This window comes from Podarcis raffonei, chromosome 4 (assembly GCF_027172205.1).
Source record: "Podarcis raffonei isolate rPodRaf1 chromosome 4, rPodRaf1.pri, whole genome shotgun sequence".
Taxonomy (NCBI): Eukaryota; Metazoa; Chordata; class Lepidosauria; order Squamata; family Lacertidae; genus Podarcis; species Podarcis raffonei.
Genome location: NC_070605.1, coordinates 84,447,222 through 84,658,546, shown reverse-complemented (window position 1 = coordinate 84,658,546; position 211,325 = coordinate 84,447,222). Strand labels below are relative to the sequence as shown.

Below are 211,325 nucleotides of genomic sequence, written 5' to 3'. Positions count from 1 at the left end.
AGGATCATGGGGATGGCTAAAAAGACATCTCTTTTAAGAGATGAAATCATGGCTCTGGTTCAGCAAGGCTAATCTTAGCTCTTATTGCTTGAGTACTTTCAAATCATATCCTCCAGTAGTTCACGGGTGAAAACAAGGATAATCTTGTGTACTTACAGCAGTGCCATTTTCACATCAAGGGCCAACTGCATATGTCTCCACTTCTCTCATTCTTAGGTGGAGAGCAGCTGCCTGCTATTTGTTTGCTAAGGTCTGTACTTGTTTCTCATTCAGAAGATGTTCATTAACTGATTGTAACTTTTTATTTTATTTTTAATGTTAAAAGTATGATCCAATTTAATGACATGACAGGCCTGGTTATAGCTGGTTTCAGCACCACAGCTAACCATATTATTTCTCAAAGATGACAATGATTCAATTTATGACAGAAACAGAGGCTTTGTTTATCAACCCTGCATAATAAGATACAGGACCACTCTCTCTGTAACTGTTAATATTATTATTATAACTTAACTTAACTATATTATATTATATTATAGTATATTATATTATATTATATTATATTATATTATATTATATTTTATATTCCACCCTTCCTCCAGAAGGAGTTCAGGACAACAAACACAAAATAGGTAAAACAATTAAAACATCTGAAACCAATTTCAATGCAGATGCAAACTTGGGAAGGTCTCTACCTAAAAGCTTTGTTGGCAGACGAAGGTCTTTTCACTAGACACTAAAAAGTCCTTTTATCATAGCACTTCAAGATAAAAGCAAATTTGGAGGGGGGGCACATGTGTGTGACAATGGAGGCGGTGGCTTGAGACTCCATAAGCCTTTTTTAAAAAAAATCACCCTCCACAATTCTATAGGGCTCAATTCTGCACCCAAACAGAACACTTTAGAAGGCAACGGTTTAGAGACAACTTTTAAGTTAAAAATTTTGCTCTCTGTGCAATATTAAAACTTACTTTGCCCCAAAGTTTGTGGGCCATGGGGAAAGTGGGAAATGTGTAATGGTACCTACCGGTAACTCCAGCAAAGGAGAAGCCTCAACATGTCCAGCCCTATCCCTAGACTGTATGGATTGAAAGCTTCCATGCAGAGCCTATTCAAAAATTGCAAGATGAGTTTTCTACCTTAGAACTGAAAATATAAAAATTAACAGATACCAACAATAAGGAGAAAAACAGCGGGAGAGGCCCTTGAGTTGATTCCGCACTCTCACAAGAGATATAGCTATTGCGTTTACTAATTCCTCCCAGAAGAAGAGAAGAGTTTGGATTTGATATCCTGCTTTATCACTACCCTAAGGAGTCTCAAAGTGGCTAACAATCTCCTTTCCCTTTCTCCCCCACAACAAACACTTTGTGAGGTGAGTGAGGCTGAGAGACTTCAGAGAAGTGTGACTGGCCCAAGGTCGCCCAGCAGCTGTGTGTGGAGGAGCAGGGAATCGAACCCAGTTCAGCAGATTACGTGTCTACTGCTCTTAACAACTACACCACACTGGCTCAGAGAGATGCTCTGATGAAAGCAATCAGGGGAAAAGGTCCAGTGGAAATAGGATAATGTGCTCTTTTTCTGAATGACCTTAGTGCTGAGATTTTGAACAAAGCCACACATTCAAGCCAGCTTCCAGGGCTTCCCCTTCATGTTAATCACAAACATGGATGGCATAATACATAACGCCACTGACAAGACAGAACTGTTTCATAATATTATCTTTACTGAATCTCTCTCTCCTTTAGAATAATAATTGATCGAGGAAGATGCAGAAGATCTGCCTTTACGTATGTACCTGGGATGAATGGCAAGCGGCAACCATCACAAAATCTCTAACACAGGATAAATAGACCAAAACCGCTGAAACTAAAAACGTCTGCATCATCAAGATTCATACATCCATACTTTTACAGGAAATGCTGAAAAACATTTGCTGCACCACAGTTCAAGATTGTGTTTGCATGATACGTTTCATTCTTTACTTATTGCAATATTGCCTGATTTACTGGCGCAGTAAGATTTAGCGTACCTTATTTAATACCTTTAACTTTTCAAAGTATTACTGTTTATAGCTTGCAGGGTTGGGGTGCAGAAATGGTACTCTTGGAGCCTATGTTACAGTCATGGCTGCAAAACACATGCCTAGGCATTTGTTCTCCTCACAATTTGCAGGTCCATTGATGGTAGAATCACCTTGTGGTATTTCTACAGAGCTGCTAATTTCTGGTTACTCCCGCAGTGGACTTGGAAAGGGTAGGGGGGTTAGTGGAGGGAGGTTAGTGGGTTATGGTTCTCATTTTTGTCCTGTTTCTTGCTGCTGTGCTATGGGAGACTTCTAGACGCTTTGCACCGCTCGGTTCAGAGATGCTATCCAAAAAAAATTCCCCTTGAATTGATTGATCCACAGGAGATATTAAATTACTTACATTAAATGTGATGGGTCTGAGGGTTATTATAATAATGGAGGGTCTCCCACTAGTTAGAGTTGGAGGTCCTTTTTCTTCAAAAAAACCCCAAGATGTTAAACAAGATCCACAAGGCAGGTTTATTTTTGTTTCAGGCCAATGTGATGATAAACAGTTAACTCTGGCATCTATTTATGGTCCCAAATCAAACCAATATTCCTGTGCTGGTCCCGGGCGCTAATCGAGAGGCGAGGTCCAAGTCCAGTCCGAGGTCAATGGTGCGGTATGGAGGCTGTCCATTAAAGCTGTAGCTGGGTCCAAGGCGGGGAGTTGGGTGGGGTCAGGAACTCTGGCAGAAGAGCAGGACAGGGTGCAGGCAGGAACAGGCTAGCAACAACGTTGCTCCCGCAACCTGGGACTGGGGTTGACTGGCTTTTATCTGCCCCGAGGCATAGGACGGTCCCGGTCCACAGGTGACTCGCCTCTCCTGGCCTGGAGGCGGGCACTCCTCCTGCAGGAACTTAGTTCCCTCCGCCTCTCTGCCCTGAGCCTCTGCAGCTCAGGAGAGGCTGGAGGGTTACCGGACCCAGAGGCAACCTCAGCTTCCCGTGATGGGACTGAGAGTGGAGCACCTGCAGGCAATGGTCCTCCATCACCTCAGGGGCCAGAGCAGACTCAGCTGGTGCCTGCACCTGAGGATCCAGCACAGGAAAGGACCCTCCAAGCTCAGGCCCCAGCCCCGGCTCAGCTGGTTCTGGAGGCGGGGACTCCTGTGCAGGCTGGGATTCCTCAGGTTCAGCCTCTGAGTCTGAATCCCAGGCCATCACAATTTCTTTATGGCAAAGACCTTGAAAAAAACTTAATTCTTTCACTAAAGGGGAAATTATTGCAGCAGGAGATTTTAATATGGGCTATGGTAATATGCTAGATAGTAGTTCAGCTTCTGAATCTAATAGTAGGTGAAAAGAAAATTCAGTAGCACTACCCAGGTAAGGAATGCAAATAATGTACTAAGTCCAATTTCTGGGAATGATGACAAGGAGGTGACCCGTGGATGCCAGAAGTGGCAAAGTCAGTCTGTGTATAACCAAAGAATGTAATGAAACCATCCCAGCAGAAGAAACTTGGATACACCGCATAACAGAGATGAAGGAGAATGAGAACCAGAGAGCAGTTGTTGAGGACAAGATAAGCAAAAGCTTTTCTTAGCTACAGACAGAGTCACAGTGGTAGCACATGGACCTCAGCCATGCCAAATCTGTACTATCCATTGGTCTCCTGAAAAATGGCAACCGCAAACAAGACATAAACAATAGTAACAAATACATGTGCCCTTGATTCAGTCTTAGAAATATTCTGCATAGTGTACAGCAACAATCAAAAGTACAAGATTGTTGACAGCACAAATGGGTTTAATTTGGACAACATAGCATTAGCCATAGTGAGGAAGGGTGTGTCTGTACATATATGTAAAAGAGCAGGTGCTTTGTATTTGGCGAATATATTCCAAAATCAACTATTGCCAGGTGGTATTGTTAAAATCAGTTGTGAAATATTGGCTTGGTGCCACTATTGCTGTAAGGTTTTCCAAGTGCGAAAGAAAACAGCAAATGTTCAGAAGCTGACTGTCCAAAACCAGCAAACGGCAGAGTACAACGGAACAGTACTCACTGTGCACCTACCAAGACTTGAAATGAAAGACTAGTGATGTTACTCGTGAAGTCACAAAGGAGAAACAGGTGCTGCAATCATAAGAAAAAGTGTATGGGAAGCACTCCATGATATTGCAAAGGAAAATGAACCAGAAGTACACCTGTGAGAGGAACCCATCTGTGTGTAGGCAAGAATCGGCTTCAGTGTATTGTGCAATTTGGGAAGATACCAGTCCAGGTTAATACTGGTGACATGACTGATATACTTAGAGGTGATGTTGGTTTCTTGGGGAGCCAATCAATCAGCATGAATGCCAGGGGAGACATCAACACCACAAGATGGCAGAATAGGTTTTCTTTTCATATATAGATATAGATATAAAGATATAGATATATATCAAAATTGATGAAACAAATCTATTAAGTCCAATCTATGAAACAAAGAAGTTACGTAATTATTTGACTTAACACACTCTCTCTCTCTCTATATATATAGTATATACACCGTATATGTGTGTGTGTGTTTCACAAGTTAACTTCAAATCAAACATTTACATAACTTGTTTTATAGATTTGACTTCCCACCCCCACCCCCACAGTGTTTTTATTCAAATTCTTATATATCAAGCTCCTATTACAAAAATCCCTCTAATACAGTGGCACCTTGGGTTACAGATGCTTCAGGTTAAAGACTCCGCTAACCCAGAAATAGTACCTCGGGTTAAGAACTTTGCTTCAGGATGAAAACAGAAATAGTGCAGCGGCAGCATGAGTCCCCATTAGCTAAAGTGGTACCTCAGGTTAAGAACGGACCTCCGGAATGAATTAAGTTCTTAATCCAAGGTGCCACTGTACAATTATTTTATCATTTTTCTTTCACTGCTCGTATCTCGAATTCTGCCAGCAATTTCCTTTGATTATAATACTTTTTCAAATAATCCACAAAAGGCCTCCACTCTTCTATTTAAAAAGTTCATCATTTTGGTTTCTTAATTTTGCCGTCAGCTTTGTCATTTCCACATAGTCCATTACTTTTAAAAGCCATTCCTCCTTCATTGGAACCTCCTTTTCTTTCCGTTTCTGTGCCAATAGTATTCTAGCTGCTGTTGTCTCACACGTTTAAAATAGGTAACTCTAAATCTTAAAAAAAATGCTTATCGAAATAGTGAATTTTGTCAAGGCATGTTAAAGCGCTCAAAATTAGAATGAAATTGGGGGGCGAGGGAGGGGGCAGACTTCTTTTGTGAAGAGATTTACTGCAACTGTGAAGACTTCTAGATCTCTTGCCATGAGGGAAAGCAATCTGCTTAGGCCACTTTTAATGCAGTCTCAACATAAAGAAAAGGGCTGCTCTGTAAATGGGAAGGGTTTCGAAGAGATGTGGGGAAAGAGGAGCAATGAAGACGACTTTCATTGAGCTTTCTCAACTCAGATGGCTTCACAGAAACAGTCTGTGATGGCAGTTTCAGGCCTCCACACTTGCCATTTCTGTCAAGGACAGCTCCTTCTGAGGCGATTTGTTTGCGCAAGAGTCGAGAAAAGGCTGCAAAGCAGCAGGTGTTGATTTTACGATGGAGCTGGTGCAAAGCTTGGGTCAGGCATAACGGAAGACTGCTGTCTATTTTTGATAATTCTCAAAATATTCTTTTTAAAGAGTTAATACTTTTCTTTGTCGTATGGCAGCTAGATTAATAAAAGCAAGACATAGCTAATAAAAGCAAGACATAGCTAATAAAAGCAAGACATAGCTAAGTCTGAGGGCATTCTTCACCCTCAGAATATTATGGACTATAGTTGTCATAGATATAGAACCTACTTGTCATTGATTTAAAATCCGGTTGTCCCACACTTGTTTCTTTTGTTACTATAATTGTCTTGTTTGTTTTACATCTATATGTACATTACACTTTGATGTTAAAAACTTAAAAGAAAACAATGGGTTCCATGGGGAATCAAATAGCACACTGTTGGAGCTGTAACGGCACATGGGAGAAATACAAAGATATAAGGAAGAATAAGTCATTATGCAATAAAAACAAACAAATCATTTGCCACCTGCTGATTTACAGTGTATAGAAACATACAAGTTTGGCAGTAAGCTTCCTGTATCCTTATGAACCTGGAATACAGAGATATTTTGGCAACTGAGCCAAGAAGTATTTTCAACAGATGTTCCCAGTTAAAGCATGCTATCTTCACGGAGACTCAATCAAAAAGTGTGTTATGATTTCCCCAATGTATTCTGTTTTCATTCACAAGCAGCTTTAGTTGCTGAAAATACTTTTTAAAATAACTGACCTGTGTATATGGATATATGCATTCATATGTTTACATGGATTCTTGTATTCCTTATCAATTTTTAGAAGACTTTATTTCACTTGTAGTAAAACTTCATAAACATTAGCATCTATGTTTGCATTTGCCAGTTGAATCCAACATCTTTTTTATATTCATGTGAGGACCAAACTCAAGAAAATAACCCTGTAACCCTGCGTTGCCTGCTTCCAGAAACTGCTGGTACAATGGTTTGAGGTAGAAGAACTGGGTCCATAAATCTAATCATCTTTAGCCATCTTTAAAAGGTTTCTGTTCCATGCCATGCCATGAACTGAGCAATCTAAGGCTGCTTTGTGTACAGCCTACCTTGTACTGAGATATGCACAAGCAGTAGGAACAAATTCCCTTCTAATAACATATTTCCCAGTGGAGGCTATGAAAAAGATAACGATGGCAAAGATAGCAACCAAGTTGAGATACATGGTACATTATTACCACCACCGAGTTACTGCTTTTACAAACCAGTTTCCTGAGGCAATATTGTACTGTATGATATAAGGCTTATTTCTGGTATATTGCTTCTCCTCTCCCCACGACAGAACATTCTGTTGTTATATATCTTATGGCAGCCACAAACAGGATTACACTTACTTATTTTTACACAACCAGCAGTACTTCCAGAAGTATTTGTTCAATGTATTAAAGCATGGCTTCTTAGAAAAGTAAGAAAGCAAGCCACAACAGACATTCGGAATGTTACTTGCAAAACAGTCCTAATTAACCAGTCAATGTTACAATATCTCCAAAGCTTGTGATTGATTTTTCAAGGGTTTTTAAATGCTAGTGGCAAGAAAATGAATTCCTTCAGGAATCATAAGGACACAGTTATTTTAGTATAGAAATTGATATTTTGCCTTATCACCTCCATATTGGAAGCGTCCAAAGCGTCTTTGTGATGGAATGAATGGGCTTTGGCCTGCACTGAGGGAGGAAAATGAGGTTAAGCAAACCAACTAAACCTACCCTTCCGTCACCAGTGCCACCAGGGAGATATTTTCCACACTCTAAAATCTGGTTGCTCCTACAGTTTCATGGCCTCTCGTAATAACAATAAAATATCAAGTTCTGCTCCTTCACAGCCTCTCATAATCATTTGCTTTTCTTTACCCTTCTTTATGGTTTTGTCTCCAAGTTCAGTGAGGGCAACTAAAAAACTAAAATAGACTAGACTAGAAGATTCTTTCAGGTAACTCTTGGACTTCTTATGAGCTGCGATATACCAAAAGAAAAGCAAAAAGCTGTGGGAAATAATTGTGGGTTTTTTGTTTATAAAAGCCTTATACCTTTTTGCTGAAGGTACTGTATTTGGGAAGATATACAAAAAGTTCATGCTAAGGGCAAAGAGGTACCCCCAGCACGTAAAGAGTAAGGAGATTCTGCAAGGAAACCATTCACTCACGAACAGGCCAGAAGTGTGAAAATATTTTCCTTCAAGCTGAACATAAATCAATAATCAGGTATGGTATGCAGGTTGGAATAAGAATGAACTAGCCCAGACAAAATATAGGACATGACTGTATCTTAATGTTTGGCATATCAATATTGTGCATGTAGATGGGTAGCTACAAAAGACAAATTTGACAGAATCGGGGGACCTTTTATGTTTTCTGTAAATATAGACTTTGCCGCCATTGCCACAGATTGCTTTACGGAGAGGATATATGCACATTTTGGCTCCTTCTTGACCTTTTGTAAAGGGCACACAAGTGATATAAGAATATGCATGACATGTTAGTATCTGTTGTAGCTCTCTTTATTGTATATGGATTCTCCCCCCCCCCCGTACTCTAATGTTTCTTGTTTTGGTATAGCGTTCTACCCGTGTTTAAACTATTTCAATCAAACTATTTCAAAAATAAGAATGAACTAGCCCATTCACAATGCTGGGATGCACATTGAACAAAAATGACTAGACAAAAAATAAAATTAAACCCCACCAGCCTAAAGTGGGGGGAATGCATGATTGCTGTTGCGCAACTTCCTCCTTAGTTCATTTTAGCCTTAAAAACCATCTCTCAGTTCACATAATGACTAGTAGCAGAGTTGCTTTCTAACTAACTAAGCAAGCAAGCAAGCTTCCCTGAGGATTACAATAAGTGCAGCAGAATTTCTATACAAAATACTAAGAAGCATGGAAAACGTAGTCCATTTAATCAAGGTCTTTTCTTTTTTTGGTCACATTATGTTCTTTGTCATGGAGCCTTTACTTCCTAAAGCCCTCTGAGCACCTGGCAGCATCACCAAGATCAGTGAGATCAATTTCTGGCAAAATATCTTACTGGTTATCATTAGGGCTGAATGTACCCCCTTCTACACACAAAACAAGATTAGGCTTACCTTTTTTAGAGGTGGCATAAAGTAGACCTGTTTCCAGCAGCAGCAATCTACCTTCAGCCCTGAGTTGCCAATGCAAATAGTAAATTTCCTGAATCAAAAGATAGCTATTTGTACCGAAGTGCTGCCAATTTTTCAACCAGCCCATGTAACGCTACATCTAACGGGAGCTTAATCGGCAGGCATTTTGCAGGCACTGATATTTATGTCCACCCCATGAAAAATCCACCTGCTGATTTCTTCAAATCACACTATTGGCTAGTATATTCTGGTCAGTTGGCAACATTCAGAGAAACAGCTCCCTGTTGGAACTTCCAACTATACATGTTGCTTTAGGCCTTAATCAGCAATGGTTGTGATGCGCTATTATTACAAGAAGAGCCAGCTTTAGTTTCAGGCATGTCAAGGCAAACAGGAAGCAGTATGGATGGTGCTAAGGGAATTGCAGGCTGGGGCTGATGGGAGATGTAGTCCAAAACAGAAGGACACCAGACTGGGGATGGCTGAGCAAGGCCCATAGGCTCAAGTCAATGTCCTTCTAATGCTGCTTACATTCAATCCAGGCTGAAAACGTGCTTTTGGCCTGGGTCCACTCCTTGTGTAGCGTGTGTGAAGCAAAAGCCTTCTTTTTCATGCTGTGACTCAATCCACAGCTGGGAGGTTTTCCAAGTACATTTTGAAGCCAGTCTTCTGTTGCAAGCCTCTACTGTGCCTTTCAGGCCTGTGTACTGCGTAGAAGTTTAACAAACGAACATTTTCCAAACACGGGGATGAAATCAAACTTTCGCCATGTAATAATTGAGTGGAACGGAGATAGTTGGCAAGATCAACTTGCCACGCTATTTAAAATTCTCCCAAACAAAGCAAATGTTAAAAGGTACAAAGCCGTGCATTCTATTATGTTCTCCCTAATCAAGATGCATTCTGGGAAGTGGCCAATCTTATTTATGATAAGAATATATATGCTGCTTAGATTTAATAAGCAGCAACCAGTAATAAGGAAACAATAGGAAAACGATATACACCACAGCTTCTAGGGTCTCACATGCTTCAGCATTTATGGCAGCAGAGCCTGGACTTGTTCAGGAACGCAGGCTGCCCTTCTCCTCTGTCCTGTCATCATATGGGAAGGAAATAACCCAGCCGAGCCACATGATATCCTTTCTCAAATGGCTGCCTCTTCCTCCTTTTAACAGTTGGCTGTGCTGTCTGGGGCTGATGGGAGTTATCATCCAGGAGGATGCCATGCTAGCAAAGTCAGTTTTAATGACTTCCTTTGAGACTTAGGAGCCTGCAGGAGGAGTTTGGTAACGTGCAGCCTTTCATCATCTCCACCTTTGTCTAAGTGAAGCCCATTCAGGCTGATGATTAGTTGGGCTACTCATAAATAGGGATGTGGGGTGGAGAGGTGGAGAGCTGAATTTTGTTGTGGAGTTTTCCAACCAAAGTTTACAAAAAATGAATATTTTAGAGGGAAATGTGAATGGAAAACAAACAGGTTCATAAAAATAACAAACTTGCATTGTATCAGGAGAAAAATTGCCTGCATACAAAAGTGTGTCCATAAGAAGAAATTCACATGAAAACACTGACCCATTTTCACGAGGACTCCTTTTAAAAAATATAAATCCGCAAATTGCTTCAGAGAACTGAATTTAAGATTTAAAAACTGTAAAACTGAGAGGACCGAAACTGACAGCTCCTTCCATACCTACTCATGAGCAAGCAGCTATTTTGCACACTGTAAAAATATTAACCAGAGACAGAAAAACAGCAGTCAGCTCAAAAGCTTAAAACAGTGTAGAAATAAAATCATACCCTGGGTTAGGAGAGAGATCAACCTGTCAGATCAAAACTAAATTAGGTGTTTGAGCTGCTCCTGACAACTGGCTTTCTTATACTCCTCTAGCCAAAATATCCTAGAATTCCTTTGCAAATTCTGAAAGAACAATTGCAAGGTCATAAATGTCACCTCAGTTTTCCTGTAGGAGGGGAACTTGAAACAAAAAAAAATGGGGATCCTCAAAGACAACCAATCAGAGAGGAGAGAGAAAACGTTCAGTTTGTGGTGATGACAGGTAAGAAGAAAGGACGGTTGGGGGAAATGGATAAATATTGAAAATGCCTTAACCCATGCCCCAGAGAAGGATTGTGTTACATAAACATGGTTGAAATGTCCAGGTAAGAATGACTACAAAACCCTGTATGCAGATCACATATATGAAGCCCTAATCTTATTAGAACGAAGCTTTAAAAATGTTTTGCTATCTTGAAGATAAAAGTTTTCTGCCTGTGTTTCTGCTTGCAGGAGTCCATTGTAAGGTAATGCTGGCCCTCTAGTGTTCAAAGGATGGAAATTTCCCATAGCAAAATTTAATTTTCACAAATCCAGAGCCACTCATACATGTACATCCTTCAGTGAATGACTCACAGCTGAACATGCAAACCTATATTGATCTGGGTGGTGTTATAGAGGGCCTTTTTGGTAGCGGCACCCTTCCTGTGGAATGCCCTCCTGTCAGATGCCAAAGAGATAAACAATTACTGTATATGATCTTCCGTAGACATCTGAAGGCAGCCCTGTACTGGGAAGCTTTTAATGTCTTATGTATGTGTGTTCTTTATATTCTGTTGGAAGCTGCCCAGAGTGGCCAAGGCAACCCAATCAGATGGGTGGGGAAGAAATAATAAATTATTATTATTATATAAATGCACTGGCTGTAGTATTTGGCCTGTTCAGTGACACGCACATTCAAGCAATCACTTGACAATGCAGTTATGAATGCATGTGTGCTAACTCAACCACATATCAGCAGCAACTTGATCCTCAGCAGATCTACTCAGTAGAGATGCTACTGAACTCCCTGTTGTTGTTTTTTGGCTCAGAATGCAAAGAACGAAGACTTATAATGCTTGCTTAAGACACAAGGCAAGCATTGCTAGCCCCTGAGTGCCTGAGATTTAAGGAAGCTCAGCTGAATTCTAGAAAAAGTTCCCCTTTGCTTTGCTAGACTTGAATAATGCAAGAGACAGCTTTACACATGGATATCCGAGGCATGGAATTACACCAGGAAAGGGGTTACCCAAATGGCTTATTATTAACTCTAAATCCTGGTGATACAAACAACATCTGGCTGAATGTAAATGACAGGTCAGCATGATTTTCTGACATAGGAGCTTGAAGGATGTTTGGAGAAGAATTAAAAGGCGCCAGAAAAAGACTCAGGAGCCAGCCAGGTGGGGGCCTCCAGCGCTTTGAATAGATGCTCAGCAGATGGCAGGTGCAGCTTTGTCCGCAGAGGTGCAATCTCCTGTTTTCCCATCTCCAAACCTGCTGTAGCTTACAATATTCCAGCTCTGCACTGTAGCAGATGGGGCCGGATGGTTGCTGTATAGAGATGGAGATGGGCTGCAGTTTCAGCTGATGGACACTTGGGAGAAAGTCAGCTATAGGCCAAGGAGCAAAGCACAAACCCAAAGAGTTGCCTAAGATGAGTTTGCTGGATTTAGGAATGATGCTGCACTGTGTTACTGTCAGGATCATAATCTGGTACTCCTCCTTTGCGACCATGCCAGCTGGTAGGTGCTGCGGCAGAACAATTAGGAGCACCCTGGGAACTATGGTGCAGTTTGATATTCTTGATTTATGTTCTTATGGGGCAGGGAGCTCCTCTTTAGATGGCATTGTGCCTAACTTCAAAATGTAGCAAATCTACCCATCTGCGTTTGGAGCCCCCTCTACACATTGGGGTTCAGAACATATTTATTTAATTCATTCATTTATCTAAATGTTTATATATATCATAAATAACATTAAAGCGGTTTACAATATCTATACGTAATAAAAACCATGTAAAAATTGAAAATCGGAGATAATCAACTAACCATTACAGAAAAATGATTTTTTTAAAAAATTACCTGCAATACTCTTGGTGGCATAGAAAAGTTTTCAGCAGGTGCTTAAAGGTTTAAACAGGAGGTGTCTGATGATGAATCTCTGTTGGCCTAACATTCCGTAGGACTGGGTGACTCTGTTGACTGAAAAAGAAAATCCCAAACAACTGGCAAACTGCACTAGCAAAATAAAATTGTGAAATACTGCCTTGAACCTGTGAATAATATGTAGCAAAAGAATCAAGAATGAAAATGTGAGGGAAGGTGTCACTGGAAGCAACTGTCTTTTCTTGACACTGTATGGCAAAGGGCTAATGTTTGCCAGAGGTTGAAAAAGAACATTTGCCATAGAAACAACTCAGAAAGGTTCTGCAATTCAGCACGTTACTGAAAGTTCAAGAAAACATATTTTATAAACCCAGCAACCCTCCTGCTGTCAGCTTAGGTTTTTATTTTTATTTTTTTGTACAGACCTTAAGTTCAAATAGACAAAAAAGAAAAAGACAAAATGTTGTCCTCAAAAATGACCGGAGTGACATTTTCTGTAGATCTTTGCTGCAGTCTAGTTTAAACAACAGAATGCACAGACTTAAGAAACAACATCACAGGGACTTCGACTTCTTCTTAATCTAAACAGTGAAATACACACACAGATGAGTACATCATAATGAGCTAAAGACCATAGCATTTAAAATAACATGTGGCCAAAGGGTAGACTGAGAATGGAAATCCTTCTATTGATTCAAATACATTTTGCATTAAAAGCAAAAGCAGGAATAAAACCCAAAACAACTCTTATCATTCATTGTTGCTGGGTTTTTTCTTCGTTTTTGTCCATAAAGCTACTAAAGAACATGGACAATTTCCAAGTTGTTAAAGTTCCTGTTTTATTCATGAAATCTTATGTTTCTGGTGCGTCTTAGAAGATCCAGGCCAGGCCATGGTAGTGCAACATAATTTCCATAGGAAATAATGGTAGTGGCAAAGGTCTCATTCCCAAGGTAGCTTTGGTTGGGAAGCAGATATAAAATCCTAAAAGCACTGTTGTTTATATGAAGGTGTCAGAACCCTGCCATTCCCCCCTGCCTCTCACAATACATTTAATTGTATTGTAGAAGTAATAAGATGGCTATTATTCATCACTGTTTGGTCGTGCTACCTGTATGACGTGCAGCTATACTGGAGAAAGAAGTTCAGTGATTACTTTTAAGTGAAATCCAATGCTTGTGTGCTTGGAAGTATGACTCACTATATTGGGTGGGGCTTCTAGGTAAGTTAGCATACAATCGCAGCCTCAGTAATGCCAGAAAATGGCATTTTCTTCTTCTTTTATGACATTACAAAAATTTGCTAAACAAATTAAGAACATGACTGAAGTTTGAAATGTTAAAACAACTCTTATATGCTGCACACTTGTGCTCAGTATTTCTTGAGTAACATAGAAAGTGGTAAACAAAACATACAAGGGAGTATTCCACTTGCTGGTAGTATTAGCAAACTGATTTGATGTTCGTTCCAAAACATCTCACAAACTTTTATCTTGGAGTACCTATTATACTTATCTCAGTGCAAACGCAAGTCAATCCATTTTGTATTTATAAACTAGGCTATTTTAATTTTATATATGCAGTTGTATGGTGGTTATATATGCAATTGTATGGAGGCTGGGTGAGTTGTCTTTCAGAAGTAGCCAAAAGAGGTTCTTCATAAACTTGTTTGCAAATTAATTTTGCAAATACAGAACCAGAGCCACAAAAACGATTGATTTGTCTTTTTCTTCCTTTCCCCCGAACAGGTCATTTTCCCCTGTTGGTGGCTGGAACCTCATTACTGGGATTGCTCATTTTCTATTTAGCTCTTATAGGAGATCAGTGGCCAGTTTCCCTCTGATTTATTTTAAAGGTTTTTGCTACCTTTAATTCTCCCCTGGAGCTACGGTATCTTATGTATCTTTGTGTGGTATCTTGATGCATACTGAAATGTTATCTGCAGAAATTGTTTTTTTAATTTAAAGGGATGGTTTTATTGTTTTTAGAGTTGTGCTTTATTCAGTTTTTAGGTTGTACACCACTTCAGTCGCTTCATGCTATGAAGCAATTTATAAATTTGTTTATTAAGTATTATTATTATTATTATTATTATTATTATTATTATTATTATTATTTGCTCCAGCATGTTCTGTTTGCTGCCACTCCACACACAGGGTATCTTTAATTCAACAGACTTCACATTTATCCAAGTAAACTGAATTTTAAAAACTGCCAAGTGTCTTTGCTTCTCTAACATGTCGTCTGCATCCAACCCCTTATCAAACACAGTTTGTATCATAGTTATAAAAATTAAAAATGACACTTCCACTGTACATAAGAACAAGGAACTTGATAAATGGCATAATTTATATATCAGCATTGCATGATTAAGATAATTAATCATGTCTGTTGACCAACAGTGGCCCACAAGCTGTATTCCGGTGGTCCATGGCATGTCCACATTAACTTTTTATATTGATGCTTAATGGCATTTAAATTTCTTCTTTTATTTCTTATATTTTATTGTATTACAATAATAAAACAATATAAGAAACAAAAGAAGCAACAAGTGGTGCATGGGGGGGAGTTTAGGAACCACTGATCTAAACAATAAGGTTATTTAGTTTATTTAATAAAACTTATTTACTTTATAAGCAAGAGTAATCAAGCACAAAACCAGACTTTTGTGAGTAGGCTGCTTTTCTGGATGTGCTTCGAGTGATGTATGGGTGCTGCATCCTACATCAAAACACGGAGGACTGCACATAGGAGAATCCCAGCTTCTTCCTTAAACAGCCAGAGTCCTTAGTTCAGACAGCTACAAACACTTGTTTAGAAGGACCTACAGAGAGAAGACAATGAACCAAATCCAGACTTTGACTGTCCTTGTCCCAACCTTAAGAAGTGATGGATGTTGATAGAGATTACAGTGCTCGGAACCTATTCAGCAGGTGTAAGGGCAGAACAGCTGTGCATTCATGTTCAGTTCTTCACGGTAACAATTGAAAATGATTATAAAACCCAATTAGTCATTTTCTGATATGCTAAAAGAAACTATCCTACATCTTGCATATTTTAAAAAAGCTAGCTATCTGCAAGTCAAAATCTGTATATTGTAAAAATGCTTTCATTTAGAATGAATTCCCTGCTGATCTCTACAGGCTGTTCATCAATATTTATACTGGTTAGGCAGAAGACTAGAAAAAAAGATAAAAAACAATGACATCGTACCCTATGTGATGATCATTTCCAGGCTAGGTTAAGTGTTGACTAGGGCAGGTGCAACACTTACACAAGTCCTCTGAATGCATACAGTGAAACTTCTCAAATATGAAACACTGGCTGCAATCAGGTCTATTTCCTTAATTGTGTAGGATTGTACATGCCCTGTGAGGACTTGATTTCCCCCCAATAGCATCTTCCTTACAAACGATTTTGTTTATAGACAAAAGCAACACTCACAGTTAACAAAGAAAAATAAATCAACCAATTGGCATCCATAAACAAAAGCACATAATAAATTATGTTTGCCTGTCTGTCTAAAACAAAAGCTCTAAAGTACTGAAACAATAAGACTCACAACATTTCCATACAAATATTTTCTTTGGGGTATTTTTTTGAGTTTCACAGCAAATTGCTCCCATACCACCCAAAAGAAAGTCCTCACGTCATCGCCTATATTTTTGAATTGTAAAGAACTGTGGCAGAATTGCATGCCCATTTTTTCGACAACAGCTATTGGTTTATAATCCCTCCCAATTTGGACCAAGCAACATCAATCCAGTTTTAAAGACCCACCAAATCTAAAAACCAGCTTGGGATGTGACGTAGAGGGGCTGTTGAAAGACAGAAAGCCCTGCTGAGATCCGGGAGTTAAACTAATGGTTCTTGTGTCTGAGGGAAAAATGAAACAAAACTGTCTTTGCTTTTTATGAACACTACCTTTTTTTGCTGTTTTCTCTTACATTAATAATCACATAAGGATTAAAAAAGAAGTAAGTCGTAGATCTTGTCAAGTTGAAGGCTTCTCTTGATATAAATGATCAGTCGATAGGAACTGCAATTTAAAAACCAAGAAAACGATTTAATTCCCAAGGAATGTTGCATAAGTGTGATTTGAAATGGCATCTTTTCCCAGTCAGATATCAAGCAGGTCTTCACCACTCTCGTCACTCTCCACAGTGAGTTGTCTTGTCCACCATTTCTTGACTTCTGATCCACAAGAAGCCACGTCTGACATGGGATTCATCTTGCACACAACAGACTTCATGGTTGTACGGCCACCAAACCGTAAGTTGACTGAAGACACTGAATGGCTTATTGGCTTTGGAGCTAGGGAATTAAACAGAAGACAACTTACTAGTGCAAATATGTATCTCATTCTGTTGTCTGGAGTAGTGGGGATGGTTCCAGGCAAACCAAGAGCTTTTCACATTAAAAATGCATTCAAGATGTTCGAACACTACATTGTGTTGTAAATGCATTTACCTTGCATCCTACCTTGTTAATATACAGTAGTACAGAAGAGGAAAGATAGCAATTTTTAAACCTTCAATTTATTTCAACTAGTTTAGGTTTCATGTACAAAAGCATTACAAATGTGAAAAAAGCAACAACTAATACCAAGTGCAGGAAAATGTCCTAAGACTGAACTGATCTACTTAAAACAGCCCAGAATTGCAGCTTTGGCACACTTAAGACTCTTTATGTGTTCAGCACAGCAATGAAGCTCATGCTTAGCTTAAGTTACTGTTGGTCTTAGAGGCAGTAGCTATGTATATGGTTAAGCCTATGCAGGTCCATATTGCTCTGATGTTTGAAGGACCAAAAATTGCACACACTTATTACTTTCCCTATGGACTTCCATTGTTAGGGACACCATTGGAAGAGGTACTCCATAACTACTTTCCTTAAAATATATTTTGTTGAACGATTTACTCTAGCATATTTTGACCTAGGAGCTTCAGTTGGCTCCAATAAGTTGTGGATTTTTTTAAACAAATAAAAAACCCTCTGTATGTGTAAATAAATTAAAAAATTGTCCAGTAGCACCTTAGAGACAAACGAAGTTTGTTCTGGGCATAAGCTTTCGTGTGCATGCACATTTCTTCAGATACACTGAAACAGTGTGCATGCACACTTCTTCAGGTACACCTAAACAGTGTATCTGAAGAAGTGTGCATGCACATGAAAGCTTATACCCAGAACAAACTTAGTTGGTCTCTAAGGTGCTACTGGACAATTTTTTAATTTATTTCAACTACATTAGACCAACATGGCTACTTACCTGAATCTAGAACCTCTGTATGTGTGTGTTTCCTCAATGGCATCAGGATCCTATGCAGCATAGAATTATACTAACAATAATTTCCCCCCGGAATAATAATGGCGGTTGGCTTTGGATCACATTTGTTGTCTTACTGATCACTGAATTTGGAGTTATAAAATAATTACATCCTTTTCTCTACTCCCAGCCCCACCCCGGTCTTAAAGACCATGATGATTTTCCTTTCTTCTCCTATAGCAGCATGTGATTTGGCTAGCTTGTCTGAGAAATCTGGAATGAGTGTTCCCTTCTGTTTCTAGTGTAGCTGTAGTCAGTCTGAAATCTACTGCTGCAGAATCCTCCAGTGAGGATTCATGCCCTCTTATGGCACTTTTCTGAGTTCTATCAGTAAATAGAGCTCCAGGTTCCATTTAGAATTCTTTTTGGTGTCATTCATGACAATCTTCACCTACCTGATGGCAAACGCCATTGTCCAAACTTCCGCTGAGGTTTACCACCATCAGTAGAGTCTTGCCGATATCCACCTCTGTCAGAGAGCGTTGGACTAAGGAGCTGTTGTTGACTACTCGTCTGAATAGAACAAAAGAGAACAGTGTTTAAGTGCATAGTATCTGAAGCTTCAAAGAACACAAGCAAGGCCTTTTTGTTTCTGATCTTTATTTTGTTGTTTCTGATTCACTAGAAAGAATTATGCTCATGGTAGCTGGGAATATTTTAGGATACTTTATTCCGGAGCACAATGAGTATCCACCTCACTCACTATGACACTGTTTACGGTAGGCTAATGAAGTAAAGGATGGCTGGATCGGATCCCAGTCATTTCATATTGTGAAGACTGTAGAACTGGGGAAATGCAAAACTGAAACCACAGGCGAGGAGGAGGTGGAGAAGAAGAAGAAGAAGAAGAAGAAGAAGAAGAAGAAGAAGAAGAAGAAGAAGAAGAAGAAGAAGAAGAACTACTATAGGCCTAGTTTCCTTAGCTCAGGATATCAAGACAATGTTCTTCACAAAGTGACTCTTCTTTAAGTTTGTGTGTGTATCCAGCCACCCTAAAAGCTCTAGAATATTCCAAAAATGCTCTGCACAGGCAAAGATTTTCCCATATTTGTGCCTGCACAGAGAACATGAAGAATGATTTATCTTAACCCACTGGCTTAGGCCAAAACGTTGAGGACCTGAGCATAACTGTACCTCAGGCTGTGTACTGTTATCCTGGTTATTAGCATTCATGTCTTCACTTGGTTGTGTTGTCTCAATGCTTGGTGGATTTAGGAAACGGCTAAGCTCCTGTTGTTGACTCTCTCGGAGACTATGGATAATGCTGCATGACTGCTGCTGTTTCTATAAAAAGATAATAAGTATAATTATCACTGGATCTTTTCAAACAAGTATTCTTAAAAAATTGAGATTCGCTCTTGTCTGCTCTACATTCCCTTTATATTATTCACAGTTACAGTGGACTTTTCCTTTGTAGTCATTTTCATAAAGCTGCTTACACCGTTTAATTTTATTTCAACCTTCTTTATGAGACTATGGAAAGAGACATTTAAAATAAAATGATCAGGGAGAAGAACTAAGCTTTTATAGAACTCATCTGGAGGCTATTGAAGTTAACTGGTTTCAGTGATTTTTAAATTAGACACTAGATAAAATTAACAAAGTGATAATGGAAACTCCCTTAGATAACTACAAAGTGTGACTTCCATGTTGTACCATTTTTATATATCAATGACAATGTGTGCAAAAAAGAGAGAAGCAGAATGGATATATCCAACACTAAACATTATTGCGCAAACTGGAAAGATAAAGCTTTCTATGCTTGTTTGTGAGTTATAGGAAGAATTGGAACAAAATCCAAAATCAGAGAATTTTTTTAGGATGGCACATTTCCCCCCTTTTCCTTTACCAACTTGAAAGTGGAGTGTTTTCAGCGTCAATGAATATAAATCTGGAAAACAACTCTAATCCCTGCCCCCCGATGGAGGTATGTCTTTTTCCAGATTGGGAGAAAACATATTTTTAATGGTCCTCTATCAAATTTCAAATAAGAGAAAGCATTCTTTTTACAAGTATTTATTTGGGATCAGTGTTTTCAGCTATCGTCATTGTCAACAACAACAAAATACACTTGAGAAGGAATTAAAAAACTTCATTTTCCGGACTTTCCGGACAAGGCATGTCAAGACACTGTCACTGTAGTCAGAAACAATCACCAGCTTTCCTTGCCTGAGTTGCAACTTGGTAAAGGGGCAGGGGAGGTAGGGGATTCTAGGACAGACGGAGGGCTGCTACCAAGTCATTATAAAACAAGTCAAAACTTGGAGCAGTGTTTGGCTTGGTTCATAATAGTGTGCAGATTTTTAAACTGAGGGAGCCTGTATTTTGAAACCCCCATTTCCAAAATATGCTGCCATCACTAATTGCTATGGTGATGTTGCAGTGGTCCCTGACATGGGCCTGGGTACATGGAAGTCATTAGGGTCAGTCACTCAGCTGTCCAAACTTCCCTTAATATTTCCCCAAGCAACCTGCTGCCTCCATTCACTGTTTTATAGAGAGCAAGAGGATTCTTCATTTATTTGATTGACTGTGTAATTTACAAGATGCATGTGGGGGGGGGGGCAAAATCTGATAAACTACCATTACTCCGGACCAGAAAACATTTGTACTGTAATTTACTAATCTAACCTAGTATTCCTGACCCTCCAAGCTTTGCACCAATGTACCAATGCCCCTCTCTGACCATACAGTCCTCATTTTTCACCTCACTCCTTTTAACTCGAACTTTCTCAACCAACTCCTGCCACCCATCATTCATATCTCCACGCAACATTCCACCACACTCTCCTGCTGTCACTCATGATCCTTCTGTTATAGCTATCTGCCTTTCCTTCCTCTTTCTCCTCTATTGTTCACATCTTAATTCTTGGCTCCTTGTGTCTTTTTTGATTATGTAAAGCACCAGTGATGCTGGTATAAAAATAAATAAATAAATAGCTAGCATCCCCGTATTTTAAGCACTGCATGACTGAGAAGGCTAAGAAGCTTGAATAATGTTTTCCAAATAATTGACAGCTCTCTAGTATGAAAATATAATGTAGCATGTTCTACACAACGAGGAAGAGTATGCTACATGCTTTCTGTTTTTCCCTGGTCAAACTTACTGCTCTAATGCGCTTCAAGCACTTCTTCAACCACATGCGGATAGTCTGTTTGGCTACTTCTTCCTCTATGGTGTATTCCAGTTGTTCCCTAGCAAGCAGTTCTTCCAGCTGAAGACTTTTTCTGATGTCAACAGATCTGTAGGAGAGCATGCTGGGGAAAAATTATAATAAACAATAATAATAATGAGTTTTTTTTTAAAAAAAGTTATTTATAAAAGGGAGATAATAGCAGATGTATCATATACTTCCTCTGAAAATAAGGTGTTTATTTTGCTCTTAAAGGGTCATCCGATGACCTGGGGATACATGGATTTATGATACAGTGAAAAGTGGTGAAGACATTATACAGCCAACCCCATTACAGAGAAGTGCATGTGCAATGAAAACAGGTTTCTGCACACAAGTATGTTCAACTGTGCAAGCTGCCCAAATCCTGCACCGGAGATATGCATCAGCATTCTCTGCTCTGACAGTACTGATTGGCTTTTTTGCGACTTCCTAAACTGGTGTCAGGGTAGCACTGTGGGTAAAAGCCTCAGCGCCTAGGGCTTGCCGATCGAAAGGTCGGCGGTTCGAATCCCCGTGGCGGGGTGCACTCCCGTTGCTCGGTCCCAGCGCCTGCCAACCTAGCAGTTCGAAAGCACCCCCGGGTGCAAGTAGATAAATAGGGACTGCTTACTGGCGGGAAGGTAAACGGTGTTTCTGTGTGCTGCGCTGGCTCGCCAGATGCAGCTTTGTCACGCTGGCCACGTGACCCGGAAGTGTCTGCGGACAGCGCTGGCTCCCGGCCTATAGAGTGAGATGAGCGCACAACCCTAGAGTCTGTCAAGACTGGCCCGTACGGGCAGGGGTACCTTTACCTTTTTAAACTGGTGTCAGCTCTTATCATGATGCAGAAGTTCCCTGGATTGAGGTATTTTTAACAGGGAAAGTTCTTTCTTCCATGGAAGTGACCATTGTTATATGCTAAATTTGCCTTCCTTGATAATAAAACACTCTTGATCCAATCAAGTTCAGACAGCCAAAAAAGACAGCTGAAAGCTGCAGTTATTATATGATGAATATAGTAGTTTGAATTGGACTTCTAGATACACATTAGAAAAATCAGCATTGAGTAAAATCTGATATGCTCCTCAGTTAATATTTTCTATAAACCCTATAAACATGATTGTATTCAGGGCTTTTTTTCAGCTGGAACTCAGTTTTGGCATCTCTCAGGTGGGCACCATTGCCATTATAAGAGAACACGGGAGGCAAGTTCCAGCACCTCTTTTTCTAAAAATATCTGCAATTAAACTACAATTGATTTTGTGTGCCATCTAACATACCTCAGTACATCGTGGAATGTTACATCTCCCCCATTATGCAGCCTCTCCATTTCATAGCACATGTGCTTGAACAAGAGTTTGTCCTTGTCCAGATCCACCTCCAACCTTCCACGCAGCAACCTCAGCAAAAACTTGACTCGGAAGGTAGGAATCACTCCCTGAAAAGAAGGCAGAACTTCTCCATTATTGGTACTGGTCAAAACCTTCATGAGCTGTCACCAAAATAGCTAATGCTGCCTGCATGGAGTGCTGTTTGTGCAACAGTACTTCCCTTTCCTCTCCCCATGTGTCCTTCAGATCTGTTTCCAGGGGGTTCTCCAACCCTCTGGAGCAGATTTTTGAGGGTGCACAGGGAGATGTACTGTGTAAGTGGGTGTCTGCTGTGCTATCGGGACACTAGTGTTGGATATGACCCACGAAGGAGTTCAGCCAAGCTGTTCATTTTTGTAGATAGTGATCTATAGGTCAAGGGTGTAAGCCAGGGGTAGATAACCTTTGACCTCCAAGAAACTGCTCAATTCCAAGGCCCATTTGCCTCAACCAGCATGCCCTGTGGTCAGGAATAATGCGAATGTAGGCCATCAATATTTTGAAGGCCACAGGTACCCTGACTCTGAAGTAAATCTGTTAAGTTGTGGGTGAACATATCAGACGACACAGCGATTCTTCAGACAGCTCTTGTTTATTCACAGGCCAGAACAGAACAGAACTGAAGGGTTCAGCCAACCTGCTTATAGAGAGCTCAACTACAAAGCAACAGTAACAACTTTCTGTAACTATCCAATCACTGAACATCACTTTCAATTCCTTATTTACATATGCGGACATGAGTGAAAACTATTTACAGTATTCCCCTGCTGGCCCAGGGTGAGAACTTCAGTACATAACAAAATCCATTCACAGTTCTGAAGCTCCACTGTGCTTGAGCACAAAGACTGAAAGGAACTGATGTTGGAAAGGACTCCTCTACTACCCCGTATAAAGAGAAATGGGAGCAGCTATTGCATTCCCTTTTGGAAAACTGCATTTACTTCTCCTTCCTAGCAATTAATTAACAGAGCAGCAACTAAATAAGACTCGTGGAATTACAGTGAATTATGTTATTACCTCTCTTTTGTCATCAACCATGTTCCATATAATTTGGAAATGTCTAAGATCATTGTAACTTAAGAGCTGGTCTTCCTCCGTGGAATAAAACAGCGAGAAATTTTCCACAATTATAGCTACGGAAAACAGAAACATCTTTAAAATGACATGGGCATTAAACAAGGATATAGTCTCTTAAGGAATTCATTTGTATTCAAGATGTTGGCAAAAATGTACAAAATGCTATATTTATATTAATAGGCTTGCCTTTATTTAGACAAGTCAATTTGTGAAATTTAGTTAGAATCTAATATGCTTCAACCTTAAATATGGAAGTGTTCTACTGGATTCCGTGAACACTGAACAAACTCAATAAAGGCAAACTGAAAAGCCTTCTGCAGTGTTATTTTCACATGCACATACAAGGTAGGAATAATCTGTCTTCCAATAGACATCTTTCTACGAGTCAGCGTTCTTACTAAAACATATTTGCTCCTATATTGCTAAACCAATAACTTTATATGAAAAGAAATGGCAGCTAGGTTTTTCAAATGTTAAACAAGACATGTTTTATTGAAAGATTTCAAAAATTGGGTATGCTGATCTTCTAAGTACCGTATTGGCCTGAATATAAGCCTCACTTCCCCCCAAATCCCGACCGTGAAAAGTTAAAGTGCAGCTTATATTCGCGACTTTAGGGTATGCAGCCAGGAACGTGGGGCAAACAGCTCCAGGAACGCGGCAAAGCAATGCCTGCCCCGTGCGTAGTCCCCTGTCCTCTCCCCCAAGGCCAGGAAGGGAGAGAGCAAGGAAGGGGAAAGGCCACTGGCAATGCAGTGCCTCCCCCCCCCCCCCCCCAGTATGCAGCCAGGAGCAGTGAGGAATGGAGTGGCTTATATTCGGGTATTTTTTTCTTTTTTTCTCCCCCCCTCTTTCAATTTTAAAGGTGCGGCTTATATTCAGGTGCGGTTTATATTCGGGCAAATATGGTACTAATACTTAGAAAAGCATACTCCATATGCTGAGGTGAGGTCTTCCAGTGATGGCGCCTTCTTTATGGAATTTCATTTCCTAGAGAGGTCCACCAGGACAGTTGTTTAAAACAGATTCACATTCAGAAGGCTTCTGAAATCCCTGTCAGGTCTTTGTGGGTTGTTTCATTGGTTTTGTTTTGCAGTCAAAAACTGATGCTACTTTTTAATTTTTCAGTTAGCTGATCATTGCAGTCATGTTGCTAATTCAATTATTTTATTTATAGTTTTGTCCCCTCAGGGGGACCGAAGGGTAAATTATATATATATAGTACATATAATAAGTACGTTTGAAACATATACAGTAATGGCTATTTGTGACTTACCCACAAGCAAATTTAGCATTATGTATGCAATGATGACATAAAATGAACAGAAATACATAAGAGCACCAGCATAGTTTCCACAATCTGTCTTCCAGTATGTTCTGTTATCTGGAGTACAAAAAGGAGGTTGAACCTTCAAAGGAAAATAATTAATTAATTCAAAGGGATATACGATTGCTTCTTCTTTTCTTTTCTTTTTCTTTTGCAACTAACCGACATATGCACAAGCATACACTTAAACGTATGTATCACAATTAGGGAACAACGGTGGCATTAACACGACAGCAAGAGCAGCAATAGTAACAACGTTCTGAGGCGTATGTCAGGACAAGAGTGAGGGCCAAACTGGATGCAAGAGCGGCACATCCGTGCGTTTTTGTTTTTAAAAAGCTCTGCCCCTGTAATGTGGAAAGAGTGATGAAGGTCTCCATTTTTAACAGTGAAAGGGATGCCCTGATGCAGGGTACGTAACCCTCCCTCCCCACCCCCGTCCATTGCATGTCTCCCTATCAAACCATAACCTATTTTTTTCACAGCCAACGGTGAAGAACCTATTTCATTTGTCTGACCTAAACTTCCTGCCATATCTCAATCTTTTCTGTCTATATATTCACAGCTTTACTAAATAAATGGCCTCTACCCATATAAACCGTCCCGGACGCTGCATTCATCATCTGAGGCCCGTCTTCGTGTGCCTCCTCCATGTGAGGTTCGGAGGGTGACAACACGAGAACAGGGCCTTTTCTGTGGTGGCTTCCCAATTGTGGAATATTCTCCCTAGGGAAGTTCGCCTGGCGCCTTCATTATCTATTTTTGGGCGGTGGGCTAATACATTCCTCTTCAACCTGACCTTTGGCTGATTGATATTCTACAGCCTTTTAAATGTGTCCGTGGTAAAGGGAAGGGGTTTATTGTTTTGCTGTTTTGTTTTACTTGTTTTTATCCTCTATTTTACTCAGAGATCTTATGAAGGGCGGTATATGAATTTATATATATGATTTGCAGCTGTAAGAGCTGGTGGTTTGAAATGAAAGCAGCACCAGTCCTGTGAATTAGCATTTACACACATCTGAGATGCAGGGGCAGATAAGACTGCAGAAAGAATTATATTAAATAATGTTCTGGCATTTATTGCAGCAGATCCAGTACTGGATTTAAAGGCTAACAAATGTTTATCAGTTAGCAATATAGTCAACATATTCAGAAAGTCCCCCACTTGCTAGCAATTAATACAAAGATGGTGATATTTAGAATGGCAAAATATATGCGTACTTGTTGACATTATCCACGGATTTAAATGGTTATGCATTTATTCCTATAACATGTCAAATAAATACATGAATGTTTGTGTGAATGACAGCTTAAAAAAAAAAAAGCACAGCACTGTTAAGTCACAAAGCTAGGCTGTTAGATACGCGGTGGTTTCAGTATTTATGTCTTGTTTTAGAATTGTGTTCAATTTACCATGCAGTCATGCATTATCTTGTTCCAGTCTTCCCCAGTGACTATTCTGAAGAGTACAGTAATGGCCTTACCAGCTGATGAAAAGTTGGCATGCCTGTTTTTAAACAAACAATAAATTTTGTTCAGTGTGTGACAAGTGAAATTCAACATTAAAAAACATTAGATGTTGCGATCTTTTCCTTCTCTCCCTTACTTAGCTAGTCCTAAGCATTTTCCATGGTGACTATTAATTATAGTGAGAGGCTATATTGTGCCTGCTATATAGTAATCTGCCTGATCTTCTCATTTCCAAAAGCCCAGCCTGCAAATTACTCCTACTACAGGAAATAACATGGGTACTTATACACAGAATGGGAGTAGCCTAGTACAGCTGTTCATGCATTTTGTGTGCCCAAAACTAGACTGCACAAGCATGGATTCTGAGACCTGACCCAGAATCAAATTTCTTGAGAATCTCAACGATTCAACGAACATTCATGCTCAAACACAGCAATGCCACAATATCATTTACTTTCTGGCGGAGTAAAAAATGTCATACCTGTTGATGTTCTCTCCATATTTTACAGTGCCAAATAAAACTACTCCTGCGAAAGCATAGCAAAGTAACAGCAGGAACATCCCTACTATGATGAAAAAGCTCTTGTACATGCTGACAACCACTGTCAGAAGCAGCATCTTCAGGGTCACCTAAGAGATATGAGGAAAGCAATGGAAAAGAACGTTCAATAATAGAAATGGAGCATAACAGTGACACAGCTGAGTAGGATTAGAAACCTGTAGCCAGTGAATTGGCTGGTTAGTTCCAGTCATATGTGACATCCAGACCCTGCCATTTGCTGCTTACTGGCCCTCGTCCCAATGCTCCAGCAACAATACAATTATATTTCTGCTTATATGCAGTGTTCAAAGCACAGCAGCACCGTTAGGGTCTAGAATTGACACACAGCAACCCATTGCTCTCTGACCCATGCTGCTGAGCCCTCCTAAGGTACCTTCCCGCTTACCCTTCCTTTCCTCAATCTTGACATCATTTGCTCCTTTCTGCAAGACTCCTCTTCCTCCTTGGCCCACTGACTTCTCTGCATTCTTCCTTCATGCTCTTTACTCTTGGCTCCCTGCCCCTAGGGGACGCGGGTGGCGCTGTGGGTTAAACCACAGAGCCTAGGACTTGCCGATCAGAAGGTCGGCGGTTCGAATCCCCGCGACGGGGTGAGCTCCCGTTGCTCGGTCCCAGTTCCTGCCAACCTAGCAGTTCGAAAGCACGTCAAAGTGCAAGTAGATAAATAGGTACCGCTCCGGCGGGAAGGTAAACGGCGTTTCTGTGCACTGCTCTGGTTCGCCAGAAGCGGCTTAGTCATCCTGGCCACATGACCCGGAAGCTGTACGCCGGCTCCCTCGGCCAATAAAGTGAGATGAGCGCCGCAACCCCAGAGTCGTCTGCGACTGGACCTAATGGTCAGGGGTCCCTTTAGCCTTTACTCTGCCCCTAGCTTCTGGGACCTCTTTCTAGCCATCAGCCCTCCCAACAAAGCTATTCCTGTCTCTAGGGCATAGACTACCCAAACTGAACTGCAAATTTCTGAACTGCGCTATTTGCCAGGACTGGGATTGGGCAGAGTGACGGCACTCAGGGCGGGGGCAGGAGCAAGGGCAGTGGGCATGGGTGGTGTGTACATCTGTCATCTCATCGTTTCCCCACCCGTTTCCCCATACTGCTTTTGTTCATTGCAACAATATATAACATACTGAAAAGAATAAAGCAGCCAAACAAGCAAGCCACTTTTACTCACATGTTTCCCACAGATCGAGAAGAACCTGAAGACAATTACACATGCCCCCATCATGTATGTGTAGGCATTCTGGAATTCAAACACAGAAGTTGTTTCTGCTTGGTACTACTTCTTAAATGGCAGCTTAAAATACTAAGGACTATTGGCAAAACCTATTGGTGTTTCGCAACTTTCTGACTAGTTGCAGGACCTTAGCCAGACCTAGCCGAGTAAATGCAGAGTTCACAAAAGCAATTGGCAACTTGGCTGCAGACAGGATGGATGAAGCAGGAACCAGGAACTTGTAGTTAGGTGTTTATTATATACAGTGAACTATTTACAGGAAGAGAACAGAACACGGATCTTTGACTAGCTCTCTCATACACGACTCACAACTCCTGCACTCAAACTTGTACTAACACACATTCCAGTTAGTAGGCCATTAATCATTATTCCCATGATAGAGCTTGACCAATCATGGAGCTGTCTCCATGCCTCTGTATCACCAGGCAGACTTACTCCTTCACATTGCCTTGGCTGCCGGCCAAACCCTAATTGGCTCTGTGTGTGTAGCTGCACGTATGCAGATTCCCAACAAGGACTATTACTGTTTACATCTGATTGCATCTGATCTTTGGGTTGGGAAAAAGGGGGCGTTGATCAGTTTGTATTCCCCCCCCCTCTTTTGAATAAATAGTAAATAATAATAATAATAATAATAATAATAATACCAAAGCAGCTCATGAATTACATTTCAGGTATACAAATCATAATAGTCCTATGTGATCAGTTGTGACCAAAAAAATATGCAGTTTGCTGCAACTTACAGTTAGGGCAAAGTGGAGTATCACCCAAATGACTCCTAAAGATGTCACCAAGAGATCATAGCGATTTCTTCTGCTCTGCCAAAATCCAGCAGGTGACATAGCAATAATTTTCATGGTAACCTGTAAGAGAGGAATGTATATGTTATCACTTTTCTGTGAGGCATCATTCATTATGCCACCACACCCCAAAAATTCTGCCCTACAGGTAACTCAAAACTTATGCATGTGTAACGTGTGCATTTAGCTTTATATGTTTGGCAAAAATGTATTATTCCCCCCCCCCCGCCAAAGGAGGCAGAAAGGGGGGAATCCCACCCTATATGTGAATTTGGTTTATGTGCTATCCACAGAATGTAACCCCCCGCGTAAGTTGAGAGTCACCTATATCCAAACTGGGGGGTTATTGGCAAATCAGTATGAATCTGAACAGATTGAAAAGTAAAGCTGTTGCATGATGTCCAAAAGCAAAACTGACAAAAGATGCAATGTTGTAGAGTGGAGAAATTGTGAAATATATCACCTTACCTCAAGAACAAAAATGAAGGTGAAGACGACGGACATTGCTGCTAAAGGACCGGTAACAGGGTCTTGATCATCCCACTTATATAAAAGAAGAAACAGGGCTTTATAAAATATTTCTGAATTATTAAAAGAACACTAGTGCCTGCTGGGTCAGGCCAAAGGCCCATCTAGTCCAGCATTCCATTCTCACAACCGCAAACTGAATACCTATGGAAAATCTGCAAGCAGGAACTGAGCACAACAGCACTCTCCCTTGCTGCAGTTTCCCACAAGAACAGTCGCCAGGGTTAGTAGACTTATCCTCCATGAATCTGTCAAATTCTCTTTTAAAGCCATCCAAGTTGGTCATCGCTGCCTCAGGTGGGAGCAAATCCCACAGTCCAACTATGCACTGTGTGAAGAACCAATTAATTTTGTTTGACTCGGACATTCCAATGTTCAGCTTCACTGGATATTCCCCAAGTTCTAGTGTTATGTGAGAAGGAGAAAAACTTTACCCACTTTCTCATCCCATGAATAATTTTATATACTTCTATCACGTTATGGTGCTGGAGGAGACTCTTGAGAGTCCCATGGACTGCAAGAAGATCACACCTATCCATTCTGAAGGAAATCAGCTCACTGGAAGGACAGATCGTGAAGCTGAGGCTCCAATACTTTGGCCACCTCATGAGAAGAGAAGACTCCCTGGAAAAGACCCTGATGTTGGGAAAGATGGAGGGCACAAGGAGAAGGGGACGACAGAGGACGAGATGGTTGGGCAGTGTTCTCGAAGCTACCAGCATGAGTTTGACCAAACTGCGGGAGGCAGTGGAAGACAGGAGTGCCTGGTGTGCTCTGGTCCAGGGGGTCACGAAGAGTCGGACACCACTAAATGACTAAACAACAACATCACATTGCCTCTAGCCTTTTCTCTAACTTAGCAGCCCTAAATATTGTATGCTTTCCTCATAAGGGAGTTGCTTTATCCTCTTGATCATTTTGCTTTGGCGTTTTCTGAACCTTTCCCAACTCTACAATATATAATCTACTGCTTTGCAAGATGTCGTAAGGAACAGAGCAAATACCTTAACAGATAACAACACAGACTGGGCCAAGACAAGCACAGCAATGGTCCTCTTGAAAAATGGATGTTGAGTTATATCATACATCTTGGCTCGAAATCCATCATTATCTGGGAAAAACAATTAAAAGTACACAGTTTAATAAAGTATATAATTCTTTTGTGTCACTCTCTATTTTCCTGAACTTTGTCTAGTTTGCATATGCACAATAATAAATCTCTTAGACCTTTAAATTTTGAACACTTTTTGAATTCAAATTCTGAACATCTGAAGCTGAAGTTAATGCCCTTTCGCAAAATTTATAGGCACAGAACATTTTCACTTTACTTCACACAAACTCATAAAGGCCTCATGATTACAATTATAATGTGAAACCTACATTCCTGCGGAATTACGAATCCAAGTGAAATGGCTTTGATACCTGGGCGAGGTGGGAGATGAAGTGGCTGTGCTATCTTCAGTCTGCTCTTGAGATCCTCCCATCGCCTCTGATCAACTGTCAGCAAAGCTGTCCCCTAAATGAACAAGAATAACAAAATATCTTCACGTATTTGTTTATCAAAAAGCTGTTGTGTGTGTGTAACTGTATACCAATTTTACTATCCTATCTTTGGCCACCAAGAAATGGTTTGAACAAAAGCTTCTCATATTGCTTCAAAAAGATACACCTGCCCTGGTACATATTTAAAAGTTAATGGGGCCATAGTCCTGGCCCGACTCCTGAGCTTGGGTGGATCTCTGGCCCCACTTCTCAACATCCAGGCATTGAATATGGATGTTGAATAAAGGGAAGGCTACATGAGAGCTGGATACCCCATCGTACATTAGGACTTCTTAGGGAAGGGAATTCCAAAGCTTGGATGCAATAGCTGAGAACATTTCCTCTGAAAATCCACTTGCCTATCCACAGAAGCAGGTGCTCAGTTAATAACTGGGGGAAGGTTCATACAGGAGAAGATGGTCCAGAAGATAACAAAGCCTCAACCAGGCAGAGAGCCTTCTCAGTAGTGGTGCCCGCCCTGTGGAACACCCTCCCATAAGATGTCCCATAAGACATCTGAAGGCAGCCCTGTTTAGGGAAGTTTTTAATGTTTTATCGTATTTTTAATATTTTGTTGGGAGCTGCCCAAAGTGGCTGGGGAAACCTAGCCAGATGGGCGGGGTATAAATAAATGATGATAATATCTATGACTTTATAGGATAACACCAGCATTCTCAATTGGGCACGGAAGTGAACAGGGAGCTAAAGCAATAGATATATACACATTTTGTTCCAGCTGAAACTTGAGGATTCTACAGAGGTGTACCCAAGAAAAGTCCATTATAGTAGTCTCACCCTAGTGCATTAGAATGCACTATCGTAGTCTAACCCTGGGTATATCATAGTCTAACTTCCAGGGCATATCAGTCTATTTCCATTGCATGTCAATTTCACAAGTGTTCCAATTCCATTTTGCCTTGCTTCGTATGAAAATTCCTTTTTACATGTGTTTTTAAACAAATATGTATTTAAATGTGTAATTCATTTCAATGCATTTCTAAACATCTTTTATCCCGAAATATATACTGCATTTCTTTTGAGACAAGAACTGTACTGTAACTTTCTGAGAAGTGTGAAAAACGATATTTATTCCACTGTGTACCCAGGAGGTACAAATTAGGTCAGTTCTCTTTAAAACATGGACTGAACGAAATTCTCCTCCACCTTTAGCAAGTGATACGATGACTGTGGCCAGTTAAATCACCCCAGTAATGGGTGCAGTTGGCAGATGAGCCCAAGTTGGTATCGTTTTATACCTGCAATGTTATCTGATAACTGCACGGCAGCACATGGGAGGTGCAAAGACAATATAAAAAAAATTATTTCATGAGAAATAGAAAGCCTGCATTATTACCTTATTTTCATTGAAATTAGCAATGACGACTCCAACGAAAAGAGTTAGCCCAATCATACAGCCAAGGAATACAAACACATGGATGTAGATGCCATGGATCTGCATAAAAAAATATGTTACTCATCTGTATAAATTAAAGGAGGAATTAAAAGGTCTGACAAGTGCTGAGGTATATATACTCACGGGACCCACACGATGAATGATAACATCTCTGACTTCAACCCATCCCTTTAAGGAAAGGACTTCAAATAATGCCAGCATTGCATTCCCAACGTTGTCAAAGTTAAAGTTCCGAGGGTTGGCCCTGTTAAAATATCACAGGGAAGGGTAGCAAAAATACATGCAGCCAAGGTCCTTAATTGTACTGAAAGAACTGACAAATATCTTAGTAACACTAGTGAGTAGTTTAGAGCCAAACACACACACAGTCATGGAGGCAATCATATACATTCCTGGGATATATATTTACATTTCTGATTCACTTATTTCTCTAGCTAACAATCAAAGAGGACAGTCAGGGATAAGAGTGACATTTGACCCCTGAACATCTGAAAAAATAGACTAACAGTGCAATATATGTACATCTGCTCCAAAGGAGACATGGTCAGCATGTATAGGATCCCAGAAGATTTAAGGATGTGGATCTCCAGTGTCATATTTTAACCTCACAGCACACCACTACTAAGTGCATCAATAGGTGGTCCATGACCCTGGAATAAAACTGGAGGACACCAATGTATCAGTGCAATAATATTATTTATTAATTGTTGAATGCAATTTAAGTCTATTGATTACAATGCATCCACTTTGAGTATGACTTAGTTGAATATCAGCCTCTGCACTCAAGTCTTCTGTCTGTGCACTTTTCCTTATGGTAAATACATTTTCTTACACTGGCAAAATTGGTTCCTCACATTATTAGTGCTGTTGCTTAAAGTCTTTAAATTGCTTACACTTAGAGACTTGGATTCTGAAAGTATATGATTCCGCAAATACCACAGCATCACCAGCTGCTCCCATCACAGGGCACCGTTTCAATAGAATAGCATAGCACTTTCCCCTAGCCACATACAGCTTCCCATGTTAAAATATTTGCAAAAATGAAACCCGCTTTAGAAACCCTGATTTCTAATATTAATGCAACAGAATGAAAGAAAATCTCCACATACTAGTACTGGAGGCTTCCTTGCAAGCCCCCTCACCAGGATAAATTTAACAATAGCATTTTGGAAAAGAATAGCAAAATGGCTACCTATGCTTACATTTGAAAAATAAGGAGCAATTTTAAAGTCAACACAATGGATGCCCACACTATATGTGGAAATGGCCATTACTTTCCAAGCCCCTTCAGACACAGACTCTACTATTAAGAAGAATCCCCCCTCTTATATCTTACGCCTTCAAGTCATTGTGTGGGAATGGGGTCAACAGCGGGACAGAAATTCAAGCAGAAGGATCCAAGTATGATATAATCATCTATAAATTACTCTCTCCTTTCAAAATCAAAGGATCGGGTAACATAACTTCCCTTGGCACATCTAACTCTTCTGACATTTAGGGATTTTGTCATAATATGGTTCTAAATCTATGTGGCTGCAGCTTAGAAGCCTATTCCCTCAATGACAAGGCAGAACTAATATGTCCGGCATCTCTATTGCCGTTTTTATAGCCCTTGGAAATTGCATTGTCTGCTTCAAATCTTTTTATATGTGCCTAGGCTACATATACTCAGTTCCATCATTTTCTAAGCGTAGATAAACTGCTTAAAAACTTTGCTGCTCTTAAACAACCGATACCATTATTTCCATTGTTTTTGCCATAATATTACTAAAATTATGTCCACATGCTCTCCTGCTTGTGTGATTTACCACTAAAATCGAAGTGTAGGAAGGAGTACTTGACTTGCACAAGTTAACTATCATGTAGCTGAGTCTTACAGTGTCCATTGCGTATCTTAGATTACTAACTGAATCTTCAGAATAAATGCACAGGCCATAATATACCACTTACCAGACTCGAGGCACCCAAAATCCAGGTTTCTTTTCGCCGGGTCTTAATTTTAGATTTAGATTTTTGGAAACACTTACATTTATTCGGAATATGCCATGGCAGTCTTCCTATAATAAACATAAAATAATGCTCATAAAAAGCTGCAAACAAACCAAAAAATATCCCGTATGACAAACACCAGGAAATTATGTCACAAAGTGAGCATAAGTATTGCTTTTGATTTAACTCAAGGAGTCAAATCCCTCATTAACCAACATCCCACTCTAGGCCTTTAAAGATGATACATTCATAAAAAGGATATTGCTTATGATGAGAGAGAAAGAGAGAGAAACCTGTACATTTAGCAGAGTTGTACTTCCTTGACCGAACATGCATGCACTTTGTTGGCAACATCTGTTCAACAATAGCAATTACTTTCTTGGTGAGGTAGAGGGAAGGAATCCATACTCCTGCTTTCCATCTCCACTCACTAACAGCTAAGCATGGGGTTATCTCATGTTTGATTCAGTATGCATTTTAAGCTGACTCTATCAAATTGAAACAATTATGAGAACCTTCAAAATGGCACTATTATCTGAATTTTTTAATGCAGTTCTCCAACCAGTGTTTTAAAAATGCACATATTTGGGGGAAATGTGCATTAAAATGAATATATCTGTGAAGAATGCATTATATCAGGAAATATACTTGCAAAAAGGCGTATATTTTTCAAAATCACATACAAAAATGTTTTATTGGAAGAAACTTGCACCTGAAAAAGTGTGTGTGTGTGTGTCACACACACACTGCTGCAGAAATGTGTACAACTGAATACAAGATTGGAAAAATGAGAAACTGAGAGAACCATTCCTACTAACAGCCTTCTTGGCAAAGCTGAGTGTGTCCTCTGCTCACCAGCCACAAATGTACACATTGCATCCACTACTGCTGTGTGTGAGGATTTCTAAATTGGGACCACAGAGCTGTTTCACAGTGACAATGCAGGTCTGCCATCTCTCACACATAATGTCTTATGTTGATCTCATGTGACGTATAGTCATGTTATCGGTAAAACTTCTGAGTGAACCATAAATTTCTGACACAATATAAAGCAGCTTCATATATACTTTTCTTTTTTTGTGCATTTTCTGTCGTCATTAAATGTCTCATAAACTTTCCCTACCCTACCCTAGAATGGAACCGCAGAAGCTAGTGGAATTTTGCCCATGTGCAAAGGAAGGAGATGCTCTGTACATGCTGAAGCAAGCAAAACCTGTTCTTACCCTTGCAATAATATGTGGATCATTGCACTTAGCCAGCTTCCCAGCAAAAAGCTGAACTCCAAAGCTTGCAAAAACAAGCATCAATGTCAGCAAAAGAATGGAAACCTGTAGGAATAAATGAAAAACAGTCCAACTATATTGAAAACGGTCTTATATTCAATGTTTATATCCTCTGTGGGTATCTTCTCTTAAGCCACCAGTCTGGACAACAGACTGGCACCAGTTGAACCCTGGACTGCGTCCTTAAGTCACATAAGGATAGTTTAGAGCAGGGGTAGGCAACCTAAGGCCTGGAGGCCGGATGCGGCCCAATCACCTTCTCAATCCGGGCTGCAGACGGTCCGGGAATCAGCGTGTTTTTACATGAGTAAAATGTGTCCCTTTATTTAAAATGCATCTCTGGGTTATTTGTGGGGCAAAGGAATTTGTTCATTCCCCCCCCAAAAAAAAAATATAGTCCGGCCCACCACATGGTCTGAGGGACGGTGGACCGGCCCACAGCTGGAAAAGGTTGCTGACCCCTGGTTTAGAGAGATATTGCAGTATGGCATGGGGTTCATGCAAGATTAATGTGCTGCCATCTTTCCCCATGCAGCTGTCATTACTATTTCTTCCATAATAATACACAGGATGCAAACCCTTCATAAAATTGCAGGAAGAGAGGTTCTTGCCTTCAATACTGATGTGTCCTGAGGAAGGTGGCAGCAAGGTACTTCCTCCTATTCCTCATTCTTTTCCTTCACATATGTATTTTCACATCCTTTAACCCCAGTGACATGCCTCTTATTGCATTTAAATGCATTCCTCACTCCATTCAGGTAAATTTCATGACCTACATTTCATGCATGCAGGTAAACCTCTTTGCAATCAGAAACACAATCTTAAGATGAATCCTGCTTCACACATTGATCAGCTACATGTCTTTGGGAAACTCACAAGCAGGACATTCTTTTAAGTACACTTAGGTCGTCACAGCATGATAGAATACAAAGGTTTTTTTGAAAGTGTTATGTACACTGCTTAGAAATGCCAGAGATAAAGTGGTATATAAATAGCTTAAATAAAATAAATAGGCAATTTTGATGCATTCTCCCCACCCATAACCAAAACTTTGGATGGGCCCAATTACAGTCTTTTTTATTCCCCCTATTCTACAGAAGAGCATATAACTAAATAGGTTTGGAGAGAGTTACCCAGTCTAAGAACAGATGGGATTTTAACCTGTTCTTATTAGCAAGTAGTGAAATGCATTGACCATAAATCTATTGAACAGATACTGGCGAATGTAATACATTTGACTTTTAAATCTTTTATCAGAAGATTAACAAAATAAACAGTGCTCACTAGAAAGATTTCCTTGAAGCCGCTGAAAAGTTCTCGGACAACCTTTCTCATCTGGGGCACCAGCTTAAATATCCGAAGTGGCCGGAGACACCGTAGCACCATTAAGAGCTGAGCTCCAGACTTCGCAGGGACGTTTTGCGGCATCCAGCAGAGAAATATCAAGCTTACCTTTTGAAAGATGGAAGACGACATAGCCCAGGTGTTTAAAAAAAACATTTCACGTACTCATTTGCTAGCTTGGGCAGCTGAGGTTGAATGTTAGTCTTAAAACCTTTTAAATAAAGTAAAATATCTCACACAGAACACCAGAATAAAATGTGATCCTAAGTATGCCATGAGTATGCCAAGTCTTTAGTTTTACTGTGCTGGGGGCTGCCAAACCTGTGTTTGCACCAGCATAACACAGCTGCAATCCGGTAGGCAAAGCTGGAATCCTAAGATTAACACTACAAACAATAGTCGGCATAGTAATAATGACAGCAAGTCCCACAAATGGAATGTCTTCTCCATAAGATCTAACCTAGCATCAATTTTAATGTGATTTCAGCACCAAGGAAATATCTCAGTATTTGCTAGGACATGTCAGCATTTAAGTAAGTTGCTTGATTATGGTCTGTCTGTTCTACATTTCATGATTCTGTTTTATTTGTTTCTTTTTTCAGGTTCTTTTTTTTGTTATAGTTTATTTCCGTTATTTTATTGTAAGCCACCCATGGAAATTTTACTGAAGGGCAACATAGAAAACTTCTGTTTTTTTAAAAAATCCCTGAATAATCACAATGATGCTTGCCAATGACACCCTCACATTAGGTACCAATTAACAAAGGGATGGTGGTGCTGTGGTCTAAACCACTGAGCATCTTGGGCTTGCCGATCAGAAGGTCAGCGGTTTGAATCCCCACGACGGGGTAAGCTCCCATTGCTCTGTCCCAGCTCCTGCTAACCTAGCAGTTCAAAAGCACGCGTGTGCAAGTAGATAAATAGGTACCGCTGTGGCGGAAAGGCAAACGGCGTTCCCATGCACTCTGGCACTTGTCATGATGTTCCATCCCGCCAGAAGTAGTTTAGTCATGCTGGTCACATGACCTAGAAAGCTGACTGTGGACAAACCCCAGCTCCCTCAGCCTGAAAAGCAAGATGAGCGCTGTACCCAATAGTCACCTTTGACTGGACTTAACCATCCAGGGGTCCTTTACCTTACCTTTACCTACCAACTAATACGTGGCCATGATAGAAATGCCATGATGTTACATCAGTATGTGTCCAACATAACAGTGTGCCCTGATGGCAAAAGACGATTGAGCGGTAATCCTATCGCACTGAAGTAAAGGTGCAAGAAAGTCTAAATGCCTATTTGTGTACATTTCCTGACTGGTTAGCCATCTTGACTGCCAGCTTGGGCCTCAACCATACCCCAAAGAATGGTCAAAGCCTGCAAACAGAGAAGGGAAGGGGCATTATTCCTCTCTTCTGCTGTAATTAGTATCTGGATTTGTTGACCTAGCTTTTGTGAAAAACCTTTCTTGTGAGTAATAACATTTCATCAACACTTTCCATATTAAAATGATATTTTGAGGGGTTGGAAGACATGTAAAGGTAAAGGTAAAGGGACCCCTGACTGTTAGGTCCAGTCACGGATGACTCTGGGGTTGTGGGGCTCATCTCGTAAGGAGCTTCAAAAAGACTTTAATCTCGTTTTCTTGCAAGTGTGACCCACTGATGTCAACAGAATTTAGTTCCAAGTTGTTCAAGAATTGGATATGTGTGTAGTTTTTTTTAAATTATTATTTCATTTGGGATACATTGCTGTTACTTTCTGCGCTCCCAAATAATGGTGCAATGCGGAACAATACATGCCGAACTGAACTTTTCTAAATGTTAGAATTATTTAGAAATGGAGATTGAATGCAGTTTTTCTTCTTCTTCAAACAAAGTAGAAGAGGCGGAGAAGGATTTCTGAGAAAAGACCTCATTTTCTGACTGCAAGGCTTGAATACAAATTGATTGTGACAAATTATATTCATTATATCTGTGACACAGTCTAATATCTACAAGATTTAATCAAGCTCACAATGTTTTCACTTAGAAGTCTTGTTCAGATATAGTGCTATGATTTTTTCTTAAAAAAAGTTTTTGATAATATGAACATTAAGTATTTATCTAATGCCATCTATACATAGTTCGATATTAAATATTTCTTTTATAAAAGAAATTACCATACTTTCCCGTCTATAAGACACTTCCATGTATAAGATGGAGGGGGAGATGAAATTTCGGGGGACTGAAATTTCAGAAAATGGGGGGAGATGGCAAAAAGTTGTTGAGCTTTTTTGGGGGAGGATTGCCCAGAGCTGTTGAGTTTTTTTTCAGGCGGAAATCGCTCACCCCCACGCGTTGCAGTAGCCGCCTCCCATCTGTCCCCTCGCCCGCAGAAGCTGCCAATTGCCCGCCCAATTAACACAGCGTCAACCAATCCACACCACCCACTGACGCAGCAACCAATAATATGCACAATAGCTGCTGACAGCCGTGGCAGCAACCAATCAAATGTCCACCCTGGGCACTACCCATATATGAGACGACCCCCACTTTTTAGCATGAATTTTAAGGAAAATAACCTAGTCTTATACATGGAAAAGTACGGTACTAAGTGACAAGGACTGTGTTGCCATGAGAATAGATACTTATTCTAAAAGCTATTATCAAATGAACATCTTCCCCCATATCATGTACTCATGTGCTGGGATGTGCTTTGCAGGCTCTTCTTCATAATGCGCCTGCCAGCTGAGAAATATGAATGGCAACAAGGGAGATGAATTTATCTGAGGCGGCGTCCTATTAATGGAACTCAGTCCTCTGGGAGGCTTGTCCTTTCAGGCCAAGTGCATAAAGCTGAATGCACACAAGTTAAATGTGCATAAGTTGTGAGTCTATTATACTAACAGTGCAACTGAATCGTACATTTGCATATGCATTTCTTTTTTTTAAAAAAAGATATTTATTAAGATTTTCAAAGTTAATACAGTAAAGATATAAAAAAAATCAAAAAGGAAAAGGAAAAAAAAAAGAAAAAATACCCAAAAACCGAAAAAGAAAATACATAAAAATTAAAAACACATAAAGTCACAATAATTATCTTTCGTTGACATATTTCCCCAACCTCCTCATACCTCCCCTTTTTGTATTCCAATTCAAATTATTAGTTCATCAAATCCTTATCCATAATTCTTAACCTAATTCCACATCTTTTTTCCCTACCCCTCAGAACATTACAGCTGAAAACCTCTTAAATTCTATCCGACATCATTCTAACATTCATTAATTTTACAATATTTCTGTAGATAGTCCTTGAATTTCTTCCAATCTTCTTCCGCCGACTCTTCTCCCTGGTCACGGATTCTGCCAGTCATTTCTGCCAGTCCCATATAGTCGATCATCTTCAACTGCCATTCTTCCAGAGTGGGTAAATCCTGTGTCTTCCAGTACTTTGCAATAAGTATTCTTGCTGCTATTGTAGCATACATAAAGAAAGTTCTATCCTTCTTTGGCACCTGTTGGCCGACTATGCCTGGAAGAAAGGCCTCTGGTTTCTTCAGGAAGGTATATTTAAATACCTTTTTCAGTTCATTATAAATCATTTCCCAGAAAGCCTTAATCCTTGGGCACGTCCACCAAAGGTGAAAGAATGTACCTTCATTTTCCTTACATTTCCAGCATTTATTGTCGGGTAAGTGATAAATTTTTGCCAGCTTGACTGGGGTCATGTACCACCTGTATATCATTTTCATAATATTCTCTCTTAAGGCATTACATGCCGTAAATTTCATACCTGTGGTCTACAACTGTTCCCAGTCAGCAAACATAATGTTGTGTCCTACATCTTGTGCCCATTTAATCATAGTAAATTTGACCGTCTCATCCTGAGTATTCCATTTCAACAGTAAGTTATACATCTTTGACAAAATCTTAGTTTTAGGTTCTAACAGTTCTGTTTCCAATTTTGATTTTTCCACCTGGAAGCCGATTTTCTTATCCAAATTATATGCCTCCATTATCTGATAATAATGAAGCCAATCTCGCACTTTGTTCTTTAGTTTCTCAAAACTCTGCAATTTCAGTCTATGTCCTTCTTGTTCCAAAATTTCCCAATATTTCGGCCATTTGGCCTCCATATTGAGCTTTTTCTGTGCTTTCGCTTCCATTGGTGACAACCACCTTGGGGTTTTATTTTCCAATAAATCCTTATATCTAATCCAAACATTAAACAATGCTCTCCTGACCATATGGTTTTTGAATGCTTTATGTGCTTTAACCTTGTCATACCACAAATATGCATGCCACCCAAAGACGTTGTTAAAACCTTCTAGATCCAAAGTGTCTGTATTCTCAAGAAGCAGCCAGTCTTTCAGCCAGCAAAAAGCTGCTGATTCATAATAAAGTTTAAAGTCTGGCAGGGCAAATCCACCCCTTTCCTTTGCATCCGTTAATATCTTAAATTTTATTCTAGGCTTCTTGCCCTGCCAGACAAATCTAGAAATATCTTTCTGCCACTTCTTGAAACAGTATATCTTGTCCACAATTTGCAATGTTTGAAATAAAAACAACATTCTAGGCAATACATTCATCTTTATAGCTGCGATTCGGCCCAACAAGGAAAGCTTCAAATTTGACCAAATTTCTAAATCTTTTTTCACTTCCGTCCAACATTTTTCATAGTTATCTTTAAACAAGTTACCATTTTTAGCTGTCATATTAATCCCCAGATATTTCACCTTCTTAACCACAGTCAAACCTGTTTCATTTTGGAACCTCTCTCTTTCAATCAGTGTTAAATTTTTCTCTAACACCTTAGTTTTTGCCTTATTCAGTTTAAATCCTGCCACCTGACCAAACTCTTGAATTAGTTCCAAAACCCTTTTGGTACTAGATTCTGGCTCCTGTAACGTTAAAACTAAGTCATCTGCAAAAGCTCTCAATTTGTACTGTTTGACTCCGACCTGTATACCTTTAACCAACCGGTCCCTTCTAATCATGTTCAGCAGGACCTCCAGGACCGATATAAAAAGCAATGGGGAAATTGGGCACCCCTGTCGTGTCCCTTTTTCAATCTTAAAATTCTTCCGTAACCACGTTGTTTACAATTAATTTGGCCTTTTGTTCAAAATATATTGCACCTATACCATTCTCAAAACCTTGACCCACCCCCATACCCTGTAGGTTCTTTTTCATAAAACTCCAAGAGATGTTGTCAAAAGCTTTCTCCGCATCCACAAATATCAGAACTGCTTTAGTGTTTATATTCACTTCTAACTTTTCCAAAATGTCGATTATGTTCCTCAAATTGTCCGATAGATGTCTTCCCGGAAGAAAGCCCGCTTGATCCTTATGGATCTCCTCCATCAACACTTTTTTCAGTCTCTTAGCCAAAATGTCAGCAAAAATTTTGTAATCCACATTTAATAAGGATATGGGACGGTAGTTCTTAAGTTGAGTCTTTTCAGTCTCTGTTTTCGGTATGAGTGTAATATAAGCCTCTTTCCACGACTGGTGCCCTTTTCCCTTCCAAAATTTCATTGCAGACTTCCTTCAGAGGTTGTAATAACCACTCTTTCAAAGATCTATAATATCTGGAGGTCAGCCCATCCGGTCCTGGAGACTTGCCTAGTTGCATATTTTGGATGGCACCTTCTATCTCCTGGTCAGATATTTTACAGTTCAACATTAGTTTACTTTCTTGTGAAATTTTTTGTAATCCATTTGTTTTCAAAAAACAATCAATGTCCATTTCATTCTGTGGCCCTTGTGCATATAGTTGTTTGAAGTACTTCTGGAAGCAATTCCTAATCTCATTTGGGTTATGTATGTCCTTTCCTTCTACTTCCAAATTTGTGATGGTATTTAGTTTTTGTCTTTTTTTCAATTGCCAAGCCAATAGTTTCCCGCATTTATTCGCTGATTCAAATGTCTTCTGTTTCATTTGTTTAATTTTCCATTCTATTTCCTGATTCATCAATTCCATATATTGTACTTGATAGAGTTTTATTTCTCTCAAAATCTCTTGAGACTTTGGCTTTACTCTCAGTTTTTTCACCCCTTCTTTTATTTTCTATTTGCATATGCATTTCTTAAACATTTCCAGGTAAACAGGTATTTATGTACCTATGTACAACTGAAAGTACTTTGGAGTTTAGATGTAAACTGCAGACAAACAAGATATACAAATTGTTTTTAATTTCTAGTGTGTTTCATTCTTATTAGATGAAATTATTTCCCCAAAGTTTGCTTGTTTTTTAGTTAATCATGACTAGCACAGAATATTAGGCACGTTGGTGAAAAATGCCCGAAGAGCAAATACTTACAAGATATATAAATATATCCATGACACCCCCAAAGTCTCTTATGACTGCCGTTGGAGTAAAAAACAAGCCATCAGCCATAATCTTCAAATTAAGTTCAATGCTCATGAATATTACAAAGACATATTCAGCGATCTGAGAAGCAAAGGGAAAACCAAATATTAATTACCCCTGAACTTGAAAACAATGGGTTCTTTTGTACAACAAATTACTTCCATATAATTACCTGAAGTGTTGGTGCATGCATCACTCTTCGAAAGGGAGATTCGAACATCATTGAAATGCAAGAGCATATAGTGACAATGATCATTACCCAGTCCAGATATGTAACCAATCCCAGCAAATCACTGCAGAAAAAAATGAAGCATTCAGAAGGAGTTTCCAATATTAATGGCAAATATCTATTCAACATATGGCATGGATGAGAAAGGTAAATGAAGACCATCTACTACAATTTTTATGTTTTACAAATCCATAACGAAATCATTACAGTGACATATTAACAAACAGATATTTTCTAGAAAAAAATTAAGTTTAGAAATCATGCACACAGGTATAGCAAGTGTAACTGGACAAGTAGTAACATTTGTTTTTGTTTTTGCTATGCTTACTAAAGTTGATGATATTTGGTATTTTTCACTGCTCCAGTAACAGGGTCTGTTTTAGAGCTGTAACAGAGGAAAGATGTCTTCAGAATTTGCAGTTCAAGCTCTAAGAAGCCATGTAATTATGACACACATACGTCACAGAACAGATTCCTGGATTTGTGTTTGAATTTAAAGCTTACTAAAGGTCATTTTGAATCAAGTTACTACTTAAGTTATTTCATCTATGGCATGCCAGGACTAAGAAAAAGTTCTTAGAAGTTCTTAATTCAATTACAGAAAGCTAACAGAAATCAGTATTAGTTTAGATCTTGGTTTAGTTTTGAGACAAGATGACAAAGGGATTGATGGATGCTTAAAAAATTAAGAATGAAGGGATTCCCCCCTCCCCCGTAACATGGTCATCACGCAATGAAGCTGATTGATAGTAGGTCCTTGTCTGATAAAAAGGATTACCTCTTTAAAAATGGCTGCATTCACACATATTAGCCACAGCTTATTGTGCACGTGCCAGTCAAACCTGTTTTGTTTCTCCTTGTTAGAGCTGAAGAGAAATAAACTATGATCCCTGGCTTAGCATTTCACCCAAGCTAGGAATAGACGCTTCAAGTCAAAGAAAGTACACAATAAGTCAAACATGGTTTGTTTCCTTCATGTGCTAACAAGGCAGCACAAAGCACCCCAGGCAGACAGATAACTATGGTTACATGCAAACTGAACCAATATGGAACACATATGGAACTGTTTTATCGCAGCCATGGCAATAGCCACTTTCTTAGCTGCATTTAAAAAACCATTACACTCATTCATGGAGCATAGGCCTATTCATGGCTATTGGCTGTAATATCTAAATGGAACCTATATGCTCAGAAGCAACCTGCCTCTGAATATCAGATGTCAGATTGCTGCAAATGAAGTAATTGCTGGGAACTTTAAGAAGTCTAGGCCCAGGTCTAGTGTTATCTTCTGTACACCTGCCCCAATAGTGCCATGGTGAGCTTCCATGCCCACACCATAGGTTTGCACTAACCATGTGCTGTTGGTACCACAGTAAGGGCCTCTATTGCCATGAAATGGCAGTGGAAGAATTTGCAATGGGATGCCGCTGTGCTGTGTGGTGACTGCTTGCAGGTGCTATAGCATGGTTTTAAAGGTGTCACCACAAGGAAGTGGCTGGAATGAGGATAACCAAATAAAAAGTTACTCAGCCGAACCCTATTACTTGATGTATGAGCTTGTGAGGTAAAACACAGAGCCAAAGCGAAAACACAAAGCTGCCACAAAACACTCAGATACATACGCGTTGAAGCGAGCTCGCACAACTACTCTGCAGAAATTTCTGAATCTGTGTTCACGGCCAACGATGAACAGAGGCTTGTCAAAATAGGGGTGATTCTCTCGTAACTCTTCTTCCTGGACTTTCCTTTCAAGAATGGGGGAAAAGGGGACTTGTAAGATATTCATTCACAGACAAAGAAGCCAGCAGGAAGGCATATAAAGCATATATTTTGTTAGCTTATAGCAACAAGACCATTGTGGTGCAGTAGAGAGAGGGTTGACTGTGAGCCTTAGGAACCTTCTGCTCATCTGTGGCAACCACAGGATGGCTTTGAGCAAGTCCCTATCTCTCAGCCCTAACTGGCTGCGATCAGGAAAGTATATACTCTCTACAAGTGTGTATCAAAACCGCAGATGGCAAGAATCTTCTTTAAAAAGGACATTCGTCCTTTTTTCACACATTAGAGGAATACATCTAATGCCAGCTGTGACTGTTGGGTGCATCATCTAAAAGCATTCTTCTGAAATACTGTTTTTGGCCCTAAGCAAATTTGTTAATCAACTGGCAGAATAATCCAAATATCCGATCTGTCATGCAAAAGTCTGAATGGGGTGGATATGTCCTTCCACCCATCCCTGTTCAGCTCTGCCAAATGCCAGCATGGTGGGGGTGGAGGAAGCTCCACCAATAAGCAGCAACCTAATGCACCTGCTTAAAAGGTAGGTGGGCAGATGTTATGGCTGAAATGGGGTGTTTCATGGGTGGGGCTGGGCCAGCACAAGAGCCAGTGGATCCTTTGCCAAATCTGCTGCCGCTATGAGCTGGAAACGAGCCCAAAATTGGATTCTTCACCTCTGGGTGAAGCTGGTGTCTGGGAGCTGGTGTAATGAAGGGGCATTTCACTTCTAATTCTGTCTTCTGGCCTGGTTGGTGCAAGTGCCCCTGGCTGTGCCCCTCTATCAGGCCTCACCACTACCAGCCAGGGGTTAGGATTATGACCTCAACCACTCAGATTATTAATTTATGAAGAAACTGGGGTACGGTCCTAGTAAATATATTCAATTTAAGAAAGTGGTAGAAATTTAAATTTCCTAAGTACCTTTTCATTTCTGCCTGTTCCTTCTTTTCTTGGATCATTTTTATCTCACTGTCTTCTCTCTGTGCATTTCTGTACCTCACTGTGTTAGAATGCTAGAAGAAGAAGCATTTAAAAAAACAAAACAGTTCTGTATTTTACCACACAAGAACAAAGCACGGCAATGCGGGTAACTGCATGTAGCTTTTATTTTATTTTCAAAAACTACAGTACTATGAGAAGAGTTTCTTATTCAGTTTTTGAGAAAATTCACAGCTTGATTAGTAATTATGTAGATACTCCACTATTATACATATTAAGCAGAGCTTGTCCAGCCAAAATTAAGCATCTTTACATCCCATTGATTTCAATGGAAGTGGTAGGCATAAACCTCTACCATACATATCAATGGGACTTGCAAGTGCTAGGCTTCATCAGTTCACAAATTACCGTATTTTTTGTTCTATAAGACTCACTTTTTCCCTCCTAAAAAGTAAGGGGAAATGTGTGTGCATCTTATGGAGCGAATGCAGGCTGCGCAGCTATCCCAGAAGCCAGAACAGCAAGAGGGATTGCTGCTTTCACTGCACAGTGATCCCTCTTCCTGTTCTGGCTTCTGAGATTCAGAATTTTTTTTCTTGTTTTCCTCCTCCAAAAACTAGGTGCGTCTTGTGGTCTGGTGCGTCTTATGGAGCGAAAAATACGGTAATGCACTAAAAAGGAACACTAATATTACAGTGTTACAAAATCGTTATTGTAGAATTTGTGATTTGTTATGACAATTGTTTTTCTCCAAGATATTTTAAATTCCACTCCATTCTTAATTTTATTTTGACTTACATCTTGCGTTAGAGTTTCAAGCGATTTTCCTCTGCTGATTCGCTGACTGTTGGAGCCATGTCTTAGTGACCTGAGAAAATAACACTCTTTAGGGTGACAGATAACTGAGATCAAGTGCCGATCCTTACGTGATTACTATTATAGTGCATCAAGACAGTGTCCCTTGCAATCAATTTTTCTTTGGTTGCATCAAAAGCTTGTAAATTTTCAGCCTAGTCTAATCTACTATCAGCTACTTTTTTCTTTTGATTTTTAAAATGGATGTTCTGAATGTCACGGAAGCTAACTACATTTGAAATAAAAAGCATTTTCTCCCCTTTGTACGTCACACTGATTTATCATTGTTATTGTCAAAGAAATATGGAGATTAGTTATTTATGGAGCTTGGTTTTCATTTTCATCTGTCTGATATAATCCACCATATTGTAAAATGCTACAACGGTCTTTACCTGCGTTCTTGACGTATATGATGCTGGACACTAAGAATTGATCTTTCTTTCGCAGGCTGCCCCTCAAAGGATCCACTCAACATGCGCTGGCGTGTACAGGCCCTAGGGAAATGAGCAGCACTGTGGTAGGTAAAAATAAAATTGTACGGCAACTAAAGAACTCAGTAGTTTTTTTTTTAAAGGACATAATTCACAGCCCTGCAGGAGGAGATTGGCAAAAAAACACAAAACCCTCAAAACATTCCTCTTCCACTCCTTTCTTTTTCTCAGCCACACATGCACAAGCCATTACTCAGAACAACAAGTCGTATAATATGGTTGTCATCTGCCCCTATCCTCCTCACACGTAGAAGTTTGGCCTAAAAGCTCTTCCTGCTTCGGTCAGGGCTACAGGACCAGAGGGACAGAGACATGGCTATTAGACAGGAGAACACCAGCCTCCCAGTTTGATGAATGGCTTCATGGAGAGGGAAGAAAGAAGTCGCCAGGTAATCTGGTCTCAGTCCCCTCCTATGTGTGTATGTGTTTCATGTCCGGAATTTGTTTTTCTTCATTTTCAATAGGGATAAATCACCGTATTTTTCGCTCTATAAGACGCACTCCCCCCAAAAAAAAATTAAGGGGAAATGTGTGTGCGTCTTATGGAGCGAATGCAGGCTCCATGGCTTCAGCGATAGCAATGCGAAACCGCTGAAGCGCAGTGGGAGCGCTCCCGCCACGCTCCGGAGGCTTCGCGTTGCTTTCGCTGAAGCCTGGTGAGCGAGAGGGGTCGGTGCACACCGATCCCTCTTGCTCTCCTGGCTTTGCTGGAGAGGCGCTGTGCAGCTTTCCCTCTCTGCACGGCGGCCCTTCAGCGAAGCAGGAGGAAAAATGGAAGGGGCTCCGTTTCTCCTGCCGCTTCACTGAAGGGGCGCTGCGCAGAGAGGGAGAGAATTTTTTTTTCTTGTTCTCCCCTTCTAAAACAAGGTGCATCCTATGGTCGGGTGCGTCCTATACGGTAAATATTTCAGAGATACCTCATGTTGGAACTCTTTGTCTAATCAACTCCTAAACGGTGTGCTTTCATCAGAGTGTTTAATACAGAACAATTACATGACCTCTTGTTCTCTCCTTGCCTTCCCATCCATCTCTCCTTGTTTCAACTTGCTCACTCCCTGATTCCCCTTCAAACTCTGGTGCTATTGCTTGTTCTACTTCTGAACTCCATACGTATTGTTACAAGTGTTGGCTTTTGTTAAAATACTTAATTTTCAAAGACTTCTTTTCTATTAAGGAAACACTTTTAACTGAAGTTTCCCCCCCTCCCTAAATATTTTTGTAAGCAGAAAAGTGGTTTAGTAAGATTGTATTGTTAGAATCACTAGAAGACTAGTAATACAGTGTAGTTTAAGGCAGCAATCCTACCCCTCTGAACTCAGTGGCTCCTATTTCTGAGTAGGTGTATCTTTGATAAGTTTTTAGCTATCTGTGTTTTATCCATGTTTGTTTTCATTTATGTGAGCTGCCGCGAGTTCCAGTTGTGGGGGAAAGGCGGTATTTGAATAAAATAATAATCCTTTTGGCATCCATCTGTTTCGGGAGACAATGGAGAAATGGACCTTTGGGGATGAAGTCAAATTGTTGGAAGGTTACAGAGCCTGCTGTGGTTGTAGAGACAGATATGGGAGAGACATGTTTAGTAACAGCTGGAGCAGATGAAGGTGTCCGGTTGTGCTGCTGCAGATGTACCATGGTATTTCTTCTCTCTGCGCTCTTCCCAGCGGTCATTCCTCTTCTTGTCACTTGTACAGATGCACAACCTAACTGCCAATCTCCCTGCACTGGATTCCCACACCGTGGGCTTGATGTTGCCAGCCTTTATGTCACTTTTGCAGACATCTTTGTAACACAGAGTTGGTCTGCCAATGAGCCTGATGCCTGAAGCCAGCTCCCCTTGGGGATCCTGCCATCTTCCATTCTGTGGACATCACCAAGCCAGCGTAGGTGTCACTGAGATAGGAGTGTGAACGTGCTGGGAATGTGAGAGCTTGGGAGAGCACAACTTTGTTTGAGACTCTGTTTTGTTTTGTCATGTGATGCTCCAAATCTTCCTGACATGTGGAAGGCGTTGCCCATGACTCACTTCCATAAAGCAGAGTGTTCAATACACAAGCCTGGTAGACCTTCATCTTGGCACTGAACGTTAGCATCACATTCTCCCATACCCTTTCAGAGAGGTGAGCTATTGCTGTAGCTGCCTTGCCAATACACTGGTCCAGCTCAGCATCGAAGGAGAAGTTGCTGGTTATGGTGGAACCCAGGTAGACAAAAGCATCTACCACCTCAAGAGGGTGGTCACCAATGCTGATGTGTTGAGTGCTGATGATGTCCTGACCCAGGATGTTGGTCTTTGTCAGGCTGGTGGTAAGGCCAAACTCCACGCAGGCTTGGGCAAAATGGCTGATGAGTCTCTGTAGAGTTTCCTCGGAGTGCACTGTCAAGGCTGCATCAACTGCAAACAACATCTCTCAGATAAGGACCTGCCACACTTTTGTCTTGGTGTGGAGATGTGCCTGTTTGAGCAGACCCCCATCGCTCCTTGAATAAAAGTACACACTGTCTTCAGCTGAAGGCATATGAGAGCAACAGGGAGAAGAATATGCCAAATATAGTTGGGGCAAGAACACAGCCCTGTTTCACACTGCTCTTTATAGAGAAGGTGTCCAAGGATGAGCTATCATACTAGATGGTGCCACACATGTTGTCAAGGAAGGACACAATCATCTTGTGAAGCTTAAGTGGGCATAGAAGCATTGTAGTACATTGTTTTTCATTGTAATGCACTTAACAATGCATTGGATTTCTGAATAACATTCTCTTATCTTTGACACAGTGAAACTATCTGGCTATCTGTTAAATATTTCCAAAGATACATTATCCCTTGGCTGTTAACATCCCGGCGAGCAGAAAAGGTCATTCAATTTCGAAGAATATTTATAGGACCAGCTGAGCAGCTGTTTCAAATACCAACAGACTGCCAAAACTGAATATATAATTCCAGCAAGGCAATAATGTTGTTTCCCAAACGTCATTGCAGACAGAACATAGGTGCTTCTATTTTTTTTTAAAAAAATCAGGTAATAACTGAAAACAGAACTTGTGTGTAAGATGTGCAGTTCATGTTGAGCACAGTAAAAATGTTAAGAGGAGCGTTGTCTAGAACATATTGTGGCTTCTATGTATAGTGACAAATAAATGAACAGGCACTTTATCTTTTACCTCTCTAATAGCTAGAAACTGTTAAAGAATTATGATGTTGGTTTTCTTCTGAGCACTATATTTTTCAGCAGACTTTGAAATTTGTAAGGGAAGGTATTGAAAATCTGGATCATTATCCCAATTTTTGTTCCTGGGCAAGCATGCCCTTTCCCAGGGAGAGTGGAGAGGGACATTCCCTAGATGGAGAGATGTCTAAGGTCTTGGGTTGTTGTGCTGTGATCTAGTGATTTGGGCATGCCTTCCTCAAGGTCTCTGTGGGTTAGATTTGGAGGACGGGAAAGGCAGAGCAGGCTCGTGAAAGGTGGGGAGGTCGCATCATACTCCTAATGATTACTGGATGTCCAGAGATTAAATTCATCCAATTGACTGATTCCAAATCAGATGTCTGGGTGGGGGTTTTAATTGCATCAAAGCTTTTAGGAAATACCAAACTTTTACTTGTTACATGCAGAGAGACAGAAAAAGAGAGAGAAAAGAATTGGACTGGGAAAACTATTCAAGATGGTTCAAGTAATCAAATTAAGGGAAGCATCAAATCATCATTACCTAAGAATTTTGTTGATTGCAGTCTCCTTTTCCAGAAGGTTTCTTGCTCTAATGCTGAAAACAGATTTGCGGAGCTGTGAAATGAAAGGAAAAGCAGCTTTACCAATTGTGTATCTTGTCATGGGCCAGAATACTGATCTATTGAGCAGTTCATTTTGTGATGTCAAATGTCCTGCTATGGTGAACAAGGTACCTTTACTTATTTGGAATTTGCACCTCCTATGGAGTCCTACCTTATAATTTTGGACCAACAGTTTTAGGGATACAGTTATGTGAAAAATAAAGGTATATTGTGAATATCTATCACTCCTCACAGATTACCCAGATCATTTTAGCTGGCTTAACTGTTTTACATTTCAACACTTGCCTTGCAAAAAAGACTCTATCAGCTTCGTATGCATTATCTGAAAACACAGCAGGCTTTTTAATTGAGACTTTGAATGGCAAAATGCACCCGGATACATACATGCAAATATTTCTTAAGAGTTGCATAAGAAAGTTTCATTCTAACTTAGATCAGAAGTTGCAAGGTCTGTTTCTATTTGGTGATATTAGAGCTTTCCTATTTTAAAAAAGTACAATGCACTAAATCCAATTCTACGGCCACAGAATCTAACTACTATTACTAAAAAAAAAAAAATGATAATGAAAGAAGATCTGCAAAAAATTACCAGGATCATAAAACTGCTTAAAGCAACACAGATGGTTTTTAGTAAAAAGGAAAGGCAAAAACACATCTGCCATGTGGATGGCAAGCCAACTCATTTGACAACAACCCAGATGTTGCAGATGACAAAGACGTTTTCAGAAAATCTCTGTCTGAAAACATCACAATTGAAAGCTAGAATATAAGGATGAAGAATACAAGCTTACTTTAAACCAATGTGAAAAATGCAAACGCATCTGGAGAACATAGTAGTCCATTCAAATATCACTTGACATATTATGGTTTCTGTCCAGATTTGTGGTGTGCAAAGTTCCACTCATGTAATTCTCCACCAGAAGAAGAGGGGTGGCAATGTTTGCAGAGCCTTCCTCTCTAAAGCTGCTCCAAAGAATTGGGAGAACAGCGTAGGATTGGTGTGGGGGACTAGAAAGGGAAGGGTGAGATGGTGCTGTGCCCCCCCATTTCCCAGTGGGAGCCCTTTTATTTGTATAGTGGCATGTCTGGATCTAGGCACATGCTTATGTGCCATTTCCATCTACCCTTGCAGAGAGACATTTAAAATATAAATGTCAACACTATCAATACCACTCTGTTGTTTAGTCATTCATGTCAATATGAGACTGTAGTTTGGTCTGCGCAAAGCTGTGGCTGATCACCAGTACACACAACCCAAGGATACAGCTGCTTATGTTGCATCCGGGTTGATATTTTCCTTACCTCAAGCTGGTAATTTAGACGGAATACCCCCAACGGGATTGTGCAGAAAACCCAAACTGGGGCAGTATCACTCTGCCCCGACGAGGACTTCTCCCAAGTAGCACAGGAATTCACAGTGGTGGCTGGCGTAATGTTAAACTCATGCTTAGAACATGGTTAGCAGTTTGTGTGTTCGTACAGAGTAGCACAAGGGATGCGGGTGGCACTGTGGGTTAAACCACAGAGCCTAGGACTTGCCGATCAGAAGGTTGGCGGTTCGAATCCCCGCGGCAGGGTGAGCTCCCGTTGCTCGGTCCCTGCTTCTGCCAACCTAGCAGTTTGAACGCACATCAAAGTGCAAGTAGATAAATAGGTACCGCTCCTGAGGGAAGGTAAACGGTGTTTCCGTGCGCTGCTCTGGTTCCCCAGAAGCGCCTTAGTCATGCTGGCCACATGACCCGGAAGCTGTACGCCAGCTTCCTTGGCCAATAAAGCGAGATGAGCGCCACAACCCCAGAGTCGGTCACGACTGGACCTAATGATCAAGGGTCCCTTTACCTTTACAGAGTAGCACATCACTGTATGACATAAAACAGCTCTCACTGGTGACATAAAACAGCTCTCACTGGTGTCAGATGCCTTTGGAGTTGTTCAAGAAGTTATTGGAGGATTTCTGATGATTTATGTCATCACTGGATGACATAAAACAGCTCTCACTGGTGTCAGATGCCTTTGGAGTTGTTCAAGAAGTTATTGGAGGATTTCTGAAAACCTTAGCAGGGGCTTCTGCTTTTGTGTGGCATGGATCATCTCACCTAATTATATTCATTCATGTTAGACTGGTTCCATTCGTGAGTGTGACAATGCCAAACTATGCATTGTATTTGGCCAACAGCAGCAATGCGCAAGAATGGCAGCCACAAATGGTGCACTGTGTTGTTTTTTTAAATGGCAACTACTTTTCTCAGGCTGCCCCCAAGAATGGAAAAATGTAATGTCCAGCATGTTTTCGATAAAACCAATGGAAGCTGCTGCAACCATAGATAGCAGCTGAAGTAATGGTTAAGAAAACAAAATGGAAATAAATGGAAATAATGAAATTGATAGGAGAGGAATGAATGAATTACTGACTGAATGCAATTTTAGTGAATGAATAACAAAACAAAAGTAAGGATCATGAATGAAATCAAATGGAGTAATCAGCTGATTTCCCCCTGGCATGTACCATACTAATTCAGACATTATGTTGCACAGTAAGTCTTATATACCTATGTATTCATTACACTTATGCTTCTATTATCCATATAATATTACTATTTTTAATGTAATCAGTCACAAACTGAATGACTGAGTGAATGTTAGCTCCGCTTAACTGCTTAAAGCTATTGATGGCTATCTTAAATAAACAGGAGGTGAGCTACCTTCCAGCGGTCTTCCAGAAAGGACAACAGCATCCTGAAAAGGCTGGAGATCCCTGTAATCATGATGTCAGCTTGCCTGTCATGCAACTTTGGACAGAGTAAAGAGAGAAAGAGGCTCGGCGGACTGAACTAGAGGGAAGAAAACTATGAGAACTTTGGATAAAGAGAAACTTTTGGGCAAAAACGTCTGCAGCACCTCTGTGCATTCATTTTGGAGAAAATGAAAACTTGTGAGATGTTGGAATAAAGAAAGGGGGCACGATTCTCCAAAAGGCCCTAGGCCCACCATAGTTAGAAACCTGCTTTTGTTCAACTCCTAAACAGCTCTCCTTTATTATTTTCTAGGTTCTCTGATTCACGTTGGAGGAAATATAGATAGCATGCACAAAGGAAGCTACAGCTGTCAGCATAATTTTTGTGGTTGATTTCAGTGTTGTGTGTTTAATTAACATCTCCCACAGCTCATGCTTGTTTGTTCTACTGTGCACACAGTCAAATATTCAGGTTTTTTTTAAAGTTATTATTTCAAATCTGTGTTAGAGGGGAGAGATTTTGGAGAATGTTGGTGCATTTAAACGGGAGGTTGCTATGGTAATGGTAACTATAGAAAGCCAGAATCAGTAGCAAAATGCAACCTAATGTTCTACCCACATGGGCAAATTTCTCACTGAGTATACAAAACCATCTTACACTGAGTCAGCCCACACACTGCCCAACTTTGTCTGGCAACAAAGGCATTGAGCAAAAATCTCTCCCACATCTATCTGACTAGAGACTCAACCTATGCATAGGGAATCTGTGCTCCTTGGCATGGTACTGCAATCACCTAGACAGCATTTGGCCAGGTGTGCTATTCCCCCCCCCTGTTCTTCAGGTCCTGTATGACATCAATGTATGGAACATAACTATTTGCTTGCAAAATGTGTTGATAGGAGACTGCTGCATGGGTTGGTTTGTGTGGACACAACACCAGATACCCATCTCTTCCCTACACTGGGATGTCCTCATGGAGTTGTTAATATTCAGAATCGTTACAGAGCTTTCAAAGGAAACCCCAAATTAGCATCAATCAAAAGTCTAGGGTCATAATTACAAAATCTGTCTGTGACGTTGGACAATCGAGGTTCTATGTGCTTGTACAACTTTAGTTTATGATAGATATGGATGACGCATATATTGCTGTTTACCTTCTGGTCGATGTATTTGTTGTCTTCAATTGCCAACCTTTTAGAATGGTCACATGAGGAGGAGGAAGCTGATGGAAGCCTTCTCAGTAAACAAGTTGTGTCTTGCTGCTGTCGATCAATAAATTGCTTCATAAAGCTTTCCCTTAAGAGTAAAAAAAGGAGAGAGAAGGCTTTGAGGCAAAGCTTCTGATTCACTTTATTTATAATTTGATAGTATCTGAAAAAAATCCTGAATAGTCCATATGCTAGTACAAAAGATAAAATGAAAACTCTACAAGGCATATTATACATAATGGATTTTGATTTGATCACTGAAGTAACATTAAATTTGTATGTAGCTACACGACTGTCTAAAAAAACCTTATGTTCTTCTTTAACCGTGCTTTCCTTTAAATATTTATCATTTGTTTTGCACTTTACCTCTCTGTCTGATTCTGCTATGTGCTAAATTCCAAGTTTTAAAACCTCTGATATAATCCATAGAAAACATCCTTTCTCAAGAAAAAAAAAGACATTTCAGCAGGAATTCAAAGAACACGTTTATAAAAAAGGGTTTTGTTAGACCATACTTTGCATCAGCCAGATTCTGGTTTTCCATTTGCTTGTTCTAATGGGACAGAATCATAGCTAACGCCCTCCATTTATTTATTTATTTCATAAAATTTATATGCCGCTTGATTGTGAAAAACAAATCCCAAAGCGGTTTACAAAATATATTTCAATTACGTCTTTCCTAACATTCTAATCATATAAAGCAGAATGTTTAAGCCTGTCACAAAGCCATAGCTTTCTTGTCAATTGGAAGACTCTTCACTCCTTCAGAAACAAAACAGATACCCTTTCTAGGTTGGTTCACGGTACAGATAATGCACTGGTAGTGGGCAAGCAAGCAAAAAGGGGAAAAGGAAGAAAATGAGTACAGGCAAAATATATGTGTATGTGCTTAGGAGAGAGAACTAAAGAAACAAGACACATCAGTATGGTTAAAGGGACCAAAATGTGATGTCTGTGATTCAAGTATTAAGTGTTTTGCAGCCATTTTGTACTCATTTTTGGTGATTGGCCCCAAACCACCTTAATTTGGCCTTGTGGAATGGGATCGATTTCACTTTTTTTTTAAAATAAAAAAACCCACACATTGGAGAAGAGAATCTAAAGAAAACTTCGAACCTATCTTAAAACACTTTTCACATTGCCAAGCACTTAAAGAGAGCTGAAAAGCGAAACTACCTTATTTTGGGGACTGTAAAATCCGAAGGGAGCTTGGAGATTTTTACCATTTGAGGTCTGTTAGGGAATTTTTCAAAGATCCGCAGACGCAGTGGGAGCTTTTCCTTGGTATCTGCATTTGCCTCACTTTGCTTCAGCTAAATAAAAACACACACACATAAGCAAGATTAAATAAACCAGGAACAAAGTCTTGCTTCCCTCCCGCCCAAAGAGCAGCAAATGCAATCAACTGAAGAAACACAAGGTGGCAGTAAAGAACTACAGTTGCGCCTTCTGTTTTGACATTAATTTCTTAGCGTTTCAGAACTAGAAGCACAGTTAAAACTGCAAAAAGTCCTTTTCTTGAAAGATTTAAAATGCAAAGAGTGTTGCAGTAAATATTTGTATTTCCTTTGTGTAGTTTTTCACAGTTCTCTCACACTCTACAAGGAAAACATACTTCCCTCCCTCTTATTAGACCTGTCAGTTGTAGATAAGTGAAATGTTGTATATATCAGTGGTTCCCAATTCTTTTGGCACGGTGACCCACAAGTCCAAACTGACTTCATACAGTGACCCACCATTACACTGTCAGGTGGATTTTGGACATTAGGTCTTTACCAGCTGTCAGTTTCTTGCATTTTAACTGCAAGTTTGCCTATTATATAACCATTACTTGAGATGCCCAAGCAAAATTTTTCTTAAAGCTTTATTAATGTGGAATTTGTTTAAATATTTATAGTACTTACAAGGTTATTCATAGTTTTATATATGGGAATGTAAGAACAGCTACCATCTGATGGCAGGATATTACTTCCCAAGTTATAAAAACATAGTTATGCAAGCAGTGTATAATGAACTATGAATATTTTTAAATTGCTTTATTCACAATAAAGTCCGTTCTGGCAAGTATCAGTGGAATGGCCAAGCTTGCATATTGCCAACAAAGTAGATCAATGCAGGGCTTGATGGTTGTCTGACATAATCTCAGATCATTATTAATACACAGGGGTAAATATATTATTTCTTATTTCACCCAAGTAAACTTCAACTCACCTTTGGCTTAACTATTCACTAATCCTGGTGGCAGATTTGGCGATGGTTTGCCACAAGGTGTCTTTGGCCACATCAGGAGTGAGCTATAATAGTCTTTCAATTTCTTATACAAGCACCCTGTGGAAAACTGTCCATGGCCCAATTCTGGCCCACAGGTTGAAAAACACTGGTATGTATCACATACTTAGCCAATGAGAAAAGATAATTGTCTGACTGCACAATATAGATGCTCAGCAAACCGTATTTTATTCTTCGTGTGCCTCCTCCGCAAGAGGTCTGAAGGGTGGCAACATAAGAACAGGTGGTGCTATGTATTGAAGTTCTCACCCTGGCCACCAGGAGTATTGTGTATGTAGTTTTCACTCAGGTCCACGTCAGTTATTTTAGGGGGGTAACCCTGGGTTGTTGTTGCTACAATGTTGACAGCCGGCTGCCTATAAAAGCAGGCAGGCTGAGCTGTTTGCTGTTCAGTTCTGTTCCAGCTTACAAATAAAGAGCTGCTTTGGAAGAATCGCTGTGTTGTCTGATATGTTCACCCACAACTTAACAGGTATTTTCAGTGGTAGTTACCTGCTTGTGGAATGCTATCCCCAGGGAAGCTTGCCTGGGCGCCTTTGTTACGTATCTTTAGGCACCAGGAAAAAACATCCCTCTTCTCCAAGTCCTTTAGCTAATTAAACAATCAGTTCAATTTTAATTTTAAATTAAAAAAAAACCAGACTTTTAAACTGGAGGGTATTTTGTTTGTTTGTTTTTATGGTATGTCTTGTTGTGTTTTTATATTGTAAAGTGCCCTGTGATCTTTGGGTGTAGGGCAGTTTAATAAGAATAAGAATAATAGCAGGACTAAATTAGGTTTGTCTCCAAAGACAGTCCTCATGTAGAGAGAAGTCACTAAATTCTTAGCAGACCAAGCAATCTAACATTGGAATTCCTTGCTGATCCTTAGGGAAATGCCACTCCCTGCTAATAAAATTGAAGGCAATATAGGTGGCTCAGAATTTCAACTTCTGCCACTCAAGGACAAAGTAATTGCTATACCAGCTAATCCTGGAGTATATTTGGGGAAGAAAATGGGGTTGGAAGAAGGTAAAAGACAAAACAGCACATGCAGAAGAAGACTAGAAAAGAAGAGTGGGTCCTTTGCTATTAGATTAGGTAAAGGTAAAGGGACCCCTGACCATTAGGTCCAGTCGTGGATGACTCTGGGATTGCGGAGCTCATCTCGCTTTATTGGCTGAGGGAGCCGGCGTACAGCTTCTGGGTCAAGTGGCCAGCATGACTAAGCCACTTCTGGCAAAAGCAGCACATGGAAATGCCATTTACCTTCCCACCGGAGCGGTACCTATTTATCTACTTGCACTTTGATGTGCTTTCGAACTGCTAGGTTGGCAGGAGCAGGGACCGAGCAACGGGAGCTCACCCCGTCACGGGGATTCGAACCGCCGACCTTCTGATCGGCAAGCCCTAGGCTCTGTGGTTTAACCCACAGCGGTTACTACACCACTAAGCAGGTTCCCCAGACAATCCTACTGAAATGCCTCTAAACAGGTCCCTAGACAATCGTGCTCAGAAGCCTAAAGAAAGGGTAACCCACCCAGGGGGTCCATGGCACCATTCACATAACAAAAATGACCACAGAAATACCTTATTTCTTTTCTTTTCAAAAGTAGGGGCTCTATGGCTTGACTTTTGAAAAACCAGGAGTCCGCAGTACTTAGTAAGGGGGAACCACTGCTCTGTGGGCATTGATGGGAAAACTCCTTCCTTAAACAGGCACTGATGGCTGGTGGCAACTAGCTAGAGACACACCCCATGTGTTTGGACATCGGTTGGAAAGAAATGGTTGGTTTGGCAGAATGTAGCTAATAAAGGGGAAGGAAGTCTTAGCACACCCTCAGGCCAAATGCAGAAGCTATCTTCTTCGGGGACGACAACTTGTTATTTAAAAACAGAGCCCTTTATGGTAATGATTGCTCACTTCCCCACACTCACCATGCATGTTTGTAAATAAAAACAGGTATCCCAGTGTTATAAGAATTTTAAGGTCTTATATATAGAAAATAGATGTTCATAAATGTACCAAGCAAACACATACAAATATGTAAACCACATGTCTGAAACCCACAGAAAAATCCTGAAACCATTTTCTCTCTACCAAAATGACCTCAAATATTTCTCTGCAAGGTCGAAGGAAATGGGAAATCTCAAATCCTGTTTTAAGGGCACATTTAAGATATGAACAGGGTGTGAACCTGTGACCTGGATTCAGTAATTGAGTAGTTATCATAACAAAAGAGTGGCCAGGATACCGAGGTAATCCAATCAGGTAACCTGGCAGACAGGAAGAAATAACACACTCAGACTTCTCTGACGTATTAAGGGGGTGGTCTTGGGCCACACCCCTTCTGTGATGTATGTATGATGTTTCTGGGGGTGGTATTGGACTTCAGGGCAGGCAATTTAAATATCTATATAAGGGGTTGCGTGCATGGCTCAGGGTCCCCCTCCCTTCCTGTGTCTGAGGGGGGGGGAGCACCTTGTTGCAACAGCTTTAATAAAGATCAGGCTTACTACCTGCTTTGCTTCTCAATATTCTCTGGTTGGTCTCTGTTATTTTCTCCTACCGATAGAGAACCTACAAAAGGACTCTATATGGGCTCTTGGGCACCCCATAAGGGAAAAGGAGTAGTGTTTTCCTCATAACACCAGAAATGCCCCAAGGTTCCAGCAACCCCACCTCAGAAGGAAACCTAACCTAGCTAAAGGCTGCCCCCTAAAACTTTCCATCACTTGAGAAAGTGGGGCAGCCACTGAACTATATACTGTAATTAGATTTCAGCACAATCACCAGGACATCTGATGGAGAACATCTAATCACAGATAAGGGCTTGAGGGTGTCTGAAGGGCAGGCACTTGCTCCCGCTCTCAGCCTCCCATGTGGAAGGATAATGACCTCCGAATAGCTATCGCTGCTGCAAACAAAGGGCCCCATGCACCGAAAACACTTTTGAGTTTGAGTATAAACAAAGGGTGCAGATTAATGATAGTGTAGTGCGCTGAGGGAAAGGAGTCCTTTAAGGGCATTGCAAGGGCCACAATTATGTTCAACCTTATCTTTGCTAATGAATTCCGAGGGCGGAAGCAGCATCGTAATGAGAACGGCTTGGATAATAGATCAAGGGATGCTGCAAACACCTGCGAGAATCAAAACCAGAGCGGTGGTTTGAAGATCATAAAGCAGCAGCGGCAAAAAGGTTCTTTTAACCAAAAAAACTGCACAGTAGTATTTGGATGGGGGGGGGGAGGGAAGACATCTGGCATGCACTGAAGAAAGGAACATGACTTGAAAGGAGCTGGGAAAACCCATACAGTAAACAGCTGAGGTGGAAGTGTGGGGCAGGGAGACAGGCTTGGCAAAAAAGTTTTACGAAAAGGCAAATACAAGGTAAGTTTGCACTGTTTAACATTCATATTGTAGTAGCAGCCCAACAGCTCTGCGGCTCTTAGCAATGCAGGAGGACATAGAAACCATTTGCAATGGTGGCAGCTGGACCCAGGGAACCAAAATGGTTAGGAGCTCCATGTGCGCAAGGGAGCTTTGGACATTTTTCTGTCTTGAAGAGGAGTCCAGCACATTACACGGCAAGGCCGAAAAAAATGTGAAAAGCAGGTATTTGTAGTATGGCTGTTGAGGGCTGCTGCTCAAAGAGTCAAAAATCTTAGTGTGTATATAGCTGAAGGAACTGTTTGGACTGGGCCATTGACTTCTGAATGCCACTTTAAGGCACAGAAATATGGGATTAAGTGTACTGGGGAGTTAGGACTGTAAATCACGGACATACAAAGAAAGAGCCTGAGGGAAAAACAGAATATAGAATTGTGCATCATTAGAGTAGTGCAGAACTATGTAGACTGGATATATAGTTGAAGAGGGGCTTTTGAATGCTAATATAAAGATGGCTTCTGAAAGAAGATGAGAGTGAGAGATAGCTGCATGCTAAAATTTAGTTGTTGTTGTTGTTTAGTCGTTTAGTCGTGTCCGACTCTTCGTGACCCCATGGACCAGAGCACGTCAGGCACTCCTGTCTTCCACTGCCTCCCGCAGTTTGGTCAAACTCATGCTGGTAGCTTCGAAAACGCTATCCAACCATCTCGTCCTCTGTCGTCCCCAACATCAGGGTCTTTTCCAGGGAGTTTTCTCTTCTCATGAGGTGGCGAAAGTACTGGAGCCTCAGTTTCAGGATCTGTCCTTCCAGTGAGCACTCAGGGCTGATTTCCTTAAGAATAGATAGGTTTGATCTTCTTGCAGTCCATGGGACTCTCAAGAGTCTCCTCCAGCACCATAATTCAAATGCATCAATTCTTCGGCGACCAGCCTTCTTTATGGTCCACCTCTCACTTCCATACATCACTACTGGGAAAACCATAGCTTTTACTATACGGACCTTTGTTGGCAAGGTGATGTCTCTGCTTTTTAAGATGCTGTCTAGGTTTGTCATTACTTTTCTCCTAAGGAGCAGGCGTCTTTTAATTTCATGGCTGCTGTCATCATCTGCAATGATCATGGAGCCCAAGAAAGTAAAATCTCTCACTGCCTCCATTTCTTCCCCATCTATTTGCCAGGAGGTGATGGGACCAGTGGCCATGATCTTCGTTTTTTTTGATGTTGAGCTTCAGACCATATTTTGCGCTCTCTTTCACCCTCAATAAAAGGTTCTTTAATTCCTCCTCACTTTCTGCCATCAAGGTTGTGTCATCTGCACAACCTTGTATCAAAATTTAGTAAGTCATGGCTAAACCTAGAATGAATGGCTCATTTTGGGGGGCTTTCTTCCCACTACTTGATGTTGATGATGAATCACACAGTCACTGTGGCAGCCTAAGAGATGGGGCAATCTTGTCCTTCAAAAAATGTGATACCACAAAGTGTCTGAACGAGAGCCACTGTTCAGAAGACATCCCAAGCGACAGCATAATAGAAAGGTGTTGACAGATTTTCATATGAGCAAAAAAGAGAGAGAGAGAAATTAACATTTATTTTGGAGCCTTGTAGCTAAAGAGAGGAGCACAGGCAAGGGGTTACATAAAGACATCTTGTGGAAAAGAACATAGTGATTAATAACATGTTAAAAAAATATTCTAAACTCAAAGCCATTCTGCAGTACATCTCAACTTCCGCCGTGCTGAGATAATGCTACCTACTGGGCAAAGCAAGGCATTTAACTTCACTTAGTGACTCCGAACACGTTTTGGGGTAATATTTCCTCTGCATGACACACACCTTCTTCAACCTTCGCATCGTTCCATTTATAGAAAATGCTCAAACTGTTCTACCCTCCCAGCCCACAATGGCACCTGAAGTCAAAACTGACCCCAATTCTATATCTATCAATCTATCATCTATCTATCTATCTATCTATCTATCTATCTATCTATCATCTATCTATCTATCTATCTATCTATCTATCTATCACTTCCCACCACCAATAATTTTTCCCTTTGCACTCTGTGTATACTCTAAATGAGTTGACGTTTACTGTTTCAATGCCCTTATGTATGTGTGTAATTTGAGGGAGTTCAGTTTAAAAACAACCCTGTATCTCAGGATGCGCGTAACAAGGGAAAAATAGCAACAGGTGCCTCAGGAACTTTGGCTAGTGGGAGAGGCATATGAGCACCCTGGATCAGGGTGGTCAGCAACATTTGACACCCTCCCCCTTTAGCCCTTGCGGCCCCCTTGGTCTGAGAGATAATGACACCACACTTTAAGAAGGATGTTGACAATTTGGGATGTGTGCAGAGGAGGGAGACCAAGATGACCAAGGGTCTGGAAACGAAGCCTTATGAGGAGTGCTTGAAGGAGCTGCGTTTGTTTAGCCTGGAAAAGAGGAGACTGAGAGGAGTTATGATAGCCATCTTCAGATATCTTAAGGGCTGTCACATGGAGGAGGGAGCAGGCTTGTTTTCTCCTGCTCTGGAGGGTAGAACTTCAAGTTGTAAGAAAGGAGATTCCGACTAAACTTTCAGAAAAAGTTTCTGACAGACAGAGGTGTTTGGCAGTGGAACAGACTCCCACGAGAGGTGGTGGACACTCCTTACTTAGAGGTTTCTAAGCAGAGGTTGGCTGGCCATCTGAGATTCATGGTTTGCAAGGGTCCCTTCCAACTCTAAGTTTCTAAGATTTTATGATTCTAAGTAACCCTCGCCTTCTTTTCAGAATGTCCAAGTGGCTGCGAGAGGAAAGTGGTGATGGATTTTTTTCTTCACCTAACTGGTCTTAGGATCCAAATCTCTATGGAGGTTGAACAAGGAGAAATATATGACTTAATAACAAAATAACTACTTTATATTGACATAGCAATTTAAGTCTAACTATTCAGAACAAGGACTCGAAGTGGCAAGTGCATGAGTAAGGCAGGTATTAATCCTGGAGGGGGTCATTAAGAACCCCAGTGCTTGAGGCAATACTTCCTAATATGATTTCATATTTTTTCTACATTAAATTTGAGTCACTGGCAAAGAAATATCTTTGTTAAATGATGCTTTTACTGGAATTAAGGCTCTTTCTGTGCTGAGGGAGAGAGGGGGCAGAGGAGGGCTGGATAGCTGCAAGCTGAATTGAGCCAGGGACCTGATTGTGATATAGAAATTTAATTAATTAATTATTGAATGAATGAATGAATAAATAAATAAATAAATAATGTCTGAGTTATGTTTGTTGCTATTTGAACAGAGCTATGGGGGACGCGGGTGGCGCTGTGGTCTAAAACACTGAGCCTCTTGGGCTTGCTGATCAGAAGGTCAGCAGTTCGAATCCCTGTGACGGGATGAGAGCCAGTGTGGTGTAGTGGTTAAGAGTGGTAGACTCGTAATCTGGTGAACCGGGTTTGCATCCCTGCTCCTCCACGTGCAGCTGCTGGGTGACCTTGGGCTAGTCACACTTCTTTGAAGTCTCTCAGCCCCACTCACCTCACAGAGTGTTTGTTGTGGGGGAGGAAGGGAAAGGAGAATGTTAGCTGCTTTGAGACTCCTTCGGGTAGTGATAAAGCAGGATATCAAATCCAAACTCTTCTTCTTCTCCCATTGCTCTGTCCCAGCTCCTGCCAACCTAGCAGTTCAAAACCACGCCAAAAGTGCAAGTAGATAAATAGGTACTGCTCTGGCGGGAAGGTAAACGGCGTTTCCGTGAGCTGTTCTGGTTTCACCAGAAGTGGCTTACTCATGCTGGCCACATGACCCGGAAAAACTGTCTGCGGACAAATGTCGGCTCCCTCGGCCAGTAAAATGAGATGACCCAGAGTCGTTCGCAACTGAACTTCAACTGTCAGGGGTCCTTTACCTTTATCTTTATGCACCTATGCATGAAATACTCACTGCAACCCTGGATACTCACTAGGGATTAAGAGATTGTTTCTGTAAAGTTTTGCAATCCTAAAAATTGCTACACACCTCACTGTCTATTTAACTAGCCTAAGGACCGTTACAATGGAGTGAATTTTGTAATCTTCATACTACATAACCTGTATGAGGGAGGATTTTATGAGATTACTGCATTGTGTGTAGCTATATTTGAATTCACGGTGGCTTTCTTTTGCTAACTAAACTAAGCCTGATACCTATCAGTCTTGCCAGTTGTTAAAACACACACAGACATACTATTTGCAAGGATCAAATATATAATGGAAAGTTGTCCCCCCCCTTGACACTTTCTTTTTTGGGTATTTCCTATTTGAAACTGCTTGAAGTATAGTCTCCAGATAGCCATGCTTGGTAGCAGCTATGTGATTATGTTTAAAAATACACCCACGGAACATACTCAGTGCTACAGAAGAAATATTATATAAAAAGATGGGGTTATCCCAAAGTCATTCACCTCAGGATACATTACAATGAATGAATTGCAACCGAGAATGAGATCCGTATGCGGCACAAACTCTGGACACTTCCCGCAAATGTACCTTGAAACTTCTGTAAAATCTCCAAGGATAAATAAACTTATTATTACCTAGTTTTGGGCATTTTAATGCTATATGCTGGTGAAAGAGAGCAATAGGAGAGGGGGGGAAAAGATGAAAAAGCAAACACACATTCCAAATTGCAGCACTGCAAGACCATTCTACTTTCTCAGTGCATAATCAACTAACACACCCACTTTTGCTGTATCCTGTATAATGTGGCAAATGGGAATTTGAGCATCTCACTGTAGGGGCGACGCACAAGGACCAGATGTGTATAGACCAAACTCCTACCACTTTGGGAGATATGAATACATTATCCCTCCCTCCCCACATTTCACAACTTGTATGAAAAGAAGAAACAGGAGTCATTAGCGTCTGCTTTGTTTACGCTTGTTTGTAACACCAGAAACCACCCCATATGTAGATACTGTGGGAGGAAGCCAATTGTGTTGCAGTAACCAGAAGAAATTTGACGCCCTAATGTTTCAGTTCGGCCTCTCCTCAGCAATTCAACATGATTGGTGGCAACAGATGAAAGTCTCCAGCTGATGTGTTAATAGATTAGCAAGTCAGATATACCAAAATGAGAATTAATTGAACAGATCTCTTGGCAAATTGGGAGGGGGTGGTTATAAAGTGCTGGTGTGCTGCCTGCTGATGGCAGACCCTGAAAAGTGCCTCTACCATGAAACAAAAGGGCATAAATCATTTCATACAAATATGTAGCCTTCACAGAAGCTCATCTCAGTGTGAGCAGAAGGAAGTGAGGATGGTCAGTAGCAGAGGAATCCTGCATGTAAAAAAATACATGTGGTAAGAGGTGGGAAAAAGTAGTCTGAACTTTTTCTTTTTTAAAAAATGCTTTATAAGTCCAAAAGCATAGCCAATAAAAGGCTGATCTGACTTAAAGCAACACAGTCGTTCTAAACTGTGGTGGGCATGGCTTTGAGGTGCATTTCCTGAATTCTGAGGCATTGCATTTGAGGGAAGATAAGATGCGTTGATAACACTTTTGTCTCACATTAGATTCTCTCTTGGTTCATATATTGGCTGACAGTTGCCACTTGTGTTTGGACTGGGCTTTGAGGCTTAAGTCATGTGTTTGGGTTACCTAGAGCAAGCCTGTGGAATTATCAGATACATTACAGTATTCACATTTCTGGAGTTTGTTGTTGTTTCACTATAAGCTAGTAAAAGTTACATATAAAGCACATTACACCACCCCTGTCTGCCCACATAGAATCATAGAATTGTAGAGTTGGAATGCAGGATGTGGTAGTTGTTTCTCAGGCTCCCATAATGCATGAAATAATCCACCTTGCTGTCCTCCTTCAAGCTCCCCTTCAGTTCTTCAAAAACCTGGCAGGATGTGAGCTACAGCTAAGCTATAATTTCTCAGAAGACGTTGCTCTGAGAAAATTTCCGAGACATTTCTTTTTCGTCATCCCTTTGAAAAGAAAGCTGCTTAATAGAATTTTCTCCAAATATTGTCCATAATTTTTCTGAGTTGGCCATCATTTCCATGTTCTGGAATGCATTCAACCAGGGACACTGAGGAGGGTGCAAAAGGATGGCCAGGATGCCAACACAGTTGTTGTTGCTGCTGGCACTTACAGTTGTGTGGCAGGAAGGGGTAACTTAGTGAAAAAGATAGACATTGTGCTACTGCCAGTGCTAATAGTAAGACCAGCCTCAATAAACTATTGGGAGAATTTCACCTCCCCATGGAGAAAATCAATGTGGTGAAATTGCTTCCCCAATTTCTTTGCCCTCAAGTAGGATGGTGAATTTTGAGAAGCTGTTTGCACAAAGGTAGCGGTAAATGGTAAAGGACCCCTGGACGGTCCAGTCGAATTTGACAATGGGGTGTGGTGCTGGTGTTTGTCCGCAGACAGATTTCCGTTTTCTAGCGCAATGGGACACCGTGACGAAAACCAGAGTGCACACAAACGCTGTTTACCTTCCTGCAACAGCGGTACCTGTTTATCTATTTGCACTTGCGTGCATTTGAACTGCTAGGTTGGGAGAAGGTGGGACAAAGCAACAGGAGCTCATCCCATTCTGCAGATTCGAACTGCTGACCTAATGATCTGCAAGCCCAAAAGGTTTGGTGGTTTAGACCACAGTACCACCTGCATCCCAAAGCTCTAATATGGACACTCAACTGGTTTGGGGTGCTACGTTCATTTGGCTTATTTAGCTAGCCATCATGCAATAATACCAACTGGAGGTACTGTAAATTGGGTCCTCCCTTAAAGAGGGCACGTATTGCGGTGAGACCTGGAAAACCGACACCCTGTGTTGTGGGTGGGTACGATTGGTCAGCCACAAGACCCGACTGGTAGGTCCCTCGAAGCTGGGTACAATCTGGCCAATGGGACACAGTTCAAACGGTTCGAGGGATCCATTTATGCCCATGCACGTGACCCAGAGCTTCCTCTTTCGGCGCGTGCATTCGGAACACCCGCCCACCTCTCCCTACTTTTAGGGCTTGTTGTGCTTGACCTTGCTATGCCATCGTGTGTTGTCTGTCATTGGGACAGGGGCACGGCACGGCTTTCCCCCACTTGGTTGATTGGCTGTTGCCATTTGGGTTTCGCCTGCCGCGTAGCAAATCTTCACAACTTGTAAGGTTCAGGTGAAAGGGATGGGAGAACGCTCTCGCCATCCCTATGTGAAGGGTATTCCGTTAAAGGAATCCAGGGACTTGATGGTTTGGTCAACCCCTGAGAGGAGGTTGTGCCCGTGCCTGAGTCCAGGGGGAGATTTGGGTGACGGAGTTAGCCTGTTCCTGGCTTTCCGCTTATCCAGGTGTTCACCCTTAGATGACCTATGCTGGAACCCTGGGTCAGCGCTACCTGCATGGCAGGGGGCTAGTCAAACCAGAGCCTATGCAACCAGTCACTTTCTGTAAACAATAAAGTTGTGGCCTAAATTCTGCCAAAAACCAAAACCAAAATTTTGAGTCAAGTGTGAATTTATTTAGGGGGGAGGTTTCTGGGTCTGAACACGCAATGTCTAGTCTCTGTGGAAGCTAAGTATTATTCATGTGGCACTATCAGCATACACCACACTTTACTGAAAAACATTAAGTAAGCAAAAGGCCCTTCCCTCAAGGAGTTTGCAGTCTCACACATTATTTAAAAGATTTTTTTTAAAAAAAGGGAAATAGAATAGAAGTAAGTCTGGGCTTAAAATCAGACAAAATATCAACATAACATTTAAGAATTAATAAATGGAAAGCGTACAGCTGAAAAACATACAAGTCTAGTGGCTCGCAAAATGTCTCTGTTGCCCGTTCCCTTCTTATCAAATAACATCAGAATCAAGTTAGGAAGGAAAGGGGAAAAGTGAAGAGCTGCTTATGACATTTTGATTGGTGGTGTTTTGCCCTGAAATACACTGCTTATGCTACTAGCCTAGAGGGTATCTCGTTCTGCCAGGACTCACATGTTATTTTTAGAGCAAAATAGAATGTAGCACATTTCAGGAATTTTAAACTACCTTCAAGGCACTGGTTGAACTTTTGCAGACATCTTGTTTGTATTAGTGAAGAGAAACAAACTGTAAAATGACTTCCCTACGAAATACCGGTAGGTATGCATTGCGTATTTTAATTAGAAACAGCTTTTAGCACAACAATTTCCTCTTTGCTAAAGAGTCCAATGATTTTTTTTAAGGATACATGTACTAGCAAATGCTGAAAGCTAGATATGAAATCGGAATTTGCTTTTGGCTTCTTAGCTGTTCTTCCTGGAGTAATGGAGAGAAGGAGGTCAGTGTGTGTGTTGGTGGGGAAGGGGTAATGGAAGATAAATACTCCACCCATATATAATTATGAGGGTGTTTATCACGTAGTTATGTAAGGCAGTTTTCCATTTTAATATACTCAGTAGATTCGCCTAGTCTTTGTGAAAAAAGTTAAGTATCTGGGTGTAAACTTGTCGGAGAAAAACTTGAATTTATATAGATTTATATATAGTAGATTTATATAGTAGATTCATTTTAGTACACAGTACTAGGACTATGCGAGAGAGGGAAGCAAATCAGACAAGTTAGTAACCTCCCCTTTCTCTTTTCAATTCTAATTTCATTTTTCTCTTTTCAGCTGCAACACTACAAGTCAATGCCATAATTAAAATTACCTTTATTGGCACTCAGTTCTGCCCACCACTAACAAAACACCTCTTCCAATTCAGGTTTTTTACTATAAGGAAAGCTGTGTCGCCATTAGGCAGGATGTACTGAAGTTGCAGGGTGGCGGGGCTTGTCTCAGTTCCCCTTTTCTCAATCTCTTATGGCTCCCAGCAAGTGCTTTTGACTGATATTCTTCAGAAAGTTCAGAATAATGTGCAGGTGTCCTCACATCAGTTGAATGGGAAATGCAGGAGCGACCTTATTCCAGCTTAGACTATTAGTCTGCCTAACCTAGTATTGTTTACTCTGGCTAGCAGCAGCTCTCAAGGCACTTCCTATCACCTGATCCTTTTAACTAGAGGTATCAGGCATTGGCCCTAGGGACCTTCTGCATGCAAAGCACACCCTGTATCAGGGTGCTATTGCCCTATCACACTATCCAAGGTTCCCCACCCAGATTATCTCCCATAAAGGCACAGAGAAGGATGAGATCTTTGAGCAAAGGACAGCAGCGTGTTTTCTCACACCATTCTCTCCAAAATCAATCCCAGAAGCACCAGTAGATGCCACTACGATAGTGTTATGTGTCCATAACTGGCTGCAGAATAAGGTGGAGGGGAGGTGTTGTAAAAACACCCTGGGGTGCCCCTGCAGCCCCCGAACTCCAGTATGCTTCCTCCGGTATGGCAGCTCTAGAAAAGCCATCCCCCTTCTTCTCCAGTGCGCTTCAGCGACATATACCAACTGATATATGCACACTAATCTGCTGGCGTAACACAGCAAGAAGAACGAGACATCGTAGAGCCAATCTACGTATTTATTTACACACTACATACAAAAGAATCATTGCGTCCTTTCTCTCCAGCTCCGAGAGCACAGACAGGACAAAAGCAAAAGCAAAACTACAGTGTAACAGTACACACAGCGGAAAAGATAAGACTGTCTTCCGTTCCCACACACTCTCCCAGACAGGCATGTCAATTACACCAATCACATCTGCAGCACCGGAGGCATGAAATACTAACAGAGCAGGCTGAGATCTTTGAGCAAAGGACTGCAGCGTGTTTTCTCACACCGTTCTCTCCGAAATCGATCCCAGAAGCACCAGTAGATGCCACTATAGTAGTGTTATTTGTCCATAACTGGCTGCAGCGTAAGGTGGAGGGGAGGGGGCAGGACAACTGCACAATGACAGTGAGAATGGATGAGGGTCCAGTGAATCCTGGGCTGGTTCAGGCCTTCTTCGCCTAGAGAATGAGCCATTTGGGGGGACTTTCAGTGGCTGCCATCAGCAGGCGGCCCACTAACCATATTCCCACCCACCTGTATGTTCATCAGGCAAAACGTAGAGGTCAGTGATGGAGTGATACCTGCATCACTCTGGCTTGGTTGGAGGCCAACTGGCTTAGCTGGGATAGCTGGGTGGAGGAGCCCCTCTGCCTAATCAAGTGTCCCCCCCGCCCCCCACCAGCCTGGCGTAAGGGTGCTTTGGATTGCTCTGCCCTTATTGAATTTGCCATTTTTACCTTTAAGTGTGATCATGATTTGTTTCCAGTGCAAAAGCATCCTGGTGAATAAATTAAAGCCCAGAAAATTTAAATTTATGGCATATAGGATAGGATTAGCAAGAAAACGCTTAAAGAACAAGAAAATAGGAAGCTGTGATCTCACATAGTGTCTTCATTTACTCTGTATACAATCACATAAAAAATCCAGCAGCAGCAGCAGGAATGTCTAGCAGCATTTATAAAAATAGCATGTTCTTTCACTAGCTTTTAAAAAAATATATATATATAAAAGCAGTGTAAAAGAACATTTTTTATCTAACGCTATTATGGCTTTTTGCACTGCCATCAGAAACCACATACAACAACAATTGAAAGAGCAACAGCAAATCTCTTATACTGATCTCTGCACGTATTTTAACACCTGGAGAGTGTTTTAATGAAATGACAAAGTGCCAAGGTTGAGGCCAGGAAGGGAAGAGAATATCATTATTATAAATGTCGAAATACTTAAGAGTTCATGTTCCATACTGTCAGCCTGACTTTTTTGGACACCTACAGTAGCAAAAGTAGGATATTTGGTACTTCCCAAGTATGTAATGAAAAGAAATTATTCTTTTGAAAAACATGTTGCGATTCTTCCCCCCCTCAATAAATCTGTATGTTTTGCTTTAATTTTGCAGCTTCTATCCAGAAGAGCATTACTCGTGTGCACAAATTGATAGTTTATAGAGAAGTGCTCTTTAAACACTCATTTACATTTTGAGTTGGGCATAATAATTTTGTTTTGGAAGATTTGGCCATATATGGCCTAAACTCAGCATCTCTTGGGCAGCTTTGCTTCCCATAAATTATCATGCTCTTAGAACAATGGATGCAACCTTGTATTTTATGCCTTCTTTAAAGGGAGCTGCGGCTGCCCTATTCTTGAAGCAGGACATATTTGTGGTTTGCCCACATTGTAGAAAAGCATCCTGGAAGACGCACAACAGTAGCATCACAACTTACATTGTGAGAGGGAAGACCATAATGTTTCTAAAGCCATTCACACTGTGTTGAATGCCTCCAGGCTGCCTTCAAGGTTGAGCAAAGAATTGTAAGGCACTCTATGTCCTGAAAAGTGCTTAATTATCATGAATAATTATTAGCAAAAGCTTTCCCGTCCCTTACACCCAGGGGTAGCCAAGAAGTGTGTAACTCTACCACTAAGATAAGAGGTAGGCTTGCCATGCATAAAATTATTTTCCATATCATTGAGTTCCAAAGCAACTCATTTGCTTCATTGACTTCATACACTGAGAATGTAATATTATACATGATTGAGTGTGGGTAATTCCCACTAAATTCAGTTTGGGCTTCTTTCCTAGGTAGTAGGATACAGTGGTACCTCAGGTTAAGTACTTAATTCGTTCCGGAGGTCCGTTCTTAACCTGAAACTGTTCTTAACCTGAAGCACCACTTTAGCTAATGGGGCCTCCCGTTGCTGCCACGCCGCCGGAGCACGATTTCTGTTTTCATCCTGAAGCAAAGTTCTTAACCTGAGGTACTATTTCTGGGTTAGCGGAGTCTGTAACCTGACGCATATGTAACCTGAAGCGTATGTAACCCGAGGTACCACTGTATAGGATTACAGCCTGAAGAAGAAATAGCATAGACCTCCATGAAATGGCAGAGCACACTCTTTGGATGGGTTGTGATATGGATGGAAGTGAGCCTGTCTAATAGTTGCTTTTGTCTATATGTCTCTTCATCCTCTTTAGCTTGATTCTTTCCGCAGGGCCTGCAAGACAGAGCTGTTCCACCAGGCCTTTGGTCAGGGCACAGCCTGACTCCCTCCTTTGGCAATCTTTACAAAACTTTAGTTTATGGTTGCCATCAATTTTGATTTTAATTAATTTTTATAATGTTTTTATAATGTTGCACTGTTTTAGTGTTGTTAGCCGCCCTGAGCCCGGCTTCGGCTGGGGAGGGCGGGATATAAATAAAATTTATTATTATTATTATTATTATTATTATTATTATTATTATTATTATTCTCATGGAGGAGGAAAGAGGAACGGAGCAAAGGGTATCAGAGGAAGAAACACATATATACAAGCAGGGCTCTTTTCTTTTTCAACCGGAACTCCTTTCCGGCACCTCTCAGGTGGGCGCCATTGCCATTATAAGAGAACCAGGGAGGCGTTCAAGGTGAGTTTCGGCACCTCTTTTTCTAGAAAAATGGCACTGGATATAAGGCCTTCCCTATTTTTACCCTTCGTCTTCTTTATTCCTCACTTTCACTCTCAGCTAGTTTCCTTTGTCTGCCTGTCTGCCATCTGAAAGCAGTGGGGCCTGTTTATTAAAGATTTTTGTAGTTCCGCAAACTTCAGGTCACCTCTGAGCATGTTTATATATTCCTTGTTTTCCCTCCGTGGCCCCCATTGGGCTGCCTGGTTGTTGGCATTCACGAAATGAGTTTGCTATTTAGAGGGAGTGAAATACCGAATGGGCATAGTTGGAAGGCACATTATTATTGATGGCTGTGGTGCGCTTTCACCTGCTGTGACATTGCACTGGTGAACAGAGCCTCATGCTCAATCCTACACAATGTTGGAGCACAGAATAATTACAAGCCAAATTTCAACATGGTACAATAATCAGGAAAGCAAAGAAAGCAATCATTAGACTTTAAAAGGTAACAGCAGTTAGTGGGGAAAGGCAGGTTTGTAGCATCTTATCTTTGTTTGAGGGTGAAAACCCCCCCAAATTTTTTAGCCAAATGGGGCAAACTGTTCCCCGACGCACATGAACACAGAGAAAAATGACAGGTACACGAATTGGTGACAGGCAGAGCTTTTCATTCATTTCAAACAATACATTTGCAGCAAATATTCAAGCCCTCTGAGGAAACGTATGGTCATAGGTAGCATAGCACATCAGTTGCAAAATTGTTTTCAGTAATGAACATCTGCAGTCGAGTCATAAATATGCAGTGGGAAGAGAGAGATTGGCAGATGTGTGAAGTTGTGAGAGGGAACTGATCTCTCCCAAGAGAATATTCCTTTGAAAGCATAAACTGAACAGAATGTGAGATGCAGGAATCATAAAGGAACAGAAGAGCTAGCTTATGACTCAGGAGATCTGGGGAACCCTTCCCAGTTTTATTAAGGGTTTCTATAGGACACAGAAATGATTTCATGGTTTTTATCCATGCATTCCAAATGCTTAAGTCTACTCAGAAACCCCACCCCCACCCCAGCACCTACAGGTTAGGCTAGAGTGTCTATGTATGATGAGAGGTTTGGGGAAGGGTTAGTGTTTGTGAATTCTTTAGAGTAAATTGAGTAGGACAAAATGGTGTCAGTAAGCGTCCCACTTATATTGCGATCACTTTATAACTAGTAGTGCAATCCTACGTATGTCTGGACATTTCTCTAGTTTGACCATGTTATGAAGGTAAAGGGACCCCTGACCATTAGGTCCAGTCGTGACCGACTCTGGGGTTGCGGTGCTCATCTGGCTTTATTGGCCGAGGGAGCCGGCGTACAGCTTCCGGGTCATGTGGCCAGCATGACTAAGCCGCTTCTGGTGAACCAGAGCATCGCACGGAAACGCCGTTTACCTTCCTGGTGGAGCGGTACCTATTTATCTACTTGCACTTTGACGTGCTTTCGAACTGCTAGGTGGGCAGGAGCTGGGACTGAGGATTGGGAGCTCACCCCGTTGCGGGAATTCGAACCGCCAACCTTCTGATCGGCAAGTCCTAGGCTCTGTGGTTTAACCCACAGTGCCACCCGCGTCCCTGCATGTTATGAAGACAGACAGGCAAACTTTCTATGTGTGGTAGGAGTAAGTAAGATTTGCCATATATTTTCGTCCAGAACACAATGTCCAGGAGTGGCCAGCATAATGGAGGAAAGACCCACCATTCCAACGGCGGTGTTGCTGCCATTTATGGGACACAGTGCAGGGGCGAGGTTGAGGCTGTGTAAAAACAATGGCAGAGCCAACCTGGCGATCCCGCAAGAGCGTTGCTTTCTTGCTACCCATGAAACCATCTACGTATGTGGCAGCAATGCCGCAGCTCAGAAGGTGGCCCTGTAGCAGCACCACACCATGCCCCCCCCCCCAAATCCTGCAAACATTTTAGCATACAGCAAGTGTGTAAAGAAACCATGTCCATCCTGAAGATGGTTGGGCAGCGTCCCATTCTCCCTGATGGAGCAGCCTCCAGTGAGGTCTACCAGCTTTTAGTATCTGTGTTTCTTTACCCCACTACAGAGTTTTCTCAATATCCCCCAACAGCGGTGCCAACTTGAATAAAATAATCACAAGGCACACACATGCCATTTGAAGGGCAATGTCCATCAACTTGGGGAGGGGGGCTATCACCTTAAAATATTTTGTTGAGGGGATGAAGGGACCTCAGCCCCTAGGAGTTGACTCCTATGTCCCCCAACCCCTATGAGTTCTGCCTTCTGCATTTCAGAACTCTCTAGGACAGACCCCAATGTCTTGTAGACAATGTACTCTCTGACGCACATTGGGTACAAGATGCAGTATCTTTCCAGCCAGCTCTATGGCCCTTTAAGAATACAGAATCTCTGCAAATGTTGACACTCATTATCATGCAATGTTTCCATTCCATTCCTATTACAGTCCTCTTGAGGCTTTCAGCCAAAATAAGGCCAGCTATAATATTAGCAACAGGCGTGTTTTCTCTTTCAACTGACAAAGACTTCAGCTGAACTCTTTTAATTTTAATGAAATATTTTGTGTGCTTTTCTCTAAAAGGAAATGAGGTCCTAAAAAGTGAGTTAAAAAACAATAAGACGCCGACAACAAACTCCTCTCCTGGGGATATAAACTCCAAAGTGTGCAATTCTGTTCCTATTAAGTCAATAGGAATTTCTCCACTGATTTCAACAAAATAAAATAAAATAATCACCATGAAACATCATTATTTGCTTTCCTGTTTATATCAGATATTTAGAAAGCTTCTTCAATATAAGTTACTGGCATTTTTATAAGTCGAATAATATGGAGGTATATAAATGTGATAAATAAATAAGTAAATGGGAAAAAAATCTTCTGACAGAGAATGAGATCAGATATATTGCTAATTTTGTCAGTAAACTGAAAGACTACAGTCATGATTTTTGAATGAATTTCTTACATTTTTCATATCGGATTCATAAATACCACTATGCAATTGAAATCAACTTCCCAAGATTGTGAAATCAGAATTTGTGAAAGAAAAGTCTTCACCATTTATGGAGGATAAATGTCAGAACACTATATATATATATATAGAGAGAGAGAGAGAGAGAGATTAGAAAATGGCTTACTTAAAAAAGCAAAGCAAAGCTGGATGCTGCAGACATGGACTGTGACCACAGCCGCATCTTGCTTTTGTGAACTGATTGTGCTAGGCTGAGGCTGAACTCCTCTACTTATGTGAAAGTAAACAGAGTTAAAATCAGTCAGACTTTCCAAATAACAATAGCTGGGATTGGGCTACAGAAGGAAGGGGAGTTCCTTCTGTAGGAGTTCATAAATAAATGTGCTAGACCAAGAGATAGGTGGGCACAAGTCAACAAGGAAAACCTGGATGACACACTTAAACTGTAGAAACATTTCAGCCAAAATCAATGAAATTAAAGGAGAGGGAGAATGCTTCATATAGCCTTTAAAAACAGGGAATTGGTCATTGGAGTGACAATAGCAAGGGTCCACAACTCTATGTGTTTACTAACCACATCTGGATGAAGGGACATGGGACAGTATTGGGGTTACCTTCCCTCCTACTTCCTCTTAAATCACAGTTTTCTTGCTTCTTCCCATTCTGTTGGAAGAGTCTGACAAGTCAAGTTCCATTAGATAAATGCCAAACCAGAAGCTTCTCAGCTCCTTGTCAGCATCTCCTCCCCTCCCCCTGTTCTCTGTTTAGTAGTAGCAGCACACGGTGCTTCTAACTTACTGTCACAATATGTAGGCCCCAGGGAACAGCACGTATATTCAGAAGGTGTGTGCGCCAAGTAATTGTTAATACTTAATCTGAAGTATCTAACACAAGTCCTCACTTCCTGCTCGCTGCTAAACATTGTACTTGACCCTGGGCCACCACTTCATATTTTTTCAGTGACTGCTAAGCGCCCACAATGTTACTCAAGCAGCAAGGGTTTTCAAGTAGGACTGCCATTTTTGTATGTTTTTCATTAGTGGGTAGTTGAACTTGGCTAATTCTGTGGTGCTTGACATCTCCTTCGGAGAACCACCACAGCACTGTAGTGCAGGTCATCTCCCTGGAAACAACGAATAGCAAAAAAATTGCTAATTAGAAGGCATTCCTTCCCAGCAGTCATTAATTCATGTAATTATAGAGTTGGAAGGGACCCCAAGAGTCATCTAGTCCAACCGCCACAATGCTTTCGCCTCAATCTTCGTGGCCACAGCAGATGGAAATGAAAACAAACAGACAAACTGCATTTTGTACAAGGTGGTGCAGCTTGAATTGGTATGCACAAGGCACTTCTGAAGAATCAGCACACAGCAAATTAGCCGGCTATTTCCTGGAGTTCCATTTAGCTTTTTAATTACAGATGGGGAATAGTATTTTCCCCTACAATGATACAAAAGCCATTTCCATTAAGAAAATGGGCATGAAGGGAAAAGCAACAATAACACCACACTGTTTCTCTTGTTCTTGTGGCCAACTTATAATGGAGAAGTCAAAAAGTCACCGAATTAAAAAACAAAACGAAACCACATCCCCTTCTTTCTGCTTTATCTACCATGATAAGAAAACCAATATTTCAGTAGAACAGTTCACAACTGCAATCAGCACAAAGCCAGGAATTCCATCATATTTACCTCAAGGGAAAACCTTTTCTCACTGTGTCACTTAATCGTCTGGACAATCTTCCATTTCAAAGGAGCAATTTCTTAACTTCTTTCTTTCTAAGCATGCCTTTTAATGGAAATTTCCAGATATGATGTTAATTACATTATGGGCGGAATGTAGAAAAAAGCCAGATCTGCAATACAACTGCTCCATTGGACAGAGACTAATAACTAAAAGGTTTGCACCGACTTGGGTCTCCAGATGGCTTTGGACTACAGCTCCCATATCCCTAGCTAGCAGGACCAGTGGTCAGGGTTGGTGGGAATCGTAGTCCAAAAAATATTGAGTGTAGCACCTTAACAGCATCATCTTTTAAAATTTTAAATAGTTCAGCTGGAATACCATCACTTCCACTGGCCTTGTTATTTGCAATGCTTTCTAAGGCCCATTTGACTTCACTTTCCAGGATGTCTGGCTCAAGGTCAGCAACCACACTACCTGGGGTGTACGAGACATCCATATCTTTCTGGTATAATTCCTCTGTGTATTCTTGCCACCTCTTCTTGATGTCTTCTGCTTCTGTTAGGTCATTACCACTTTTGTCCTTTATTATGGTAATCTTTGTACGAAATGTTCCTTTCATATCTCCAATTTTCTTGAACAGATCTCTGGTTCTTCCCATTCTGTTGTTTTCCTCTATTTGTTTGCATTGCTCGTTTAAGAAGGCCTTCTTGTCTCTCCTTGCTATTCTTTGGAAATCTGCATTCAATTTCCTGTATCTTTCACTATCTCCCTCGCATTTTGCTTGCCTTCTCTCCCCCACTATTTGTAAGGCCTCATTGGACAGCCACTTTGCTTTCTTGCATTTCCTTTTCATTGGGATGATTTTCGTTGCTGCCTCCTGTACGATGTTACGAGCCTCCATCCATAGTTCTTCAGGCACTCTGTCCACCAAATCTAAATCCTTAAACCTGTTCGTCACTTCCACTGTGTATTCATAAGGGATTTGACTTAGATTGTATCTTACCGGCCCAGTGGTTTTTCCTACTTTCTTGAGTTTAAGCTTGAATTTTGCTATAAGAAGCTGATGATCTGAGCCACAGTCAGCTCCAGGTCTTGTTTTTGCTGACTGTATAGAGCTTCTCCATCTTTGGCTGCAGAGAATATAATCAATCTGATTTCGATACTGCCCATCTGGTGATGTCCATGTGTAGAGTCGTCTCTTGTGTTGTTGGAAAAGCGTGTTTGTGATGATCAGCTTGTTCTCTTGACAGAACTCTATTAGCCTTTGCCCTGCTTCGTTTTGATCTCCAAGGCCAAACTTGCCAGTTGTTCCTTTTATCTCTTGCCTCCCTACTTTAGCATTCCAATCCCCTATAATGAGAAGAACATCCTTCTTTGGTGTCACTTCTATAAGGTGTTGTAAGTCTTCATAGAATTGGTCAATTTCAGTTTCTTCAGCATCAGTAGTTGGTGCATAAACTTGGATTACTGTGATGTTAAAAGGTCTGCCTTGGATTCGTATCGAGATCATTCTATCATTTTTGAGATTGCATCCCAGTACAGCTTTAGCCACTCTTTTGTTGACTATGAGGGCCACTCCATTTCTTTTACGAGTTTCTTGCCCACAGTAGTAGATGTGATGGTCATCCGAACTGAATTCGCCCATTCCCGTCCATTTTAGTTCACTGATGCCCAGGATGTCAATATTTATTCTTGCCATCTCATTTTTGACCACCTCCAACTTACCTAGGTTCATGGTTCTTACATTCCAGGTTCCTATGCAATATTTTTCTTTACAGCATTGGACTTTCCTTTCGCTTCCAGGCATATCCGCAACTGAGCGTCCTTTCGGCTTTGGCCCAGCCGCTTCATCAGCTCTGGATCTACTTGTACTTGCCCTCCGCTCTTCCCCAGTAGCATGTTGGACGCCTTCCGACCTGAGGGGCTCATCTTCCAGCGTCATAACTTTTATATGCCTGTTGTCTTTGTCCATGGAGTTTTCTTGGCAAGGATACTGGAGTGGCTTGCCGGTTCCTCCTCCAGGTGGATCACGTTTGGTCAAAACTCTCCACTATGACCTGTTCATCTTGTGTGCCCTGCTCGGCGTAGTTCATAGCTTCTCTGAGTTCTTCAAGCCGCTTCGCCACGGCAAGGCAGTGATCCATGAAGGGGATGCACACAAATCTGATACCATAAATGGCAACACACAGAAATAAGAAAACTTTCTAACCTACCAGGCCACTCTATCACTGGCATCAAGACAGTCATTCTTGAACTGCATGACTTCAGTTCATGCAGAAAATCCCGCATGAAATTGCAGCTTATCAGGAAGTTCAGTTCTATTCATTTGGGCCTCAATAAAGACAATGGGTGACACCCAACTCAGTCAGAGTAGACCCACTGAAATCAATTCATTTCATTGTTTTCAATAGGTCTAATCTGGTTATGACTAACACTGGATATCAGCTGTTTCCCCTGTCCTACTTGATGTTTTAATTTACTCAGCAATGCTAAGATGATTATGTATGGAGAAAAATAAAAAAATTGTCCAGTAGCACCACCAACATGGCTACCTACCTGAATCTGCCATTAAGTCACTTTGCTTATTCTGCATACATTTTAATTTAGTTCTCACAAGCTGTACAATTTCCAATCATTGCCATGTAACCACAAACATGTATCAATATATCTAATCCCTTTACATGGCTGCTAAGGAGTATAGCATCAGATGCATTATTATTATTATTATTAGGAATTTTTTTTTATATAAAGAAGATTGTATAATTCAAATTCCCCCAATACTATCAAGGTACTTAAATTTTCACCTGATAGAATGGCTTAAATACCCTCAGACTTATGATTTCTGTGGGACACAGAATGAACAGCAGAATAATATCATGTGTAATGTTGCATAAAATGGATAACAAAACATATTGAAAGAAACTTATTTTATATAGAGAAAGAGAGGGACAATTTAAGCCACAGCACAAGATAGCACTGAATAGACACTTTTGAGCCATTTGCATAATACTACTGAATTTGCAAGGAGGTTCACAATATGGTCTTTTACACACCTTTTACACACTGCTGCAAACTAAGTGTAGTGCCATGACTGCTCTCATTGCTGGTATGGCAACAGAAGCATATTGGTAAAAATATTAATGGTACGCAGCTTTGCATGTGCAACTTTCTGCATGGTGATGGTATTGAGTAAAGAGTGCATCTGCTAAGTTCAGAAGCAAGTTTCTAGATTTTACTTCCAGGTGATTAATAAAAATAAAGCATGAAACAGCCATCTTTTGTATCCTCCACACACATTCCAGCATGTATTGCTCTGTATACAGGGAGTTCCAGCTTTATCATCCTAGTGCCATCCTTTGCTCAGTGGACATCTTCTTGATTGGGTCCATTGTTTTTACATTGCTTCTCCCAAATTACCATTCACTGTGATGTCCTCTTTTGCGTCAAAATGGAGTGCATCAGGACCTAGGACCGGACTCAGCAAACCCAACACAAGGATTCCAGCTAGCGCAACAGGCCTTTCCCCCTTCCCTGCCCCCCCCCGTATGGCCCCCACAGCTCCCCTAAATCTGCTCTAGAGAGTCAGGAAAACTCCCAAAACAGTACACAGGGGAGGGAAGGGGAGAGCATTCTGTCAGGCAAGCAGAAAGTAAACCATATAGGCATTTTAATTAGTTCACATTCTCGAAAAGGTGGTTGACATCTGCATTTTCCTAGAAAAATGAGGACACAATATTGCTTTGTTGCAATTAATATCCAACATGAAAAAGCTTACTTGCTTAAGTTTCTTTAGATCTTCATCAAGTTCCAAGTTGTCTAAAATAACAGCAACAAACAAACTCAGCAGAATCTACAAAAGGATTTCAAAAAACAGAGCCCAATATTAGAAGCAGATAATGAAAGCCTCCCTCTACCAAGCAGAAAAAATAACTTTGTCAGTGACAACACGTAAAAGAGGCTTCCTTTTCTCTTGGATCCTGGGTGTGTCAATCACAGAAGTAATATTTATTTTCTGTACATTACATTTTGCAGTGTTTGGTTTCACACTTTACCTCTAAGGTCTGTTTTGGGTTATGTTTTGCAAGGAAAGGCAACCAGTAAGTGCAAATATAATGATGATGATAATAATGATAATGGCTGATTCCTTACAAGGGCAAAGTACCTGTTTGGAGAGAGATCTGCATGGAGTTCAATATATAGGACATGGATGGTTTGCATGGACTTGCCAGTCCCCAAATGGCTCTGCTGTGATGCCTGCATGGGCTGAGGAGAAACGAGCTCTATGGAGATACCCCCAAGATGGAGATGGATTGTACTAATTAGTTGGCTTATTAACCAGCACCATTTTCTGGAGTTGGCTCTTTACAAGGGACTGGAACCACCAAGTCACCATGCATCCAATTCACAGTGTCTGTAAAGGATATCATAAAGGTAAAGGTAAAGGGACCCGTGACCATTAGGTCCAGTCGTGGCCGACTCTGGGGTTGCGGTGCTCATCTCGCTTTATTGGCCAAGGGAGCCGGCGTACAGCTTCCGGGTCATGTGGCCAGCATGACTAAGCCGCTTTTGGCGAACCAGAGCAACGCACCGAAACACCGTTTACCTTCCCGCCGGAGCGGTACGTATTTATCTACTTGCACTTTGAGGTGCTTTCAAACTGCTAGGCAGGCAGGAGCAGGGACCGAGCAACGGGAGCTCACCCCGTTGCAGGGATTCAAACCACCGACCTTCTGATCGGCAAGTCCTAGGCTCTGTGGTTTAACCCACAGCGCCACCCGCATCCCTAAAGGATATCATGGGCAACTAAAAAAAAAAAGTATGCTAAAAGATCTGCGTTTATGAAAAATCTGTTCTTCCTTGCCACCAAATGGTGCTCAAATTTATTATTATTATTATTATTATTATTATTATTATTATTATTATTATTATTATTATTATATCACCCATCTGACTGGGTTTAATAATAATAGAAATGCTATTAAATACAATAAAATAGCAATTATGGAACATTTTGGACTGCTTTTTTTTTTTTTTTTACAAAAATGTAAATATTTAGCTCAACTCTGTTTCAGACTGTGGCCCTAGCTAGAATGATATTGAAAAGCTGTGCCTGATATTATCAAGGAATTGTGCAGTAGCCATGAAATACACTGCAGTTTAATCTGTGGTTATTTCCAGTCTCTATAGCTGAGAATGATAGACACACAATGGAAATTTTTTTACCGAATGTCAAAAACAAATCTAGAACATTATCACAAAAGAACAGTTAAACCTCAGCTTATTATTTGTTTAACTTCTTCCATTCCCTTCTGGATTTTAATAATAGACTTCACTCTGAACACAGTTTTTGTTTTTCAAACCTAAACTCCATTCCAGCTTCTGCTGTGAAAGCTATTCATTTCTCTCCAGCTCTCTACAGATCCAGCTCCAAGTGCATACAATTAGCACTTTTGAGCTTTAACCCGCCTTCTCATTCTCATTTACTGCAACCTTTTCCTGCTCTTTTTCCACTTGTCATTGTGTCACCATATATTCTTAGGGCTTCACTCCCCTTCTTCCCCTCTTTTTTAAGCAGTGGAAATAAACTGAACCCCCCGTAGTAGTGTGGTGGGGTTGGTTCTGTTCCTCAAATAGTGGTGGTGCGACCACTATACAAATGTAATAGAGAAGTGGCAAATCTCACTGCAATTGCATCGTCTTGCAGTGTGTGTGTGTGTGTGGGGGGTTTAGGAGGGGGGCAGGTGGACTGTACTATGAAAACTCAATATGCATTCCAGATGTAGGGTCTGCACTATCTGAACCAGGGAGGGAAAGGAACCACCACTCCACCATGCAGCAGTGGTGAGTTTCATAAAAGGTCCATCTCCTTCATTGTGGAGTGAATTGCAGAAGACAACCAACTTCTTTAAACCACTCTAGAGTTCTGTGGGAATGGAACCAACCAGTTATTCTTAAGAACTTGGGGTAGGGGATGGAGTGGAGTATAGGATTTATTTAGGGACTTTGAGATCTCTGAAAAACTGCTCTGCTGGGCCCAAGGGTAGTCCCACATGAAGCACATTGCAATAAGGCTTGAGGTCACCAGTGACCATAATCTGTGAATCATGACAGCTAGAGGGAAAGTACAGTGATGATCGGTGTAGGTTTCTGCTTCACTGTAGTCCCCGATTTCATTGTGAACTGTGACAGGTACCCTGTCTTCTCCTGCAGAGCAATGGGTCTGTTAACAAGAAGGTTGGTGGTTCGAGTCCACCCAGTGATGGCTGTGGGCAGCATTCCTGCATTGCAGGGGGTTGGACTGAGGAGATTTCACCTCTCCCATATCCAAGAATCTGCTGATGTGCTCTGCTGATTCTCCAGAGAGGAGGGGTGGTTTCTGCTCTCTACTTATTCCGCTCCAGCCTCACATCAAAGTGTCGGGGAGAGAGAGAGACTGAGTGTTAGAGAGAGATCGTGTGTAGAGATAAGGTTGCTGCTAAGAGCAGCTGCAGACACTCAGTGCAGTTCAGCATTTTTCATTTAGACCTCATTTAGCTCTGTATATAGTTGTGTATTATAGTTGTAGATAGAATAAAGAAGATATTCTACAGAGCTGCTCTCCGAGTCGTTTATGCTCTGCTGTACTCTGCTATACTCTGCTGTGCGACGACTGTCTTCTTGTGGAAGTGAATCTGGTGCTCACAACTCTAAGTTGTGAGTCCACAGCACTTTGACCTGTTCCTGTGCAGAAGGTGGTCTCTGGAAGTGCTACCCAGCTCCCCTAGCCCAGTCGGGGCTAAAGTGGATGAGTCCAGTTGGTGGCACTGGCTCAAGGGCGATGCTGACATGGACTAGATAACACTTAGGATCTCTTCCCAACTCCACAATTCTATGATTTCATGATTGTAGGTAGCATCTGCAATATTATATTATGAAAAGCAGTATGGTCGTGGTTTACAAACAACTTTCTGTGCTAGTGCAAAGACTGGCCACCATAAGCTGCAGGGCTGAACTTCAGGTTCCATCAAATAACTAAAACAGGGGAAATCTGGACACAAGAGGGGCAAGCTTTCACCTGCGAAACCATGCTGGACACTCATTCGCCATTCAGTGTTCCTAGTTTACTGTGCTACGTGTGAGTGCTTCCATACCAAAACCAATATGCTACAGGGAGGCAATGCAGGGCAAAAGTAGATGCTCTACTGGCTATTGCTTACTCCCATCCCATGCTAGTTGAGTTAAAGGGGATGCAGGAGTAGAGAGAGAAGTACCTGCGGGAGACAATACTGAGATGGATCGACCAGTAGTCTGACTCAATACAAGGCAGCTTCCTCAGACAGTTGTAAAATCTGATTTCTCCTGTGCCTTGTTTCATCCACATATGAGCCAGCAAGAGCAACATTTCAGAAAAGGAAATATATGAAACAGCAAGGCATACAACATACCAGGGTAGCAAAAAGATGATACAGTATGAAGTAGATAGCGACAACAGGTGCCCACATATGCCCGACAGCATTAAGAGTTTGATCCATGACATCTACCCATCCTTCCTGTGTAAGGATCTGGAACATGGACATAAAAGCCTAAAAGAGAACATAATCAAACACAAAGCTTAGTTGGGCGCGCTTTATTGAAACAAGTGAATAATATCCTGAACCCAATATCCGTCTCAGCAATTGCATGCAGCAATCATAACCTTGCTAGCTAAAATGTGGGTGGAGTTTGGTTTCCTGCTTGTAAAAATGCGATAGGTCACTATAAGACTGTTTTCAGTACCTTGGAGTTTGGCTTGCTAAGATTCCCAGCTTCCTTAAAGGTAAAGGTAAAGGGACCCCATACCATTAGGTACAGTCGTGGCCGACTCTGGGGTTGTGGCACTCATCTTGCTTTATTGGCCAAGGGAGCCGGCGTACAGCTTCTGGGTCATGTGGCCAACATGACTAAGCTGCTTCTGGCAAACCAGAGCAGCATACGGAAACACCGTTTACCTTCCGGCCGGAGCGGTACCTATTTATCTACTTGCACTTTGATGTGCTTTTGAACTGCTAGGTTGGCAGGAGCAGGGACTGAGCAACAGGAGCTCACCCCGTCGCAGGGATTCAAACCGCTGACCCTCTGATCAGCAAGTCCTAGGCTCTGTGGTTTAACCCACAGCGCCACCCGCATCCCAGCTTCCTTAGTCTACTCCTATATGCTGTTGTGATATCGTAGGCATGCATTTTCACCCAGAGCACATGATAATCCTGTTTGCATGCTGGTTTTTCCTCACCCTCAGAAGCAAACATGTGGTTGAAAGGAAACGTGGGCTGAATCTCTCCATAAAACCCAAGGAGAAACAGTACACATGAATAGCTGAGCGGGTGGCACTGTGGGTAAAACCTCAGTGCCTAGGACTTGCTGATCGTAAGGTTGGCGGTTCGAATCCCCGCGATGGGGTGAGCTCCCGTCATTCGGTCCCAGCTCCTGCCAACCTAGCAATTCAAAAGCACCCCTAAGTGCAAGTAGATAAATAGGGACCGCTTTATAGCGGGAAGGTAAACGGCGTTTCCGTGTGTGGCGCTGGTGCTGGCTCGCCAGATGCAGCTTCGTCACGCTGGCCACGTGACCCGGAAGTGTCTTCGGACAGCGCCGGCTCCCGGCCTCTTGAGCGAGATGAGCGCGCAACCCTAGAGTAGGTCACGACTGGCCCTGACGGGCAGGGGTACCTTTACCTTTAAGTTCTTTTTAAATGCTACCGTTAAGCACCTATGCGCTTTCTGTCTATGTCACTGCATTAGGTCTTCACTAGGACTCAAGCCTTTAGCCCAGCAGACCCTGCGCTCTAGAACACCCTACAAGTAGTGGTTCTGCAAGAGCTGTATCTATTGTTGTTTTGTCAGAGTTTATCATTATGCTTCTATTGATACTTTTACTGATCTTGTTGTATTCTGTATGTTCTATACTGCCTTGATATATCTAATGAAGGAAGACTTTATATGAATTCTTCAATAAATGCTAAAACATAAATATGTCCAATATGTTGAAGTTTCATCACTCGTAGATTTCCTCAGATATGTCTCCTTCAGCTTTCTTATACCCATTCATTTGCATAGAGGCTACATTCAAATAAGCTCTTAACTATCAGTGGCCCTGATCCAGCTCTCATCATGAGGTATGAACATGCAACTAGTTGTGTGGGAATATGAATGGGCGATGAACTTTGAGATACACACTGGAATATGTTTCTCATTCTAAGCAAAATAGCACTGGTCGGCTGCATCCTCCCCCGATACACATATGAAGAGCATCATATCTATTTCCAATTTACACCCACAATTTCCAATCCAGAGTGATATTCAGACATAAGCCTGCTTAACTGGGTCAGGGTGACAGTGTACATATCTTGTTCATGGTTTATTTGATCTTTTCGGCATCTCTATATCATTTATATCTCAATAGCTTAGAAAGTGTAGCAAGTTTCGCTTAAAGTGAAACTTGCCTCTCTTCTTTTTTAATGCCAAATAAATGGCATTCATTTTCTACAGCATCACATTTTAGAAAGGACATATGTGATCTTAAAACCAAAAAACCAGACAACTGTCTCCATTTTAGAGAAAACCAAACCTTCCATTTAAAACATGCTTCATTCTAATGTTACCCCATGTAAATCTTTCCTATTATTAAAGTTCTCTGTATCGGAAAACACCAGTTTAAAGAAAATGCTAAGGCAGTATACAGTGATTTTAAGTTCAGCAAGTAGCAATCTTTCTTTCAGAGCAAGATATTTTTAGTTGAAAGGTACACTTTTCACCATTTATGTTAAAATGAATCTGAAACGCAGCTACCTAGCTGACAGAACCAACAGCTGTGAAAATGAGACCTGGAGATTTATGCAAATAGAGGGATTTTGAATTAATTCATGTTGTGTGGCTGTGTGGTGGAGTTCCTTTTGATTCCCCCCCCCCTTTTGAAGATTAGTTAGAGATTCTGATACTGGTAATCAACTAGAAATTATTTCCAAAATACAATATAAACCGACCAATGCTAAAATGCATTAGAGACCACTATTTTTGGTCCATCCATCAATCAGTGTTAACATCATCCAGTATTAAGGTCTGAAATGGTAGCATTATACAGAGTTCTCCCATTCCACAACATTCAGTGCAATCTGTCTCATACAATACAATCTTGCCTGATGTCGTTACAGGTATCCCCCCATTTAGGCATGTTCAAGTGTGGGGACACACCTGAAGAGCCTCAGCAAAGCCTCACTCTGCATCTGACTCATGAGGAAACCCTCCCCAGAGCCCAAAGAAGACATTTTCTGGGCTCTGGGGAGGGTCTCCACAAGACCCGGAGGAGCAGCGGGGCTTGCCCCATAAGTGCAGGTCTTCCCTCAAAAAACATTGTGCTCAACTCTTGAAACTCTAGTTTCTTATCTGTACCAGCCAAGCCCTATGAAATAAATACAATTTCTCATGAGAGAAGGCAGCCAATTTTAATTGCAAAAATTCAAGGTAATAAAATGTTCCATATTTTCTTTAGTTTGGACATGGCTTTGCAAGTGACAAATCCAAGAAATGGAAGGAAACACACTTGAAGAAGTCCATTTTAGAGGCTCACACTGACCTGAAAACAAATCTATCAGACCACATAAGAAGACAAAAATGGTCCAGAGAATGCTGTGTTCGGTAACCATAGTGACCATAAGCTTCTACTTATTTACTGTTTGTCAGGTAACCATGTGAAAGCATGCAATTTAGAGGCATTAGGAAATGAAGGTTGTCTGCCTTTCCTTCCCCTTTCTTTCAAAAAACCCACAATGTTCCTATAGCGCTTTTGCTTTTTTTTTTTTAGTTCTAGGCTTTTGATTCAGCGACATTAATGGACATAGTAATCAATAGTTCCCATTTGGCTCAGCACACTTGCTTTTCAGCATCTAGGGAAATAGCAGAAAGAAAGGTACCATGACAGCAAGCAACTGCCATTTTTTACTTTTGCTCTTGCTTAGTGGCAAGCAATACAGGACAGCAAGAGGGTATGCCAACAATCAGCTTGTGGATATTGGGACACTTCACATATTCACTTTGTATGACATCTTAGCGCTGCACAGTATCAATCTATCATCACATCACACAATATGTGCAGAAGCTTCTATTAGCTGAGACAACTCTTAAGGAAGTTTCCGGCTTCGATTATATTGGCATGTCTGATTTCAAAATTCCCCCTTTTTTCTGTTTGAAAAAGAAACCTCCACTTGAACTTATTTTAGTCAGAGTATCCAGAATTATAAAACAACATATTTTGCCTCTCTCTTTCCATTCCACATTTTATAGATTGGGAGCTAATGGGTTGTTTATCAGTGACATTTATTTGGCTGAAAGGGCCTGACTAGAACATTTCCTGACATCACCTGCACCTCTCGTTCTCTGTTCATCCCAGTACATTTTAACACTTTGGCTGGAAAATCCCATGTCACCACATTCAGTGGTTTTAAAAGAACCCAAACTAAATAGCAGCTGATTTCGCCGTCTTATTTAACCTCATGATCAGGCCAGTCCTTCTCACTGTAACTGTTATGCATCTTGTTCACTTTAGTTATAGACTGGAGCATTAAGTTATGACATCTTGTGAAAACATGGCCTGGATGTCTTGCAAAGAGTCTAGTCTACAGGTTCTGACATTTTCAACCCCCAGAGCCTACTTGGAAGGACTGAAAAATATTGAGGCCTAAGAGGTACAAAATGGCCGTGCAGGGCCAAAGATGGCGGCAGAGTTTGTTCTAAACAGGTGGCAGTTACTAAGATTGCTTTCTATGGATGTCACATTTCTTATTCTGATCCAAGGACACATTTCTCACCCTGAGTTACAGCTCTCCTTGTTTATTCACAAAAAATGAAGGAAAGCAGTCTGGATCTTGCTACTGCTGTCCCTGTCTCTGAAGCTAAGTGCCTGTATGATCAGTGCCTGATGGGATATCACTGGGGAACTACTCTGAAAAATCTGGAGAAAGGGGCAGGAAAAGAAGTGGAAGAGATCTTATGTTACAAATGAATGAGCACATAAATATGTAAGTTTTTTCCCCAACACCGGCATTGCACTAGTTGAACTGGTATCAGCTTACACTATGAGACTTCCCCTTCCTTTTATCCTGCTTGATGCCACCCTTTGAAATCTGCTCTTGAGTTTTGGAGGACCCCTCTGGGGTGTGTGCAAGGGGCTGTAGAGGGATAAGGGAAGAAGAAGTTCTATTAAGGGAGTAAAGCCTGTGCAGTGCTGGACACAACCCAACGACTCACAGAGCAGTACTTGTAAAGCTATTTTTAGAGTTGTTTTGGGGTCCAGAAGGCAGCACAGGATTTAAAAACTAAATGAAGTAAATAATCAAAAGGCATTACACAGCTTTCCACAGTACATTCCACAAAGCAATAGAAACGCGCAAAAATTTTCCCCAACCAACACACAGGAACAACATGATCTTTACCCACACCTTCCAAACAGCTGGTGTTAACAAAGCTAGAATTAAAAGAAAAAGGCATTTGTAAGAAAGACGACAGAATCATAGCTGATTGCTTGATTGGTTGGTTGTTGTTTTACACTTACCCTTGGAAATGTTGTAAATCTGTCTAGTTCTTCCACAAAACAGAACATCTGCAAACTGATTGCTGACATTACAATTAATAAGCTGGCAGTAAATACAACTAAACTCCCAAGTTTTTTCCCGGGTCCAAAAATCTTATACACAAAGTCTTCCAGAGCAGGAGAAATCTTTATAAGTCGAACTACCCTGAGCACCTGCAAGAGGAAAGGAAATACATTATTGATCTGACTGTAGGGTGTCAAATGGGTATAACACAGAAGGTTCTATTTCAAGTAGGCTCCTAGCATTAAGTACCATGTGTTGAATGGGAAAGTAACAAATGTCCTGGTCCATTGATTTCCTTCAGGTTTTCTATTGCTTCTTACAGCATATTGTTACAGCACGTTAATTTAAAAAGGGTTAGTGAGGCTCAAAAAGAACGAAGTATTGAAATACAGGACCACAGATCAACTAACCATTGCTTTGATCTTGAAAAACCATATGTCAGTTCTTAAGTTCTATATATCAGTGTACTGCAGGCATAGGCAAACTTGGCTCTCCAGATGTTTTGGGACTACAACTCCCATCATCCCTAGCCAACAGGACCAGTGGTCAGGGATGATGGGAGTTGTAGTCCCAAAACATCTGGAGGGCCATGTTTGCCTATGCCAAGGGGAGTGTGTACAAGGTTTCATGTGGTTTTAGGCTCATATAATATTGTCCTAAATGTCCCATCTTCACCCCAAAACACAATACTCTGGTTAATCATGGCTAGTGTAGTTACTTAAAAATAAAGCTTTTTTAAAAAAAAAACACACACACAAAAAGATGTATTTGAAAAACACTGCACCTTAAAACAAACAGAAGCATTGACGTGGTCAAAATGATCAATATTAGTCATTCCTTAAAATTTAAACTGAAACAAAACGGACAGTAAGCAACTTGTACAAAAGAGAATGATTATGTTACCGCACTGCGAGCACATCGGTTTTCTTTTTCTTTTTCTGCAAATGTATCTTCAGTTTATATGCAAGTATTTATTTACAAAAATCAGCCTCGCCTCCTCTGAGAAGCGGATGGTGCCTCAGGGTTTAAACATTTTGGCAATATTTCAGAAACAACTATTTCCAAGACATAGAACTATTGTGTCAAAGTTCTAGAGTGTCCTTGGGTGTTTAATTATATAACGTCCCCCGTCCACCAGCAGTTGTTTGGCTTGGGACGGAAGTTTCCATCGGAGCAGCTCACTTGAGACAGCAGCACAAAGGGTCAATGCCAAGGTCCTGATCCAGTTCAAGCCTCCCGATCCATGACAACTATTTAGAGTAAAGTGGGGAGAGGAGAGAGGTACAGCTATCTTGGGGTCCCTTCCTTGGGGTCTCTTCCAACTCTATAATTCTATGAACTTTCAGGAACACATGCTTAGTTTTTCCTTTAGCACGCCTTCTTCCTTCTTTCATGCTTCCTCTCTCGGTCCAGGATATAAAATCCTAATTTTTACACATACTGGTTACATCTTGCATGTTTACGAAGTGTTCCGGAAAACTAAAGAATCCTCTTGTTGCTGTTTTTGGGGGCCAGCAGAACAGAAGGAACATCATTAGAACACTGCCCTGCAGTTATGCAGAGTTGAGATTCTAGAACAAATACATAGGAAGGTGCCTTGTTCGGAGCAAGACCATTGGTTTGTCTTGTCAACAGTGACTGCCAGCAGCTCTCCAGCATTTCATACAAGACCTTTCCAGTCCTACCTTGAGATACCCAGGATTGAACCAGGAGCTTCTGCATGAAAAGCATTTGCTCTACCTATGGCCCTTCCTGGGACATATAAAATAATCACACAGCAATGATTGTTTACAAATATTAAATGGAATAGGTGGAACATGGAGTGAAACTGCTCTTGCAGATCCTCCTTAGGTGTTAAAAAAGTTTTGTTTTCGTTTTAGATTTTGAGCAGTTTCCACTTAACTGTTCTGGTACAGGTGCCCCTGCCCCCTCTTAAATTGCCTTAATTGACATTTAAGTAGTACATTAATCTTTCTAGGAACTATTCTGCTAGTCCATTTGTTTTCATTAAGAGAGAAAAGGGCAGGACAATCTTCAAAGTTCTTTACTTCCACCAGTCCCTACATTTACTCATGTGCATATGGCTCTGAACATCCGATGGAGGCATTTTGAGTCCTGTGCAGTTCAGTGAAGCTTGCATCATTAAGGTAGTGTGAGGATCGACTTACACTTTTTTCTTTTCTTTTTTAATTGCTGCATTGGCTGTCGTGGCTTTAAATCTTGAACATTTATACCTTGTTGGGGGGAAATGTACAGCAACACTGTTCACAATGATAAGATCATCCATGGAATGAATGATCGTTTCATTGCAGGATATGACTTTGTGATATTCACTGCAATTTTTAACTCCGTATTGTTTTGCCCTACCCAGGACAGCACCTATTTCCCCCGTTCTCAAATACATCAGCCTATAAGGTCTCCGTTTTCCAGAAATGCTTAAGAGGTATTTGTTCTGGATAGGATAGTCCATAGTAACTGACTTACAAAAGAATCTGCTTGGAAATGAATGAGTGGTTGGGTGGAATGTCCTTTTAGCCCAATCTGGATCTTACTGTTATCCATCCAGAGCAATACTACTTCTGCATTTTCAGCCTGCAGGATTCCCCACCCCCATTTCTGGCAGTGTTCCCCTGAACCCCCAAAATGGCTGCGTCCAAATGCCACAAAATGCACAGCTAACCCAAACCAATCTTTCATTGCTGGGATGATTCAGCACTAGCCCATGCTAGCTTCCAACTTCAGATCACATTAAAACAGGACACAATTCAAGCAAAGTTAAGCACCTTTTATTTCAGTGGGGAGAACTATGCACATTTTGGCTGTGTTGTGCCATGCAGCAATACATAACCCCCCCCCCAGTGTGGAGTAGGAATACTAGATCCCCCCCAATAGCTGTCAACCATCCCTTATTTGGTGGGAAAGTCCCTTATCCCAGTGCCGTTTCCCGCTGCTGTCCCTTATTGATGATGCCTCTTAAATTTCCCGGGTTTCAAAGGAAGCAGCTCCTCTCCCTCCCTGCCTGCCTGCCAGGGAGGAGGGAGGCTCCAACTGTGTTGCTTGGCTGCGTTGCTCACTCAATAAGGAGTCTAAGAATGACTGGGGGGTGGAGTTTGCATGCCTTGTGCCGATCAAATTGGCCGCATTGCCTGGGGACTCGCCTTTGCTCAGTGCTTCCCAGCGGAGAGGTGACGGTGGTTTCCCTTGCTGCATCCCATTTGCCAGGTTGCTGTGCTGTGGGGAACCACCGCTTGAGGCTTCGTTTGGCTGCTGGCTGGGCTTTCTGCCTTTGGCTCGGAGGGGCTCAGAAGTTGAACATACCTGTGCTTGGAAAATCCCTTATTTTGGCTGCTGATCCCTTATTTTCGATGCTGCTGGTCCCTTATTTTCAAATCTGTAAGTTGACAGCTATGCCCCCCCTTCCATTTTGTACACAAGAGCACACAAATTGTGTTGTAAAAAAAAGATTACCTCTTTGCGGTTTGCAAGCTGAATGGCAGCCCTAGTGGTAAGCAAGAGTGACTGAAGCATTGAAAATAAAGGAAAAGCTAATAAATATTGCAGTCTCTGGTGCGCAGTGTGGAAGCATAGGAAGGTGAAAAGTAGGTCTGGCAGATAAATCAGGGTGTGTTTAACATGGGAATTCCTTTCCCAACTATCTCTTTGCAGCTTGGCTGGGGATATTGTAGACCTGTCACCATAAATATTAGAATGTTGGAGGATTTGCCTAGCCACCGCAAGTATCTAGGTGAACATAATCTTTCGAGCCAGTTGATTTAGAGATGTGCTACATCACTCCCTAGGAATTTGATTGCTCATGGAAACGGTGGATTTCTAACTGTCACACTGGCACAAATGGTAATGCATTTTACAACCTCCCCTGTCATTTGCCGGTAGGAGACTTGGATTGCAGAAGGTGACCTAAATCTTTCAGTGTGGCAGATGCTCCTGATTCAGAAACACATGCATCTTTATCTTTACACAGTAAATTTAATGAAGAAGCTGGCTGTAAGAACAGTTTTGATAACAGGAGCATTCTTTATTTAATGGTGTGCCAGGATATCTGCGATGCTGACTGACTGAAGAATCATTCCTAAAGCACTTTCAGACAGGTGTCCTTTTTTTCTTCTCCTTCCAAATATCAAATAAAAAGGTCACAGTTGTCTTGAAGGACTTGGAGCATGTCCGTGGTTAAAGGAAAAGCCAACAGTAGAATTTACTACGAGGATTTGCCTAACCAACTGGAGCATCTGGGGAGATTATCCACGCAGTACTAACTTCCTGATCTTTACTGCTGCAGGGGGTTAGGATAGGAAAGGCCCCTGCTGTATTTAGCTGGGCAGGATGCTACCACTGGTGAAATCCCCATGCTGGATCCAGACACAGCTGTGTTTACCTGGAACCGGCAAAGCAATCTCTCTCTCTCTCTCTCTCTCTCTCTCTCTCTCTCTCTCTCATCTCTAATCCACAATGAAGGAAGTCCAGGAAAGAAGTCTCCCTTGAATGATCACTTGCATTCACCATAAGCAAAATGTAAACAAATGACAATAACATGGGTTGAAGAAATGAATGGCAAAGTGATGCTAAGAATCCATCTTTGTTTCCAAGTTAAATGCATTTATAATTAAGATGTAAATATATATACCGGTACTTAATAAATGAGTCTGAAAGCTCACTGGGGCAACCTAAATATTTCACAGGCAAGGAAATACCTATTTATTTTTAATCTTTATCCATAGCTCAGTCGGTAGAGCATGAGACTCTTAATCTCAGGTTCATGGGTTGGAGCCCCATGTTGGGCAAAAGATTCCTATATTGCAGGGGGTTGGACTAGATGACTCTCAAAATCCCTTCCAACTCTACAATTCTATAATTCTGTAACAGTTTCCAGTAAAGGAACATTTGGGACACAATGCAAGGGGAAGCTGGGTTGATGTTTTATTTGCTCAGGCCCCATTGAAACAGGAGCTCTGCAACAAAGATTTATTCAAGATTGTCATTCTTTGTTTTATGCCTGAGAAATCTAGCTTGCCACACAAGTAGTTTAGCCTGATGCTTCTGACTGCAGTCAGCTCCGGAAATTCTCATTTGTTGAAATAAAGAATCCTTATATGTTCCAAGGATGTTTTGATGCTAGCACATATTTTCTGGATGGATTTTGCAGATCATCACCAAGTGAATAGGGGAAAGCTGTTCAGATTTCCATAATTTCGGAATACATGACTCTTTTCAGTTGACTGGACCCCGTTCACAGTTTTAAAAAGATTTATCTGCACTATTCATTATTTACCCTTTATGTATTATTAATCACTTGCCATTCATTACAATTTGTTTATCAATAATGCATGAGAGTGAGTTGAGTTTTTTTTCATTTTTAAAAAGGGAAATTCGCCGCCTCATTGGCTATGGTTGAAAACTGCAATTTTCTAGCTCCAGAAATCAGTGTTTTGGCTTAGCTCACTGAAACCATATTCGCTGAATGATATTTTTCTCATGCCAAATGCCTGCCGAACCTGCAAAAGGGTTGCAGCTGCCTTAGTTGGCAAATGAACAAGCAAAAACAAAAAAATTGGTAGCAAGAGTTGATTGTGCAGTACTTGACCAAAGAATTGCCTCGTTAATTCAAATAAAGGAAGGGCTCCCTCCCTTGCTTGCCCATTTTCTGCCAATAGTTCCCAGTTCATTCTGTTTCCAAGCGCCAACTCAACCACAAATCGTTTCCTCAGTTTTCTGCTTCTCAGGCCATTGCCTATGTCATCCCGCATCCTTTGGTCACCTTTCTGCTGACTGGAATCCCTAGTCCATTTTTAATTTAAGTGCTGTGAAGTTTCTTCAGAGCCGCTTCTTTGCTAGCTCCCTCTTGCCTCAGTTTCCTGCCTCCCCAGATCTTTCCCTCAAGTCTCATTATCTGCCTATACTTCCTTCAGGTTCATCATTCTCAGCCATGCCCCAGTCCACTGCCTACTACTACATTGTCCTCCCTCAGTCTCCATGCTTTCCAGTTTAGCACAGGCCTGTGACACAGGGCAAAATGTTAGGTTCCCCTCCTCTTCCATCACCGATCCAAATTAGGATCACCAACACTTGGTTTACATAGAGCAAAAATGAGTCTGGTCATGCAACTCTCATGTTATGTGCGACGCAGCTTAAAATTCTAAGCCATTGTACCAGCTCAGCTAATCAGTGTAAGAGATTTCACCTTCACAAGCACAATTTAATATAGATTCTCCTTTGCTCTGAGAATATATTCCAGGAACAATGTAGGGATCACACAGGCTCATAGGTTATGCTAAATAAGCTTTCACATTGCCAAAAGAAGTCAAAAGTAGGGGCTTTCAGTGTCATATGCTGGCCTACTTTCTGCACAAAACCTTCAGTCCAAACCTGAAGAATATACATATACAAAAGAGTTTCAGTTAGATTTTTTTATCTTCATGACCTTCAAATAAAAAAGTACTGGAGCACAATGCAGCCAAAATAGGGTTTTTTATATTAAAAAAGTCCACTGACTTGAGTAGAAAACATTTAAACGCATGCTTAACTCTCCCATTTTAATCATTGGGACTTTAAAGTGACTGACTTTAATCTGAAGTGATCTGAAGAAGTGTGCATGCACACGAAAGCTCATACCAAGAACTAACTTAGTTGGTCTTTAAGGTGCTACTGGAAGGAAAAAAAAAATTTGTTTTGACTATGGCAGACCAACACGGCTACCTTTTGTGTAACTGACTTTGTAGTGTTATGTTCAATGTGCACCAACAATCTGAAGATGCATTTGATTTTCAGGCAGACAGGAGAGCTAGAATCTCTCCAAACTAGTGTTACTTTGTGGGTGTATTCTGTAACATGTCATCAGTGCAGTAGGGGTGGATTTATATTGGATCATACAAACATCATTCCACTTTATGAGCAGTTCTGTGATGCTGCCCCAATTGCCATTTTGAGTAGTACTCTTGCATTATAGTGCAACAGAAGTGGGCTTCCTTCCCTCCTCCACTCGAACACTTGCATCATGAAAAGTTACAAGATTTCAGCAGAAAGCTTCAAGTCATGGGTAGGCAAACCAAGGCCCGGGGGCCGGATCCGGCCCAATCGCTTTCTAAATCCGGCCCACGGATGGTCCGGGAATCAGCGTGTTTTTACATGAGTGGAATGTGTCCTTTTATTTAAAATGCATCTTTGGGTTGTTTATGGGGAATAGGAATTTGTTCATTTATTCCCCCCCCCAAATATAGTCTGGCCCCCCACAAGGTCCGAGGGACAGTGGACCGGCCCCCTGCTGAAAAAGTTTGCTGACCCCTGCTCCAAGTCATGCATCTACTGTAATCAAAGCAGTTTGTCCACTCCAAAACCTTTGCAGTACAAACAGTATTCAAAGTGGAAACACATATAATGGTTCTGATACCATCATGAGGACAAATAATTTTGAATGCACAATAAAAATGACAGTTGGAGGGGCCCTTGTTTACAGGGCTTAGCACTGTGGCAATGATATTCTCTGGAGCTTTGGAAAGCTCTTGTGGCACCCAATTAGATGTGAGTAATGTATGGCAGGGTTGCCATTTTTCATAAAGTGAAAATCCAGACACAAAAGTTGTTGAGCTTCTTTTGCAAAATCTCCAAAACAAATGAAGTTTTTAAGCTATTTTTTAAATAAAATTTGCCAAAAAAACCCCACCCCAACACTTCCGATATGGGCTGCCATATGCCCAAGTTTTCCTGGACATTTTAACCAATTTTCAAAAGTTGCATCCATACGCTGTTTTTGATCGACAAACCCCCGGTACATCTGAGAAATTCCAGACGTATGGCAGCCCTAATCTATGGGCTACTGCTGAAAGCAAACAGATTTATATTTCCTCCACTTCTATCCTTCATAACATCTGGCCAGCTAAACTATCCAAGATGACAACATGGTGCTTCTGTGAGTTTCCCCAACCTCAACCCCATTCCCATTCCATGTCAGCCATTTGCAGGCCAAGGAAACTCAAAAAGCACTCGCATCCTGCCATACATTTAAGATCACTAGCACAGAGGGGCAGAAAGAGAGAGGAGACTCTGCTATTACACACTACACATACGATCTAATTTTACCTTTATAAAGTAGGTAAACTGGCTATTTTCCAATGAACCTGAAACATTAATGGAACTTACTCCTACATAATCACATGTATGATTTCAAATCACATCTTTCCCTTATAAACTGTACCTGAAAATATGTAAATTGTGAATGGTAGAGGTCTGGATAAATATGAAGAGTAGTTCCAATAACCAGCAGTAGCTCAAATTTGTGCAGAGATGAACTGATGTAGCCAGTAAATCCCAGGCACCAGATCTTCAGAAGAGCTTCCAGATCAAACAGGACCGTAAATGCAACCTGGGGGAACATATAAGAAGGGGGTGAAGTCTTCGGATCAGGACCAATGCTCCACCAGTCTGTTTACCCTTGCTGACTTCTGCCAGTGTCCAGTTGTCAGTGCTGCCCTGCCAGAGGTGTAGGTGCAGCTAGTCGAACCAATGCCTAAGCAAACCAGCCAACCAACATTCTGTAATCAATAAAGATGTGGCAAAAATTATGCCAATAACTGTAAACTAATATTTGTGTCAACTGTGTCTTTCTTTGGGAGGTCTTGGGGTCTTCACACACAAAGCATTTTAAAGAAAATTTAGCTCCTTAGAAAGCTTTTGAAATATGTTTTTGCTTATTACAGCTACCGCTGTTGTGGGGTTTTGTTTTGTGTTTCATTTATACGGCCTTTGCTCTCATATCAAATCTTGTTATCCTGTCAATATTTAAAGTAAACAAAGGTGGTTTTTTTACACAGACCTTTATCTCAAGTAATTCGATTCATATTTCTGCCCAGTATCTGTCACGCTTCACGCAAAAAGACAGGTATACATGGGTGATTTCACACATCAAGGTTTACACAAACTACTGAGGGTTTCTTTTGCAACTGCAGTGTGAGAATGTATGTATGAGAAACATACTGTGACACATCAGCAAGGGAACATCTAGGTGATTTCCTCCAACTAGATATAAGAGCCTGTTTACAATCACCACTTCATTTTTGTCATGGTTTTACTGATCTCTCTCCTCTACCTCTTCCCTCTTTGTCTTTTTAGTTTGTAAGCTGCTTTTGGATACAATATTTGTATTTGAAAAGCAGGATAAAAATATGACAAGCAAAACAATTTCTGCAAAGCAGTCACTTGAAACATGAACACTATACATCAAAAATATATCCATGTAAAACAAAACACAAAGAAACGTGGACATTTTTGTCAACCCCCTCCTCCCACATAAGCCCTCCAAATGTTACCTATCATGGTGAAAGTGTGTTCTAGAACAATGACACTTTTCCCTGTTCCATTATGAGAATATTAACAATTACAGAGTTAAACCTATTTTAACGTGTTCCAAAATTGTGTGGGCTGGATGATTTGCATTTTATATGCTTGTGAAAGGAGCTCAAAACCACTAAAGGTTTGCATAACATTTTGTTAAATTTAAAAACACCTGACTTTTTTTAAAAAAAGACTAGAGATAGGAGTATCATTATTTACAAGAGAAGACTGAATCCAAGTTGGCACCCCTGGTGAGTGTTTCAGTAGTTCTTGTTAGCCATGTAATAAAGGAGACCTTGACACAGCAGAGAGTGGTGAAGTGGTAACTCGAACAATTGCAGTTCAGCATGCTGTCACCTCTTTTTGTGCCAGAATAGCTATGCCTCTCAGGAACTATAAAAGGTGGGGAGGGGACTGCGGAAGCGGAGTGTGTGGGATGTCACCCAGAAGCACATTTCCCACCCAGCCTACAAGAGCGCTCTAGGAGACAATCACCCTATGCACTCCAAATTGTTCATGTTTGAGCAGGGTAGTGTTTGATGTGCCATTTTCTTTTTCTGTTTGAAAAATGGCAGTGCGTAAGACTCTGTACTGTAACATATATATTATTATCGCTGCCGCTCTTTTTAATGCTGTGTCCCACAAAGCAAACTGGGAGTACCTGAAACAAAGCAGCGGCCTCTTTATTCTCTGGGAGCTTGCTAGGAATGCAGTTATGCAAAGCGCACTGAAATGGGCAATTAAAAAAGCAAAACAAAACATGGTCTGACGAAGACGTATAGTCAGGACCTATGGAATACCAAGGGTGTCAACAGGTGTGTTTGTGTGAATGAACACAGGGAGGGAAGGGTGGCAGTATAATTGGTCCACTAACAAATTATCATATTCTGCAAATGAGTGTTTGGATTGGGACAATGTGCAACAATGAGGATTTCTCTGGTGTGTTACTTGCTGTTGTTCCCTCTTACAACGAAAGTACTGTGTGTACTGACAACAAAGATGCTCCAAGAACAGAACCTATTTTCCATCCTTGACACCAGAGTCCACATACAAACATCCTCACTGTCGTAATGAAGGACATTTGACTAGTACTTAAATAACTACAAGTGGTCCTTCTTCTTCTGGGAGAAGGGGAAAATTCCACATATGCAGAAAGTACCTAGGCTGTGCATTTACGTCATGAGAACATTAGATCTGCTAAATATTGCTACTGACTTAGGTAATACAGTGGTACCTCGAGTTACATACACTTCAGGTTACATACGCTTCAGGTTACAGACTCCGCTAACCCAGAAATAGTGCTTCAGGTTAAGAACTTTGCTTCAGGATAAGAACAGAAATTGGGCTTCGGCGGCGCAGCGGCAGCAGGAGACCCCATTAGCTAAAGAGGTGCTTCAGGTTAAGAACAGTTTCAGGTTAAGAACGGACCTCTGGAATGAATTAAGTACTTAACCCGAGGTACCACTGTATTGGTGCAGGGGAATTACATAGGCCACGACTAAGGAATAAGTGAAGTGCATTTTGAAGCAATAAATATTTTCCCGTGTGACATTATTTTTTCCCCCCCTTTTAAGAAAAGAATCAAGGTATGATTTTACCCAACCCCTACGTTTACTACACTCCTGTTATGAAAAAATAAAATAAAATATGGGTATGGCCTGCTGATGGTACCCTCCTGTCTGAGCTCATTATTACTGTGATTTTGTGTGAGGAAATGTTCTTTCAGAAAAGTGCGGGGCAAACTTGTCAGTTGATGAAAGAAAAAAAAGAAAAGAACAAATGGGTAAAGGATTCTAACTGCGCTTTAAGAGTAATAATAATAATACAAAATGGCACACTTTCAAAATTGGTTGACATTCGCCTGGGCTCACTTACCTTTTTTATTATTGAGGAAAATCTGTGGCAATTTCAAGGCACTCACCTCTGCAAGGTAGAATTCATCATATTGGCTCTTAAAAGTCTCTCCCTTGTAATAATTGCTAGCCGCAACAATGACATCTACTGCCACCATGCTCAGGATAAACATATGGAAAACTGAGGACCTCATCATTCTCTGTAGAAAAACAAAACAAAAAAACTATGTGGATTCTCTCCTTTAGGAAAATAAAAACTTTTTAATCACATGCAAAAATTATGATTATCCACACTGACAGATGCAGCAACCAGGAATACTAAACCTAGAAATCACCATGGAATTTCTTTAACTACAACCTCCAGGGAAGGGTGCCACAGGTCCAAGGCATATCACATGCTCCACATGCATAATGTCCTAGGTTCAGTTGCTGGCATCTCCAGAATGATCAAGGGAATGGAGCAACTCCCATATTCGATTCGATTCTTGCAATGCGTTAAACGTAGGGCTTCTTCTGAAGGTGGTTTGGGAACTTCAGCTAGCGCGGAATTCAATGGCCAGGTTGCTCCCTGGGGCAAGGTGGTTTGAGCATCTCTCCATTGTTGGGAAACTGGGTACGTGCAGCTACTCACACAGAGTCAATTAAGGTTTGGCAGCCAGCCAGAAGGCAATCTGAAGGAGTAAGTCTGCCTGGAGATAACAGAGACATGGAGACAGCTCCCTGATTGGTCAAGCTCTCTCAAGGGAGTGATAATTAATGGCCTACTAACTGTTAGTTCAGAGTTTGTGGATTCAATAGTTCTGTGTCAGTGTAGGAGTTGTGAGTCGTGTCAGAGAGAGCTAGCAAAAGATCCATGTTCTGTTCCTGTAAATAGTCCACTGTATATTATAAACACCTAACTACAAGTTCCTAGTTCCTGCTTCGTCTATCCTGTCTGCAGCCAAGTTGCCAATTGCTTCCGTGGATTCTGCGTTTACTCTGCTAGGTCTGGCTAAGGTCCTGCAACTAGTCAGAAAGTTGTGAAACACCAAATCGATTTTGCCTGTATGAACCCTCCCACACCCCAAGTTCATCCTCTGAGGCCCTTCTTCGAATGCCTCCTCCACAAGAGGTCCAGAGGGTAGCAACACAAGAACTGGCCTTTTCTGCAGTGGCCCCCAGGATTGTGGGATGGTCTCCCCGGCAAGGTTCGCCTGGAGCCTTCATTATACACCCTTATGCGTCAGGCAAAATCATTCCTCTTTAATCACACCTTTGGATGATTGACATCTGATGCCCTTTTAAAATGTGTTGGGGAGGGGGTGGGGTTATTGGGTTGTTCTTGTTTTTATTTTTATTATGCATTTTGTATTTTTATATTGTAATTCACTCCAGATTACAGAACAGATATTTTTAGGAGTAGCCATAAATCTCAGTCAAATGCATGTTGTGTACACACTTTGATTACAGTCTAGTCTAGCGCTGTAGCCAAATTGGACTGGCTACATCGCACTGATAATGTTTTGCTCACTACATCATCCCTGGCTGGAATCATGCTGTAAGGAAAATGAAAACAACCCTGGAGAAGCAGCAGACAGGAAAACCTAGCTGGCTGTGAACAGACATTAAAAACATTGGAGAAATACATTTTGTTTCCACCTCTCCCCCTACTCCCTGCTTTGCCACAAACAATTCCCATGAGGGAAAAGAAATCAGCATATTTATTTGAATTCCGGCCCAGCCACATGCAGTATTCTAAGGCCTACATTTGTTCCATTTTGAACTTTTTATACTAGTGCATTTTTAAATGCATTCATCGGCTGGAAAAAAAGGTCACTCATTTTGAAACCCCCGAGCCAATTTTGCTCTCACATCAATACTATGCCACCCAAGTGGAATGTGTGAACAGAGTTTGTTCTTTGGACAGAATGGAATCAAACAATATTTTGAACAGTCGTCTGATCAGCTGTGTGCCACTTGGATTTCAGAGCTTATCAGAGCACGCACTGTGGGAAGCTATTGTAAAAACTTGAGAAAAGAGGTGTTTTGCCAGGTGTTGTTCATTCTTAAATTACTGTATTTTTCTAGTGCTTCAAAGAGCCTCTTAAACAATATGGGGAGGAGATGAAAGCAATGCTCTGGTGTAAGTGCCAGGAATCTATATGATAGAAAAAAAACTGTACAGTATCAATAGTGAACCACAGATTACCTTCCCTGAGCCCTCATCCACATAAATAAGGTTATAATTAGAGGTGCACATATTTGTATAGTGTCAGTGCAATGGACGGAGACTTACTCTGAAAGAACAGCACAAACCATGTCTACTCAGAAGTAAGTCCTGTTGAATTCAATGGGGAGTGCTCCGAGATAAGCAGAGTTAGAATTTTAGCCTGAAGTATCAAATAACAAGTTTTCTGATACTATGGCACGTCATTTATTAATGTGAAAAGCAGGGTGACATTGTTCCCTGTCTGGAGGACATGAGGCAGATGATTAAATGTGCAATATCCCCAAAAGTATATGTCAACCTGTAATAAGCCACTTTTAATAATCTGAATGCTTTGAGAAATAAATAAGGGCATCTACAATGTGACCAAACTAGAAATTCATAGAAGGGAAGACAGTCTGCCAAAGGTTTCTTTAATTTAGGCAGGGACTGCAACTGAAATGGTGCATGAATATTTGGAAACCCATGACCTCAATTTTAAGCACAGCTAGAAGGTGGTGAGGAAGTTGGATCAAAACCCTGTCCCCGAGTGCTCCATCTTCTATGGAGCAAATGAAAACCGCCCCAGGGAAATAAAGCTTGAATCGGCTTAAAACAGCTGGAGTAAAACAGATCCACTATAATCCAGAATGTCATGTAGATTCTGGGAATAATAGGTGGATTTTATTTTATTTTGAGCATTTGTATCCCACTCTTCAGCCAGAAAGGCTCTCAGAGCAGCTTTCGTAGAACCAAAACAAGACAGTCCCTACCCACAAGTTGACAATCTAAAAGAACCCAATGAATCTAAAATACAACACAACGTTCTGTGAGTGGGTGAGTCTTCTTACTAAAATTAATTAGAAATCTTGAGAATTGACCGTTACCACATTTTAAATATGCTTGGAGTAATATGGGTCAGAACCCAAATCAAAGCACAATGCTTCTAATCATGGAGTTCCATGCGGTTCGTTATCTACTACCTTCTAAGTTGCTCAATCTTCTTCCAACTTCCAACGGAAGGGGTAGGACAATATTTTCACCAGTTCCTTCCAGGTCTGTATTAACAAGGCTTTTACATCACTGCCTTAGTCTACCTTGAAGAATGGTACCATCTATGTAGGCTTCCAAAATCTGCGTCATCATTATGTCTCCCCCCCCCATTTTGTCTTGAAACAAAGACCAGCTCATTACACCCTCTGTGTGTGTTTTTAATCTATGCTCAGGACATCAAATTGTGTCCAAAAGTCTATAAACTCTTTATGCCTTACCCTCTGTGTTCTATTTCTTATATTGCATCGCATGTTTTCTTTTGACATATGTTTTCAAACAGATTTTGATACACATTGATATTTCAAATACATATAGCAGGTCTGGGTGAGCAATTATTAGAAAGATGAAGATGAAGATTTGTCTCTTATTTAGTGTTAACAAGACATATTTTAGCAATGTGAATTCTTGCTTTCCTGCCTTCCATGATTTGATTACATCCATCAATAATTTGTTCATGGATATATGAATTTCTATATCTTTCCCACAATGCCATTATCTGTGGGTGACATCCAATAATTTCCACCCAACTGTGCAACACATTTGCCCAACAGGACTACCCTTTCCTCTCCTCCCCTTTGAAGGCTCCAAAAATCTGCTCCAAAGGGTCTCTCAACCCTTTAGAGCAGATCTGGGGGCAGAATAGGGGTGAGGAGAGGAAGGGTAAGTCTCCTTGTGCAAATGGAAGTACATTCATATGCCACTGAATATTACACTATACTTATTTCCTTGCCACTTTATCTCTGTATTTATCTGCAAACTTCTAAATCAGCCAAAGGAATCACAAAGGCATCTGCAAAAGGAAATGCAAAATATTAGTGTCGGCAGTGAGGCTGAGCTTCCTAGGAACTAGAGTGGCTGAGACAAGATGGAAGGAATATCAGAAAAAAGCATCATGGCAGCAAAATAAGAAGAATCACAAAGGCCTTCTTGTAAGAAAATGGAACAAAAACAGCTCAATATTGTGCTGCTATTTATCATGCTTACATGACTCTAGTGATTTTGATGTCTACACCAAAGCGGGGAGTATTTTTCTAAGGCTTGCCACTCTGGCTTTGAGTACAATGCACACGTGGTGCTTGCTTGGCTAGTGTACTACTGGTACTTTTAGCAAGAAATGTGGAACTTTATCGTGACGTTTCCTTAAAAATGAAAACACATTTTTCTCCTTCACAAGTTGCAATTTAAAATTGTGCAGAAAGTGGTTGTTTTTGTTTGTGTGTGTTTTGGTACAAGAACTGACACCCAACTAAGTCTTACTCTAAGCAGACACACTGAAACCAATCGGCAAATCACTTAGGTCAGGGTTGTCCAACTCCCAAGAGACTGCGATCTACTCACAGTATAAAAAAACTGGCAGTGATCTACCCATTGTCACTGGAGCCAAAGTTGTTGAGCTTTTTTTCTTTTTGCTTCGGGGTACAAAGATTGATCAGGATCGACCAGATACATCCTGCAATCGACCAGTAGGTCGCGATCAATCTGTTGAGCAGGCCTGACTTAGGTCAATTTATTTCAATTGGCCTCCTCTATGTTTGACTGCTGGATATCACTCTATAGCGGATGCATTCAATATGGTACCCTCCAGATCTTTTTGGACTACAACTCTCATCATCCTTTGATGCTAGCATCATCTAGAGAGCACCACATTGGCTATTGCTGCCCTGGCTCTCACTACTTCTTCCTTTAAGTCAGAAAGAATTAATTCTTTAAAGCAGAAGGTCTTGATGCAAAATACCAACACTGACTGTGCCTGAGCTGCAAAAAGGTAAGAAAGTGCTCTTTCATTGTCAGCTGCAAAAAGAGAGCGAGAGAGAGCGCGCTAGTAACTAATACCTTTTCTTGGTAGGTACTTATAGGTAAATACTAAAAATTGCCCAGATACCAAGATCGCATTTTAAACCAAATGTCAGCTTGTAAACAAGCAAGAAGATTGACGTCACATCATTGTCTCTAGGACAATAAAGTTCCCAGCCTTTCAACAACCATAATTTGGTTCCAAAAAATCTAGAGAGTGACAGGTATATGATAAAGGAAACCTAAAAATACAACAGAGAGTTCACAACAGCAACACATTTAGATGATTATCCATTCAAGCCTTAAGATTGCTGACCAATCATCACCTTCAAAATACAAACTTTTCTGTACTTTGTCGAAATTACAAAGTAAAACTTGAGTAAGTTAAATTATCGATTGACTGCTTTCCTCTTTTGCTTAGCAACCACATTTAGCACCTCAGAACGAAAATTATTCCTGCACAAAAAGAGTACAAATAATGCAGGTTAAGTACTCTCCTGGTGTGAATGTATGAAAGGTAGGCTTGTTTTCTGGCTTTGTCCAATTCATTGTAGCCATTGTCCCCTATGCGGTTTTATGAAGAATGCTTAAATGGCTATCATCAAATAGCATTTGAATACACTGTAATCCTGGTGCACAACTAGGTTTTATCAGGGTCGCTGCGCTGAACTGAGCACAGGATGATGAAGAGTCTGAAACATGAGCTATTCTCTACCAGAAGAATTAGACACCATTAGATTCCCATTCTTCTCAACGTGAACAGCAGCTGAGGCTTTGGCAGAATTCCATACGCTGATGCTCCTTTGATTCCTATATTGTCTGAACCTTGGCATTCACACAAGGAGTGAGCAGACAGGGTGTGTAATCTGGAAAGATCTCTGGAAGAACCTCTTTTGCCTCTGTAGGAGGTTCAGGACAGAGGTGGGTTTAGGGTGGTGTGCCCACTGGGTGCCAGACTGCAGGAGGCACCAAAACAATGCTGAAGAATGGAGTGTGAGAGGCAGCGGGTGCAAAACTTTAGCGTTTCGAACTTTTTTTGCCTTTGTGTCTCAGAAAGCACAGCATACAGAAAGAAGAGCCCCACTGGATTCAGCAACCTTCCTGGGGACCAGAATGGGCCTCTGGTTTGACAGCTCCCAATCACGTTGCCCTTTTTATAATTATACGTCCGTTTTGGATATCTTCCCTGCTTTATCTTTATTTTTTACTTATTTCATAAAATTTGTACACCACTTGATTGTAGAAACCCTCAAAAGAGCTTTACAAAAATAATAAAACAGTAAGATTATTGGTAAAAATGACCACAAAATTAAAACCAGCAAAAAAGTAAAAACACATATTCTAAATATTTGTATATATATCTCTTCCATTGTGCCAGTGAGATCAGAATGTCGGACTTGCGTTCCGTTACTGAGCTGATAAAGCTTATCTGGCGATGATTAACAACCTGAGCCTTTGATAAGGCTCCAAGCACGTTTCCCCATTACGCAGAGTATACAGCAGCATGCGGAAGGACAAGAGAGTATGAGCTACATGGCTAAAGAGTTTTATTCCTAATTACGCAGACAGAAAAGAAACATCCTCTCTCTGTGAGAGCAGAGAACAACTGAAACACAAAGGAACAGGAAACCAGTAAACATCACATCCGTCTCCCGTGAGACTTCCAACAGTATGGAAAGTCTGGAATGCAAAACAGAGTCTTGTGACTCCAAGCACTGCATAGTGGCACAAACAGAAACTAACACAGAATAAGTCCTTCAATCTGAAGGTGCCTAGTTAGCATCCAAGCATATGTACCCACTAGAGAACACTGTATAGTTACATTTCTTTTGTACTTTTGCAGAATTTTGTTTTCTTTTGTCCTGGAAATAATGAAAAGGATTTGCAAAACCTGTTTGCCAGAGGCGAAGGTAGAGTAAGTAGACAAACAATGAGAAGCGACTGATCCGTTTTCTTCTTCTTCTTCTTCCCCAAAATGGCTTCAGTGCTCTGACAAAGCTGTGTTCCGTCTCAATGGCCTGGCTGGTGAATCTGGACAAAATGTACACTCCGTCTTGAGAAATATTTCTCAGCTGGTACTTTCCTCAAGCAACTAATATTTCCTAATTTAAATTCCTTTTTAACACTCACACCTGCTCCCATCTCAGTATCAGGTGAATCACAATGTTCATAATATAGAAAACACATAATTTATTCACTGCTTCCCTTATTTGTATGTTATCGTAGTAGTCAGTGAGAGCCAGTGTGGTGTAGTGGTTAAGAGCGGTAGTCTCGTAATCTGGGGAACCGGGTTCGCGTCCCCGCTCCTCCACATGCAGCTGCTGGGTGACCTTGGGCCAGTCACACTTCTTTGAAGTCTCTCAGCCCCACTCACCTCACAGAGTGTTTGTTGTGGGGGAGGAAGGGAAAGGAGATTGTTAGCCGCTTTGAGACTCCTTAAAGGGAGTGAAAGGCGGGATATCAAATCCAAAGTCGTCGTCTTCTTCTTCTTCTTCTTCTTCTTCTTCTTCTTCTTCTTCACCCAAGTGAAAAATCTAAATGGACCTTTACCATCACTACCACTTGGACTGGACCTCATTTTTTAAGGGGCATAGCAGTCCCTATTTTTTGCTGAAGTGGTAAGGCTGTGCCTGAGCTGTGTGGCAAGTAAGAGTCAGGGAGGACATAGGAGGGAAGACGGGAATGCTCACTGCCCCAAACCACAGTTTGGAGGATGGTCGTGAAAGCAGCCATAGTATCTGTGACAGAATGGTAACTTTAGAATGCATAAAGCACTCCTGCCACTCCTGTGGAAATGTATTATGGAAATTCAGAGTATCAAAGACTGTATCCCTACCCTACACTCAGCTCTCACCTGTAGTGAGAGAAGCTGTCAGCATGTGAAAGCAGCCGCACCCTGGGAACAGTTTTGCCGAGTTGGCTAAGCCAGGTGAAGGTAGCTGATGGGTCTCAAACCCTTGGTGAGTGAGGTGGACCAATTCGCCACCCATGGTGTAGACAGTGCTGAGCTAGGTGGACTGGGCTATCTTCCTATGTTCCTGACTGAACCATCCTGGTTTGGAGGGCTCATTGGGTGGTATTCAACTAAGTTTCACTGAAAAGTGGACACATCAAAATTAATAGACCTAGCTTAGTCATGTTCATTAATTTCAATGTCGCTCCGAGTAAAAATTAGTTGAAAACCACCCACTCAAACCAGTTTGCTGTTCAGGCATTTTGGAAACAATGATCTGAATAGACAACGCGTGTGAAATGCTTGAGCTCATTGCTGAGTCCAACCCTCTAAACCATGGTTGGGGAAAACCGTAAGAATGCGGCCAGCATCTTCCCCCATAAAATGAATCTTACACCATATAGGCACAGGTGTCAACATAGGTCAACAGTTGGGGACACAAACTTTTGGATAAGCTTTGGGGCCTATGTATAATGATGTTTTATGGAAGGCCTCTAGGCTAATTCATTCATATAGCAGCGCTCCTGAATGTCTTGTACACAAATGTCCTCAAGGTTAGAACTTGTACACATAGTGCACATTACTATGGAGGAGAAAGTAACAAGTCAATTTTACCATAAATACAGGCATACCTGTTTAAATATGATCACTGTGATTCATTCAGGTGAATCTAAAATGTGAATCCAGGTATGTGGAACTACCTATATTATACCATCAATAGATATAACCACCTATTGGATTGACTTTTTAAATAGACATGTTGACTAAAAGATATGTAATATCAATATCCATCAAGTTATTGAACAACATGGGAGTATTTTGATTGTTTGAAAATCAATTGCGTGTGTGCAGTGAAAAGAATATTAATGAAGTTACCAAAATTTTGTTACTGTTATCAACTGCAAAGGATTTGAATCAGAAATCCCTCACCTTTTCTTGCTTTGCTTAATTGCTATGCCTTTTTTTTTGCAAAGCTTAGGACAAAATTTGCATATAAAAGTAGAGGGTGCTTTGAGATAATCAAATGCTCCAGTAGGAAGAAAATGATCAGATGATTAATTTGTATTAATGAAGATTCGGGGGGGGGGGGTTTAGTTTCACAGCCTAATCTCTGGCAGAACAGCTGCTGTGGAAATAAATAGGCTGAAGATGACAAATGCCTGAATCTCCATGCAACTGCTACAATCTGGTATGAACAGCAGTGTATAGATCTCTCCATAAATGCAAGATGACTCTTCTAAAATATACAGAACTAACCATTGTTATAATACTAGGGTGGGTGCTAAAAACCTGAACACTGGGGAAAGGGTAATCCATACACAGGCAGGACCACACTGAACAAAATCTCATCCACCACTGAGATAAGAAGTGACTCCTTATAAATAAAAATGATAGAGCATATTGCAAAATCAATTGTACTAGACAGTAAATTGTACAATCAATGTAAAATGTGAGGATCCAAATTCACAATATTGCAGTTTTACCCCTCTCTCTCTTTTTAAAGAACATTACATGATTTTAATTTTTTTATAGATGTAATTCTTCCCAGAGAGCAAATTTATTTTAAATATAATCATAAATTTTCCAGAAAATACCTTTAAGCTACAATCCTATAACTACGTTCCTGGAAGAAGGGTTAACACAACTTACTTCTAAGCAAACACACCTAGTAAATTGTGCTCTTAATTTAATATTTTTTCTATCACAGTAGCAAACATCCCTTTGCGTAATGTTGTCTTGGCTAAGCAGGTTGGGCTATCGATCTGACCCAAAATAAGGGTTGTCATTTTAAAGAGATTATGGAGCCCGAATACACAGTCTATGGACGCTGTGGTTGCAATGGTCCTTCTCCTAAGACATTGCTCACCTATTCTCAGATTTTATGAAGTCAGTATTGCCACATCATGCAGCCCTGCAGGACCATAAACAGCTTTTGATTTTTGTTAGCATCATATGATGTTCCCTAGGCCACAAAGTTAGGATATGTCCAACACTGGAATACAATTGGTTTCATCTACAAACTTCTAAGGAGTTAGCATTTCAGCTCTCGGCAACAATCTGGTAGGAAAAACTACATAAAGTAAATAAGGAAACATTGTCAAACTATATCTGCGGTCTGTATGTATGTTGAGAGTAATGATTTACATACATGTAAATGTGGGCTGAAAATTAAGCTGGTTGTGTGATGGTGTAATCAAATGAGTGCTTAGCTGAAAGATTAGCATCCTCAGTGTTCTGATCTGGATGTAATATATCTTGGTTTATTAACCTGGAATTTGCATCATAATTCGACTTGCGAGCTCTGCCAATCTGTGGCCCACATGGGTATATTTACCAAAGCAGGTGTGCCAGCTTGGCACTGTGACAGTGGGTGCCCTGGCCTGTGGGTGCCATGCAGCGTGCATGGTCCTGCCGCTGAAATCTGTGGGTGCCTGGCCCCTTCATGGGGAATTTTGTGGGTGCTCAGGCACCAGGGGCCCAGCACCTATGTACTAAAGTTGCCTGTTACATATAAACTGAGAAGGATGTACACAAGCTTCAGAACACTACACTACAGCATAATAACTGGTTCCCAGATAATACTTGCACTTTGCTGAGACTCAGTTGCCTATACTAGTGGCACAGGAAAGTAGAATGGGCAGAACCCTAAAATGGGTTTGGGGCTGTACTTTTCCATGTCATATGACTGGAGAGAAGTACCTTGCACAACTGCCTGTCTCATTATTGGCCTATAATACACATGCCTCATTTTATTTATTTATTTGCAAATAAACTTACATTAAAAATCTCAATCAAGTTTATCATATTAAATATTAGTTATCCCCCACTCTGTGTATATGAATTTCCTTTCTCTGTCATAGATATATTATTATATAAAGTTTAGTTTGTCTTGCTTGGTTTAATTCAAGACAAATTTTAGTCCCCCCCTTTTTTTTAGTTCCAGGAGCTCCAGACTTACATGAAGGTAAGCAAAGGCTGTTCCATCCATTTCCTGTGCAAAAACAGGAACTTTATATAAATGCTGGAGTGCAGGAATAATTCAGGACGGTGGCAAAATTATTCCTTCTAATAAGGTTTATTGGGCTAATTTTGATCTGTAACCCAGCTCCAAGAGCACTGTTTGAAAATGATGATGCTAGGTGAAACATTCTAATCAGATCATATTATTTGTTTGTTGTTGTTTAGTCATTTAGTCATGTCTGACTCTTTGTGACCCCATGGACCAGAGCACGCCAGGCACTCCTGTCTTCCACTGCCTCCCGCAGCTTGGTCAAACTCAAGTTGGTAACTTCGAGAACACTGTCCAACCATCTCGTCCTCTGTCGTCCCCTTCTCCTTGTGTCTTCAATCTTTCCCAACATCAGGGTCGTTTCCTGGGAGTCTTCTCTTCTCATGAGGTGGCCAAAGTATTGGAGTCTCAGCTTCAGGATCTGTCCTTCCAGTGAGCACTCAGGGCTGATCATATTATGCGAAATGTGATTATTGATTAAAAGCTTTGAGGTTTTTTTGGCAGGTTAAAATAAAGCCCCATGAAGCCTACAACATAAACAAATATGGCTGGTGTAGAAACAACACTCTCAATCTCTTAATACTGGTTGAAACTAGATTAGGAGTGAGCCACGAGACCACTCTCTTTCCCACCAAAACAGACCCTACTTGCCTGCGCACTGACACTAATAAATCCTGGTTCAGAGAGAAACTGTTTATGATTCAATATTGTTAACACTGGTACTAATAACTTAAGTCATAGTCACAGAAAGACAGGGAGAGGGTAATTTGCATGCAATCAGTGATTGGAATGGGAGAAGAGAGCACATGAACTGCCTTGGGACCTAAAGTTCAAAGGTGAGATTTAAGTGTTGTTGTTTAGTCGTTTAGTTGTGTCCAACTCTTCGTGACCCCATGGACCAGAGCACGCCAGGCACTTCTGTCTTCCACTGCCTGCCACAGTTTGGTCAAACTCATGCTGGTAGCTTCGGAACACTGTCCAACCATATCGTCCTCTGTCGTCCCCTTCTTCTTGTGCCCTCCATCTTTCCCAACATCAGGGTCTTTTCCAGGGAGTCTTCTCTTCTCATGAGGTGACCAAAATATTGGAGCCAGCTTCAGGATCTGTCCTTCCAGTGAGCACTCAGGGCTGATTTCCTTCAGAATGATAGGTTTGATCTTCTTGCAGTCCATGGGACTCTCAAGAGTTTCCTCCAGCACCATAATTCAAAAGCATCAATTCTTCAGCGATCAGCCTTCCTTATGGTCCAGCTTTCACTTCCATATTTTAAGATAAATGTTGTTGGACTATAACTCTCGCTATCCCTGACCATTGATCATGCTGGCTGGAGCTGATGGGAGTTGGAGTTCAACAACATCTGGAAGGCCACAGGTTCCCCATGTTTGCTTTTTTTTTTAAGAGGATTCTAAAACCTGATCCAGACCTCTTAGCTATGGTTAAATGAATATGCCATACCATTAGCCTGTAATTACATTTTAAAGTTTAATTTGAACATTTACTATACAGAGCACTGAATGACCAGAGAGAAAAGTCTTATAATGAAATTTTAATTATACTTATTTTAATAAAATAGTGAAATTAGCAAACATAATCCACAGCCTAGTTAATGTCAAAGTTCTTTGATTTCAGTCATTTTAGTTCCACTGAGGTCAATGAGACTAAAATCAGCTACTTTATCAAAATAATTAAAATCACTGCGCTGGGATCATACTTAAGATTTTTTCTCTCCTTTCTGGTAAATGTTTCTATTGAAGCTAACTTCAAAGGATTTTTGGGGTAAAAAAATAATAATAATATCTGCATCAAACATACTTTTCAGGCCACAAAGTAAAGCTCTTCAGACAGCTCTGTTCTACATTTGCGATGTGAAAATTATTAATTGCAAATTCCTGAAAGAATCAGAAAGATCTCTTGGGATAATTTTGGGGCATACTGCATGATATAGTGATATGAAACAGACTCAGAGAGGTTTTTCTTTTTTGGGGGGGTGGAGCTGCTGCTGCTACAAAACCCTGTTCCATGAGGGCACAAGGAGAAGGGGATGACAGAGGACAAGATGGTTGGACAGTGTTCTCGAAGCTACCAGCATAAGTTTGATCAATCTGTGGGAGGCAGTGGAAGACAGGAATGCCTGGCGTGCTCTGGTCCATGGGGTCACGAAGAGTCGGACACGACTAAACAACAAATTGGTGGCTGAGGTATGTGTCTTTACAGTGTGCTATGAGACACATGTAAAAAAAAAATCATATATTTCTGCATCAATGGGAAATGAAACAGAGAAAGACTTGTAAAAAATAACAACAAAAAACTCCCTACTGCAGTGGAACATAAAATAGTAGATGAAAGTGCAAATGAATGTCCCAAGAGTGAGGCATTGTTGATATATCCCTAGATGGGAGCTGCAGTCAAACAATAGTTGAACAACAACAGGGTGGGGAAGACTGGGTTTATAAGGACGACATTTCCCTCTCCCTTTACAGGCCTCACACACCTGAAACTGAGTGAGTTCTGACACTAAGGAGGGACAGGTGTGGGATAGATATCCAGTTTTTATGTGACAATATGTCTACCATAAAAACATCAGCCCATATTCTGCCTCCCGCCCCCCTTAATACAATTTACTCTGGTAGAATGAGGGTGTGTGTGCATTTTTCAAAGCCTTGGATTGTCTTGGGGAAATGATCTGAATTTCCCCCAATTAAAAATCTCAGCCCATCACCCCAAAACCACCACTTTAATGTCAAAACGCAATTCTGGAATGTAATCTGAGCCTTGTTGCTATGGTGTCATTTCAAATACTCACATCTCTTTTCTATAGAAAATTCTTAGTATTGTACTGAAATAAAAACAAGTGCACATTTAAAAGAATGTCATTTCAAAGAAATCAAGGCAATTTTGCTACCTCCTCTACTGGGGAAAAAATAAATAAAGCAGAAAGGAGATATGTAGATGGGGAAGAGGGGGGGGGATGCTGAAGAAGGATGCATAATGATTCCCCAAATCTGGCCTTTTACTTTATAATGCTGAACACAGTTTATATACACAAAGTAATCAAACGCAGTTTTATACAGCTGCAGAAAATTGAAGGATTTCCTACTTTGCTGGGGCAGTGGTGGAGGAACAACTATACTCCCAATTCTCAAAAAGCTTTGAAGACATAAATTACACATATATTAGGAGAACTATGCATTAAAGAATTTCAGAATGTATGATTATGTCTAGAATGTGCATCTTACACTTAAGCCTCTATACTTGATTGCTGTACATTTGATGGGTGGCCTCAGGTAGACTGGGGGAATAGGGTGGTGGTAATCCACAGTGGTAGAATGGACTTCACGGGACTTCAGTCTGCAGGTAGGGGAAACATAGTATTTTTGACCACATCCCTGCATCATCATCATCATCATCATCATTGTTATGTTTAAAAAACCCTGCAAGCAGAAAAGTAGCACACAAGGGAGTTGACTGGCCTGGAACTTCCATCTCAGTTGCAGCCAGCACCCTCCCTACAGAGACATCAGTGCTGCTTATTGAGGTGGTGTGGGGGCAGTGACATCAGAGCTGTGAAGCACTGGTGGAACTGACCTTCTACTCTCATTGTGGTGCACCTGCACAATGAGGCTTTTGCAAACCACGTTCAGCCTGCCATGGTCCTCCCCTGGTCTGCCAAGTTGTGCTGGGCCATTGGAGGAATTGCTTTGGGAGAAACTGCTTTGGGAAGGGCTGAAGCTCAATGGAAGAGCACCTGCTTCGTTTTCCCTGTGGTGCAGCTTCAACTTCTTAAACTGTTTCCCATAATTGTGAGGACTGGAAACATGGGGCGAGATTTGCCCAACAGACCCCATCAGCAGAAGCCCTGGGCAAGGACCTCCACTTACACAATGGGGTTTCCACCCTGCCCATCCCACTGCACTCCTGAAATTGGCTCTGGGGGATCTGGAGAACGCCCGGAACAGCCCAGCGGGATAACGGGAGATTGTTCCATCTGACAAACTACAATGCTTGTGCTAACTCAAAGTTCATAACAGCACAAAACAGAATTCCACCCGACAGACGACGGAGCAGTGTGCCTTTGAGGGTGAGGTCAATCTGTTGGAAGGTTACAGCACCTGCTGTGTTGTAGAGACTGATATGAGAGAGACATGCTTTCCAACAGCTGGGGCAGATGAAGGTGTTCGGTTGCGCTGCTGCAGATGCACCATGGCATTTCTTCTCTCTCTGCTCTTCCCGGCGGTCTTTCGCCCTCTGCTCACTGCTATGGATGCACAATGTGACTGTCTCCAGGCAATGCACTTATCTTCATGCCACGTTTGCAGACATCTTTGCAATGCATAGTTGGTCTGCTGATGGACCTGGTGCCTGAAGCCAGCTCCCCGTACCACATGTCCTCAGGGACCCTTCTACCTTCCATTCTGTGGACATGACCAAGCCATAGATGCTGCTGAGACAGGAAAAAGAATATGGGCTTGGGAGAGCACACCTTTGTTTGAGATTCTGTCCTGCCATGTGATGCCTAAAATCTTCCTGATGCAGCACATGTGGGAGGCATTGAGGCATTGCTCCTGACAGTTGTAAGTTATCCACGACTCACTCCATAAAGCAGTGTGCTCAGCAGGGAAGCCTGGTAGACCTTCATCTGCCTTGCCCATATGCTTGTCCAGCTCAGTGTTGATGGAGAGGTTGGAGGTTATGGCAGATCCCAGGTAGATAAAAGCATCTACCACCTCAAGAGGGTGGTCACCAATGCTGATGTGTGGAGTGCTGATGATGTCCTGACCCAGGATGTTGGTCTTTGTCAGGCTGATAGTAAGACTGAATTCCCTGCAGGCTTGGGCAAAATGGTTGATGAGACTCTGTGGAGCTTCCTCGGTGATACAGCACTGTAAAGGCTGCATCACCTGCAAACAATATCTCTCAGATAAGGACCCACCACACTTTGTTATTGGCGCAGAGATGCCAGGTTGAACAGACCTCCTATCTCTCCTTGAATTAAAGTACATACCGTCTTCAGTAGAGCTCAAGGTCTAAGAGAGCAACAAGGAGAACAATATGCCAAAGAGAAAGAATACAGCCCTGTTTCATACCACTCTTTGATTCCATACTCTTTAGAAAACTGAGTTTCTCAGGAACCCGAACACTGAGCATGATTGCAGTTCTGTAGGAAACCAAGATGCTGTAACAATGAGGTGCACCAATCGGAATGTGCATTCTTAGTTTTAGAATTCTTTTCGCTGGTGGATTAATTCACTGGTTCTGCTGGCAGTCATTTGCAAGCTATCTTTGCAGCTAAACTGATGTCATGGGCCATAGGAGTATTCAATAGAACTATTAAAATTAATGTATAATTTTAATTTCTTCTACAAAGCTTGATCTGTGGGGTTAACTAGGTCCAGTATTTCAAACCCCATCAAACAGGCATTTAAATTGCCATGTAGGTTTCTCTCTCTCTCTCTGTAGCACAATTATAGCAATCAAAGCACACGGCTGACTAAAATGATCGCCTCAGTGAGACACAACTGATGACAGATTTGGATGAAATGGAAAGCCGAGGAGGCACAGAGTAAAATTGGGAAGTTGCTGATACTTTCTTTAAAAAGGAAGAGAGCTATGGTGATACTTAAATGAGCCTTATTTCTGATTATCCATGTATAGGACTGTGATGCCAGCATCCCAGTATCATTTATTGATTGATCCATCCATCCAATCGATCAATCAATCATTTAACAAATTTGCATACTTCATTTCAATGGAAAACCCCATTCTTCCCAAGGCAATTCACAAGTTACACAATACAATTCAGTTTAACACTGTTTAAAACACCCAAATAATTTTGGACAGTATTAAATGAAAAGACTGTTAAAAGTCAAGGAAAAAACACAACAGTTCACCATAGTGCAAAACTGCTCAAACTGGGGCTAAAGAACCAATTACGCAGCTTAGAACATAATTAGCAACTGAAGGCCACGATAAAAATATGCCCAGAGGTTGTAAACATCAGCCTGTTAGTGCTGTAAAAACACAGAATTCAGAGTCGGAGGCAACCCCAAGGAGCTAATTCTAGATGCTCCTTAGTATCTTTTCTACAAGACTTGCCATATGGCCTTAGAAAATCTCTTTTAAGTTTCCTCAGCTCCTCATTACTTGATTATTTAAGTTGAATTCGCCCAATGCAAAATTATAAGAGCGCTGATTCTTCTCAACCCTAGGAGTTGGCAAGGGCAGTGACCTCTTCCCACAGCCACAACCATATAGTGCAACCAACTAAAAAGGTGGGGAGGGGGGAGAGAGAGGGATGAAAGGTGGTTAAACTATGTCAGTTATAGAACAGTGAAGCAATACCAATGCACGATCAAAATCACAACATCATAATTTCCAGAAAGCAAAAGCTTTAATTCCTTTCAGTTTGCAAGGCCAGATTAAGGAAGCCAAAAATAATAAAAACAAAGAATTGTAGTGTTGGAAGGGACCCCCCAGGGTCATCTTAGTCCAACCCCTCCCAATGCAGGAATTCTGCCCATAGCAGTCCCTGGGTGGGCTTGAACTACCAGCCTTCTGGTTAACAGTCAGACGCACAGACCCGTTGCACCGTTGGAGGCCTATTGCATAAAATAGCAGATGAAAGTACAAAAGAGAGTTCCATTTCCACCCATGCTTTCCGTTTTGTTTATGGATCAGAGACATCAGGCATTTCGACTGGACAGCGTTGTGATAAGAATGAAGATGTGATTAATAATAATATAATATAATATAATATAATATAATATAATATAATATAATAATATAATATTATAAAAACTTCCCTAAACAGGGTTGCCTTCAGATGTCTTCTAAAAGTCACCTATAGTCATACCTCGGTTCCCGAACGCCTTCGGAGTCGAATGTTTCGGCTCCCGAATGATAGAAAACCGGAAGCGGGTGTTCCAGTTTTCGAATTTTTTTTGGAAGCCGAACATCCGGTGCGACTTCCACTATAGTTTCTTTCCAGCACGCCTGCACAATTGGAAACCAACTGGAAGCCGTGCCTTGGTTTCCAAATGTTTTGGAAGTCGATCGGACTTCCGGAACGGATTCTGTTCGACTTCCAAGTTACGACTGTAGTTATTTCCTTGACATCTGATGGGAGGGCTTTCCACAGGGAGCGTACCCCTACTAAGAAGGCCCTCTCTCTGGTTCCCTGTAACCGCACTTCTCACAGTGAGGGAACCGCCAGAAGGCCCTCGGCGCTGGACCTCAGCGTCCTGACAGAACGATGGGGGTGGAGACGCTCCTTCAGATATACTGGACCGAGGCCGTTTAGGGCTTTAAAGGGTTGGCGCCATTGTTTAATGGCGGATTCCCTCCGAGCTCCGGAGGGAATCGGCTCCGTAGCGTCTGGGTCTGGCCGCTGCGGCGAAGCGGGGACCCTTAAAATCACAGGCGCGGATGCCTGTGAACACAGAGACTCGGCGGGCACCATTTGCGCCCCCCCAATCCGCGCCGGAGCCTTTTTAAAGGCTTCGGAACGGAGGCAGGGTGAGGCGTGGTGCTGAGAGTACTCCCTCGCCTACGGAGTGAAGCCGCAAGCCATAGACAGAGAGCGCCAACTTCTTCCAAGACCGACTGGACTCTAAAATATAAACCCGTGAGTAATACGGAGATTGGAATGTTAAAAAACTTAATTCTGGATTTGGAACGAGCGGGAAGGGGCTAAAAAGGAAGTCACCCCCCCTCTTTGTAAACAATTTAAAGCAAAGGACTGGGCAACTAAGGTCGAGAGAACCTGTTTTTTTTTGGTGAAAAGATCTTGATTTCACGGTTTTGACACTATAAGGATTTACTGGAGGATAAAAAGAATTTGGGGACTGAAATTTCACACCCCCCCCGAGACCCGGGAACGTCCTAAGAGAAAGTCTGTTGCATGGAAGATTTTGACAGCTGTCAAGAGAGCTGCGAGTCAGCTAGTTGCCAGCTGGAAAAAGAGAACATTGTTTCTGCTGTTTTTGTTGTTTTATTTGAAAATAACGAGGGCTGATACAAATTAACTGGACTTTTGGTTTTGAGCTGAAAGGAATATTAAGGAACTAAAATCCCCCTAGAGGGGTAATAGGGATACTACATTACAAAAATGGCTGGAGTACGTAAATTTCAAGCAGAACTGGATAGAACACTCGCTCTCTTGGGAAACTTGAAAGATGAATACAATGTTATGTCTACAAAGATATCACTACTACACTGGACAGTGAACAATAGTTTTGAGCCTGATAAGGACTTGAAACAGGAAGCCTACTTAACTGAACAAGTAAATGAAACTGAAAGTGCAGAAATGATGGAGCAAGGTGCTGTCTTTGAAGAAAATGAAGGAGAAGCAGGAGATGTGCAGGAGTTAAAGGAGAGTTACAATATGAGGCCAGACATGATGATAAAAAAGGACAATAAAAATTGGATGTGGAAAGCCTGGTCTGAATGGGAGATTATAAATCTGCGGAAGGTGAAAGCTGGAGCCTTGGGGACATCTGGATCTGTAAGAAATTTGAAACAAGAGTTGGAGCCCCCCATAGGCTTTGCGTTCAAGTATGGAAGACTGGCTGGAAGCAACAAGGATTCTGCTGGGCCGGAGCCCCTCCGAGACTTGGGGTTTAACATTAAGGACCATCAAAGAGACCGGCAGAAAGGAACTGAGAGAGATAAAAGGGCCTCGGACGTGAGGTCTCCAGGCTAAATAAATAACATAAAGACTGATGGACATTGGTTGGGGACTGGAACCGGGAAAAAGGGCGGGTGGAGGTTGGGAATCCAAAGGGTACATAAGGATAATTTGTTTTTCTTTTCATTTAATTAGTGGTAAGGAAATTGGGTAAATCGTGGAAGGGAAAATTTGGGTCGACTTTAGGAAAAAGGTTTAAGAACAATTAATGAGGTATAAGTATTGATGTGTGTTTTTAATAAGGTAAAATTGGTTTCTTCTTTTTTAAATTAATTGAAAATAAGATTGTAAAAAATAAATGGAGGAAATGGAAAAAAGAAGCAAAGTAAAATAATGGTATGTTAGAATAAATGTATAAATTAAGGTAAAGAAATAAGTTAAGGACTTGCTGAACTGATAATTTAAATTGGAATACAAGAAGGGGAGGTGTGAGGAGGTCTGAGAAATAAGGTTAAGAACAATAAGTATGAATAATTTTATGTGTTTCTTTTCTATTTTTTCTTTTGTTGTTGTTTAATTTTGTTATGTATTTTTGTATCTTTCTTTTGTTTTGTTTATTTTTTGCTCTTGTTTAATTCTTGAAAATGCTAATAAATATTTAATAAAAAAAAAAAAAAAAGGTCAGCACCAACACTTTGAATTGTGCTCGGAAACGTACTGGGAGCCAATGTATGTCTTTCAGGGCTGGTGTTATGTGGTCTCGGTGGCCACTCCTAGTCACCAGTCTAGCTATTCCAAAACCACTACCATAGGCAATCCCGTATATAATTCTAGAGCCCAGCTGTGCCCCTTTCCTTTCATGTATGAGCTTACATCATACTTTGAACTGTTTGGGTGCAATTACAGGATTTCTGACAGGCCTGAAGGCTATTCTTTCCCAACTAGGCATGCTCTGTTTGGGCATTCCCCCACTTACATGATTAAGAATCAAGGGAAGCAGATAGGCCAACCACCATTCACATGTAGGGGAGGCATTTTGCAGAGCTGAGCCTATAAGTGGAGAACCCTGCATGTTCAGGATACCAGGAGACAGAGGTCTCTTGGTGCTGAGTGAGAAATGTTGGAAGGAAGCGAGGTCAAACCCTAGCTCTCTGGTGTTCATGCTGTCCATGGGAGAGCTAGAGAGATCCCTAGAATGCAGTTTGAAAAGCAATTATAGATGTTAAGTTGTACAACTAGAGTATTTAAGATCTGATTGTATTCTAGGTCAGGAAATAATAATAATATCTTTATTGTCATTGCCCCCTCTCGGGGACAACGAAATTACTTCTGAGAAACTGAGAGTTGCTTCGTCTTTGTATGGAGAAAATCAACCTTCCTTCCGCATGATAGGAATTTTGTAGCCCTCCCCCAATAAATCTTGGAACACTATTCTGATGTGTAAGAAATGGCAAACATAGTTTGATCCAAATAAATAAGCACAGTATGGAGATAATGATAGTTGGCTAGTTAGCATTCCCTCTTCTCTAGCATTAGGTGAAAGCTGTTGTTTTCAAAGGACTACACAGGTGATTTGAAAGAAACTCCCTGTTTATTATTTTTAGGTTTGTGGTATACACTACTTTCATTTTATTCTGCACAGATTCATAGCGTAGTCTGCAATCTTCGGGTAGAATGGCGTCTGTTGAACTTTAGACAATGTGTATTTTTTATTTATCCAGACCCTGGGTGAAATAATTTTATATTACTGGACAGAGATTGCCAGGGGAACTGTTAAGGTATATTGGAAGTTTCTGGAACACAATAAAAATGAAGCAAGTTGGCCCCATGTTACCTCTCTGGAAAAATTCCATAAAAAAACACCAATAAGCAAGTTGGTAGATTCTGTCTTACAGAGCCCATTACTACTGAACATCAGCTTAATCTAACTATAGTGGCACAGACATAGCACAGGTGAAAAAGATTGGAATCAGAGCAAGCCCAATGAATTTCAGAACTGTTATTTGTTGTGAAAGGGGAAGAGTAATTTCAGTCTCCCCTCTACTTCTGCCATAATAGAATTCTGAAGAAAATAGAATGTTGTCTGGTCCTTAAGCTCTCTCCTCAAACTGAGGACTCACCTCTCACTCCTTCAGTCTATCACAACGTAGCTGAATCTTTTCCAGCTGTGCTGAGCATGCTGTGCTGTCCAGCTTCTGGAATCCTGTGCTAGCATACTGCAACTTTTTACCTCAACACAGTATTCCTTGTCATATGTGCAAAGTGTACACACTGTAATTCAGTCAGTCAAAATCACAACATCTTCTCTACTGCTATGTTACTTTCATTATGAAAAGCATGAGGTGTTTTTTTAATGAGTATCCTGCCAATTTTTTGTTGTTGTCAAACGACAAGTTTTGGTGCAAAAAGTGAAACTTGTGGAAATTTAGGCTCTGCCCAAATTTCACCTTTACCCTAAAATACTTGAGCTATAAATAAACCAAGTGATTTCAAAATGATTTAAGCACTTAGGTGCCACCACATTTCACAAATCAACACACAAAGAGCCGAAAACGATGAACATAACTCTCCTACAAACCCTCTAAACCCAAAATTCAGTTCAAGACTATTCATTCCCATTGTAATTCATATGGCATTTCTGGAGATAAATGGCTGGGCAAGGAAGCCATGCAGACACTGGCACTAATCCAGGTGATAAGTAAAATTACTAGCTGTTACAAGACTGATACAAAACTCCCTGGAAAGGCTGCTCAATGCCTTTCTCCATGTCTTTATCACGCCATGCATATTCTGCACATGTTATAAAAAAAGAATGTATATTCAGCAAAAGAAACAAAAAAAGGGGGGAGAGAAAAGTAATAATGAATACCCCCCTGTTATTTTGGACTCTTAACAAGAGTAGAAACAATGAAACAGAAAGCATGCCTTTCGCACAGGATTAAAAGAATGTGCTGTTTCCTGTAGAGTTGGGAAAGAAATCCTCTGAAACCTGGCACTTAGGCTAACTGTTTCCATGAGACAGAGAACTGCACACAGTGTAACAGCAGGAGCAATTTATGGTACGCAGGAAGCAACCAGAAGTTAAAATACGCTATACCAGCGACAATAGCAAGAGCAAATAACTTATCCAGGCAAGTTCCCTAATAGGAAGAAAGCACATAATTAATAAGAATTAGCTTGCACACTCGCAAACCTCCTGGATGCCATAGGCAACAAGAACATACAGTGGTACCTCGGGTTACATACGCTTCAGGTTACATACGCTTCAGGTTACATACGCTTCAGGTTACAGACTCCGCTAACCCAGAAATAGTACCTTGGGTTAAGAACTTTGTTTCAGGATGAGAACAGAAATTGTGCTCCGGGGGCACAATTTAAGTACTTAACCCGAGGTACCACTGTAGTCTTAGGAATATAGTCAGATTCAGCGACAGCTAGCGACCCGCCCTGAAAATATTAATTACCTGCAATCACATTTTCCATGATGCATTCTAAGGAAAAAGACCCATCTTTAGAATGAAACATGAAATATATTTGTGCAGCTGACTGAAGTTTTCAGGGAAAACAAATGATCGTTTTAATTAACTAAATAAAGCTGCCTCGTTATGATGGATAGATGCATGTGGATAGAGGGCCTGAGTTGTGCAAGGGCCCCTGGAGGGTGAGACATAAGAAAGGGAGTCCCAGCTCCTATGTGCAGGGCAGGTTTGACCCAATTGTTCTTCAGAAGTCAGTGTCAACCACTCATGTATACAGAAGAGAGCCAAGGGATGTGGGTAGGGGCAAAGTCTGCTTCCTGCCTCTGATGGCTCTCGCGACTAGTGAGGGGCAGGTTTTACTCAGTCTCAAAGCGACTCACAAGCAGCTTTCTCAGACATGCTAGGGTTATGCTGGGGACTGTTTTAACAGAGACATGACTCTGAGGGGCAGAAAGGAAGTGTCCACCCTCACTAGCACACAGGATGCCCCCCTCCCTGGAGATATTTCCTCTCAATAGTTGCATGTGCAAAATTCCCAGTCTGCTCCACAAACTTCTCTAGATTTAAAACAGTTTGGGGGTGGGGGAGAAATGTGAATATTTGGCCCGTGAGAAAGTTAAAGTTCATGAAACCACCCATTAGTATATATAGGGTCCTACCTCCAACAGAGCAGAGACACAAAAATTGGAATTATCTGCTATTGCCCTTGTATTATGGAATGCCTAGCCCCCTGTCAGATGTGAAGCAGCAACCATCAGTTGCTTCGGATGTCCTGTAAAGGCTAACCTTTTGCACAGGCTTTTTCTGACCCATAAGATTGGACCCTGCTTTATTTATTTGAACCCCCCCCCCCAAAAAATTCCTGTTTTATTTGCTTTTATTTGTCTTTACATGCATTAACACTGGTGTTTTACTGGTTTCTGGTTGTATTTTTGTTGTAATGGTACGGTTTGCTTTTATATTGTACATTGCTTACAGAGTTTTAAAATATGATGTGGCTTACCGATGCTTTTAAACAAACACATAAATAACTTATTGAGGAGCTCTCAGGCCAAATCTCCAAGCTGCTTTTTCACTTTTGTGCAATTTCATTCCCCCTTCTTGCCCCCCTCCCCCCCCGGTACTGTATTACCTTGGCTACCACCTGTAGAACAAAAGCTGAACCAATGATTATCAAGGCTATTTCCAAGAAAACGCGTAGCAGGTTATTAGAATACTGTAATCCTGCTGGGTTTGTGCTTTGAGGTGCCCCTGCTTCATCAGTGACCACTATTCCCTACCATGCAAATAAAAGCAGAAGCCACTTCGTCAGGCTGCGCATGCATTCGCTTCTGTAAGCAAAGTTTCCTGCACGTACGCACTGTTTATCTCTGATTTGTGTTTGTATATGGCTTGAGCAAAGAAATCATGCAAAAGCAAACACTAGAAAAACATTGTCAGCGTGCATTAGTTAAGACTTCGGCCTTGTCTCTGACAGTTTTCTAGCACACATCTGAGGCAATTTGAGGCCGTTATAATGGGCATCTAACCTGCAGGTGCTCTAGAGACACCCAGAAATCTCGTAACCACACAGTCCTTGATAGAAAGGAAATTGCAGCTGACACAGGTGCAATGTTCCTTCCTTTCCCTGCTCACTGTAACGCACCACACAGGCCTGGTATCACCATGTCTTATCCACTGGCAACTACTGGGTCTACAACACAACAGGAATGCCCACTGCTATGTTGATGGCATGTTATGTTGATGGCATGCTATGTTGATGACACGGGTGGCGCTGTGGGTAAAAGCCTCAGTGCCTAGGACTTGCCGATCGCATGGTCGGCGGTTCGAATCCCCGCGGCGGGGTGCGCTCCCGTCGTTCGGTCCCAGCGCCTGCCAACCTAGCAGTTCGAAAGCACCTCCGGGTGCAAGTAGATAAATAGGGACCGCTTACCAGCGGGAAGGTAAACGGCGTTCCGTGTGCTGCTCTGGCTCGCCAGATGCAGCTTGTCACACTGGCCACGTGACCCGGAAGTGTCTGCCTATAGAGTGAGATGAGCGCACAACCCTAGAGTCTGGCAAGACTGGCCCGAATGGGCAGGGGTACCTTTACCTTTACCTTTTTATGTTGATGGTACATTTTCAGCTACTGCTCTGATCTTATGGACGCAAGTGGTAGTGTTAAGCAGCCACCATTTTAATTTACCGTGATACCTACTGCACAGAATCATGCCCTTGGGGATCCATCATTTTAATTCTAGTGGGGTCTACCCTTTTAAGTTATCACTATTTCCCAGAATGATGCTATATTAAGGGCATTAGGGGGAAATTAAAAATATGGTTGGTTGAAATCTGGAGCATTGTAGGCAGGAACAATCTGAAGAGGAGGACATATCTTACCCAGGAGGCAAAGAAGCTCTCTAGAATTCTTAATCTCCATGCCACAGAGGCTCTCATGCTGTTTCCTACCCCTGCTTTAAGAATAAGGTCTTATTGAGTACAGTATTTCCAAAATTGGGCGGTTTTACTGAGAGCAGACCAATTGAAATGGATAAAGATGAAGTTAGGTCCATTAATTTCAGTGGGTCTACACTGAGTGGTAATTCCCCCCCTATATGCTCAGTAATACATTTATGGCTGCATGCTGGAATAATCCACAAGAATTATCAGGTATTTTATTACCCTGTTTCAAATTTGAAATGGTACCTTAAGAAATGTCCTGAGCACCACAAATGTCTAGAACCTGCCCCCCCCCCCCCCAGTTTTGCAGTTGTTTGTTATAGTTTTGGTTATGTCTTTATGAAAATAAAGCTTTGCTATTTGGCCCATTTTTTTTATTTTCCCATTTTGAAATGGAGGTTTGGGGTATTTCAGATATGTACCTGCATTGATTGCAATATGAATTTGTATTTGCTGACATCACTTTGGAAATTTGTGTTCCTAGCTGGAAAGGTTCCTGACTGGCCTACATTCAGGCTTGGACCCACCCACGAAGGAACAACAGCCAAGGATGTGTTTCTTAGGAGATTATGCATCTTGACCATAAGCAGAGACATATTTCATGGACGCTATGCTTACTGATTGAAGAATGAGCCCGCTGGACAGTGCGCACAATTCTGCCAAGATAAACACATAATCTGGGAGATTATGCATATTATCTGGAGAATATACAAAGATACACTCCTTTCCTAAGACCTGTTAGAAATTATGTAAAAAGTGCAGAGAGAGTGCACAAAACCCTTTAAAACATGCACATTCTGTTATGTACTGAAGTTCTCACCCTGGGCCACCAGGGGGATACTGTAGATAGTTTTCACTCAGGTCCACATATGCAAATAAGGGATTGAAAGTGACGTTCAGTGATTGGATAGTTACAGAAAATGGTTACTGTTGCGTTCTAAAAAGGTAAAGGTAAAGGTACCCCTGCCTGTACGGGCCAGTCGTGTCCGACTCTAGGGTTGTGCGCCCATCTCACTTAAGAGGCTGGGGGCCAGCGCTGTCCGGAGACACTTCCGGGTCATGTGGCCAGCGTGACGAAGCTGCTCTGGCGAGCCAGCACCAGCGCAGCACACGGAAACGCCGTTTACCTTCCCGCTATAAAGCGGTCCCTATTTATCTACTTGCACTTAAGAGTGCTTTCGAACTGCTAGGTGGGCAGGAGCTGGGACCGAACGACGGGAGCTCACTCCGCTGCGGGGATTCGAACCGCCGACCATGCGATCGGCAAGCCCTAGGCGCTGAGGTTTTACCCACAGCGCCACCCGCGTCCCTTTAGAGCCGTTTCTGGGTTTTAGTTGTGGTCATTTTCCCACTTGCTGTCTATATTTGAATAGAAACATTCCCACTTGGTTTGTTGCACTGGTATCTTTGTTTTTTTAAAAAGAATCATCAGCAATGCCCTACCTGCAAACATGCTGGAGCTCTGCCCTGAGGCTTATTCACATCAACATCTACTAGCTGCCATCCTCCTGTAGCATCTTCATGAAACATCTGGAGGGGGGGGAAAACACTTGTCAGAAAGCACTTGTCAGAAGCGATTTACGTGCTCATATATACAAACAAAACTAGTGATATGTTTTGTCTTTAACTCTACTGTGCCTAGTCTTGCATTTCAACTAGCACTTCTTTGAAAGAAAGCTATTCCTATCGCAGAGAATGCAACTGAAATTCCATTGCTTTCATACTGTAATTATAGAATTTCCTTCCCAGGAAGGCATTCCTGACTGGTTAAAACCTCTCCTCCTAGCTTCTGAATTTTTGGCTTATTTGGTTTGCTGTAGTGTTTTGAGATACTGACTGATATTGTAAAGTTGACATTTTTATTTTACCCCTTTTAATTTATTTATTTTTAAAAAAGAAAGAAATTGCAATAGCAACAATGAAAGGAAAGAATTAATAAGAAATCAATAATTAAAGTTCCCACCATTGTAGGAATAGAAACTAACATCAGGGAAACTAAGAGCAGCTGCTCAGGGTACAATTAAAAGTTGATTTGCCAAAAGTCCTCCTGCTGCAACCAACAGGAAACAATACTATTAGCAGCAGCTGCGAACAGGAAACTCTTAATTAACACTGGAAAAGGACCTTTATTGAATGAGATTTTCTTGTGAGTAAATGTTATGGAAGAATCTTCGCCAAAGTGAAGATCATTTTTAGATAACACTGCACTATGTTACGTGTTCTGCTGTGTGGAAACTCAGTTTTAATTTCACTTCCAGATAATTACAAAAAAGCAATGCCTCAGGGGATTCAGGAAGGAAAGCAACAGGATTTTGTCTCCCACCAACATCTATCTCCGGAGAGCTTTGGATTGCCAAATTGTAAACGCTGTTTTAGTGAATTAACAGGGATTGGCTTATAGAAGAGTTTGGATTTGATATCCCGCTTTATCACTACCCGAAGGAGTCTCAAAGCGGCTAACATTCTCCTTTCCCTTCCTCCCCCACAACAAACACTCTGTGAGGTGAGTGGGGCTGAGAGACTTCAAAGAAGTGTGACTAGCCCAAAGTCACCCAGCAGCTGCATGTGGAGGAGCAGGGAATCGAACCCGGTTCACCAGATTACGAGTCTACCGCTCTTAACCACCACACCACACTGCCTCTCTCATTACAGGCAATGAACCGCACAGGCTTTGAATTCAAATGCTTCATTTGCATCCTACACCTAAGTGTTTCAATACATTGGTAAGCACACAGTAGGACTAAGCAAGAATTCACACACCTCAAAGCGAATTTTAAAAATTAGCAACATCTACCTGTGTCGTAGCTGTCGAAGTTGTACTGCTCCTGGATCCCCACATCTGTTGGAACTGCACTCGGATTTCAGCAAATGTCTCAATGATGACAGCAATAAATACATTCTACAAAAAGAATAATATATATATATTTAAAAACAGAAGTTTACAGTGAAACGCAGAGGTGGAAGCAGTGGGTGGGTGGGGGAGTCCCACTCAAACATGCTTTATATTCTGATCAGGTGTGTGTCTGATCAGGTCTACAGTACCTTAACAAGCCAAGCAAGGAAGAAAATTAAGGTGATGAAATAGAAGTAAGAGCGCCATCGGGGGAAGCTGTCGATTGCTCGGTACATCAGGAAGACCCAGCCCTCTTGAGAAGCAGCTTCGTAAACAGTAAAGATGCTTGTACCTGTAAATGGAAAATAAAATACATATGCAGTGCAAATTAAAAGGAGCATTTTCAAATACCAGCAGTCAATACTCCTTTCCTTCATTTTCCTTTCTTGCCATTAAACAAGCCTCTACACAAAAAAGAGAGCCAACAAGAGTTTTCTATTATTTTTATGATTAGCTTTCAGCCGTTGCAATATTACAAAGCAAAACATTTGATCCCTGAAGACATATGCATGTATGTGTGGGTGTGTTCAGAGCGCATAAATAGCCATGACCAGAATATGCCCTTCTTCCTAAGTCGGTGGTATCTTAGTGTGTGTGTGTGTTTGAGCATAATATGCAATTAATGTAAGAGCAATCATTACACTTTGTGGCACATATGCAGTTGTTTGCCACTACCCCAAAATGGCAGCACAAACTTTCTTTTACAACTGCTAGAATTTTCTAGTAACTGCAAAACTAAGGCACATATAATGAATTAGATAATGTACATGCATTATTTTATTTGCTTGTCTAATGGTCCAACTTTATCAGCTAAGTTGCCAGAAAAGTCCTTGTTAAGAACCAGTTACATCAATGATGCAACATCAGTTATGGATATGCTTGTGTTAATATCACTGCTGTGTCAAAACCGAATTCAGGGCATTTCACCAATGGAGAAATGTGGATTTTTTTTGCAGTTTACCAAGAGAACAGCTACTCTCCCACCCAGATGCAAGAGAGTTGCATGACGCAATATTGAGAAAGAAGAAACAGCGTGAAAGAGGCAAAGATAATCCTACAAAGTATATCCCATCTTCACAGAAACGTCACAAATCTATATGCCTTAGATTTGTTTAGCAAAATTATACTCCACTCATTCTTTAAGTCCATCATACTTTTTGGCTACATGGACACATTTGCAACTGGAGAAACTGTTTAGGACTCTGTAGAGACCAACCCAGGCCCTGCTTCCTGACCTGTGGCAGAACTGGTATAGGATCTGGGCTTCTTCTACTACAAGGAGTCAACCTGCAGGGTGCCCTTGCCTCCTACTGGTGGGAGAGGCAATCCCAAAGGGTCTCAAACACTCTCCTTACTCTATCAGATAATAGAGTTTAGTATTATGTCAGAACACTAACCTTCCTTTTCCTCAACTGCATTTAATCAAATAGATATTTCATCTAATTGCCTTAATTTAATTTAATTTAATGTTGCATCTTTTCCTATACATTTCAGAATCAAAAAGAAAACAAAATTTTAGGTCCTGATGCGTCTCCCCTGTGTACCATTGAGCCAAAAAAGGGTGATCTATTTAGTTTCTTTTTTAAATAAAGAGCAACATCTCTACTGGCTTGTATTGCAGTGGCTAAAACATGGTCTGTGGGCTCCCCTATCTGGCCCCAAGGCAATTACTGATGACTCCCCAAGGCCTCCAACAATTTGGCAGTGGCTGATTTATACACACACACACACACACACACACTGTTTTCTTATGTTTCTCTTCTTTCCTCTCTCTGTCAACACCATGGAAAGCTAAGCACCTCTTTGGCAGCACTGAATGAAGCGCCTCTTGTCTCTCTGCCGCCGCCACTGAGGACAGATCAAGAGTGCTCCAGAAACTGGAAGAAACACTCTGATCTGCTATGATGTATCCGAAGCCATTTCCAGCACTAGGAAAAGGTTGAGAGGAGTCCTTCCTCTTTTGGAAGTTCTCCCATTCTGTTGTCAATGGCTGCACTGGGGAAAGGAAAGGCGCTTTGGTGTGGGGGCAGTTGTATCATTCTTTCTCTCTGCTTTCAGCCCAGTGGAGGTCCACACCAGAAACAAAACGTCTGGCATGCTTTGGGGCCAACAGCATGTACCACCAAGCACTGACCACCACTGAACAGAGACCATCTGCATATCTCCGTGCATCTGTATGTATGTGTGATCTACATATGTGTGTGTGTGTGTATGTGTGTGTCCGGTATGCTTTTCTTACTGGATGTGTATGTACGCAAGAGTCTGAGTGAAAGCGGACCACTTTGATCACCCCAACTTTTTCTTTGGCTACACCCACCATTGCCTGCGGTCCTTGTTAACGTTGGCCAACAGGGAATTCAGCCACCAGCCCAACAAAGGTTATGCACTTTTCAAATTACATCCGGATTTTAAAACCTATAAATCATATTTCCCCCCCCTTTCTCTTCTCCCATGTTTCTTTTAAAATCACATCATTTTCACTTACATTCCCCCCCGCCCCCCATGCAATCTTAAAGTTAATCTTTCCTCTTGTGGCAACAGCCTCTTAATGTTTCTGTCGAGAGCAATTAAAATAAATGGTCCCAAATTGACATTTGTGATATGAAGTATTACTTCAGGATGGAGGATGTGATTTGGGACTGGTGGAGCGTTAAAAGCATGCCATAAAGTGGCTGAATAGATGTGCGTCAGAATGCCAAATCAAAAACCCTCTGCAAGTATTCCGACATTCTGGAAAATATTTTCTTTAATGATGACATTTGAAAAACAGTGCCTGCCATTTTAGAACAGGAGTTATTATGTTTTCAATATCTCCTATTCAGGCCTTGCTTCTTTTCATTCTCATGATGTCCTTGCATCTACTTAAGGAAGCTGTCTGACTAAAGGGGGGGAAAAATATGACAAACATCTATTGTGAAGGTGAAGCATCCCTGTAATGGTACCCATCTATTACAACCTGTCCATCAGTTCTACTCCTGTATCCTGGGGAAGGGATGAAAATCTCTCACCCCCAAACTCATCATATTGTTTGAGCATAATTAAATATGGGAGGTTTTATTTCTGGATATGTAGGCAGACTTTGAAGCTTCAAGGTTTTAATTACTCTTAATTATGGTGTCAAAGAAATCACTAGGGATTTTTACTGAGCCCTGCAATCCTCCTCCTTCTCCTCTCAGATGAAGTTCAACAGCTGTTATAGAGTTACAGAAAAACAAATGCAAAATTGGAAAGCTTGGACATTCAAATACACGAGAGAGAGTGAGCAAGGGAGAGAGAAATCGAGGCTTGGGCTTTACCACATTTTAATTAAAGCAACGTACGATGACAAACTGCATAGATTTTAAATACTGGAATGAAAGTTGTGCTCAGGTACATAACAGTAGCTCATCACTGCTACTGCTTCTATCGCAAGATCCCTTAGCACCTTCGGATATTACAAAAATATTACAGAGAAACTTGCGAAGGCCACCATTAAATCCCTCTCTCCCCAAATCAATCATAAACATCTAACTATTTCTAGAGCACTTTCAGCAGGTTTGTGAACTTCAGTGCTGACCTCTTCCTGGTTCCCTTAACAGCAGAAACTATATAATAGAGAGTTCTTAAAACTTCTTGTTTCAGGTTACCTCTGTGACATGGACAACTTTGCTTGTAAATATTTAAGTGCACTGGCTGGTGTCAAAGGAACAGTAACAACTCATAAAAAGGTTAGCAATGGTTGCCTGTAGAGCACTTCTATATTTTCTCCAGCTACTGTACATTCAAGAACACTTATATGCACACACATCTAAGAGTCTTGATTAGGCAAGAACTCCCAATGTACGCCCGAGTGTTTTAGATGCATGTCTGTCATTCATACTTTGGCCCAGTTTACACACAATGATAAACCATTGTTTAATATAAGCTATGGTTTAACGGGCGTGATCATTCTTCTCCTCCCCAGCTATTGACTGCGCAATAAGCCTCTGGGAGGTGTGAAACAGCTGTGTAAAACTGCATCTGCTGCAAACCTGACTGCGACATAAATTAGGGATCTGCTCTTAGTGCGCCAAGTTAAACCTTTAAAGAAGCAAAACAAAACATATTGACCAAGATATCAAAATAAGTACCTAGCAGCTAAAAGCCTGCTTGCTTTTGTTTTTCTAACTGCCCATATAAACGAACTGACCCACCCAAACTTCCCAACCTGATAACCCCATAACTGTCCTGGCAAAACCATTTTTTGTGTGTGATCTCGCCCTGACAAAAGCACTTTTTCTGAAGTGGCAAGCTCGCTTTGTTCCCCAAACATGTGTTTTTGGGTGGCATGCTCTCATGCAAGACCACGGCCCTGAAAAAAAGCTAATTTTGGGGACCATGACCTTGTGCAGGTCACGTGACTCGGCCAGGAGTGAAGCCTGGAATACACACATCCCAGTTTCGGGACTGCCCTGGACATGCTGGCAATCAATGCATACATGTTGGCAATGATTTCTAGATTTGATGTGGCAGCACTGATACGGCCCTCCCACCTGTAAAGGAAAATTGAAAATATGATAAAGCCATTCTAATTAGCAATAAAGGTGGCACGTTAAGAAAGACTCCATGCGGACTCCTCAATGTGTGTGGAGAAACACTGGGAGATGGCAGCAAGTAACACAGGGGGACATAGTCTTTTCAATGTACTTTCATTTCTCATATGGTTCATATTCTATGGGACTAACTATTCTAAAGCAACTGCAAATTTGTGCTCAGTCCAGAGGAAAACAAAGCTACAAAGCCATTTTAATGAAAAGGACATTCAATAACTGCCCAGGGTAAACTAGGGGGACCTGATTCCCTCAATAAAACCCACATTAGCCTCAAAGGATATGAAGAAGCAAATGATTTAACATGGTTTCCTCCCATAAGAAAAATGAATATAATAAAAGCAGAAAATTTCACTTGGTTTTTGCTAGCTGCGGGGGGAAAGAGGGTCACATTATTTTCTCTGCATCCTGACATAGATCAAGTGCACCACCGAAAAGTATAAAATGAAAACCAAATGTGCACACATGGTAGATTTCTTTAGAATACAAATATTCATACCCTTTGGATGTGTTCTTTCACACCCACTATTAAAGCAAGATTGCTATTTAACTCAGGAAGCGATATGAGTAGAAAAATAGTGGATAGATGGTTAGGAGGGAACAGGACACAGTGGAATTATTCACGGTTTGTAATGTGTTATACAAAATAATTGGTTTTGAAACATGTACATCTTCAGGAGTGTTTGGTTTAATAATTCCTCACTCACATCTTGTGCTTTTACAACTTTTTTCTACTCACTAGGGTTCATCAGCGTTGATGGGAAATAGTGAACAGACATTTACCACACACCAATCCGCACGACACATTTCCCACAACTAACATTTAAGCCGTGATTCTGTATTATGAAAAGGAGCTCTGAGTTTCATCCCCTCTCCTTCCCTGGCAAACAAAGATTAGAAATTTCCAGGACCAGTTTGTGCCTAAATGTAAGTTTGTTGTTTCATCTAAACAAGCAAACCTTGGTTTGTGATCACTTATAAACCAGGATCACAAACCAAGCTCCGTAAAGCGTGTTCTCCCTAAAATGAGAGCATGTGTTGCGGTGGGGTCTGCCAAGCCAACCCTCTGTTGCCAGGCAGGTAAAGGGAAGCTGGCCTGGGGCAACAATTGGATGGCTGGGTTGCTGGGGCTAATTGCATGTTGCAATGTGGTGGGTGGGACCAAAGGCTTTAAATATTGAGGCACTCAGCTTTTGCTTTCTCTTTTACTGAGTGCATCGGATCACCCGCCGGCCCTGAGTTCCAGTTGACCTTGTTATGCCTGTCATGGGGTCGTCTGCCGTTGGGGCAGGGGCCTAGTAGGAATTTTGTCCATTTGGCTGATTGGCTGGTGCCATTTGGTTTTTGCCTACTACTTAGCAATTCGTCACAACTTGTAAGGTTGCGGATAGGCATTGGTTATAAAATTGGTTGGAGGAGGGGTAAGGATAGGCTGGGCCTGCCCCTCCAATGGTGGTGTGGAAGGGAATTCCGTTAAAGGAATCCAGGGGCTTGCCATGATTTCGTCCAATCCCTGGAATGGGGCTAGGGCCGGCAAGCCCTGGGGAGCAGGTTGGGTGAGCGGTGAGGGCCTGTGACTCAGCTCCATTGCTCCCCAATATTGTTTTCCCTTCACTGGCTTCCAATGGAGTTCGGAAGTCAGTTCTGTCCCAGGCGGGGGGGACAGATAGTTTTAACCAATGCCTAAGCAACCACTCACAGATTATGTATTTTAATAAAGTTGTGGCCAAAATTATGCCAAAAACCTTAAACAAAAATTATGTGTGAATTGTGAATTATTTTGAGGGGTGGCTTGGGGACCTTGACATGCAATCATCGTTTGTAGGGAACTACAAAACATTTTTTGCCTATTCAGATAAATGGTGAACTGTGGCTTGCCACAAAGAGGCAACAAAAGTTTATAATCTCAGTACACAAGGGGAAGAGGGAGGGAGAGCAAGAGGAGAAAGAATGAGTACTGGGCTCACATGCTTTCTCAAAGACCAAATCATGGCTTGGTGTTATGTCAAAACGCAACATTATTAAAGGCAGTATTATTATTATTATTATTATTATTATTAGTAGTAGTAGTAGTAGTAGTATTAGCAATCAAAAACAAAAGAACAATACAAAACGAACACTTAAGACACATCCTATTTTATCTAGCTTGAATGACCACACCAATGAACAAAATAATTCTAAATAAATGGGAAGATTCCTGTCTGAGAATACTGAACCACCACAGCTTTCCCTCCCTCTCTTCCTGCCATCCCCACTATTTTCTTTCCAGTAAATTGTTATCGCTTTGTCTTGTGCTCTTTCCTTCCTAGCGCACAGGATAACCTTGGGGATAATAACTGCTTTGAGGTTATATCCTGGGGAAGGTGACGGAGTTATATTTAATTTCCTTCCAAAGCGAGAATGCTGAGGCTTCCTCTCTTGATAGACATTTTAGGCCTTCCCTGCGTTGCACATGACAAAATGGAGGTTGAAATTTCACAAATGTATTTTCCATCAAAGGGGGTAGAGGTGGGAACTATCCCTCAAGTAGGAAACTTAATTTCAGAAGAAGAAAAACAAACGAACCAATGACCAGGACTAGGAGTCTCAACTATACTGGCATCGTCTTAGATTTAAGTTCCTAAAGAGGAGCAGTGGGATCTCTTATTTATAGGATTCCTTTTTGGAGGTGAAAATAGAAGAGACTGGACTTATATAGCTGCCCATTTTGGCAATTATTTGGGAAAGGAGAAACCCAGGAATTAATGTGGCTTAATTAATTAGGAATGGTGAAAAGAGAAAGCCAGTCACCTAGGTCTACCCCTGCTCAAGTTGCTAGATATTTTGTTTTTTAATGTTTGATGTTTTGTTGTGTTTTTATATAATGTTGTAAGCCGCCCAGGGTGGCTGGGGAAACTCAGCCAGATGGGTGGGATATAATTTTTTTAAAATAAATAAATTAAAGGTTATTACAACTGAAACTGCTAGACCCAAATGCATTATTTGCTCTCCCTTAATAATCTAATTGAAAAGTAAAGGGGCCAAGCATTATCTACTAACTGGACTTGACATTGTAGACCCAGGGTGATATTCAACCAAGTTTCACTTACGGTACACCAACTGAACATGACTAAGTTAGGTCCTTTAATTCCAATAAAGGTAAAGGTAAAAGGACCCCTGACCATTAGGTCCAGTCGTGGCCGACTCTGGGGTTGCGGCGCTCATCTCGCTTTATTGGCCGAGGGAGCCAGCGTACAGCTTCCGGGTCATGTGGCCAGCATGACTAAGCCGCTTCTGGCGAACCAGAGCAGCGGACGGAAATGCCATTTACCTTCCCGCTGGAAGGTACCTATTTATCTACTTGCACTTTGACGTGCTTTCGAACTGCTAGGTTGGCAGGAGCAGGGACCTAGCAACGGGAGCTCACCCCGTCGCAGGGATTTGAACCGCCGACCTTCTGATCGGCAAGTCCTAGGCTCTGTGGTTTAACCCACAGCACCACCCGCGTCCCTTTAATCCCAAAAGGTCTACTCACCACTCCTACTTTTGGGAGTGCTAATCTGCCATACAGCTGTGAAACAGGACTTAAAAGTGGAGGAGAAATAGCTAATGAACCTATCCCCTCCTACCATTTCCCCCTCTGCAAGCCATCCCTGAAGCTGGATTTCGTCTGGCTAAGAGTGAGTCCAGACAGGAAGACAGAAGTAGATTTACGGGAGCGTGACTGGACTGCTGCACTGGGTGAGGGGCTTCAGGGACACCACAGGGGATGCTGCAACTATGAGGCAGAATGAAAGGCAAGGGGGAGGCCACCAAATTTTGGTGTTGCACAGGACACCAAAGTATTACCTCGCCCCCCACTCCATCACACTTCATTGGTTTGAGACCCCAAGGTCCCGCCACTGAAGAGAAAAATGGACAGGTAATGCAGTTACAGAAGCAAACGCATCAGAGGACCAGAAGCCTCCAGCACCCCATTTTTGCCTGTCAAATTATCCCTCACCTCCCTGCTTTATAACTCTGCAACCAGACCTGTGTTTTTCAAGGCACCTCTAGTTGGTACTTAAGTTCCAGCTGGTTCTTTCTGTATTTCTCTTACACTAATTTCATAGTGCTGGGTTGCAATAACGAGGCTAGATACAAATCCCACGCTATTTGAAAGCTGAGAAAATGTTTAATGCTTGGGTTCCGCTCCTCTTGAAACAGATAATAGCACCAGCTGAGGGAATATCTGCAAACTCCACTTACTGCCTGATTGTCTAGCAAATATCACCAAACGCTTACAAAAATGGAACTGTACGGCGGTGAATAAACCCAATTGTTATTGAAATACATGCAGCACATTCTGACGTGTAATGTGGTTGACAGCCTCAATCTTATTCATCATTAGATCAAGGAGTCACAGCCCAACAGTAGAGCACGTGACTTGCATGCAAGAGGCTATGGGTTCAATCTTTGACATTTCCCCTTAAAAAAAATCCTAGCTAGCAGGTATGGCAAATACACCCCCCCCTTAAGGCCTAGAGAGCCTCAGCCTATCAGAGCAGATAGTTCTGTTGAGCAAGGTGGTCGAACCTTCTCACTCATTAAAGGTGCCATCAGATCAGTATTACCTCGCCCCCACTCCACCACACCTCATTAGTAGCCTGTGTAAATGCAAAAGTTTTAGATCAATATGTTCTATACCTAAAGGTAAAGGTAAAGGGGCCCCTGACCATTAGGTCCAGTCGTGACCGACTCTGGGGTTGCGGCGCTCATCTCACTTTATTGGCCAAGGGAGCCCACGTACAGCTTCCGGGTCATGTGGCCAGCATAACTAAGCTGCTTCTGGCGAACCAGAGCAGCGCACGGAAATGCCATTTACCTTCCTGCCAAAGTGGTACCTATTTATCTACTTGCACTTTGACGTGCTTTCAAACTGCTAGGTTGGCAGGAGCTGGGACAGAGCAATGGGAGCTCACCCCGTCGCAGGGATTTGAACCGCCAACCTTCAGATCGGCAAGTCCTAGGCTCTGTGGTTTAACCCACAGCACCACCTGCGTCCCATACCTAGGCCCCTTCTAAAGAACCACTTGAAAGTTGCATCAACATGTGCCTGGGCCCAGGTGTTGCACATGCCAGCATGCCCTGCCTCCCTGGATAGCTCAGTTGCTGTCAGGGACCGTACTGAGGAGGGCTGCACTGAGGAAGAATTGGGGAGCCACCCCCTTCTCCTGATCCTGAATCTTCCCAGGAGCAGGAGGACAGTATAGATTTGGAACAATGGTTTGCAGAGGGACATAGTTCGGAAGGCAGTAGCTGGAAACAGTGGCGTAGCGTGGGTTGTCAGCACCTGGGGCAAGGCAAGTAATTTGCGCCCCCTAACCCGTGGATTTTAGTAGGGGCAGAGAGCTGCGAGTGCGAGCGCCCCCCACCCAGATGTTGCGCCCGGTGTGGCTGGCCCCCCCTGCACCCCTCACGCTACGCCACTGGCTGGAAAATACTGGATGGGGAACAGCTAGCAGAAGAAACTCTAGAAGAGAGTTAACAGATTCACAGTCTCTGGATAGTATCCACCCCACTTCCCCAAAGTCACAGAGAGTTCAGAAGTGTCAGAACAGAAAGCACAGAGGCTACAATCTCAGATTACAAGATGTAGGAGTGATGTAGATTAATAGGGACGGAAGGGGGAGTGACCTTAATTGGGAGCACCACCATTCTGGTTAGACACTTTCTTTTGTTCTTCGCTGTGTTTATTAAAGAAACTAACTGGCAAGAATTCCCTTTCGTTTGATCTGCTCATTTATGGCCACGGGGGAGGAAGCTGACTCCCCAAAGCCTGACAGTTGCTTAGAGCATGGTGCTGATAATGCCAAGGTTGCAAGTTTGATCCCTGTATGGAACAACTGCATTGCAGAAGTGTGGACTAGAGGATCCTCAGGGTCCCTTCGAACTCTACAATTTTATGGTTCTATGGGTACAGCAGTACATGTGAAGGCTTCCATGCAATCTGGGGTGACAAAGCTGCAGGCATGGACACCAGGGAGTGGGGCAAGCTGACATGTGCAACGTCGAGGGCAGGGCGACTCAGCCTGGTGCCACTCCCAAGTCACACGACAATACAATGTCTGGCCCATTCTAAAAAAGGACTATTGAATTTTGAAATACTGGAGTGAATTGATATATGGGCAGCAGCATTTACTCAAATCCAATACAAATTAACTGGTGTTGCTTTTTTCTACGGAATCTACAAAGCTTATGATGGATGCATTTATACTCAGAGCTATTTTTCTAGAAGAAAAAAAAAAGGTTCCAGAACTCAGCATGACCACCACACTTATTCTGTTATAAAGGCAATAGCGCCCACCTGAGAGGGGCCAGAACTGAGTTCCAGCTGAAGAAAAGCCCTGTTTATTTTTTGCTGTACACCATCCTGATATTTTGTATGAGGGGCAGGGCTCTCTCTCTCTCTAATATTAAGTATATTCTGCTGAGCTGAATGTTATATTTAATTACAACAGAAAATTAAAACATAATAAGATATATTCCACAAGGTTTAATCTTAGGCCAGCCCAGAACAGCTCAAACGCTGTTGTCAAAGGACATATGGCTCTCTGGAGAAATAAAATAAAATAAAATGCCGCTCTCCTCAACACATAGCTTTTAAAACTTCTTGAGTGCCACTAGGTGGCGATCACGTTCTTTATGCACAAAACAGAATCCATGCCAGTGTTTTAAGATAAATAGAATGGGGTTAATCATTATTCTTTTGGTGTTTGGGACTGATGCCGGATCTCTCCTTATGCACTACAAAATTATTTAGAAAAGTTTTCTTTTTTTAAAAAAAACCCCTCAATGTGTTTTGAAAGTAGTAGGTTTTGGTTTTTTTGGAAATACTGAATTGCCCACAGCATGCTGAACCATATTCTACCATGGGCGTGGTGGGTGGTGAAGCAGCATTGCGTGAAATCTCTTACAATCACTAAACATTTTCACATAACAAATAATAAACAGCATTGCCTTGAGAACAACCACCATGTTCTACTACTATATATGGTAAAAAGGTCTTTTAGAGATAGGCCGGCAATACACACAGCCACCATAGTTCTGATAAGACATTTATGTCGCTTGGGTGCTAGCAAGAGAAGATACGAAAATTGTTCAGGATGAGCGAAGTTTCTGCCAGGCCTAATACTGAGAGTAATCATCACTGCCTAAGGAAACAGGGCTGAGGGATGCTTGCAGCAGCCATTTCTGCTATTGGCAGGACTCTTGCTGCATCCCTAATACGTACTGTTGCTTTGTGGGGTTTGGGGCCAAAAAGCAGTATATAAATAAACTGTCTCATAGTATACAATGATTCCCTGCACTGTCTGGGATGAGGGAAGACAAGAAAATAGAGGTTTCTTCTCTATATCACTTTTCAGAAGAGCACATTTCGTTATCACCACTGGGGACATTTTGTTTTCTTAAGCTTTCCACAACTTTTCTATTCCCACAAATTTCTTCAGTTCTCCATAGCTTTTCTATTCTTATAAAGCCATATGTTATTTTACAAAATGAGACCCCGCAGCTCAAACAGCTCCCCCACCTTCTCATACACAACAGGATGTTTTTCTCCCAGATGCCCTATGGATGTCATGCCAGACCATAGTAGGGGATTAGCAGTGGTCCAAGATTTTGATGGGTGTGGACAGGGCCACAGCCCTCTTCACTCGAGGCCCATATATCTGGAGAGCTGCTTTATCTTATATAGATCTGCCCGAGTGTTAAGATGCGCAGAGAAGGCCCTGCTGGCAGTTCTTCCACCATGAGAACCTTGCAGGGTGGGAGTGCAAGAGAGGGCTTTCTTGTGGTGGCCCCCAAATAGTGGAATGCTCTCCGAGTCAAGGTACACTTGGCCCCCTGCTTTTCAACAGCAGGTTTCAACACATGCTTTTTGCCCAAGACTTTTGGTTCTTCTAAAACAAATTTATTTATTTGGTTTTTCAAATTAAAATTTTACAGAGATATATCAAACATAAATCATAAAAAGAAGATTCCAAGGAATCTCCCGGACTTCTAGTCTCCCCTCTGTGGGTCACAAAAGACTTTTGGGAGTAGAGGATGAGATCTGAAGTTCCCTTGCCCTACTGCTTTTGCTGGCAGTGGTTGTTATTTATAATTGGTTTTGATTGTTGGCTTTGGAATGCTAAACTCGACAGAGTTTTATTCGTTGTCCCAAGCTGTGTGTAATGTACCCTGGCTGGGACACCTTCGTGAAAGGCAGGCTATACAGACATATATGTATGTTATTTATTTCCTATAATAGTAGCTCCAAAGTGGACAATTTGTATTGGAGAATCAGCACAAACGGAAACAGTTAAATTCTCCCACGTACTGTGGCAGCAGTTTAAATTAGCCTCCCCACCAACTACTTTTGAAAAATGAATGGATAGATAGATAGACCAGGAGATGACTTCACCCTAGCTACACAAAACTTTCCTCATTTGAACATCCTAGTGCAGGGGTCACCAACATTTTTGGACAGGTGGGCACAGGGATGGTGCTGGGTACCACTCACAAAATGGCTGCTGCGTAAGAGGCATGCCGTAACACAAAATGGCTGCTATGTAGGAGTATGGCATAGCACAACATTAGAGAAACAACCACCCTTATGTCCTGTTAGCCCTTATTATGGATCTCTCTCTCTCTCTCTTGAATATAGGCGCACAGTTATGCTATTAACTGACTAATAACAATAGGAAACTTTCCTCAGTACCAGAAAAATATATACACAACTGTCATTTCACAGAAATCTCTTATAAGGCATCTCCATATTTTGCTCCACAGCTTTCTTTCTAGGAGGACTAGAGACTTGCTTTTTTAAATAAAAGAAAAGAAAGCTTGGAGACTGAGGCAGCTACCCAGGGACACCACTGGAAGCCTCCATCGGCAGGTTGGAGGACCTCTGTGCTATGGTCTCCTCTGAAACTTTTCAACATACCAACACCCCTTTTCTGAACTGTGGGGCAAGCACAACTGGGGCCACGCTTAGGCAATGTCTGTGACCGGAAACAGTTTTCGTTCCGTTACCAAGAATTACTTGCAAATGTTTTCCATGCTTCAATCTCTGTGTCCGCTTATATTTTGCAGCAGCCCCATCTCCAGGGCTTTTTTATTCGCAGCGATATTTTTGGCCATCTTGCTTCAGCGAGCATTCTCTTTAAAAGAAATTGTTATTTTGTCAGGCAGCTCACAAATAATCCCAAAGTAAAAAAGGACTGGAAAGTATCATGCCAGTTGATGGGGGAAGGTTCTTGTGTGGGTAAATAGTCAATACTCTCCCCCCCCCTTTCCCTGGTGCTAATATCCCCTCATGCATCCACTGGCAGTTTAGAAAAGAAAAGGATTCAGTGAACTGAAGAATTGTTCACACCTTTCATGCTGCACCATCTGGATCGTTCGCACAGAATAGCAAAGAATGCAAAATATGAGGGCATTTTCCCTCTAAATACTGTGCAGAGCGCATATGCTAGGTAGATGGAGAGAAAAGGCTTCAGTCCATAAATTGCTTATTTTGTACCACCTGCTACTTGGGAGGAAGGATTAAAAAACGGAGGGGGGGGCAGAGCAGGATAAGACGACTACGCCAAAGTGCTTGCAATAAAGGGTTCTGTCAAGTGGGAGAAGGAGGGAGGAGATGAAGGCAAGAAGATGAAACCCAGAAAAGAAAGCACACCTACTGCTGGTCTGCCACAGCAGAAGAACACGAGGAAGCTCATCAGCTTCTAGCCATTTTTTTTGGCTATAAACACAGCTAAAGGGCTGCTGAGGGGACGAGGAGGGACTTGCAACAGTCCATGCAGGGCAAAATCTTCCTAGGACAGACCAGCCTTTGGGGAGCTGGTGCACCCCAGATGTTTTGGACTCCCATCTGATTTTCTACTTTCCTTGGGGAGAGTAAAATATGCTTGTTATTTGCTGGCTGGTTGTTGTTGTTTCTTAAAGGCAAGCCGTGTCTATCACAGCACTCCATCTCCAAAAGAGATACTATGGAAGTTTGAGGTTTCGTCATTTTCCTCCACTTTGCACAAAGGACCCAGGATAATTTACAATGCTAATACATTCACCATTTCAACAGCAAAGTTAATTAAGAGCTTGAATATAAAAAGTGCACTTGTTTCACATTTCCATGTCACCGATATTATGGTTCCTCATGATTTCTGGCCCTCCCCCAACCAGGCTAATTATGCCAAGAACAATACAGTGCTGGCTCTTTTTCACACATCTAAGAAGAAGCAGAGGACTCTGCTAGAAACTTCCTTTTTTCCCTGACAAGTATCCTTGCTTAACAATTCTTCATAATTGCTATTGGCGATAGCTATGATCTCATGAACCTAATTACCCAGCAGAATAACAGTGCTTGCTGTTATTTTTAAAGGTTCCTGAATATATATATATATATATATATATATATATATATATATATATGTCTTTTCAATTACCATTTATTCAACAGGTTTGCTTTGATTAACCCCCTGGGCTCCTGATGACAGAACAGATCATATTTCAATACAGCACTGTCCTTAAGATCGGATAGAGAAGAGTACACCAGTTTTTAAAAAATCTCTAGCTTTGTAATCACCATCATATTATATAGATTTACTGGTGACCCTTACGCCGTGGAAGAAATTTGTCTGGTGTATGGGTACATATATGCCATGATTAATGTACTAATTATCTAATCGTATTTGAATATCTGTATTAGCTATTGCAGTTATATTACTCATTGTATTCAAAAGTAAAATCTTCTAGCACAATATATCCAATTTAGAATTGATGACAATGGAAGCGTTTCTTTTCTGGGGTTGTTATTATTATTATTATTATTAATCAGTTAAAGACCTTGTGAGAGACCGACTTATTTATTTAAATATAAGATGTGGGAACCAAGTGATTAATAGAATAAGCAAATGGGGGGTGGCCCAATCAAAAGTAATTTAAGTCACTTTTAGTAGAATCCTAGGTGTTTTTACTCAAAAGGGAAGTCCGCTGTGTTCAATGGGGTTCACTCCCAGAAAATTGTTTTTAGGATTGTAGTCAAAAGGAACTTCTACTCTGGAAATCATATTGAAAAATGAGTGGTGCCATTCCTATTGCTCAGTCCAGGGGGTGGGTGCCAAGGTTGAGAATGTTTACCAGGATCCCAAGGAAGGCTGACCACTTCAACAGTGAAATCACTTCCACATTCCAAGGAGTACCAAAAAATGTCAAGAACAATGAGTGATTTCTCTTTCCATGTTGTGCAACAGATTAAGGAGCTCCAAGAGCCCCTCTAATCTGAAACTGGCACTGCTCTTGCACAAATCCCATTCATTACAATGAGATTGTTCAAGATCCAGTTCTTGGTGGAATTGCTCAAGTAAAAATGTCCTGCATAGTCTCTCTGGAAAAAAACTCAGGTGCAAGCTAAATTATACATATACCCACTTATTTTTAATTGAGCACACTGACATGGAGCCCGCCTGCAATGTAGGTTTAACCACATTGTCCTCACTATGTAATAGCTAAATAAATCATAGGTGCACTTTAACAGGTTACTGAAATGCTGGGCAGGGTTTATGCACACTGTACAAGTCAATTCATTCTACAAAAGCACGACTCTATAGAATGTCCTAGGTATAACTATTCCTTTAGAGTAATGGATATATTCATGCAAGTCACATCATTTTAGCATCGCCTGGGGGAAAAAATACATTATTCAGGCTTATGATATGGTGAAATAGACATGCACTCATATGGGCACATTTCATGAGTGATCTTCAGGAACTGAGCCTGAACATGCAAGGAAAAGGTATATACAACATAAGGAAACAATATATACCACAACATGGCAGCCCTGCATACTGGGTACATTCGCTTCACCCACAATCATTCTGTGTTGAGAGGAAATTTCTGAAGGAAGCTTCTACATGCCTAGAGGCCTCATTCAGACCTTTGCAAAGGAATGTGACTCTTGGGGCAGGGAAAGAAGGTTTATTACTCCTGAATTAGGTCATATATTTTCTCCCAATATGGGACCATCGGACCCTCAGGTGAGCTCATGACAACACAAACAACAAACTAGCACACTATATCTTTTTAAAAACACACACACACACACACACACACACACAGCCTTAAAACAGCAATAGATAGCTCTCCATCTCAGTCTCCTAACACTTACTGAAATAAAAATGTGCTTGCCAGTTTCTAGAACTGGCTTAGAAAGCCTCTCTGGGGAAGAAAATCCAAATATGGAGTGTTCCCCATCCCTTGTCGCCACCGATTTGACCTCAGATGCTGAAAGGGTTCTGAGCAGAGCTTCCTCTGAGAATCTTTGTGTGCAGCAGTCTGATAACAGGGGAGACATTTACAGAGGTAACTACAGTCAAGGCCATTTAGGACTTTAAAGGTTACGGAAAAGCAACATGCGATTACTAGCAATCATATGCATGGGGATGGTACTCAGGAGGGATGGAAGGAAGTGCCCTTTCTGTGGTGAGATGGGCAGAGGGAGGCCTGAGTTGCCTAGGCAACTAGCTCTCCAAAAACAAGGTCACAGGCGATAAACTATATCTGAAGATTCATCAGAATCCCATTTGTTTACGCTAACCAAGTCTCAGGAGCGTGTATTTCTCATTCGATTAGTTGATGACTAGTTTTAACAGAAGGGTCTGTGATAAATACATTTGGATTATATCTTTTAGAAGGTAGAGTCAAGAATGGCCTTTCGACAGGGACGAGAAGACATCTTTTCACTTTGTACCAACGAAAAACCCTGCTTAACATTTTGAAAGTGTTGACGCATTTTATATTAACAACACACATCCGCGCCCATTGCAATGCAGAAGATTCCACATGTTGCTGAAGTGTATGGAAATGTCTATGTAGATATGCAACCATCCTCATGAATTGGCTGAATGTATCTTCTAATGAGGATGGAGACGCACTGCTAGATGTTGTGTGTAAGCAGAGCTAGAATGAAACCATTAGCTAGTCCTAATAAATGAATGACAGTTTAGAAACAAAACAACAACAATAACAAAAGCCAGTAGGAATTCATTTCTTTCAAAAGAAAAGAAGAAGAAACCAACAGTGTGTTGTTTTAAGCAAGCAAATGTGAGAGGTGTTTAATCTGGAGACATTTCTGCTCTTAAATTAGAGCAATACTAAAATATTGGAAAAATATGTTGAGCTTAAAATCAATGGGTGTAGTGATGGATGTCACTGTCAAACAGAAAACCTGAATACATATACAGAGCTTTGGGAAAACTCACGTAATTCACTGTTTTTTTTATATATCTGTCAGTCAAAGAGATTCAGTGACTACAGCCTAACTTTTTTACATGTCTGACAGAGCTAAGGTGATGTCACCTATTGTAAATAAAAAAGAGCATTTATGCTAGATATGCAGAGTTTGCAAAAAAGAAAAGAAAAAGAAGTTAGCCAACATATACCATTTCTGTCAAACTCGCTGACTGCAAAATAGACACACATACATAAATAAAATAGTAACAGCCTTCACTACAAATGGAATGGCAGGACAAATAATTGAAACTTATGCAGATAAACTTTTTGAAGTAGTTCATAGTCTCATATAAAGTACGAGCATTTTGCTTAAGGGACATCAGTTAAAAAAAATACACACTGAGGTCCTGTAGAAAGAAACAAATATATTCAAGCATCTTCTCCAATAATCTGTCAAGTTGCTGACAAACAACCAAAACACACTACATTAATGTGAAAGTTTTAAAGTGTGACCCATTAGGTCCATTACTATTTTTAAATAGCAGTCATTTGGTGCAAACTATGCATTTTTCCCATTAATTGTCACTTTCCCAAGAGAATTCTTACTTCTCCAATTTTAGAGAGAGGAAACTTTGCCAAAAAACCCCCAACCATTAATAATACCAATACTAATAATGATAATAATAATTTATTATTTAAACCCATCTGACTGGGTTGCCCTTCAAACACAGTAAAACATCAAACATTTAAAAACTTCTCTATACAGGTCTTTTCAAGGCTTATATATTTTAAATGTGGGGATCTTGGGTCTCTAGCGTTTGGCTAAAATGAGCAGATTTGTTTCTTGTGAAAATAACTTTCTAGAGCTTTAGCTGCTAAATCATAGAACATCAGTTTCTTCCCACTCTTGTAAGAATGTTTCTCATGCTCAGTTATATATAGGTTATCAAAACAATTTTGTAAAGACCAGAACTGATAGATTTACCAGTTGGCTGTTTCTTAAAAGAGAAAAGCCAATGCCTTTGGCAAGTGGTTTCTTTAAATCTGCCAGATAAAATGGGAAGAGCATTCCAAGTCCCAACATTCCTGATTTAAACCTCACATTTAAGCTTGTCTCCTTTCAGTAGGAACACTTTTGATCTTTCAGAAATGCAAAATATTTCAGCACACCCAGGAGAGGAATTTTCCCATATCTACTCTAGTCAAATCTGAACTCTGACTGTTCTTGGATGCAATTTCAGCATTTGAAAAGTTAGCATCAACTTCTGACCTTTTATGTTTCTTCATCTATGCCTTTAAAGAAAAATTTCTTGGGTAAGGAATCAAACAGTTCAATATGTCACCACGGCTTAATAAAAAGCTGTTGCATATAAATATATCTGAATTACGTTTTTAGTCAGTATGGAAAACAAGTTTCCTCAAACTACCATTCAGAATGTCTCAAAATAAATCCGCCCACTTAAGGAAAGACTCTAATATTGATTACTTGGCTTTTTATCTACAGGAAGATATCTGCTTGTTGATAAAAAGGAGTGTGGAAATGTGTCTCAAAATCAATGGAGCCTCCCCTAAAAGTTCACAGCCCTGGTTTTTGAGAAACAGCTGATGACTCTTAAGAGCAAAAATAGTTATAATAAAAATCAAAGTGAACTCCTGAAAGATCATCAATAAGCAACCTGCATGTATAGGAGACATCAAACTGTGTTCATGCTTTATTTCGGTCTCTCTTTCTTTCTCTCTTTAAATTACAGCTAATAGCTTTATGCACTTGCCCAGCTGGAGCCTTAATAGACTGAAAAACTTCAATTAATCAAGGTAAACCCACAATTTCCACAAAGAGTCTCATTCGCTAGTACTGAAAATAGGAATTTGGAAGAAAAACATAGGGCAGAGACATCAGAGGGGCTTGCTGTAACAAAGGTTGAGAGTCTGAGGGCATCCCTGCCAGAGTTCTGTGGCTTCTAGGGCTTAGTTGGAACCATAGCTAACCCATTTCGAACAGCAGGAATCAACTGTAGAACATATGAAATGGAACACTGGTCTGCATTGTAGCACATGTTCTAAAGGGTAGAAGCCCCTTCCAAGGATGGGGAACCTCTGGACCTCCAGATGTTGTTGGACAACAACATCCATCATCCCTAACCCTGGGAGCTGGAATCTAACAATATATGAAGTCCCCCAATCCTGTTTTCCATGCTGCTATCTTAAAAAGCAGAGACATCACCTTGCCAACAAAGGTCCGTATAGTTAAAGCTATGGTTTTCCCAGTAGTGATGTATGGAAGTGAGAGCTGGACCATAAAGAAGGCTGGTCACAGAAGAATTGATGCTTTTGAATTATGGTGCTGGAGGAGACTCTTGAGAGTCCCATGGACTGCAAGAAGATCAAAACTCTACATTCTTAAGGAAATCAGCCCTAGGTGATTTTTAAAGGCAATATTAAGCTTAGAAATGCGTTAATAATATAAATTTAAACGAAAGATTGGCAGAGAAACTGAGGGAAGTCATAAAATAGACGAATGTGTGACAAAATGTGAATTGATTGTATAAAATTGTTTTGAAAATGAATAAAAATATTATTAAAAATAAAATAAAATAAGGAAATCACCCCTGAGTGCTCACTGGAAGGACAGATCATGAAGCTGAGACTCCAATATTTTGGCCACCTCATGAGAAGAGAAGACTCCCTGGAAAAGACCCTGATGTTGGGAAAGATGGAGGGCACAAGGAGAAGGGGACGACAGAGGACGAGATGGTTGGACAGTGTTCTCGAAGCTACCAGCATGAGTTTGACCAAACTGCGGGAGGCAGTGGAAGACAGGAGTGCCTGGCGTGCTCTGGTCCATGGGGTCACGAAGAGTCGGACACGACTAAATGACTAAACAGCAACAATGTCTACCTAACAGGGAATTTGGAGACAAGATTTCTATTCTGGGGGGTGATCCTTGAAGAAAGGGAAATGTAACACACACTCCAGCTAGATCACTTTCCAAGCACATCCGTTAACTTCATCAAGGCTGGCACTGCAAAGAAAGTCCAGCGGGCTGGTTCATACCAGCCCCGATGTATAGGTTCTACATAGCACAAGGGGAGCATATCCTCCCACACACCAGAAGTGAAAATACAGACACATTTGTAAAATATTTTTTCAAAGAAACTTACACGTGAGGATAGCTGACCAAGAGGCTCTGCCCCAGTTGGTCATTATTTATATTCTTACATTTACTGCATGGTTGAGAAAAACTGTGTATGCCCTTCCCATCTGATCACTGCCCTCTTTCCTATCCTGAGTGCTGGCAAATTATTATTATTATTATTATTATTATTATTATTTACAAAGTAAAAGCAGGGGCAACAATGCATGTGGAGAAACTTGAGAAATACTTTTTGTTCTCCACTGGTATAGGATAGTTACTAACAAAAGACATCCAAGAGTCAGTGAATTTAGATATAACAGATGTGCCACAACTCAGCTTGTGGCTTTAATAAATAAATAAATAAGCTGACAAACTATAAGTGTTTCCTTTTCATTATCTGTCTATGATAACTATACATGTAACATTGCACGCACTTTCCTACTAATTCTTCTCTGAGAAAGGCATTATAAAAGTTTGCCACCTTTCTTGTGGAAATGTTTTTTTGCTTGAATTGACTTTCATCCTGCTGTTTTCTTGTTTTATTTAATGTTTATTTATGATTACTATATCACGTCCGGGCTCATGGCTTTTCCCCCAGCCAGAACTCACCTCTCAGGTGGGCGCCATTGCCACTCTAAGAGAACGAGGGAGGCCCTTATGCAATGTTTCTTGAATTGACAGTATTCTTAGGTTCATTAATTTATCATTCAGAGTTCTAAATTCCACTAGCATATTCGGACCTCTGTGAGATTTTTAGTACTAATGATCGTAAAATCTGTTTTGTCCAACCCTGATCTGGAAAACAGGAAGAGGGGATGTATGGAAAATTAAAATGGCAGCCTTAACCACACGACCTGCGCGTTTACAGTCATTCACATCCCTGGAAGCACCCCTTTGTTCCAGAACCTATAATCCAGTCAAGGCACAGCAAATGCAGTGCTCAAAAACACATAACTCTTAATTAATTTCCTGATTATGGGGCAATTTTGTTTGTTTTGTTTTTTGTCCAGAGCAGCACTTTCCAGGCATTCTCTCTCTTCATCTTCATTAAGGCTGATGGCTCTAATGAGCTTCCATTTCTTCTCGTTTGTGTGCCTGCTTGTATGTTTTCCCCCTGATTGTGGTAATTTACCCTCTTTAAAAAGTTGTCTGCTCTCCTGATAAGCTTTCTGCAATACCGGGAAGCAGATATGGTCACTGCCAAGCATATACTTGTCTCACCTTTCCAAAGAAATTAGACAAAAACTAGTTGCTGCTCTAACTATGGACTTCCCAGGGGTACATCATAAAAGAGACCTAGATGGGCTGTGCCCAACACAGGAAAAGCAACAGAGATTACAGTGTCAAAGGGTTAAATGTAATTGAGAAAAGAGTGTGTTTCAGAAAGATGTCCTAAACCTGAGACAAACAGGGTTGCGCGGGGGGAGGTTGTTTCTCATTTTTCCAATCTTACGTTCAGTTCTCCACATCAGTTTGTGTTGTTTTTTAAAAGCTCTTACAAAAATCGACCAGCATTTTAGCACGAAGTTCTGTTAATGTACACATGTGTGTATGAAATTTCCCTTAATATAAACATTTTTGCAAAGCAACTTCCCCCAACAGAATGCATTTTTGTATGTCATTTTCACAAATATATGCGGCAACACTTTGCATAAATGAATATACCGATCAAGATGGACCTATGAACTGACTTGGTACAAGACAGCTTCTTATGTTTCTACGAAATGTTGCAAAGGGCAGTGGAAATCCAGACTGCAAATTATCATTAGACTGGCTGAACAGCTTATATTTCTTCCTGGGAGAAACTAATTATCTCTCACATTTAAGTACTGTTAACAACTAAGCCATCATATCACTGGCTAAAATACATTCTTTTGCAGGATAGTGATGACTGAATGTATTCCCTGTTCCTCTTTTCATCTGGGAAATTAGGGATGAGGCTGTCAGTCCTGGAAGATCTGCATTCTACCTTGCTGGCCTTTTCCACCTGCCCTACGAGGGAGGGGCCCTGACTGACTCCAGCTACAAAAGCTGAGGCTGCTGAACTGACTCTCGGACTGCGGTATTGCTGGGCAAGGGGAAAGTTCCTGCTGTTATTGATATTACTTTTTTGCATCTTCATTTTTAGATCTTATAGTGATCAGTGTGGAAATTGTTCAATTATGGTTGCGTGCTTTTTGATTTGTTGTATTTATTGCTTTTGTATACTTTTGTCATGTGTGTAATTAGGTAAACCTTTTTGTTATAAGCCTTTTTGAGTATGATTAACTATGGAAAAGTGGCATACAAATTACATGATGATGATGATGTGATTTTAAAAAATCACCTAGACTAACTGTGGTAAGTCCATCTCTGAGCAGATTAGGATGCACAGAGTCTTCGTTTGCACCTAGGCACCACCCATCTGGTTTCTGTGATGAGTATTCTTGATTTGTGCAATACCTAATTCCAGTTGTGACACTGCTGGCTTAATAAATAGGTAAAGGCAAAGGTAAAGGGACCCCTGACCATTAGGTCCAGTCGTGGCTGACTCTGGGGTTGCGGCGCTCATCTCACTTTACTGGCCGAGGGAGCCAGTGTACAGCTTCCGGGTCATGTGGCCAGCATGACTAAGCCACTTCTGGTGAACCAGAGCAGCGCACGGAAACGCCGTTTACCTTCCTGCCAGAGCGGTACCTATTTATCTACTTGCACTTTGACGTGCTTTCGAACTGCTAGGTTGGCAGGAGAAGGGACCGAGCAACAGGAGCTCACCCCGTGGCAGGGATTCGAACCGCCGACCTTTTGATTGGCAAGTCCTAGGCTCTGTGGTTTAACCCACAGCGCCACCCACGTCCCTGGCTTAATAAATAGATAGCTACAAATACCTTACCAAGGTGTTTTGACAAGGAGTCATTTATTTTATGAGCAGTGACAAAGGAAGGTAACTTTTTAATTAAAAAAAAATAACAAACCACAAAAAATCAGGATATACAATCAGCATTTTTGTTTGTGCTCATCTGCAGAAGGGGCTGAGTTACACAGCTCAGACAATACAGCAAACAGAAATGGCTTGTCTCAGCATTCTTTGGATTAAATGTACTCAACCAAGCCTACAGACAAGTCTATTAGACGCAGCAGAGCTATTATAGTGCGTGTAAAACATTTATTTCATTGGTGTATGTTGGAATAGATGTTTCTAAATAAGGCTTTGTACAACGTATGGTTGTGCATTACTCTGGATTAAGAATAGGTCTTTGGAACCATTAATCCAGAGTAATGCATTTTTCAAAATTTCATCTGTGTTGCGAAATTCATTCTCTGCACACGCCTATTATTTCCCAATCATTTACACTGAAATAAACATTCATGCAGAATTCTGCTGCTTGGCTGCAACCAGGAGATCCGCTCTCTATCTTTAAATCGATGGATGGATGGATGGAAGCGGGAAAACAAAGTAGTCAGTTTCTCACCTGCACTCCCTCCCTTTTGAAATCCAGGTGTAGGAAGAGGAAAACAGTTAGGTGGGTAGAAGGGCAAAAGAGGAACAGACAAAAGATGGTGGGGCTGCTTCATCTCCTCGTTCATTGGTCAATTTAAAACTAAGCAAACTAACCTCTAGTATGCAACCTGGCAACCTTAATTTTATGATCAAAGTCCTTTCATGACCAGACTTCCCCATATTAAAGGTCTGATTACAAACAAGGAGACAGGAAATGAGACAAACTTGGAAAGCAGCATATTCCAGCTGAGATTCTATTATTTATCCGGTGAGAGTCAATACCAAATGGTCTGGAATGCCAATGGAATTTCTGTTCCACTGAATCCTGTTTAACAGCTGTAGAGTTTTCTTTTGACTGTCACTACAAGGCAGCTGTACTAATCTATTCACATTAGTTTCACCTGACTGCCTTGTTTAATGTAGGCATCAGCTAATTTGGGATCAACATGGCAATCAATTAAAATTCTGGGGTATGCTCTGAAATTTCTCAACTTTCCCAACTCCCCAAATTTTCATATTTGCTAAAACGTTTCACTTTATTTGGGATAGTACCCCTTCATACAGTAAAATAAGCCTGTTTACAAAAAATACCTTTTAATAATAACTTTTAAAACTTAAGTTTGCTCACTAAGTACTCAACTTAAAATAAAATAAAAGAATGGATAGCTGTTACAGCTGCTGTGCCAAAACTAAGGTGCTCTATAGAGTCAGAACATCTCTACTGAATTAAATTATGTACTTAGAAGCTTTAATGCTTGGTTATAATCATTTAAAATGGAAGGATGGGGAACGTGGATGCTGTTCTGGGTTAACTTTGTCTGTTATAAAAATGGGCCAATGAACGGGAGGGTTTTTGAGGGTGTGTGTGGGGGAACAGAGAGCTGCTTCTTGAAGACATCTGTGTATGATTCTCCAGGGACCCAGGAAAATGCAGAGAAGACAGAGTACAGTTTTGCTAAAATAACTTTAGTATCAGGGAGTTCCTACAAGGGAGGCTGAAGAAAATCTTTTGTGGCTGCTTAATCAGCCATGTGTATGGAAAAAGAGTGTTAAGTAAAACCTGTGCTGGAGTTGGTCCAGGTACTGGTACATTAGAAGTGCTAGGGAAGAAATGGAATGGACTTCTAAACATTACCCTAGTCTTCTAATACAGATCCAAGCTGCAGAGAATCAGAAACAAGCCCAATGTACCACATTATTTCGGCACTGCATTGTCTTCTTTCCCTCAAACAGTACATAGGAACATCTCATTTTACACTCAAACAATTCTGTGAAATTGTTGTGTTTTCTCTAAAGCCACTAAGCAGGTTCCATGGCTGCACAGAACTTTGCCCACACCTACAAGTTCTACCAACATTTCAGTGGCTATGTATCAAATACTTATTTTTAATATAACTGTTTCTAGAAACCTCATGTTATGTTTCTAAAGTACACAGTACAGGTACCTGCTAAGAAAAATGAAGTAGCCTTCATGTATGCATAGATTTCCCTGTTTCCTACACAAGAGTTGTAAGAATTGACAAAAAATACTGATTCTTAAACATCTTTGCAACATCCCTCCCAAAGCAACACCAACTGAAATCAATGCTCAACCTTAAATAATGACAGTTTGTCGCTGCGATGGCTTAGTACTTTTGATTTTGTTCTCATCACCTCTAATTTAATATGTGGTTAAGCTGTTGTTGTTGTTTGTCAATCTAACCCGGGATAGCATTTGTATTAGTCCTTCCCACCTCAGATAATATTATTTAAATCAACCATGTCAATGAAAATTTGATTATCAATCCCATTATGTATGTATCATCAGTGCAAAGAATTTCTGAGCAGGAAGACTGCTAAGAAGGAATCAAATTCTAGTTTTTATAGGTCAACGCCAACACACTGCCATCACACCTTACTGGCTCTATCACAGAATTAAAGAGCAGGAAGAGATATTGGAAGTCATCTAGCCAACATCTTGCTCAATGCAGGATGCAACTATAGCATCCCTGGCAGAAGTCCAGCTTCTGCTTAGGCACCTCTAGCAAAGAAGAGCCCACAAGCTTTGTAAGCTGTCAAGACAGCTCTTACTGTTAGGGAGCTTTTCTTTTCTGAAATCTGCTTCCCTGTCACTACCATTGGTTCTAGTCCTGTCTTCTAGAGCAACACAGAACCAGTCTGCTCCATCCTCCATGCAACAAGCCTTCACATTTTTGAAGATGGCAGTTCTTCTCAATCTTCTCTTGTCCAGGTGAAACATACTTTAGCTATTTCAATCCGTTCTGCATAGAACTTGGTTCCCAAACCCTTCACCACCCTAGCTGCCTTCCTCTGGACACTATCTTGCATTTTGTGTTTGCCTCTGTCCATTATACCTTACAGGCTTCTTAACTCATCCGAAAGATAGTGACAAAATTGGATGTTTCAATTGTTTCAATTGTTCCTCCGCAAAATTTGCAGCAATGATTTTAAGTTGTCATAGGTAGTGTTTTTCCAGAATGTCTGTGGAAGCTGATGAACAGCATTTCCGTAATTAATTCAGTAATCCACAGGACATTCTGTAAAGAAGTCAGGGAAGGAAGGTACTTTGGTTCAACATCAGGAGAGAAAACATATGCTAGGCATTTAAACTTGTACTTATGGGGATTTTTTTTCAAAAATCATACACGCAAATTAATATTCTCAATAATTTGGGAACCGGTGATTTTTAAAAAAAGGATGTTTGTAGTTTATGACTAGCTAAAAGGATTCTGGGGCTAAAATGCCAAAAATGTTGGGGACAGTCATGTTTTCAGGGTACTCCGCAATCAGGGTGCCATCACAGATAAGGCTCTATCCCATGTGACCTCCTGATGAATTTTCTCCTGTGATAGGGCACTGAAAAGAGGTCTGGACCTGAGGATCTTAGAAAGCTGAAAAAGGGAGAGTCACGCGTTCAGTTATTTGAGTCCCAGATTATTGCATTTCCATTGCTGTACCTGTGGCCCACAATATCTATGCAATTGCAGCTTAGTAATGTCCCAAATGCTGATTCAATGGGGCACTTTCTGCAGCACAAAGTATCACAAGGACCTCATGTGATGTTTAAATTCAGACATAATCTGTATGTGATATAAGGCATGATCAAGGAGGAAAGGCAACCACACACAACAAAGTAATCCGTGAGCAAGGCCTCTTCTGAACCACATTGAGGAAGAACATGTTTAAGAACAAGCAGCAACATAAAAGAACTTGTCACGTCATAATACAAGCAAGCAACCCTTAAGAGACTACTGGTGTCCTTGAAACTGACTCTATTTTAGATAGTCTATAAAATGAAGGGGGATGTAATAAATTAAGTATAATTAAGAGACTGTATCAATGTAATAAAATACACCACAGGGTAGAATATAGGAGAAGAAAAATTAAAGACAGATAGTTGAGGCAAAGCTGAGGTATTCACTTGTAAAACAGGAGATATTAAAGCTGTGACAGGATTATATGAATAGTTCTTTATCTTATCCCCAGTGTAAATCAAAGTCCCAAACCTTCAGACATTTTCCAGTCACAAATGAAACAAAAAAACAAGCCCATGCTGGATTCATCAATCTGAATGACACACTTTACAGGCCGCAAACAAGTGATTAAATAAATCAGCATGGGGTTGGCTGAGTTGAAGTGCAGTATAGACATGAAGATGTTTAGGCCTTAAAATAATGCCAAGGAATACGAAGAGCAAAAGCACAAACTTGTGTGATGCTCCCACACCATCCCACCACCTTTATCTTTACTGCGTCAGACTCAGGAATATTTATAGTTGGTGAATCTGATTCAGTGGTCAGGAAACAAGGGTTGTATCCCATGCTGCCATTCCACTTGCGCAACAGAGTTTCCTCTTCCTATCCTTAAAGGTAAAGGTACCCCTGCCCGTACGGGCCAGTCTTGACAGACTCTGGGGTTGTGCGCCCATCTCACTTAAGAGGCCAGGGGCCAGCGCTGTCCGGAGACACTTCCGGGTCACGTGGCCAGCGTGACAAGCTGCATCTGGCGAGCCAGCACAGCACACGGAAACGCCGTTTACCTTCCCGCCAGTAAGCGGTCCCTATTTATCTACTTGCACCTGGGGGTGCTTTCGAACTGCTAGGTTGGCAGGCGCTGGGACCGAGCAGCGGGAGCGCACCCCGCCGCAGGGATTCGAACCACCAACCTTTCGATCGGCAAGCCCTAGGTGCTGAGGCTTTTACCCACAGCGCCACCCAGAAGGGATCCTAAGAGCCATCTAGTACAACCCCTGAAATGCATGAATCTCAGCTAAATGTGTTACGAAAAAGGAGCAATGCAGAAGCGAGCTCCAGATGGCTGGAATGGTAAACAGGAAGCTGATGTTATTGGATTGTACCGTGGGAACAAGAGACAGTGTACTGAGCACCGGATGTTAGCTCAGAGTGTCACATGACCCTGTACTGGAAGTACATGGGTGGAGTTAACTCTCTCTGCAGTTGTGAATCAGAGGGTACAGACGTGTTTTCTCTGTACTGCTGGAAAGACAGGAATAAAGCATGTAGATATATTTCTGTCTGTCTCTTTCCCCTCCCTGGGAGAGGAGGGGGAGGAATGGTGTGTTCTTCTTTCACGTTGGGAAGAATCGCCGATTGGAGACCTCCCTTGATCCTGCCGGGAGTCGCAGACAGGAGGTCACAAGGATTCAAGCCGGGCACCTGGAGGGTGGCCAAATTCCTCTGAGCTCGCTGGCTCTGCTGGCTTGAAATCCGACATCTGGTAGCAGAGGTTACATCTGGTAGCAGTGCCGATGGATTTAAGATCCATGAGAATCTGCATGAGAGGTGAGAGGTCGATGAATCGTTGCCATCCTCTGCACCTAAGGAGATAAAGAAAGCGTCTGCCTGCAGCCAGAAGCTGAACAGAACAGACAGCTGGACACCGAGAGGTGTGTATGCTCAAAGGTATGCTGCATTTCGAGCTAAAGAGAATGAACAGAAAGGTTTAATTCTCTGTTCACGAGAGAGCTGCGTTTGGAAAAAAAACAAGCTCTGAGAGCAGGCTTGCATACCAGGAATTCCTGTGGTGAGATAAGGAATCCCGTCCTGAGCAGGTTGCTAGGCAACTACCGCAAGTACTTAGAAAGTTACTGAATGGCTGGGAAAGAGCCTGGGAAGAGGAATTGTTTTGACTACGCAGTTTTGCAAGGATTTTGAAAACAGCGTAAAGTTTGCCTGCCTGTAAAAAGCAGTAAACAGCCGAGAGACTTTTGGAGTTTACTGGCTTGAAAGTGAAAGCTGGCTTGAGATTGAGTGTAAAGCTGACCCTTGGATTCAGCATGGATGCCAAGAAGGGGGGAGTGCCCCTGAGTGCCGTGGTTCAGGATGAACACAGCCGGCATGCTGCACTGGAAGTAAAGGACAGGGGGAGGGAGGAACGGAGTTCTAATTCCCCCACCGATGAAGCTACTGGAGAGAAAGCTCTAGCTTTGAATGTTGTCCAGTGTTACAATTGCAAACAGGCTGGGCATCTTCAGCGGAGCTGCAAGAAGCCACGTCAGCCAAAAGGCGCGAAGGGCTGCTCAGCAAAGCCTGAGGTGTCAGGCAAAGGTCATACCAAGACTTCGGTGAAACCTGGAAAGGCTTTGATGGCGAAAGGAACCACGCCAGATGTTGGGAACTCGTTTATTATTGACACTGGAGCAACGGTTCATATGTCTCCACACAGAGAACTCTTTTCAACGTTTAAGAAGCAAAGCTTCGCTGTGAAACAGGCCAACGGTCAGGAGCTGGAAGCGACCGGCGTAGGGACTGTCTATCTTAAGAGTCTGAACTTGACAATAAACAATGTTTACTTGGTTCCTGAATTGACGTTCAATCTGCTGAGTGTTTCGCAGATTGCAAAGAAAGGACTGAGATTGTCCTACGATGCTGAGAGCTGCAAGATCTACAAAGATGGAGAGTTATTTCTTTCGGCCAGAGAGAAAGATGGACTATATTTGTTGACTTTTGCACAAAGTGATTACATGGAATGTAATTCATCTGTGTCTAACCTAGTTTCTCTTGCAGGTGTGAGCAAGAAGGTGACCGGGGTCAACAGAGCATTTCAGCAGGTGTATGCTGATGTGATTGGTCCTCTAGAACCATCTAGAGGCAATGCAAGATATTATCTTGTGTGTGTGGATCATTTCTCTAACTATGTCTGGGTTTATGTGTTGAGAAAGCCACAGGAAGCCTTGGAGAGGTTTCAGGAGTTTTGTGACAGGGTTAAGAGTATGCATGATGCTAACATTGATTGTCTATTCACAGATGAGAAGCAGATTTTTCTTTTACAGGATTTCCAAAGGTTCCTGCAGAAGAAGGGGATCAGACACAAGATTGCTGTTTCAGCGGAAGCGTGGAACAGGGGTGTCTGTGTACGGGTGAACAGAGAATTGCAAAAGGGGATGAATGCGCAATTGCTTAGTTCACATCTGCCACATGAGTACTGGGCCGAGTCTCTAATGTCGTTCTGTTATACGAAGATGAGAAAGGTTTCAAAAGAGTTGGGAAGTTCTCCTTTTGAGAAACTGTTCCACAGAAAACCTTCTGTTGCCCATTTCAAGGTTTTTGGGTCTCATGTGAGAACAGAAGCTCCAGGTGGAGTAAAGAATGCCAGAGGCATTTTTGTGGGGTATGAAAAGGGTCTCTACAGAGTAATTTTGTCTGAATCTGGTCAGGTGATTCTCACAAAATTTCTAGAGAGTGCTCCTGAACAGGAGAGAGTGATAGTACACACATTTCCCACTGAGGACGATTCAGATGATGGTGATTTTACTGATTACAGTGGTACTGAGAGTGATGACACTGATAGCTCGGAGAGCTCAGTTGTCACAGTCAGTGAGAGGAAATCTCACACAATGGATAGGCCTTCACAACTGAAGGATGAACCACTGTTTACCATTGGAACTGGTTCTCCAAAGAGTCCTGAGACTGGACCAGTGAGCAGAGAGGATCAGCACCTCATACGTAGGTCTGAGAGAGTTACAAAGGGTCAACCACCCAAAAGGTACTCAAAAGAGTTTGCTAACTTAGCTGTTGCATGTGTTGCTGTTGTAAACTGTTGGGTGTTTGCAGTTTAGTAGCGCAGAGAGCTTGCTGGGGAGACCATGCATTAAAAAAATAAAGGACTCAAAAATAACTTAAACTAGGTTTTAATAAGAAAAACAAAAAACTCCTTTTACACTAAATACATTAACAACCAAACCAGACCCAACCACCAACCCATCCCCCAGGGTAATGGGAGAGCTAGGTGCTGCTCCTTATATACTACACCCAAATGCTGACACACCTTAATCAAATACAACTCAGCAGCACCTGCTGTGTTTCACAGCTGTAAGGCTGGGTCTTGTTATCTTGCTCTGGCCCTTGCTCTGGCCCCTTAAAGACATACACATCGGGTGGAACAATGATGAACCTTTACATTTAAAGAAACCAATTCAACATTCAACATTTCCTCTGCGGTTCATCATTGTGGAACAAAAACATAAAGCATACTTTGTACATGTCTTTCATGTGTAACCTTTGGAAGTGCTTTAGTAAAAATGTCCGCAATTTGATTGTCACCTGGAACATATTCAAATACAATCATTTCGTCAGCAATTAGTTTCTTTACAAACTGTAAACGTAACCTTAAGACTCTAGTGCGCTGCATATTGGTCTCTAAACACAGGATAGCAAGTCCGTTCTGGGAATCAAGGTAAACTTTTACTGGTAGTGTTACTTGCATCTGTAGGTCTGCAAATACTTGCAGATACCATTCTACATCACGAGTGGCCTGAACGCATGCACATAATTCGCTCTCTGTTGTGGAGAGACAAATAATGGTTTGTGTCTGGGACTTCCATTCAAATGGACAACCGTTATAACAAAACACCATACCAGACACACCCCTGCAATTATTTTGCTCCACTGCATGAGATGCATCGCAGAAAATTTCAAAACCTTTGTCAATACTTGATGTAAACTGCAACCTATAATGTTTGGTGTGTTTAAGGTAATTTCTGAACATCATTGTAGCTTTTTGGCTCAAAAACTGCCTTATTGACATACACAGTATTAAAACGTTCATCTGCAAAACGTTGTGGCTTCTGTCTCTTTCTATCTGAACGTCTCAGTCCGGAAGGAGAGTCAGACTCCTCAGACTTAATGGGACTAAGTGAACCACTAGTTTCAGGTTGTAAATCATTGTCAGATTGAAGAGGTGCCTGTAGGCTAAGCTCACGGTCAGAAAACTCAAGAGAATCTAACCTCCCCTCGGGTGCCTGTGACTTTAAATCATCAAACAAATCAGATTCAACAGACTTTTTGTCTTTTTCCATTAATTCAGAAGCACCATTTCCTGCTGCTGCTGCTTCTTCCTCTTCTTCCTCAGTATTATCTATACCGTTAGTATCTTGGAAAACAGCAACGCCATTCCAATTTACAGTTTGTATCATACTTCTGGTAATATGAAATTTGCCAGTTGCTGGTATGTAAATTCTGTACGCCCCCTGCTGGTAGCCCATTAATTTTCCCTGGACACTACGTTCACCCAATTTCTGCTTAGCGGGATAATGCATAATTACATCTGAACCCCAAATGCGTAGGTATTTCAGATTAGGGCGTTTTTTAAACAGCTTCTCATAGGGGGTGACATCTAAACCAGAATGATAACTGCGATTTCTAACATAACAAAACGCATTAAGCGCTTCAGCCCAAAAGTCTTTGGGCAGATTAGCATCGTGCAGATAAGTTTTAACCCCTGCCTGCAGGTCTCGCTGCACAACTTCAACAAGCCCATTTTGCCAGGGACTTCGGGGGCAAGATAACTCATGAGTAGTCCCCTGCGCTTCCAGGAAATTCTCAAAATCCTCAGAAACAAATTCTCCACCCTGGTCAGAAAACAGGTTCTTAATAGGTTTGTTAAAGTGCGTTTTTACCCAGTTGCAAAAAACTTTGTACTTCTCAAATGCTTGGGACTTCTCAGTTATTGCATAAGTCCAACAATATCTACTATACTGGTCTATCAGAGTAAGCCAGTACTTAGAACCTCCTAATGATGGTGGGAGTGGCCCAACTAAATCACAATGTACACGCTCAAATGGCTCAGTTACTTTCCTATCTGAGCATCTACCCTTGCATGCAACCTTAATCTTATTCTTGCAACAGGATAGACATTGCATAAAAAATTTACATGGTTTTAAGTTGAGGCCATTAACAATATTCTTTGTCTTAATTACATCAGCAAAATTCAGGTGTCCTAGAATTCTGTGCGCCTCATGGACACACCCGGAATGTGGCCTTACATTCCTCAACCCCTGGCTTGACTGTGCTGCTCTGCAATTTATAGGCGATTGGGAGTAGGTGCGAAAATACAGTCTATATAAACCATCAGATTCCCGGGCATATAATAGACGTTTGTTCCCATCGAAAAACTCACACATTGACTTTAAGAAACGTACAGTTATGCCTTGACGAGCAAAACACCTTACTGATAATAAATTGTCCACTGACGGGCAGTAAATGCAGTTCGCTATCGTAATGTTTAAAGAGTCAAGTTTAACAGTACCCCTGCCAAGCGACTGCAAGACTTGTGAATTGGCTAAATGTACATTACCAATTTCCTCTTCGAAAGAAATAAACAAGCTTCGATCGTTGCAAATATGCTGAGATGCTCCTGAGTCCACAACAAAAGACTTCCACTTGGCACGTTTAAGTCTTTTACGATCTGTTGTCCTAGCATGGAAAACTCGCGGCTCGTTTCTGTCTCTACTATACGATGTCGGCTGCTGGGCTGACGACCGTGACTGACGAACAGAAACAGGCTTGGGAGTACTTTGCTTTCTTTTGGATCTGCAGTCCTTTGCAAAATGTCCTTGTTTATTGCAGAACCAACAACGCTTGGCAGCTTTAAATGCAGTTGTATCACCACAGGTTTGCATATGGCGTTCCTCATTACTTCTGGAAATAGGAGTGCTTATGGCACAAGCCTCCCTTCTGTCCAACTCGCCCATTAATCTTGCCGTCACCCCTTCCACAGTTAATTGTGCTGGTGGAACGGCAGATATCTGGCTAGCTATGCCATCAAAGTCCTCGTTAAGGGAACAAAGAATGATAAAAACATACTGAATATCAGGTATCTCCATGTCCCTTCGAATTAATTCACCGCGTATTGCCTCCAGACGTCTCAAGTGTGCTGCCAAATCACCACCAGGCTGCAACTTCGTCTGGTACAACTGCTTGAAAAACGTCAATGCAGATGCTGACTCTTTTCTAACATGCACTGCTGCAAGACTGTCCCACATTTCTTTGGCAGTTTTCTTATTTCTTATATAGACTACTTGCTGGTCACTGACTGCCAAATTAATTATCGCCCTGGCTTTTGCATCTCCTTTTGACCAAGCATTAGTCACAGGGTCAGGAGGGTCATCAGTTACATAGGTCCATACTTCTCTAGAGGTCAAAAGCGCCTCCACCCGAAAAGACCATAAACTATAGTTCTCATCTGTTAGCTGTGGGAAGACCAGAGCCTTCTCAGCTTCAGGAACCCGGTCAACCATTCTGGAACTCTTCCAGACCCACAGAACTACGCTAACAGGAGAAGGAGTTTTCAAACCTTTCTCAGAGTCCAAAAATATGCAGTCATCCACTCAGCAGCTGGGCCCATAACCAAAGATGTTGGGTGTTTGCAGTTTAGTAGCGCAGAGAGCTTGCTGGGGAGACCATGCATTAAAAAAATAAAGGACTCAAAAATAACTTAAACTAGGTTTTAATAAGAAAAAACAAAAAACTCCTTTTACACTAAATACATTAACAACCAAACCAGACCCAACCACCAACCCATCCCCCTGGGGGATGGGTTGGTGGTTGGGTCTGGTTTGGTTGTTAATGTATTTAGTGTAAAAGGAGTTTTTGTTTTTCTTATTAAAACCTTGTTTAAGTTATTTTTGAGTCCTTTCTTTTTAATGCATGGTCTCCCCAGCAAGCTCTCTGCAGCGCTACTAAACTGCAAATAGCCAACATAAACAACCGAGGACAGGTTGGAGCTGTGTCTAAGTCAGAGACAAAGACACAACAGAGAGTTGCTAGCCAAGGTAATGCAGATGCACTCATTCCTTGGAAGCCAGACAACCAGAGAGGTACACTGGGGAAACCAGTGGCGGGGAGTTCCAAGGGTGGAACAGAAACAACAGGGGAGTGTTATGTGTATAACAACTGTTTGTTTTCTTCTCTGGATCACGCTTTGCTTGCCGCAACACGCATTGATTCTTTTGGGGGAGGATGTTACGAAAAAGGAGCAATGCAGAAGCGAGCTCCAGATGGCTGGAATGGTAAACAGGAAGCTGATGTTATTGGATTGTACCGTGGGAACAAGAGACAGTGTACTGAGCACCGGATGTTAGCTCAGAGTGTCACATGACCCTGTACTGGAAGTACATGGGTGGAGTTAACTCTCTCTGCAGTTGTGAATCAGAGGGTACAGACGTGTTTTCTCTGTACTGCTGGAAAGACAGGAATAAAGCATGTAGATATATTTCTGTCTGTCTCTTTCCCCTCCCTGGGAGAGGAGGGGGAGGAATGGTGTGTTCTTCTTTCACGTTGGGAAGAATCGCCGATTGGAGACCTCCCTTGATCCTGCCGGGAGTCGCAGACAGGAGGTCACAAGGATTCAAGCCGGGCACCTGGAGGGTGGCCAAATTCCTCTGAGCTCGCTGACTCTGCTGGCTTGAAATCCGACAAAATGGTCATCCAACCTCTGCGTAAAAACCTTCAAGGAATGAAAGTCTACAACCTCCTGAGGGAGACTGTTCCAACCGTCGAACAGCTCTTAGCGTCAGAAAGTTTTTTCCGGGTGCTTAGTCAGAATCTCCTTTCTTTTAACTTGAAGGTGTTGGTTTGAGTCCTACCCTCCAGAGCAGGAGAAAACAAGCTGTTCCTTTTTCCTTCCCCTGCATCTTCCCTATGCATCCTCGTAGTCTGCTCCAGAGGGTTGGGGGGCTCTCCGGAGCTGATTTGGAGGGGCACAGGGAGCAGACGGGAAAGTTTCCTTGTGTGTCACTGATTTCTCAAGTAGCGTCTGGCCGAGATATAGAGCTCCTGGGGCATCGCCTCTCATTTGAGTTTGTATCATAAACATGCTTTGGAATCTTTACACAGCCGAAATGTTATGCCATACTTTGAGGTGCATACTGCCTAGTTGGACATCTTCCTGTGAATGGCTGTAATCGGCCATTAGTTGTAACATGTTTTTTTTCATAGCATGAAGCATTATGAAAAGGTCTTAGTAAACATATCACACACAAGTTGCAAAGCGGGCAAGCTTGTCTTCCTCTTCAGTGCTGAAGAGGATCATCAGATCAGAATCTTTTGAAAGCCAGTGACACTATGCCCCAGAAGTGTTGAGGGCATAGCAGCACATTTTGCAAATATATTTCTATGAACGGAGGAAAATACAAAAGTCCTTTTTTACTTTGAAATCTGGCCACCGGCCAAGGTTGAGGGTGCAGGCTGCTTGCAAACAGAGTGACCCCAAAAGCTGAACTGGTACGCTTTGCACAAAATGATAGCTACGAAGGGGCAGGGGTGGGAGAGGATAGTTCTGCTAGGTCACAAAAAAATGTTTTGAAAATTCTGGTTTATAAAGGAATATTATAAACCTGTGGGGTGGTAATAATAATAATAATAATAATAGTAGTTGTTGTTGTTGTTGTTGTTGTTGTTGTTGTTGTTGTCATTTATACCCCACTATCTGGCTGGGGTACTATTGATCCCTAGTACAATTTGATGTAAAGGAACGTGAATAATTTGTCTCTCATGAAATTAGATAAAATACTTATTTTTCAACCCTTCCCCCCCCACAAAATGTTGTCAGAAAAGCATCGTCAAATATTATGAGCAAATAATAAGTTTAAATAGCACTTGGTGGGAACACTTCAACCTCTAACACCTCAAGGCCTTGTAGTCAGAGAAGACACACTGCAGCTCATCTGAATGTACAGATGTGTACATCTGTAAAGGGGGGAAAAACAACCCCAGAAATGTTCTTCAGAATCTAACACCAAACGCTCTGAGTGCCTTTGTCAGTAAACCTTTAGGGAGGAAAGCTACTTTAACAGTCCCACAATTCTGCCAAATCTACATATGCTGAATTATGTTCTGTGATATATCTGAGGAAAACAGGCTTCAAAAAGAAATCAGCAAATACAGTATTAAGGAATATAGTCCACTGGGTTGTGATTACTTGTATTAGCTAAACCCAGCTCTGCAGTTGTACTGACTTCATCTGCCCACAATGCTAAGCCAAACCACGGCTAAATGTAAATGAGCACATGTCCTGCTAGACAGTTGCGGCCATTTCACTCCTCCCTGCTCCTGTTACTCTGCCAAAGCATGGCTTAGTGTGAGGTGCGAACCCAGGCTCAGGCTTTGTTTCTCCCAAACAAACAATATATGGTAAACCGAGAATATTCTCAAAGCGGCTAACATTCTCCTTTCCCTTCCTCCCCCACAACAAACACTCTGTGATGTGAGTGGGGCTGAGAGAATTCAGAGAAGTGTGACTGGCCCAAGGTCACCCAGCAGCTGCATGTGGAGGAGCGGAGATGCGAACCCGGTTCACCAGATTACGAGTCTACCGCTCTTAACCACTACACCACACCGGCTCTCTCCAAAGCTAAAGTTTCACTTAATGCTATATTCGAACCAGCATGTAGCTACATTGAAAATGTAATCACATGGTCATGCTCACCTGACCTATCCTTTTATTTCCTGTCTGAGTTGCTTTTCATGTCCTCTGTAATACTGATCTTTGAATCACCTGCTGAAAACTCTGAAATCTATGCAAATGCAGTCACATACTTAATGTACGAGGGCATCTTTCTGAGAAGTTAGCTCCATAACGCACGCAGTCATCAAAACTATTGGACTAAACTAGACTCGATAATAATACACCAAAGGGCAGAGAAGGGAAGGGAGATGAAATGAAGTACGATCTGAAATATTAGGGCGCCTGTCACATGTCAGTTATTCATTTATTAAAGAGACTCTCTGTAGAAAACGCAAGACTTTTCAAAGGGAAAAGGAGCTCAGATCAAAAACCAAGGCAAAAAAAGTAAGAACTTTACATACCCCAAGTCTGATTATCCAAACCACACACATGCAAGCAAACAAAAAGGCTGCTTCTATATGAAGTGCATACTGAGCAATCATCTCGATTTGTTTTCAAAAAATTGCTGAGGTTATACAATGTCACTGTCAAATGGTTATTATGCTGCATTTCCCACGGTAGTTTTCTGTCACTTTTTTTTAGCGCAGTGTCTGTTTTTAAAAAAAGATTTGCTGCATCCTGTTTTGCTATACAGTGGTACCTCGGGTTACAAACGCTTCAGGTTACGCGTTTTCAGGTTGCGGACTGCGTGAAACCCGGAAGGACCAGAAAGGGTAACTTCCGGGTTTCGCAGTTTGCGCATGCGCAGATGCGCTAAATCACGCTTCACGCATGCGCAGAAGTGCCAAATCGCGTCACGCACGTGTGCAGGTACAGCGCTGCAGGTTATGAACGCTGCGGGTTGCGGACGTGCCTCTGTCACAGATTACGTCTGCAACCCGAGGGTCCACTGTAGTCATATTATTATTGTTTTGCAGTGTACCTGCTTCCTTTGCCTTTGGTTATGAAGGTGCAACCCTACTGCACAAAAGGCACCTACCAGCATCTACCTGAATGTATGAAAAATCTGCATGAAAGAGTAACACTCCGGAAGTGCCAGGAGAGGGGCAGGTGTGTCTTTTTTACACTGTGTGTTTCCCCACCAACCTACTGACATCTGCATGTGAATGTTCTAACCATATGGACTTTTGTTTATGCACATGAATTTGTGCTTACGTGCGCTTTAAGGGTAATTTCTCGTACCATCTTTTCATTGCTGAACATTCATGCTTGCGAAAGTAACACAAGCAAGTCAAACCATTTTAATTAAAGGGCCAAACCATAACGTGACATCCCCAAGCTACAGCTCTGTATCTTTCCTACTTTCAGGGCAAGGAAGTAGCTGGGAGGATAGGAGTGGCTTTAGTAGAAAGGGACTTAAGGAGAAAATGTTAAGAAGCCAGCCCCCTTCCAGACTTGAACAAATTGCTGCACTTTGTCAGAGAAAACTGCATGCGACTGAGGTCACAGAGGGTGTCACCCCTAGCATATCTGGACATGAATAGCATTAGATGGATTGCAGAGACAATGCTCCTAAAGCAATCTCCAACTGGAGGAAGAGTGCAAAAGATCTATCAAAGACAAGGACAGTCACCACATCAACAGCCCTTCGCCCTACACATTCACAAACTGTCTATTGCAAGTTCCTCCTAGATGATTTACAAGAATCTAAAAATAGGCTTTGATAATAGATTTTAATCAGATAAACAGACCTATCTCATTAAAGCCACTGTAGCCCAGCTCTTGCCTGCTTAACCCTAGTTCTTCAAGGTCCAAGCATTCAAATCCTGGGGGGCACTGGTAACCTTCTTCAGATGGTTTCGAACAGTGTGTATCCGGAATTGCTAGATTATTCCAGGTTATGTTTCTGTTGACATAAAAAGAGAAAGCGTTAGCGCAACCTGAGAAACACAAACATTGAAAACAGCAGTGGTAACAGTTCCCCCCAAATAAATTTGCCATATTTTTTGCTCTATAAGACTCACTTCCCCCCCCTAAAAAGTAAGGGGAAATGTGTGTGCGTCTTATGGAGCAAATGCAGGCTGCGCAGCTATCCCAGAAGCCAGATAAGCAAGAGGGATTGCTGCCTTCACTGCGCAGTGATCCCTCTTGCTGTTTTGGCTTCTGAGATTCAGAATATTTTTTTTCTTGTTTTCCTCCTCCAAAAACTAGGTGCGTCTTGTGGTCTGGTGAGTCTTATAGAGCGAAAAATACGGTACATTTGTGGTAAAAAAAATAGGCAACAGCACTGTCTTAGAATGGAGAATTAATATTTGGCCATGGGGACATCTGTCTGCTAGTGCAATGTGGGAAAGAGAATCTCTGAAAGGATTTGTCAAGATGGTCGCTGGAGTCACTGCGGTCAGAGGCTCTTGTGTTAAAATATTCTAAATCAGTGTTTCCAGGAACCCCTGTAACATGTTTCAGTATCTGGCAGAACCCCAACGCCCTCTGCCTCCCCCACAATCTCGCAAAATCAGATAATAAGCAATTTATTTAACAAGTACAAAATTTTGCATAAGGATACTGACAAAACACGTTGGAAAACAATGTCTTAAATAAACACTAGAGTTTTCTTCATAAGAAATTGGCACCTGTCCTTTATAACATCTTGTACAAGTCTAGTACGATACTTCATATGAACAAAGATAATTTCCCAGATGCTGAAATTCTTTGTAAACCCTGCAATTCAGATTTTGAAAGTGCAGATATTTGTGTTTTGAAGCTAAAATATGCAGAAGTGACCCAAAGTTACACAACAAAATGGTCCCTGGTACAAAGGAGTACAGAACGTATTCATCAGAATGTATTCACCAGCTAAGATCATGACTACTCATCTCTAGCTGCCTATTTAATGGTAGCTCTGATACTGTGACAGGGATGAAACTTGCACACCTCAAATGCTCCTGGAGTTCTGATAACTTTATATTTTAGCTGTCTGGCAGAACTCTGTTGTATCAAGTTGATGTGGGGTAGATCGCAGTGAGTTTCTTATGCTAATCTGATGCTGGATCCTCCCTCTTCAATACCATCCTTGTATTCTGGCCTTCATTTTCTTAAATATGCACATCACTGGCCCACACAGAAATATCACAGCAAGCATAAAGATTAGCTGACAGGTTATAAACGAGAAATAATGGTGAGCTGTACAGCTCCCAAGTGAGGAGCAGTCTGATCCCGTTCTCTGAGGAATTAGCTCTGGGAGCTAGGCTCTCTGTTTTCATTAAGAACCTGGGAACAATGTGCACTCTGCGTTATCAAATTCACACATCACCATCCTCTGAAAGGAGCAATGGCTCAAGAGAATAGAGAGAAGCTCTGGAATGATCAGAAGAAGTTATCCCTCAGCAAATTGAGATTTAATGTAGGGCAATACGCTGAAGGAGAACGAGAGGAAGTAAAGCTATTAACATGAGTCAGCTATTCAAGCAGTAGTAGTACTGAAACAAAAAACAAGAAGAGACAAGTAATACCAGACTGGGACAATCCTATTTCTTTTGCTGCTTTCATATGTTCCTCTCTATCCAAAGGAGGAGCAGGAACATTTTAGCACAGTGGTTCTCAAAAGGTCTGGCATGCCACATTGGTGTGGCAAGAGAGGATAGCAAGTGTAGTGGGAAGATTTGAGGACAAGTTTAGTGTAGTACAGTGGTACCTTGGGTTAAGTACTTAATTCGTTCTGGAGGTCCGTTCTTAACCTGAAACTGTTCTTAACCTGAAGCACCACTTTAGCTAATGGGGCCTCCTGCTGCTGCTGCGCCGCCAGAGCACGATTTCTGTTCTCATCCTGAAGCAACGTTCTTAACCTGAGGTAATATTTCTGGGTTAGCAGAGTCTGTAACCTGAAGTGTCTGTAACCTGAAGCGTATATAACCCGAGGTACCACTGTATAGTACATAGCATCAAAATATAAAATACATACAACCTGAAAAAGTATTTATGCCTTTCTTCAAGAGGATTAGCTATTTTTTTAGTTCTCCACGACATATTGTTGTGAACGGGGATTTCCAACTCTGACAAATATGAAGGATCAAAAAGAGAAAGGCTTCTAATACCCGGCAAAACAAAGTTCACACCTCTCATTGAGTTTGCATACATACTTAAGGTGCATAGGTAAGAGGCTCGTTTATAATTATATTTTGGGAATGATTCATGTCCTTATGCATCTCCATTGTTTTACATTTTATGGATGTCCCACAGCTGTGAGGTATGTTATAAATCAGGGCTGTCCAACTTCCAAGAGACTGCGATCTACTACCACTATAAAAAAACTGGCAGTGATCTACCCATTGGATTGACCAGAGTTGTTGGGGACTCCTTAATGCTTCATCAAGGTTGTTGAGCTTTTTTACGATCGACATGTTGGACAATGCTGTTATAAAGCACAGCTAGGAGTAGTTTCTTTTTGCTTTCCAGCGTACTTCTTATCATTAAGAAACATTCAGTGTGGCCCAGAGGAAGAAGTTTGAGAACCACTGTTTTAGCATCACAGTAACCCTGTCTAGTAGGTCCGTATAGTAAAAGCTATGGTTTTCCCAGTAGTGATGTATGGAAGTGAGAGCTGGACCATAACGAAGGCTGATCGCCGAAGAATTTATGCTTTTGAATTATGGTGCTGGAGGAGACTCTTGAGAGTCCCATGGACTGCAGGAAGAACAAACCTATCTATTCTTAAGGAAATCAGCCCTGAGTGCTCACTGGAAGGACAGATCCTGAAGCTGAGGCTCCAATACTTTGGCCATCTCATGAGAAGAGAAGACTCCCTGGAAAAGACCCTGATGTTGCGAAAGATGGAGGGCACAAGGAGAAGGGGACGACAGAGGACAAGATGGTTGGATAGTGTTCTCGAAGCTACCAGCATGAGTTTGACCAAACTGCGGGAGGCAGTGGAAGACAGAAGTGCCTGGTGTGCTCTGGTCCATGGGGTCACAAAGAGTCGGACACGACTAAATGACTAAACAACAACAACAACCCTGTTTAAGGGAGTCTGAAAGCAATGATGACCCACCAAAGTCACATAGTAAAGTGCCTACTGATACAGACGATAAGGCTTCACCGCAAAAGAGGAAATTTGATGCTGTACCTGGTTACGTTTCCTCTCATAAACTATTATAGGGGGGAGGGCAGCAGAAGAATCATAGAATTGTAGTGTTGAACCCCCAGTAATGCAAGAATGTGCAGCTATCCCACATGGGGACTGAACCTGCAACCTTGGTGTTATCAGCACTATGCTCTAACCAACTAGTTCAGTGGCAAATGGTCTCTGGTTCAATCCCTGGCAGGGCCAGGTAGGATATAGGATATAGGAACATATCCTGCTTTACATGTAAGAGAATCGGTGCAGTGCAGGAGACTAATACTGAAGAAACCCAGTTTCAAATTCCTACTTGGCAATGAAGTTCTTAGGGTGACCTTGAGCCATTCACTACCTTACAAATACAAATACAATGCAGTGCAAATACAACAGAGGAGGGGAGGCATTGTATGTTTCCCTGAGCACCTTGGAGAAATGTGGGAACGAATGTCCTAGTAATCAGCATCATGGATTTTTTGTTTTGTTTTAATCACCATACTGTACCTATGGTTCTAGTCTTAGGTAAACTAATCAGGAAGTAAACCCCAGGAAAACCATTTTTATTTATATATATTTTGTCTGAATTTCACTTTAGGAAATTCTGCACCTGGCGGTCTTGGATGTAGGGGGGGCTACTTCCAAACAAGTTGGGATTTAGACCTTCCCCCCTAGATCCGAAACCACCAAGGGCAGAATCTATGAAATGGTTTTTCCCCCATTACACAAATATGAAGAAGAGACGGGGTTTTGTTAATTTGCATCAAGGAAGCCTACTAAACAACAAACTAGTGGTGGGGGATGGTGGAGGCCAGTATAACACAGGGCGAAATAATATCTGCCTCAGAAGAAATGGAGTTAGATAAGTAATTATAACAACAGGATAATGAGTGTGAAGAATGCTTAGCAACAAAGAGATTCAGAACCCTCTCAAGGGAAAGGGGAGGGGACCTGGCAGCGAAAATTAGGACAAGCAGAAGCAACTAGAAAATGCAGCACTCAATGTCGGTTTGGTTTGGGGGTTTTTTAATAGAAAAAATAAATCTTGTTAGCAGCTGAACAGTTGGTTCGACTCTTCTGTCTTACTGACATAAAGATTCAGATTTTCACGGAGCTGATTTATGTTTGTTTTAAAATCAAAATGTTCTTGCTTTCAAGCTGGGGGAGGAACAGAGCACTTTCCCTTTTTCTTATGTCCAGCAGTTGTTGCTGGTATGGCCTTATCTCAGCACAGTCACTTTTAGGTCACAGTGAAGAGAGACTGCACCCAAAAGGATACTTAGAACAAGAGAATATACTTGCCAAAAGCTGAAGTAAAGGCCAGTTGTCTATCGGCCTGGCCTCCACACCCTTGTTTCTCAACAAACCTTACAGCAACCTACAAGGGAAAGTGTCGATAAACTCCTACTCCAACCCACCCGGCTCCTCCTGCAAAACAAGGAGTCACCAAGCAAGTATAAGCCACAAATCATGGTGGGCGGGCTGTGCTTGGCTTCGCAGAGCAAGCAAATACTCTGTAACAAATACAACGAAGTTTATAATTCAAAAAAATAAATAGCCAAAAGAAATGGCGGATTGGCAAATCCTAATGGTAGAATACCTGCAGCTAGCAAAGACGACAGGAAGGATAAGAGGCCAAACAAAACAAATAGTCTATAAGGATTGGAGAATGTTTAAAGAATACTTTAAAAATTACGGTATAAAAGGAAACTTCTTGGCAGAATTAGACTGAACCTTGCATTGTATAAATATAAGTTTGTAGGGAAGTTAACAGAAACTTGTAAGAAATATGTAACTGTGCGGTATAAGATAATCAACAGATAAAGTACAGCGAGACTAATTGGAAGTCATTTTTAATTTCTTGTTTTACAAGTTTTACAATCGTTCACATCATTGGCAGTATAAATGATGTTAGTTATAAGAATTGTGTTGTTTCATACATTGCTACTGTCTGTTTGTCAATTTATAGCTTGTTTATTTGAATGTATGCATGTTTGTTTGTTGGTTTGTTTGCTTTCCTGGCATAAATATATCTATGGTAAAACAATATAGATATATTGCAAAAATAAATAAAATAAATAAAAATAAAATAAAAGCAATAGAGTGGGCTGCACAAATAAAACCACAGCCTTTCAAGCATGCAAGATGTAATTACATTAACTGAACTGGGGAGGGGCTTGTATTGATTGGTCTGTGTTCCCAGAGCAAAGATCACAGTGGTTGTGCTCTTCCCATGGTTTTGCTGCTGCTGCTGCACTACCCAGAGCTAAACTATGGTTTGACTTAGTGTTATTGATTGTTTGATTGATTGCCTTTCTATGATGCTTTTCATTCAAATGAATCCCAAAGTGGCTTACAAACAATAAATAGCAATAACATGTCTGAACCAGGGCTCGTGGTTTGTCTCACTGCAATCAAATCATGAGCTGCAACCAAGATTTATTGAGCAAGGTTGTGTTCATTGTCCTGGGAACGAGTAGGTTGGCTCACTCATACTAACCAAGCCATGGTTTGACTGAGTGTTGTGTGCAAATTGAGCCACTGACTCACAGGAACCCCAAATTCCAAGCCGGATCCTATTTTTAGCAGAATTTGTTTGCAGTTCAGTGTCTTGCTAGAGGAACTCTTTCTTTGTGATTTCTCCGTTTCTAGTTCAGCTCCAGACAGAAGGTCACTGATACGAAGTTTTTAGAAAATGATCATTTAGACTTACCCTGGCTTTGTATCATTTGTTACACAATGATACGTGAAAGGTCCGAACATCTGAACCCCCAGAATTCCATACAGAAGCAGAAAGAAGAGAAGGAATATTGAAACACTCCAAATTTGTTCACCTGAGCGCCTAACAAAAAAGGAAAGTGATATGCATTACATGCAAGTAACCTGCACAAGTTCAACGCTAGTAGTGCAATATCCCATCCGTATGTGGTAGATGAGTGGAGAATAGCTTCATGGCACAGGGGATATCCATACTGTGGTTTAGCCCTTGTATGGCTAAATCAGCCCAATGCATGGCTAGATTAAAGGAAGCAAGCAGTCTTAAAGGGAAGATAAACTGGGTTGGGAGGTGGTGGAATAATCTGAAAAATGGAAGCAGGTCTTGGGAATTGCATAGAAAGGAGGGATGCATGTCCGATTTTTTAATAGCAAATAAGAGTGTCCACGTGAGGAATTGCAGACCTATTCCCTCACTGGTTTCTTACTTCTCTGTACCTTCTCTTCTCAAGCGCCTTTCTCCTCTCCATGCTTACCTAGGCTGAAAGCAGAACTCGTCCAAGTCAAGGACAAGATGGCACACATACACACATCCCAATAAAATATATACCTGTAAGGGCAATCAAATCTGTCTCCAACACTGATGACAGGGTATCATCAACCACAGCACCTAAGGATGCTAAAGGGGTGCAAGACAGGCCCCAGTGGCACTCATCACTTTACCCTCCAACACCTTACAACCACTACCTGCCCCTTAGCAGCTGCTGCTCTGAGCTGGCTATCCTATTATCAAATGGTACAGCTGGCTCTGGCTGAAGAGAGGTTAGCAGTGAGTGTAGAGGGTGTTCAACATCCCTCCCCCAAGCACCTGTTTTGCAGGTGAAAACAGATCCCCTAACCCTCATCCAACATGTCTTGTGGAACTTCTACCTCATGTGTAGTTAGGCCTACAGCAACCCTGGATTTTCAGGGCTCTCTGATGAGTATACCCCATACAACTGAATGGTACAATTAAATCTTAAGTGGTGCCCTCCTCCACTGTCTCCTGAGACAGATGGATGCCAACTTCAACTTCAAGTGTTCACCTGAAAATTGTGGTCTGTGGAGAGGTCAAAGGAAAAGAACTTCAAATAGAAGCTTGGGCTAACTTCTAATACAGGGCATTCATTATCCCAACATTCATAGCAGCCCAGAACTGATGGGAGAAATTGGATTAATATTTATCAAACTTTATGAAATCTTTAAAAATGTTTGAAAAATTGGAAGACAGAAAGATGGGGCTGGAACTTCGTTTTTATATATGTAATTTTCTGGAATTTCTTAAGCAATCCTGTGACGTTTCCCCAAAAATTCACAGTTTGTATTATATATCTAATAGAAATTAAGGAGCACATGATTGCATGTTTAAAATAATCCCAAACAACACAATGTCGCTGCCTCCCCATCCCAAGTATTCATATACCGTTGTGTCTAGATTTAGCAAACAACTTACTTTAAAATGTTGGTTATCCTGGTTCTTGGCAACTCAAAGCGGAAATAGATCCGGAATGCTCGAATCATAATAAGCGGCCGTGGGATCCTCAACATGCCCCAAGGTGACATTTGATCAACTATATCAGCTATTTCAAACACCTAGGAACAAAAGAACGTCTTTTTCCTTCTGATTTTTTTCATGAGCATACTACTGTTCTTTGAGCTGTTTTCTAAAGTTTGCATTGTTTTGCATAAATATTTCCAGGGCAATGTATTTTCAATGGCAATCTCCTTTCAGCGCTTGTTCCCAGTTTAACACTGGTTTCTGAAACAAGACCCTTTCGGCAACTGATTTTATAATTCAAGTGACTTATCCCGGAACACCAAATGTCAATTATCTCATTCATGAAGGTGAAACTAAAAGGGAGGGAGGATTGAAATAATCTACCAGGGGCAAAGAAAAAATGCATATTAAGCTGAAACACTCAAGCAGAGAACACAAAGCCTCTGGTGGGATTCCTATAGGACCTCTTCCAGACCAGGTCTGGGTTGGAGAGAGAGAATTGGGTGGAGAAAACAGGAAGTGTTCAGGCTTCCTATTCTAGCCATATATAGTACAGTATGCAGCACTTCATACAAGCCAAGTAGGGAGAAGGATCTATTGAGCAGAAGCAGGAGAGATTGTGCCCTTAGAATATTTAATAATAATTTATAATTTATAATTTCTACCCTGCCCATCTGGCTGGGTTTCCCCAGCCAATTTAAAAATTGCAATCCATTGATTTATCAAAGTTTGTAATAAAGTATGTGCACCACTCCTGATGTAAGCATTTGAGTACTGCATGAATTCTTTTCAATGATTTTTCCTCCCTGTGGTGGCTCCCTGGTTGTGGAATGTTCTCCCCAGGGAGACTCACCAGGTGCCATCACTATATGTCTTTAGGCACCAGGCAAAAACATTCCTCTTTACCCAGGCCTATGGCTATCGACAAGGCACCTCTGATATGCTGGAGAGGTTTTTCAAGGGACATGGATAGCTGGTGTAGGTAAAAGGAAAGGAAGTCTTCCTTCTGTGAGTGTCTTTCTATTAACTTGCTTTAGGATGCAAGCTATTATTTTCATTTTGTACTCAGATGATTATTATGGAGGTAACCATGGGGTCTGGCGTGGAAAGCTGCAGAAAGACCACTGCCCCAAACACTGGACCTGAAGATAATCTTCCTGTTTGGTTTAGCTCTGAGGAACGGGACTAACTCTACTGAAAAGGTCTTGGTTGTTACCAGAAGTGTTTGTTACCAGAAGTGTGGCCTTCAAGAGTGTTTCTATTTTTTCACTTAAGCTGAGGTGAGGGCTTGGCCAGAGATAAAGGCTGTATTTCTGCACTTATTGTAATGCAACGTAATTTACCTGTAAAACTAATGACACCCAAAGACAAAATACCATGAATCCATCAAACACACACCAGCGGTCCTTCACATAGGAAGTATCCCCCTAAGAAGAAGAAAAATGTAAATGGAATTATACAAGTTGTGTTATTTCATGTTTTTAAATTATTTCTGTTATTTCACGTTTTTTAAAACAGAATATTTCTAACACAGTGAAGCAAAAGCAACATTCTAGCATCTGAAATTCTATGTCAATAGTTGCTGATTCTATCCAATAGAGAAAGCTGCAAGATTAGCAGCCTTTGAAGGATCTCCTTTCGGTCTTCTCACAAAGAACAGCTTTACAAAGCACATTCCATTTATAGCATAAATGGGTTTTTTGTCTGACAGGTGTTCAAAACAACCTGTAGTCATTTATCACAGGTGTCAATGGTCAGTATTTATAAGTTGTGCCTCCTGTTTCTTATACTGAACAGAATTGGTTTGCAACCAGTGCATTTAGAATAAGAGGAATGCTTTGGGTAAAGCAAAATGAAGAGAAATAAGGCAGGCTTCATCTTGCTTTTCCCTGATGCTTTATATAGCCACCTGCAGTCCACCTGACAAAATGTTTTTCAGGCACAGCTCTGGCTATGAGCATAACTGAATTTGCTCATTATAGTGCTCAGTTAACCACCCTTTCCCCCAATTCTCATCTCCTGGTAGCTTTTCTCCTTTGTTGGGCACAAAACTACATATACCTATACACTTTAGCAAATGGGTGCAGTTGCATCCTCATCGAGTTGCCTTTTCTTTTGATCAAGAAAAGACTGATCATCTGCAAGTACTGGAAATAGTTGCTATGGGAGCCTTTTTCCTCAAGGGTGTCTTTCTAAAGTACCTTAAAGTCAACATCTAGGACATCAAATCTGGTTGCCTTGCCATACAACAGAGGCCAAAGCAACTTGCTTTATGGGCATTGTGAAACATACAGGATTAAGCAGAGGTCTTTAAAGACATTTATAATACAGGGCGATAGCAAATCCCTTCAGCCAATAGGATAACGGGGGCAAAGAGGGAAGAGCAGAGAAAGTAAAACATTTTTAAACACACAAACCATAAGATAACACACCACGGCCCAGTTTGCACATAACACAAACCTAACTATGGATTAGCATAAACGTGCAAGTTTGCAGATCTCCCAGAGGTATCACAGCTCTTTTGCACCTACCCTGGTTCTGCTGTTGTTGCTGCACTGCATGTCATCCAAACCAGGGCTTGTGGTTTGCCTTCCTCCAGTCAGTATAGCTCACAACATGACCGGTGCAGGAGCAAAGCAGCCACAATCTCCCCTCCCAAAACCTGCACATTTGCACTAAGCTATGTTTTGGCTTAGCAAACAGAGTCTATGCCTGCTGGATACATAATGCTAGCAATGGCCTAACCATGGATAGGAAGTTGGGAGAATGCTCCAGGCTCATAGGTTCACTTCCTCTCATGTGTAGAAATTCCCTGGCTAGAATGGATTTTCAAAAAAATAGATAGATGATAGATAGATAGATAGATAGATGATAGATAGATAGAAACTATGGCAGAGGTTTAGGTCTGCACCAGTGCAGTGCCTAGACTTTAACCAGGGTGTGCAAACCAGCTTCATTCTATCCCTACCTTCAAATATTCAATTAACAGTTCAACATGATGAGAATTAGCCATAGCTAGCCCCATCACAAATGTAAGATAGCACCATAGTTAACACTGAACGAGTAAGATTCAGGAATTCACAAAGATGAAGGGAGGGGAGGGGAGAACAGATCTATGGCATGTTATTGATCACTTAACCATGGTTTACATATGCTCTTGGGCTATTTCAATTTTTTAACAGAAACAATATATTACTGCAACAATGATGGTGAGGAGACACATAGCCCAGAGGTTTATGACTGAATTTGAGACTTCTTTTTTAAAAAAGAGTATGTTTCTAGTCATAACGACTGCAAGCAAATATAAGAAAATGTGACAAACATGGCTGACTATTTTAAAATAATCCAGAAGTCAATTAAACAAACAAACAAACAAACAAACAAACAAAGCACAAAGAATATAATTATTTCTTCAAATGTTACAGTCAAGATTATTTCGTTTTGGCACCAAAACCTGGTTTTGAACCCTGGAAATCAACAGAAACTAGAATCTTGGGTCATCACAGCTGCATTGTAACTGCACTGGAGAGAGGTATGCCTTCAAATTTGATTCTATCCTAAAAGTGAAATACTGTGCACCATACCCTCTTTTCCCCCAGTATGTGAATTTTTGACCAAACATTTCCACTGTTCAACCATTTATAAACTAAGGTCCCAATTAACAAAGGGTCTTTAAAGAAAAAAGTCAGCCCTGGGTCCTTGGAATGAAATTGCTTTCCTTTTCACATGGGTGCCTGGTTTCTGTACCTCCTTCACAATCCTGGAAAGGACTAATCTATCCTCCTCCCATGCAGAATTTAGAAGCTACAAACCCAAGGACCAGCCACACAGAAATGATTAACTTACCTACAAGCAGCAATTGAGTAGACTTACCATAAAAATGCATAGTGCTACTCATTTGCACAGTACACTTTCCTGCTTATGAAAACATTCAAATAATTCTTAGTCTACAAAAAAGTAAGATCTGAATTGGTTTTCAGGTTCACACTGGGGACTGTGTAAGTGGCAGCACAGAAGTACAACTCATCTGTTCGATACGACCTGATATCACAGTTTGTGGAAAATGTTAATGATGCATAAATAAGATACACAAATTAGCAATGCCCTTCTGGCTCATAATGAGTTGTCACAGCAGCCTTTAGTTATGAGCAAATGGCTATAGCAAACTGTGTGTGGGTTTGTACTAGTCTGAAAGGGAGAGGAATTACCCTGTACAAAGATAGGTCCACATAGTTTTGGAAAGTCACAAAATAAAATAAAACCACCTCTTATTTTACAAATATGTGGTTAACTTTTCAAGAAAGCTTCCTAAATTCAAGAATAGTCTAAGTTTTCTATGTTACACTGCCTGGCAAATTTAAGGTGCCTTTAGCAGATTCTTCATAGCGTTCAGCGACTAGCATCCTATTTTCTTACAATGCTCAGGGCCTCTGGGGAAGCAGAAGTCTTAACAGCTGAGCTAAATCATTTGATGGTACCAGTTTAATGAAGACTGATGGCTCCTTCTCTCTTGATTGCCTGAATTCTTTAGATATGTCATTTCTGCCCTGAAGCAACAAACTATATCCAAAATAAAAAAGGTTCTGTCTGTGCAAGAGGACACCCCACCGTTTTTTACTGTGTGTGAAGCGTCCCATCTGATTTGTAAATGTTTTACACAAGAGCTCTGACCTTCACAGAATTGGAGCCCATGAATAATAATGGAACAGTCTTAGAAATTCATGCAAGGTGGAGCAGCACAATGCAGGAATCCTCACATAACATTTGCTGAGGGATTTTTCAAGTCTCCATCCTCTTCCGGCATTACTTATTATTATTTTCCTTCTAATTATGGAACTGGAACATGGAAGGATCATTAGCGGAGATAATGAAGGCCATGCAAGGAAGGCAAAACCTGAACTGTACACTGTTTGCTTATATGCAGTTCACTATGTAGACATGCAATCTAGTATCTGAGGCAAGATTCAGCTTTAGATGACACTCTGCTGTCAACTTTATATTTTTCTTAAAAGACTGCTTCTGGCTTGGATGACTTCAGTGTGTGAAGCTCAGAAATCTGCTAGAAAGGCCTGAAAAGGGGTTAAGAACAGAGGGGCTGCAGTGAATTTTCTTTAATTTCCTTTAAATCTCCTCCATTGCCTTCTTCTGCTTGATATTCCCTTGAATATATTGGTCAACAGCCCTCGGGTTCCATGCTCCTTTTCCTTCTCTTTGTGGGCAGTGGCAGAGGGAGGGGGCAGGAAGGTCAGCAGTCCCCCAAACAAGGAGCTCGTCCCTCACTTGTCCCACCGTTGCTAGACTCCTGTCTTTAGCATATATCATTATTTTTCTTTCAGAGATCTTAACATGTGGGACACAACTTGCCCACCTAGAAATACTCTGTGTGCCCCACAGAGTATTTTTTTCTGGTGTTGCCACTGCTCCCATTCAGTTCCTGCCTGCCTGCCCCACAGTTTCAACACTTCTTCTTCTTCTTTTTTTTAAGGAAGCATAATCTGGACTTCTTTCATGCAGTTGTGGCCCATTTGGTGCCAAGCACTCACTGCCATGGTCAGAACTACCTATGCACTGCCCACGCACATCAAAATTGCAAAGCAGTCAAAAGCCTGAATCATGGAAGCAAAGTGAATTATGCCAAGCTCAGCAAATGGCCTCAACTTCCAAAATGGATCCTGATTTTGGTGGTCTGTGGATTTGTGTGCAGAACAGACGCAGCCCGCTCTATGGTTAATTTTTCAAAAATTAACCACAATTTCCCCACAATAAACTGGGATAGTAACTGCTGCTGCCTTTGTGAAACAGCTCCTTGTTCAATCTCTCATACTCACAGATAGAGCAATTCGCACAAGCTTACATTCCTAAACAATTATGATTTCAAATGCATTGGAATTTTGAAAAATTATCATGGAATATGCATTTCATATCCTTCATAGGAGGCCAGGTGCTGAATTTCAGTACCCATGAGAAAGAAATCAAAACTGTATATCCACGATGAGGGGATGAGGGGAGGGTTAAAAAGGGCTAATGTTTATGGCATGGAACTGTGCAATAACATACAATCTGTTTTAGCCCCCGTAAGCTTTTGTTATAAAACTCCCCTTTGGCTTTGATAGACAAGCATATTCTGGTTTTAACTCTCATAAGGGAAAATATCCCCAAGTAAGGTGAACTTGTTCCATCTTACCTTGAACATCTGAAATGGCTGTGGTGTGGTTAACCTCCAACCTTTTCCCAACTCCATCTACAGAAAAAAGGAGATTACCTCCATTCATGAGCTTTGCACATTAGCAGCGTTATCTGTCAATGTACCAACGCAAGAGAGAGAGAGAGTCTCATGCCATGATATATGTGGTCTGCAGGCGCTAAACCTCACTTCAGCTTTATAAACACATTGCAAAGTGGAAGTGGATGACCTTTCCAAGCCAAGAAGAAACACCCCCCCCCATTTTCTTATAGCACATTTAAGCTTTTTTCCTTCTGTTGCATCCAAGTACCCTCATATATCCCAAACGGGGCCTGTGCCCTTTGATGTTATGTTGTGCTACCTCTGGCCCACGGTTATCTGAGTTAACTGTCAGGGCCAAGCCCTCCAGCCCTTCTCCATTGTTGCTGTTTAGCTCTCCTTCCCATCTGGTCCCTTGACCACAGGCTTACGGTGCCAGTGCTAGGAAGTTGCCGCCATTGTGATTATCCCACAGTGCCCCAGAGAACCCAATTTAGCAGGGTTCAAAGTCAAGGAGCGCCTAGGGGCACACAGCTGCTTTCCCTTTTGGGTGGTGCTAGTAGTTGCCAGCCTTACGCAGCCCTCCACGCAATTCTAGCCATGTGGAGAGGAATGCGGAGAAATGGCTTCTGAGATCATGGGCCAGGGCACATTATGTCACTTCTGGAGAAGGTTCCAGAGCTCAAAGGGTAAGCCCTGACCATGAATTGTCCAGACAAAAGGAGTTACACCTAACATAAGCTGTTAATGTAAGAAGCCTTTTAAAGAACTTGGAACCAATCTACTTGAACGAATACCTTTCTCTGTACATTCCTGGCAATGTTTTTAGCTCTGCTGGAGAAGCCCTGCTAACTGTCCCTTTGTGGCACCTGTCATAAGAAATGGGGCATTCAGTGAAGAAGCACATATTCTGAGGAATTCATTGCCTTTGTATATTAGGGAGGTGCCCCCCCAATCTAGTTTAAGATGCCTAATCATTTACATGAGCGTACCCTCCCATGTGAACCAGTTTTATGTTCATCTGATCAGTATTTTTTATGTTTTTACTTCTGATTTTATGTATATCGCTCTGAGATTATTTCCCCCCCTTGATTTAGTGGCATAGATATTTATGGGTAAATAAAATTTAAAAAATAAATAAAGCCACGATGAAATGGCAATATATAAAAATGTGTCCTACTCAGTACATGCTACTAAACAGCAATGGTATAAATGCAATTTTTCGTTGGTCTTTAAAAAGTTAATTGTCTAATGGCATACATACAAGAATTCCCCATTCAAATCCTGCATGATTTGCAGTTCTGAGTCATAGGCTCAGTTCAGAAGTGGCAGCAAACTATGGTTTGCCATTGGAAGAACAATCAACAGCAAACCTTGGGCTCACACATTCCACCCATCCCTTTCATAATCCTTCAAACACAAGAAAGGGAGAATTTGCATATGTTTATTAAGTTCAGATTTCATTTTAAAACTAGGTTTTTAAAATCAAGAACAAGAACCCATTAATATAACGAAAACCTTTAAAATACCCAATTTTAATTTATTCACCTTGGTATAGATGCAACATATACAAATGCAATGATAATATAGTAGTAATGTGATGAAATGCAAGCAGAAAGTTCAGATTTTTAACTTTTGAGCCAGGCATTCTTTTTAATTCAGACACACTGATGACTGCTTCAAGCCAACTGCCAAAAGTACTCACATCTGTAACCTGGGTGCTGTGTAAGAGTTTGGAAATGTTTGGAGAATCATAGAAGGGACTGTGTGGCTGAATTCAGATCATCTCCCAAAGCATGGATCAGGCAGGTGCCTTTGCTGTAGTGTTTCTGGCATCTGTTAAAAAACTTCTGTGTGTAACCAAGACACATATAGTTCCAATTTTATTTTATAATGTGTATTTTTAAACCACTGGTTTTATCTTGAGAAATTGTAGGTTACCTTTTTATCATCTGATTTTACCAGTAATTTTAGTGTATATTTTATGTAAACCACCATGATGTTTGATGATTAAGCAGTATGTAAATTCCATTAAATATATAAATCAATTAGGAACAAATACCTTCTGTTCTTCCTTTTTGCATTTGAAGCTTCAATTTCAAGCTGGTGGCAAACCAGTGTTTGCTATTTCATCCAAATGCAAAGAACTGGTTCTCAAATCAAGAATGCCTGCCTAATATGTTAAAATCTCAATTTCCCATTTCCACTGCACCACGTGGCCAGTTATCGTTTCATCTAAAACTTCCATGTTCTGATATAAAAGGGGGAGGGGTACTATATGGCTTCTGAGATCAAACATTATATAAATATGATATATTAGGTTGTGTATTTTTGCAGCAAATTAGGAAGATTGAAATAGATGACCAGCACAGACATCCCTCCCACCCAACATCTCATCTCATGTAGAAAGTTCTGGGCTTTCAGCTCAAAATCTAACTCATTAAACTGGATTGTGTCATCTTCAAATAAGAGATCTTGCTCAGTGTCCTTTCCTGTGCACAAAGTGTCTAACAAAAATGTGCAAGGCTAAGTGCTTTAGGGCTGCATAGCCAGAGATCATGTGTCACGTCTTCTAGATGGTCAGCCTGGCAGCAGAGGCCACCTTATTACTGATCTTTGTAAGCCACTCTGGGAGGTTCCCCCCCCCCCCCCGCTTCCAGTTGTGAATAGGAGAAAAGCCCTTTTAAAAAATCATATGAACTTGCAGAAATAACACAATACTTCTGAAGGGGGGGAAACCCATTGTCTTTAAAGGATGCATCCATGAGTCCAAGCGAGCACGATTTCAGAAGAAGCACTGCTGCCTACATGCCAGAAGATGATGCCTCGTCTATTAATGTATCTCCCAGTGATGAATTTTAAGTATCTGAATTCAAAATTATGAACTGAATCACAGGAGCCAACTCCTAGGGGCCGAGGTCCCTTTGGCTCCCCCAATAAAATATTTGAAGGAATTGCCCGCCACCCAAGTTGATGGGTACTGCCATTTCAAATGGTGTGTGCGCACCATGTCATGTGGTGATTGATTATGTGGGGTGGGGTCTACCTGCCCCCCCCCCAATATTTTATTCAAGTTGGCACCCCTGAACTGAACACAAATCAACTGCCTACTGAACTGATAACACCTTTTAAAACACAAGCAGTAGCACACAAGCTTAATAGTCACTGAGTATAATAAGAATAATGGCTGCACAATGTTAATTGCAAGCAGGGGGAAAGAAATTGAATCAGATTGTTGTGTGATGCTAAGATCAAGGATCCTGCCACTAGAATGGCCAGCAACACTTGAATGCCACAACTGGATACCGGCCAAACACAGATAAGCAGTTAAAAAGTTTTACCGATGAGTGAATTAATGATCTATGCGCAATGTACTTTCCTAACGAAGGACCCATATGTGATCAGTTAAATGTTGTTGGTGCAAAACTCATGCTAACTCTTGATGAGATCTTTTAAACAGCCAAGCACCATCATGGTAATTAACACCATTCGTAGCTACCATGGTGGATGGCATTTCCGTGGCCCAAGATGCTTGCATGTCGCTTAGTATGATAATAGCACAGTAAATGAAATCAGTCAGGTTTCAGGTAGAACTCCTGATTGTGAGCTCTATGAGAGTTCTGCTGGGTATGTTCTTCTCATTCCTTGTCAATAAACATGCAGCAATGCTCATCTTGCACCCTAACACTGTGATGCCCCATGTTTCCTTGAGGTAAAGATAGGAAGGTAGGGAAATGCAGATCACCGCAACATAAGAAAAAATTGGATCGCAGAATCTGACACAGGGCTACTAGCGGCGGAATCCTAACTCCTGCAACATATAATTCAGCTCACAATTATAACGGGAATTGTATCACACTAGTGGCCAAAATTGTGGAAACCTTTTGGAGAAAGTGTACAGTGGTACTTCGAGTTACATACGCTTCAGGTTACATACACTTCAGGTTACAGACTCCGTTAACCCAGAAATAGTACCTTGGGTTAAGAACTTTGCTTCAGGATGAGAACAGAAATTGTGCAGCAGTGGTGTGGTAGCGGCAGGAGGCCCCATTAGTTAAAGTGGTGCTTCAGGTTAAGAACAGTTTCAGGTTAAGAATGGATCTCCGGAACGAATTAAGTACTTAACCTGAGGTACCACTGTACTGTATTTCCAAAGTTTGATGACTCATAACACCACTTCTTTTGGAGTAATACCACAAAATTATACATCAATGGAAATATAATTTAATGAAGAATATAATGCAACAAGGTTTGTTCAGTTATCTGTATTCTATCAAATGTTATAGCCAAATAAACAGAAAAAGGAGTGTTTAGAGAGCCAATCAGGTGTCATCTTGTTTTGGCAATGATGGCTCGTAACACCACTTTTTTTTTTTGAGTAATACCATAAAATAATATATAAATGGAACTTTGACAGAATACAGATAATTGAACAAACCTTGCTGCGTTACATTCGTCATTCCCATACTTTTCCGTCTATAAGACACCCCCATGTATAAGACGCTCCCTATTTTGGGGGGCTCAAATTTAGGAAAATGGGGGAGTTGTTGAGCTGTTTTGGGGGGGGGGAATATCCCAAAAAACGAGTATCACTCACCCAACTGGCAAATGCTAACAATCACAAGCGGGGCAAGCCAAACTGCCGAAGTAAAAAACCCTCATCTACTACACAGAAAAGTACGGTAAATTATCTTTCCATTGATATATAATTTTATAATTATAAAATTATAAAAAAGAGTTATGAGCCATCAAACCTTGGAAATAAACTTTCTCCAAAAGGTTTCCACAACTCTGACCACTAGTGTAGCATCTTCTATAACTGCAGTGTATAGTTTCTTATTTCCTCCCTCCCCTCATATGTGCGAGTGTGTTTATCCATCTATTGGCTCAAAAGCAGATTGCAAGGTCCTAAAAACAAAGGAAGAGAATCGAAACAAAAATAATGACAAGTACCAAAACCCTAACTCAGTCCCTAAAAAAACTGGAAGAAGGCTCAATCTAGAAGATATCATAGTTCATTGGCAACATTTATGTTAAGTTCCCAGAAGAGGAAAATAATATAGATGATTACCCAACCAATGCCTGCCATCTGAAAACGGCTGGCCTTTGCTACAAAGCACTCGTCAGTCTTCTCTATTGACTTTTAGCCAAATTCACCTGGGAGTAATTTGCTCCCAGCTTGCCTTTGGCCCTAGCTGCTCACAAATCATGAAAGGTTTGTTGACAGGCTGGTCAACAGCTCATGCTGGGAGCTACTAAGCTGAGATTCGTCTCCACTCAATACTCTTGTGTGTTCTTAATTTGCACCTGTATTTTTCTTTCTCTGCCTTCCTTCTGCTAGTCTATAAACCTGTTTCTCAAGGGATTGAGAACCTGTGCCCACCCAGACACTGTTGGACTACAACTCCCATCATCTGGCTATGCTGGCAGGGACTGGTGAAAGCCACAGAATTTCCATCACTTAATATGTAATTTGTCCTGCATTCCTTTCTGGTCCATTGCTTGCATACCTGCTGTGGTTCCCCAGGCCTCCTCTTTACATCCTGGTCCCAGACCTTCATACTAATACCACTCAAAATATAGTAATTTGCCTGAAAAAACAATACCCTGACAGTAATTGGAAACACTCCTAAGCAGCTCCTAAGAAGGCATTTTCTAAAATGGGATGGTGAACTGCATAAAAACACAAAACTATTTTTAACCATCTCCAGAGATGTGTTATTCCAACAGAATATAATATGAAACATATGTCAGTCTATGCAATATAATACAAGACACACACACACATACACACACTAAACCTGGCTACTATTTTTTTAAAAAAATAATAAAGTAAAATATATTAAAAGCACATTTTAAAGGCCTGTTGGTACAAAGGATTAGGAAGCAAAAGTATTTTATTCTCTAAATAAAACCAATTAGCAAATAAAATAATAATAATTCCCAAAGTTCATAAAAGGAACAATATGAGCCAAATAAGAGGCACACAGAATAATTCAAATGCATTTTATTTTTCTGTGGAGTACACCCAGAACTTGCAAATGGCCCCACTGTGCAAAATCCGGTAATTTTACACCTACGAGCGCAAAGTCTTGCCAATATAACTCCAGTAATCAGCAAGAACATTCTAGTGTATCAGGCACCACAGAGATGTAGGATTAGCAAAATGGGAGAAAACAAAAGGAAGGGGAGAAGGGGGTTAGCTGAAGCAATTATGAAAGTGAGAAGGGGGCTGGAAGTTAAGAACCGAAGGGTAAGCATGTAATTTGGCTAAGGTTATCAATCATATTTGCTATGAAAGGCATCACAGTAAGAGACTGTCAATCACTTCCATGGTGAAAGACACGAGAGGCTCTGAAATTACCATTCAAGCATTTGACAGGAATAACAGAAAATCCCCCTGCAGCTGAATACAAAGATCCAAAAATTCAAGTTAGAACATTAAGGGAGAAACCTCTGATGAAAACTAATTTAAAAATTCTGCTTGGAATTTTGAACTGTTTTGTGGCCTTCCTTCCGCTAGAGACTAAATGAAGTTTGCTTAGCACAAATACAGGAATAAATTTGGTGGAATATATATATGTATACCTTGCCCTGTGTTAAGCAGATGCTAAGAAAAGAGTATTCTATACCTTTACTGTGTGGAGAAGAATGAGTCACACCTGAGCTGCATCTACTGATACCAAGTTTGCCTGCATAGTAAATGAGTGAATCGATGTACAAAGGTCAATTAGTTGCTCTTGAAGGCTATTATTTCCCTCTCCAATTTTTGTGTCCCAATCAAACAACAAAAGATTTAAAAAAAACCTTCTTCCCCACCCCTTGTTTGCATATTTTATTTTCATAGTAGGGATATCAGTAACACTGCGTGCACCCAAAGTTGGGTTATCTAATTCCACATCATTCCTCCACTTGCCTCAAGCCTTCAACAAACTGCAAGCTTTACTCCCTGCCCGAGCTTCCTCTGTACACAAAATGCTTAACAATTGTGTTTTTCCTAACCATAGTAAGCATTACTTATTTACTCCTAACTCATAGGGAAGGACTGGCTGGAGGACAGAATATAAAACTATGACTTTGCAGTGGATTCACAAACCATGGTCTGCTTTAACCATGGTTACGTGTTACAACTATATTGAGCAAACCATGGTTAAGTCTTATCCCTGCCTCTTCAGCCATTCTGCCTAAAGATGGCAATAGGGTTTCATCACATCTTCTTATTAGCAGCTTCTGAGAACCAGGACTCAGTTGGCTAAGCCAAGACCCAAACAGAGAAGAAAGGGGATATTTTGCCCAGGCCCAGTGGTTCAACCTAAGCTGAAAGCTCATTAACATGGGAACAAAATGGAAGCTAAACTGTAAACAGCAGGTCTTGCTTGTGGATATTTATGTAAATTGATTTCCCTGTGCTAACATGGGATAATGTCCCTATCTCCTGGCTTTCTGGAGAAGCATGCTTGGTTTGCACATCACATGATAAACCAAACATTTTGGTCACAAAGAATGGCAGGCTGATCCCCCAAACTAACCTGGAAATCTTTTCCAGATAAGAAGGCCTGAGGGTCTGGATGAAGAGTTCCTTACACCCCAGTAACTAGCACATCTGAAGGGGCCGCAAGCGCCCCACCCCTCTTTTGTAACGTATTTTCCAATGCAGCACCTCCGGGACTGGCAAGAATGGTCTGAATAATCTGCATTTTTGCTAAACTATACCTCCCCCCTTTTTTCCCTTTATAGTATTTATACCCTCCCCCAATCAGGAAGAAGCAAAGGAAGAATCTGAGCACTGCAGGTGAACCAACTTGTAAGGAAATGGGCGGGAAGGTATGCTCTTACTCTAAAGGAATTCACATTTAGCAGATGGTGAAGCTGCAAAGTCTCTTCTTGAGGGAATGGCAAATTGGAGAGAGGATATTTCCAGGTTGTGAAATTGTCTAGGACACTTTTTCCCCTGGTGCGTAACTATTCACCACAGTATCCAATGCTATTTTTAAGCATTATTTATTTATTTTTGCTGGCTCTGCAGTTATTCCATCAGCTCTTTGGCTCAATCCTGCCACTGTACTTGTTTTGTTTTTAAGCAGCAAGATTCTTCATCAAATGTGGATGGCCTCCCCTGCCCCATCCTCCTTCCTTAAGGGAGTTCAGCAGAAATGTCTAGCCATCAAAGCATAGCTGTCAACTTACAGATTTGAAAATAAGGGACCAGCAGCCAAAATAAGGGACCTGCAGCCTCACCTGTTCCAGGCACTCCAGTCTTCCTGTCCTCCTGCAGTCTGGTCAAACTCATGCTGGTAGCTTCAAGAACACTGTCCAACCAACTTTGTAACCAGAGGTTCAACTGAATAGAATCTGAATCACATGCACCACAAGGCCTATGTAGCCTCAACTTAAGATGGCTCCCCAGCCTGGCTTTGCATTGCAAAGTTTGCAGCAGCACGTGCAACAAAATGGCGTCCAGCATTCAAAAAACCCCTCAGCTTGCATTAACTAGCCACACACAAGGTATGCAAGCTCCACCCCCCAGTCGTTCTTAGACTTCTTATTGGGTGAGCAACACAGCCAAGCAACACAGTTGGAGCCTCCCTCCTCCCTCGCCGGCAGGGAGGGAGGGAGAGGAGCTGCTTCCTTTGAAATTTAAGGGACATCATTTAAGGGACATCTATCAATAAGGGACAGCAGCAGGACATGGCGCTGGAATAAGGGACTGTCCCTTCAAATAAGGGACACTTGACAGCTATGCATCAAAGACCAGGTGCAGCATTCAGCAACTGGTGTCTTCCCCAGTTAGCAGCACAGAGGCAGAAAGAGGGACCAGGGATGAAGCAGCAGCCTATGGAAATGGGGTTTGTGAAGAGGTCACTTCTGAAGCTGGAACAAATGCACACAGATCAAGCAAGAGAAGAGAGAAAATGCATTCAGAAGACAGACTCAGCTGAGAGGGATGTCAGGCATCAGAGCCAAACAGAGCTGCCAGCAATTGCTTTGGGAACAGGAACTGGGTGAGTGCATTAAGCTTAATCTATCCAATTCCCCACAAATCAATACTTGCCAAGTGATACCTGGGCATCCTTTGAGGGCCTGGGGTGTGTGCAGGCCGCACCCCAAATACATATGCTTCTGTTTCTGTAAGGGAGGGGTCTCTAGCCATGCTAGAGGCACACCTCTCTCTTGGCCAGATTCCCATTTTTATCCTCAGCCAGCCTCATACAGATTGAATGAGTTTGGATACACAACACAGATGTTTAAGCGATAAATGACCCAACCCATGCCCATATGCAGGGAGATCCCCATATGGTGTAACTAAACCCTTCTTCCTTGCTCACCCATGTGCCTTGGCACAATACCAAGCAGTTATGGGGAAGAATATATCATTCCCCCACCTTACTAAAACTCTCCCCATCCAGAAGCTACTTGATGCTGTGGACGGTATAAAAGACAAATTAAGGTTCTGGTCAATGAGTGTTTGCCAACAAACAAAACATCAGGCATCAGAGTAGGGATGGCGTCTCCCCAGAACTCTCCACAAGCCACACCCTTCACTGCTCCTAAATAAAAATACTAACAACAATAAAAATAATTTTATTATTATATATATACCCAGCCCAGCTGGCTGGGGCTCTGGGCAACTTCTAACACATATAAAACCATAACATTAAAAACTTCCCGATACAGTGCTGCTTTCAGGTGTCTTCTAAAAGTTGTGTAGTTCTTTGTTTCCTTGCCACCTGATGGGAGGAACCACCACCGAGAAGGCCCTCTGCCTGGTTCCCTCGCAGTGAGGGAACTGCCAGAAGGCCCTCAGAGCTGGACCTCAGTGTCCAGGCTGAACGATGGAGGTGGAGACGCTCCTTTGGGTATACAGGGCCAAGGTTGCTTAGGGCTTTGAAGATCAGCACCAAGACCTTGAATTGTGCTCGGAAACGTGCTGGGAGCCAGTATATGACGGGTGTTATATGGTTCCAGCAGCCACTCCCAGTCACCAGTCTAGCTGCCGCATTCTGGATTAGTTGTAGCTTCCAAGTCACATTCAAAGGTAGCCCCATGTAGAGCACATTGCAGTAGTCCAATTGATTTTGCATGTCTAGGATGTGTCCTTGAACTATGAAAAAGCCTCTTCTGGACAGAGAGGGGTGTGTCAGTGTGTGTACAGACTTGCCTTTCATACATAGGAAAGAAAACTGAATTCTTCGCTCTGTCCACTTTTACATCTGGCCCTTCCCATGATTGGCACACGGCACTTGAGCAACTTCCTAGAAGGGAATGAAGCCCTCAGGTTGGAAAAAAAATATATTAAAATTTCTCGCCCCTGATTTAGAGTAGAAAAGACTGGAAAGCTAAAACATGAGAAATGTTCCTGTGACACAAACTTAAGGTGAGGCATCCATGGAGGCAGTAGGGAATACAAATCTTCTTATTGCCTGTTTTCTCTCGAAACTAATCATCCATTTGCCACAGATACCATATTGGAAAGTATCTGCCAGCATGTGCTGGAGCAGAGTTTTGATGGGGAAGTAGAAGCCTGTAATTGTACAGAGATTATGGGAAAACAATTCTCATATGCTCATTCAATGTATTTATTGAGGTACTCTGACTTAAGCGCTCTGGCCACAAACATACTAACTGCTCTTAGACTAGAGACGTGTTGCTGCAGTTCTCTGTTTCCCAGCTGTAAAATGGGACCAATGTCCTCTCTATAAATGCAGAACAGTATGCAGTGGCACCTTGGTTCCCAAATGTCAAAAACCCATAAGTAAGTGTTCCGGTTTTTCGGAAGCCGAATGTACAATGCAGCTGTCAGCTATTGTTTCTGGGGCGCCTGCACCAATCAGAAGCTGCACCTTGGTTTTCGAACATTTCGAAAGTCAAATGGACTTTCGGAACGGATTTAAGTTTGGTGCTTTTGTTTTTGCTATTTATTTTGAGGTTTTGTTTCTGAGGCTTTTTTTGGTTAATTTGTTTTTGTGACTGTGTGGATCCCAGTTCGGCTACTGATTGATTGATTGTGTGACTGCGGAAATGGATAAAAGCCCTCCATCCAAACAATGACTATCAGTGCAGGGAAGAAAAAATAATAATTTTAATTTTCATCATCTACAATACTGTCTTATTTATTGCTTTCATTTTATGGATCAATGGTCTTGCTAGACAGTAAAATTCACGTTAAATTGCTGTTTTAGGGGTTGTTTTTAAAAGTCTGGAACGGATTAATCTGTTTTGCATTACTTTCTATAGGAAAGAGTGCCTTGGTTTTGGAACGCTTTGGTTTTGGAATAGACTTCCGGAACGGATTAAGTTTGAGAACCAAGGTACCACTGTATATGCATATACTGCTTTATGTATTTGACTTTCTGTGTAGCCAGTGGCTTGCTTCACTCCTTTTGTCATCTAGAGCCATCCTGCTCGGCATGTTCTATTAGGTACTGTTGTCTAGTTTGGAGGGTGGATTGTGCTGGCCCACCATCGCCCATCAAGACAACAAAGGTTTGCCCCCTAGTCCCACCCACTCATGCAAAAGAAAGTGCCCCTGTTTTCATCTGTGAAAATATTGAGTGGTATTGCCAGCTTATCTAGGAAGCTTGTTGATAGGTAAAGTTAAAGGCACCCCTGACCATTAGGTCCAGACGTGACCAACTCTGGGGTTGTGGCGCTCATCTCGCTTTATTGGCCGAGGGAGCCGGCATACAGCTTCCGGGTCATGTAGCCAGCATGACTAAGCCGCTTCTGGCGAACCAGAGCAACGCACGGAAACACCGTTTACCTTCCCGCCGGAGTGGTACCTATTTATCTACTTGCACTTTGACATGCTTTCGAACTGCTAGGTTGGCAGGAGCAGGCACCGAGCAACGGGAGCTCACTCCGTTGCGGGGATTCGAACCGCCGACCTTCTGATTGGCAAGTTCTAGGCTCTGTGGTTTAACCCACAGCGCCACCCGCGTAGTAAAAGTTTTGTAACGTTTCTTAAAAACACACACAAACACACTTATTGCCAGTTAACAAAACAGAGGAGTGCCTCCTCAGCAGGAAAGGCTATTCAACTGGTGCACCCACCATGACTTCTGTCTGCCCCTTTCTCTGCCCCAGATAGGTGGGGTGGGCCCTTGGGAAGGCCCTATGGGAGCCTGCAGTTGTTTCACATGCATTCACTTGGATGCAGAACACTGATCCCTTTTGAGCACGTGCAAAGGATTGACCCCTCCAGGAAAAGCAAAGAGAGGCCCATGCTCTTCAGGCTTATTGCAGAGTTTCTGGTGTGCCCCAGCAACTGCACTTAAGCAATATCGTGCAATATCGCTTGATTGATTAGATGAGCAGGCACCTGCAAACCCATCTCACAAATCGTTCTTACAGAACATTCTGCTGTGGTGAAGTCATGCACATGAAACCCTGAATTCACGAGAAGTGAGATGGCAGAATGTGCAAAAGTCATTAAAATATTTGCCGCAAGGATAAAAGGTGAAAGTAAAACAACAAAGCAGCTGGAAGATTTTGGAGAACCAGTGCAAAGCTCTTTCTAATACGCTTCCATTATCCCACCCGGGATGGACCACCACATTTTATACCACATTTTATACGAAGCCTCTAGACAATCTCTTCTGGGCAGCCTTAGTCTAGTCAGCGGTTCTTAACCTGTGGGTCCCCAGATGTTGCTGGACTACAACTCCCATCATCCCTAGCTAGCAAGGTCAGAGCTCAGGGATGATGGGAGTTGTAGTCCAATAACATCTGGGGACCCACAGGTTGAGAACCGCTGGTTGAGTGGATTACAAAAGGTACCAAAGAAGTGAGGTGGTAGAGCATGAGACCCTTAATCTCAGGCTCATGGGCTCAAACCGCACATTGGACAAAAGATTCCTGCATTGCAGGGGGCTGGACTAGATGACCCTTGTGGTCCCTTCCAACTCTACAATTCCATGAGCCATTTCAGACTGCAGGGTGGAGTTGACAAAAAGGGCTTCAGGCTACTACTGCTATCTAGAAGTGCAACACAGGGGAAGGACCACAGCCCAGTGGCAGAACTTTGCAAGCAGAAGGTTCTCTGGCATCTCCAGAAGATTCGTTTGAAACCCTGGAGAGCTGTTGCCAGTCGGAGCACACAGTTCTGAGCCAGGTGGACCAATGGCTTGATATAAGGTTAGCCTCCTATGAATTCCAGGCACAGTGTTGGGATACAAGGCTTGCCAAGGGAAGCAGACACCCATTAATAAAAGATGCTCCTATTCTGCACAGATGGCAAGGTAGACATATTGTATTAGTTCAATAATATCTGGATTTTGACACATTTGCCTAGCCTACATCTACTCCTCACCCACAAGCAGACATGCAACTCACAAATGCATAGCTTGCACCTTCAGTGTGTGTCCCCCCCCCAATTTAATACTAAGCTGGTGGTGCTGGTTTTAACTTTGACCAAAGCACATGGGTAAGGGAGGTCCAACTCTTTCCTCCCAAGCCACGACCCCAATGAAGATTGCCTTCCGTGCTCAAATAGCCTTAGAGGGCAGAGGATGCTCCCACTGGCATTGTTCTAAAAATGCAACCTTCCCCCCAAAAAATTCATATGCACACCGGGATCCAAAGCGTAACTAGCATCACAATACGTGCTTGCTTTTAAAACTTAAAATAACAGCTACGTAATCACAACCAGGCTTGTGTCTACAATGAGTGGAAATGAATCATTTTTACCCTTTCCCTCCACGAAATGATCCAGACAAAAATTACCCCCCCCCAAAGCAGCTGTTTGGCATTGGAGAGTAGCAGCTGGGAGTAGATTTCATTTGGACCACTGCTGGGGGGGGTTGCTGATCTAAATCCCCCTTCCTGTGTGCCACTGTCGCAGTCCTGATTTCCACTCCATGACCCTCACTTAAAGTTTTTAAAAAGCACCCATTTAATGCAAAATGTGGTTTGGCTAAGGGAGAGAGGACAGAATGGACTCCTTTTAAGAACAAGTAGAACTATTCAAGAGCACTTTTATGAATGACTCATACCATTCTATTGGCTACCATTGTTACATGAAGCCCTCAATGGCTTGACACTATCTTATTTGAAGGATTGCCTTACCCCACAAATGCCCACTTTGATCCATGGAACTTGTACTTTTACAACCTCCATGCAATATTTGGTCTATACTTGCAAGGAATTGATCTTTTAGTGTGGCAGCACCCATGCTCTGGAACTTCCTTTGCTGTATTGTTTTTGATACCTGCTAAAAGCCTTTTGTTTTGTTTTGGAAAGCCTAACCTACCCGGATGAGTAATTTTATTATGCCCACTTGTGATCTCCCAAAGTTTGTTTAAGATGTCCACTTTGGGAGGGTTAATGTGGCCAATTCTTACTACCAGCGAAAGGTAGGTTCCACATCCCCCTTGCAGTCACTTTGAAATGTAGATTCACATGGATTTCCCTGTTAGAAATGACTCAGAACCTGAATTTGGCAAAACTCTGACTGCTAACCCGTCTGCTGTATCCAGTTTGAACCACCTGCAAACACATGAATGGAGCTCCACCACAAGAGCACTACATCTCAGTCCAGGTAAAGAAAAAAATACGAGCTAGAAATTTACTTAAATGTGCATGATTTTATCAAGGCTGTAATATCAAACTCTCTTGAGGCATAATTTGGGTAATCGTGATACAGAACCCTTTTTTGGGGGCAGGGGGGTACTAAGCTTAAGCAGCTCTGATAATTAAATATATATTCATTTCTCTTATTAACTGAATTTTATTTTTAACACACCCTTCAAGTGATCCCAGTGTGGGATGCGTCAAATATAAAATCAAACTAACGAAACAATTGTTCAAGTGCATTAGAACAATATGAACATCATAACATAACATAACAACATAACATAACATAACATAACATAACATAACATAACATAACATAACATAACAACATAACATATAACATAACATAACAACATCTTCTCCTTACTATGAAAGTCAGAAGCCTAATACATTAAGAATCCACATAATTAAAAGCCTAGCTAAAGAGATAGGTTTTTAATAGGTAAAGGTAAAGGACCCTTGACAGTTAAGTCCAGTCACGAACGACTCTGGGGTTGCGGTGCTCATCTTGCCTTACTGGCCAAAAGAGCCGATGTTTGTCTGCAGACAGTTTTTCCGGGTCATGTGGCCAGGATGACTAAGCAGCTTCTGGCAAAACCAGAGCAGCGCACAGAAACGCCGTTTACCTTCCCGCTGGAGTGGTACCTATTTATCTACTTGCACTTTGACGTGCTTTCAAACTGCTAGGTTGGCAGGAGCTGGGACTGAGCAATGGGAGCTCACCCCGTCACAGGGATTCGAACCGCCGACCTTCCGATTGGCAAGCCCTAGGCTCAGTGGTTTAGACCACAGTGCTGGCTGCCACCCAAATCAATCAATGTTGGCACCAGATGGATTTCAAGAGAAGGCTTTCCAAAGAATTGAAAGACTACAGCCCAAACTGTGGGGTTTGTTGTAGTAGACTAAGGTACTACAAGGCCTTTTTGTTGATCTATATATTCAGTAACCTTTTAAACAGTGTCTCAAAAGATTAATATACAATATTCTGACTGAAGGTTGGCATATTATCCAATCTTTTTATTTGACTTCTTATGCACACACACACACACACACACACACACACACACACACACACACACAGTCCCTCTTTTATAAACACCAACATGAAACACATACACACACACACAAAATGATGGGAGGGGGAATGGTAAAATACAGTAAAATAATAGAATGGCCTAATATCCTGACCCTAAACTTTATTATTTAATCAATGGGGCTTTTGTCAAATAAATCTGCTCAGGACTGGAGTTTACAGGACAACATCGAATCTTAGTCATTCTCAGAGGAGACCCACTGAAGTCAAAGAACTTAACTAATTGTTAATATAATTGTTCAGTTTTCAGTTTTAGAAATTTAACTGCTTGTTTTATGTTAATCCTGCCAATGAATTTAACTGTATACAAAAGCTTTTCAAATATTCCACAAATTTTCCCCATTCCTTGATGAAATTTCTTTCTTCTGGTTCTCTTATTGCTCCAGTATGTTTTGCCATTTCGGCATAGTCCATTAATTTAGTCTGCCACTCCTCCTTGGTCTTCTTTCCATTGATTTTAATGGGTCTATTCCGGGTATTACTTAGCAAGATATTGCCCAACGTGATTCAACATAGGCTTCCCTCAGATTCATGATGCTTTGTTCCAGCTAATTTGTTTAGGATCAGGACCTAATGTACTATTTCTCGTCTTTTTTAAAAAATAAAATAAAAACACACACGTTAAAAAGTGTTTGAAAAGCTCACCTTGACTATGCCACGGATGTGCATCTTTGCTATCATTTCTGCTGTGTAGAGAAACATCAGTAGTGTATCTAGAGCAAAGGTCACATATTGAAGAGGAGGATAATGTTCAAAGGTCTTTGGGGTGTTCATGCAGACCGAAATAACACTGATGATGGCACAGATGCGTAGTAAAGAGTGCACCCACTGAAAAACAAGAAACAGTAACAAGGCTTTCATCACCTTCTTTAACAGTACAAATATATGACATTTAACTATTCTTTTTAATGAGATCTCATGACCTACAGCTTGGAGCAAACTTTTCCACTCAAAGAGGGAGAGAAGAAAGCGGTTTATTTCTCTTTTGCAATTAAATCAGCTGTGCGAATCATTCAGATTCTTGCTCTGTGCTATACCATTTCTTTCTGCCTGTCTTACCACCATCGCCGCTGGAGATTAGAAACTATTTTCAAACAAAGAAAACGTGTAACTTTTAGAGTCTATACTTTATCTGTTATTCTCTCACATTCCTGCCAGTTTTTTTCAGGAAGGCTTAAGGTATCCAAACTTTAAGGCAGGCTTCCTCAAACTTGGCCCTCCAGATGTTTTTGAACTACAACTCCCATGATCCCTAGTTAGCAAGACCAGTGGTCAGGGATGATGGGAACTGTAGTCTCAAAACATCTGGAGGGCTGAGTTTGAGGAAGCCTGCCTTAAGGCATCGAACTAAGATATACTCAAGAGTAGATTCACTGAAATGAATGTGCTTACATTAGTCATAGCCATTATTCTCATTGGGTCTAGAAGGACTGACAGTGAACACAGGCCAATGTATTCAGGAATAAATAATTATAAAAAGTGCTAGTTCCACACTCTCAGAACTTTAAAATATAGAAAATGTGGGGAAATATTATTCAGTGACATTCTGGACATTTCTAACTTCAGCATTTGATAACTGCTTTACCTCATATTTAATAAAATCTGTTTCTAACAGGGCAAGTCTGTACATATCTACTGAAATGTATGCCACCCCACGTAGCTGTCAACCTTTCCCTTTTTTTAAGGGAAATTCCCTTATGCTGAATAGGATTCCTCGCAAGAAAAGGGAAAAGTTGACAGCTATGGCCAGATTTCCTTATTAACGTTCTATGGAGAAGAAAAGCAGGGTTGAGTCTTTAGCTACTCTCTTTGAGATCAACCGGGACATGGCCTAATTCCCCATCACACTCCTTTTCCACAATTTTTCATATGTTCACTCATTTATCCATTCAAGACTCTGGAAGTCCAAAGGCAGTCAAATTTGTCTCACAGAAAATTTTCAAGCATCTGTAAGACACACACATACATACATATTCTGGTGAGAGCAATTCAGCAACCCCTTGAATTCAACGAGCACATATTTTAATCTCTTATATTAAAGTCAATGGGAATTAACAGGACTATGGCTTAATCAGGCTCTTATATAAAGGGTTGAGACTTTAAAACGTTTTTTTAAAAACTTGTTGTTGTTTAGTCGTTTAGTCGTGTCCGACTCTTCGTGACCCCATGGACCAGAGCACGCCAGGCACTTCTGTCTTCATTTAAAAACTTACTGGTTTGTTAATCCACAGGATATCAGCGTTGTCTGACAGGGATTCATCGGGACCAAAGTCTGTCACTGGCTGGGCCTCTACCCTTGAGCTCTGTTTCCTTTTAAGCATACTTAAATTAGCTGTGGTTATCTAAAACTGTGAAATTCCCTGCAAAAGAAAAGAACATTATCATGTCAAGAAACAAATAAAAGCCGCTTGACCATCTTAAAGAATAAATTAATGCTCTGCCCAAACTAGACAGGAAGTTCTGGTCAGCTTCACCTCACTTTCCTCCTGCTCCCACAATCTAGCCTCCAAGAAATTAGGAATTGCTTAGTACATCTCAATTGCTGAAAAGTTCAAATGGGTTCTTGATACAATCAAAAGACCCAGACCACTTACAAATATGAGCAACAGTGCTAGTAATTAAGACAAGTAACTTAAAATGCATTGAATAGTATATGTATTGGATGTATTGAATAGTTTGTGTGAAATATGCAGCATTCAAGGATGTACAGTGGTACCTCAGGTTACATACGCTTCAGGTTACATATGCTTCAGGTTACAGACTCCGCTAACCCAGAAATAGTGCTTCAGGTTAAGAATTTGCTTCAGGATGAGAACAGAAATCGTGCTGTGGCGGCGCGGCGGCAGCAGGAGGCCCCATTAGCTAAAGTGGTGCTTCAGGTTAAGAACAATTTCAGGTTAAGTACGGACCTCTGGAACGAATTAAATACTTAACCCAAGGTACCACTGTATATGGAAACCATGGAAGGGGAGGATGAGAAGTCAATGGATAAAGTAATTTATGATCTATGTTAAAAATTGAATTGAAAAAAAAATGTTTAAAATAACCTTTTCTAAAAAAAACCAGAAGCTTTTCTTTTAGGAATTGTAGGTGTCAAAATTCCAAGTGACCAGATGAGACTTTTCATGTATGCAACTACTGCTGCCCGGACACTACTAGCCCAGAGATGGAAAGAGGGTGCAGTCCCTACCAGAGAAGAATGGCAGATTAAACTGATGGACTATGCAGAAATGGCAAAACTGACCGGAAGAATTAGGAATCAGGAAGACCAAAATCTCAACGTGGAATGGGGAAAATATACAATTTCCCTAAAAAACCCACCATTGTAAATTAAAATTATTAGTAAATTAAAATTATTAGTAGGGTTGGAATGACGCTTGTAGTTAAAAGTTGGACTATGGTTTTATTGGAGATTTAATAGAATTGGACTAACAGGGAAGATGCAGGAGAATAAGTTAACATAAGGACCCACAAAAGGGGAGGAGGGAAGTCAAAGAGAACTTATGGAAATTGTTTTGTTTGCTTGATGGTTGTTTGTAAATCTGAAAATTTAAATACATTTATATGTCTGTGTGTCTGTCTCTCTCTCTCTGTGTGTGTGTGTGTGTGTGTGTGTGTGTGTGTATATATATATATATATCTATATATATATATCTATATATATATATAGTATTTTTGTGTGTGAAAAATCAATAAATAAGATATATTTTTTTACAAAGGGCAATTAAAAATAAAAACAAAAACCCTACATTTCTAGTTTCTGGGGGAGATAAGCAAATCTAGTTAAAGCCAATTCTCCATCTGTAGCTTACATTTAGAATGAATGCTGTCTATATCTTTTTTTTTTTTTTAAAAGCATAGCAGGTCAGCACACAGTCATGGATTTATTAATATAATGTGAAGTCCTTTATTAAATTAGCAAGGACCATCTTTTCAACATGGTTGAATACTTTTTCCTCATATGTTTACTGAAGCAAAACCACAATATAAGAGGGGTGTTTTTTTGTTTTTTTTAAGAGACAACCCTAACAAATCAAAGGTGCTAATTTTAGATTTTTGCCCATTATTCTATTCTCCTACATTCATTTTTTCCTTTTGCACACCCCTGAGACATAATCAGTCAAATGCTTACCCACGTTTCTATATGCACGCAGACACAAGATGAGAGCTACACCCTGCCAAGCATTTCGTAAGAGGAAAGATAGATATACTTGGTTACATATTAATTTGAAGGTCAAGATACCTTTTTCTGCAACACTGCAGAAAGATACTTTTTTCACATTCTGGCAGAATATGTTTGCTCTTTTGTATCACCATAAAACATCACACTCCCAATATGTTTTCTTTAAAAATTAAGGAAACTGGCAAAGCTGGGAGATTCTGGTTCTCAACCAGGAAAAGAGTGCTGAATAGATATTATTATTATTATTATTATTATTATTATTATTAATTATTTATACCCTGCCCATCTGGCTGAGTTTCCCCAGCCACTCTGGGCGGCTCCCAATCAAGTATTAAAAACAATACAGCGTTAAATATTAAAAACTTCCCTAAACAGGGCTGCCTTCAGATGTCTTTTAAAGATAGGATAGCTACTTATTTCCTTCACATCTGAAGGGAGGGTGTTCCACAGGGTGGGCGCCACTACTGAGAAGGCCCTCTGCTTGGTTCCCTGTAACCTTACTTCTCACAATGAGGGAACCGCCAGAAGGCCCTTGGCGCTGGATCTCAGTGTCCGGGCTGAACGAAGGGGGTGGAGATGCTCCTTCAGGTATACAGGACCGAGGCCGTTTAGGGCTTTAAAGGTCAGCACCAACACTTTGAATTGTACTGGGAGACAATGCAGATCCCTCAGAACCGGTGTTATGTGGTCCCGGTGGCCACTCCCGGCAGCACATACACTGGCTAGCTATCAGGCTATTAGGTAGGAATCCAATGCATACCAAATACTTGCACACAGTGAGAGGAAATAGTTGTTCACCTATATGCATGAAATCCTAACCACGGCTGCTGTCCACTGGGGCTTAATGGAACAAAAGGAGCACATCCAAACCACTGCCGAGTGTGTCAGCTGGGGCAGAAGGTGAGGGGGCAGGCCCCAACTGAGCCCAATGGAACTGTGTGACAGTAGCAGGGTCAACTTGCGATCCAATAGATCCTGGGCCGGGAGCCGCTCCTTGGAACCTCACATTTCTGCTCCTGGGGGCAAAAGAAGAACACTCTGGCAGTGCTTCCTTGGTTATTATTGGTCACAGCTTGTGATTAGAATGAAAAGGGCAAAACTACAACCTCAGGTTGAAATCAAGATGTCAGATGACAAGGGTGGTTGCTCACGAGTAACCAGGCAGGACTCCGACCTGTCTTTTACGGGTTTTATTTTGGTGCAAACTATTTACAGTGCACAAGGGACACGGGTGGCGCTGTGGATTAAACCACAGAGCCTAGGGCTTGGTGATCAGAAGGTCGGCGGTTTGAATCCCCGCGACGGGGTGAGCTCCCGTTGCTTGGTCCCTGCTCCTGCCAACCTAGCAGTTTGAAAGCACGTCAAAGTGCAAGTAGATAAATAGGTAGTAGCGCCCCGGCGGGAAGGTAAACGGCATTTCCGTGTGCTGCTCTGGTTCACCAGAAGCAGCTTAGTCATGCTGGCCACATGACCCGGAAGTTGTACTCCAGCTCCCTCGGCCAATAAAGCGAGATGAGCGCCGCAACCCCAGAGTCGGTCACGAATGGACCTAATGGTCAGGGGTCCCTTTACCTTTATTTACAGTGCAGAACCCCAAAGTTCATGTCTGCCTCATGTTGCAGTGATTATTTGAAATGCAGAAACTATCTATGAAAGGTAAATAGAAAATGTATGTATGGGCTATTTTGCAATATGCCTTTGGGGTCCCTTTTTTCCAGAATCAACTTCTGTATCAAGAATGCATGAAGCCAGATCATGCATACTTAAAAAAAAAATTGGGGAGGGGGACTATAAAAAGGCCTTGCCAATTTGCTTTCTCTGTCAGCAGAGGCATTTTCTCTGCACAACAAGAATCAGAAATAAACATTAATTTGGGCACACTGCCATTGCTTAATATGTAGGAATGCAGCCTCTTTTTTGTTAATGTGCAAATCAGAATATCACTCTTTCAGCTTATTTTTAGAAGCAAGAGAAGACGATGACAAAGAAAAATACCTGACCGCCCCCCCCCCAATAAAAAAATTCTATGAAGATTTTCAAAAGCTTTTAAAGGGGGAGAAATGCATTGGGAATTTAAATCAGAGCAATATAAGTCAGTGCATTGAGAGAAAGGACACACTCTGAAGAAGGCCAATGCAATGACTAGAAATAACACAAATAACTATGTCACCCAGCCTTCCTTTCAAAAAATATTAGCTCCATCCGCTCAAGCGGAAGAGCCACCCCCTTTTCTTCATATTATTATCAACCATACTGTTTCTTTCTCCTTCCAGATAAAGCTACCTCTTTTTTTATTTCTTTTTTGGCCACCAAAGATATGCCTTAATTATAGGCCCTGTCATTGTGTGTGCAAACAGGCAACAGTGCCATTCTCACCATCTCTTCAGTCCTACTGAATTCAGTGGAGCTTACTTTGAAGTAAGTAGGGTTAGGATTGCAGCTTTCGTTCTCTGAGTGCCAGTCCTTATCAACAGGCTGGGGGGGACGCCAGGCTTTGCAGAAGCACAAAAGAACCCCCAGGGACAGGGGAACCCTGATGTTATGTATTGAGTTGAATAGGATCCAAAATGCAGCAGTCTGATTGGTCCTAGAACAGTAGGATCCAAAATGCAGCAGTCTGATTGGTCTTAGAACAATAGGATTCAGAATGCAGCAGTCTGATTGGTCCTAGAACAATGCAGCAGATACTTTGGGGAAACATTCATTCCTCCTCACCACTATGAGCTTAATAAAGAGCATGAAATCCACTCTCGATTTCACCTGAGCATGCTCAGCAGCCAATTGAGCCTAAGCATCTGCTAAAGAACTGAGGACTTGAGAGAGGAGGAATGATAAAACACAATACCTGGGCAAAGGGTAGAGCAGCATGCTCACATGAACCCCAAGGGTAGAGCAGCATGCTCACATGAACCCCAAGACATTATGTGCCTGAAAGGGTTTCCACAACAGGAGACACAGTTCATCATTGCTCTCTGAGCTAAATCTTTGATTTAGACAAGCAGACCTTCCAAGTGTCCCTATTTTCCAGGGACAGTCCCGGATTTACAGAAGCCGTCCTGGTTTCTCTTTTCATCCCAGAATGTCCCACATTTTCTTAGGACATCCCTATTTTCATCAGAGAAATGTTGAAGGGTATGCATGAGGAAATTCCCAATTCAACTTCCCACCCCACTGCTCGGTTTTCAGAACCGAGATCTAGTGGCTTCAGCAAGGATTTCTGCATGGATAGCTCAGCTGGTGCTGATAATGCCACGGTTGCAGGTTCAATCCCAGTGTGGGACAGCTGCATATTCCTACATTTCAGGGGGTTGGACTAGATCAGAGGTGGCCAACTCCCAAGAGACTGCAATCTACTTACAGAGTTAACAACTTGCAGTGATCTACCCCATTTTTGGGGGGTTCAGGTCAAAGTTGTTCAGCTTTTTTTAGAGCAGGAAAGCCCTGTTTTCTTGCGTTCAGATCGAAGTTGGCGAGCTTTTTTTGGGGAGGAGGAAAGTCCATTTTTTAGGGGTTCAGGTCAAACTTGTTGAGCTTCTTTGAGGCAAGCCAGCGATCTACCAGTGATCTACCAGAGACATCCAGTGATCTACCTGTTGGACGTGCCTGGACTAGATGATCCTCAGGGTCCCTTATAACTCTGCAATTCTATTCTTCTACTTCTACCAAGATCCCATTAAGATTGTTTCTAAGTCATGTGAAAATTGTGCTTTGCAATTTTTGACTCTGCAGGAAAGGATGTGACAATTTGCTGCTGGCAGTCAGTTCCCATGGCAGCTTAAAAAACAAACTGGGGAGTGGGGGGCAGGAGAGAAAGGAAGGAAGGGGAAATAAAATTGATAGGAAGATAGTAGGTACATATCCAGAACTACCCCTAATCAGCAACCATGGTTGTTGTTTTTTGAATAAGAATATTTTATAACTGAACAATTCTGAAGATAGCAATAAGGTAATGAGCAAATAAAAGCTAATTATACCAAAAGGGCATGTGCTGCCTTTGGGTCCTTGTGCAAATCTCATTTTAACCCAGTGAGAATACTGCTGAGGAGTGGAGGACCATATGGCAACCTAACTCAATTCTCTCTACCAGAAAACCTGAAATAAGCACATACACAGTTACATGGCTTGGTTTTCTGACTTTGCATAGCTTGAATGTAGCATATAAAGGTTGAAGTGCAAAGGGAAGATGCAGTCCTGTATAAGGAAGTTTTTAATGTTTAAAGTTTTATTGTGTTTATTTTGCTGGAAGCCGCCCAGAGTGGCTGGGACAAAGCAATCAGATGGGTGGCATATAATAATAATAATAATAATAATAATAATAATAATAATAATAATAATAATAATGTATTGTGATTCTTTTTTTAAAAAACAAAGAAACCCATGTATAATAATTTAGACACCCTGCTGAAATGCACTCCACTCAGTCAATGAACACTAAAAATAGTATAGCAGATCTAAGCAGTACTGTATTGTGAAAGCACAGACGATGGGGGCGTATGTAAACACTTTGGACCAGGTCTCCACAGAGAGAGCACAGTAAAGCTAACTGCAGTGTAGTGATTAGAATCATAGAGTTGTATCATTGTAGAGTCAGAAGGGACCTCAAGGGTACTCTAGTCCAACCCCCTGCAATGCAGGAATCTCAAATAAAACATCTATGACAGATAGCCATCAAACCTCTGCTTAAAAGACTCCAAAGAAGGAGAGAGTCCACCACCTCTTGTGGGAGTCTGTTCCACTGTCAAGCAGCACTTACTGCCAGAAAGTTATTCCTGGTGTTCTTTTAACTTGAATCCATTGGTTCAGATCCTAGCCTCTGGAGCAGGAGGAAACACGCTTGCTCCATCCTCCATGTGTCAGCCCTTTTGATATTTGAAGATAGCTATCAAATCTCCTCTTTACCAAGCTAAAGATACCCAGTTCCATCAACAATTCCTCATAAGGCTAGTTGCTGCTGACGCATAAGAACATAGTGATGAATATGCATGTGAACAGGGCCTACGTGAGTGTCAGACAAGGCTAGGGGAACCCTAGGAGTAAAAACCATTCCCTTTCTCTAGCGAACCATGGGAACTTCAGTTCTGCAGGAAGGTCTAGGAATCTCTGCTCTCAGCATTCTCCCCAAACCACAAATTTCCAGGTGTTTTTTTGTTTTTTGGAAAAAGCTCTGACACTAAAACTGGTATAAAATTAATATTAATTTCAAGTTGTACATATGTACTTACAGGGTGTTTTTAAACAGAAGGCTTAACACCATGTCTGAAATGCAAACGCACCACATGTTGACTAGAATATACATTTGGAACTGGGTTTTTCTGATCCCAACCCCCCCCCCCCCCGCTGGGTTAATATTGAACTTCGTGTAAAAATAATAGGGAAGAAGCTCACAGGTATTTCAGCCTTGCATGAAAATGCTCTTAGGGCACAGATTCTCCTCATGCTTAACTCAAGGAAGTTTGGAATTTTTAATTGGGGGTGGAGAACGGATACTGGGGATACTTCGTTCAAGAGCTTTAGGTCCCTATGGCTCTCTCTCTTCTGGGGCTCCCTAACAAGGGTGGCATCTGGGGATATAACCTACAGAGCTTTTTTTAAAAATGGGGAACATCCTATTCAGGTATTACCTTGGCATATCAGCCTTTAACCTTCGACTTGTGTTACCGTCTCAGTATTTAACCTGTTTACCTGTGTTAGTTTAACTAACCCCGTCCCCCCAATATTTAGAAAACCTAACTTTCATTTTATTTTTTGCAATTTTATTTCCCTTCAAAAGATTATATACAGTGGTACCTCAGGTTAAGTACTTAATTTGTTCCGGAGGTCCGTTCTTAACCTGAAACGGTTCTTAACCTGAAGCACCACTTTAGCTAATGGGGCCTCCCGCTGCTGCTGCGCCGCTGGAGCCCGATTTCTGTTCTTATCCTGAAGCAAAGTTCTTAACCTGAAGCACTATTTCTGGCTTAGTGGAGTGTGTAACCTGAAGCATATGTAACCTGAAGCGTATGTAACCTGAGGTACCACTGTACTTGCGCACACCTACTTAATTTTTCTTTTTTTGATGGTCACATAATTGAGCTGGGGGCTGAGACCCAATGTGTTGAGTGCCTCATATCATGTACCTTCTTATTGAGTTAGAATACCGCATGGGCCCAAGAACGGTTTGTAGGTTTACATGCTTGCCCCCCAGAGCGGTCAACTGCTTCCCCCAGATCTTTGGCTGACATCACCAATGATGCCAAAGGGAGAAGGCCATCTTAGAAGACTGTTGGAGAGGCAAGAAGGCCCAGGAAAGCCTACAGAAACAGACCAGGCCTATCTTTTGGGAGGAGGGCACCTGTGCAAAAAAAAAGGGTCACTGGGCTCTTTCTTCCCCGCACCCTTTCCTTATGCTTCCAATGTGGCTTTGCAAGCCTTTCCTCCCACCCCCTTTGAAGGGCAAAGGTTTCCAGTCAGTTCTGGGCTCCTTTTCCTCTGAGGGCGACCAAGGCCTCTTCCCCACCTCCCCAGCCACCCCCTCCTCACCGGAAGGTGGAGAGCAGCTGCCTCCTTCCCGCGCCCAGGTGAAGCCCTGACCGAAAACAAGCCCAGGAGGCCTCTTCCTCCTCCTCCTCCGGTGCAGCTGCGCCAGCCTTGCCTTCTCCTGCCTTCCCCGCACCCGCCAAGAACTGCAAAGCCCGTCAGGAGGAAAGGAGCCGCCGCCGCCGCCGCCGCTACACGGTATAATTATTATCGGTAGTATTATTGATAAAAGGGGGAGGGGAAAGAAGCAGCATCATACCATACAGAGAAGCAACCCGACCGCCGCTGGGAACCTACCGCCTGCCTCTCCCTTCATGGCGTGATTGGAGCGGGATGCTCTGGCCACCCTCCCCCCCCGAGCTGATTTTGGTGATGATTCTCGGGGGTTTGGAGTTGTCCGCCCCGCGTCGCCGGTGCGCAGAGAGGGCGTGACCCGGGAGGGGTCGGGGATGGTGGGAAGAAGGAGGAGGAAGAGGAGGAGGAGGAGGAGGAGGAGGAAGAATAGGCGGTGGCGGCGCCCGGCAGCGAGGAGATCAGGGCGAAACGGTGCGAGCAGGTTCCTTCTTGCTGGCTGGCGCCGCAGCCTTGCAGTCGCCCAGCAACAGCTGTTCCCCGCGAGCATCCACCGGCGCACACCCAGCAGCCGGAGAGGAGGGCGACACGCGCGCACGGCGCCTCCTGCTACGAGCGGGGAGAGGGCCGGCGCCAGGTGGGCTGGGAGGCATCGGTGACATGCCTTTCGCTGGGGGTGGGGGTGTCCCGAATTTCCTTCGCCTTCCCCTCCCGTTGGGCCCAATCCTCCTCCTCCTCCTCGCTGCGTCACGCGCCCCCACCCCACCGCGCTTTGGATGGCAGGGAGAGTGGGGATGGCGCCCAATGGCCCCAGTTCCTCCTTTCCACCAGAGAAAGAAGGTCCAGCAGCACCACGCGAGGAGGAGGAATTGTAGAGTTGGAACGGAC

General features: G+C 41.6%; 1 protein-coding gene across 8 annotated transcripts; it reads right to left on the bottom strand.

Moving 5' to 3' along the window:
• Positions 1-15,064: 15,064 nt before the first annotated feature.
• Positions 15,065-210,833, bottom strand: NALCN (sodium leak channel, non-selective). Of its 8 annotated transcripts, none has more exons than XM_053384465.1 (46): positions 210,625-210,833; positions 201,880-202,026; positions 200,312-200,494; positions 183,964-184,020; positions 179,123-179,206; positions 177,735-177,874; positions 176,241-176,369; positions 170,169-170,323; positions 130,508-130,650; positions 130,260-130,364; positions 128,909-128,995; positions 101,998-102,129; positions 98,941-99,108; positions 90,692-90,883; positions 85,555-85,692; positions 81,906-81,980; positions 56,643-56,779; positions 55,413-55,554; positions 54,226-54,312; positions 51,442-51,515; positions 47,638-47,739; positions 47,189-47,258; positions 46,373-46,464; positions 45,295-45,417; positions 44,001-44,057; positions 43,616-43,736; positions 43,393-43,524; positions 37,034-37,201; positions 35,690-35,794; positions 34,428-34,534; positions 32,601-32,721; positions 32,418-32,516; positions 30,944-31,037; positions 30,526-30,632; positions 29,462-29,536; positions 28,937-29,056; positions 28,131-28,199; positions 26,879-27,027; positions 26,341-26,434; positions 24,877-25,009; positions 23,541-23,656; positions 22,434-22,591; positions 21,106-21,256; positions 19,133-19,282; positions 18,394-18,511; positions 15,065-16,986 (listed from the first exon to the last, which is right to left on the bottom strand). In XM_053384465.1, exons 2-46 carry the CDS (start codon positions 201,985-201,987, stop codon positions 16,793-16,795), a joined length of 5,361 nt encoding a protein of 1,786 aa, XP_053240440.1. In that variant the 5' UTR covers positions 201,988-202,026; positions 210,625-210,833; the 3' UTR covers positions 15,065-16,792. The 8 variants fall into 8 exon arrangements, with proteins under 8 accessions (XP_053240440.1, XP_053240439.1, XP_053240442.1 ...); XM_053384464.1 differs by having other exon boundaries at positions 210,663-210,833; XM_053384467.1 differs by lacking the exon at positions 54,226-54,312 and having other exon boundaries at positions 210,663-210,833.
• Positions 210,834-211,325: the final 492 nt, after the last annotated feature.

Bases quoted from the DNA above. Each gene is read 5' to 3' on its own strand.
- NALCN (XM_053384465.1), bottom strand. From the start codon at position 201,987: ATGCTTAAAAGGAAACAGAGCTCAAGGGTAGAGGCCCAGCCAGTGACA. The intron at 184,021-200,311 runs GTGAGCTTTTCA...TTTTTTCTGTAG, and splicing joins ACATCCGTGGCATAGTCAAG to ATGGAGTTGGGAAAAGGTTG. The intron at 32,517-32,600 runs GTGAGTATATAT...TTTTTTATGCAG, and splicing joins TCATTCATCGTGTGGGTCCC to ATCCATGGCATCTACATCCA.